The sequence below is a fragment of the Gorilla gorilla genome, chromosome 12, assembly GCF_029281585.2.
Source record: "Gorilla gorilla gorilla isolate KB3781 chromosome 12, NHGRI_mGorGor1-v2.1_pri, whole genome shotgun sequence".
NCBI classification, from domain to species: Eukaryota; Metazoa; Chordata; class Mammalia; order Primates; family Hominidae; genus Gorilla; species Gorilla gorilla.
Genome location: NC_073236.2, coordinates 130,848,937 through 131,092,484, shown reverse-complemented (window position 1 = coordinate 131,092,484; position 243,548 = coordinate 130,848,937). Strand labels below are relative to the sequence as shown.

The 243,548-nt window shown below is 40.8% G+C and overlaps 1 protein-coding gene, 1 long non-coding RNA gene, 1 other non-coding gene and 1 pseudogene across 5 annotated transcripts; 2 read left to right on the top strand and 2 right to left on the bottom strand.

The window, feature by feature from the left end:
* Positions 1-13,406: 13,406 nt before the first annotated feature.
* Positions 13,407-159,093, bottom strand: MBOAT2 (membrane bound glycerophospholipid O-acyltransferase 2). Of its 3 annotated transcripts, none has more exons than XM_031008144.3 (13): positions 158,768-158,975; positions 113,977-114,122; positions 98,635-98,712; positions 64,333-64,428; positions 43,636-43,691; positions 38,147-38,201; positions 32,973-33,156; positions 29,050-29,242; positions 24,345-24,448; positions 20,084-20,148; positions 18,526-18,658; positions 16,545-16,696; positions 13,407-14,837 (listed from the first exon to the last, which is right to left on the bottom strand). In XM_031008144.3, exons 1-13 carry the CDS (start codon positions 158,840-158,842, stop codon positions 14,612-14,614), a joined length of 1,563 nt encoding a protein of 520 aa, XP_030864004.1. In that variant the 5' UTR covers positions 158,843-158,975; the 3' UTR covers positions 13,407-14,611. The 3 variants fall into 3 exon arrangements, with proteins under 3 accessions (XP_030864004.1, XP_063552143.1, XP_055233433.1); XM_055377458.2 differs by lacking the exon at positions 13,407-14,837 and adding an exon at positions 18,206-18,257 and having other exon boundaries at positions 16,589-16,696; positions 158,768-158,964; XM_063696073.1 differs by lacking the exons at positions 64,333-64,428; positions 98,635-98,712; positions 113,977-114,122 and having other exon boundaries at positions 158,768-159,093.
* Positions 134,277-134,381, top strand: LOC115933658 (small nucleolar RNA U13). Its single transcript, XR_004069522.3, has one exon. It is a non-coding gene; the product is annotated as a small nucleolar RNA U13 (small nucleolar RNA).
* Positions 159,094-159,289: 196 nt separating the features above from the next.
* LOC129531505 (uncharacterized) lies at positions 159,290-180,716 on the top strand. The gene is made up of 3 exons (XR_008676703.2): positions 159,290-159,534; positions 160,696-160,773; positions 180,069-180,716. It is a non-coding gene; the product is annotated as an uncharacterized lncRNA (long non-coding RNA).
* Positions 180,717-239,585: 58,869 nt separating this feature from the next.
* LOC101146802 (large ribosomal subunit protein eL30-like) lies at positions 239,586-239,918 on the bottom strand (annotated as a pseudogene).
* Between the last annotated feature and the right edge of the window lie 3,630 nt (positions 239,919-243,548).

Here is a 243,548-nt window from a genome sequence, read left to right as displayed (position 1 = left end):
CATCTTTTTTAACAGTATCAGCATACCGAGATGATGATTTCAGCAGTCCAGGTTTCAAGTTCATGGTAATTACATTTTCCATAGAAGTCTGAAGATGTTTTGCGTACTGCATTGCTTTAAAAATTGTTCTTCTCTGATTATAAAAGGAATATGAGTTCATTATAAAGAATTTGGAAAATATATAAAAATTTGAAGAGATAGCTCCCCTAATCTTATCACTCTGACTTCTTAAACGGAGATTTAAAAAATAATTTTTATTGACTGGGTGAGGTGGCTCAAGCCTGTAATCCCAGCAGTTTGTGAGGCTGAGGTGGGCAGATCACTTGAGGTCAGGAGTTTAAGACCAGCCCGGGCAACATGTCAAAACCCCATCTCTACTAAAAATACAAAAATTAGCCAGGCATGGTGGCACGTGCCTGTAATCCCAGCTACGTGGGAGGGTGAGGCAGGAGAATCGCTTGAACCCGGGAGATGGGGGTTGCAGTGAGCCAAGATTACGTCACTGCACTCCAGCCTGGGCAACAGAGCGAGACTCCATCTCACACAAAACAAAACAAAAACAATAATCATTATTAACCAAACTCACTATTGGAAAGGGGAGGGGTAGGAAGGATGCTCCTGAAATGTTATGTTTTGTGGGGTATGATGCTGTTGATGTCACTTCTCTTGATATCTTTGCCAGCTGCCTCCCTGACCCCTTTAATCAGTACGTTCCTTCTACAGAAAAATATGTAGAAGGAAGTTTGCTTAACTCCAGGATGGCAGCCGAAAGAAAAGGAATACACAAGAGGACAACGTTTAGAACAAATATGAGAGGCAGGAGAAGAGAGGCAAATGCACAACCCTGTGTTCAAAGGCCCAGTTCAAATGGGGAGACACAGAGAGCAAGAGACAGAGACAGGGAGAAATGGTTAGAGGACAAAGAAAGTGACAACTGAGTTATCTGTTGTCTGCAGGTCATATTCATCAGTTCATGTGAAAAGCTGTCGGGTTTCAGTGGGGTTTGGCAAGCTCAACATACAGGGCAGACCATGTTCATGTTGCCCACCCACTGCCTGGCCACAGCTGCCTCACACTCTAGAGCTGCTTGCTTTTATTATTATCATTTTTTGAGACATGGTCTCACTCTGTCACCCAGGATGGAGTGCAGTGGTGCCATCAGGGCTCACTGCAGCCTCAAGCTTCCAGGCTCACGCAACTCTCCCGCCTCAGCCTCCTGGGTAGCTGGGACCACAGGCATGCATCAGCACGCCCAGCTAAATTCTTTAATTTTTTGTAGAGATGGGGTCTTGCCAGGGCTGTAAAGCTGTTTTCATCATCAAATTCTTACCCATTAATAGAGATGGAAGACTTAGAGAGTCCTTCTTCTTGGGAGTACAATCTAGTTAGTGAGACAGGTGATATACTAATGGAAGATATTATCAGTACAAGATAGTATAGGCAAGAACCGAAGAAGTGGCAGCTCAGAAGAATGAGTGGTCTCCGGGGTTAGGGGGAGTTGCGTAAATGCCCTCAAAGAACGGGAACGGTCCGGCAGGGGTCAGGTGAATGTCAGCAACCATAAGGTGGGATAGGCACCGCATGGCCAGGAGTTCTGCTCAGGACGGCCATCCAACCACACTGGCTCACAGTCTCAAACCAAAAGTATTTTCAGGGCAACATCAAGTTAGCAAGAGGTTCAGTTCCTTCCTCTCTTTCTTGAAAATTGGGATCTTTGCTCATTTCCAGGGTCTTGGCATCTCACCCAATGTAGGTTGGCACCTTGAATCTCCATTAACCTCCAAAGCCAGAGTTCACTCACAGCACAGATTCCCATGAAAGGGAACAAGAACTGGAATAGAGACAGTTAATATTGCATTCGGTCCACTGGTGCATTTTTAACCCCTTCAACTCTATGAGAACTATGGGTTAATATTAATTTTGTGCCATAAAAAATTTGTAATTTGGATCTGCTAGTTAGCGTGTTTTGAAATTTCACCTGCCTCCTATCTTCATCATAAAATTTAGCTTCATTTGATCATATGTTAAATGATCAAACAATTTTTTCTTGCTAAAGATATATTAATACTTTAGGTCAGCATGTCATTTAGCAGCAGCAGCTTCTGTTTATCTTATTGATGATTGAGTGGACAGGATGTGCGACAGATGGGATGAGAGAAGGTATTAAATCATCTTCTAGGAGAAGGGAAAGCAGAGTGACATGGGCAGAACCGCCTGGCACTGCTAGGCACTACTAAGGTGAAACTAGGCAGCATGACGATGTCAGCCACCCAGGTGCAGGAGCGCGTGCAGCACAGGACGCCAGTGGATTTCAGGGAGCACTGGCTTAGCTTTGTCAGGTGAAGCTGATGGAGGGAAACAGGAAGGACTTGAAGGGATATGCAACTGATGATTAGAATTTCGCCCCACTGAGTCTCAGTGGGGTCCTCAGTAGGACATGAGCTAAGATCAAGGGGATAGAAGTATGGTGGTGAGCTGATACAGTCTGGATGCTAGAGGGGGTGAGATGGAAAGTTGGGAGGTGGTCGAGAATAGAATGCTTGAAATGAAGACTACTGGTAACAACAAGGGCTAAAGCATGTCTATTGGCGGCTTATGTAGAAAGGGGGGAAGATCACTGTAGGACTGCAAATCAGGGAACTGAGAGGCCAGTGTGTTGGAAGGTTTTTCTACAGGGATACTGAAATCATTAAGAATCACGTGTTGTGTTGAAGAGAGTGACAATAACCAAATTCTAATATTTTCTATTTTCTAGTAGGGGGTGACCCAGAAAAGTCTGTAGATGGTGGCAGCAAGGAGGAATGGGAGGTTTGATGTCAGCTAGCGTGAGCTGGACGCTGGCATCTTGGGAAGGAAGAAGAGACAGTTGTTTGCAGATAATATGGAGGAGGAAGGAGAGTACTTGCCTCCCCTGAAGGCCCAGTGATGAGAGGGTTCAGAGAGACACCATCACTTCAGAGGGCTACAAGAGAAGCTATGTCCTTAGGTGAGATGTGGGTTTTCATTAGACCAAAAGGTGAATGGTAGAGTGCGAGGAAATGCGGATTGTTTTTGTTTTGGTCTTACTGGTCATGCGCCATGAATTCCCAAGGACAGTGGTAGTGTTTGGGGAGTTGGAGGCAGGGGTGGTGGATGGACTGCATAGAACTGCATGGGGGATAGCAAGGTTTCAATTTGAATTTTTTTTTTAAGAGACAAGGTCTCACTAGCAGGTTGGCCTCAAACTCCTGGGCTCAAGCAATCCTCCTGCCTTAAATTAGGCATGACCTGGGTCTTATATATCCCTATGGTTGGGATAGATGCCACCCATGCCCAGCTCAGTTTGAATATTAACAAAAGTGGAGATGATTTGGCAAACCTAAACATATTGAATGCTACGACTATGGACAAAGGAAAAAAAAAAAAAACAGTCCCGTGTTTACAACAGCAGCATTAGGCTCTGACTGTTGAGCCATTCACACAGCAAGTTCCAACAAAGAGCACCACCATCGTGTACTTAAAAAGCACGACTCACATTCTAGTTTATGGGTCCAAATTCCTTATGGAATAAAATGTCAGGAACACATGATTGTTGGTGCAGCGTTTCCTAGTTCTTCATCATTCGTCAGTTTTTCTGTGAGCAAACTGACTCAGAAAGTCAGATGATAAGTCAGACAGGCTGTTTCCTTATATTGGGTATATCCTGAATTATTCCACTGTCTACTTTTCTATTATTCTGGACAAAGTTTTAATTTTTTTCTGTTTATGTTCCTCCTGTCCCCCTGGAAAAAATTTTTCGGGAAAATACTGTGCACCAGGGTCAAGGAAGAGAAGTACATACCATGGCCCCCGTGTCTGGAATTTGCTTACCGCTTCAGTCTACAAATGTAACTTGACAGCTCATTTTCTGTCTTGATGGGTTGCAGCAGGGTTCGTGCACATGTGGCTTAATCTGCATATTAACTACATCTATCATTTTGCTTTTGTCTTGCTGTCGTCCTTTTAATTAAACTTAGGTCCAGCCTGGGCAACACGGCAAGGCCCCGTCTCTACAAAAAATTAAAAAATTAGCTGGGTGTAGTGGTGCACACCTGTAGTCACAACTACCTGGGAGGCTGGGGTGGGAGGATTGCTTGAGCACGGGAGGTCGTGGCCACAGTGAGTCGTGTTCTTGCCCACTGCACTCCAGCCTGGGTGATAGAGTGAGACCCTGTTTCATAAACAAAACAAAACAAAAAATGTTAAGTGTAACAGGAAAAGAGAGGAATTGAAAATATGTTCAATCCAAAATGAAGTTCACAAATTACTTTGTAAAATATATCTCCATCTTTTTTTTCTATCGATAGAAAAATGATTAGAAAGAAATCTACCAAAATGTTAAAGTTGTTTATCAGTGTTAGGACAATGGATCAGTGAAGAACTAGGAAACGCTGCACCAACAATCATGTGTTCCTGACATTTTATCCCCTAAGGAATTTGGACCCATAAACTACTTGAATGTGTTTTACTGCCCAGGTCATGCCTAATATAAACATCAGGGAGGGAGTCACCAATTTGTGTGTGTGGTGAACCGATTAATTCCTAATCTGAGGGTTTAGGTGAAAAATATTTAATCTTGTCCACAGGACACCTTCAGTCTTAGTATTAAGCTTTTTTTTTTGCCTTACTGCAAATTTTCTAAAATTTATCAAATTTCACAAAACTCTGTGGTTTGTGTGAATATGAAATGTATGTAAGAAGTATAGGTTATTTCAGTTTAGCAACTGTTTAACAATGACTGATTTTCTAAGTGATTCTGCTTACACCCAATTCCAATGTATGTGTTTTAAGTGTTTCTCATGCTTTCAACATAGCCTCCAGGTCCTAAACATGTTGACAAAATGTGGCCGGCTACCATGAATCAGTGTAGAGACTTTGGGAACTGTATCTGCACATCAGCTATAACTAGTGGCTAGTAATGAAGGCCCTTGGCAACAGAAGTCCCATAGCTGAGTGAATTAAGCTGAAGTAAACGTTAGATAATTCATGAGTTTGTAGACTGTTCTATATTGAGTACTCTATCTCCTTCTTTGGTTGTGAAGTACTTTTTGACTTTCTACAAACATATATATTAACAATGACAAGACCATGTGGTTAGTGTAAGGCACACATGAGAATACTGAGCAGAGAACTTGTGTCTGGAAGACACAGGAAAAGCTGCCTGGAGAAAAACATCTTCTCTTTGAAAGCTTAACATGCATCATAGTGCTTGGAGCATAGTACCAGTTCATCGAACGTTTCCTGATTAGTGACAAGGAACCTGAATCCTGGTGATGAAGCTGGAGCCAGCCAGGGAGGAGGGGTGGGGTGGATGTGGGGAGGAGGGGAATTCTGGGTAAATGGAGCAGCAGACACACAGGCTAGGAGGCAGGAGCAAGTCAGACAGTGGGGCAGGTCCAGCTACTCCGCATGGCTGGAGGATGAGAGTGAGCATGTGTGTACCGGCAGGGCAGCAAATCAGAGGGAAACATGACGAAGCAAAGGCAAGCAGCTGCCAGACCACAAAAGTCTTTTATGTCACATTAAAAGTCTGCATTTATCACAAGCATTCCAGAGAAAGTTTCACCTTTTTTTTTTTCTTTTTTGAGACAGGGTCTCGCTATGTTGCCCAGGCTAGAGTGCAGTGGCAAGAACACAGCTCAACCTCCTGGGCTCAGGCGATCCTCCCTGCTCACACTCCTGAGTAGCTGGGACCACAGGCACACACTACCAGGCCTGGCTAATTTATTTTTTGTAGAGACAAGATCTCACTATGTGCCCAGGCTGGTCTCGAACTCCTGGGTTCAAGTGATCCTCCTACCTAGGCCTCCCAAAGTGCTGGGATTACAAGTGTGAGCCACCGCGTCCAGCCCAGTTTCACTTTTGAAGCAAAATTAAAAAAAAATCTTTAGAAAGATGACCCCATTCTGTATTGCAGAGAATGGACTGAAGGAAGGCATGACTGGAGAATGGAAGTCCGGTTAGGAGGCTGTTCCTATAAACTAGATGAACAATTGGGAGGGAGGGCAATGAGATGGAGTCAGTTATCTGGGGGGTGGGCACACAGGGTTGATGAGGTCAAGATGGTACACAGGTCTCTGACTTGGGTAGCCAGGGAAATAATAATAATTAATGAGATAGGGACTATAAGAGTTATCACAAGCTTTGGGGCTGATGGAATGAGATGATGGGTTTCGTTTTAGATGTTATGAGTTGGAGGTGCTTTGAGTTTTGTATGGAGATACTTAGCAGGGAGTTGCATACATATTGGTCAGATATGGGAAAGGGAGGAAGGGCTGGCGGGAGGGGAGTTAGGCAGACAGATGTGTGCTGGAGGGAGGATCCGCACAGAGGAGCTGGAACAGTAGGTGTGTATGCTCTGACAGGAGGAAGAGGAGTCTCAGGAGACTGAAAATGATTATCCTGAGAGGCAGGAAGAGAAGGAAAGAAGGATCGTTACACCGAGCCAAGAAAATAACTTCAAGAAGAGCATTTGACTCGTCAATATAGTCAAATGCTACAGAGATAAAGTGACATAAAGAATGAAAACCATTGAATTTGGCAACAAAGAGGCCAAAAATGACCTTTGTAAAAATGGTTCAGTAGAGTGTTGGGGACAAAAGGAACACAGAGGTGGTGTTGCCTACTCCTCTGAGAAGCTCCGTTGGAAAGGCTAGGGTTGTAGAACAGGTTGCCATTACTTTTTAATTGGTCCTTCCCTCCTATGAAAGAGGCTTGATCCTAAGGCAATGTGAATATAGTATTCTTCTTGAGGCTAATGATGCATGCATTAAAAAAGGGTGGAGTGACAATCAGGATCTCAACTCTCCAGTCTCTGGTGTCGGGCAGCCGACTTTCCCAGTAATGGCTGAAAACAGCTGGCATCTAATCTCAAATCTCAGGCCTGTCTTTCTAGGGTCACTCTCATGTTCACCCCTCACAAAGGGACGGCACCCAGGAAATGGTCTCCCTGTCCTGGGCCACAATGCATCCAGCTCCGCGCTGCTGACCCATCAGGACCAGAGCCCCTGCTAATGGTGAGGCTCAGCCTGGACCAAAAGATACAACTGGGATCACTCAGGAGGAGGTAACAAAAAAGAAGATTCAAGCACAAAACAAAGCAAACTTCAACAGTAGGTACACAGTCGGAAAACAGAAAAGCGTTCACCAGGAAAGAGACGTGCAGTATTTAAAGACTTAAAATCTGAGCTGACATCTGGCTCCAGCAACAAGCTGAGCCAACACAACCCATCATGCCACAAACACTGAGAAAAGCTATCAGAAATGTAACACCAAGTTATGTTGTAAAATCACACAGCTAAGCTCACAAGAAAGGCAGCCAAAGGCAATGCCCCCCAAAGAGGCCCAGGCTGACATCGCCGGTACCCCTCGGGAGGGAGAGAAGGCCAGGACAGGGGGGTATGCTGTCCTTATGTGCAACATTCTTCTCATGCGAAAAAAAAAAAATGAACCTAATGTGGCAAAGCAGTAACATCTGTTTAGTCTGAGGGTGGGCACACAAGTGTCTATTATATTGTTCTGTACTGAACCACCTGCGTGAAATATTTCATTGACGTTTTAAAAAATTGGCTAATTTCCTATTACTCCTTTTCCCAGTTGTGGGAAATGTTATTAAACAGACAGACATATTGTTGGTACATAATAGAGCTAAACTTGCTTAACTCACTTTTTATTATATTTGTGTGTAATACTTTATAAAATTCTTGGCGTAGCTTTTCTTTCTCTAACTCCCCACCTCCTCTTTCTCAGGCCAGGAAAAGCCTTCCTCAGGGGTCCAGGAGCCAGCTCCTCTGTGGAGCTCTCTCGCACTCAGCTCTGGGTCCTCACTCCTCCTCCTATTGCCAAGGCCCCTTGTGAATGCCTCCAATAAAGCACTAATGGTGTCACATGGTCACTATTCACCAACACCTTGAGGACAAGGGTAATGACTTATTCTTCTTACCCAGCACGTGGGTAGGAGGGATTCTGAGTCTGTACTGCTTTTGGTCATGGCCCAGTTTCAACATGGTCTTGAATCTCAAAATGGGGTAACTTAAATCTGGCATGAAATTCTAAGGTCTTCCAGAGAGAAAGCACTAGGAATGGACCTGTGAGTTTGCTCAGCCTAGCATCTCTATACAAGAGTAAAACACAAGACGTTTCCCTACAATTGTTCACAACGGCATAAAGGAAGAGCCCCCAGGCACGCTCTGAAGTTCTTCTAGGTCTGTTATGACACAGAAATCTAGCAGAGTCCCAGCGCTCTGCTTCCCAGCAGCCACACCCACGTCCTCCCACAGGAGTGCTGCAAACCAGCTAACTGCAGGGCTGGGAGGTGGGCGTTCCCTTTCAGCTGAGCAAAGTCAGTATCTTCTTCACTTGACAAGTCTGTTTTAGGAGAGAATACAGATACTATACACTAATTTAAGGTTGTTTTAATTACCTTCCAAAGTGCTTATGACATGACAATAGTTTCTTTTAAATAATCTTTAAGCAGTTAAAGAGTCAATGACTCTTTAGAATATTATCACCATATTACTGAAGAATCCTTCAATAAAAATGACCATTAACTCTCGTAACAGGGCCAGTATTGTTCTGTAAGTGGAATTAAAAGCCTAAGATATTAGCAAACACACACACGCATATTTTTAAACTACTGTTTAATCAGTTGTAAAGACACACAAATTAGAAAAAAAACCATGTCCTAAACATGTTACATGTAAGTTAAAAACACCTTTAAAAACCAGCAATAAGCCACCAGTGCAGCTCTGACAGACTAGAAATGAGTGGTTATGAAATGAGCACATCTCAGTTTGACTGACACAGTGGGAGTTTTAATTTACCATACATCAGGAACTAATTTATGAATCTGTTGAAAAATAACATTCTTTAAAAAAATATTTTGGAATAATAAAAACAGAAAGCACAGAACACCACATTCTATTCTCAACTTGGGAAGGCAAATGTAAATACTAAATTCTGGCTGCTGGAGTTGGGTCTCTCCTCATGTTTGGGCGACTGAGGGCTCAACTACTACTAGGCAGAGATCAAGACAACGTTTAAAGGCAGGCAGGAATGAAATCACACATTTTCACTCTGTATATGGAAGAATTTCTCACTTCACCTGAATGATTTACTTTCATTCCTATGGCCTTCTATCGTGCCCCTTCTGGTTCAGAGGAGCAGTCACATAAAAGTGACAAGATGGACAAGACTGGTTTGGAACACATTTGTGTTCAATGTTTGATTCCTTTTTCCTTGTGATAAAGTCAGAGGCAAATGTACTTCATTGATAAATCTGTGTGCGCAGAACCAAAAATACATAAAATTGGGAAAGAGGTATATTTAAAAAGTCTGTCAAACTCTCAACATATATTTTTGTCCTTTAATGCAAAAGGACAGGGAGGAATATTCAAATTGATTTCCCAAGAAAATTAACCTAAAATAGTGAACGTGAAACAGCTAAGACTCTAGTGAAAGGCAGTCAGTCACCTTTCCCATTTCAAACATGTTACTAAGAAACTGCTTAGTCATTTTACTTATGTTGCTCTGTAACTTTTGGTTTTTCACTGTAGCATTTCCATTTATTTTTAGTGTGTGATTTGATAAAACATGGCTGGAGATGGCTATGAATCGCTGAGTAAGCTTCAGACAGCGGTTCTGCATGGGTCATCACACTATAATTTACAGAACATATAGTCTTAGTGTTGTATTTTTTCTTTATAAAAGTTGTACTTAAAGAAGAGTTACAATCAGTTTTAAAGGCAAGACAAATTAGTTGGTGTAAAAACTGTGTATTTAGGCTGTGTTTCACAAAATTGCCCAGTCAATGGCCTATGGAACGTGTCAGTTCTTTATTGGGGTTTGCATAATGTTAAAAAACCTATTAAAATAAATATTTTAAAACATACAAAAACATTATTCAGCAGCCTACCAATTAAAATGTAATTGGCTGCAACCTCTGTACAAGAAAAGCCTCAAAAAGCAGCTTAAGCATTGATTATAAGAGCTTTCCTACAAAATACCGATGTGGAAAATTTCATTTTAAAATTTCTGTTGTAATCAGAGTTTCTATAAATAGATTTGACTACTTGGTGTTGCAGAAAAACACTGTAGAGACCCTCTATGTTCTAATCTTTCAAACTCAAATTTCAGGGTGTATTTCTCTTCTTAAACGCAAATCTTTCCCTTCAGCACTGGGAGCACGCGTTCATCAAGAAACCCACTTTTACAAGGGCTGGAAACAGAAATTTCAGCATCTAAGATGAGTGTATCAACGACCAGCCACTCATTACATGCACACTGGGTTAAATGCAGCAGTTTTATAAGGTATTGAGGGCAGTTAAGATTACATCTCACAGTGTTATTTAGGATTCTGCACCTATATTAAATTTCAGCCAGGAAGAACTATTAATGCCTGGATAAAACCCCACAAAATACTAGCTTATATCTAAAACTCTGGACAAATTTTTAGCTGACACAGAAATAGTAGGCACTATTCTGAAACAATTATTTTCTCAAGTAATTTTTCTTTCAATTATAATGTAGAACTGTTAAGACCAATTAACTAATAATTGTGAACAGTTGATAAGGAAACAAAAAAAAGTATAAATGTCCAGATTTGTTCATGAATATACAAACTAAATACTTACAAGGTATAAACTTTAAATAGGAGAGATTTTTGTCCTAAAACTGTGATCTAGTCCTTGAGTAAAAGTATAAATTTATAATTATTTTAATAGCAAAAATTTTAAAGCTATTGTCTTCTGCGGTTTAAAATAAGGTGTAACTAAACTAAATATGCTTTAAATATCCTTGAATAACTTTGAGATGTTATATAGTGGTAAACCCTGTCCAGTAGTCAGTAATCTGTATTAAATATTTCAGAGCATATATCTTCTCCAATTCCACACAGCACAGAAACCAACAGAGAGAGCAAAAGGAAAACATGTTTTCTTCAGCAGAGACTATTTCATTATGAAACACTCATTGTAAGAGCTATTGCCAGTAGAAAAAGTATGTTGCCATGCCTTCTGATTTAAGGGATTCAGAGGTTTCACTGTTATCATGACAACCTTTTGAAATGTCAGGGCTTTGAACTCAAGTAGTAAAAGTCAATGACCATGACAATAGTGTGGACTGTGAATCTGCCCAAGTCCTTGAATCCTACAGACCTTGCTAATGGCTCCGTTCACGACACCCAACTGGTCCTGAACTCTTAGGATTAACCCGTTTGCTTATGGCTGAGGAACTTGGGGTCTACAGGACAGGCGGCTCCTCCAAGTCTTAAGTCTCATGAAAGGCAGAACGAGAATGAAGATCCAGGTCTCCTCCTAGGTCAGCTAGTGCTTAAATGTGAGTTACTGTCACTTTCTAGAAACCTCCTTTTTACTGCACATTTTTCTCAAAAGTGGTATGTTTGGAAATCCTGTGTGTGTCACACATGGTGGAGACCAATAAATATATTTTTGAAGCAAATGGGCAGTAGTGGCTAATAAGAGAAGTGGTCACCAGACATTTTTGAAGCCAAATAAATCTTCTCTATCCTGCCGGATATTTTAGAAGCTAAATAAATTCCCCCAATTACCCTGAGTTCCAATAAAAATACTTACTTTAAAAACAGAATGAGCCACTTATAAAATGGTGATAGCTGAGGCATACCAAATTATACTAACTCTGTTTCAAGAAAATGAAATTGAAGGATGAGTAATTATTTTTGTTCATTTTTTCCCTGAGTAGTATATAATTAACCAAAAGTATAAATATGATGTTGATTGATCATCTCTGGAGTGATTTCATGATACCTGAATAGTGGAAAATATATAACATAAATATGCATTGAATCTTATTCTATTGATTAAAAAAAAGCAAGCACATAATACAAAGAATCCCCTTTCTATTTAACAGGAGTAGACGTACCAGTTTAAAATTCTTCTACTGTAAGTACTAGAAGCAAAATATTAATCTTTGTGATTATTACTTCTCCAAACTAGAGGAGAGATATCCAAAAACCATTTCATGAAAATAACTAGTTGATTCAGGGGTATGAAAATCAGTCAAACTGGATATGGAATTATTATCTTCAAAGGAACTGGAAAACCAATCAAATATCTTGCTTTCTAGATGACAGTGCTAAGATTATATTCACTAAGCAAGAAACAGGTTCACTCAGTGACTAAAGTTTACAGGCTGAGAAATAAATTCAGGTAACAGAAATGTGATTATTTGTAGGTGGCTAGATAGGCTGAACCAAAACACACACACACACACACACAAAACCCAACAAGTTTGTATTAAGCCTTCTTGTTTTCACTTATGACATGCCTGAACCTGTCTTTTAAATTCTTAATTTGTTCACTTTCTCTTAATAGCAGCCGGATTCTCTGCAACATTAATGAAAATGATCAAACATTTTACAGGGCAGGTACTTTCCATGAACATTCTTTCTATTCTCTCACATTAAACAGCTGGCATAATTTCTTTTTTCTTTTTTTTTTGTGAGACGGAGTCTCCCTCTGTCACCCAGGCTGGAGTGCAGTGGCGCAATTTTAGCCCGCTGCAACCTCCGCCTCCCAGGTTCAAGCGATTCTCCTGCCTTAGCCTCCCGAGTAGCTGGGATTACAGGTGTGCGCCACCATGCCCGTCTAATTTTTGTGTTTTCAGTAGAGACGGGGTTTCACCATGTTGGCCAGGCTGGTCTCCAACTCCTGACCTCAAGTGATCCGCCCACCTCGGCCTCCCAAAGTGCTAGGATTACAGGTGTGAGCCACCATGCCCAGCCAACATAATTTCAATGCATGGGAAAACAGAGGAAATTTATTTAGTTATCAATCCTTTCCTGAGAAGGAATGGTAGGGTTAGCCTTATCAGCTGGAAAACCCTTACTTTTAGATAAATAAAAATAGATTAGGATATTTCTAAACTTCAAAAAAGACACATGCCCATTTTTGCTGAGACCTCAAAAGTTGCAAGTGCATTTGCTTTTCCTTTCTTCTTTAAATGAAGTATTATATAGCATAAGCCAGATGGTTGCCTTGTCCTTAACTTCATTTGCAAATTTATTAGTGACTCCACCCCCCGAAAAAAAGAGAGAACCCCATCACAGAAAATTTGCATTTCATTAAAAATTTAAGGCAAAAAGTAAAAGTAAGTTCCATACATAGGTCAAATAAAGGTGAAGTCAGAAGGCTTTGCCCCCTCCCCTCCTACAGGGCAGGAGGTACAATCTGGGGCTGAGGCCGCTCCACTGCCTGGCGTCAAATCCCACTCTTCTGCTTTCAGCTCCTGTGGCCACCACAGTCCTCTGTGGGATCGCAGGAGACGCTTAGTAATCCAAGGCAAGATTAATTGTGGTAAAAATGGCCCATAAAATAAAAGCACATTTTTCCACTTACAGAACCTAAAACTCATTTTAGTAAGAGTTCACAGCAAAATTTTAATGTGAGAAGAGTTTGAAACTGAATTTATATTACTCTTAAAAAATGTCACCCAGACTCAATGACTTTTATTTTTCATTTCCCTAAAAGTTTCCCAAATATGAATTAAATTGTCAAGGATAAGAAATGGATTAGCCAGATAGTAACCTACCTAGCGATTTCTCTTTCAAAACCTTTGAGCAACCTACCAGTATTATTTTCAAAGCCTCTAATTCTACATAATTTATGCCTGATAAATTTAATTTAGAAGTCCAAAGTATCACGAAGTCATTCAACTTTTTTTTTAAGTCTCACATGATGGCACACAGCCCTGGCATGGGGGGAAGCGGCCTGCAGAGTTGCGGCTGTGCCCCGTGCATTCCACCAGATGCCACGCAGTGCTTCTTCATTCCTGCCTTCCTTCGTCACCTCTCTCTTTTAAGAAAAATAATAAGCTTAAAATATCACATTACCAAACCTCTCATTATGTTTTAAGAGATTCCTTCTGGAAGCGCTCTTTGACTGCACAAGGTAATTAAACTCTCCAGCAAAATCAGCTACCTATAATTTGGCGTCCATTACTGTTTACAGTTTCACTATGGATTGTAGTCATTTGACATACTTTAAGAAAACCCTTCAAATACTGAGATGTTTATTGCATTTTAAAAATATCCACACTCTTAAATATCCTGTTTCAAATTCCTCCTAAAATCCTTTACAGCACACAACATCAACTACTGCAGTAGCGTTCTCACAATATTACGCTTGAAAATACCATTTAGGAACAATATTTTAGGAAATAGAGGGTTTAAGGCAAGACATTCATTTGGAAAAGTTAATTTCTCTCTATCATCCAGATTGACACGATTATTTTTCCACCTCTTCAGTGCCTTGGGATACGCAACGTACATTCAGCAACAGGGCACGCGTGTGACCCTACGGACAAGTGCTGAGGTTGGGTGTGCCCACTGAAATATGGAAATATTCTTACATAAGGCGTGGCCCACGGGGACATGGCATGGGAGGGCTTGTTTCACTCCATTTCCAATCTGGTGTACAGGAAATTCCTTATCTATAACTGTCCATTTCCCCCTAGTTAACTGCTTTTCCAACAAACTCAAACCCCTTGAAAAGGTGCTAAGATCGGTTTCTGTTAACATCAAAAAAAAAAAAAAAAACAGCCCTCAGAGCCTTCCTGATCACTGCTTTAGTAATGAATGTCTCGAGGCTATTTCTTGATTCTGATTGCAAACATTGTTTGTTGTAGAAAAACTGTTCCGTCCCAAAGAATTTTCTCCTTCATCAAACTTTTTGGATTGTGAGAGCTGAATGTTTTCATGTGTATTCTTTCTTCTTTGAGTTTTTTTCACTGGCAACAACAATAATACTAAGATACCAAGAATGTGCAGGCAGTAACACCAGGAGCTAAAAGAAAAAGGGAAAAAGTCTATTAAAACTTGATAATTAATAATCCTTAATAACTGCACACTTGTCAAAATGTCACATGGCCCACCTTAGGATGTATTTGTTTACTACATTACTACATTATTCTTTTATTTTTCCCCCTCAGGAGAAGAAACCTGACAGTGTAGGCCAGTGGGTATTTATAGCACTGGATAAATCCAGGCTGATTAGAAGCCTGATTTTCTAGATAGCATATTACATTCCTTTGTAAGGGTCAGAAGGCCATGGTTAAACAGAATAAAAACAAAAAGGTACATATTAATACCAGTAGCAATCTGAAAATCTCCCCAATCCAGATAATCAAAAGTTGAGTCAACAAAGAAAATGTGGAGATAGTTAAGACTTTTACCAGTCTGGCCTCACCTGCTATTTACTGTCTCTAAGTTACAAATATTCTAACGGAGGGGAGTGACAGAGAAGCAATATTGCTTCTTGATGGTTACTTTCATGAAGCAAAGAAAGGCCACATTATTAAAAATATTGAAAACATCATTTCTCAAATTATATAAACTAAATGTAACCTAAACTGTATCTATAGCTGTAAGTTCAAGTGATTCTGAACAAAGTTCCTGGGATAGAAAATCTAACCCACAGCCCAATCATATTTTTAAACATGTACTAATTTTGTTAAAATGGAAACTGTAGCAGGACTTATTTAATGTCTTCCTGTATAATTATTGTCATATTTGATTCAATAATTTTTTTACTACTCTGTGCTAAGTCATTCTAAATGCTAGAGTAATAAAGAATTTATAAAAGAATAAAGTTTTTGATCTCTAAAATATCACCATCTAATATGGGGAAGTGGAATTTGGTGGGCAGGGAGAGGAGATAAGTAGATTATAAAAATACAGAATTCGAGACAAGACAATTTCTATAATATACAGATCACCACAGTATCAATCAAACATAAAAGACACAGTGAAAAGGAACAAATAAAATATAATTTATTTTCCTTAGGCTGGGTGTGGTGGCTCATGCCTGTAATCCCAGCACTTTGGGAGGCCAAGGCGGGTGGATCACGAGGTCAGGAGCCTCAAGACCAGCCTGGCCAAGATGGTGAAACCCCATCTCTACTAAAAAAAAATACAAAAATTAGCCGGGTGTAGTGGTGGGTGCCTGTAATCCCAGCTACTTGGGAGGCTGAGGCAGAGAATTGCTTGAATCTGGGAGGCAGAGGTTGCAGTGAGCCGAGATTGCACCACTGCACTCCAGCCTGGGCGACAGAGCAAGATTCCGTCCCCAAAAAAAAAAAAAGATAATTAATAATTCTTTGTAAATAGCTGGGTTTTTCCCCAAAGAAGTTCAGGACAATTAAGCTAACAAGTTTTTTGTTAAATTTAGGAGAGGTTAGCTGGTTTTTTCCCCAAAGAAGTTCAGGACAATTAAGCTAACAAGTTTTTTGTTAAATTTAGGAGAGGTTTGAGGCAGTGGTTACCTAGCTGATATTTCTCTGTCTAAATCACTCATCTGAGGGTTGAGTAGTATGAGTCATTCCACAGAGAAACGCTGAGACTTGCTTGGTTCAGAATTAAAAAGTAACTGATAATGCATTTATCAGCAGGAAATGTGGCTGTGGTACTATTTTTCTATTCTATCCAATAGCAAGAAACTTTCTTTTGAAAATAAAGTTATTCCCACTGACAAAGTTTTAAGAGTAACACTTACCTGTAAAACGTGAATGATGGTTTTATAGAAAGAAGTACAAATGGCACAACTGTGTAACTTATTGCTACTTGAGTTACTATCCATGTTATAACATCATAAAATAATTTCAGTTGGGAAGGTTCAATGAAATAATGTCTAAAGTTATTTCTCATCTGAAATAAAGAAACAAAAACATTTGCTGTATCTTTAAATTAACATTACTTATGCAGTTACACTGGTGATATCAACTGTTGGAAGGATGTGGAGTGGAGTAACTGAAACTCTCCTAAGTTGCTAGTGGGAATGTACACTGCTACTATGGATAAAGTTCGTTCTAAAAAAGCGAATATACATTGTACACACTGTGTATAAAAGACAGAGAGAGGGCAGATGAGGAAGTAACAGGGAAAACATAAATGACTGGTGAGTCTGGGCAAAGGGCATATAGAAGTTCTTTGCAACTTTTCTGTAGATTAGATTCTGTATTAAAATAAAAGTTTCCAAAAAAAAAGAAAAGTTTAAGACAACACTGCCTAGAGATCCTTAAATCATATTTGGTAAAATATAGTATATAAATAAAGTTTGGTTTACCTTCATCCTTAACTCTTATTTAACCTCTGCATTTGTGAAAGACAAACTTGGCTTTGCTAATATGCAAGTGCATGGTGTATTTGGGGAATGACAAGTAAATCTAATGGAAGCAGAGAATTCATGTATGCATAGATACAGGGTAATTCTAGAGAGGCAAATGGGGGAAGGGAGGAGAGCATTGGTAGAACTTGAACACCAGGTGGGGAAGAAGCCTATCCTATTCTGTCTGCTATGGGAGGGAGTTAGGTACAGTTTTTAAGCGCAAGAATGGAATGCTGAAAGCCCGTACCTCAGGACAAATGGATTTGTCATTGGTGAACAGGATGGAATCAAGAGCAGGTGACTGCCATGGCGGTGAGCTAGGCAAGAGATAGCAGAGCCTAGCCACTAAGAATTATGGGTTTTGCTAATGTCCTTCCGATGCTTAGAATGTCATTTTCTTCCCCATTATACTTCACTCACTATTGAAATAACTTTCATCTCTCAAAGTCCAGATCCAAACACCTTCCTAATGGGGCCATCTCTAATTAACCCAACCCAAAGAGACTTCTTCCATCTCTAAACACTATGCTACTTAGTATTTATAACACCCACGGAATCTATCTTATGCACACACACACATGCATAAGGTATGCACACACATATATACCTTATCCCAAATTAGACTACAAACTACTGGAAGCTACCCTTAGTTAATACTTCTTGAAATTTCCCTCATATATCCCCAAAGTACCTCAAAATGGAATACAGTGAATATCTGCTAGTTTGTTAAATGAAGCCCTCTTACCTGTAAGTGCCATTAGCAGCTTGTTCAAACATGGTTTTTGTCATGTCACTTTCCTCTAACTGGTTTTCAAGGGCTTACACTAAATTATCCTTCTCCTTATTTCTCTCATGTCACCAACCTAATTTCTCAATTGTTTCCCCAAAATATTACTCTATGTTCTGTCTAGGCAAATACTCTAAAGAACTGTGCCCTCTTCCAGTGTGGCTCATCCACTGTCTTGGCCTAGCACAGCCTAGTCTAGTCTTCATCTCAGAGAGGACTCAAAGGTTACAGCTTTCAGGAAACATTTCTAAAATAAACCTACCCATTCTGATCATCTTTATTTAACTCAGTTTTTATCTCTCCTTCAGAAAATTCTGTAAAGACAAAGTAACATTTTGTGAGTGCCTCCTACCTGCCGGGCACATAGAAACGTGTTTTCTCCTCACAGGAACTGGGCATGGAGCCTAGCCCGTGGTGAGCGCTCAGCAAACATGCACGCAGTTACACACCTCGCTTCTAGTGGAAAGGACAATACTGACCACGACCAAGGAAAGAGAGTCTACCTTGTAAGAGAGATGTACTCAGCCTTTTTAACAGTTCAAGTGGACCATTGAATTGTAAAATAAAATTCTTGATACTTACAGCTCGTGCTGCTAATGTCATTAACACCCCTGTTAGAAACGTTAGATAATATCCTGGGTATACCCCGTGCCAAATGGCAGAGAGAATGAACGTCTGGATAGTTGGACTGAAGGAGGTTCGTTCATAACACACCCTAGAAACCATGAAAAACATGGAGAGCCAAGTGGAGTGAGTGACCCGAGTTTACAAAGCCTGCAATGATCATTCTTTTATTACCTGACAGGATTTAGGGTAACTAGAAAAACAAATACAACTTATCTTAGGCAATCACTTCTCTATGATCTCAGGGAGGCTATAGCTATTAAGTGTCAAATTTAGGAACATAAAGTTAATTCTCATCTTCTTATTGGTATATGTAGTAACTTAAATGATCATTTCTAGTATTTGGGAGTCTATACAATTTACAAAAAGAGTAAGGTTGCTTTTATCCTACATTATTTTATGTAAAAAAAAATCAATAACTTTCAACTGACCTAACAACACTACTCCTTCTGGCAGATAGACTGTGCTTAGTCTACAGTTTTTCTATGACAGGGATAGAGAACTCAGCTGAAAATAAAGTTTCCCTAAGGTATCAAATTTAAATTATAACAATAACAAAAAATAACAACAGATTAGCTCAGAGGATCTGCAGCCACTGGGGAGACTGCCAGGCACTGTGAAAAGATGACAGCGTATGCTAGCCATCTCAAGGGATAAAGATGTTTAATTTGTCATTTAAAAAAGGACACTATAAAAAAAGGCTGCTTATCACCCTATTGTTATAGGGGCCGTTTTTTATGAAGTAAATTCAAGATAGGGCAATGTGCTCACAGGGACGATAAGAGAACCCCTGGGAGAGTGTGCTGTTCCCCAGCTCTGTCCTTCGCACCTGTTACTCCACCCAGCCTGGCTTGCCTCTACCTTGCCCTGTTCACGAGACACACTCCTGACACAAACCTCAGCTCAAGCACCCACACTTGCAGGAAGTTCTTCCCGCATCCCTCTGTGCCCTCGCTGTTCCTGCTTTCTCTCTCCTCATCCTCACCACAAGGAACAGCACGTGTCTGATTACACCACCATGTCTTTAATAAAACTGTGAACTCTTTCACTTTCAGGAGCTGAGTCTTTTTATCTTACTCATGTTTGTTTCCCTTGCCTAACAAATAAAGATTTGTTGAATTGAAATATTTAAAACCAGGACTGTTCTGGAGTACCCAGGCATAAGTACTGTGCTTGTGCAAGCACTTGTTAATTTAAACCACATCTCTACTGAACACAATCAGGAGCTGCAAAGGAGGATACTGGTGACCTCTGACATTGGCAGAGGCCTTTAAAGGAGGCTTGAGAGGGCAAGATAGCTGCACCTGTAGGATAGCTGCATTCGTGACTCAAGCCAAAATAGTTCTCATTCGATACCGACTTGCTTAGGAGGAGGCTAACAGTGTTTCCCGGCTGACACTGAGGTCACAATGTCACTCAACACCGTTAATTTAATCAAGAACCTGAACTCAATGAAGCTCAACCTCGAGAACTAGACGCCAAAGCACATCTAAAGACTGTTTTTGAAGGAACGCACCTTTTGAGCCAAAGAGCTGTCTGAATATTCCAATTATCAAGAAACATCTTGAAACTTGTTGACATCTGAAAAAAAAGGAAACTTTTTTCTTTGTGTCACAAAATAATGAAGCTTTAAATATAATAATATATTATTATGCTAAAAAATAAAAACAAAAATTACTTAACATCGATGGTAGTATAGTGATTTCTCTTTCCTTAATCTTGTTTTTCTAATGTGGTAACATCATTCTACATAAGACAAGTTTATTTATTGTTGGGAACATCTATGAGGTGATGGATTATCATCATTTTCTCCTGTATGTTAACATTTACAAGGTATGTCATGGAATTCTTCCAAAGACATTCCTGAGAATGTGTACAAATGCCTTTCGATGGCCTCCCTCTCACACTGAAAACTGGGGCACCCACCTTGTTACCTCCTTCCCGCCAAGCTCCGCCATGGTCCTGGGTGAAGCAGACATCCACCGCGACAACCCGCCCTGCCATCGTCTCTCGGTGCCCTGGCTACTCTCAATTCTGGCGCTGCCTGGCTGTGCTGCCCCTGAAAGAGTGGATCTGCACACCCAGTTCTCACAGGGCATCCCACCTTCCCAGCTTCCTCTCTCAAGTTACTCCCACTAAAGCTATTCTTTGATCTCAGAGGGGGCCTTTCATCTCCCACCCTGTCTACTTTTATCCTATGTAACTCTCTCCTCCTCTGGTCTTCACTTCTGACCATTTTAGATTTTGTGTTCCCTTATGTAAATTACTACTCTTATGTCAGAATCTTCAATGCTTCTGTTTCTTTTTCCTTTCCATTCACCTCCCTATCAAAACCCTAATTCCAGATCAACCACACCGTCCACTTTCCCCACTGGTAACATTTGTGTGCTGAGTGCAGAGTATCATCACATTTCAGACCTTTGTCTTAAGTTCATGGTTCTCCACCACGACTGAGCCCTCACCTACAATCCTGTTTTCCTAGACAGTTCATTCTCCTCTTCCTGAAAAAAGCTACTGGACTGAACCATTTGAGATTTTCTTTTCTCTTTTTTTTAAAAATAAAGTCAAGAAGAGGTAAGTGTCAGCAATTTCGCATGATTCAACCTAATACCCCATCTATATCTCTGGTCCTATCACCTCCTTTCTCCCTCACAACTGGTAAGTTGGCCTCCTACTTTACAGAGATGATATAAAATCATCAGACTCCAAATTCTCACCATCGAACTACACACTCAGCTGCACACACACGTATCCTGCCCTCCTTCCTGTCTTTATAACAGGAGAAGTGGTCCTTCTCCTTTAGGGCCAATGTCTCCACTTCCATCTTCTCCGGGACTTCAATCAATAGGTCTCTCTCCTTCAACTGTAGGAGAAGCTTCACACTCTCCCCTCCAAATAATCTCCTAATCACTAAATATGTTTTACTCTCTCCATTTTAAAACAAAATTAAACAAACAGCTCCCCTCAATTCCCTGTTCCCCTCAGCTACTGCCCTATTTCTACCCTCTTCCCTTTATGGGGAATGAACTCCTAGGAGTTGTGTAATCTGGCCTTTATGCCAATCCCTCTCCTGAAACGGTTGTTCATAAAACCATAAACAAGGATGGGCACGGTGGCTCATGCCAGTAATCCCAGCCCTTTGGGAGGCCGAGGTGGGTGGATCTCCTGAAGTCAGGAGTTCGAGACTAGCCTGGCCAACATGGTGAAAAGCCGTCTCTGCTAAAAATACAAACATTGGCCAGGCGTGGTGGCAGGCACCTGGAATCCCAGTTACTCAGGAGGCTGAGGCAGGAGAATCGCTTGAACCCGGGAGGCAGAGGTTGCAGTGAACCGAAATCGCGCCACCGCACTCCAGCCTGGGCAACAGAGCGAGACTTTGTCTCAAATAAATAAATAAATAAATAAATAATAAAGGCATTTATGTCCTTCTCTTACTTGGTATCTCAGTGGCACTTAGCATTGATGACCATTTTTTCCTTCAGAAAAATTAACTCCTTTCTTTACTTTTTCTCATGCCATGCACTCTCAGCAGGGGTGATATCACCCCCAGGAGATGAAAATTTGTTCTTAAGGGGCAAAAATATCTTTTTTTATGTATAAAGAACATATATACATACAGTAGTGTATCAATAGGTATACAGATATACAGTGTACCTGTGGTATTAAAATTTCAGGAGGGAAATTATTAGGAAAAGAGTGTCTCAAAAGTCCCCTTAAGGTGTCAATAATAAACAAAGGTTAGAAACACTGCTATATCCATCATTCAACTTCAACAATGATCAATTTTTCCCTCTCCTTCTCCATTTTTATTGCCAACGTTGTTAAGAATATTTCAAAGCAAATACCAGACTTATTTCACCTGCAATTAGTTCAGAATATCTATCCAATAAATAAAGACTTTTTAAAAGACCATGATCAGACAAAATTAATAATTCCTCAACATTATCTAATCCCCCTTTGTATTCAAATATTCCTGATTGTTTAGAAAAGTCTTTTCCAGTTGGTTTGGTCAATCAGCATCCCAAAAAAGTTCATACAGTGCATTTGGCCACAGCCTCTTTTAAGCTGTAATAGCTTGGGTCATATGTCCCATAGAACTTCTCACTTTTGATCTGATCTGGTGTTTAACTTACCCTCTATACTCCACATCCCCTCTAAATTTATAAGTAGCTAGAAATCCGATTCAGATTTGGTTATCTCAGCACACTTCAGTGATGGCCTGCATTTCTTATGGCATCCCGTCTCGGGCACTTACTACCTGACTGCCCACTTTTAGCAATATTAGGGCTCATCAGAGGATCCAGCTTGACCTCTTCACCTCAAGTTTTAGTAATCTCTCCTATTTGGAATGTTGGAATGATCCTTTTCACAGGCTAGCAAAACAATGGTTTTCTTTTTTTTTTTTGACAGGGTTTTGCTGTGTCACCCAGGCTACAGTGCAAGTGGCACGATCATGGCTCACTGCAGCCTGCTGAGTAGCTGGGTCTACAGGTGCTCACTACCATGCCCAGCTAGTTTTTGTATTTTTTGTAGAGATGGGGTTTTGCCATGTTGCCCAGGCTGGTCTCAAACTCCTGAACTCAAATGATCTGCCTGCCTCGGCCTCCCAAAGTGCTGGGATTACAGGTGTGAGCCACAGTGCCCTGTTGGTTTTCTCCTTTTTTCTTTCTGGCTACTCCTGAATTCCTTTGCCCAGCCTCTCAGTACTGGTGCTCTTTTAGAGACTCTCACCTCTTCTGATTCTCTCCTCCAGGGCCTGAACTGCCACGTGCTGATAGTTCCCAGATTTCACTCTCAAGCTCAGGTGCCTCTGCTGAGTGTCTGACCATGATCTGCCTGGTGGACAACTCACTAAGTCTGTGATTTGAAGATATTATCTGTCCCTTCAAACTCGTATCTATTCTCTGTTCCTTATCTAAGTGGAAGGTATCACCATAAACCTAGATGTTTAAACCAGATTTCTGGGCCTGATTCATAACTCATTCTCTCTTGCTGATCCCAATTTATCACCAAATTCTGTTGAGTCTCTTACACATCTCTCCAATATATTTATGTGTTTCTAGCCCCACTGGCAGTATATGGTTTAGGTCACCATTATCTTGGATTAACAAAACATCCTCCTAACAGAGCTCTCCGCCTCTTGAGGGAAATACATTCTACATGCCAGATCCTTCTAAAACACCTATATGATCACCTCACTTGGCTACACATATAATCCATCCACAGTGCCCCATTGCTCTTATAAGAAAGATCAAAACTCTTAATATGGCCTGTAAGAGTGTGGCTGCCTGGCCTCCACTTCCCCAACCTCATCCTTCATGGCTCCGTAAACTATGAAGCAACATGAGCTGCACAGCTCTCGGCTCCCAGGCTGCTCCCTCTACTTGGAGTGTCTGGTTGTGTCTTACTTCTTTGGGACTCAGCTTAAGCATCATTTTCTTTAGGACTCTCTTCCCCCAAACACCTCAACTAACCTGGATTCCTATTTCATGAATACCCACATGCCTTACCCCTCTCTGATCACCACCTGTTTTACCTTATTCTGTAACCTCTAGGAAACTAAAGCTCCATGAGGGCCTGAATTGCACCTATCTTATTCCTTGTCTCCAGTGCCCAGGGCACATAGTTGACGACCAATATGTATTGGTTAAATGAAAGAATGAGTGTTAATATTAAAAAACCTTCAATACCACTCCTAGGACATCACACCATAACTTATGAAAGCAAACTATGGTACTTAAAGTACATAGTAACTAACTTCTTAAAGATTGACTCACCTCTATTTGTTGAATTCTCAAATTGGAAATTAAGTCCCAGCGAGCTGCTCCATTTTCGTCATACCCTCTGAAACCAAAGCCTGCAGCATTATTAATGGCATCAGCTATAGAAAACAACATTAGAAAAAAGTATTAAGAATCTCCATAACAATTTACCATATTCTCCCAGAAAGTATGTGTTATTATATCTTTTATTCTTAAACAGTAAAAGTAGATTTATTCTGATTTTTAAGTCAGAAACAACATCACATACAATGAAAATAACACATCTAGGACAATTTGGTTAGTCAGTAACACATGAGATATCATGCATGAGTTGGGGGCGGGTGGAGTTTAAAAGCTGCTGAGGACCAACAGGTGAAGGTGAAGACTCAAACAAGAAACGCTCCCCAACATTAGCTGTGCCACTGGAACACAGCAGAGTACGCTCAACCAGCTGCCAAGAAGTTGCTAAGGGGATGTTTTTGCTCTGGGAGCACCATGTTCTTTTTAATCATATATTTGAAGTGTCCTATAAACAATAATATATAAGTGAGGAATAATATTTTCCTTCCATTTTTTTTCTTTCTTGGTTCACCAGAACCTACTCTGTGTATATGTCTCTAGAATTTTTAAAAAATAGAGACAGGGTCTCCCTGTGTCACTGCCCAGGCTGGAGTGGCAGGATTATAGCTCACTGCAGCCTTGAACTCTTGGGCTCAGGCAATCCTCCTGCCTCAGCCTCCTGAGTAGCTGTGACTGCAGGTGCACATCATCATGCCTATTTTTTTTTTTTTTTTTTGTAGAGATGGGGGTCCCACTATGTTGCCAAGGTGGTCTCGAACTCCTGGCCTCAGGCCATCTTCCCACCTTGGCCTCCCTAAGTGCTGGCATTTCAGGCAAGAGCTACCGCACCCGACCCAGAATTTGTTTTCTAATCCTTTTCACCACAATGCTCAATTAGTTATTTTTGCTTTATGTACATGCTTAAGCTGCAAAGAAAATTTCTGCCTCAAATGAGCCCTTTTCCAATCAACTGGAAAATTGTTCATGCTATTTGTATCATGACCAAAGAAAAAACAAACAAATCCATCAAAGCCCAGCAAAATAATATGCCTATATAGACATGTATCCTTAAATTGTTTTATTGTTTATTAGTGCTTTTTAGTACATCAAACAAAATCCTTTAAAAATTACACTTTGGGGGAAAAGAATAAACAAGATTTACTCCTCTGTCAGGTTTAATGAGGTCAGCTGCCTTTGTTCAATTCACATAAATATGAGCCTCTAAGGTAAGCCTGTTAGCATAGTAACATATTCAACAGAATTAAAAATCTATCAACCACATGGGCAGCATACCCATAGAAATGGCTGCTGGGGAACTCCTTCCCTCCCTCATGGTTGCCACCACTTCTGATTTGTTCATGTATTCATCCTCTCCATCTTTGTTAGCCTACTGTGATCTAAGAGCAATGAAACTCCTAACCAACTTCACATGTGACAACAAGATTGGCCCAGGGTATGGTCAACAGCAACAAAACAAGAAGAGAACTGGGGATATCAAACTGCAGGAGTCCACCTTCCATGTTCCCCTGCCCCCCAGTCTCCCGCCACAGACCCTGCCTAATCTTTACCTCAGGTAATGTAAATCCTGAGAGAGCTTCCAAGTTGTCATTATATAGAGATATTCCAAATAACTGACCATTAACATCAATTTAAACTTTAATCTGTCCCTACATGAACTAAATGTTTTTCAAACTTGAGTTAAAGGGAAAAAAAGTGCTCAGATCCCAGTAAATCATTTTTTTGAGGTGATAAGGAGAAAAGGGCAGGGCCACAGGGCTGTGGAGATGAGAAGCCTGATTCCCATTTTGAGAAGCCTGAATTAAGGAATTAAATATAGTCTGCCTAGCCACTAGTATCCATGAAATTATAATTTGAAAAATGTACATGTGGATACAAAAATCAGAAAGTAACTGTCCATATGATCCAGAATACATTCATACTATTTTTATAAATTATTAATAAAATACAAAAACAAAGTTAAAGAATTTTGGAACTCTTGGACTTCCCAAAAAACAGATTTTTGGACCTCCAGAGATCATTAAACTCCAATTTTACAACCAAATGGACAATTACAAAAAGGTAACAGGGGTGGAGATGAACGTGCGCACATGCATGCTGAGCCTCAGCTGGCTTCTCCACTGACAGAGTTGAAACCTGAACCTCAGCGCTGAACCATTACCAGGAACTCAACCATTACTTGTGTTAAGACAGTACAGACATAGTACAAGTATTTATTGAATGGAATAACTTTATTGCCTTACAGCTAAAAATTCTTTAAATTCTTTAAATATAGTTCAATTTCAAATTCTCATTCATATATATTCTAATATGATTATTTCTTTAAGGAAGAATCAGGGAAAAGGAATTAACTCACCTTTGGTTTGTAAATATGTAAAAATGCACAAGATTCATTTTTCAAACCAAATATTGGGGTCGGAGGATCAGAAGTACCCTAAGAATCATTTTAATTGTCATAACTGCAAATAAAAAATTAATGATAAATTTGGTTGTTTTTTTTTGAGGCAGGGTCTCACTCTGTTACCCAGGCTGGAGTGTAATGGTGTGATCACAGCTCACTGCAGCCTCAACTTCCCAGGCTAAAGCGCTACTCCCACCTCAGACTCCTGAGTAGCTGGGACCACAGGTGTGCAACACCACACCTGGCTAATTTAAAAAAATTTTTTTGAAGAGATGGGGTCTCACCATGTTGCTCAGGCTGGTCTCAAACTTCTGGCTTCAAGTCATCCTCCTTCCTCAGCCTCCCAACATGCTGGGATTACAGGTGTGAGCCACTGTGCCCGGCCTAATGATAAGTCTTGTATATTTTTACATATTTACAGAGATCTTGTGATTTTTCTCAAAAGCCTTATAAATTCAACGACCTCGTTCTATTGATAAGATTTTCAACAATTAGATGTCCAACCGAATCCAAAAACATGCAGAACTCTCATATTCTATAAATCTAGTGGTTCAACCAACAGGTCAGAATTCTTACAAAACCCTAAAAATACCAGGTTTGTTTAGGAAAGTTCTCAGTCTCAATTTAAAGTCAGAATTTAAGTAGTACAGGAATTTAATTCAGTATTATTGATGTCTAAATTTGGCTACAATAAAAATGTTCAATCCTTAAAGAAATCTTAGATTAAAATCCATAAGGTAACATTATATTTTAATTGGCCATTAACTCACTAGGTTAAAGCAACTTTTAATGATGCTATTGTGCACAGCTGTATGATGAAAGACTGAAAATGATGAAAGACTGAAAATAATGAATCCAGCCCCAAACTGTAATCATTGTAATCAAAATAAAACCGACAGTAAAATGCTAATCCTTAGAGGCCTAATTATTGGCTGATGTGTTTCTTTGTGCATTCATTCAAATATTTGTTGAGTAACAAATATAAACAAGGCAAGCAGAACACAATCTTAAGAATAAAGGAGTTTATAATCTTGTGGGTGAGATAAAAAAGACAATACGTATATAAAAGAGGTTTCAATTTATCCAATGAAGCATTCTCTCTACTTTAGTCTAACCTTCAAAACGTGGCCAGAATCATCTTCTTCTGCCACAGGATCAGGCCATCAGCCTGCCTGAAGCCTTTTGTGGCTAATTCAGCAGAGCAGGCAAGGTCCTGTGAAAGCCCATTTCACCTGACCAGGTCCCTCCTTCCCACATGCCCCTGCTAACATCTGCCACGCAAAGCGAGGTACCTCCATGTCTCTTTGCTCATGAGTGCAAAACTAGCCATTTTCCACTTGCTGAAATCACATTCCATCTTTTTGTTTTTGTTTTTGAGACTACCTAGGGGTTATTGCTCAACTCATATTAAAACCTCATTCTGTCGCTCAGGCTGCAGTGCAGGGGTGTAATCACAGCTCATTGCAGCCGCAAACTCCTAGGCTCAAGCGGTCCTCTCACCCCAGCCTCTCAAGTAGCTGGGACTACAGGCACATGCCACCAGGCCTAGTTGATTTTTAAAAATCTTTTTGTAGAGAGAGGGGTCTCACTATGCTGCCCAGGCTGGTCTTGAACTCCTGGCCTCAAGTGATCCTCCCACCTTGAACTCCCAAAGTGCAGGGATTATAGGGGTGAGCCACCATAACTGGCCCACATTCAATTAAAGCCACGATTGCATGTTATCTTTTCTCTAAAATTTGTTCTACCTGCCAAGCATAACTGATGACCCCCATCAGTGTGCCAATATCATTTTATTCACTTTGCTGATAAACTACTGATCATATTATACTATGGTTAATGGTCTACTTAACAGGTATCATAACTGTAAGCTGAATACAATCATACTAAATTATAACCATCTGGAGGATAAGAACTATGTCTTCATCTGGAGGATAAGAACTATGTCTTATACATACTCATATCTATCCTGGCTAGCACTGAATCTAGAATATAATACGCATTCAACAAATATCTGTTGTCTTTCATTGATCCATGTATTTTTATTTTGTATTATAATAAAATTGATTCAGTTTTTAGAATATACTTACATATGAGTTGCGAGGGCTGTTTTTTCTACACAGATGACTTAATTTTTCCAATTGGTCTTTATGTATCCTCAAGAGGGCGCACTGATAGCAATCTATCGACAAGGTAAGAAACGCTTCAACCAGACACAGGGAAATCTATTTACATGTTACTTACCTAGCGTCCATGCAAAATAGTATTTGGGTCTGGCAGCCAAAAGAGAGATATACAGATAGATAATCTTTGTTGGCCACGAAGCTGCAGCTTGAAAATGCTCATCAATGTTGTACTCCACAGGTAATGTTGTACAGATGGTCAAGTGAAATAACAAGGACAGCCCACAAACTAAGAGCTTCTGAACAACCGCAGTCTGAAAAGTGCAAGGCGAGACTTCATCAACTTTATCCATGCTCCTTTTAATTCATTCTATGTATTATCGACAGATTAATCTTCCTGAATGGATCATCAGTCCTACAATTCTCCTGGTCAAAATTCAAGAGCTACATTGCACTTGGCATTTAAAGTCTTTCATGGTCTCATGGTATGAACTTTTCCAACTGTATCTATAAGTACTACCTAGGGGTTATTGCTCAACTCATACTAAAACCTCCATTTTGTATTCAGAACTTTCAGGAAATAAAAAAATCTAAAAGCAAGCATAAGTGTATTGGTGTGAATGGAAGTGAATATAAAAAAATTAACATTAATTACTTTTGGCAATAAATTTTATATGGATATATGTATGTTTTCCATTGTGTCTTTTCTGTATTTTCCAAATTCTAGGCATCTCATGGATGTTATTTTTACAATAAACAATCTATGCATCTCTGTAAATCTGAAAGTTAACACAACTTTGTTCAAGAATAATAAAAACCAAAAGAGCTATACACCTGAGAAGAATAAGAATTTGCATAAAAGACCCTGGTGAAAGGAAGAGGCTATTCTTGGCAATAGTGCGGTAAGGTTGCATCACCAACTCATGGTATTTTGTATTTTTACAACTCATGCTGTTTTTATATTTGTAGAAGGCCAGAATATTTCAACTTCATTTGGTATAAAAGAGATTATATAGGCTAGGAAGAAAAAGAAACAAGCGAAGAGAAGGCTAGATCCAGATGAAGTATGCAACAAAATATCTGGATTTAGAAGTGCTCTATACAGTAACCAAATAGTATTCAAATTAACTGCAGTAATTTATCAATGAAGCTCCACATTTTAACACTTTATATAATAGTGCCAGAAGAAAAGCTCCAAGACAAGAGCCAAAGCATATGCCGGATGCACTGCACTTCTGAGAACAGTATTTTATTATTGGTTGCTCCTGCGAGGTGGAACTCAGTGTTCAAAGACTCCTTGCAGCAGTTGTTATTCTCATTTTCCATTGTCTTTTATCCCTTTCTTTAATAAAATAAGGCTACTCTTTCTTCAGTGCCTCCCAAATATCTTACCTATACATTTGAATTATGAGATTTTAAAATGGTAGAGAAAAAAATTGTAATTATAAATGAAGCAAGGTGAAATAAATGGCCCCATACTTTAATTTTAAAATGAGGCATATCATTTTAGTAATGTAATAAGAAGTACTGTTGCCACGAGACTATATGGTTCTGAAGTAGGGCAGGGATATGGTGCTGCAACAAAAATGTAAAGAACACGAAAACAGCCTGTATCCTGAGAGGTGATATCCTCAGCCCCCTTCCCCGCCCAGACCCAGAGTCCCAGCAGTCAAGTTTGTATGCCCTAGGCAGAAAACTGGAGAATACTTCACCCAAAAAAACCAAAGAGCCCCAGAGAAATGGCCTACAGACATCATGACAGAGACTGCCAAGTGTTTCCCAGGAGCCCTCCTCCCCTTCCTGCACAGAAAAGGAAGTTTCTCTTGGGTGCTTGGAAGTCTAGCTAAAGATGACACATCATAGCCTTTGGTGCACCCGAGTGTGGCTATATGATTAGGTTCTGGCCAATAGGATGTGAGCAAAAGTAATATGTACAGGGAAGATGGAGCTTGGATCTCTAACACCTTGGGGCCCCCATATTATCAATGCACTGCTTACAGGTGAGCTGTCCCACATATAACATAAAAACAAATTTCCACCTTGTTTAAGTTCCTGTTATTTTGGTCCTTGTTTCAGCAGCCAAACCCATATCCTAACTGATGCAGATAGAGGAGAGAACAGTGGAGAGGTCCCCAACAGAAGAGCCAGTGGGCTCCGTGAGCATCCTCCTTAGGATCCTGAGCATCTATGCACTTCACTGATGCACAAGGAGCTTCCAAATGCCCCTTGAGGGACTTATGACTAACTACCGCTATTTGACTTTATAAAGTATATGCACGTGAAATTTAAATAAAATATATTATTAAAATGGTGGGAAAATACATGAAGAATATTTGCCATTATCAACAACCTCTGATTTAGGATGTCTATAACCCAAAAGAGGAAAGTGACATTTTATGAGAGTAAAACCCATAAAAACTCAGTGAAGTGATAGAATATATACATTTGTATTATTCTTTGTCAAGTTTGATTTACTACTATCACTTTTATAACATTTGATATTTTCAAGTATTTTATAAAGTCATTTGATCTTCATACAGTCTGTAAAATGGGGAAGACATTAAGATTCTCCTTTTGCAGACAAGGACTCATACACATTAAGTGATGTGCCGAAATGATGAGCCAAACTGGTCACTGACAGTCCAGCATCTTGACTCCTAGGCTTTTATTCTCCTTCCAGCATTCCCGAATAAACTTCTAAGAAGCTGTCTACAATTGTCTTTACCTTCTCTTACAGCAGGGAGACCACTAAAAGATTAAGTGGTCATCCTGGAGATACAAAACAGTCAATGAAGAGACACCAATTTCAAGTCTGGAATCCCACTCAGTTTGATATGACATTTCTCAACACTTAACCAGTAATAGAAAATATGAAGACAAAACACCTTTTTGGTATAAAATACAATGAGCGACATGGTAGGAAAGAGGTAATATACTATCTTTTGCAAGTGCAGGTACATTTCTACATTGACCCTTTGTTGCCCACACAGTGGAGGGTGGTAGATTTGCAGGAGAAAGAAGGTGACCCCTTGCTCTAAGCCCTACATTCACAGAAAACACACTAGCCCCTTTCCTTCATCTCACAGACTTCCTGATTGGCCTATTCTTTTTCATGGAAACTTTATAGATTTTACCAGATGAAATCTAACAGAAACTTAGCCTATATAGAGCCTCACTGCCTTTCTTTATGAAGCAGCATCCCAGCAATTTCAAGTGCCCCAGTGGCTTAAAGAAAATAAAAATTATGTTTGGTTGTAAGGCAACTTAGCATAGACTTGAAACCAGATTGCACTGGTTTGAATTCCAGTTCTACTGCCAACCTGGGGAATCTTGGTCAAATCACTTAGCCTCTGAGTCTCAGTTTCCTCAATGGTGAGAAAAACAGTGTCTACCTTGTATGAATGCTGTGAGGGCTGAAAGAGTAACTACGTGTGAGGTGCACACCACAGTGCCTGGCACATGGTGAGCACTGTCAAAGTGTTAGCTATTATTAATATCTTTATCATATTACTAATCTCTTCATTGTGGGAATCAGGAGCTGTTTTGTGGAAAAAGGTGGTATTTGAAGTAGGCTTTTAAAGAGAAGAAAGATTTCAACTTGCAATAATTAAGAAGAGGAGAGGGAAAGCAAAAAAGAAATGGAGGATACAGAGTGTTTACAATCTGCTGGAACACAAGGCATAGGTAAGAAAGAAATAAGAAAGAAAGAAAAGGAAGGGAAGGAAAGGGGAAAGGGGGAAGGGGGAAGGGAGCCTGGAAAATTGTTAGGCTGGCCAATTCCATGATAAGAGCTTTCTTGTAAAATCCCCTATAACCATAAAGCATTATTCTCACTGAGGAATTTACCACATAGTTTCTCAAGTGACCTTATTTGTGTTCTTAAGCATGACTGTACTTCTACTAGGTGCAGTGTGAAGTCATTTATCTTGAAAAGTATTTTTAAAGAAATAGATGGATAAGTTCACAATGTGAAAATATTTGTATCTTTAAATAAGACTAACCAATACATGCTATAAAGGCTCCAGATAAATCTCATGACCTTACATTTGGAGATGGCTCTGTTCTTTCATACTGCGTCTCTTCTTTTCCATTTTCACCAGATTGTGTGATATGGTATGATCTGCCTTCAATGAAAGTAATGTAGTCTTTGTAAGAGCAAAGTGGGCCTGCCAGGATCCCCATGAAGTTACAGTTGTAACTCAAATACTCCAGTAAGCTTGGCATGCGCCTGCAATGAAAAGACATGCAACCAGTGAGATGCAGCATAAGCTTCAGAACATTTGATAGAATAACGATCCACCTCACTGCTCTCCATTTCCAAAGTAAAACAAGCTTTCATTTTCATTTGCACCCATACAATAAGAATTTTAAGGATCAGAACATAGTCATGCTCAAAAGTATGTCTGAATAAGAGTTTCTATACAGATCCTTATGAGCAAATATGAAGGTTTCAACTTAGATTTCTCACGATGAGACAAATCAAAGATGGACGCACTATCTGCAAAGTGCTGTCTCCTCCTAGGCAATCATTTGCTCTTCTAACAAACACGTGCTGTGCACGGTGTGCCCCACCTGCTGCAGGGCCTGGATACGGCAGTAAACAAAAGAGAGGACAATCCTGCATCCACAGAGCTTCCATACTGGTTGCAGAAAACAATAATAAAATTTATAAAACATATTTTCAGAAGTGCTAAGTGCTACAAAAAGAAGGAACTCTTTTATTCTATTAAGAAGTCAGAGAAGGCCTCTCTGGTAAGGTGACAGTTGAGCAGAGACCAGGAAGAAGTGAGAGGAGTTGTGTGGATGTTGGTGACAGGGGTTCCAGGCAGAGGGAATGATGCGTGAAGACCCCTGAGCTGGGCACGGCTGGCAGCAAGGCAGCCGTGGGGCTGGAGCAGAGTGGACCCAGGGGAAGAGGTGGGAGCAGGGAAGACAGCTGAGGTGAGATCAGACGGGGCTTGCCTTACAAGCCATGGCAGGAACTTCAGATTTTATTCTGACTGAAATGAAAAAACACAGCAGGGGTTTAAAAGATCTATGTCTCAATGCGTCACTCCAGCCCATGTGTGGGGCTCCTGCGGTCTCCAGGCAGGAGGTGACAATGGCTGGAGGAGGGGGCAGATGCTCTGCACGTATCCTGGCAGTGGAGCCTGAAGGCTACGCAGGGATTGGCTGTGAGGTGGAGGAGAAAAGGGAGTCAAGTCAATTCCACTCCTTAGAGGTCTGTCCAAATGATACATGGTACCTATGGGTAACACAGTGAAAATGGGTAGTTAACACAGGAGACTATTTAGACTATTTATGTTACCATATAAATGAATAAGGAGTGTATTTAAAAAAAAAAGCTGCATTAAGAAAGCCTACTGTCCACTGTTAATTATAAACCATCACAAAGAAAGCACAACTGCACCTGTGGACAGCAGGCAGGCTTCTTGAACATGTTACAGTCCATGCTCCTCTCTCAATATGATAAGCTGTCTCCTTAAAAAATACAAACACTCTTGTGGACAAGAGAGGTTGAGAGAATACCCTCATAAACAGTTTTTTAAAGAGCTAGGTCTTGTTATGTTGCCCAGGCTGGACTCAAACTCCTGAGCTCAAGCAATCCTTCTGCCTTGGCCTCCTGAGTAGCTGGGATGACAAGCACACACCACCTTGCCTAGCTTAGCATATATTATTTTTCTTTGATAAATTAAATAGAACAAAATAGTGATTCCTGTCCATCTGATACTATCTGGGTTACCACTCAGCCCAAACTACTTTTCTAACTTTTCCAGAATTATTTTTCCACTTTTAAAAATGTCTTGAACCTTAAGTATTTTCTTTTTAGGGCTTGAAACTGATGACAGAAAATGTTTCTGGCAGATTTTCTCTTTTAGTTCTTTCTATTTAATGATGAAACAGCATGCTTTCTCACTGTATCAAAGACCAGGGTAAGTACCCTGCAGTCACAAGGTTACAAAAGAACTCCCTGTACTCCAGCAGCAGAGCTCCATTCTTAATACCAATTATTTTAACACCAAGTCAAACTATGTATCACCGTTAGCAAGGACAGGAGATAGTTCTAAACCATGAAACTGGCTTAAGTAATTTTTGGCTCAACTGTCATATCAAACAACAAGTCATTTTAGGTACCGAAGTAAGTAACTGTATTTATTTATAAAATGAGAACTTAAGTCTAATTGTAATGTATAATATCAAACAAAAGACTCATTCATTCATTCCATTTGATATTTGATATCAACTGTGTGTTGTCTCAAGCTTGGGCTTCTCATGTACAGAATTACTGACACTTTGGACCCATGATTCTCTGTTGTGGGGTCCTCCTGTGCAGTGCAGGGTGTCTAGCAGCACCCCCTAGGCGCTACCCACCAGATGCCAGTAGCACCACCCGCCTCAGCAGGAACAACCAAAAATGTCTAGACATTGTCAGCTGACTCTTGGAGGCGAAATCACTCCAAATAATGACCACGGTTTGGATGATGGGGACAATAAATGAGACAAAGTTCCTGTCCTCAGTGACAGGGGCAGGGAGAGGGACAATTGAAACAAATGTCTTGTATAACATCAGACAGTAATACCTACTATGAGGAAAACAAAGCGGAGCAAAGGGAGGGAAAGTGATGGCAGGAAGGGAGGGGTATTTTTGATAGAGTGAGCTGCACAGCTAAGAATGAATTGAGTGAGGAAGCGTGGTCGAGCTCTGGGCTCTTGCTGGGCCTTATAATGCTGTGGTCAGGGGTTTGTAATTCTGTTCTAAATTATATAGGGGAAGCCACTGGAGGATTTTCATCAGGGGACGGGAATAATATAATCCAACGCACATTAAAAGCTTCTCTGGCTGCTAGCTGAAAAGTAGGCTGCACAGGGCATGGGAGAAAATAGGGAAGCCAGGAAGGAAAGCTACCACAGCAGACCAAGCAGAAAATGAGGGTTTGTACTGGGATGTGACGGGTGGAAGCAGTGAAAATCAGTCAGATTAGAGATTAATTTTAAAGGAAGGGCTAACTTGACTTGCTGGTGAAATGGATTTGCTGTAAGAAAATGGAAGTCCCCCCAAGCCACCAGTGATAATGGTACTGCTATTAGCTAACTGGGTGATAATGGTGGAGGAACAGATGCGGGAGGAGGAAGGAAGAGGGAGACAAATCAGAAGTTCCGTTTTGAACATGTTCTGTTCGAGCTGCCTGTCACTATCCATACAAAGACCTTGAAATGGCAGTTGGATAAATGAGGCTGGAGCTGAGGGGAGTGGATTAGGCAGGAATATAAATTAAGGAGCCTTCAAATACGAAGATGGCCTTTCAAGCCAATGGATGTGACCACCTGGAGAAAACGAAGTCCAGGGCTGAGGCCAGGCTAGTGGTAAGGCAGAAGCAGGGGCAGAGGATGCAGCAGAAGAGACAGAGAGAAAGAGCCAGTGAAGGAGGAGAAAAATTGAAAGAAGGGAGTGTCCTGGAAGGAAGTGAAGAAGGTATTTCAGAAGAGTGGCCAACTGGCCAATGCTGCGAGGTTCAGCATCATGCAAACAGGCTGACAATGAAATCGGCCAAGATTAAGGGCAATCTTGAAAGAATGAGTTCAGACCAAGAGTGGGCACAAAAATCTGAATGCAGGGGGCTGAGGGGAGAATGAGGGGAGACACTGAATGTCGACAAAGTCTTCAAGAAGTGCTCCTCTAAAGGAGCATGCAGTAACGGGGTGATGGCCAGAAGGGAATGAGAGGTGTCATGAGCTTGTTCTGTTCAGGTGGTGGGGATGGCCCAACAGAGAGGGAGAAATCAGTGAGTGAACAGGCAGGAGTAACTGACGCAGCTAAATCCTTGAGAAGGAAGTGAACTCCGTGCAGCAGTGAGAAGCTGGCCTTCGATTAGATGATGGACAGCTAGTACTTGACACCAGGAAAGAAAGTAGAGCACTGTGTTATAGATTCAGGCAGCATGGGAGACTTGGTGGTTGCAGAATCAAAGTAGGATTGCTTTTTTTTCTCTCCAAAAAATAAAATTTTGCTACCAACATGAGTATGGGGGACGGCGTGTTAGAAGTCTGGGAGGAAGGAGAATATATCATCTTAGAAGAGTGTGGGCAAGTTGAGTGGACTGAGGAAATGCAGAACTACTGACGATACTAAGGATCCTAATTTTAAATTGGGGTAACAAATTCAAAATGAGTCCAGTCAGCAAGACAGTGTTTTTCCACTCAGCATTCTTCCCCTGTTCAGGTAGGTGAAGAGGTGGGGTTACCCAGGTCTGGGGATTTGCTCTCGATGTGAGAGGCACAGGGGAAATGGCAGCTGAGTGTCTGTAAATGAGTAGCTACTGGGATGGCGCAAGGGCTCCTAAAGATCAAAGAACCAAGACCAAATCAACCTCTCGTCAGGAAAGCTACTCAAGTGTCTATTTATTGATACATAAAGATTGACTATAGGGGATATCAGAATAGAACATTTTTAAAGACAGGAAAATACAAAAAGACCCCCAAGACATGCTACCTGGGATGAAAGATGAATACTTAGTGTAGTTCTAAATAATATCACAAACAATCTCATTCTTCTAGCAGCTATGCACTTATTCATTCTAGATTTGGAAACAAGGTAATCCGTGGGAATTTTTTCTTTAAGTATAATGAGTATTCCATCTCAAATTATATTAGTTGAGATAGACACTGTGAAATTAAGCCATTCCTTAGATTAGTCATCAGAGTGCCTTTAATAAATGAAGTAGAAGCTTATCCCAGAATGAATTCCTCAAATAATAATGAGAATTATCTGACTGGTTCTTTATTATTTCAAAATATGGCATCGATGTGCTATATTAATGTATTGTATCTTAGCCCAGTACCTGCCATCAAGTTATTGGCCTGTAAATGGTAGCTGCTATTACCAGTAATTACTACATGGCAGACATGAAGACAATACTATCCTCCTGTCTTCAAGGAACTCAGAGTCTCATAGGGATGAAAACTTTAGCAGCTAACCTCGTGGCCCATAGGAGGCGCAAATGTACAATCGCAGAGGCAGGGTGCTACAGGAGCCGTAGAAGGGATGCCCAGCCGGGCCCAGCAGGCTTTGGCAGGAGGAAAGTGCATGGAGGGAGTGAGGCTTGATTTTCAGAAGTTAAGTACCTCTAGAAGGACTAGTCAGCCTCAGCCACAGAAGGAACGTGGGTCCTAGGCAGGAGCGCAGGAAGCATGGCAGAATAGGATGCAAACGCACGTACCTTACAGCTAAATCCCTCTGTGAGGAAGTCAGTTCTTCATCCTTCCGAAACATCCCTGAGAAACAAAAACAGGTACTCTTATCAATTAAGATTTCTCCCCAAAATGGCATTTTTGCCCATGCACACTTTCATTACTTTCCTCATTTGAAATTCATGCTATTATATTCCTAATTTTGACATAATAACTGTTCCTTTCCTTCTCATGGCAACACAGCCTCGATCATGTGAAAAGTCTCTATAAAATAACACATGGTTGGGTATCTGACTCCACTCTAAGGGGAGTTATAATTAAAGAATTCCCAAATGCTGGCACTTTAAAAATTATAATGTTATTATCCTTAATCGTAAATGCTATGACTTTTCGAAAAGGGGCATTACAATTTTTCTATTATGGGATGACTTAAATGACTACACATGAGTACTATAAACTAGAAGATCAACCTAAAGCAAAGAGCAATTTCCTTACTCCTCCATGACTCCAATGCATGAAAACCAAACTCAAATACATCATCTTCATCCATCTATTTACGTTTCTCTTCAAAGAGGAGGATATATTATTTAAGATTACACATCAATTTACTAGATCCATATGCTTTAAAAATATATACCTCAAATCCAATTTAAAGACCAAAGGGGAATGAAATTAAAAAGCAAATAGCAACATTAATATTAATAAATTAATAAATTAATATTAGTACAGTAGTAATATTCCCCCAAAGAACCAAAGCTAAAGCAATGAAAAAACAGTGAAATAAATAGACAAAACTAAAAACACGAAAAGACAAATCGTAGAATAAATACATGTAGCCAACTAACGTGAAATGTTAATTTCACGATTAATAATGTTTTCATTATAAATCATTACATGTACGTTAAAAGAGCAAGATGCCATTTTCACCTGTTATAAGTACGCAGAAATTTTAAAGGGCTCTTACTCATATAATACAATCTAAATTATGTAAAACACACATTGTATGTATTTTATATGTATATAAAACAAAGATGAGAAGAAAATAATTACTGTCTTAAAATGCCTCAGGAACTATTCTATGCACTGAGGAAAGAGCAGAGGAAAAACAAACTCCCTGCTTTTATAGCACTTATATTCTAGTAGGGAGACAGAAGATAAACAAATAAATGAGGTACCAAGAGGAACTCACATCATCTTGCTGTAAACCAGTATAGCAAACACTTTAGAAATCTTTCTACCCTCTATTCCTAAAACTCTAGCCCTAAGGAAATAACTGAAGGTGTGATTCAAGATTTATGACAAGGATCATCACAACTTTATACATAATAACAGAAAAAAAGTAACAACCTATATATGCAACAATTGGGGAATGGGAATATATTACACATTCCACTTTTGACAATTATGTAAAAAGAAAACCATGCCTCATAAGATGATAAAGGAAATATTAATAAAAAAGAAGGGGCCAGGCGCAGAGTGGCTCATGCTTGTAATCCCAGTACTTTGGGAGGCCAAGGTGGGTGGATCACCTGAGGCCAGGAGTTTGAGACCAGCCTGGCCAACATGGTGAAACCTTGTCTTTACTAAAAAAAAAAAAAAAAAAAAAAAAAAAATTAGTTGGGTGTGGCGGCGGGTGCCTATAATCCCAACTACTCAGGAGGCTGAGGCAGGAGAATCACTTGAATCTGGGAAGTGGAGGTTTCAGTGAGCCAAGACTCAGCCAAAAAAAAAAAAAACTCTGGCTCTGAGAAATGTTGGGGGAGGGACATGGAAGATTATTTTTTCTTCGTATTTCCAATTTGTATTTTTCAAATTTTCCTCAATGATCACATACCTACTTTTTATAATCAGGAGGAAAAAAACCACTTAAAAAAAAAAAGATGATCGAAGATTAGAAAACGGTAAAACATTATCAGGATTTAAACCCCAAAAAAGGGTAATTCCTACTTGTGACAACTCTACTTTCTTCCCCCATATCAGATATATGTTGTCCACCTTTTCCTTAAAAAAAAAAAAGAGCCATCTTTAGAAATGAGGATAAGTATTCAATTTTTAAAAACTCCTTATCCTTTTTTCCCTCATGCTTTTACCAGGCAAGTGACATGTTAATAGCCTTCTTTGTGATTTCAAGCTTTGCCATACATAAACTATGTCATTATATTTAGTCAGCATTTCCAAGTGTTTGGCATAGGGTGGGCCTCTACACCAGTTCAGTCTGCCATGTTGCTCAGAGAAGCGATTACTGCTTTCGAAGTGTAAACTAACCAAGAAAAGTAGACACAGAGCTTAAAGGATAGAGTTGCATAGAACAAACTTGTGTCAAAAGTCTACACACACAAAAAACCCAGCCTTCCTTCTCAGTTCAAAACTTGGGAACTTGCCAAAAGAATCAACAAAAACCAATTAAAGACAAGATATCATTTTTTAAAGCTAGAAGTCTAACCAAGTCCAAGTGAGGCAGTGCAGCAAACAATGGGGTATGACAAGACTTCTGAGCCCTGGCATGACACCACATTGCAGGTGGAGACTGAAAGCCTGCCACTGCTGCTGTGTCTAACAGCTGATACAGGTAGTCCAGTGATTCTACTGTGCTGCTTAGTTACCCTGAGCATACCATTTTTTCACTGAATTAATGGAATGGCGTATCTTCCACTGTTTAGTACTTATGTATGAATAGGTAAAAGAAAATGATTGCTTATCATTTTCATGTAAATTCGGAGTCAGGAATCATGGCGATGCCAAACAACCACTGATTATCTCCATGGGTGGCTGCGACAGTGGCATCTTTGGTTTCTGATGGTTCAATGTACACACATTTTGTTTTATGCACAAAATTATTAAAAATAATGTATAAATTACCTTCAGTCTATGTGTATAAGGTATATATAAAACAAATTAATTCTGTGTTTAGACTTGGGTCCCAAGATATCTCATTACATGTATGCAAATATTCCAAAACCTGAATAAATCCAAAATCGGAAACACTTTTCTCAAGTATTTCATATAAGAGATATTCAACCTGTACAAACATTCTGTTAGGTTCAAGTATTCCTATTGTGAGGTGACATCAATGAAGCTGCCAGCAAGACAATCAGCTACACTATCCCTAAAGGCCACAGTACAAGCCAGACTTCATGAGCAAACATGCCAGCAGGTTATTTTAGTCATTCATCCTAAGCCCTCAGCAATCTCATATACATGATTCAAAGCCAGAAAGGCAAGCAGGCTCTATTATATGAGGGTGATGAAATGTCTTAAAAACCATGCCTAGAAATACCCAAAGATAAAATAACACCTGCTTCCTGAAGATGCAAATATGAATGATGCCACTGGATTGATAGCTGAGAAACAGACACAGCTGTAGGTAATTTATTTGGTTTCATCTAGGAGTGGTCCTGAACCAGGCTGTGCAGAAACAAGTTAACATAGTTCTGAGAATGCTATCCTTAGAAAGGCCTGCTTATAAGGTGTGCCCATGGCTGGTGCATGAGAACTTGGCTGGTCCACAGTCCCCTACACCGATAGGAAATGTCCCCCATGTCTAGCCTATTTGTGCCAACAATGTGGTTTATTCTGAACACCTGCTTTCCTTCTGGGAGCCTAGAATTTTGGTGTGCGCTAGGCAGCGGGGGCCTATGTGACCAGCCCCCAGTAAAAACTTTGGGTGCTGAGCGTCTAAAGAGCTTCCCTGATGGACACTTCACAGGTGTTGTCACAATTTGTTGCTGGGGGAAATAAGTCCATTCTCTGTGACTCCCCTGGGAGAGGACTTCTGGAAACTTGTGCCTGGTTTCTTCCAGACTTCATTACAGGCACCTTTGTACTTTATTGACTTTGCTTGGAATCTTTTCACTGTAATAAATGTTAGCCATGAATTCAACTACATGCTCAGTCCTGTGAATCACCAAACTGGGAGTGGTCTTGGGGTCCCCCAATACAGATAAAAAGGCCCTTCTCTGAAAGATTAGCTGAGAAAATATGGCTTAGACAGGGTTCAATCTATCCCTTGGGAATAAAGGGGTAGCTGGTATGGGATGTGGCAGACCTGCAGCAAACTGTCTCAGAGGATGTACTGAAGCAAACTGGAAGAGGAACCTAGTTTGAAAAGTTAAAGTGTATGAACTCCTCAAATGCTGCCAAGACTAATCACAATCTAAACTGTTCTAAAGAGATAATTACCATTAAATCCATTTAAAAGAACAGGTTACAAAATGGGGTTTGTTGTTCTTCTGAGTTGAATATATATATTGTCATCAGATACTTCTAGATCTATGGACAAAATTATATCCTTGATCCACGACTTTCCTATACTCTCTTTCCAGTGTCACAGGAGTAATCTGTTACCAGCGTACTACAGAAGTGTTAGCACCTGAAGATAATTATAGGCTTTTACCTACAGTGTTTCCTAGTTTAAGTTTTATAACTACAGTCTAGTAACAGGGTCGAGTGAGTTTCACCCACTTCATTGATCACAATGCAAGAACTACAAGACACTGTGCATAAATTATAATCCAAGAAAAAACCCTCCAAGCTGAATCATACTGTTAATTGACAAAGGAGAAAACTGAAGCAGTAAGAAGCTGAACTGGAATCTGAGCGTACATCTGCCCATCCATCAAAACCCACACTCCAACCACATCCTCATGTTCCCTCCTGTATGCAGAATTTTCCCTCAGTGCTGTTTCTTTTTCTGAAGGGCAGAAAGATAGTTGCTGTTTAACCTGCAGACTTGATTAAACAAGTAGCAGAGAGTTTTTAATCTACCTCCTTCCCTCCACCACCCCCTCAAAAAACTAAGTGTTAATTTTGCTTGTTAGTAGCCAGAGGGGACAAGAGGAAAAATTCTCCTCTCTCTCTCTGCACAGTACTGTCAAGGCTGGTTCTCTGACAATAAGAGGGAAAACCTGCCCGGGGAGTGGGCACAGGATGGGTGGAGACACAGTAGGGCTCAAACTCATCTCAAAAGCTCCGCAGGCTACATACAAATGACCATTCTAACAAGGATGCTTCGTTTCTTCAGTCTTCGAAGGAATCAGAGCCCAAATCTCACGACTCAGAGTCCTGTTAGGCCAGGACTAGATGTCCACTGACTGAAGACAGAAATATTTCTAATAAAAATATATGGAAACATGTAATTATGAATGTGTGTATATCAAGGAGAAGAGGTGGGGGAAGGCACATAAATTATAATAAAAATTTAATGAGGAGCTGAAGCAGGAAATAATAAAACCTGATCTAGACCAAATGTCTCTTTCCTTTATATGTCAAATTATCACTACTGTGGGCCATATGACTAAATCACACTATTCTACTGTCACTGCACTGAATTCAAAACGAAGATAAAACACTGAAGGAAAGCAAGCATTTTTCATAATCCTAAGCACAGTTAAGTATATTTCCCTATCTTACCTCCCTCCATTTCCTTACTCTAATAGCAGAAAGTTATGGCAATATCTCAAGCAAAAGATTATTGGAATTAAATTTTTTCAGCAATAAAAATTAATTTCAGAATTCTTACCATCATGAATTTCGCAAGCCAAACTAGTGATCTTCTGAGTAATGATCATCATTGGGCTGTGACAAGATAAAAAAAATTAGTGTTTTAAAAGAAGAAAGTTAAAACAATACTTATGACATATGAGTTAAGAGTTTATTCTGCTTTTATCACTACAAATCCTGAAATTTTTAACATAAAAAAGACCTCCAAGGGATTTCAGCAATAACTCAGGAGTTATGTATTTGAGGACAGCATAGGCGATGGGGATCTGGACTTTCTCCGAGGCTTCAAAAAATGAAAAACAAAAGAAAAAGGCTCCACCCCTAAAAGAAATCTCCAGTGACCCAGTGATCTAACCCGGCCTCCTCATCTCACACATTAGAAAACAAGGCCCGGAGGTAAGAAGCACGCAGGCATGAGATGTGGCCCCAGTCTTCTGCTTTCCGCTCAGTACTTTCTTCAACATATCATGGACAGACTCTCAACTCCCTATTCTAAAAACTAGGCACCCAGGAGTTACAGACTCTAAACACAGCCATCTAAGGCACTGAAATCATGATGTATTTTAAAGGAAAAAGGACTTTAAAATCATAACAAAAAATGGCATTATTTTCCCATATCTTATAATTACTACAATTGAATGAATAACTTAGAAAGGAAAAAACACATCCACATAAGAAAACCACCAGGATGCATCTTAACCTTTAAAGATTACATTAGCTTACAGACAGTATTAAAAAACAGTTAAGGCTGGGCACGGTGGCTCATGCCTGTAATCTCAGCACTTTGGGAGGCTGAGGCGGGAGAATCGCTTGAGCCCAGGAGTCTGAGACCACCCTGGTCAACACAGCAAGACGCCATCTCTATAAAAATAAATAAAATAAAATAAGAATAAATAAAACCACCAGGAAGGCTTTTATCCTTTATTACATTAGCTTACAAACTATATTGAAGAACAATTGACCAGAAGTTATTTAATTTTTTGAAACAATAATATAATAAACCCAGAAAATTGTGTTTTGCCTCAAGGTAGACTGTGCTCTATACACATGCAGAGGAGAACACGTTTCATGGAATCCTGAGGACGGTGTGGCGCACACAGCATCACCCCATGCACTGCCAAGGAAAGGGGCCAGGAGGGGAAAGGACCCCAGGCTAGGGAGGCTTAGACCCCCGTGGGTCTAGTTCTGACCTGCTCTCTTCCAGCAGTCCACACCGCTCAGTGCAGAACCTCGAACTGCTGCCTCTGGCAAACAGAGGTGTCTTTCTCACAAGGTCAGCAAACGGCAGCAAGGGTTTGCTTTAAACATTCCTACCACCGGAAATTTGATTCACAGACCTGGGCCCTTGAGAAGCTACAGCTCATTCTCCTCAACTAACGGGAAGGTCTCATCAATGACAAATGTTCTTAAACTGGAAGTGCTTAAGGGAGGAGATTTCTCTTAGGTTCCCTTAAAAAGTCAGTTCTTGCATTTACACACTCACTCCTCAGGAAATCACGCTTCAACCCACCTAATCCCCCAGGTGGCTTGGAACACCTGATTGCTATTTCTGCTTTGCAAGATAGATACCCTTCAAGCCCTTGAAAATGATAAAAATGCCCTATAATTTCCATTTCCCTGGGGGAGAGAATCATTTTTCTCACACTGCCTAATTCTTTTCATAGTTTAGCTCACTGGTGAGTTATAAAATTCTCTTCAGTTCTAAATTCTAATTTCCACGTCACCTTAAAACATAGTAACAACTGATAAAATAATTATTACATTTATTTTGTCAATTCAGTGACACAGTAAGCTGTCAGGTATACATAGACAAGATGTTTAAAAAATGCAAATAAGTGCTCTGAGTGTCCTTCTTGTGCCCACTTGGGCCCCTGAACCCACATGCAACTTCTATTCCATCAGGTGCAAAGGACACAGAAACTCTTATGAAAGTAAGCTGTGCTGGGAGGACGGGTGACATGTGGCTGGCAGGACGGGTAAGGTGTGGCTGGGAGTATGTGTGACATGTACCTGAGAGGATGGGTGACGTGTAGCTAGGAGGACAGGTGACATGTAGCTGTATTGCTGGTTCCAAGAATCATGCCCTAACAGAGCGGGAGGGAAGGCAGGAAACAGACCTGAATACTCCAGCCTCTCTCCAAATGCTGCTCCCTTTACCCAGACAACTCTTCCTCGAAGCATTTTACAAGGATAAGTTACTCCTCCCTCTTCATGAATCAGCTGAAGAGTCACTTCACACAAGAGGCCCACTGGACAACTCTATCTCAAGTAGCCTCCCCTCTGCCCACAAAAACACACACACACACACACACACACACACGCACGCAAATACTCTTCATTTCATCTTAGTCCTTGTTTGTTTCCTTCAAGGTGTTTTCACATTCATAGTTGTTTTCTTTATTAAATCTCAGTGGTTGTTTTAAAATCTCTCCCTTTTTAAGAAAGTCCATGAGGCAAGGAACCTAACAATCTTGTTCACCACTGAATCTCCAGCATGTAGCACAGTGTCTGGCACAAAATATGTGCTAAATTTAAAAAAATGTCTTTTTCATCAGGGTCTCGCTCTGTCACCCAGGCTGGAGTGCAGTGGTGCAATCTCGGCTGACTGAAGCCTTGACCTTCTGGGCTCAAGTGATCCTCCCACCTCAGCCTCCAAAGCAGCTGACACTACAGGTACATGCTACCACACGTGGGTAATTTTTAAATTTTTTGTAGACACGGGGTTTTGCTATGTTGCCCAGGCTGGTCTCAAACTCCTGGGCTTACGCGATCCACCCACCTCAGCCTCTCAAAAGTACTGAAATTACAGGTGTGAGCCACCGTGCCTGGCCAATAAATATTTTTAAAATATCAAATAAACTGAATCTAAGTGTCCAGTCAAGATCTATTATTCCTTCTGTAGGTTAATTATACTCTCTCCCATCTGTTCTTTCTCATCTGTGCTTGAAAGCATTTATTATATATTGTAATGATTTGTTTATTTTTCTATTACTACAAAAAACCCATGAGCTACTCAACAGTTAGGAACACCGCTTTAATTATTTCTGTGCCTTCAGTACCTGGCACCTAATACACTATCAGTGTGGTGACTGGTTTATAGAAATGCTTCATCATGTTTTGGTTTCATTTCTTGATGGTCATTAGCTCAACACATTCCCTTTGTTTTAAGTGGATGGCAGTCCCAAGGCTCCTGGTCCAACCCATCAGCCGGTGCGTAGCACATGGAGAAACAGAAAGACAGAAGACAAAATTATCATAGGGAACTATGCAGGAGTATGTTACGGATGAAAATAATAAAGGATTATAGGAAAAGTTCAGTAAGGGATGAGCAGATTAAAGAGAGCTCAGAAATGCAAATTGGAGGGCAAAAGAGACATATGAGTCCAACGCAGCAGGTATATGGCTGGAAGACAAGAAAGACTGATGGGAAAGGGCATACCTCACCCTTCCGCAGCAGGAACGACTGTGCAGGAAGCATTTACAACAAAAACAGTGCAATGGTGCACAGGGAGGTAACTGCAGTGGGCTTTCTTAACAGCATATTTTGTTCATAAATCTCTGGTTCAGGACAATTAGGGTGATTCACACAACTATTTCACTTACATCTTTACTGACATTTTAACTATTAAATATCTATTGACTTTGTATTAATGGAGCTTCAGTATCTAACCACTTCCTGGGCCCTAGGAAAGTCTGGGATACCTTGACACGAATTGGAAAGAACCTCCTGTTTCCCTAGGATGGAAATGGGAAGCTGGAGAAGGTAGGAGAAGCAGAAGGCTTTGGAACTTCCAGAGTGAGGTCAGGGCCTCAGGATGGAGCTTCCGTTTCCTTCTATAGGACAACATTAGTATATTTAAGTGGTGTTACCGAAATTTCCTTCCAGTGATACTCTGCTAAGAATGTGGGAAAATATGAAATATAACTGTCCAAAGTAATACTTCAACTGATGTAACAGTTTCAGCTAATATTAAAAAATTCAGCTGAAGTAAAAACTCCAGATTTTCTGAAATAAAACAAAGGATGAAAAAGTTAAAAAATATATTCACACACTTTTTTCTCTACAAAGAACAAGAATAGTAGGATTTGGTTCTATTACACAGTAAAACTCAAATGTAGTTAAACATTACAAGATAATGAATGCTAAAAATGAACAATTACTTTAATGATTGTTCCATTATCTTTGGGAGACCACTAAGCTTAAGGGAAGTCTGTATATTAATGCTACAAATCAACTAAAAGCATCTACTAGGTGACAGCTTGCCACCAGGACATGTGTTACCCAGCAACGGAGGCAAACTGTTAACTGTTCACCTCAGTTATCCTAAGTGTACAAGTACCCTTTCATCCAAACAAGATCCACTGACACCAAGTAACCCCACTTACCTAACACCAAATGAATACAAAGTGAGAGATAATGGAAAAGGCCATTGGTCTTAGTTATCCATTCATTCATTTACTTACTGCTTCATTCAGAAAAAAAAAAGTATTTAATTAATGAGCACCTACGATGCACCAAGTACTGTTCTATGTGCCAAATATACAATGTGAACAAGACAGGCCAAGTCCTTGCTGCTATGAAATTTATACTGTACTGGAGAGAGACGGATTATAAGCAAATAAACAGGTAAAAGACACAGTGTGTCAGATGCTGCCAGTCCTGGGCAGTGAAATGAAGCAGGGTAAGGGGCCTAAGGAATACAGAACACAGGTGGGAACCGGCCTCACCCAGAAGATGACAGTGAAATAGAGGACAAGCTCTGTGGAGGCCTGGGGTAAAAATATTCCAGGAAGAAAGAAAAGTAAGTTCAACAGCCCCAGGAAGAAGTGTGACTGGCATGTTGGAGGATCAGTACGGAGGCCAATGTGATGAGCAAGGAGGACAGGAACAGAAGCTAAAGATGGCAAGCAGGACATCGGATCCAGCAGGCTGTGCAGAGCGAGGACACAGGCTTGGATCTGAGTGACACGAGAAACTACTGGAGGATTTTAGGCAAAAGAGTGACTTGGTTTTAAAAGAATATATTCTGACTCTAGGTTGAAAAAAGACTGTGGGGGCACCAGAGGCAGGGGGAGGGGGTGGGGGAGGAGGCAGGGGAGGTGGGCAGGGGGAGACGGTGGCTCAGATCAGGGTAACAGCACAGGAGGTCTGAAGTCACCTCTAGATCTATTCTGAAAGGAAAGTCAATGGGATTTGATAATGTATCCAATGTGGGGTTTCATACCTGGAACCACCAAGGTTCTTGACCAGGGTAACTAACTAGGAGGAGAAAGCTGACTGAGAAGGGAAATCAGGACTGCACCTTCAGGCACGCTTGGCACAAGAGGCCCTTGGCACCTTCAGGCAGCTGGACATAAGAGTCAGAACACTTAATCCTGACCCCACATCAGCTGTGGAAGACAAGGAAGTTATTTAACTTTTCTCAAAACGGTTACCTATAAAACACAAGGGATAATAATGCCACTGTGTGGATTAAATTCAATAGTATCTGAGACACAGCAGATGTTTAATAGGAGCCGGGTCCCTTCTCCCATTCACACCTTTGCATAGTAACTGCCAGAACTGCTAAGAAGCCAGTGGCGCTGAAGGGACCTAATAATCAAAAGGGAAGTGCTGTTTCTGGAGAAGCTTTCTCTTGAGAACAGGAAATGGAAGGTATGTGAATAAACTACATAACAAAGTATCCACTGCCCAGTGAGCTATTTGAAGATCTGCACAGAGAGAGTGAGGGAATGCATTTCAAACAAGAGTCATTTAGTTTGGGCCTTTAAGACTGCAGAAGTTTGGACATGCAGATATGGCTGGAAGGATGTTCCAAGGAGAGACACTGGGATAAGCAGCAGAACTGAAGAAGAAAGAACGGGTGAGAGGGCACACATCAAGGAGGCCCTGCAGGCCTGTCACCAGCTTCTCAGCCTCAGGAAAACACTGCATTTTTTTTTTTTTTAATACTCTAAGTTCTGGGATACATGTGCAGATCGTGCAGGTTTGTTACATAGGTATACATGTGCCATGGTGGTATGCTGCACCCATCAACCCCTCATCTACATTAGGTATTTCTCCTAATGCTAACCCTCCCCTAGCCCCCACCCCCCGACAGAACCCGATACGTGATATTCCCCTCCCTGTGTCCACGTGTTCTCATGGTTCAACTCCCACTTATGAGTGACAACAACACTGCATGTTTCTGACGAACCTTGTACCACACTGCTTTGTGAACACACATACATTCAGGGAGAAAGGCTTGGTTGGGTAGGGTGGGGAACAGACAAAGCAAACCATAAATGGATCCATCTCTGTTTACTCCTGGTAACTTGAATTACATTAGTGGCAGCTAAACGGAATGTTTCCTGTAATCAAATGTAGGTCAAGGGCTGGGAGACACTCCCACAGAATGGGCCAGGATAAAGGCCCACTACTTGCAGGCAGTTGAATGATTCATACCGACCCTATTTACAACACAGTTGCTGGGCGCCACGTGCGGGGAAGATAATGAAGGGCCAAGGGGGGCCTTCCATGACTCATTTCAGAGAACACAGAAACACATCTACAATTAGACTCTGAACGTGAATAATACTTTCTAAAAAGGAGTGATGGACATGACAAGCACACCTGTGGCTATCAGATTGTGTGCAGAACTGGTGGGTTCTTGGTCTCGCTGACTTCAAGAATGAAGCCACAGACCCTCGCGGTGACAGTTCTTAAAGATGGTGTGTCCGGAGTTTGTTCCTTCTGATGTGCAGACGTGTCCAGAATTTCTTCCTTCTGGTGGGTTCGTGGTCTCGCTGACTTCAGGAGTGAAGCTGCAAACCTTCACGGTGAGTGTTACAGCTCTTAAAGGCGGCGTGTCTGGAGTTGTTCGTTCCTCCCAGTGGGTTCGTGGTCTCCCCGACTCGAGGAGTGAAGCTGCAGACCTTCGTGGTGAGTGTTACAGTTCATAAAGGCGGCATGTCCGGAGTTGTTCATTCCTCCCAGTGGGTTCGTGGTCTTGCTGACTTCAGGAGTAAAGCTGCAGACCTTCATGGTGAGTATTACCACCTCATAAAGGCGGTGGGGACCCAAAGAGTGAGCAGCAGCAAGATTTATTGCGAAGAGCAAAAGAATTAAAACTTCCACAGCGTGGAAATGGACCCTAGCGGGAGCCACTGCTGGCTCACCTGGCCTGCTTTTATTCCCTTATTTGGCCCCACCCACATCCTGCTGATTGGTCAATTTTACAGAGTGCTGATAGGTCCATTCTACAGAGTGCTGATTGGCCCATTTTACAGAGTGCTGATTGGTCCATTTTACAGAGTGCTAATTGGTCCGTTTTACAAAGTGCTGATTGGTCTGTTTTACAAAGTGCTGACTGGTCCGTTTTACAGAGTGCTGACTGGTGTGTTTACAATCCTTTAGCTAGACACAGAGTGCTGGTTGGTGCATTTACAATCCTTGAGCTAGACACAAAAGTTCTCCAAGTCCTCACCCAATTAGCTAGACACAGAGAGCTGATTGGTGCAATTTACAAACCTTTAGCTAGATACAAAGCGCTGATTGGTGCACTTACAATCCTTTAGCTAGACAAAAAAGTGCTCCAAGTCCCCACCCAACCCAGAAGCCCAGCTGGCTTCAACTCTCAATCCCCCCTCTAAACAGGACACCCCAACTGCTATTGGGAATTCGGCCAATGATCGCTCTAGCTACTTCCTGCTGGATAGGAGTGAAGAAGGGGCCCTGCAGCTGTAGTGTCCTCCAGAAAAGTTGTTAGTTGAGCTCATTTGGGGTTCCGTTTGTAAGAACATCTGTAGGTTGATGGCCTCGATTCTAGAGGAAACAAATTTGACAAAGAGGTTAAAAATACAGGGCCCGAAGGCAAGTAATAGCAAGATGGCTGTCACAGGACCTAGAAAGGGGAGAAGCCATGTTGCCCAACTCCAGAGGTTGGTATAAGACTTGTGAAAGGGAGCCGGGCACGGTGGCTCATGCCTGTAATCCCAGCACTTTGGGAGGCCAAGGCGGGCAGATCACGAGGTCATAAGATCGAGACCATCCTGGCTAACATGGTGAAATCCCGTCTCTACTAAAAATGCAAAAAAAATTATCCAGGTGTGGTGGCAGGCACCTGTAGTCCCAGCTACTCAGGAGGCTGAGGCAGGAGAATGGCGTGAACCCGGGAGGTAGAGCTTGCAGTGAGCCGAGATCGAGCCATTGCTCTCCAGCCTGGGTTGACAGAGTGAGACTCCGTCTCAAAAAAAAAAAAAAAAAAGAGTTGTGAAAGGTGTTGTCTGATTGCAGAAGCCTTTTCCCGTAAAGGCCAGGTGGCATCTCGTACTATTCCTGACTGGTTAGTGTAAAAACAACACTCTTCCCCTAAGAAGGTGCACAGTCCTCCTTTCTCAGCAGTGAGGAGGTCTAGGCCTCGGTGGTTTTGGAGAGTCACTGCTGCCAAAGAGTCTATTTGGGATTGTAGAGTAAGGATAGATTTCATCACTTCCTGCAAACTGTCTGAGAAATCCTTTGAGAGTGTGTGGCAGTAGGATAATGCATGTTACACTGTTAACTTTTAGCAAAATTTACTTTAGTTGAAAACCTTGTAAGTTTGGGATTTTAATTTTTCTTTACTATTAATAAGACCTTGTTCAGTCCATATTAACTTAAAATTGGTATAGACGGCTCCTTCCTGATTCTGTAAGTACTTTAAGGTTTGGCTGAGTACAAACAGCTCACACGTTTGAGCAGACCAATTATTAGGCAATTTTCCTAACTCTGCTTCTATAATAGTTTCCTTGTCACTTACTGAATACCCATTGTGTCTTTTTCCTTAATCGCCTGGGAGGAACCATCTATCTCCTGTCCTGAAGGGAGTTCCTCCTATGCCTGATGGGACCTTTGTATGATAATTAAGATTTAGATCCCCTGTTAGGAAACCTGCTGGGTTAAGGACTTTTGATAGGAAGGCTACGGGCTGTCAGTGGCCTCAGTGCTTTCGGGCTATGCCCTTGTTTACACTGATAACAAGGTGGTATTGGAGTGTTACAGGGTTATAGAGAAGACCTTCAATTATCAATTATAGGTTTTAAAATTTACCCTGGCATTTAAAGGAAAGGGGTACACTGTTTTTTCTTTACTACTTCTCTCTTTGACTTCTTTGTCTCTGTCTCTTCCTCTCTTTGACTTTCTGTGTCTCTTTCTCTCTGACTCCATCTTTGTCTCTTCCTCTCTGTCTCCTTCTCTTTGTCTCTCTTTCATCCTCTCTCTTTCTCTGACTTTCTGTCTCTTTCTCTCTTTCCTTTCTGCTGCCTCTGCCAGCTGCTTATGCTGCTGTTCTCCCCTCTCCTTCCCCTTTGGATGGCTTCGGCAGTGTAAGACTGCCACCTCCTTGGGTTTCTGCACTGCATGCAATAACTCCATGGTTTCCTTGTGGTATTTAATGGAGGGAACGTTCCCCTAGAGGTTAGGAACTCCCTTTCTTTCCATATTGCATCATGGGCATGTAGGATTAGATAAGCATACTTGCTATCTTTATACACATTTATTCTTTTTCCCTTTCCCAGTTCTAAGGCTCAGGTAAGTGCCACTAGTTCTGCTAATTGGGCACTGGTCCCTGGGGGAAGAGGCTTACTTTCAAGTACGGTTACATCACTAACTATGGCATAACCTGCCCTTCATATCCCATTCTCCACAAATGAACTTCCATCAGTATATAGGTTAAGGTCAGGATTAGCTAAGGAGACTTCTAAGAGATCATCTTGGGCGGCAAAACTCTAGACTATAATTTGTTGGCAGTCATGCTCGATTGGTTCCCCATCCTCTAGGAGAAAAGTGGCAGGATTGAGGGCCACACACGTACGTATCTGAAGCACTGGTCCCTCAAGGAGTAGCGCCTGGTATCTAAGTAGGCAACTGTCTGATAGCCATAAACTTCCTTTGCCACCTAGTATGCCATTTACATCATGAGTAGTTCAGATAGTGAGATCCTTTCCTTGTATTATTTTGATAGCCTCTGACACTAAGACGGCCACCGCCACAACTATCCGTAAACAGTGAGGCCAATCTTCTGCTACTACATCAATTTCCTTACTTAGGTATGCCACTGTTTCTGGGGTTGTCCCACGAGTCTGAGTAAGGACTCCAAGAGCTATCCTTGCTCCTCTGTGACGTATAAAGAGAAGTTTTGTCCTGTCGGAAGGCTTAAAGCTGGAGCTTGTACTAGGGCCTGCTTTAAGGTTTTTGAAGGCTGTTTCTGCCCCTGGTTCCCATTCTACTAGATGAGTATTTGTCCTGGGTCTCCTTGATTAGAGTACAGAGGGGCCTGGCTACCTCACTGTATCCGGGGATCCATAGTCGGCAAAAGCCAGTGATTCCAAAGAACCCCTGCAACTGTTTTAATGTCTTAGGGCACGGATAAGCCAGTACAGGCTGTATTCATTCCTTGCTGAGGGCCCTGGTTCCTCTAGCTAAGATTAGGCCTAGATATTTGGCCTGCTGTAGGCAAACCTGGGCCTTCGACCTAGACACCTAGTACCCTTGATTAGCTAGAAAGTTCAAGAGATCTAGAGTAGCCTGCTGGCAAGAGGCTTCTGAACTGGTAACCAAAAGTAAATCATCCACATACTGAAGGACCAGAGGGCCTGGACTTGAGAAGTGGCCTAGATCTTGGGCCAATGCCTGACTAAACAGGTGAGGGCTATCCCTAAACCCTGGGGGCAAGACCGTCCACGTAAGTTGGGACGTGTGGTCTGTGGGATCCTCAAAGGCAAAGAGAAACTGGGAGTCAGAGTGCAGGGGAATACAGAAGAAGGCATCCTTGAGGTCCAGAACAGTGAACCATTCTGCTTCCTCTGGTATTTGAGAGAGCAGGGTATAGGGGTTGGGTACAACTGGATATAGAGGAATTACTGCCTCATTGATAAGTCTAAGATCTTGCACTAGTCTCCACTGACCATTCGGTTTTTGTACTCCTAAAATTGGGGTGTTGCAGGGACTGCTGCATTTCCTTACTAAGGCTTGAACTTTGAAACGTTTAACAATATCTTGCAATCCTTTATGAGCTTCAGGTCTTAAGGGATATTGCCTTTGATAAGGAAAAGTGGTGGGGTCTTTTAGCCTGATTTGGAATGGGCGGGCATTTTTTGCCCTTCCAAATTGCCGTTCCAATGCCCAGACTTCAGGGTTGATTCCCTCTTCAAGTAGTGGACAACAAATGGGTAACTTGTTCCCCATATTCATGTAGATAATAGCTCCAGCTTTGGCTGATATATCCCTCCCTAATAAGGGTGTGGGACTTTCAGGCATAACAAGGCAGGCATGTGAAAAGAGCCAAGTCTCCCAATTACAACTGAGGAGGTGGGAGAAATACCTGGTCACAGGCTGTTCCAGGATTCCTCGGATGGTAATGGACCTTGAGGACAGTCATCCAGGACAGGAGATTAGCACTGAGAAGGCCACGCCAGTGTCCAGGAGGAAGTCAATGTCCTGGCCCTCAATGGTTAAACCGTACCCAGGGCTCAGTGAGGGTGATGACATGAGCTGGTGCTTGCCCTGGGCACCCTCAGTCCTGTTGTTGGATCATCTGGTTGGGGGTTTCTGACCCAGAGAACCTTTGTCTTATGGAGCAGTGCACCTTCCAGTGATTGCCACTGCATAGCGGACATGGATGAGGGGGCAGCTTGTTTCTCGTTGGACAATCTTTTTTAAAGTGTCCTTGTAAACCACATTCTTAACAAATCCTACCAGATGATTGGCCTGCTCCATTTTCTGTCCTCTCTGAACCACCAAGGTTTGTTTGTCTGAGGGCCATGACTAAGGCTGCGGCCTTTCTCTAATCTCGCTTTTCCTTTTGGGCCTGTTCCTCTTGGTCCCTATTATAGAACACCGAGGTTGCCAGGTTTAATAATGCCTCCAGATTTTGTTCAGGGCCCAGGGCTTGCTTTTGGAGCTCTCTCCTGATATCTGCAGCTGATTGGGTAATAAACTTATCTTTTAGAATCAATTGACCCTCAAGTGATTCGGGTGACAGGGGAGTATATTTTCTTAAGGCCCCCCGTAGCTGTTCAAGGAAGGCAGAAGGATTTTTTTCCTTTCCCTGAGTTATGGTGGACATCATTGAGTAATTCATGGCTTTTTTCCTAATTCTTCTTAGTCCTCCTAGAACACAGGACAACAAATGTTTACGACTCCAGTCCCCATAATCTGAGTTGAGGTCCCAGTGGAGATCCATACTGGGGATGGCTTGCTGACCAGTAGGGAATTTGTCCCTTTCTTCAGCTGTCATTCTATCATTTACTTGACTAAGATACCAAGTATCTCCAAACTTTGGGGCTGCAGCTAAAGCCACATTCTTTTCATTAAAGGCCAGGGTTTGATCTAATAATAGCATGACATCTCTCCAAGTGAGCTCAAAGGTTTGCCCTAGACCCTGTAGGACATCTATGTACCTATCAGGAGCATCTGAAAACTTCCCCAGGTCTGCCTTGATCTGCTTTAAATCAGAGAGGGAGAAGGGGACATGTACCCAGGTTGGGCCAAATTTCCCTCCTCCTACAGCTTGAAGGAGACATATCCAATAACCTGGGGGGTTTTGTGGTACTTTGGATATTTCTTTGCTTATTTCCTTCTGAGTGGGGGAGATTAGAGGAGGATTATCATTAATAGAAAGGGGAGCTATAGGGAGGCTAGGATATGGGGGTAAGCTGAAAGGTCCTCCTGTGGGATATAAATTTCAAGCTTTGCACAGTTGTGTATTCTCCTTCAATGAAAAGAAAGCTCAGACATAAAGTATTTCACTCCATTTGCCTTCCCTCTTACAGAAAAGATCAAGCTGCAGGATAGTATTGTAATTTGTACTTCCCTCAGGTAGCCATTTTTCCCCATCAGAGAGAGAATACTGGGGCCAGGCTGTAGTGCAGAAAAAAATGAGCTGCCTCTTTTTCAGGGTTTGTGGGTCAAATTGATCCCAATGGCTTAGGATGCATTTCAAGGGTGAGCCTGTTGATGCCTGAGTGTTTCCCATCTGAAAGACAAAACCACCCATGGTTTTGGTTTGTTTTGTTTCTCGCCCTGCCCAAGAAACCCGCAACATTCCCTGGACCCTGCTGATCGGAATAGTTGTGCTCACTGACGCAGCAGCAGAAACAACCCCTGCCCAAGAACCTGCAATGGTCCCTGGACCCTGCTGATTGGAATAGTTGCGCTCACCGATGCAGCAGCAGAAACAACCCTGCCCAGGAACCCACAACAGTCCCTGGACCCTGCTGATCAGAATAGTTGAGCTCACCAACACAGCAGCAGAAACATTAGTTTTCCTCCTAGACCACAAGGAGGACCAAGGAAGGTCAGATTTAGTGGCCCTTACCGACGCATTCTCAAAAACGTGCACCCTTGCCTGTCCTCCTAGACCACAAGGAGGACCGAGAAAAATTGGATTTAGTGGCCCTTACCGACACATTCTCAAAAACCTGTTAGAGTCCTAAGCATTCTCCTGTTAGTATTAGGACTTTACCCATGTACTATAAAGATGTCACGCCCCAAAAATGAAGTGGAGGGCCATACCCTGAGGGAGGGAAGGGATCTCCAGAGTTACAAGAGTGATGCCTTTTGTCCTCACTTATATGAATAGGAAGGATACAATTTCTGAGGCACCCCGTATCCTAGCTTCAGGAATAGTTTTTGTTAGGCCTGCTTGTCTGAGGAGGGATTCTAAAATTCCAGATAGTCCCCCCTACGATAGGGCTTTGGGCAAAAATTATGTCTTTCTGATTAGTGAGCCCGGGTGCCTAAAGAAGGTAACAGAGTCCTGAAGTTTATACTAGAAATCATTCTTACAGGGGAAACTAGAAAAGCATCAGAGACAGGGAGTGGTTTTTAGAAGCAGGACTAGCCTTGGAGAAGAGAGGCGAGAGGAAGTTTGTCTGACAGGCATTAGGACCCAGGAGGCAAGGGTCAGGATAGATAGGATAGATGGGTGAGTCTCGCTTGGGCGACATGACTTTGAGAGTTCCGCTCATGGCCGCAGGGTCAACCAACTTGTTGTCGGGCCCCCGGAGCTGAATGGCTTTCCTCTCTGTCAACCCTCAGCTCAGCCCAGAGGTACAGGAAAAGTGGAAGCTGGTTCCAGGCAAACCAACGCTCCCAACTCCTAAGAGTCGGGGGTTGTTAAGAGAGCCCTTTTCCAGAAAGCCTGACACCCGTGTCCGTAGTCCAGCGGCCGTGCTAGTCGCTTTTAACTGGCCAACAGGTGCCCAGTATTTAGCCCCCAAAATCTAAGGAAAAATAGGACAGAATAGCAAATGAAAGGGGTCCGATGGTACTCACCACTTGGCGATAATCAATGGTCCCTTCGTGGTCACCAAAATGTGTCTGGAATTGGTGGGTTCTTGGTCAAGCTGACTTCAAGAATGAAGCCGCGGACCCTCGCAGTGAGTGTTACAGTTCTTAAAGATGGTGTGTCCAGAGTTTGTTCCTTCTGATGTTCGGACGTGTCCAGACTTTCTTCCTTCTGATGGGTTCGTGGTCTTGTTGACTTCAGGAGTGAAGCTGCAGACCTTCGTGGTGAGTGTTACAGCTCTTAAAGGCAGTGGGTCTGGAGTTGTTCATTCCTCCCGGTGGGTTCGTGGTCTCACTGACTTCAGGAGTGAAGCTGTAGACCTCTGCGGTGACTGTTACAGTTCATAAAGGCAGTGCATCTGGACTTGCTCATTCCTCCCAGTGGGTTCATGGTCTGACTGACTTCAGGAGTAAAGCTGCAGACCTTCACGGTGAGTGTTAACAGCTCATAAAGGCGGCGGGGACCCAAAGAGTGAGCAGCAGCAAGATTTATTGTGAAGAGCAAAAGAACAAAAAGCCTTCACAGCATGGAAGGGGACACAAGTGGGTTGCCACTGCTGGCTCGGGTGGCCTGCTTTTATTCCCTTATTTGGCTCCACCCACATCCTGCTGATTGGTCAGTTTTACAGAGTGCTGATAGGTCCATTTTACAGAGTGCTGATTGGTCCATTTTACAGAGTGCTAATTGGCCCGTTTTACAGAGTGCTCATTGGTCCATTTTACAGAGTGCTGATTGGCCCGTTTTACAGAGTGCTGATTGGTCCATTTTACAGAGTGCTGATTGGTGCATTTACAATCCTTTAGGTAGACACAGAATGCTCATTGGTGCATTTACAATCCTTGAGCTAGACACAAAAGTTCTCCAAGTCCCCACCCGATTAGCTAGACACAGAGCGCTGACTGGTGCATTTACAAACCTTTAACTAGACACAAAGCACTGATTGGTGCATTTACAATCCTTTAGCTTGACAGAAAAGTTCTCCAAGTCCCTACCCGACCCAGAAGCCCAGCTGGCTTCACCTCTCAAGATCACATGGTCTGTCACTTCTTCTTATACTTGAAAAAAATGCTGCCTACAAAAGTACCTGGCTCAGCCTTCAAGAACTTAGCAAAATGCACAGTGCCTGCTTAATAAACCTTAGTGAAGGAGCACACACGACTGAGCAGTAGTAAACATTTACCAAGCCTCTGATATGGTTCAATTAGCTCTAAGATATATTCTTGATGTGAATAAACAATTATTTCACATAGATTTTTTTTTTGGTGGGTACACTAAAAGCAACTCTTTCAGTACCACAGAAGTCAACATATTCCAATCAGAACGTTTTTGCCAAAAAAATCTGTTCTCACTTCCATCTACAATCTATTATCTCTACGTGGGGCAAGGATTCACCTTTCTCTTCTCTTTCCACACGTCCCAATACAATTTACTGAGTACAGCCTAGCTTTCCCCACGGATTTCTGATCCCACCACTGCTGTTCTGTATTTTTATTTCTTAGATCCGTGAGTCTCTTTCTCAGTCCGTCATCTGGGTTTCCTTGGTTTGCCTATTCCTGTCAGTCCAGAATATTTTAATGACTCCTGCTTTACAGACGGCAGTATGTCTTTATATCAACTTCACTACACTCAAGCATTTATTCTTCTAGAGAAAAATTTTCAATTTATTTATCTAATTTCCCTCAAAACTCCACAATTTTACCTGCATTAACACCAACAGATTAACTTGGGGGAATCAGTATCTTTTTTTTTTATTTTACTTTTTTATTTTTTTGAGGCAGCTCTGTCGCCCAGGCTGGAGTGCAGTGGTGTGATCTCAGCTCACTGCAACCTCCACCTCCTGGGTTCCAGTGATTCTCGTGCCTCAGCCTCCGAAGAAACTGTGATTACAGTTGTGCGCCACCACGTGGCTAATTTTTGTATTTTTAGTAGAGACGAGTTTTGCCATATTGGTCAGGCTGGTCTCAAACTCCTGGCCTCAAGTGATCCAGCTGCCTCAGCCTCCCAAAGTGCTAAGATTACAGGCATGAGACACCATGCCCAGCCCCATTCGTATCTTTATAATACTGAAGGTTGTTTTTATTTTTTATTTTTATTTTTTTTGAGATAGGATCTTGCTGTGTTACCCAGGCTGGAGTACAGTTGTGCGAACATGGCTCACTGCAGCCTCAACCTCCGAAACTCAAGCGATCCTCCCACTTCAGCCTCCTGAGTAGCTGGGACTACAGGCACACAGCACCATGCCAGCTAATTTTTAAATTTTTTGTAGAGATGGGGTTTCACCATGTTGCCCAGGCTGCTCTTGGGAACTCCTAAGCTCAAGTGATCCTCCCACCTTGGCCTCCCAAAGTGTTGGTATTACAGGTGTGAGCCACCGCACCCAGTCACAATACTGAGTTTTATTATTCAAACAAACAGGCTGATTTTTTTTTCCAGTTACTCTATGTTCTACAGTAAAAATTTATAGTTTTCTGCACAGGTTCTGTACATTTCTTTTTACACATATTACTACATATTTCATGGTTTTTCTTGCTTTTGAAATAGGATCCTTTTTCTATCATATTTTCTAACTGATTACTGCTGACATGAAGAAAGCTATTTAGTTGTTTTATACTTCTCTTGTATCTATTTTCTGAGGCTAACATGAAACCGAACAACTTCAGTAGCTTTTCAACCTTTCTGTAAACAGAAACTTGTATTATGTATTATGGTATAAGTTTATCTTTATCTAATCAACATTTTAAATGTATCTTAAACCTAACAATTTACACACACACACACACACACACACACACACACACACACACACGCAGTTTCTCCATACTCTTGTGCAAGTAAAACTGTCCCATAAAAGAGAGATTCCACACTGATTCCTCAGCAAGAGTCTGGGCTTTGCTTCTTGCACTTTCTAGCATCAGAGCAACAGACCAGCTCAGCAATAAGGGTGAGTCACTATCCAATCCACCTTTTTAGCCATCTAACGTTCTGAATAGCTATGATATTCACTCTAATTAGGATCAAGTCAGGATCTTTTCTGCTCATGTATTATAACACATTCAAGGGTTCCCTGTGCCTGAATACTTCATCAAGGGGAGAGTCTGTTTCTAGGTGGCTTTTTCTCCCTTGTGCCCATTAAAAAACAAAACAAAAAAAAAAAAAACAAGAGTCTTCAAGTTCATTCTGCCACAATGATCTCCTTCAGCTAATTCGACTAACTAATCTTTATCAGTTCACTGATAATGGTCAAAAGTTTTCTCCTATACTATGCAGCCATAAAAAAGGATGAGTTCATATCCTTTGTAGGGACATGGATGAAGCTGGAAACCATCATTCTCAGCAAACTATCAGAAGGACGGAAAACCAAACACCGCATGTTGTTATTCACAGGTAGGAAGTGAACAACGAGAACACTTGGACACAGGGAGGGGAACATCACACACCAGGGCCTGTTGTGCGGTGGGGGGATGGGGGAGGGATAGCATTAGGAGAAATACCTAATGTAAATGACAAGTTAATGGGTGCAGCAAACCAACATGGCACATGTATACATATGTAACAAACCTGCATGTTGTGCACATGTACCCTAGAACTTAAAGTATAATAATAAAAAAAGTTTCCTCCTAATGGATAAAAATTATTCTTTAAACTTGGAGATTTATAAACAGGTTTTCTATCTTAAAAAGTCCAGGTTGTTTTTCTTCTACATATTTAAACATTTAAAACTGCATTTAAGTATTTAACTGGCATTTTATTTTTATTTATTTCATTTTTTTGAGACAGGGTCTCACTGTGTCACCTGGGCTGGAGTGCAGTGGTGCAATCTCAGCTCACTGCAACCTCTGCCCCCAGGGCTCAAGCAACTCTTCCCACCTCAGCCTCCTGAGTAGCTGGGGCTACAGGTATGCGCCACCATGCCTATTTAATTTTTTGTATTTTTAGTAGAGACAGGGTTTTGCCATGTTGCCCAAACTCCTGAGCTCAGGTGATCCACCTGCCTTGGCCTCCCAAAGTGCTGGGATTACAGGCATGAGCCACCACACCCAGCCTTTTAAATGTCAGCAAAATACTTCTAAAGTCACGTCCTATACAGCTGTTTTTTTAAACATGCACTATGCTCTTAATGTCAATTGTCCTATGATCTATGAGGCCACGTGACTCATGCCTGCTGACAGGATGCAGGCACAAGTGTTGTGCAGGCACACCCTCACTTTGCTCACACTCACCACCCTGCCCTCAACTTCACCTAGAGGATTCCAGAGCCTGAAGGAGGTGGAACCACAAGAAGGAAGGAGTCTGGTTCCCTGAATGACTGTGTGGAGCAGAGACTCCCTTCTCAGTGAACTGTAATGTGAATGAGAAATAAACTCTTATTAACGTTGAGCCACTGAAATAATGCTACTGTTTTAAATGCAGTTAGCCTATCCCTAGATAACACAGAAATGTGAGGTAAAGGTCTTGAGACCGACAAGAATTTGGAATAGCTGATGAGGAAAATAAAAAGGGTAATGACCAAGATCAAACTGATGGAGGGGCTGTGAGAGCCCAATAAAGACTGAGTCACACAAATCCATAGTAACACCAATCCACATGGTTGTACAATAAATTCAATTTGGCTACGTAAATCACTTTTTAAATCAAATGGTTAAAAGAGCAACAAAATATTTTTTAATGAAATATCATACGGAATCCCAAAATACAAACTAGAGAAATACAGAGCAGATGTGGCTGAAGCAAGACTGGAGGACCTAGAACCTCATCTGCTGAGCTCCTCCGACACCTGCAGAACCTGCCTGCAGAGTCCCAGGACTCTAAAGGTCAGTGTGAAAATTCATGATTTTACAGTATCGTTAACCTTAAGTTGCTAATGTTAATATTTGTTATCAACATTAAACTAAATTAATTAAAAGTATGCTTTTTGTTTCTATTTTCTACTATTAATAAATGCTTATTTCTCACTTATTATAATTCAAGTATTCAAAGCTCTTAATTTCTCTTTCAGATGGCACAGCTTTGCCCACATGGCTCCAGTTTCTCCATTTGTGTTGTCTGTTACTTTCCCCCATTTTTCTCACTGTATTTTCAACTTTCTTCTGTACTGAAGTATTATTCCCGACTCAATATATATTTAATGCCACTGTGTGCTAAGCACTAGGATGCATGATGAACAAGACCAATATAGGTGCAAATTCTCAGGAGAATTTAATTTTCTAAGTGACTGCAATTCTTTTAAACTTATATAACTATTTCCCAATTTCATTACACTATGATGACAATGTGACCTGGGCTACTTCCTCAAGATCACGAAGGTTTTCACAGTGGCCCAGTATCTACTGATCCTGCTCATGAGGTCATGTTTTCCAGGAATACCTACTATCCATAAACTAGATGGCCAGCATCTGCTCTCCTTTTCTGCCCTTCCAGGTGTATCTCCCAATTGCACTCAATAGCTTCGATTAACTAGTTTTTTAGTGCATTTAAATTGTTTTGTTTTGACCTGGGTTTTATTTGTTTTTGATGTAATTTCCTTTCATCTGAACCTATTTTTAAAATCTGTGTAGTAAAATATACTTTAATCTCATTAGGGAGAAAAAGGTATTTCCTCTTTCTCTTCTAAAACTCTTGTTTTATAGAAGTGATTTTTTCCCCCTGAGCTCATACAACTTTGGTCCATTTCTATTGCTGAACAATTTTTTTTTCAGAGGTAACATGATTTTTCCAATACACTTATCCTTACACTGGATTTACTGCTCATTACTTACGCTGTCCAGATGACTTAAGACTAGCCCAAAGCAGGCCTACTGTATCTTGTTCACCGGAGAAAGCAGTCAAGCTTGACATAAAAATATATGTATATAGGTTTATCTTCAACTTCCCCATCTGGTACCAAAGTGTTAGCAGATGTCACTTTATAAAGATGGAAAGCAAGTTACTTCGTAAGAGCTTGTGCATTTATTTCACAACAGACATATAATCAGTTTTGTTACAGGACAAAGATTCATCTAGTACCAGGAAGAAAATACATCCCCTTTGAAGGAACAAACGCCAGAAATTATTTCCACCACTCAACTGAATACTGGTGTTGAATGGAGAACACTGAAAAGAGGTGAAATGCATAGAAGTAAAACGCATTCTTGAGTGCCTTCTCTAGGAAACTCAGACTGACCTAGCCCAAGGACCTAAGAACCAAAGGAAGTTCCATTAGGCAGGAAGAAGCAGAACAAGGCTCTTACTGGCTTAGATAGTACTAAAAAGACTACTTACAAGAGAGAAATTCTAAATTTAGAAAGAAATTTTCAACTAAAATGTTTAATAATAGCTTTTCACTTGAACTACTAAATGCAAATATATTTTGTCCTTTAACCACCTTGTTGGAATGGATAAAACAGGCTACTGAATCAAAGTTTTCATCTTACCCTGAAAAATCAGCAGAATATTGTCCATAGTCAAAGATATAGACTCGAGTAACTTGGCACACTGTGAGGTATCCCAGAGCAAACACAAAGCAGTAACTGCAAAACAAAAATAAGCTACATTAATGAAAATAAGACTCATTTTGTTAAAGAGTACATTTTAAAGTAATTTATTAGCTAAAAGATATGGTTCAGAAATTAAATATTACTAGATCTACTCTACAAACACCCTTCTTTAATAAATTATGAAAACTCTTTTCTAGTATCCACTTCAGTTTACTTGACTATCACCTTCAATGGTAAATTCATTTTATTCATTTCCTTCTGAGAGACATACACACACCACTTCACATATTTGAAATCAGGATCACAAGCATAAACCTGTGGTTAGTATGCGTTCCATTTATTCCTCCTTTCTAGGACACAAAAGTTAGCACAAAAATATTTGGCTAAGGTATACATTAAACAAATTCTTAATAGAATTTTGAAAAAAACTTGTCCTCAATAGTCTAAAAGCATACCTTCTAAGTATGAGTCGGGTGGCATTTACACACATTTCATAGCCATGAACACTTACTGATTTCTACAAACTTAAGCTGCTTGGAATATAGTTACAATTAAAAACATAGCATGGGAAAAAGAACTTATATATCAACAGGAGAGAACAGAAACCCAGAAACAGACTCCAGAATATTTAACATTGAATAGGATGAAGGCTGCAATGCAAATTATCAGGGAATGGATGAGTTGTCATCTAACTGGTTCACAGTCTGGGTGGGGAAAAGCAAGCTATGCCTTCATCTCACACCGAAACAATTCTATGTGGATTAATGAATTATATGTAAAATATACAAGTACAACAAATAGGAACTGTGACTAAATATTCAAATGTTCTGAAATTGGGGAAGGACTTTCTAAGCCATATATGATATAGGAGAAATCAAGGGAGAAAAAAACCTTAACTAAAAAAAAATTTGACCAAATAAAAATCTTTGTCATGTAGGCAGTTCAGGTGGTTTTATGAAAGTTCTTTCAAACTTTTGACAAATAGTTAATTATAATCTTTTGAATTATTCCTGAGCAAAGAACAGGGAAGGAAAGCTTCCTAATTCAAATGTTTAACAAAGTTAATATATTCATGATTGCTGTATCTGACAAAAATAGCACATATGGATACCCATACACAAAGCGTTGAGAAATCAAATTTAAAATAATTTCTAAGAATCATGTGGCAGACTGCACTTTCCAAAGATGCCCAAAACAGTATCTCCCATTTCATACACTCTTCTGCAGCCTGTGCTGCTCCCCGTCAAGAGGAGGAGTCTACCTCTCTGTCCACCTCTAACTGCCCACTTCTGCGGGCTGGCCTTCTAACTGCACAGACCAGCGGATTACAGAAGCAACATTTTGCTAGTTCCAGGTGTGAACCATAATTAACCTGGGAGTTTCTACTTTTTGCCTTTTAGAAGTTGGTTGTTGGGAAGAAGTGTGACCATCCTGAGACCACTGCATGTAAAGATTCTGGAGGATGAGAGACGATCCGGAGAAAGACAGAGAGAGAGAAAGAACAAGAGAGAAAAGGTGGGATAAAGGAAGGGTTGGGGATTGGGTTGGGTCTAGGTCCTAATCAAGGAACTGATCACACACATCTAGGGGACAAGGAAGGAAGGAAAGAGGGGTGAAGGAGAGAGGAGCGGCGTGGAGATGGAGAGTGAGGCACTAAGGAGCACCAAGTGGTTAGACATGTGAGTGAGGAAGCTGATTCCACATGAAAAAGAGATGATGCTATCCAGTTGAACCCTTCCTGAACTGCTTATCCACAGTCATAACCAACCTAATACAGAGTATCAATTTGTTTTAAGCCACTATGTTTTGATGTAATGACATAATCAAAACAGAAACTGGTAACTGAAAATGGGGTGCTACTGTAACCAAACACCTTTATGGAACATGTCAGATAAGAAGCCGTTTCTAAGAATCCTAAGCGCATGCCTCTTAGACATTCTCTGATAGATAAAAAAAAAGTTTTTAAGAACCTCAAGGGTGTTGTCACACAGCACCCCAACTCTCAAAGTAGAAAGGAGGCTGTCTAAAAGAGATTTGTGGGTGTAGTTTCTGTCTAATGTAGAGGATTACAATTAGATACACAGGAAGCCCACATAGTTTTCTAATGGGCTTGTAAAATATTCGACTGAAAAGGAGAGACAGTTCAAAATGAAAAGAGATGTTTAGGTCCCCAAATTTTACCCACAGGAAGCAGTCTAGGAAAGCTATTCAAATGTAAAACCTGGCCATTTCTTATGAAAAAGAACGACGAGTTCAGGGTGTGGAGTCAAGAGCTCAGAGGATGAAGCCAAACACCACACAGATGCACTAGAGGGACTGGGTCTGGGCCCTAAATCAAGGAACTGATCACACATATCTGTCTAGATTTCACAATCACCATGGACTAGGGACTGAGAAGTGCCTTACAGTCCAATCATTTTCATTAACAATAATGTCTCCTACAGTTGTCCTATGGCTGATCATCACTGGATACTAGGTGTGTGAGGGGCAAAACACTTGTCCATTAGTCCACTGGTCCTCAAATCAAAAAGAACTGTACTTGAGGACCCACTCCAACAACCCTCATCCAGACCTGACTTAGATGACAAGATCAAGAACTTGAGCTTGATTCCCTAATGAAATGAGACTTTGGGGATCTTGGGAGGAAAGTGGGTAAACTTTCATGTAGGATTCATGTGAACTGTGGGGGCGAGAGGGCTGGCTGTTTTTCAAGACTGCTGCCATCAATAACATCCCTCCCTGTTGCACATGTCTAACTCTTTACATCAAGAGCTGAAAGAAAATTCTTGCTACGGTTTGGATGTTCGTCTCCTCTAAAACTTCATGTAGAAATCTAATCTCTAATGCTGGAGGTGGGGCCTAATGGGAGGTGTTTGGGTCACGGGGGCAGATCCCTCATGAATAGGTGAATGCCTTCCCTGGGGGATGAGAAGGTGAGTGAGTTCTCACTTTATTTATTCCCTTGAGAGCTGGTTGTTAAAAACAGCCTGGCACCTCCCCGCTCTTTCCTCCTCTCTGGCCACGTGGTCTCTGCACACACTGGCTCCCCTTTACCTTCTGCCACATGTAGAAGCAGCCTAAGGCCCTCACCAGGGGCAGATGCTCAATGTTGAACTTTCTAACCATCAGAACCCCAAGCCAAATAAACCTTTTCTCTATAAATTACCCAGCCTCAGGTATTCCTTTATAGAAACATTACATTAAGACACTTTGCCGTCCCACCCCTTGAATCTATGCTAGACTTAATAATTTATTTTTACCAACAGAATACAGTGCAAATCATAAACAGAATTAAAAACAAAAATCACATGATATCTCAACAGATGCAGAAAAACGATTTGACAAATATCCTGCATACCTTTATGATTAAAACCCTCAGCAAAACTGGTATACAAGGGACATACCTTAATGTAATAAAAGCCACCTATGACAAACCCACAGCCAACATAATACTGAATGGGGAAAAGTTGAAAGCATTCTCACTGAGAACAGGAACAAGACAAGGATGCCCATTCTCCACACTCCTCTTCAACATAGTACTGGAAGTCCTAGCCAAAGCAATAAGAAAGACAGACAGACATAGAGAAAGACAGAAAGACAGAAGGAAAGAAAGCAAGAAAGAAAGAAAGAAAAGAAAGAAAAGAAAAAGAGAGAAAGAAAGAAAGAAAGAAAGAAAGAAAGAAAGAAAGAAAGAAAGAAAGAAAGGCAGGCAGGCAGAAAGGCAGAAAGGCAGGCAGGCAGGCAGGCAGGCAGAAAGGGCATCCACATCAGTAAAAAGGAAGTCAAACTGTCCCTGTTTGCTGACAATATGATCGTTTACCTTGAAAACCCTAAGGACTCCTCCAGAAAGTTCCTATAACTTATTGATAAAAGAATTCAGCAAAGTTTTCTGGATACAAGATTAATGTACACAAATCTGTAGCTCTTCTATACACCAATAGCAACAAAGCGGAGAACCAAATTAGTAATTCAACCCCTTTTACAACAGCTGCAAAAAAATAAAATACTTAGGAATATACATAACCAAGGAGTCAAAAGACCGCTACAAGGAAAACTACAAAACACTGCTGAAGGAAATCATAGACGACACAAACAAATGGAAACACATCCTATGTTCATGGATGGGTAGAATCAGTATTACGGAAATGACCATACTCCAAAAGCAATTTACAAATTCAATGCAATCCCCATCAAAATACCACCATCATTCTTCACAGAGTTAGAAAAAGCAGTTCTAAAATTCATATGGAACCGAAAAAGAGCCCGCATAGCCAAAGCAAGACTAAGCAAAAAGGACAAATCTGAAAGCATCACACTACCTGATTTCAAACTATACTATAAGGCCATAGTCACAAAAACAGCATGGTACTGGCATAAAAACAGGCACACAAACCAATGGAACAGAATAGAGAACCCATAAATAAACCCAAATACTTACAGCCAACTGATCTTCAACAAAGCAAACAAAAACGTAAAATGAGGGAAGGACACCCTTTTCAACAAATGGATAATTGGCTAGCTACACGTAGGAGAATGAAACTGCATCCTCATCTCTCACCTCATACAAAAATCAACTCAAGATGGATTAAGGACTTAAATCTAAGACCTGAAACTATAAAAATTCTAGAAGATAACATTGGAAAAACCCTTCTAGACTTTGGCTTAGGCAAGGAGTTCATGACCAAGAACCCAAAAGCAAAGCAATAAAAACAAAGATAAATAGTTGGGACCTAATTAAACTGAAGAGCTTTTGCACAGCAAAAGGAACAGTCAGCAGAGTAAACAGGCAACCCACAGAGCGGGAGAAAATCTTCACAACCTATATACATCTAACAAAGAAATAATATCCAGAATCTACAACAAACTCAATCAGTAAGAAAAAAAACAAACAATCCCATCAAAAAGTGGGCTAAGGACATGAATAGACAATTCTCAAAAGAAGATATACAAATGGCCAACAAACATATGAAAAAATGCCCAACATCACTAATGATCAGGGAAATGCAAATCAAAACCACAATGTGATACCACCTTACTCCTGCAAGAATGGTCATAATTTAAAAAACAGTAGATACTGGTGTGGATGCAGTGCTCAGGGAACACTTCTACACTGCTGGTGGGAATGTAAACTAGTACAGTCACTATGGAAAGCAGTGTGGAGATTCCTTAAAGAACTAAAAGTAGAACTACCATTTGATCCAGCAATCCCACTACTGGGTATCTACCCAGAGGAAAAAAAAGTCATTATTTGAAAAAGATAATTGCACACGCATGTTTATAGCAGCACAATTCACGATTGCAAAATCGTGGAACCAACCCAAATGCCCATCAATCAACAAGTGGATAAAGAAACTGTGGTATATATATATGATGGAATACTACTCAGCCATAAAAAGGAATGAATTAACAGCATTTGCAGTGACCTGGATGAGACTGGAGACTATTATTCTAAGTGAGGTAACTCAGGAATGGAAAACAAGACATCATATGTTCTGATATGTGGGAGCTAAGCTATGAGGATGTAAAGGCATCAGAATGATACAATGGACTCTGGGGACTTGGGAGGAAGAGTGGGAGGGGGGTGAGGGATAAAAGACTACAAATATGGTACAGTGTATACTGCTTGGGTGATGGGTGCACCATGATACAGTGTATCATGACTGTAGCCAGTACAGCATAAACAGAAAATGAACAAACAAAAAAACAAAAACAATCTCATTAACATAAGCAAAAATATTAACCAACATTCATATTGGAACTACATTCATTTGCCAATAATGTGAACAACTACTTTACTAAATAGGACAGTAACCAAGCATTTATTTATAGTCATTTTTGTCAAATTACAGTTGAATTGCAGCCATAAGTTAGCTGTGAGAGTTCAAGAAAAAAAAAAAAAAACAATGAAAGTGTTTTGTGAGAATCAACGAGCTACACAGAATTGAAAATAAAGGATATTCTATTCTCATTATTATTTGTAAATTGTGCACTAAAAGTCTGTTAAATCTGTAAAATTTACAATAAACTAATGTATGCATATTTATGCATTTTTTTCCTAGAAAGCCAGTTAGTTGTTACTTACCAATATACCCCAACTAGCCACATGTAGTTACTGAGCTCTTGAAATGTGGCTAGCACAAACTGAGATAAGCTGCAATTGTAAAATAAACCCCAGATTTTGAAGACTAAGTATAAAAACAAAAATTGTTTTCATTGATTACACTTGAAATGATATTATTTTGGCTATATTGGGTAAAATGAAATGTTATTACTAAAATATATTACTTAATGTGCTTTTTTTTCAGTTTTTAAACTGTGACTACTGGAAATTTCTTTTTTTTTTTTTTTTGAGATGGAGTCTCACTGTCGCCCAGGCTGTAGTGCAGTGGCGCAATCTCAGCTCACTGCAACCTCCACCTCCCAGCTTCAAGCGATGCTCCTACCTCAGCCTCCCGAGTAGCTGAGACTACAGGTACCCGCCATCACACCCAGCTAATTTTTGTAATTTTAGTAGAGATAAGGTTTCACCATATTGGCCAGGCTGGTCTTAAACTCCTGACCTCAAGTGATCCACCTGCCTCAGCCTCCCAAAGTGCTGGAATTACAAGCATGAGCCACCGTGCCCAGCCGGAAAGTTTTAAATTATATCTGTGGCTTGCATTGTATTTCTATCACAAAGTGCTAAATAGTTTTCCTGAAAAAAGGAAAACGGACACAGCTGGTGGGGCTTTTCACATTTTTGCCATTCTCTCTACCTAGAATATGGATCTGATGGCTGCTGTAGCAGCCATCTTGCACCCATGAGGTAATCAGCTAAGAGGCAGAACAAGGGAGGAAACCTGCTTCTTTAATGACATTGTTGAGCTGCTATATTGGCTCTGGACAATCTAACTTGAGAAAGAATTCTAGGTGGTGGGGGTTTTTTTGTTTTGTTTTGTTTTGTTTACTGTCTGTACTCCTCCAAAAGCACATCAAACTTTTGTTGCTATCTTGTCTTTTAAATTAGACTGCAGGGAAGGGTGTTGGGGAAAGCCTTTGATTTTTCAAGTTCACACATCAGCAGAGAAAGCAGACATATAAGCTACTATGTGCACAAATTATTTTCAGTGCCACAGTCCATTCATGAATTTCACTGAATGTCTTCAAATAGAAGAATATACATGCAAATAAAATCCAGACCGATCTGGACTGGATTTAACTAACAGTCCCAATCACTTTTTATTATTCCTACCTGTGTGACCTTAGAAAGTGACTATCCTTCTGCATCCTGGTTCTCTCACTTCTAAAAGGTGGACGTACTATTCCAGGGATCCTGGCTGTGGTAACCCCATCACTGTCATCTCACCCTCCTTGCAACTGACTGGTTTATGGGAGGCAGAAAACTTAGGTCTGGTTGATGAAGCATGACACAGAGCTTTTGGAAAGGCCTTTCTTACTCTTAGTGTGACACTTGCTGTTGGCACGTCTACATGTGCAGGGTCCATCTTTAGCTTACAAGGAGCTAGCCTGAGGACAAAGTCAATATGCTGAGATGGCAAAATAAAAAACAGAACTTGATGTTTTGGCGCCCTCATCAACACTGAGCTGTTGAATTAATGAAAACGAGGTGCCTTGTCTCGTGACTTCCAGCTTCGAGAGGTAACTTTCTCTGCTGTTTACACCATTCAGATACTACTATAAATTGGGATTTCTGCTCTTCACAGCCAAAAGAATTCAGATATGATTATTACTAATATCAAAATAAAATCAACAGCTTCTGTAGAGTTCTAGAACACAACATTTTCTTATTCATTGCATAAGAACTGTTGAATTGCTGCCTCATTTCAAAAGGTGAAACCACATCTAAAATATCTGTTCACTTACGTGTTAGATATAGAGTGGAAATTGCTCAGGGAAATTGCTAATTCCCATGTAGCAGCAACTATGGGAATTAATGAACTAGAACTGCTGAAGAGAACTAAAAACGAATTCTTCTCAAAAAAGGAAAAACAGGTGATGTCACCAAAAGGTTCAAAATCCTGATGGGAATGAAAACAAAAACTAACAAATGAGTGTTTGTTTTAACACGATGAAATCAAATTAAACTGTTTACTCCAAGGTTCTCAGGCTTAGACGGCTTTGGTTGTAGCCCAACTGCATAAAAGGCTTGCATATTTGAATACTAACTTTTTTATCTCTATTCTGCCTTCCCCTCTGTTTATATTTTCCAAGACTGTTTACTATGTACCTTTTGTTTTATAGTGTTTTATGCACTTATTGAAAAGTTAGGGGAATTACATTACCTGATTTCAAGACTAAGTATGAAGCTTCGGTAACCAAGACAGTATGACACTGGCCTAAGGTCAGACACATAGATCAATGAACAGAATAAAGAGTACAGAAATAAAGCCATACATAGATGGTGAATTGCAATTCAAAAGGAAAAAGTATTTGCAACAAATAGTGCTGGGACAAATGAATATACATATAGAAAAAATAAATTTCAACCCTTGTCTCTTAACATACACAAAAATTAACTCAATATGGATCATTGATCTAGGAATAAAAACTAGAAATGTAAAACTTCTAGGAGAAACTATTCATAAACCAAGGGCAGGCACAGGTTTCTTAGTAAAAGATAAAAAGCTCCGAACTAAAAAATTAAATTCACTTCATCAAAATTTAAAAGTTCTGCTCTTCAAAATTCACCACTAAGGAAAGGAAAAGGCAAACATAGGTTGAAAAAAATTTTCATAATTTATCTATCTGACAAAGGACTTATATCCAAAACATAGAAATAATGAATTATAAAAAAAAATTAAACCCAACAGTCAACAGATATGAACAAAATGTCCCAAAAGAAGATATACAATTAGTCAAGCAGTACAGGAAAAAATGTTTGACATCATTAATCATCAGAGAAATCTAAATTAAAATCATAATGAAATATCACCATATCTGTCAGAATGAGCACCATGGAAAAGGCTAAGAACACCAACTGCTGGCGGGAACAGAAAGGAACTGGCGCTCGCATACACTGCCAGTGGGAGTGCAGAATGCTACAATCACTTTGGGAAGTTTGGCAATTTCTTACTGGATTAAAATATTTTTATTCGATGCTCCAGCAATTCCTCTCCTAGGTATTTACACAAGAGAAATGAAAATATGTATCAACAAAAATACTTGAAGAATGTTTCAGAAGTTTTACTCCTAATAGCCCATTTTTGAATTTTTAAACAACTCAAATGTCCATTAATAGGTGAAAGGATACATAAATTGAGATATATTCATACAATGGAATAGAAAGGAACAAACTGTGAAACACAACAACAGGGATGAGTTTTTTAAACATTAAGCTGAGTAAAAAATGCCAGACACAAAAGATTACATAATGTATGATTCCGTTGCTATGAAATTCTAGAGCAGGCTAAATTGATCTATGGTGACAGAAAGCAAATCATTGGTTGCAGGAGACAGGATGGACTGATTGCAAAGGATCACAAAGGAACTTTTAGGGACAAGTGAAATGTGCTATATCTAGATTTAGGGTGGAAGTCACACCAGTCTACACGTTTGTCCAAGCTCATGGAACAGGCAGCTTTATTTTATTTTAGATAAGTCGTACTTAAATAAAACTGATTAAGAAATTATTTGGAAACAAACAATTTTTGCACAAGCCCTTTACAGATTCCTTCTTATCCTGGGGTCCCAGGGTTCAGTTTGAATCTTTTCTCCATTTACATTCATTTTCAAGAGGAAATGGGCACAGTGTGCAGTGCCTCTAAACAATTACAATAGTAACATCAAAGATCACTGATCTCAGATCACCATAACAGAGATAATAAAGTCTGAAGTGTTGTCACAATTATCAAATGTAACACAGAGACACTAAGTGAACACATGTTGCTGGAAACCAGCACTGATGGATTTGCTGGGTACAGGGATGCCACAAACTTTCTGTTTGTTTAATAAAAAGAAAAAAGGCAGTATCTATGGTGCAATAAATAAATGGAGTGCAATAAAATAAAATGGAGTGCAATAGAACAGGTGTGCCCATATTTGTTTAACCTGAATTATAGTTCCTATCAGAAAGGCAGAAGGAACAGTGAATTAAGGAGCTGTTACTGCTCCAGGCCTAAAAGGCTTGCAAGCCTCGCTCAAATAGGCTTTTTATTAAACAGCTTTATTGAGGTATAATTCACACACCATGAAATTTACTTATTGTAAGTGTATAATTCAACAATTTTTAGTAAATGTGTAGAGTTGTGTGACCATCACTGCAAGACCACTGCCCCAAGAGTTCCCTTGTGGTTACTTGCAGTAATCCCTAAATGTACCCTCAACCCTAGGCAACCACCGATCATTTTCTGTCTCTAGATCTGTCTTTTCTGGGAGTCTCATGTAAATAAAATAAAACAATATGTAGTCTTTTGTATCTGGCTTCTTCCACTTAGCGTGCTCTTGAGGTTCATCCATGTTGCAGCATATATCAGCAGTTTGTTCCTTTGTAAACTGCTGAATAGTATTCCATTGTATGGACATGCCGCATTTCGTTTATCCTTTCACCAGCCGGTGAATATTTGGGCTGTTTGAAGCTTTTAGCTATTATGAATAATGCTACTCTATGTGGACATACGTTTTCACCCTGGGTAGAAACCTAACAACAGAATTTTCAGGGCATATGGTAAGTTAATGTTTAACTTTCAACCAAAATGTTTTCCAAAGTGACTACAATTTTTATGTTCCTGTAAGCAACGTATGAAGATTCTAGTTTCTTCATATCCTCCCTAATGCTGGGTATTGTCAGTCTTTTAAATTACATCCATTCTAGTGGATATATAGTTGTTATTATATAAAATAGTTTTAATTTTATTGTAGTTTTAATTCGCAATTCGCTAATGGCTAGTGATCTTGAGCATCTTTTAATTTGCATATTGGCCATGAAATGTCTAACTAGCAATTCTGTCCATCTTTAAATTGGGTTGTCTTCTTAGTATTGATTGCACGAGTTCTGTACATCTTCTGGATCCAAGTCCTGTATCAGACACGTTTTGCAAATATTTTTCTCCCGTGGCTTATCTCTTCATTTCCTTAAAGGTGTCTTTTGAATAGTAAAAGTTTTAAATTCTGAAATACGAGTATTCAATTTTTTTATTTTATTATGATTTATTTAAAAAATTTTTTTTGAGACAGGTTCTCGCCATTTCCCAGGCTGGAGCACAGTGGTACAATCATAACTCAATGTACCTTGGACTCCTGGGTTCAAGTGATCTCCCTGCCTTAGCCTCCCAAGCAGCTAGGACTACAGGTGTGTGCCACCACATTGGGGTACTTTCTACTTATAAACAACTTTTTTTAAAAGACGGTGTCTCACTATGTTGCCCAGGCTGGTCTCAAACTCCTGGCCTCAAGCAATCCTCTTCCCTCGGCCTCCCAAAGTGCTGGGGTTACAGGCGTGTGCTATCACACCCAGACAATTTTTTTCTTTATGGGCAATTCTTTGGTTGTCATATCTAAGAAGTCTTTGCCCAATCACAAGTCACAGAGAATTTCTCCTGTGTTGTCTTCTGAAGTTTTATAGGTTTAGCTGCTACATTGAGGACTAAGAGGCATTTTGAGTTGATTTTTATGTATGATGTGAGGTAAGGGTCAGGTTCATTTCTGTGCATATAGAAACCTGATTGTCCCAGCACTGTGTATTGAAAAAACTATCCTTTCCCAACTGCCTTGGCACTTTTGTCAAAAAACAACTGACCATAAAGGTTTATTTCTGAACTCTCAATTTTGTTGCAATGATTTATATGTCTATCCTTATGCCAATAGCACAGTGTCTTGATCACAGTAGCATGAGTTTTGAAACTCAGGAGTGTAAATCTTCAAACTCTGTTATTCTTTTTCAAAATTATCTTGGTTACTTAAGGTCCTTAGTATTTCCATATAACTTTTAGGAAAAGCTTATCAATTTCTACCAAAAAAAAAAAAAACTGCCAGTGTTTCTGTTAGGAATTGCATTAAATCTATAGATGAATTTATGAAGAAATGCCATCTTAACAATGTAAAGTCTTCCAACTCATAAATATAAAATACTTCTCCATTTAATCTTCTCTCAGGAATGTTTTACAGTTTTCAAGTGCAACTGCAATTCTTTTATTAGATTTATTTCTAAGTATTTTATTCTTTTTGATGCTGCTGTGAATGGAATTGTTTTTATACCTGCATTTCTGGATTCTCAATTTGTAGTATATAGAAATATAACTGATTTTGTACACTGGTCTTATAAACTGCAACCTTGCCAGCCTCATTTATTAGTCCTGAGTCTTTTTCTGTGGCTATTCCAACACTCATCTGGTTTCTGTTTGCATGGCTTACATCTTTTCCACTCTTTTACCTTCAGCCTATTCATGTCTTTAATGTGTTTTACTGGTAGACAACATATAGTTAGATTTTTTTTAATCCAGTCTGACAACTTCTGACTTTTCATTGGCATTTACTGTAAGTATTTATATGGTTAGATTTAACCTGCCATTTTGCTATTTGTTTTAGCTATGTCTCAGGCCTTTTTTGTTCCTCCTTTAGTGCCTTCTTTTGTATTAAACAAATATTTGGTAGTGAACTATTTTAATTCCTCTGTTGATTCTTTCAATGTATACTTTTTAGTTATTTAGTGATTGCTCTAGGAATTACTATGTGTCTCATTTCATCATAATCTATTTCAGATTAATACTGACTTAATTCTGATAAAATTTGGCCAGCTTGCTCCAATTCAGCTTCATTTTCTCTGTCATCCTTTGAGCTATTACTATCATATATATGGCATCTACATATTTTACAATACCAACAATACAGTATTATAATTATTGCTTTAAACACTCTTAGGTCCTTTAAAAATTAAGAAAAGAGACATGTATATAGACTTCCATATTTACCCACCTATTTACCATTTCTGGAGCTTCTCATTCCTTCCTATGGACTTCCTTTTGACCTTAAGGACTTCCTTTGGAATTTCTTATAAAGCAAGTCTTTATCTGGGAATGTCTTTACTAAACCTTCATTCTTGAAGGATAATTTTGCTGGATCTAAAACTTGTAGTTGCAAATTTTTCCTTCAGCATTTTGAATATGTCATTCTATTTCCTTCTGGCCTCCACTGTTCTGATAAGAATTTTATCATTGCTCTCTCCATAATGAGTTGTTTTTCTCTCACTGCTTTCAAGATGTTCTCCTCGTCTTTGTCTTTCAGCAGTAGGACTTAGTGAAGATCTGTTTGTGTTTATCCTACTTGAGGTCTGTTGAGCTTCTTGGATCCACAGATTAATGTTTTACATCAAATTTGGGATATCAATGGCCATCACTTCCTCAAAAGCTTTTTCTGTCCCTTTCTCTCTCCCCTCTCTTTTGGAACTCGTGTTAAACGTTGTTGATGCATGGGATATTATCCCTTAGGTCTCTGAAGCTCTGTTTATTTTTCTTCAATATTTTTTATACCTTTTTTCTTCAGATTGGCTAATACCCTTAAGTTCACTGATGCTTTGGCCATTGCAAATCACTGTGTAGCACTTATCATGAATTTTTCATTTCGGTTACTTTTCAGCTTTAGGACTTTCATTTGTTTCTTTTTCAAAGTTTCCATTTCTTTATTTACATTCCCTATTTGTTAAATCATGATCCTCCTTATCTTAATTCTTTATATGTATTTATAATAGTTGTTTCGTCTGGTAAACCCAACATGTGGGTCCGTTTAGAGGCAGTTTCAATTGACTGCTTTTTTCCTCGTTTCTCTTAATTTTTTAAACTGGACATGTTAGATAATACATGACAGTAACTCTGGATTTTAATCATCTTTTTCTTGAGCACTGCTGTGCTGTTTTTGTTTCTTAGCCTGAAGTTAATCCACTGAATCTTTCTCACTCATGGTGAGAGCTGATGCAGCAGCTGATGTCTCTACTCAGTTTTTTAAAGCCTCAGTGTTGTTTTTTAGCCTCACTCCAGAGGTTGTCCCCGTGTCTGCATATCTGAGTGGTCAGTCAATGATTAGTCGGAGCTTATGCTCAAACACCCGAAGCCAGTAAGAGAGCTGTTCAAAGTTCCATCCTTTTTCCAGTCAACTCCAGCTCTTACTTTCCCCCAGGTCCTCTCAGGCCTCCTCTGTGCTGAGATGCAGCCTCCATCAGCCAGGGGTGTGTGGAGATCTTATCAAGTCCCTTGATGGCTCTCTCACTTCCAAGATCTCCCTGTTAAATGATGGACCACATCCTCAGGCTAGGAGAGCTGGACGCATTCTCTGTTAGCTACTGCATGGGGTTCTCTGCCTTTCACTCCAAATCAAGTCAGCTGGTTTTCATGGCCAGCCTTGCCCTTGAAACTGCCTTTGCAAAAATTATAGTGGTAAGGGAGATCTGACATAACTGACTCAAGCTTGCTTCTATCAGGCTGAACTGCTTTTGCTCATTCTTGTGCAGGGGTTATAATAGTCCTTTCTTGAACTGATCCTGCCCTTGTTCAAAAGTTGAAACCATATTGGTAAAGACTAACAAAAGGTCACAAGGTTAGACTTATGGTAGGAACTACATCTTTGCTAAAGAATAGGCACACTTAAACCATGACCTGCCATTGCTTAGCTTGCTTTTCTCTAAATTGCTTACTGTTTCAGAGTCATGTAACCAGGGGTTGCAAGATTTATAACTTTCTCAACTACTCCTGCAGAAAACATTACTATTGTGAAACCTAAAGAACTGGTCTTCAAGATATTTTTCAGAGTAGCACTTTGGCAGATCAGGAGACACCACCTGAGACCTCCTCCCAGGAACTGACTCAGCTATGCAAAAAACAGTTTTAGACACCCCTATGAGTTCATCCCCAGTCAATCATTACAGTTCTCCAGGCCCCTGCCAACCGAAGCACCCTTAATTTGAATTCTCAGAGAGGCAGATTTGTGAAATACCTCCTCTGTCCCTCTGCTTGGCTGGCCCTGCAATTATTAAACTCTTTCTTTGCTACAATACCTGCTGTTCTCAGTGCATTGGTTTTTCTGGGCAGTAGTCAAGAAGAACCCATCAGGCTGACACCCTGGTAGGACTACTTTGCCAAGGGATGGGGAACAGGATAACTCCAGGCAAGAATACCATCAATTCCCACTGTTTTTGATCTAAAAGTCAGCAGTTTTTTATGAATTAACATTTCTCATATTGTTGCTTGCTTTTGGTCAATTTCCAGAGCCCAAAAGTGTTTCTGACAAGTTCATCCAGTTGTACAGCCGTTTCAGGGGGAAGAACATTCATTGACCCCTTCATTATTCAATAGCTGGCAGGTGCATCAATTAAAATGGGTTTTTTTGTAGATCAGCAAGGAAACATTATTTCTGTGGGAGGTAAACTAGGGTTCCAACACAGATCCAGAAAACCAGAAACATCTATGCTTAGTAAAGTGCTGGTAGTAAGAACAGACAGCCAACCCTCACTATGAAGAGTAAACTTGAGTTCTTTAAATGAGAAATCGTCTCTATATTTGCTACTTGAATAGAAGAATTTTTTTAAACCACCTGCTTTATCAGCACAAGACAGCCATGCCATCTTCACACAAGATTCAAAGGTCCCTCCTTTTCTTCCCACTCACTTTAGAACACTTGGGGTCCTCTGTAGGGCAAATTCACCATGCCTCTAGGATCCCATTTCACTGATTAATAGCCTCACTAGGCTTTTCCTTGAATACAGAGACATCAGATTCTGGTGTCTGGTAACCAGAACACCCACTTCCTTCCTTCCTAAAGACCTGCACATAATCTTATGATCCTCAATAAAAACTCTGCTGTTCTACGAAGTGTGGGCTTGCTTGGTGATCTGCCCTGTCTCTCCTGACCAGGTGTTCTCTTAGTTGGAACAAAGGGATCTGAATGAATTACAGATAAAATAAAAATCGTGAGGGATTTTGTTTGTTCTTTTACAAAGCCCTATTCATAACAAAGAGGAAAGGAGCTTCGATGTATTCACTATGCCAGACACAAATAATGACACTGATACATGAAGTCACTTGATTCTTTCCTGTTCTCACTTTTGTTTACAGATGACAAAAATGAACCAAACCCCCACCCAGCTATGGTTCAGCTGCTTTTTTTTTTTTTTAACAAAATCTAACTTTTGTTCCCACACCTGACTCAGTAAGATAATGAAGTCACTTAATTGTTCTTCACTAAGAAAATTTCAAAGTTAGCTAAAATACACAAATAAATTGGTTTTTGGCTGTTGGTATTAAGCAAGATTATTTTATCTTTCAAAATACAACGAACAATATTGTAGTTTACATGAAGATTTAAGACCTTCAACATATCACCTGATTAACAGTCCCCAATTCAAGCTCTCCTAGTATCTCAATAAGTACACATAAAAAAACATTCAAAGCTTTTTAATAACATGAAAAACTACCAATGTAATGGCAGAATCGTGGAGCAACTGAGAAAGATGATCATCCACAAAAACACATCCAGATTTCAGCCTATTCTAGTCACTAATAAAACCAGGACTTTGAAAAAAAATGTTTGGAAAAGACTTCATATCACCCCTCTCACACCCCACTGCCAAGATCTTGGTTTTTACACCAAGATTAGAACCTATCACTGACTGTTCCTCAGGGGCCATATTTTAATAAAGGGTGCTACTGTCCAGATCTCCCCACCTGCCTGCACACAAGATCACTCATCATTCTTCTATTCGACTTTGGAAGAAAAAACCTTTAGGTGGAAAGTAGGAAAAGAAAAAAAGTAACTCAAATAATTCTGAAAACCACTTAAAAGCAAGGGCAACAAGACTATGTGGGTTACAGTTCTTTACATCCCATATTTTGGTTCATAACACAACTGAACCAGTAAATGGGAAAAGGATGAAGACACCACCATGGCTGAGCAAAAGATGAGCTGTCATAGCCTCTTAGAAATGAGGCCCTAGAAGAAAAGGTACACTCTCCAGTCTGCTCTTTGACTGCAGACAGGAGAAAACGGTTAGCATGTGAGCAGAGTCTGTTATCAGTTCTGTTAGAATATACATGTTAATCGCCTAAAATTGTCTGGCAGGGTTCTGAGGACACAATATTGAACAAGACTCACAGTCCCCATCCTGAGTTTGAAGTCCAGTACAGGAGGCAAAGGAAAATGTGTACTGGCTCATTCACACGTGGCCACTCCACTGAATATGATGCATGTGTGTTTTCACATTTTAACATCTCTGAAATCAAGAATCCTCTTCATAATTGATGGCATGTAAACCTTTTTAGTGGTACATAAAATAACGGTACATCTTACCATCAATGACATCTCATATTTAATGAAATACAGTATTTCATTTAATCTTCACTACAATCTTACGAAGTAAGTATTATTACTCCAATTTACAAAAGAGGAGCATAGAGAGGGTAAGTAACTTGGATAATGTGACAAAGCTACTGGACAGGAGAGCAAGGGTGAGAAGGCAGTGCGGCTCTGAAGTCTGGGTCTTAGCAACAGGTTTCTTTTGTTGTTTGTTTGTTTGTTTGTTTTGTTTTGTCTGATTTGAGACAGAGTCTCAATCTGTCTTGTCGCCCAGGCTGGAGTACAGTGGTGTGATCATGGCTCACTGAAGCCTTGACCTCCTGGGCTCAAGCAATTCCCCTACCTCAGCCTTCTACATAGCTGGGACTACAGACACACAGCACCACACACTGACCACTTGCAGTGTTAAACCACCTGAATACAAGTATAAGTAATACAGTGCAATATGTGAAGTATACAAGATGTACAAAGTAAAGTATGACTCTAGGTAGAAAACTCAACATAGAGCACAAGGCTGATTTATTTTATTAAGAAAAGGGGGAAAAGGCCTCGCCACAGAGGTTACAGGTCAACAAGGCTCTGAAAGACCAGCCAGAATTCATGTTGGGGGCAGGGGGCTCCCTGCAAATACAAAGGAACCAAGTGTCAAACAGTAGAGCGTGTGTGCACTACTACAAACGGTTCATTATGGCCAGGCCTGGCTCAGTCGAGGAGCGAGTGCTGTGAACTGAGAGTGGAAAGGAAGGCAGGGGCAGTCACAACGGGTGCTGCGAAGCTGCCAAGCTAACAGAGTCTGAAGCAGAAAAGAGGCATGGTCAGACAGATACTGTAAAAATCATCTGGGCAGCAAAGCACAGTACAGACCAGAGGCCAGAGGGACTGGCTGGCAGAGTAATGTGAGATGCAGGTACCAGATGGTAAACAGCAGAAATGGGTAGAGCTGAAGACCAACAGTGGATTTGACATGGATTGGGGGGTAACAAGAGCTAAGGGTCACCACCACCCACTTAGTGCTTACTACATGCCCCGGGCTGCTCTAAACGCTTTACAAATCTCAAGTCCTCAAAACAACTCAATAGGAAACCAAAGCACAGACAGGTCTTAGTGATGGCTAGATGTGGAGGTGAGAAGGAAGAAGGGATGATTTATTCCAGTTACCTGGGCACCTTAGAGAGAGAAAGCATAAGCGAGGAAGAGATCTAAGGCCAAGATGAGTGTGGTGTTAGGTATGCTGGGGTGGGAGCAGAAATGAGCAGGGCGAGACACCGGGCAGGAACATTCTCTGCCCAGGGACACCTGCAGACCATCAACCCCCATCTCCTTCTTCCAATGGCCATTTCTCTGCCTTCTTTTTCTTCCTTTCTGTTACTTCTTAAACACTTTACCCTATATCACTAAGGATTATCTCCCAAGAATTATCTTCATTTTAAAACTTTTCATTATAAATTCATATTGTCTGCTAAGTGTGGGGACAAAGATAAAGTGAATGAATTTAATAAGGTAACTAAGATTTAGATTAATCTTTGAAAAGAATAGAATGGAAGCCGAAACCCATCAGTTAAAACAATTTTCAAGAGAACTGAAGACTTAGGTAAGAAATCATAACTGCAGTAGCTCCGTCGAGTTGCGTTTCTCTCAAACACCGGGCAGCCCAAGTACAATAGAGAGCTGTGTCCAACCGAGGCTGGGAAAGTACCCAGTGGTGCATGGAGTGCCGATGAGGCAAGGGAGATAAGGGCACAAGCAGGAGGGGCAGAGCTGGTGTTCCAGGAAGGGCAGGGCAGGAAGGCACAGCCAGGAGAACTGGGGAAGGGGAAAGAGGAGGAGCATCACCTCTAGCACACTTCCTAGGCCCTCAACTCTCGAGTCTGTCACCTATCAGTGTCAGGCAGACATCCAAATGTGGGTGGTCCTGTGGGAGTGAGACTGTGTGATCAGGCTTTTCTCATGCTGCTACAAAGAAATATCTCTGAGTAATTTACAAAGAAAAGAGGGTTAATTGGCTCACAGTTCTGCAGCCTGTACAGGAAGCATGGTACTGACATATGCTTGGCTTCTGGGGAGGTCTCAGGAAGCTTATAATCATGGCAGAAGGCGAAGGGGGAGCAGGCACATCACATGGCCAGAGCAGGAGTAAGAAAGCGGGGGGAGGTGCCACACACCTTTAAATGACCAGATCTCACAAGAATTCACTCACTACTGTGAGAACAGTATCAAAGGGATGGTGCTAAACCATTCATGAGAACCTGCCCCCTGATCCAATCATCTCCCACCAGGCCCCACCTCCAACACTGGGGATTACATTTCAACATGAGATGTGGGAGGGGACACAGATCCAAACCATATCAGTAAGCAAGCCTGACTCCAGAAGAGGGGTCTCAGCCAGTTCCAGGAGCTACAGATTTCAGATAGAGCAGCACTAGACAAGAGAGTTAACAGTGAGGGTGCAGAAACATGACTGACGCTAACGAGGGGCTAAGGTGACCCCTGGCACAGAGGCTGGTAGGACGTCTGCCATCCAGATGACTGGGGAAGACTACAGAGCCAGCTACCCAAGAGGCATGAATGAATTCTAGAGCAGCTGTTCTTAAATTTTTTGGTCTCAGGACCCTTTTTACCCTTAAAAATTATTGAGGAAACCAAAGAAACATAACTTACATAAATAATAGCCATTGATATATACCATATTAGGAATTAAAACTGAGAATTTTTAAAAATCTGTTAATTCAAGAATAATTATAATAAAATTTTTATGAAAAATATATTTCCAAAACAAAAAAAAATTAGTGAGAAGAGTGGTACTGTCCTATATTTTTACAACTCTATTGAATGTCTGACTTAATAGTAGACCAACAGATCCTCAAATGTTTCTACTGCAAATCACATATCATATAGACTCTGGAAAGACCCTGTATGCTCTTGAGAGAATGAAAGTGAAAAAGGCAAATAATGTCTAAGTGTTATTACTATGAAAATAGTTTTGACTATACCACCTCCCTCCTAAAAAGATCTCAGGGACTCTCAGAGATCTATGGATCAGATTTTGCAAATGACTGATCCAGAGGATGGTAAATGACAGCAATTTAGAGAGACACCAAGAACAGAACAGCCAGATAAGCCCACAAACTGAAAGAGCGGTAAATGGAAAAGGTAGTGGGGAGGTGGGAAATTTTCTACTTATGTCAGCAGACACAAAAATAGATCCTCTAAATTGGCTGGTACCTTTTTTTGTATGCCAGGTGGGGATAAAAGAGTATAACATATCAGAATCACTGTTCCAGTCCCCCAAAATCTGGTATAACCCTTTACTTCAAAGAGGTAAAAATTACTGCTATAGAAAGTACTATTACTAATTAAAGTATGTTCTGTTACATGCATTGGGGGTAAGGAATACCACTGATTTACCCATGGCTCTTAATTTTATTTATTTGTTCATTCATTCATTCATTCATTTGAGAAAGGGTCTCACTTTGTCATCCAGGCTGAAGTGCAGTGGCACGATCTCAGCTTACTGCAGCCTCGACCTCCTAGGCTCAAGCAATTCTCCCGCCTCAGCCCCCCAAGTAGCTGGGACTGCAGGCATACGCCACTATGCCCAGCTAATCTTTTGTATTTTTTGTAAAGGCCGGGTTTTGCCACGTGGCCCAGGCTGGTCTTGAACTCTTGAGCTCAAGCGATCTGCCTGCGTTGGCCTCTCAAAGTGTTAGGATTACAGGCGTGAGCCACCGCACCTGGCTGGCCCTAACATTTTATAGGAGGCATCAAACATATGCATGCATGTATCATTATAACAGAATGATTTACATTCCTTTGGCTATATATCCAGTAATGGGACTGCTGGGTCAAATGGTTATTTGAGAGGAGGTTCCAGCTGGGCTTCCTTGCCATGCCGCTGCAAGGTTATAAAGTAGATAAAACTTAAGTTACAATTCCAGTTTTCCTCAAGATCTGAGACATGTTAATTGTCTTTGTTTCTCACTCTGGTAACATCTTCCTGCTGCACATACTTCCCACCTTAAAGAGTTTAAACGGTGATCAAAAAATCTAACACTGCTCTCATTGTTCAATTCCCACCTATGAGTGAGAACATGCGGTGTTTGGTTTTTTGTCCTTGTGACAGTTTGCTGAGAATGATGGTTTCCAGCTTCATCCATGTCCCTACAAACGACATAAACTCATCTTTTTTTATGGCTGCATAGTATTCCATGGTGTATATGTGCCACATTTTCTTAATCCAGTCTATCATTGTTGGACATTTGGGTTGGTTCCAAGTCTTTGCTATTGTGAATAGTGCCACAATAAACATATGTGTGCATGTGTCTTTATAGCAGCACGATTTATAATCCTTTGGGTATATACCCAGTAATGGGACAGCTGGGTCAAATGGAATTTCTAATTCTAGATCCCTGAGGAATCGCCACACTGACTTCCACAATGGTTTGGACACAGGAAGGGGAACATCACACACCGGGGACTGTTGTGGGGTGGGGGGAGGGGGTAGGGATAGCATTAGGAGAGATACCTAATGCTAAATGACGAGTTAATGGGTACAGCATACCAACATGGCACAGGTATACATATGTAACAAACCTGCACATTGTGCACATGTACCCTAAAACTTAAAGTATAAAAAAAAAAAAATCTAACACTGGCTACCCGCTCGGGACCCCTTCCATGCTGTGGAAGCTTTGTACTGTCACTCTGCTCAATAAAGCCTACAGCTTTTTTTTCTCTCGGTCTGATCCGTGTCTCTCTTTCACCGTGGGCTGCCGCCACACCAAATCTTTGGCGTGGCTAAGGCAAGAACCTCTGGCATTACAGGATTGCTGGGTCAAATGGTATTTCTGGTTCTAGATCTTTGAGGAATCGCCACACTGTCTTCCACAATGGTTGACTAATTTACATTCCCATTAACAGTGTAAAAGCATTATTATTTCTCCACAGCCTCACCAGCATGTTGTTTCTGACTTTTTAATAATCGCCATTCTGACTGGTGTGAGATGGTATCTCATTTTGGTTTTGATTTGCATTTCTCTAATGATCAGTGATGTTGAGCTTTTTTTCATATGTTTGTTGGTCACATAAATGTCTTCTTTTGAGAAGTGTCAGTACAGGAAGCATGGTGCTGACATCTGCTTGGCTTCTGGGGAGGTCTCAAGAACCTCAGGAGGTTCATGTCCTTTGCCCACTTTTTGATGGCTTTGTTTTTTTCTTGTAAATTTGTTTAAGTTCCTTGTAGATTCTGGATATTACACCTTTGTCAGATGGTTAGATTGCAAAAATTTACTCCCATTCTGTAGGTGGACTGTTCACTCTGATGATAGTTTCTTTTGCTGTGCAGAAGTTCTTTAGTTTAATTATATCCCATTTGTCAATTTTTGCTTTTGTTGCAATTGCTTTTGATGTTTTTGTCATGAAATCTTTGCCCATGCCTATGTCCTTGATGGTACTGCCTAGATTTTCTTCTAGGGTTTCTATAGTTTTGGGTTTTACATTTAAGTCTTTAATCCATCTTCAGTTAATTTTTGTATAAGGTGTAAGGAAGGGATCCAGATTCAATTTTTTGCACATGGCTAGCCTGTTTTTCAAGCACCATTTATTAAATAGGGAATCCTTTCCCCGTTGCTTGCTTTTGTCAGTCTGTTGAAGATCAGATGGTTGTAGATGTGTGGTATTATTTCTGAGATCTCTATTCTGTTCCACTGGTCTATGTGTCTGTTTTTGTACCTGTACCATAAATGTTCAATTTTCGCCATGAGGACTAAATGCCAGGCTCAACTGTTCTAATATCCTTTCACTAAAATGCCTGGCAGTTTTTCAGGTTCTTGGCTATTGCCTCTTTTACCCTTACCTGTCTTTTCCATAACTACTCTAAATAAGGACTATTTAATAAGCTAGCAACAAGTAGGAGGAAGTCATTTTTTCCCTACACAGTTAATTTATCTAAAAGATTCTAAAGTTATATTTTTAGTCAGTTGATATTAAAATGCTATTTTGAAGTCTATATTTATTAGTATTTTAATAAATACCAACTGCAAGCAAAGCACTTACAGAAGGTTGAACAATTTTAAATAAAGGGAGAGATTCTAGAAAATAAAATCACTATTATACTCAGATATTTATTTAAGGGTTAAAATATCTTTAAAGACTCCCAATACTACATCCTGATGAAGAAGACAGAGAAGAAGCCAGTCACAATACAATGCAATACAATGTCTCAATGGTGCCTGCTATTCTTTGAAAAAGTAAACCAAGATTTTTATGCTAGCAGGTAAGCAAGTAAAAATATCTTTGTTTCTCCAACTTAAATAAAAAATTCTTTACAAGAATCTCACTAAATAAAGCAATCTAACAAACCTCAACAAGACTAATGAATTTCACAGACTTCTAGAGCTGCCAGTTACTGGTTTTGTGACCTTGTTGAAGTGATTTAATCTTCTGGAACCTCAGTGTCCCCATCTGTACAAGTAGACAGTAACACTTCCTACACAGGATTGTTTCAACAGTTAAATGGGATACAGTATTTAGGAGAAAAAAAACAAACACTCAGTAAAGTGGCACATAGAAATCACTCCATCATTCAAATTCCAAAGTCAAAGGCCAAAGGCTCTTTCTATTAAACCATACTCTTCCTAACACAGTGACTACAGAACATGCACATATCAAGTCTATACACTTATAACAACACACCACATCACAGGTAGAGTTCATAATTTAGCAAGTCCCAACTGTCTAAGACAATTTCCTCATTTACTAACCAAAAGTTGAAAAAATACCCCTTTCACTCATGCTTCTTTTCTCACAAAACTTCAACATGAACCACAATTTTTATATAAATGGCATGGTATTGTAACAGCTGAATAATTTTTTTTATCATTCTAATGGATGGTTGCATGGGCTCTTAATTTTTCTTTCAGTGTTCTGGCAAGGATTAGGATCTTGGTGTAAAAGTAAGATTAGTTTCTAGAAGTACCCAAAGGCAAAAGATGCATCCTTGTACTTTATCATAAAGAGTAATATTCTTATTTTAAGTTACTACAACTACCTAGTTATGTTTCAGTAATATATAATTATTTTCAAGATCAGATATATCATCAAATTGGATGTTATCTTGAAAATTTTTTGGGTGGAAGAGAGGGCAGAAACAGGGTCTTGCTCTGTTGCCCAGGCTGGAGTACAGTGGCACAATCACAGTTCATTGCTGGCTTGAACTCTTGGGTTCAGCAATCCTCCTGCCCTCCTCAAGTAGCTGTGACTACAGGTATATCACCAAATCTGGCTAAGTTATACAATTTTTGTAGAGGCAGGGTTTCACTATGTTGCACAGGCTGGTTTTGAACTCCTGCCCTCAAGCAGTCCTCCCACCCCAGCCTCCCAAAGCACTTGGGGTTACAGGCATGAGCCACCACGAATGACATCTTTTGATTTTTTAATTGATTAATTTGGGGCATTAACTATCAAACTGACCTTTTAGACAGTCCTGAACTGGCAGAGGCCCATTCTATCAGCAATCTATGTGAACTTCTTTTTACTCTAACAGGTTCAGAATGTCCAAAGTAATGCCTTTATTTACCAAAAACGTGTATTAGTCTTATCAACCCTCTAATTAACAGAATCCCCCCACTTCATATAAAAGCCCTCGATCCAAGAAAAAAAAGTGCTTCCCTTACTTGCTCAAGAATGACTGAAACCTCAACAGGGATTCAGTTTACAATTTGAAATAAAGTTAATTCAAATGTAACACCTCCAAAAGAGACATTGCATTAACTTACCAGTATACAAAGGAATCTCAATCACACCCTTTCCTGAGTGCAGGATTTGATGGCACAATGCTATGTTCTGAAAATCTTTCAGAAATCCAACAGGACCTGGACATCCTATTACCTATTACCAAGTAACTCCCTAAGGGAACTGAGAATATTTTAAAAACCTTACATCCTAAGCACAATATGCCAAAAGGCAACCACATTCTTTTGGATAGAGATATATGCATATTTGCTCTGATGAACAATCACCAACACCTACAACCCCTGCTCTTGTTCAGAGACCCTGTTGGCTCCACAAACTCTCCTCAGTCTATTTAGAGTATTTTTTTTAATGACACAATGTCATAATCATAATGGTTACTGCTTAGAAATAATAACAAAAAGCCCTGGGTGGAATGGGACACAACTAATTCAAATCCTAGATCACCATTTACTAACTTCTGTTTCTTGGTGAAAGAGGCATAACACACAAACCTGTAAGTGCTGTTGCTAGGATGCAATAGCATGTGCTTATCACAGTGACTGATACGTGGTAATTACTGAAACATTAACTCTTAGGAGGATAAGATAATATCAAAAAATCAATTTTAGAATTACTCACAGTTTCCCAAATGAAATTCAACTTTTATCTTGGGTTAGCACAGCAATACCAAGAGGGCCTGCACCTTTATTCCAAACCCCTGAAAGGCTGGTAAATATGGTCCACAGAGAACATACAAGAAAACAATCTAAAGTCCACTTTCCTTGCCGCCACATTTTATTCTCTCTTGTGGGATCATGGGATTGTCCTCAGTGAAGTTAGTATTTTCCCCAAAGAGTTCCTGCCAAGCCACTAACCACTGCTAATTAACTCCATGAGGACACATTTTCAAATGACTTGAGCCTTCTGCCTGCTAGATGGCACTTCCAAGATCATCATTCATTCCCAGTAGAGTTGAGGCAGTTCCTGATGACATTTCTATCTAGGAAGCCACTGTAGGAGTGCTGTGAGTACCGGCAGATGACAGGTAACATGGACCCCAGGACAGTCTGCTCTTCAGGGTCATGGTGGATTGAGATAGAGGCCATGGCAGCCCGAGCTGCCTCTTCCAGCCCCGACTCCACCCCACTTTGCCAGTTACCATGTCCGCTGACCTGTGGAGAGCCTAAGAGGAAGAAAAGCAAGAGGGAAGAGAAGCAGAGAACACCAGGAGACTACGGCAAGTCAACCCATCAAGAGTGGCATTCAAGGTCAAAAGCATGAGTGAGAAGCATCTGTTTGGAAATCTCTTACACCAGGAACCAGCCAAAAAAATGTTAAAAAGAGTCAAAGGCAAGAACTCACAAATACTCATTTGATAGAACAGAATACAACAGATAACTTCACTTACTGAGCTCCTATCATCTGTATGCTCAACAGCAGGATTTTAAAAAGAGTAAAATATGCCTGCCAAGGAGTTCACACTCTGGGGAGAAGAAAATGAACTGCAGGACACGGTGATAAATATGACAGTATGAATACTTAAAAACAAGCTTTAACATCACATAATCAGGAGAGAGGAAAAAAACCAGCAAAATACTTCAGAAGTAAAAATGACCTTTGAAAGATTTGATCTAGAAGTTTGAACACCTCTTCTTGGTAGCTGAACCCATTATTCCAAGAAAAGTTTACCTACGTGCCCACAATATGAAGCATGCAGGTACCCTGCTCCTCATCTAAGTTACTGATTTAATCCAATTTAAGCCTGGAAAAGTAAAGTGACTTAGCCAAGGTTCTGAAGGTAATGGAAACTTAGCAGAGCTTGAATTCAAACCCATATATATCTGACTCCAACCAGTGCTCATAAAAATCAATCACTAAGGCCACCCAGTGGGAATCAGAGTTTAAATTCAATCTTTTTTCATGTCCTTGTCTGCTGTTCAATTTTATCATCAATAAAGTAGACTTCTGAAGAAAATATATTTCCCAATTTTTAAAATAAGTATATGTTGGCATCATTCTACTTAACACCAAATATCTGTAAATCGTTTGTAACTTTTTTATTCTACTGAATATGGTCAGTGGCTGATACACAGTTTTACTACTTTCCACCACAGCTGTTCCCTCCAGGATGCCCCCCAGCCTTTGGTACACCCTTCTTTTGTAACAGTAATTGCCTGTGGTGGGTAGTTTGACTGTAAGCTTCATGACGGGACAGAGTCTGTCTTTTTTATTCATCACTAGATCCCAGCATCAGCATAACAAACATTTGTTGCAGGAATGACATTGTAATGTTCCCAACTCAACTGTTCATTTCAGAGGGTAAGGAGCCCATCTCCTTTATCTTTGAGTTCCTGGAAATACTATGGCCCACAATAAATGTTTATTCAAATTGGTGGGCAGCTGAACCTTATGATGGGAGGTTTAAAATCACTTTCCTACAGCTTTTACAATATAATTCCATACACAGCAAGGCAACCCATTAGATCTATGCAATAATTTATTGCATTTACTTACATCTTTTACATTTTTCTTTAGGTCATTTATCTTGTTGAAAATTACTTGCCTATAATCCCAGCACTCTGGGAGGCCAAGGCAGGCAGATCAAAGATCAGGAGTTCAAGACCAGCCTGGCCAATATGGTGAAACCCCGTCTCTACTAAAAACACAAAAATTAGCTGGGCATAGTGGTGCATGCCTGTAATCGCAGCTACTTGGGAGGCTGAGGCAGGAGAATTGCTTGAACCGGAACCCGGGAGACAGAGGTTGCAGTGAGCCGAGATTGTGCCACTGCACTCAGCCTGAGCTACAGAGGGAGACTCCGTCTCAAAAAAAAAAAAAAGAAAAAAAAAAAGAAAAGAAAAAGAAAGAAAGAAAAAAAATTACTTGCCAAGTTATAAAGAAAATTTTCAGCTTAACTTCTCAAGGTTAACAGGCTTCCACTCTTGAATATCGCAGAACACGCCACATTGTGCTGCCTTCGCCAGGGAAAATATCTTCCTAATTCCAATTAGGTACGCCTGAAACACATTCCTCTTCCCCTTCTTCCACAGCCTAAGTGGAGAGGCTCCCTATGTTCGGCCCTTCCCTCATTTCCACCCCTCTGCTTCTTCCCTGGGAACAGAGAGAGTACGGTCTGGCAAGAGCTGCTGCAGGTACAAGAATCAGGGATGAGACTTGCTCCAGGGGCACAGAAAAGGAGACAGGGAGTCTACAGTGGCTTTCATGAGACCCCCATGGGGCAGGCCCTGAGGTGGATCCCAGTGTTCTAAATGAGGCAGGGGCTATGGCTGGGAAGCAGGAGTTCGAGGGGGCTCCTTGGACAAGGTGTGCTGTGATGCGGAAGTCATGTCATCACTCATCTATTCACCAGTGAACACTCACTGAGAGCATACAATCTCTTAGGTACTGACTATATTCAGAAAACAAAACAGGCACAGCATAATGGCCATCACAGAATTTGCAGTCAATGAGGACGAAACACATTCCTCAAGTTAACTCTCAAACATCTATCATTAAGAACTGAGATAGATTCTCTGAAGGAAAGGAACACAATTCCACAAGAGGATGTGTAACAAATAAATCATTTGTCCTAGATTGAGACATCTCAGCAAGACTCGCTAGGGATGTGATACGGTGAAATCTGAGAGTCAGGAGGAGAGGGAGGATGAGGAACACTCCAGGCAGAGGGAACACAGGGAACCATGCCTGCAGAAAAGAGACATTTTCCAGGAAGGAAGGAAGCGCAGTCATGGAGAACAAGGCAAAGGAGTCGGTAGAGGGTGGACAAAACCAGGCTGTATCCTAAACTCACTCTTTTAAGAAGTATTTACTGAGATCATACCACGCGCCAGGCACTCTGCTAGGCCCTGGGGATGAAGCGGCGTGTGAGACAGACAGGACGTGCTCCTGCTCTCCTATCACTCACACTCGCCAGGGAGAGACAGACCAAGACGTAAACAAGCAAGATCACGTCAAACAGTGCTATGTGCATGCGACTGCCGCCATGGTGCTGAATTTCTATGAGAGGGAAGTCCAAGCACACAGACTGCACCTACCCTGGGGCCTGGTTTAAATGGTACTGGTTGTGGCACACATCAAGACGCATGTAGGGATTGTCTCCACAGCCAGATCATACATTTTTTTACAGGCAAGGCACACGTGTCTATTTTTAAATTGCATATACTAAATAAATGCTAGATAAAAGAGAAATTTAGCACTCTCTGTATCTCTGTTCCCTTAGTACATGAAACACATATGATGCATTTGTTTCTCATTTGAGAAGAGGATTGTTACACAAACAATATACTTTGGCCAAAGGGAAATGGCTGGGAAAGCATGCCTTGAGATGTAACAGTGTCACCCCACCCCCACCAAGCTCATATGCTTGGGCACACGCTCTCTCTCTAGCATATACACACATACACACTCACACCTCACCACCCCCTATAGTCAGGCTACTTATTAAGGTGACAGTGCTTCCACACCGTGTTTCATGCCGCCGTGTTTCATTCCACCACGTTTCATGCCGCCACATTTTATGCTGCCACGTTTCATGCCGCCATCTCATACCGCTGTCTCATGCCACCACATTTCATGCCGTGTTTCATGCCACCGTGTTTCATGCTGCCACGTTTCATGCCGCCGTCTCATGCCACTGTGTCTCATGCCACCACATTTCATGCCGTGTTTCATGCCACCATGTTTCATGCTGCCACATTTCATGCTGCCACGTTTCATGCCACCGTGTCTCATGCCGCCACATTTCATGCCGTGTTTCATGCCGCCGTGTTTCATGCTGCCATGTTTCATGCCTCCACGCCTCTGCCTGTGCTGTCCACCCTGCAGTAAAGTCTGCCCTTGCTACCTCTTCAGCTACTTAAGAGTCCTCATATCTAATTCACATACCATGCCCCCCAGGAATCTCTGCCCTGAGCTGCTTGCTCCTAGCTGGGTTAGCTATTTTTGTAAACTCTCTCCCACCAGAGCTCTTAGCACACAATATTAAAATGTGTTCACATGCCTCCTGCCATACTGAACTCCTTGGAGGAGAAGCTGAGGACAGTGCCTAGGACACAGGAGAGGGGTGTGATAAATAAGACGAATGAATGAATGAACCAATACCAACAGCCTGATTTCATGATTCATCACCCTTACTGGAATTCTGTCTACCACACAACAGTGAATGAATCTTTCTACTAAATGGAGACTGATATTGGTGCATCTCAGGAACTTAATCTCAATTCTGTCCCTTTGCACTCTGGCACAGCCACTTGTCCCCCACATCCATGTCCTGTGCCTGGGGAACACACTCCACAGCTGAACCCGATGGAGGCCCGAAGCCCCGACAAGCTGGCACTTGAGTAAATCCTGCTGCTCACTCATCCTGGCCTAGAGTCAGAGGGCCTGGGACTGCTGGAGCCAAAGAAAACGGCAGAACAGAGTCCGATGGCATCAACCGCAGTGGGAGCACGGGGGAAAGATGTCTTGTGACAGGGATGAAGGGAGGTTCTAGGACAAGGAGATCAGGGCTGAGGCATAGCTTCAGGACTTATGGTGAAGCAAGCAAGCTTATGCCAGGCTGCAGGGTCAGAGACACAGTCAGGCCAAAGATGTTCTCGGACCCTCCACACCACACAGGTCCTAGGAAACGGGCTTCCATGGCTGCTTTCCAGAGCACACAATCCCTGGGGAGCAGGGAGGTCATCTGAGGTCAGAAAAGACACACGGCCAATCCTTTCCCTGGAGCAATCTTCAAGCACATACACACACAGAATAAACTCTGCAAACGGTTCTAAAACATCACATGATGTCAAAATCACTAGAAAGAAACTCACTTGAACTTTCTCATCCCATATCTCAAGAAAGATTCTCCTCTGTCTGCTGATATCTGTAATTCCTTTAACAGCAATAGTTTTTCGTTTCATAAAAAGTGATAAAGGGCAAATTACCTGTGACAGATCGTGCAAATAAATTTCAGTCAAATGAAATTAGATTACTTAAAACAGCATGCTCAGAACAGAACAGATACCAGTTCATACCCACTGTTTTCCAGCTACACGTCCTCAGTTACCTAACAACTCAGTCTCTGCTTGCTTACTTATACAATGAGGGGCCACCACCTCTCAAGCAGTAAAACTGCCAATGGGGCACACAATCAGCCCCCTCTTCCCTTCTACGTCTTAATGGGGGATAGAAAACAAGGTACTGGGAATGTAAAGAGAAGGAACGGATGTACTAAGGCATAAAAGGCAGAGAACAGGAAGAAAGTCAATGCTGCAATGACAGAACTTTTCCATTTTCTTTTTTTTCCTCTGTCTCTTTTTTGGAGATGCAGTCTCACTCTGTTGCACAGGCTGGAGTGCAGTGGTGCGATCTTGGCTCACTGCAACCTTCGCCTCCCCAGTTCAAGCAATTCTCCTGCCTCAACCTCCCGAGTAGCTGGGATTACAGGCATGCACCACCACGCCTGGCTAATTTTTTGTATTTTTAGTAGAGATGGGGTTTCCCCATGTTGGCCAGGCTGGTCTCAAACTCCTGGCTTCAAGTGATCCACCTGCCTTGGCCTCCGTAAGAGCTGGGATTACAGGCGTGAGCCACTGTGCCTGGCCTAGATAACATTTTAAAGGTAAGATATGAATCAGAATAATAAAACATACCATAGAGGCATTAAAGGGAATTACAAAAATAAAGTGTGTATACGTGTGTGTGTGTGTGTATATATATATATATATATTTGAATTTACACGTGGGTCAATCAAAGCAAGTACAATAACTACATTATGAATATCTCATAAAGAGCATAAAGCAAAAAAAATCATAAAACAGAGAGAGGCAAGAATTTAAAAACTGTTCAGTACTCAGATAAGTTCAAATCTTTCATTTTAAAGACTTAAACTCTGGCTAGTCAAAGAAATATATTAAAACGTAATGTAAGAAATATATACCATGTAAAACTAGACTGAAAGAAATAAACAGATTGTATTTGACATAAACAATAACTTTGGACAACACATAAAAATGCTCTAAGTCCCATCTAGTGTATTTGGTCTGACCCATTAAACATTTTTAATTATTGTAAAGGCCTAAGCAGGAAAAAAAAAATGAGCATATTCAGATAATAAGAAAAAAAAGTAAAAAAGTCAAGTCATAGAAAAATATATATGGGTATAAGCTGAATAGAAGGGAGCTAAAAAAGAGATTAAAATATGTACTTTTCAAATTAATTATCCACCTGCTATTTACTGCCAATCCTAGCAATTTACTCACATGGCAAACCTTACTTACCTGCCCTAATCTTCTACATCAATAGTGTCAAATTACAACACCAAGATTCTATCCTAAATATCAGTAGCATATAAGCAAGTAGCACTATCTCCCTGAATACTTACTGTAAAAGAGTAACATCACTAATTTTATACAACTGTATGTCTCTAAAGCAGCACTATCCAATATCATTTTCTGCAATGACAGAAATGTTCTCTATCTGCACTGTCCAATGTAGCCACTAGCCACATGTGGCTAGTGAGCACTTGAAATGTGGCTAGTGTACGGGCGTGGTGGTGGGCGCCTGTAATCCCAGCTACTCGGGAGGCTGAGCCAGGAGAATCGCTTAAACCCGGGAGGCAGAGGTTGCAGTGAGCTGAGATTGTGCCACTGCACTTCACCCTAGGCAACAGAGTGAGACTCCGTCCCAAAGGAAAAAAAAAAAAAAAGAAATGTGGCTAGTGTAACCAAGGAACTGAATTCTAAGTTTTAATTAATTTAAACTTACACAGTCACATGTGCACTAGTGGCTGTCGTACTCAGCAGTACAGGTCTAAAGTATTACAAAGTTACCTTCACCGACTGCAACTGCCTTTCAGAAAAAGAAACAATTTTCCATTGCTAAACATGAACTTACTAACCTTCCAACTGAAAAGCATATTACTTTTGCTTTGGCCAAAATGTATGTAAGTCCCCTGTTTTCAGTAATCTAATCTAATCTAAACCTGATTAATATCTTTTGCATCAGATATTAATTGTAGCATCACTTTGAACCCATGAGAGGTACAAGTTTTTTAAAAAATAGGGTCATAATCCTATAAAAATTGCTTCATCTGAAACACCATCTAAATATCCTTTCTCTTCTTATAAAAATTAAAATAAAAACATCAGGAACTTGTAAGGGTTGGTTTACAGAGGAAAAAGAAAAGTCAGTGCAGGCAATGTCAATGGAAATGGAGGAGACAGTACACATTACAACAGAGGTAGTGACTGACAGTGCCAAATACGGAAAATGCAAAATAGAATGAGACTTAGAAAAAAACTAATAAAAGCCATAGGTCTGATTCTTTATACAAAGTTCTTGCAGACATATGTGATTCAGAATTCAGAAATATGGTACCTAGGTCATACATCATAGCTCAGACATTGCAGAACACCCAGCAGGATCTGCTAATAGACTCTGCCCCTGGGTTTTCAATCAAGTACATTTTATCCATCTGTATTCCCAAATTTCCATCTCTAGCCCAGCTACCCAGCTCCTACTACATGTCTTAGTTACCAATCTCCTCTTATATGTCTTACAGATATCTTAAAGTCAGCATCCACTTACACAGCAAAACTTCATTGAGTGTTTACTATATACCAAACACTGTTTAGGGGCTGAATATATACCCACTTGAAATGCCTATGCCACCTTCAACATGCTCCCCACTTTCAGGACTCCCCACCTCAGAAGACAGTGCTTCCATCTACTCTACTCTTCAAGCTGGAAACACGGAAGTCATCCTTGACACCTTATTTCCTACCGGTCCTTCTAACTCTCTCTCCAGTCTACTCAGTTCACTGCATCTCTCCACTGCTATCACCTACAGACTAAGCCAGTGGTTCTTCACAGCAGGCAATTTCGCTTCTCCAAGAGACATGTGAAAATATCTGGAAACATTTATGGTTGTCACAGCTCAAGGGGTGCTACTGGCATCTAGGGGGTGAAAGCCAGGAATGCTGCCTAACATCCTAGAAGGCACAGGTTAGTACTGAATGTCAACGAATCATCCATCCCAAAATGTCAACGGTGCTTTAAGTAAAAAGAAGAATGATGCATACCAATGATTTTATTTTTGTATTTATGACAATTCTTCTTTAAAAAGTTATCACAATTCATAATTACTTTTAATGTAATAAATAAAATTCTATTTTGATGCAATTCTATTCAAGTGAAATATATATTTTCATGTGAACAAAGTGAATACTTACTTGTGCATGTTCTCCACTCCTATGATGATCATGATACAGTAGGAAATTCCACTTTGTACAAGAAAGTGTAAGGCATACCTATAAAAAGTAAGAGCACTATTAGAAGAGGGATGCCAAGTCACAAACATCAAGCTGAAGTGAATTAAGCTAAAAAATACTTATGCATAACAATATTCCCAGAAAAAAAAATAAGGAATGAAACTTCAGGAGCTTAAAATCCTGTGGACACCCTAAAGAGAGAGTCCCATACCACAGGCTCCAGAAGAGCTGGGGGGAAGAAACAAGGCCTAAAGCCATGCCCAGTGCCCAGCACTCCATGTCTCCTGGCTGCATGGAAGCTGTGTGGGATTATGTGGCTCGGGATTATAGCTTTCTTCATAACTCAAGGCACAATTATTTTAAAAAGTAATTAATACGAATTTCAGGATCGTCCTGACAGAACATCGGTTGTTTCCCCAAACTAGTTTCTCCAATACCAACTTTGTACTCTGCCTTTACCTTTTTAACAATATGACTGACAAAACAACAAAAAGTGCTAAATATTCGAATTTACAAAAGAAAAGTGTATACTCTTCTCAGTACATGATGGCTCAAGTCAAATAAACTTCCTTATATAAATCAAATTCATTAATTTTAATTTGCTGTAACATATCTACAAACATCCTGGCTAACATGACACAGTCTTTTGTTTTTTTGAGGCGGAGTCTCACACTGTTGCCTGGGCTGGAGTACAGTGGCGCGATCTCGGCTCACTGCAACCTCTGCCTCCCAGGTTCAAGTGATTCTCCTGCCTCAGCCTCCCGAGTAGCTGGGATTACAGGTGCCCACCACCACACCCAGCTAATTTTTTGTATTTTTGGTAAAGACAGGGTTTCACTATGTTGGCCAGGCTGGTCTTGAACTCCTGACCTCGTGATCTGCCCACCTCAGCCTCCCAAAGTACTGGGACTACGGGCATGAGCCAGCGTGCCCAGCCCATGACACGGTATTTTCTAATATTCCAATATTCTTGAAATCCACCATTAAATTAGATAATTTAGTCATTTCACAAAATTCAGGCAAAACATGATTAGGATGTCTGTGACTAAAATCAATCAAAACTATCCCTAATTTATGCGTGTCTGTGCATGCACACACACCCTCTCTACTTTCTTTCCCCTTTGGGGGAATGAACAATTTAAAATAAAATTTTCGAATCATCAGGCACAATTTAAAGTACTTTATTTTTTTTCTTGAACCTCTAAATCTACTTTAATCTTAAACTACTACTAAGGGTGTTAACCTATGATTAAAATAACTTTTAATCTTTATGGAATAACAGGCACCTCCAATGTGGAAAAGTTATGCAAAATTTTGAACACATTTTTCCATAGAAATATTATAAACCAGTAATAGTCTCCAAGGCAGGCCTGTAGGAGAAACTTATTTGACCCACTGTACAGAATAGGTCAGTCTATCTGTTTGACTGACACACACACACACACACACACACATGAAAATAATGTTGGCCTTTTTTTAATACGATTATAATCAGAGGAAGCAGAAAAACCTAAATGAGTATAAAAGGAAATAGAAGAAAGCTTTTTTAAAAAACAATTAAAACACACACTTTTCAAATTTATGATCTACCTCTTATGTGTTGCCAACACTAGCAATTCACTGGCTGACTTCTGACTTCGCGCGAAAGGTGACAAGGTCTGCTAGAACACCCTTAAGGGCTTCTTAAATTGCGAGTAGAACTCAAGACAGGTACTTATCTTAAACACGGAAAACACATTTTTGAGGACTCTTGGGGGAAAAAAGTGTTCCTTTGCTATGTTAAATTTCTTGAAATATGAGGGATATATCATAACTTTAGAAGCTACAAGTCTTACTTCTCAAACAGTGCTATGGTGCTTCATATCACCTTAAGGTGCCCCCTCCTCTCCTGACATCGCCATTCAGGTGATATGTTTGGCCATCTTTGGAGAGCAGTATAATACTTGGGCAGCCTCCTGCTGTGTAAACCTTCGTTGCTGCAACAATCCAAGTTCAGCAGTAGAAAGTGAATCTGCATTTACCTCTATCTCACTGACCTCCACAACAAGCATTCAGTTGCTTTTCCACTCAACGAATGCACTGGTGATATTCTTCCTAATTTTCTGTACTGAGCTACTCTGCTTGTTCTCATTGGTAAAGTGACCATAATAAACACAGTGGCCACTTGAGATTTTTCAGGATTAAGAGATAATACATTAAAAGCGTTGATGGGGTTATCTAGCACGTAGTAAGCACTCAACTATTAAGTATTATTAGTAAAGTAAAAATTAAAGATAGATATGTTAAAAGTCTATTATCATTCAACCCTCATAATTTCAGAACTGAGGAAACAAAGATCATCTATCTAGTCAGTATATTCCAACTGACATCAAAACTCAAGTTGTTTCGGGGCAATTTATCCACTGGCTGATTCTCTAAGGAATGCAGCCGGGTAGAATGGAACCCCATGGGCTGTGGATCATCATCTTTTAAGCTACCTAAAAAGTGCTTTGAAAATGAAACAATGCTTTGTCACAAAACGTTAGTTTGTTTTCAGATATCACATTTTAACTCTTCTGAATTTCAAGTCACGCTAAAGGCATAAGGTTTATTTTTAGAAAAAAAAAAGAGCACAGGTTTAAAAAAAGGTTGAAAACACCTCTTCAATTGTTCCACTAATCTTTACTGAATGTCTACCTTCTGAAAGGCACTGTACTGAACACTAGAAATACAAGTCAATGAGACAGTTTATGTCCTCACAGAGCTCCCAGTCTAGAGAGAAAGAATAAATAGATTACTTCAATACTGTACGATATATGCTAAAAAAGAGATTAGATAAACACAAAAATTTCCAATCTGCATCACTCTGGATGATGGTAATAACAGATGAATGACTCTGAGTAACTTTCCATGTTCGTAATGACTAGCTATCACGCCATGTTCTTTCTGTAGTTTTACAGATTTATTTCTCACAGTAATCATTCGTTCTATGTCACAGATGAGGAAAGTGAAGCTCAGAGTGGCTAAATAACATGTCCAAAGTCATACAGCCACCAGACCAAGGCACCCACACTGGAATACAGGTTTGCCTGACTTCAGAGTTTAAGCTCTATTCCATTACCCTATAGTGTTATTATCAAGAACATTTAAATAAATAAAGTCTAAATTAATTCTCACTTAAAAGGAACTTGCAGATGATTGTTTTAAAAGAAAAAAGCTAAGACCAAAGAGAAGCAGGTAAACGATCAGTTACAGGCATGACTTGTTTTACTGCACTTTGCCTTACTGTGCTTTGCAGATACTGAGATTTTTCCAACTAGAAGGTTTGTGGCAACCCTGCATCGTGCCAGCCTCTTGGCACCATTTTTCCAATAGCACGTGCTGAGACTTCATGTCTCTCTGGCGTATTTTGGTAATTCTCAACAATATTTCAAACTTTTTCAATATTATTTTACCTGTTATAGTGATCTGCGATCAGCGATCTTTGATATTACTACTGTAATCGTTTGGGGGCACCACAAACTGTGCCCACATAAGAACTTAATTGATAGGTGTGTTCTGACTGCTCCACTGACCGGCAGTCTCTGTCTTCCTCTGTCTCTCTCCCTCTCCTGAGGCTTCCCCATTCCGGAGAGACAACAATTATTGAAATTAGGCCAATTAATTAACCTACAATGGCCTCTAAGTGTTCAAGTGAAAGGAAAAGTTGTATGTCTCTCACGTTAAATCAAAAACTAAAAATGATTAAGCTTAGTGACGATGGTATGTCAAAAGCCAAGACAGGCTGAAAGCTAAGCCTCTTGCACCAGTTAGTCATGCTGTAAATACAAAGAAAAGGTTATGGAAGAAAACTGAGAGTGCTACTCCACTGAACACACAAACGGTAAGAAAGCAAAACAGCATTGCTGCTAATATAGAGAAAGTTTAATTGTCTGGACAGAAGCTCAAACCAGCCAAACATTCCTTAAGCCAAAGCCTAGTCCAGATCAAGACCCTAACTCTCTTCAGTTCTAGTAGGGTGGAGAGAGATGAAGCTGGAGAAGAAAATTTTGAAGCTAGCAGACACTGGCTCATGATGTTTAAGGAAAGAAGCCACCTCCAGAAATAAAAATCCAAGGTGAAGCAGCAAGTGCTGAGGTTATCTAGATGCTGCAGCAAGTTACCCAGAAGATCTAACTAAGATCACTGATGAAGGCGGCTACACTAAGCAAAAGATTTTCAGTGTAGATCAAATAGCCTCCTACTGGAAGAAGATGCCATAGAGAACTTTCATAGCTAGAGAGGAGAAGTCAACACCTGATTTCAAAGCTTCAAAGGACAGGCTAATGCAGCTGGTGACTTTAAGTTGAAGCCAATGTTCATTTACCATTCCAAAAATGCTGGAGTCCTTAAGAATTACACTAAATCGATTCTGCCTGTACTCTGTTAATGGAAAAACAAAGTCTGAACCACAGCAGCTCTGCAGCATTGTTTACTGAATATTATAAGCCCCTTGTCGAGATCCATTGCTCAGAAAAAAAGATTCCTTTCAAAATATTCCTGCATATTGACAATGTACCTGATTATCCAAGAGCTCTGACAGAGGTGGACAAGGAGATTAATGTTGTTTCCATACCTGCTAACACAATACCCATTATGCAGCCTGCAGATCAGGGAGCAATTCTGACTTTCAAGTCTTGTTATTTAAGAAATACATTTCGTAGGGCTATAGCTGCCGTAGATAGTGATTCCTCTGACGGATCTAGGCAAACTAAATAGAAAACTTTCTGGAAAGGATTCACCATTCTAGATGCCACTAAATACATCTGTGATTCATGGAAGGAGGTCAAAATATAAACATTAGCAGCAGTTTGGAAGAGGTTGATTCCAACCCTCATGGATGACATTGAGGGGTTCAAGACTTCAGTGGAGGAAATAACTCCAGATGTGGTGGAAAATAGCAAGAAAACTAGAAGTGAAGCCTAAAGATGTGACTAATTACTGCAATCTCATGATAAAACTTCTCAACAGATGAGTAATTGCTTCTTATGGATGAGCAAAGAAAGTGATTCCTTCAGATGGAGTCTACTCTTGGTAAAGATACTGTGAACACTGTTGAAATAACAACAAAAAAAATTTTTTTTCCAACTTCTATTTTATATTCAGGGGATACATATGCAGTACCTAGGTATATTCCATAATGATGAGGTTTAGGGTATGAATGATCCCCTCACCCAGGTACTGAGCATAGTACCCAACAGTTAGTTTTTCAACTGTTGCTCCCCTCCTTATCTCCCACCTCTAGTAGTTCCCAGTGACTACTGTTGCCATCTTTATGTCCATGAGTACCCAAATGTTTAGCTCCCACTTATAAGTGAGACCACGCAATATTTGGTTTTCTGCTCCTATGTTAATTTGCATAGGATAATGGCCTCCAGCTCCATCCATGTTGCTGCAAAGGGCATGACTTCCTTCTTTTTACAGCTGTGTGGTATTCCATGGTGTATATGTACCACATTTTCTTCATCCAGTCCAGCACTGATGAGCAAAGACATTGATTCCATGTCTTTGCTATTGTGAACAGTGCTGCGATTAACAGGGAAATGCATGTGTCTTTTTGGTAGAATAATTTGTTTTCCTTGGGGTATACACCCAGTAATGGGATTGCTGGGTCAAACGGTAGTTGTTTCAAGTTCTTTAAGAAATCTGCAAACTGCTTTTCACAATGGCCGAACTAACTTACTTTCCCAACGTTGTATGAAGCATTCCCTTTTCTCCACAGCCTTGCCAATATCCGTTGTTTTGACTTTTTAATAATAACCATTCTGACTGGTATGAGATGGTATCTCATTGTGGTTTTGATTTGCATTTCTCTGATGATTAGTAATGTGCAGTAATTTTTTCATGTTAGTTGAACACTTGTATGTCTGCTTTTGAAAAGTGTCTTTTCATGCCTTTTGCCCATTTTTAATGGGATTATTTGCTTTTTGCCTGTCCAACTGTTTAAGTTCCTTATAGATGCTGGATATTAAACCTTTGTCAAATCCACAGTTAGCAAATATTTTCTCCCATTCTGTAGGTGGTCTGTTTACTCTTGAGTTTCTTTTGCTGTGCAGAAGTTTTTTGGTTCTAATCAGGTTCCACTTGTCAATTTCTGTTTTTGTTGCAATTGCTTTTGAGGACTTAGTCATAAATCCTTTCCCAAGGTCAATGCCCAGATAAAATGATGTTCCTTGCTTTTTTTTTTTTTCAGGGTTCTTACAGTTTGAGGTCTTACATTTAAATCTCTAATCCATCTTGAGTTAATTTTTGTACATGGTGAAAGGTAGGGGTCCAGTTTCATTCTTCTGCATATGGCTAGCCAATTATACCAGCACCATTTATTGACTAGGCAGTCCTTTCCCCACTCTTTATTTTTGTCAATTTTGTTGATAATTAGATGGCTGTAGGTGTGTGGCTTTATTTTGCAGTCTTCTATTCTGTTCCATTGGTTTGTGTCTGTTTTGTACCAGTATCATGCTGTTTTGGTTACTGTATCCTTATAGTATAGTTTTAAGTCATGTAGTATGATGCCTCCAGCTTTGTTCATTTTGCTTAAGATTGCTTTGGCTATTTGGGCTCTTTTTTGGTTCCATATGAATTTTAGTATAGTTTTTTCCAATTCTGTAAAAAATGACATTGGCAGTTTGATAGAAATTGCTTTGGGCAGTATGGCCATTTTAGTGGCACTGACTCTTCCAATCCATAAGCTGAGAGGTTTTTCCATTTGTTGTGTCATCTATGATTTCTTTTAGCAGTGTTTTGAAGCTCTCCTTGTAAAGATCTTTCGCCTCCCTAGTTAGATGTATTCCTAGGTATTTTTTTTTTCTGTGTGGCTATTGTAAATGAGATTACATTCTTGATTTGGCTCTCAGCTTGAACATTATTACTATATAGAAATGCTGCTGATTTCTATACATCAATCTTGTAGCCTGAAATCTTGCTATAATCACTTATCAGTTCTAACAGCCTTCTGGAGGAGTCTTTAGGGTTTTCTAAGTATAGAATCATATCATCAGCAAAGACCGAGAGTTTGACTTCTTCTTTTCCTATTTGGATGCCTTTTATTTCTTTCTCTTGCTTAACTGCTGTGGCTAGCACTTCCAGAACTATGTTGAACATGAGTGGTGAGAGTGGGCATCCTTCTCTTGTTCCTGTTCTCAAGGAAATGCTTCGTTTGTTTTTTGTTTGTTTGTTTGTTTGTTTGAGACAGAGTCTCGCTCTGTCACTCAGGCTGGAGTGCAATGGCGTGATCTCGGCTCACTGCAAGCTCCGCCTCCCGGGTTCATGCCATTCTCCTGCCTCAGTCACCCAAGCAGCTGGTACTACAGGCGCCTGCCACCATGCCTGGCTAATTTTTTGTATTTTTAGTAGAGATGGGGTTTCACCGTGTTAGCCAGGATGGTCTCCATCTCCTGACCTCGTGATCCACCCGTCTTGGCCTCCCAAAGTGCTGGGATTACAGGCATGAGCCACTGCGCCCAGTCAAATGCTTCCAGTTTTTGCCCATTCAGTATGATATTGGCTGTGGGCTTATCATTGATGGCTCTTGGTATTTTGAGGTATGTTCCTTTGATGCCTACTTTCCTAAGAGTTTTTTATCATGACAGGATGTTGGATTTTATTGAAAGCTTTTCTCACATCTATTGAGATGATCATATAGTTTTCATTTTTAATTCTATTTATGTGGTGAACCATTGATTTGTATATGTTGAACCATCCTTGCATCTGAGGAATAAAGCCTACTTCATCATGGTGAATTAACTTTTTGATGTGCTGTTGAGTTTGGCTTGCTATGGTATTTTTGCATCTATGTTCGTCAGGGATATTGGCCTGTAGTTTTCTTTCTTTGTTGTGTCTGCCAGGTTTTGGTATCAGAGTGATGCTGGCTTCACAGAATGAGTTAATAAGGGGTCCCTTCTCCTCAATTTTTTTGTAATACTTTCAGTAGAATACTGGTACCAGCTCTTTTTTTTTTTTTTTTTTTTTTGAGACAGTCTCACTCTGTCAGCCAGGCTGGAGTACAGTGGCATGGTCTGGGCTCACTGCAATCTCTGTCTCCTGAGCTCAAGCAATTCTCCTGCCTCAGCCTCCCGAGTAGCTGGGATTACAGACGTGTGTTACCACACCTGGCTAATTTTTGTGTTTTTAGTAGAAATGGGGTTTTGCCATGTTGGCCAGGCTGGTCTTGAACTCCTGACCTCAGATAATACACCCACCTTGGTCTCCCAATGTGCTGGGATTACAAGTGTGAGCCACCGTGCCCTGCCACTAGCTCTTCTTAATACATCTAACAGAAATCAGCTGTGAATCTATCTGGTCAAGGGCTTTTTTTGTGGTTGGTAGGTTTTTCATTACAGGTTCAATTTTAGAACTCAATATTGGTCTGTTTGGTGTTTCAATTTCTTCCTGATTCAATCTTAAGAGACTGTGTATTTCCAGGAATTTATCCATTTCCTCTAGATTTTCTAGTTTGTGTGCACAGAGATGTTTATAATAGTCTCTGAGGATCTTTTTGTATTTCTGTGGGATCAGTTGTAATGTCACCTTTGTCAATTCTGATTGTGCTTATTTGGATTTTCTCTCTTTGTTAATCTAGTTAGCAATCTATTGGTCCTCTTTATCCTTTTAAAGAACAAACTTTTGGTTTTATTGAGTCTTTGGTTGGATTTTTGGGTCTCAATTTCATTCAGTTCAGCTCTAATTGTAGTTATTTCTTTTCTTCTGCTAGCTTTGAGGTTAGTTTGTTCTCGTTTTTCTAGTTCCTCTAGGTGTGATGTTAGATCATTAATTTGAGATCTAACTTTTTGAGGTGGGTGTTTATCACTGTATACTTTCCTCTTAACATGCTTTTGCTGCATCCCAGAGATTTTGGTACATTGTGTCTCTGTTTTCATCTATTTCAAAGAATTTTTATGCTTCTGCTTTGATTTCATTGTTTATCCGAAGCAATTCAGGAGCAAATTGTTTAATTTCCATGTAATTGTGTGGTTTTGAGAGATCTTCTTGGTATTGATTTCCATTTTTATTCAATTGTGGTCCAAGAGTATAGATAGTATAATTTCAGTTTTTCTGAATGTATTGAGACTTGCTTTATGCCTGAGCAGGTGGTTGATCTTGAAGTACATTCCATGTGCAGATGAGAAAAATGTATATTCTGTGGCGGATGGGTGGAGTATTCTGTAGATGTTTATTAGGTCCACCTAGTCAAGTGATGACTATAAGTACAGAATTAATTTATTAGTTTTCTGCCTCATTGATCTGTCTAATGCTGTCAGTGGGAGTTAAAGTTCCCCACTATTAATGTGTGGCTAAGTCTTTTCATAGGTCTAGAAGTACCTGTCTTATCAATCTAAGTGCTCCAATGTTGCACATGTACACACTTAGGATAGTTAAATCTTCTTGAGTTGAACCCTTGAGAGGGAGGATTTTATGTAATTTTATCCAGGTAGAGTTGTATGTAATTTTATGATTTTATGCATGTAGGTTTCATTATGTAACGCCCTTTTTTTTTTTTTTTTTTACTGTTGCCGGTTTTATCATATATAAGAATAGCAAGCAACCTTTGCTTTTTTTTTTTTCCATTTGCATGGTAGATCTTTCTCCCACCCTTTACTTTGAGCCTGTGGATATCATTATGTGTGAGATGGGGCTCTTGAAAACCGCAGAAGAATGGGTCTTTTGTTTTTATTCCACTTGCCACTCTGCCTTTTAAGTGGAGCATGTAGGTCATTTATATTCAAAGTTAATATTGATATGTGAGGTTTTCATTCTATCATGACATTGTTACCTGGTTGCTTTGTAGTTTCTAATGTGTGGCTGCTTTACAGGGTCTGTGGGCTATATATTTATGTTGTTTTTTGTGGTAGCAGGTATTGTTCTTTGTTTCTGTGTTAGAACTCCCTTAAGGATCTAAGGCTGGTCTGATGGTAACAAATTCCCTTAGTGCTTGCTTGTCTAGAAAAGAGTCTAGTTCTCCTTCACTTAAGAAGTTTAGTTTGGTGGGTTATGAAATTCTTGGTTGGAATTTCTTTAAGAATGCTGAAAATAGCTTTCCAATCTGTCCTGGCTTGTAAGGTTAGCCTGATGGGGTTCCCTTTGTATATAACTTGCCCTTTTTCTTGAGCTGCCTTTAAGATTTTTTTCTTTAGCATTGACCTTGGACAGTCTGGTGACTATATGCCTTGCTGATAATCATTTTGTATACTATCTTGCAGATGTTTTCTGGATTTCTTATATATGGATGGCTACTTCTAGCAAGATTAGGGAAGTTTTCCTGAATAATTCCCTCAAATACATTTTCCAGGTTGTTTGCTTTTTCTCCTTCTCTCTCAGGAATGCTAATAATTTGTACATTTGGTTGCTTTACATAATCCCATATTTCCTGAAGATTTTGTTCATTTATTAAAATTCTTTTTTATTTTTGTCTGATTGGGTTAGTTCCAAAGACTGGTCTTCAAGCTCTGAAATTCTTTTGGTCCAGTCTACTGATAAAGCTTTCAATTGCATTTTAAAATCCCTTGAGTGAGTTTTTCAATTCCAAAAGCTCTGACTGATTTCTTTTACAGATGTTTATCTCTTCCTTCATTTCCTGGATTGCCTTAGAAGTTTCTTTGTGTTGATTTTCAACTTTGTCTCGGATCTCACTGAGCTTCCTTACAATCCATGATTTGATTCTTTATCTGTCATTTCTGAGTTTCCATTCTGGTTAGGGTCCATTGCTGGAGATCTAGTGCAATCATTTGGCAGTGTCACTACATGATGCCAAAATTCTTGCACTGGTTCTAGAGATGCTGGCACTTCTAATTTTTGTAATTATTTTCATGCAGGTAAGATTTTTTTCTTTTTCCTTCCTTCCCTATAATGTTATTTCTTCTTTCCTTTTTCCTTTTTCTCCCTTCTTAATGAGTGTGACTGTAGAGAATGCTAGGTAGGGCTTTTGGGCTTTGCTTCTACAGCCCTATACACTTCTTTTGGCAGGTTTTATATCAGGCTGTGGAGTTCAACCTACAAGCCCACAGATGGTGCTTATAGGTGAAAGCCGGCTGCAGCCAACATAGCTGCGTATATACTTGATCCTTGTTTACTGGCAGAAGCTCTCTATTGCCTCAGGCAATAAGCTGGTTTGTGGAGTATATAGTGGTCTGAGCTCCCTGCTCAGCCCTGGGGGGCAGGGGCCACAAAGAGCAGGGCCAAACAGAGCAGGTTGGCCTACAGATACCCCAGTGGCAGGCACAGACACTAGCGCCAAGTCTGTGGCGCTAGGGAGAATCCAGAGGGCAGCCACCAAGAATGCAGGATTGTGCCTAGGCATGCAGCTGGGAAACCATCTGGGCTCCATGTTCTCTACACAGGAATGGGAGATGGCTTAAACTTCTAATCTAGAAGAGTTGCCATTCCAGATGCTTGGAAATCTGCCTGGGCATGGAACAGACAGGATACCCTTGAACCACAGTCTATGTCCAGGAAGACTGGGGTGGCTCAGGCTGCTGAACCAGACAAGCAGATGCTCTGAATGCCTGTAGATTTGCCTGGGTGTGGAGCAGAGAGAGCCTCACTGCACCACGATCTATGTCCAGGAGGGGTGGGGTGGCTCAGTCTGCTGGTCCAGGCAAACAGGTGCTCCAAATGTCTGGATTTCTGCCTGGAGGTGGAGCAGAGGCGGCCCTGTCATACCACAGTATCAGTAGAGCAGAGTGGGGCACCCAACAATGACACAGGTGGATCAGTTCCAGGTCGCCAAGCTGGCCTTGGCTGCAAGTGTTGCTGCCCAGGAGAAACTGCAACTTAGCAGCTCTCCTCCTGCCCCAGGCTTGCAATGGAGGAAAGCACAATTCTAGCCCTACAGCTGAGGTGCTTTCCACAATTCTGGCTATGGAGGCCCCTACACCACTCCAGGGCAGGTGCTCTAATCTCTGGCCCAAGACTGAAATGCCTACACTGCCATGCTGCTGAGTCACCAAGGAATGGCTGGCTTCATACGTGCCTGGATTAAAAATGGTGTCCTGTTCTCCATCCCAGGTCTGGGAGAATGTCTGCAGCTTTTCACGATGTCTGTCCTTCACAGCGTCTCCAACCCTCTCCCCAAATTGGCTCCAGGGCTTGGGAGAAACAAAGTGCTCTCCCTCAGACTGGGTTGCTCAGATCCCCAGTGGAAAGGTGAGTCATAGAGAAGGTCTCCCTGCCTCTCTCACACACTGGGGCTTCACTCACTTTTATCAACTGGATGCTATCACGGGGGCTGTTTGCCAGCATTCTCTTCAGGATCTGGGGTGTCCTTCACAATTCTGGTGAATTCCTGTTTTCCTTTTGAATTAAAGCTCAGAGAGTTGATCTTTATGTACTATCGTGCTATTTCCAAGTGGCTGAGGAACACTGAAAGTCTCTAATCAGCCATCTTGGACTGTAATTTTAATTCAGAATTTAGAATATTACATAAACTTAGTTGATAAAGCAGCAGCAGGGTTTGACTCCAATTTTGAAAGTTCTACTGTGGGTAAAAGGCTGTCAAACAGCATCACATGCTACAGAGAAATCTTTTGTGAAAAGAAGAGTCAATCACTATGGTAAACTTCATTGTTGCCTTATTTTTAGAATTTGCCACAGCAACCCAAACCTTCAGCAGACAACACTCTGATAAGTGAGCAGCCATCAACATCAAAGCAAGACACTCTACCAACAAAGAGATTACAACCCACTGAAGGCCCAGATGATCCTTAGTATTTTTTTACCAATAAAAAATTTTTCAATTAAGGTATGTACATTGTTTTTTTAGACATAATTATATTGCATACTTAATAGACTAGAATATAGGGTAAATATAACTTTTAAATGCACTGGGAAACCAAAAAAGTTTGTGTGACTTGCTTTATTACAATATTCACTGTATTATGGGGGTCTAGAATCAAATTTGCAACATCTCTGAGGCATGCCTGTATATTTACAGAGTACTAACATGTTTTCCAAAAGGGAAGTTGTCAAAATCAATAGCAGATACGATTGCCTTTGAGCCTACAAAAGAAAGTACTGAAATGCAAATCAAAAGAATATATCCCTATTAGTTAATTCCAGTTAGCAAAGAGTTATCTTACACATGGTACAGAGGCATAAACAATCCCTCTTTCCAAAGAAAGAATACAGAAAGCTTTCTCCTTTAAGAAAAAAATAGAGAACTCATTTGAAAAATAAAAATAAAAATCCTGGCTGGGCACAGTGGCTCATACCTGTAATCCCAACACTTTGGGAAGTCGAGCTGGGCAGACTGCTTGAGTCTGGGAGTTCAACACCAGTTTGGACAACATAGCAAAACTCCACCTCTACAAAAAATTAGCCGGGTGTGGTGGCACACAACTGTAATCCCAGCTGCCCAGGAGGCTGAGGTGGGAGGATCAATCACCTGAGCCCAGGAGGTTGAGACTGCAGTGAGCTATGATCATGTCACTGCACTCCAGCATGAGCAACAAAGTGAGACCTTGTCTTAAAAAATTGAAAAAATAAGAAATCCTGGTTATCACATATAATTTGAAGTACTTCAGACTACCTGACATTAACAATGTCGGGTTACTTGTGACATTGTGTTATAAGGCATCCAAGAAGACTTCGCAGCAAGAGAACACTTCCTCAGTAAAAGATTTCTAGGTAAAGAGATGCCTCCTCATCTTTGGCAGTACCTCCATGTTACACAACTGTAGGAGATACTGTTTATATTTTTATCTTCTATTCTGTCTCCATAGACCACAGAGTGAATGGTGTCCCCTGGAGTTGGCCAATATGAACTACAAGCCCTTCCCAATGCATTATGAAAATATGCTACACAAATATATACTGAATATCAAAGTTATTTGTGGATGAAATGTATAGACTGGGATATACTTTAATATACTCTACAAAAATACGTTGGAGAAAGGATAAAACAAGAATGGTGGAATTTTAATAATTGTTGAAGCTGAGTGATGGGCATATGAGGGCTCACTATATTGTTCTTTGTACCTTTGTGTTTGAAAAGCACCATAATCAAAAGTTTGAAAAATATACACTACTCCATGGCATGATTTATGAAAAGTTTAAATAGTATCACCTGAGAAACCTTAAAAAACTGTGATGACATAAATGTGATGTCAATGAAGCAAAAAAGACCAGACTTGGGTCTTATTTAAGAGGTCATATTTAAATCTCAATACTAACCACTATCTACCAGGGCAGTGCCTAGCACAGGTAATATGGCAGAGACTGAATAAATTGTCCCTAATTAATTTTTCATGAGTTTCTAGGAAACACTTGCAATTGCCACAGGCAAAAATTAGATTAAGAAATATCAGTGTATTCCAATCCTCATAACTATCAAAAACAACATCCTAGAACAAACACAGAAGCATCATCAAAGTCCCACAGATTCTACACTCCACAACAGAAACTACTAAGGCACAGACCAAGTGAGTGCATTTTCAACCTCTCAGGGAATTCTGATATCAAACAACAATCTGCAAAAGAGCAAGCCTAGAAGTCCTTCACTGTGAATGGCGAACACTATAGCAGATGAGCATGCAGCACAAGCGCTCACGTAAGAAAGCAAGCTCAGGAAGAGACCACAAAGAGACTGCCGCTGAGAGTTTCTGCTGTTTTGCCAAGACAATGTGCCCTTCTGATTTCTTCAGCATGCACAGCTAACATTTGTTTGTTACTTCCTGTAACAAACAGGAAGTACAGTATTTCTGTATTTAAGGCTCTCGGAGTATCCCTGAGGATTGAGAAAGAGACCTAATGAAAGAAAACACCAACATCCATTTGAAAAGTCAGAAATAAAAGCTTTCCATCATAAATAATTCTTCCCCAGGAAGAACAGACAAATGAACAAACAAAAAGCCTCTTTTTGCTAATGGCAGAATCTAAAAAATGGCAATAAAATTCTATCAATAGTCTTTATCAGGCTCTTAAAAGCTACTTGCCCAGAGAAAAAACAGGCAAACAAACAAAAACACATTTAAATGGCTTTTCTGTCAGTATAAAAGATTTGCAAAATAGGTGTAAAGAACTACTCATGACAGAATCAAACGCCTTTATATCCTTTTCATCTGTCTTTCCACAAATTATAAATAGTAAATTTTCCTCTAAGACTAAAGAGAGAGCGAGCCCATTTCCCATTCGTTATTTTTTGTTTCAAAAATAAAAATATGAAAGTTGGCCTGGAGAAAAAACTTTTTAAGTAAATATAAGAACAAAACCCTACATAATGTATCTTTCCACACACTCAATTCTCAAATACATCCAAATAGTCTTCATTTTAAAAGGATCAAAATAATTACTTACCATCCAAAGCAAAAAAGTGCAAGATAAAGGCCCAAAAGGGTAGCAACTACATGTCTTATAAAAGAGCTAGTTTTGCTTGAATGTAGATAAGTTCGAAACCAAATGGCTGCTAGCAAGGCAAAGAGTTGGCACACTACAAAGTTGACCTGTAAAGAAAAATTAAAATTTTGTATTAGCAACACAGACCTGAATTTTTCATATCATGTTACATTGAAATTCTCAGGACAAAAACACCAAGGTTACACAAAAATTGACCTTCCAAGTTAACAAAACAAAAACAAAAATTGAGGGAAATCCCAAGGATGAGCCTCAAGTTCCAAGCGATGGGCCAATGCCCACCAATACTGTCTCTGCTAGACCTGGCAGGAGACAGGTGTGGCCACGTGGGGAGAGGTGTAGAAGGACACCTGGAAAAATCTGGTTGACACTGGTTTGCAGACACAGAAACAAAAAGCCCAGGGCACCTATCGGTTAAAGGGAAGAGAAACTTGTTTTAATGACTGAGGGAACCCTGTAACCCGTGAAAAAGAGGAGCACTAAATTTCTTCGCAAAAGCTCTGGGAGGGGTCAATGTCCCCAAGTTCCCTGAGACTATAAGGGCACCAGGGCCTGGAGGATCTGGTGGGATGCAGGACAGTCTATGGCAATAGGAGTAAAGGGGAATCTACTGTGGCCTAAACATCACCACTGTAGCTGAGCTCTGAGGCATCTCAAGGATTGGCTCCCAAGGGGAAGGAATGAATTAGATAAGGGACAAAGCAGCCTTCGAAAAGCTCAAGTCCACCAACCTCAATTTTTAAATTTCCTTATAGTTCACTAGGAACTAAACTGTTCTTGACTTATAGAAGTGAAATACACTCTGGTAAGACTGCTGCTGCTCTCTTCCCTCCAAATAAAAAGACTGAAAATAAGAATCTCTCATGGTATGTAAAGATAGACTGGAGAAAAATCTCCATTTCCTTTTTTTCTTTCTTTTTTTTTTTTAAGACAGGGTCTTGCTCTGTGGCCCAGGCTGGACTGCAGTGGTGAAATCACAGCTCACTGCAGCCTCTACCTCCCGGGCTCAGGCAATTCTCCCACCTCAGCCTTCCAAGTAGCTGGGACTACAGGCACACACCACCATGCCGAGCTAATTTGTGCATTTTTTTGTAAAGACAAAGTGTCACTATGTTGCTCAAGCTGGTCTTGAACTCCTGGGCTCAAACAATCTGCCTGCCTCTGCCTCCCAAAGTGCTGGGATAATAGGCATGAATAATCACACCTGGCCAAAATCTCCATTTCTCCCTTATGAAACATATTCTCATAGAATCTTAGGAATAATAGGCCTTAAAGTCTATAAATAAAGGAAAAAATCCATTGACATTAGGAACCTGCAAAAAAAATACATAACAAAACAATCAGTGTTTCAGGCACCTAAATTGTGAACAAATCACACTATCTACATGTAGCTATTTCCGTAGACCCATAGAAATATCTCTGCCTAAAGACACAGACAAGTATGTTCTCTTTCTCGCATATCAAGGAGAAAAACAGTAGAACGTTGTCGTACACTGTCTAAGAAACAATTGTTCTTTAAAACAGACTCAATAAAAGCAAAATGTCTTTCCAAAAGGTTCTAATACTTCCTGCCTTCTAAAGGGTTCTAATGGCATTTTTTTTAATTAAGCAAAAAGTGAATAGAATGGAAAAATTTGTGTTCTTCATATTAACTACTCACATCTACACGGCTTCTTACAGTTTAAAACTTTGTTTCAAATATCTCTTATTTCTTTCTTTTTCAGATAGCTCCTAATTTAATTATTATAACAAAAATTTACTGAGCATCTACTATGGGCAAACATGGGAAATCTAAACATGCATGAGTCCCAGTCCTAGCTCAGGATGACTTTAGAACCTAATGGAAAACATAAACATATACAGAAGGAACGTCAACCCAACATCAGAGTCTTTTTAATGGTTATATAGAACATCCTTCAAGACACCACAAGAGAGCAAGCCTGAAGGGGTGCCTGCCACAAAGGATGTGAGGGGCAAGCAGGGCGGGCAGCATTTCCCAATCCCGCTGATCTCCACAACCATAGGAGGGGGCAGCTTCCCCTCCCCCATTCCATATCAGTCTATTCATACATTACAAGACAAAGTATGATTCTTTCCAAGAAAGAATATGTCGAGGACCACACACATACAGGATTTTACAGAATCTTTGAAATCATCTCTTTTCAACATTGTCATCGTTCAGATAAAGAAAATGAGATCAGGCCTCACACTGGACACTGAATCAAAATCTTTGGGGAGATAGGCCCAAAAATATGTATAAAAAATAAAATGGAAACACAGGTTCTTATGATCCTCAAGGTGTGAGAAGCACTCTGTTGGACAATAAGGGAAAGGGCATTTTAAGGAAGAAAATAACATGAAGGAAGCACTTGGACATGAAAGTGCAAACGCACCACGTGGCCAGGGATCATGGGAGATGAGGCTGGAAGCGGAGTGGTTCAGAAGTGAGGGCTTTGTATGCCACACCACAGCGTTTGAGCCCGTAGTGATGACAAAACCATGGAAGATTTTTAAAACAAGGAAGTGATGAGATTGACCCTCCACCTCTACATATCCAGAACTCTTGGATATCCATGAGAAACTATGAACCACTCAATAGAAAACTGGGCAAAAGGAATGAACAATTTACAAATATCAATGTCCAATAAAATCTGAAAAATATTCTCTCTCAACCATAAGTAACGAAGTGTGAAATAAACCATCAGTGAGGCACTGTCTTCCGCCTCTCAGTGCTGCTGGGGACATGAGAAAGCTGGTGCTCTACACTGTTAATCTGACTGTAACTTGGGGCAGCTCTTTAAAGAAAATTGGACAATGGCCACCAAAACTTAAAACATAATATCCTTTACCAAGAAACTGAACATTTACAACTTTACCCCAGATAAAGTGCACAAAAGCACAAGAGGCTTAGGCACACATGAAGATCCACTACACACTGTCAGAGCACACATGCACAGGGCCATCCACAGGGGACTGTTACACAAATAGAGCATTTCACATCTACAGAGAAGCAGCATTTCCATTCCCCATCAGTAGGGAAAAAAAAAAAAAAAAAGCTAGATATTTCCCATCAGTAGGAAAAACAAACCTAGATTATCCAATTAATGTAACTGGGGTAACTGGTTTTCCTTTTGGAAAAAACCAAGTTACACTCCCGTTTCATAAGCCACGCTGTTAATATTAATCGTGTGCTTATGTGGCAGGTATGAGTACACACCCCTCAAATCTCCACCCGCAGGGGGCATAACTGACCAACAGCATCATCTGCAGCACACTTGATACCCATCACCAGGCTCATGCCAAGGCCATGCTGGGACCTCCTTAGAACTTCACTTCTCCACAGCCAGGCTCCCTGCCCAGATTCATGCCAAGGCCATACTCCCTACAGCCTGTGCCTCCCCCTGCCCAGTCTTCCTTCCTTCCCCCTCTCCTCCAGAGGGGACTGTCCTGCAGTCCGCAGCTCTCCCTTCTTCTGCCAGCTCCCCAGAGCACTGTCTCATAGACAACTTCCCCAGCTCATCATTTGCTCATCTAATTGCTCCTTGGCACCTGCTCCTCAGAGGACCCAAGCTGACACAACACTCTAAGCAGCTTACATTTATAATCTATTTAATCTTCACAATAACCCTATGAGGAGAACTCTACTATTATCTCCATTTACCGAGACTGAAACAGTTTAACTAGTGTAACTCATTACAAATCAGGTAGTCTAGATCTAGAATTTGAATTCCTGACCACTGCATTATACTGCCTACCACATTTAAAAACAAACCCCAAACAGAATAATGGTCCATAAACAACTGTGATGGTCTTTAGTACCAGTCACCTATATCTGATTCTCTTCTCCTTCTGGGTAGACAGAGGATGTATTTCCTAGTCCCTTGTGGGGACAAGTTTTGGTTGGTGAATTGTTAGCAGAAGTGATGTGTGTTGCTTCTCGGCCAGAACACTTAACTGCCAGAACAAGAATCTTCAGAGTTGTTCTATCTGCAATGTTCCAGAAATGCTGAGGTGCAAATTACCCTGCCAGTCCATGAGTGGGCAAGTAGCAAGAGGGACCTTTGGTGTTTTGAGCCTGTGAGATTTGGAGATAGTTTATTACTGCAGCATAACCTAGCTATGAAAACTAAAACTATATACATATATATCCTAGACAAGAATGTAAGAGATTATAATCTTATGTGATATAACAATAATTTAATATAAATTTTATATATTGAATGGATTTACTCATAAAAATTAAAAACTTCTACAAAACAACAACAACAAAAAAACTAAAAACATCCTAAGTAACAATGTGGAAGGAAAAAGAACCTATATACACACATGGGATACGTAACAAAGAGTTAGTATTCAAAAGGTAGAAAGAACTCCTAAAAGCCAGTAGGAGAAAGATAAACATCAGTTCAAAGATCAGGGCCGAGCGAGGTGGCTCCTACCTACAATCCCAACACTTTGGGAGGCCAAGACAGGAAGATCACTTGAATCCAGGAGTTTGAGCCTGGGCAACATGGTGAAACCCCATCTCTACAAAAAAATACAAAAATTAGCTGGGCATGGTGGTGCACACCAGTAGTCCCAGCTACTGGGGAGGTGAGGTGGAAGGATTGCTTGAGCCTTGGAGGTCAAGGTTGCAGTGAGCTGTGATCACGCCACTGCATTCCAGCCTAGGCGACAGAGTGAGAGCCTGTCTCAAAAAAAAAAATTGAGGCGGGGGGGCAGGGGGAGGGAAAAAACTAACCGGAAAGTCACAAAAAGAAACTAATTTTTTTTTTCTTTGAGACAGTTTTGCTCTTGTTGCCCAGGCTAGAGTGCAGTGGCACGATCTCAGCTCACTGTAACCTCTGCCTCCTGGGTTCAAGTGATTCTCCTGCCTCAGCCTCCCAAGCAGCTGGGATTACAGGCATGCACTACCACGCCCGGCTAATTTTTGTATTTTTAGTAGAGATGGGGTTTCTCCATGTTGGTCAGGCGGTCTTGAACTTCTGACCTCAAGTGATCCACCCGCCTTGGCCTCCCAAAGTGCTGGGATTATAGGCATGAGCCACCACACCCAACCTGAAACTAAAAATTAAAATTAGATTTTTTAAAATGCGGTGAAAATAATTATATAAATCTGTATATTTTGATATGGAAGATTACCAAGAAATACTAGTAAGTGAAAGTTACGAGTTGTAGAAGAAAAATCCAAACTATGTATATACATTCATTTATTAAATATGCATTTATTCTGTAATTATGAGCCTACTATGCTTTTACTATGTGCTACACATTAATATAGTGTCCATATAGTCCATTTATATATACCATACTTCACTAACTGTAGGTGCTCAGTAGATACCAGATGTGTGCCAGGCAGTGCAGCGCACTGTGCTTTACAAGAAGGGGTTCATGTAATAATCACAGCCACCTTGCACAATCAGGTACCCTTACTCCAGAGCCCATGCTATTCTACTTCCATATGCACAGGCCCAGAAACACTAGACACTAAACCACTAGATGCTGTCACCTCTAGGAAGGAGGTAATGGAGAACGACAGGGACTTGAAATATTCCAGTATTTCTAATACTACACGTACAATGAAGCCTCCTGTGCAAACCCCTCCTCTGGCCCTATTCCTTCCACCCCTCCCACAAAGAGTAACTACCAGCCTTAAGTTTGCTGCAGTATTCTCGTGCATATTTTTATACTTTTGCTACTTGTGTATTTTACATATTGTATTGCTTTGAATATTTTAAACTAAAAATGGTGTAAAACTGAACGTAAGCTTCTGCAATTTTTTTCACTTAATATTACATTGCTGACATTTATCTATGTTGATACACATGGCTCTACCTTACTCATCTTGTGTATTATATTTCATTGTGTTAACACCCAGAGTAGAACCTCCAAGTCAAGCAACATCCACTTGACTAAGTATTGCTAAATTGCTCTCCTAATTATTTATCAGCAATGTGAGTTCCACTGCTCCATATTCTTGACAACACTTGGTACTGTCAGACTACTAATTTTTGCCAAGCTAATAAATATAAAACATTATTTCTCTATTTTTTAAATGTGTATTTCTCCTGATTACTAGCCAGGATGAACATTTTTCTTATGTCTATTGGACATTTAGTTTTCCCTTTATATCCTTTGCCCATTATTCTATCAGCTTGTCTTTTTCTCATTGACTTCTTTAAAAAGAATTCTTTATATATCTGAAACTGATCTTTTGCAAATAGCATCTCTCTCAGTCTACGGCTTAGTCTTGTATCTTTGTTTATGGTGTCTTTTCCAATAGTGATTTCCTTTACGGTCTGTGAGCTCTTTAGCTTTTTATTTTTGCAGTATACATACAACTGTATTACACGAATACATGGATGCGCATCAATGCACTTCTTGGTTTAGTTTTTTTAAAAAACAGAAAATAGTTCAAGTGTAATTATATCATTGAGTAAGAGAAACCAGGAATTCTGAATTTTCCACTTACGGCATTAAAACATTTATCTATACCTATTTCCTACTTAAACCAAATACCTTAGCACTCCCAGTGCTAACATTTTCCATTCCTGTGTAATAAATTTTATTACATTTCCCGAAACCTAAGGTATCCTCAATGCTCATGTGAGATCAGTGTTATCTCTACTTTAAAAGGAAACAGCAAGTATGGCAGATGTGGGACCTCAACCTCTGCGATCTCCATCTTACACTTTTTTCTTTTAGTTCCCAAGTTGAACCTGATCTTATCATTTTTAAATTTTTACTAAGGGTGCTTACACTTTAATTAACACGTGGTTAAAAAATACAAAAATGTTATCCACAAATTTACATTCTGTCTCCACAAAAGATTGTTATATTTTCTCCAGCTTTATATGCTTTAAATTTCCTCCCTCTTACTAGAACACGAGAAAGGAGTTTCTAGGGTATTTAAAATGCATATCAAACCATACACTTATATGTAATTGAGCAATCTTCTGAAAAGATCTGCACTGTTCAATATGATAGCCACTAGCCACAAGCCCATCAACTGCCACACACGCCCAACAAAAGCTTGTTAATTATCTCCACATCAGAATTAAGCATTCTACACTAAGCCAAAAATTAACCTATAATAATTTTGGAGTAAAAAAACCTTAAATTTCAATATAGCGCAAAGTGATTACAATCTTCAACAAATCAATAAAAACAGCCCCAAAAAATCAATTGTTACATCCACAACTCTACTGATGGAATACAAAATATGTTCTAATTTTTTTTTTTTTTTTTTTTTTTTTTTTTTTTTTTTTGAGACGGAGTCTCGCTCTGTCGCCCAGGCTGGAGTGCAGTGGTGCAATCTCGGCTCACTGCAAATTATGTTCTAATTTTTAAAAATAATATTAACGGATTTTTGATAACATATTCTTAACTAGTCCCTCCCAAGGTGAACAGCCAGTCTTTGTGAGACCCTGCATTGATGGAAAGGGGAGTGAGGAGGCGTGAAGTATACAACCTGATGTGAAAGATCAAAGTGTATATCAAAGTTCAAAATGCGTATCAAACTATACACTTATTGCTGAGCAATTTTCTGAACAGATCTGCATTGTTCAATGTAATAGTCACTGGCCCCATGTGGCTATGAGCACTTATATGTGGTTATTCCAAATTGAGGTGTGTTTTGACTGCCAAATACTCAACAGACTAAGAAGACATAGTATAGACAGACAGAACAACCTTCAGTTTCAAGCGCCCTGTGCTGGAATCTTATCTGTGGAAGTTTAGCTGTGTAATAATCATCTGACAGCTAGTTAGAAACAGATTATTGGATTCTAGCTCCGTAACTTTTTATTCCCCAGTCTGAAATGAGACCTTGAATTATTTTTTTTGTTTTTAATTTCCCAGGCAAAACTTATGTGCAGCTACATTTGGAAAACAAGAGTCCTCATCAACCAACCTCGCAGCCACAAACCAACTTCAAAGTTAAGTAAAGATGATAGGGCCCAAAGGCAAAGGAAAGAACCATTTTTTACATCTTTATGAGATAAAACAAAGCCAAATAAGACATCATAACACATCCACCAGATTGCCAAAAGTTTAGTGTCACAATACCAAATGCAGACTACAATGCAGAGCAATGGGATTTCTCATACGTGGTCAACAAGTGCTTTAGAAAAAAATTCAGTATTTTCTTACAGGATTGAAAATAGTCCTACCCATGACAGAGCACTCCAATACCCATGTGTCTAACATGGGGACTAGGAGAGGCATGTACAAGAATGTTCAATACAATGTTGTTCATAATGGCCAAATGCCAAGGAAAAATAAAACCTTTAACAGCAAAATGGCTAAATATATTCTGGTTTATCTATACAATGGGAAATCACACAGAACAACGAAGATGAAGAAACTATAATTTCTAGAAGAAACCATACATCTCAAGTCAATTCAGAGGAATATATACAACATATAAATGTACTTCACAAAAAGTTCCAAAAAGCAAGCAATAAACCATACTGTCTGGGAATGCCTACATAATTGACATGAAAATGACAATCACTGAAGTCACTGAAGTGTTTACCTATGAAGGGAGAGAACGGGTTATAATAGTGACAGACAACAAGGGACTTTTGTGGGCTGGTAATGTTTCTACTTTTTGCCCAGGGTGGTTACACAGATACTGACTTTTAGTTTTTTATTAAACCTTATGTATTATTAACAGTAACACTATGTACTGTAATAAATAGACACAAAAAATATGTAATGGCTCTAATGAAACAGAGGTTCACAAAACTGTCCAAAGCAGATACCCTGCTCAAAGAGCTTCATTCGAATAAATGGAAACACAAAACATTCTTGGATGGGAAGACTCAGAATCATAAAGATGTTACTTTCTCCCTATGTTAATCAATAAATTTAAGTCCATACAATAAAAATGTCAATAGGATTTTTAAAAAAGAAAATTTGATTTTAAAACTAATATTGAAATATAAACATGTGAGATAGCCAGAAAATTTATGACCTTCCTTTCACAGACTAGAACACATTTTTTAGAACCTAGAATGATGAACAGATGAACAGACAGATCAGTGAAATATAACTAGAATTCCAGTGATAGATCCAAACACATAATGGGTATTCAGAATATGATAAAGACAATATCTGAAATATTTTGAGTATAACACAAACTTTGGAAACAATAAAAAAAATAGATACAACTTCATCACATAAATATAAAAAATTCCTTCATGGGCAAAACACCATAAACAAAGTCAAAGGACAAACAACAAACTTAAAAGCTATAGTAGGCAGTTCCAAGATGGCCGAATAGGAACAGCTCCAGTCTACAGCTCCCAGCGTGAGTGACGCAGAAGACGGGTGATTTCTGCATTTCCAACTGAGCTCTGAAGAGAGTAGTGGTTCTTCCAGCACAGAGTTTGAGATCTGAGAACAGAGAGACTGCCTCCTCAAGTGGGTCCTTGACCCCCGAGAAGCCTAACTGGGAGGCATCCCCCAGTAGGGGCAGACTGACACCTCACATGGCCGGGTAGCCCTCTGAGACAAAGCTTCCAGAGGAACGATCAGGCAGCAACATTTGCTGTTCAGCAATATTTGCTGTTCTGCAGCCTCTGTTGCTGATACCCAGGAAAACAGGGTCTGGAGTGGACCTCCAGCAAACTCCAACAGACCTGCAGCTGAGGGTCCTGACTGTTAGAAGGAAAACTAACAAACAGAAAGGACATCCACACCAAAACCCCATCTGTATGTCACCATCATCAAAGACCAAAGGTAGATAAAACCACAAAGATGGGGAAAAAACAGAGCAGAAAAGCTGAAAATTCTAAAAATCAGAGCGTCTCTCCCCCTCCAAAGGAATGCAGCTCCTCGCCAGCAACGGAACAAAGCTGGATGGAGAATGACTTTGACGAGTTGAGAGAAGAAGGCTTCAGATGATCAAACTTCTCTGAGCTAAAGGAGGAAGTTCGAACCCATCACAAAGAAGCTAAAAACCTTGAAAAAAGATTAGACGAATGGCTAACTAGAATAACCAGTGTAGAGAACTCCTTAAATGACCTGATGTAGCTGAAAACCATGGCATAAGAACTACGTGATGAATGCACAAGCTTCAGTAGCCAATTCGAACAACTGGAAGAAAGGGTATCAGTGACTGAAGATCAAATGAATGAAATGAAGCGAGAAGAGAAGTTTAGAGAAAAAAGAGTAAAAAGAAACGAAAAAAGCCTCCAAGAAATATGGACTATGTGAAAAGACCAAATCTACGTCTGATTGGTGTACCTAAAAGTGATGGGGAGAATGGAACCAAGTGGAAAAACACTCTGCAGGATATTATCCAGAAGAACTTCCCCAACCTAGAAAGGCAGGCCAACATTCAAATTCAGGAAATACTGAGAATGCCACTCCTCAAGAAGTGCAACTCCAAGACACATAATTGTCAGATTCACCAAAGTTGAAATGAAGAAAAAAATGTTAAGGGCAGCCAGAGAGAAAGGTCAGGTTACCCACAAAGGGAAGCCCATCAGACTAACAGTGGATCTCTCGGCAGAAACTCTACAAGCCAGAAGAGAGTGGGGGCCAATATTCAACATTCTTAAAGAAAAGAATTTTCAACCCAGAATTGCATATCCAGCCAAACTAAGCTTCATAAGTGAAGGAGAAATAAAATACTTTACAGACAACCAAATGCTGAGAGATTTTGTCACTACCAGGCCTGCCCTAAAAGAGCTCCTGAAGGAAGCACTAAACATGGAAAGGAAGAACCGGTAACAGCCACTGCAAAAACATGCCAAATTGTAAAGACCATCGATGCTAGGAAGAAACTGCATCAACAAATGAGCAAAATAACCAGCTAACATCTTAATGACAGGATCAAATTCACACATAACAATATCGACTTTAAATGTAAATGGGCTAAATGCTCCAATTAAAAGACACAGACTGGCAAATTGGATAGAGTCAAGACCCATCAGTGTGCTGTATTCAGGAGATCCATCTCATGTGCAGTGACACACGTAGGCTCAAAATAAAGGGATGGAGGAAGATCTACCAAGCAAATGGAAAACAAAAAAAGGCAGGGGTTGCAATCCTAGTCTCTGATAAAACAGACTTTAAAGCAACAAAGATCAAAAGAGACAAAGAAGGCCATTATATAATGGTAAAGGGATCAATTCAACAAGAAGAGCTAACTATCCTAAATATATATGCACCCAATACAGGAGCACCCAGATTCATAAAGCAAGTCCTTAGAGACCTACAAACAGACTTAGACTCACACACAATAATAACGGGAGACTTTAACACCCCACTGTCAACATCAGACAGATCAACAAAACAGAAAGTTAACAAGGATATCCAGGAATTGAACTCAGCTCTGCACCAAGTGGACCTAATAGACATCTACAGGACTCTCCACCCCAAATCAAAAGAACATACATTCTCCTCAGCACCACATCACACTTATTCCAAAATTGACCACATAGTTGGAAGTAAAGCACTCCTCAGCAAATGTAAAAGAACAGAAATTATAACAAACTGTCTCTCAGACCACAGTGCAATCAAACTACAACTCAGCATTAAGAAACTCACTCAAAACCACTAAACTACATGGAAACTGAACAACCTGCTCCTGAATGATTACTGGGTACATAACGAAATGAAGGCAGAAATAAAGATGTTCTTTGAAACCAATGAGAACAAAGACACAACATACCAGAATCTCTGGGACACATTCAAAGCAGTGTGTAGAAGGAAATTTATAGCACTAAATGCCCACAAGAGAAAGCAGGAAAGATCTAAAATTGACACCCTTACATCACAATTAAAAGAACTAGAAAAGCAAGAGCAAACACATTCAAAAGCTAGCAGAAGGCAACAAATAACTAAGATCAGAGCAGAACTGAAGGAGATAGAGACACAAACAACCCTTCAAAAAAATCAATGAATCCAGAAGCTGGTTTTTTGGAAGATCAACAAAGTTGATAGACCACTAGCAAGACTAATAAAGAAGAAATGAGAGAAGAATCAAACAGACGCAATAAAAAATGATAAAGGGGATATCACCACCGATCCCACAGAAATACAAACTACCATCGGAGAATACTATAAACACCTCTACACAAATAAACTAGAAAATCTAGAAGAAATGGATGAATTCCTCGACACATACACCCTCCCAAGACTAAACCAGGAAGAAGTTGAATCTCTGAATAGACCAATAACAGGTTCTGAAATTGGGGCAATAATTAATAGCTTACCAACCAAAAAAAGTCCAGACAGATTCACAGCCAATTTCTACCAGAGGTACAAGGAGGAACTGGTACCATTCCTTCTGAAACTATTCCAATCAATAGAAAAAGAGGGAATCCTCCCTAACTCATTTTATGAGGCCAGCATCATCCTGATACCAAAGCCTGGCAGAGACACAACAAAAAAAGAGAATTTTAGACCAATATCCCTGATGAACGTCGATGCAAAAATCCTCAGTAAAATACTGGCAAACCGAATCCAGCAGCACATCAAAAAGCTTATCCACCATGATCAAGTGGGCTTCAACCCTGGGATGCAAGGCTGGTTCAACACATGCAAATCAATAAACATAATCCAGCACATAAACAGAACCAACGACAAAAACCACATGATTATCTCAACAGATGCAGAAAAGGCCTTTGACAAAATTCAACAGCCCTTCGTGCTAAAAACTCTCAATAAATTAGGTACTGATGGGATGTATCTCAAAATAATAAGAGCTATTTATGACAAACCCACAGCCAATTTCATACTGAATGGACAAAAACTGGAAGCATTCCCTTTGAAAACTGGCACAAAACAGGGATGCCCTCTCTCACCACTCCTATTCAACATAGTGTTGGAAGTTCTGGCCAGGGCAATCAGGCAGGAGAAAGAAATAAAGGGTATTCAATTAGGAAAAGAGGAAGTCAAATTGTCCCTGTTTGCAGATAACATAATTGTATATTTAGAAAACCCCATCGTCTCAGCCCAAAATCTCCTTAAGCTGATAAGCAACTTCAGCAAAGTCTCAGGATACAAAATCAATGTGCAAAAATCACGAGCATTCCTATACACCAATAACAGACAAACAGAGAGCCAAATCATGAGTGAACTCCCATTCACAATTGCTTCAAAGAGAATAAAGTACCTAGGAATCCAACTTACAAGGGATGTGAAGGACCTCTTCAAGGAGAACTACAAACCACTGCTCAACGAAATAAAAGAGGACACAAACAAATGGAAGAACATTCCATGCTCATGGGTAGGAAGAATCAATATTGTGAAAATGGCCATACTGCCCAAGGTAATTTATAGATTCAATGCCGTCCCCATCAAGCTACCAATGACTTTCTTCACAGAATTGGAAAAAACTACTTTAAAGTTCATGTGGAACCAAAAAAGAGCCCACATAGCCAAGACAATCCTAAGCCAAAAGAATAAAGCTGGAGGCATCACGCTACCTGACTTCAAACTATACTAGAAGGCTACAGTAACCAAAACAGCATGGTACTGGTACCAAAACAGAGATATAGACCAACGGAACAGAACAGAGGCCTCAGAAATAATACCACACATCTACAACCATCTGATCTTTGACAAACCTGACAAAAACAAGAAATGAGGAAAGGATTCCCTATTTAATAAATGGTGCTGGAAAAACTGGCTAGCCATATGTAGAAAGCTGAAAATGGATCCCTTCCTTACACCTTATACAAAAATTAATTCAAGACGGATTAAAGACTTAAATGTTAGACCTAAAACCATAAAAACCCTAGAAGAAAACCGAGGCAATACCATTCAGGACATAGGCATGGGCAAGGACTTCATGTCTAAAACACCAAAAGCAATGGCAACAAAAGCCAAAATTGACAAATGGGATCTAAATAAACTAAAGGGCTTCTGCACAGCAAAAGAAACTACCATCAGAGTGAACAGGCAACCTACAGTATGGGAGAAAATTTTTGCAATCTACTCACCTGACAAACGGCTAATATCCAGAATCTACAAAGAACTCAAACAAATTTACAAGAAAAAAACAAACAACCCCATCAAAAAGTGGGCGAAGGACATGAACAGACACTTCTCAAAAGAAGACATTTATGCAGCCAACAGACACATGAAAAAATGCTCATCATCACTGGCCAACAGAGAAATGCAAATCAAAACCACAATGAGATACCATCTCACACCAGTTAAAATGGCAATCATTAAAAAGTCAGGAAACAACAGGTGCTGGAGAGGATGTGGAGAAACAGGAACACTTTTACACTGTTGATGGGACTGTAAACTGGTTCAACCATTGTGGAAGACAACGTGACGATTCCTCAAGGATCTCGAACTAGAAATACCATTTGATCCAGCCATCCCATTACTGGGTATATACCCAAAGGATTATAAATCATGCTGTTATAAAGATAGATGCACACATATTTTTATTGTGGCACTATTCACAATAGCAAAGACTTGGAACCAACCCAAATGTCCATCAATGATAGACTGGATTAAGAAAATGTGGCACATATACACCATGGAATACTATGCAGCCATAAAAAAGGATGAGTTCATGTCCTTTGTGGGGACATGGATGAAGCTGGAAACCATCATTCTCAGCAAACTATCACAGGGATAAAAAACCAAACACTGCATGTTCTCACTCATTGGTGGGAACTGAACAATGAGAACACTTGGACACAGGAAGGGGAACATCACACACCGGGGCCTGTCGTGGGGTGGGGGAGGGGGGAGGGATAGCATTAGGAGATATACCTAATGTAAATGCCGAGTTAATGGGTGCAGCACACCAACATGGCACATGTATACATATGTAACAAACCTGCACATTGTGCACATGTACCCTAGAACTTAAAGTATAATAAAAATAAATAAATAAATAAAAGTAACTCAAGCTAAAAAAAAAAAGCAACAGTATAAGTCATATCACCAAGAGCTAATTTCTTTAATCTATCTAAAGCTCCCACATATCAATAATAAAAACAGTATAATAGGAAAGTAGGCAGAGCATAGGCACAGTCAGGTCTCAGAAAAAGAATCACAAATGATTCATTCCTAAGAAAACATGCCCAAACCCTATAATACAAGAAACGGAAATTAAAATCAAAGTAAAATAACATTTTCATCTATCAGATGGACTTCAGCAGTATTCTGTACTGTCAAGTGTATAAGGAAACAGGCCCACTAAACATTGTTGGTGGAAGTATCTAATATATACTGACATAACGTTAATAGGGAACAATTTGGAAATAGGGAAGACGATGTATTTCCATTTATAAACATGTACTGCAGCACAGTGATAATATCAAAATTGGAAAAGACAGAGACTACTAAAGCATGGTACATGAAGTGAATGGAATGAATGCTCTCTAGCCATCACAAAGAATGAGGCAGCCCAGTACCAAGTACCAAGTACTAAGATGAAACGATCTTTTAGATACCCCATAGCAGTAATCTTTCTCCTTGCTAAGAGAACCCAGATGTTGTTCAGTAACCAGACCAGGCAGTCATGTGTTTTAAGAAAAGCTAGACTCTTCACTAGTCTCATGGAATGAATAGTGACTGGTCTCAGCCAATCATCACCAACAACTAATTCTGGGAATGTAACTGTGCTGCAATTCTGTTCAATAGGAAATACGGCTAGGGATTACTGGGAAAGTCTTCCTCACTCTTAAAAAGGGATACAACAAAGATACTTGCTTTTCGCCTGTGGACTTTGCCAGGTACGTGAGACACACGGAAGGGGAAAGGCACCTGGGAATCATGTGGCGGGCAGCCTAGGAGAAATAAATAAGAAAGCAGAACAGAAAGATTAAAGAACCCAGGCCTTGATGAGGTTGCTGAGCCACTGAATTAACCAATCCAGAAAGCATGCTATCTCTGTATTTCCAAGAGGTAACAGACGTCTCCAGCGGAATATCTCTGGAAGGATACCCAGTAACTGGAAACAATGGCAGCCCCTGAGGGTGGAGGATGGGGTAAAAGTGAGACTTATTTTTTCATTATGTACCTATCTCCCTTGATATTTTGCAACATGGGCATTTATTATCTACTCCCAAATAGATGATTTTTTAAAATAATACATGCTTGCTTTCAAATTTCCAAACAAGAAGCTAAGCACCAAAATTTAAGATAGTAATTACCTCATCTCCCTATACTGAATCTGCTCGTTTCATCCCACTAAATTTAATGCAATGGCAACCACACCTTAAAGGATGCAAGCATTTTCATCCTAGGCATTTCTAGGCCATTGCCACAGAAAAAACACTTTTTCCAAGCATAATGTAAGCAAAAAGTTGGCTCTACTACTTAGAGCCAACTTTAGTAAGGTAATGGAGAATATCTAATCCAAAAGTATAGCCTCCTCACAAACAATGAAGATGAATTCAAAGCTACCAACTGGGGAAAGTGCTTTCTATAAAGCAACACAAAAATCTACAGATTACCTAGAAAGAATAACACTCTGCACAAAACTCAAACTGAAAACATCCAAAAACTGAATTATTTACTGCACTTGTACCTGACCAATGCCACCATCTTACCAAATCTGCCTCGTTTCCTCCTGGATCTCCTATTTTACTTAATGGGGTCACTTCTACCCACCTCTTCAACCTAGAAAGTAGAACCTTTATTCATACTTTTTGGGATCCCAAAATACTTTTAAAGTAATTTCTGTACATGCTTATATTAAACCATCACTTACTGGCCTGTGAGTCTGACTTTCCTTTTTGATTGTGAGCTTCTGATGGCTTGGGAACAAATTTTATTCATCTATGCATTACTACCAATCCCTGAGTGGAAGGCCTGGCTCCATCTGTGCCTTTCATTCACTGAAAGGAAAATGGGGATGAGCGCGTGGGGGCAAGAATCATGCCTCAAGAGTTTGCTTAAAATCAAGGGGAGCAGACTAATACAACAGCTCATATTTATCTTCCATCTTTCCTAAAGGGAAACATTAATTGCTACAACTAGAAACTTTATAACCACAAATGTAAAATAAATACATGAAGCGTAAGGACACATTCTATCAACATTCTGTAAACACTTCTTGTATAGGTACAATGGATGAACACCACAGCCATGGTTGTCCCCGCACTCACAAAACTTACAGGCCAGTAAAAGAGGACAATTAAATGAACAATACAAAAAAAAAAAAAAAAACGATGGCCACTAAGTCTTATGTTAGGCAGAGAAATAGCATCATGAGAACACAAAGTAGAGAGATTTATTTGGCATGCCTCTCTTAAGACTCTTTCTTATCTCCTGAATTATATGGCCACTGCCATATAATTCTAATTCCACCTACACCAAATACACTGGGTTCAGCCAGCAAGAAGCCCTGTTCTGCAGGACAGGCCTGGACATCAGACACAACATCCTCTCCTCTTCCTCCCCAGACAACAGCACAGAGAACTGCCAATCTACAGCCCAGACATCCATATGTTGTTAAAAACAGCCAGACTCCCAAAGGTTGATTAACTCACAAATCCCTAAATATATTCTCAGACCATCCATACAAACCAAAAAGCAGTGAGTTTTCCCAAATGCACGGAAACAGAAGCAGAAAGCGAGCGATTTAATCAAGGCACCACAGAGATTAAAGGTAGGCACCTACCCACCAGGCTAATAATGAGTGCTTGTCTCACTTTGATCTCTGTCTTAACCAACTATAAAAAATTCCTACGAACTGAGAAGGAATTTATTTACACTCTCCTATGAAATTAAAAGGTACTAGATTAACTGCATCCACAACTGCTTAACTACGAAGCCTAAGGAAGGGTTAAACTATGAAGCTTCAGTAGGCGACCTACTGAAATAAATACAAGCCAGATAAAAAATAAGTAAGGCTCAACAACATACACACATCCCAAAGCATCACACAGAACACAGACGCACAGAAAGGATGGGCCTGCTTCCTCTCCAAACACTGTCAAGCTTGCTCTGACAAATGAGAAGCCAAGCAGCCCATCCCTGAACAGGAAGAAGGGGGATGAATACCAGAACAAGGAAACCCTTCCATAAAGCACGTTCAGAGCGTGTCTCCCTGTGTGCGCACATCGACACGTTTAATCTCTTAGGTGGTTACAAATAATACCAGCAAATCAGAAGACCTGCTGAAAGGAAAAAGAAAGTAGTCTAACTTCATAATGACTGCACAAGTGAATCTGGTATAGTCATACAATAGGATATTACTTACTTAGCAATAAAAAGGAATGAACTATTGACACAGACAACAGCATGGATGAATCTCAAAATAATTATGTGGAGTCCAAGAAGCCAGAAAGAGAGAAGAGTGCCTACTGTATGATTCTATTTAGATGAATTTCTAGAAAACCCAAACTAATCTATAGCAACAAAAAGCTTATCAGTGGTTGCCTGGGGATGGAGGCCAGGGAGAGGCAGGAGGGAGACGGTACTGAAGGGCACAAGGAAACTGTTGGGGTGTCAGATATGTCTATCATCTTTATTCTGGTGACAGCCTTATGGGTGGATACCTATGTCAAAACACCAAATTTTACACTTTTAGTATGTACAGCTTTGGTGTCACTTATACCTCAATAAAGCTGTTTAAATTTTTTTTTAATAAAAATAAGTTCACATTGACCACCACTGGGTTCAACTGAAAACCTTGCAATGTGATTGAGATTACTTTCCCTCTCAGAAGGGTATTTCATTGAAGTTACATATCACACTTTGTGGACAAGCAATTGTGGAATGAATACAGATGTGGAATACTGAAATGTCTGTATTTCTTCCCCATTCATCCTTTCAATGGCTTAAAAGAAGCTAGAGCATTTTAGAGAAAATTCTCATCACTTCAAGTTTCTTACAAAGGCTCTTAGAACTCGATGAACATCTAATTTTTGGAAAAAGGAGGACCTTAAAGACCATCCTGTCCAACTTTCTCAGTTTAAGGAAGTAAACTGCAGAGCCCACTCCCTAATGGGGAGTTCATCCAGTCCTATATGGCTCTGAAGTGAGCTCTATGTTGCTGACATCTTCCTCTGTCATTTTAGTCTTGACCTCTCTGATGAACTTCAGACATTTATTCGGCTGTCCATTAAACTATCTCGCTTGACTATCTAATGAGTATCTAAAATTTACTGTGGCCAAAAGGGAACTGCTGATTCCCCTCACCACCAACTTCTCCTCCAAGTTGACCCATCTGAGTAACTGCACCATCACACTTCAACCAAAACCTAGCAATCAACCCCTGACTGCTCATCTCCTGCCCTCCACAAGGAATCCACGCTTCAGTTCCTTAGCTCTATCTTCAAAGCACATCACAAAGCTGGCCCGGACTCTGTCTCCACGGCTGCGATGGCTTCTTATCTGGACAATAGCTCTTTAAGGTCCCCATTTCCTCTCCTGCCTCTACCAGTCAGTCCCTACACAGCAGCCACAGACATGAGGCCACCAATACCCAGACCCTAAAACACTCTACAGACTGCCATGATTAAAATAAAATCTCCGCTCCTTATTCTGCCCTGAAAGACCAAGGCCCCTTCCACCTCTCCAGCCTCATCTCGCACTGTTTCTCTCACTGGCTATATTCCAATATATTGACCGTCTCCAACACACTCAACTCACTTCCACCCCAAAGCTGACACTTCCCCACCTCCACACATGGAATGCACACAGATGTTTCACCATTCACAACCCAAATAACATCTTCCAAAGCTTCACAGACCTTACAATCTAAAGAAGCATCCCCAATCACTTGTCATGGACCCCATGTTACTGACTTTATGGTATTTTTCATTATATAAAATTATCTTGTAAACAATTTTACTTATTTATTATATTTGCTAATAAAATTTATCTATTCACTCATTCATTCCTGCTATGACCATCAGAAGCATTAGCCCAAATAAGAACTGTGATCCTTTCCTAATCTAACTTGAAACCATTCCTCTCCAAGTGCCTAGGTACTATGGGGTAAAAGGCATCCACCTGAGTTGAGCAATGAGAACACAGAGACACAGGGAGGGGAAAAACACACACTGGGGCCAGTCAGGGGGTGGGGAGTGAGCGGAGAGAGAGCATTAGGACAAATAGCTAATGCACTGGGGCCTAAAACCTAAATGACGGGTTGACAGGTGCAGCAAACTACCATGGCACACGTATACCTATGTAACAAACCCGCACATTCTGCACTTGTATCCCAGAACTTACAGTAAAATAAAAATTAAAAAAGCACCCATCTTAAAAAAAAAGGTGGGGAGGGGGGAGGCAGGGGTCTATTTTGAATCCTTTTTTAATTCCTAAGTGTGATGACTGGGTTTCCACACTCATGTGTGAGATGTGCTTTCCTCAAACCTTTTTTACAACATCAGCACACTACCTATCTGTTATTTAAAAATAAAGGTCAATTTCAACAGTGCTACTAATTTTCAAGTCTTCAAATTATGCTTCTAAAGAACAAAAAAACTCCTCTACTGGCCTGCCTCATTATCATCAGATTTCCATTAGATACAATGTCAGCTTATCAACTTATGGATATGTTGATTTGATTTTGAAATTATACTGCTTCCCACTAAAATAGTACACTTTTCAAGAAGGATCAGGTCAATATAAAAAGTACTAACTTTTAATGATTAGATTGGGACCAGTGGTATCTTGCCTTTGGGATATTTAACCAATAATCACTTACATAATACACCATCTAAATGAACCAATTTAGGCATTTTTAATTTATTTTTCTTTTCTAGAGTTTTAAAGTTTCCAGACATTGCTACCAAAGAAAATTGCAATAGATTATTTTGCCTCAATGTCACACATGATGAATGATTTTCTAGGAAATCGTTAAAATAATCACTGGGATGTACATTTTATAAGGACCATGATTCTTATCTGTTTTGTTCATTGTATCCCCCAGCACCTAGTCCCACCACATTTATCAGCTTAACAAGTATGTGTTGTTAAGATACCTCCAAGCTCATGTTTCCTTTTATTTTATGCAGATCACTGTATTATTCCAAATTTAGGGGGTACTGCCAATATGTGTAATCTCTTCTTGCTATTGCTTGATGCCATTATAATATTAAGCATGAGTTTAACAGCAATTCTAAATCACAAGTTTTTGACTTCCAAACTATACAGCTACATGTGGCAAATCGATGGCAAGAGATCAACATAGATTCTTACATAAGGTGTGATCAACAAAGATTTTTTCATGTTGTGCTGACAACGCAAGACTCAACATGGAGTCCTGATACGCAGACTCCACTACTAATACGCCTAACAATAGTGTCTCTTTAGGGCTAGGGAGAAAGCCGCAGATGGAAAACCATCTGTGCATCCCAGACTATGGACTGCCAGAATATCACATTTTATACCAACCCCAAGGTGAATGTTAAATAGCCCTACACAGCTGATAAAGGTCACCATAATTAAGTAGTCAAAGGCAGCAATTGTGAATCATAGAAAAGTAGCTCAGCTTTGGTATGCTGCAAGTAATTTATACAAATGAAAATTAAAGTAGTCAAGTTTGTGAACAATTTAATAAAGATTATTCCTGAAATATTACTCTTGCCCTCACATTTCTAAGAAAAACAGCAGTAGAGATGCAACTAGGTTGTGGGAACTACATATAACACAGTGAACACAGTGGGAATGTGTGCCACAGGAATGCACCTACCACATCACAGCAGGCTGACAACAGCGGATCTGAGGCAAGCAACTCAACACCACCCAATCAACCCTAAAGACAAATCCCTGTTCTAGCCCTGACCAAGTAACCTCTGGCATTTACAACCTCTTTATACCATAGTTTCTTTATAAGAAAATAAGAATAATCCCTATCTGCACTTGTAGATTATGAGGTTTATAAAGAAAAAGAAAAACAAGCAAACATGCACTTCTGATCCTTTGAGTGACATGGTCTGCCTACCTGGCCACCTAGACTGAGGTGGAAAAGGTTCAGAGCCCACTGGGAGAGGTCCAATACAAGGCCAAAAAAACAAGTAAACAGGCAACTGTTCAAAAAACAAAACAACCTTTTTATAAAATATTATGCACTATACCACTTCACATCCACCAAGATGCCTACAATCAAAAAGATCGTTAAGTGTTGACAAGAATGTGGAGAAGCTGGAACTCTCACACACTGCTGATGGGAATATAAAATAGTACAACCACTTTGGAAAACAGTTCCTCAAAATGTGAGACATGGTTATCATATGATCCAGCAATTCCACTCCTAGGTATATACACAAGATAACTGAAAACTTAAATCTACACAAAAACTTCTACAAAAATGTTCACAGCAGCATTATTCATAATAGCCAAAATGTGAAAACACCCTAAATGTCCATCAACAGATGCATAAATAAAATGTGGCATATCCATATAATGAAATATTTGGCAATAAAAAATGCACACTGACATGCAAAGATAGATAAACCTTGAAAATATTATAATGAAAGAAGCCAGATACAAAAGACCACATATTGTATGATTCCACTTACACGAAACAGGCAAACCTACAGAGACCGAAAGTAGACGAGTGGTTGCTTAGGGCTGAGGGATTTGGGGAAATGGGGAGTGACTGCTAACGGTACAAGGTTTCTTTTTGTAATGAAAATGTTCCAGGTTAGACAGCAGTGATAGTTGCATGGCTCTGAGTACATTAAAACCATTGAATTGTACACTTTAAATGGGTGAGTGGTATGGTTCATGAACTGTATCTTGATAAAGCTATTAAAATATACTGTGCATTATCTTTACATAATAATTATAGCTTTCAGCCATCAAATATGTCTGATCAAGATGAAATACAGATATGCTGTCGCCCCCAACAGCCCCATTCCATGTAGTTTCACAAAGTCCTGTCACAGCCACAGGCCCCAGGAACAAAAGTCTTCCCTAGGGCATTTCTGCCAGAGCCTCAGAGAAGACGATGCTCTCCCTTCCCAGGATCACAAGTGGAGCTGGTTTCAAATGAGCTGCTTCTGTGACAGGAGTGAATGGGCCAACACTCAAAGAAAAGCAGGATGAGAGAGGGGGTAGGGCAGTGGGATAAAGAGGGAGGGGGAAACAGGAAAGACAGAAAGGAAGGGAGACAGAGATGAAGAACACAGTGTTTATTGTTGGACTATGTGTATCCAGCCATGTTGTCTAGCTGAAGTGGGTTTCTGTAATTTGCTTTAGGGGTGTCCTAATATGTTATTTCATTACAAACTATTTCCATATTTAACTGATGAACTTTCTGAAGATCTATACCCAAAACTAAATCCCAGGCCTTTTTTATTTAATAAAAAGACATATGAAATATTGGAAAGAGCACACAAAACTCAATGGTTAATGAAGACAGACAGACTTAGATCCAAATATGAGTAGTGGGCTTACCTAAGCGATGCTGGGTACATACCACTCAACTTCCCCAAACCTTGGTTACCTCTGTAAAGTGGAAGCGAGCCCAGGTTTGGTTTCCTCTCAGATAGGCTGCTGTCCGGATTAAGTGAGATAACCCATGGCAGGGTCTCAATACAGTACCTGGCACATGAAAACGCTAATGTATGACCCACCATTATTAGCAGTCAACTCGTGATTTACCACAGACATATTTATAACATAGGAAAGTTTTGTTTTAGAGCAAAGATAGTCTGAGTAAGATGAGTAGGTAAGACCTGGAGAAAGCTGTACTACACTTCACAAAAAAATATTTCTCATTCACTTGGAAAGCATTATTCTTAAGGTATGTTAGAAACTAAACTTAACAATGGTAAACACAACAGCCAGAACCAAAAATGCTAATTCATAAAAATCAATTCTAGTTCTTCGCGAACCTTGTCCAATATATACTTTGGTCAGAGTAACTTCTTCTTAGCCTTCCGTCTGTAATCACTTTTGGAAACCACTCCTCACTTGCAAATAGTCAGCTCTAGACAACTGTTTAGATTGCTAAGCTTTCTTTGCTTCTATGACACTGCGTACTGTTGCACCCACCTTGGAGAATTCCCTCCATCCATCTACTTCCAGTGGATATCACTAACTTAGCTCAGAAATAAGATCTCCCCAAAAGTGACCATGCAATCAACCCACCTCTGAGTGTATTCATTCATTCAACAAAGATGTAGTGAGACACCTACTATATGCCAGGTACTGTACCAGGTGCTAAAGATGCAGAGGAGAATAAAACAGGTACCTCTTTTCTGTGTTCTCATTAAGGACCTGTCCCTTCCTCCTCAGAACACAAACCACTCTGATTCCCAATTTCCTAATTACTTTTCCATAACCCCTCAGAGACTCTAAGCAACCTGAGGGCAGGGACCATAGCGGATCTGATTTTCACTGTATCACACTGTTTGGAATAATAAGTCATGGAAAAAAATTGAAATAGAACGAGGTGTGTGCACAGAATAGCCACAATACAACTATCTGCAGTCAGAGAGACTCATGCATAGCAAATTCTGAAGTGTGTAAAGGCACAGACTTTACAGGTCACTGAGACTCCCATCTGTGCAGAATACAGCCTGCCACTGAGGTCCTGGCTGCATCTAGAGCTTGATCCAAATTATATGATACAGATATGAAGTCATATGATACAGATGTAAAATACATATTTTCATAAATACATATTGTATTTTCATTACAAATATATCTAAAGTAAGGAAGAATAAAACCGCACACAGATTAGCTAAAATGGAAATTTCTTAGATGAAATGCACCAATTCCATACTCGAACTACTATAACTCACCCAATATGAAACAGATAATTTAAATAGCCCTGTAACTGTTAACGAAACACTTTGGAATTTAAAATCTAGAAAAAAACATCTCTAGGCCCAGATGGTTTTACTGGAGAATTCTATCAAATGTTTAAAAAAGAATTAATACCAGTTTTACACAGTCCCTTCCAGAAAACAGAAGAGGAAGGAATATTTCTCAATTCAATAAAGGGAGTGTTCCAGACTTAAGGAGACTAAAGAGACATGCGAACTAAATGCAACCTATGATTCCAAACTGGACCCTGTTGCTAAAAAGGACTTGATGTGATAACTGGTAAAACTTTAAGTCTGAAGATTGGATGATAGAAATTTACTACTTTCCTAATTTTGATGGTCATTTTGAGATTACACAGAAGAATGTCCTTTTTTGTAGGAAATATCACAAAAGTATCCAGAAGTGATGGAGCAGTGAGTCAGCAACTTACTCTCAAATGGTTCAGGAAAACATTCTCTAAATTGTACTTGGAACTTTTCTGTGAATTTAATATTGTTTTAAAATAAAGAAAAATTATTTCCGAAAAAGATAATATAGGAAGATATCTTTACAATCTCAGCATACAGAAGACTTTCCTAAACTAGGTACAAAAATATCACAAATCATGAATAAAATGTTATAATTTCAATCACATGGAAATTAAGAACTATGAATAGAATATTATTCAGCTTTTACAAGGAAAGAAATTCTGACTTTTATGAAGTCCCATAACATACCTCACATGTGAAAACATAAATGAACCTTGAAAACATATGCTAAGTGAAATTAAACCAGTCACAAAAAGACAAACACTATAGGTTTCCACTTACACGAAGTATCTAGAACAGTCAACTTCACAGAAACAAAAGGCCAGGGGTTGGGGTGAGGGGAAAATAGGGAGTTGCTTAATGAATATGCAGCTTCAGTTCTGCAAAATGAAAACGTTCTGGGGACCTACTGCTCAACACTGTGAATATACTTATCACTACTGAGCTGTGTGCACTTAAAGATGGTTACGATGGCAAATTTCATGTTTATTACCACACACATATATACGTTTGCGGTTAACACTACGAAGAAAGCAAGGAAATGATTAACACAATATTCCAGAAGTCATTCCTCTCTGGGATGGGGTCTAGAAAGGGCATGCAGGGAGCTTAAAAGGGTTTTCCTTAAGTTGGAGCGCAAGTGGCTTTCATCATCCTCTAAAAGCATACATTCTCTTGCAAATCTAATTTCTCAAATCAACTCCCCAGAAAAGGGAGGATGTACTAGTACAAAAAGCTCTAAAAATAAACAAAGAACTAGGGGGGAGGGAAGGGAAGAGAAAAAATCATAAATTCTTCCAATATTATTAACTTAAATTCTCTTTTCTGAATAATAATGAATCAATTTCCACAACAACTTAAAGTTACAAGTGGTATTGGCCAAATTTTATTTAATTTTACATAACTACCTTTTAAATAGGGAGCCAAATAATATCAGTCCTTCAGCCTCCCTATCTTCATTACCAAAACAGGAGGAGTCAGACAGGAAAGCCAGTCGCCCCCAATGGTCTGAACAAGGGGAAGCAGAAAGAGGCGCTGAGGGCCAGTGTTCTCCTGGAGAAAGAGAAAGAAAAGCTGGCGGCTACACAGAATGCAGCTTGTTCAGAGGCCTCCCACTCCTGACTAGTTTCCCTCTAAGAAAAAAATGTAAGGCTCAAAATATATGCATATAGTTCCTCAGGGGAAAAAAAAACTAAAATGTCTAGTTCCTTTTCTCAACGGCTTTAAGATATGCAAATCAAATTCTTCATCTTCCACTGCTCAACTGGCTATATTAGCTGAGAGTTAGGTCAGACATAGACAGGTCACACTGATGCTGATTGAAAAATCATCTACATTTTACCGTTTTTTCACAATACTTTCAGGGGGAAAAAAGTTTGATTTAAATTTTTTTCAACATTCGAATCAAATTACCACAGGTTCTTTATTCTATCAAACTAAATTCTTATTCTGAAAATACACGGAATTCTTTAAAGATAAAATGTGTGACCCCCAAATAGAATATTGAGACCTAATCTATACCGGAACTCCAGACTCACATCTTCAATGGTCTACATGTTTATACCTCAAAGTCTAACAAACATCTGAAACTTAACACAGCCCAAAGGAAAACCTTTCATATCCACCCTTCCCATGCTCCAAAAGCCACTTCTTTTCCAGTCCTCCCCGCCCTGTCCCCTAGCTCCCCATAATTATCTGCCCTAGCTGCTTAGGCCAAAAACTTAGGAAGCGTCATCCTTCAGTCTTCTCTTTTTCTCATAACCACATTCAATCCACCAGTAAGTCATATCAGTTCTACCTTCAAGTATATCCCAAATGAGGCCACTCTGCACCACACCCGCCATGACCACCATCACCGAGCCTAGACTACTGTGACCACAAGCCAACTCCCCTCCCTGATTCAACTCTTGCCCTCCACACAGTAATGAGAGCTTCTTCAGAGGTAAACCAGAGTAGCTAATTCCTCTATTCAAAGCATCCACAGCTTACCCCTATGCATAGGCTGCTCAGAATGGCTTCTTCCAAAGAATGCAATACGGAAAGTGGGAGTAAAAAGAGAAACTTTACAGTGGAGAAATCTGACAGACACTGCCTCAGCCAGGTGATCAAATTAACACCAAGAGTGATCAGTCACACTTAAAGTACATACCCTTGGAATGATGTGATGAAAACAACACTTCATCTTTGTGGTCTTCCTCTCAAACACCCATAAGCACAGACTCATGAGAAAAACATTCAATAAATCCCACTGGAGAGATTCTACAAAATCCATGACCAGTTATCCTCAAAGCAGACAAGGTCACCAAAAAAAAAAAAAAAAAAAGTAAAGTCTAAGAAACTGCCTCAGTCTGGAGGAAGCTAAGGAGACACAATGACTAAATGTAATATGGGCCAGGCACGGTGGCTCATATCTATAATCCCAGCACTTTGGGAGGCTGAGGCAGGCTGATCACTTGCGAGACCAGCCTGGGCAACATAGTGAAATCCCCTCTCTCCAAAAAATACAAAATTAGCCGTGCCTGGTGGCGCATGCCTGTAGTCCCAGCTACTCAGGAGACTGAGGTGGGAGGATCACTTAAGCCCAAGAGGTCAAGTCTGCAGTGAGCCGTGATCACATGACTGCACTCTAGGCTGGGGGAGACAGGGCGAGATTCTGTCTTTAAAAAAAAAAAAGTAATACGGTAGCCTGCATAAGATCCAGGAACACAAAAGGACTCTATAGACTGAATGTCTGTTTCCCCCCAAAATTCATATGTTGAAGCCCTCACCCCCAATATGATGGCATTTGGAGATGGGGCCTTTGGAAGGTAATTTGGATTCCATGAGGTTGTGAAGGTAGGTAGGGCCCTGGCCTGACTGGATTAGTGCCCTTATAAAAAGAGACACAGGGGGCTTGCTCTCTCTTTCACCAAGAACACATCTAGAAAAGACCACGTGAGCACACCCCCAAGTGGTGGCTGTCTGCAAGGCAGGAAGAGAGCCCTCACCAGAACCCAACCATGCTGGCACCTGGATCTCAGACTTGCAGCCTCTGGATCTGTGAGAAAATAAATTTCTGTTGTTTAATCCACACAGTCTATGGTTTTTGTTATGACAGCTAACTAATACAGACCTTAAACCTAAGTGAAAACTAAAGAAATCTATCAAATAAAGTATAGAGTTTAGTCAATAATAATTATCAATATTGCTTCACCAGCTGTGACAAATGACCATACTAATGAAACATGTTAACAAGAGGAAAAACCGGATGTGGGGTATGTGGAAACTAGCTGTACTATCTTCACAACTTTCTGCAAATTTAAAACCATTCTAAACTTAAAAGTATATTTTCAAAAATCTCATGGCTTCCTATCATATTTATATTATGACCAAAGTCCTCCCAGTCTTTTCTACTCAGCATCTAACACTTACACCTTGCTCACTCTGGCCTACCATGTTCACCTTTACAAGGGTTACACAGGTTATGAGTTACACAAGTGTACACATTTGTCAAAATTGGTCAAACTGCATAATTAAGATCTATGCATTTCACCATATTTAAGTTACATTCGATTAAAATTTTTTAAAAATATATGATTGCCAAATGAAAACTCTGATGACCTAAAAAGTACCCTTGAATTTGGCAGCTGAAAACACTCACATTTCTTTTGCTCTGGAATCTGGAATTTGGGCAAGGTTCAGCATGGACACCTCATTTTTTCTCTATTTGGCATCAGAGACTGGAATTATCTAAAGGCTTGCTCACTCACATGTCAGACAGTGGATGCTGGCTGTCATCTGGACTTTAGCTGGACCTGTAGGTTCAAACACCTACACAAGGCATCTTTATATGCCCTGGGATTCCTCACAACGTGGTGGCTGCATTACAAAAATTTTATGTTCAGTATGAGCCCAATTTTGTTTCGACATACACACACACTCTAATAAAAATATATTAACAAAAGTTGTCTCTGGACTGAAGGGTAACGGGTGATTTTTAAATTTTCTATTTATACTTTTTTATTTTATAAGTTTCATATGATAAAGATGTATTACTTTCTCAATCAGATGAGAAATATACAAACTAAATTCAGTTCCCTACTAGAGTATATAACACATTACTGAAAACACAAATGAAATTAGAAATGCAAAAATGTTAAACATATTTGCATGTCATAAAAGAAGAATTAGCTCTCAAACAGCAAAAACATTATGAAGTACCTCATTTCACCTCCCTTTTTAAGGTACAGATGAATTGAACTTTGGCTTTGTCCTTGGTTAAGCCCAAATCCCCACTATTTTGCTTTGGTTTGGGTCTTGGCCTAATATCTACTTGCTGGTCATTTGTAGCATCCTTAAATTGGTGGAGGTCAGTGACCATCTGATAGCCTAAACTACCACTATTTCTGATAAGCAAAGTAATATCAAAAATACAAACAATGCATGTCATTCATATTTATTGTTACTATATGAACATCAACTTTCAAATATGTATAAACACTCTACAGTTACCTTGGGGTGTAAAGAATAAATGACTTTATATGATTTATATATTACTATTGTATCAGTTTAAATATCTGTTTTATTACAAAAATACAATACTATAACTGAGACTAGGGAAACAAATGAGTTAATGTGAGTATTGAGAAAGGGTTCATTATATGACAACTTTTGAAAGAACATTATATCCTTTGAGCCAAATTTTTTAAGAAGTCATTAAGAGATTTGATTATTTCATAATATATTATTTGTAAGCTTGTTTAGTATGCCAACATTAAACAAAATAACCCTTAGGAGCTGTATTTGATTTTGAGTTATTTAGTTCCATTCAAATAATGAAAAACAGCCTTTTTCATGAAAAAGCTCTATTTGTGAATTCTACACATCCTGTGAGAATGAATTAAAAGGAGAACAATTAGCTCTGACACCTCAATATTGCAAGGAGAAAAAAAATCCTAAACTCATGCATAATAATATCCATAATGAATCATACACAATAAAATAAAGTATATGAAGAAAAAAGGAAAGTGTTAGAGAAAACTGGAGTATCTAAAACATGTATTGCTCTCACTAATCAAACCTGAAATTAAGTCTTAGAATGTTTTAATAAGATAGTTCCTATTGTTTTGAATCTATGGAGGGAAACAAATGTTTGCAGAAATGATTAGATGACACTGTTGATCATTTTCAGGAGTTGAAGACAAAGAAATCTTTGAGATTTGCCTCGATAACATTCAGCTTTAACTCAATGTTGATTTTAACACTAGCATTAGACATTTGACCAAAAATATGCTTTGATGAGCCCCTATTTCAGGTAATCTTAGGTAACACATTTCCAGCACACCACCTGTGTCCTTCAGTAATGCTCCTTTGTCACACCTGACACCCATCAGCCCGCTAACGTCAAATGAGTCTACTGCGTCTGAAGAAATGGTATTTTGGGCATGCCTCATGGGTTCTATCATTGGCTCAACAGGATAATTTATGAGAACATGCTTATTACTAAATTAGCCATTTTATTTTCACTACATTTTAGTAAACAATAGAGGCAAAAAAAATCTTCAAATAAGTACACCAATACTGCAAAACTCTAGAGAGGACAACACTTAGAAAGTGAACTTTCAAGATATGGAGCTGTATCATCCCAGGAAAGCTAGAAATGTTCAATCATGAGCCCATGGATTTCAGAGAAGACTGAGGGCTACTGATGCCTAATGTACAAATACGCAGGTGTTCATAAGCCAGCCATGTGCAAAAAGAATAGGAAGTGTCCAATTCTCTGAAAGGTAACCACGAAGAAGTGGACTTATTCAGACCACTTCTGGGTTACTCCAGAAAGTTTGCAAGCATGTAAATGACAAACTCTCTAGCAACTACAACTACCTAGAAATGAAACTTGCTGCCCTAACGAAGGGAGCAAGCACTGCACCAGCAGAAGTGTTCAAATACAATCCAGATAACCAACACCTGATAAAACTTTATTTCACACAAGATGTTTGCACAAAAGGTGCAATGGCAGCCATGGCTACCATTTATAGAGTACTCATTACACACTACACTCTTGTGCACACAGATAAACTCACACAGTTTGTAAGGGATGCTACGTTGCAGAACCACAACTGGAACACAGGTTGACTCCTCAATCCACGACCTTAGTCACTATAATCTAAATATGTGAAACACGTTTGTTTTTTCATTTGCTATATCATCAAACCCTGCCAACTCGACCCTCCGCTCTCTGAAATTTGAGGCCTAGAAAAAAGCCTGGCAATCAATACTGAATGAGCTAGGCTGTCCCTTCTTTACACTGCAGTTTCCTTAACTAGAAGTTGCACCTTTGCTCCAGGATTCCGAGAAAATTTATACTTTCTCCTTCATTTCACAAGGGCTAAACTCCAATATCACACATTTATCAAATCTGGAGATAGAGACAAAATAGGAAAAGTAGTTTAATATTTTTATATTATTTTCTAGTGGTTCCTGCTTTCAATAAAATACAAAAAGGAAAGCAATCCAAGTCCAGCCTCTGGCACTATTCCAGTCTCTTCTGTCTTTGCTGACATGGTACTAACATCCTTTTATCTTTAATATACTATTTTACTATTAATTTCTAAGAATTTTTTAATCTACTGAAGCATTTCCTACCCAATGAAATATTCATTTAAAAATTATTTAATAGATCACTTTATAATCCTATAAAGTAAAACTCTGAGTATATGCCAAAAACCTTCTTGGAATATTTCTCCATTAATTTATATTTCTTATACCTTAAAAAGAAACTTGAGTCCTTAGAAATGAATTCCTTCAATTCATATAAAAACTGCAACAATACTTAGAATTAATTTTGATTAACATATCAGAATTTCCATCCAAGTCTAATAGACAGCTGAGGCTCAATGTTTGATGCCAAGTTTACCAAAATTTTCCTTTACTATGTGGCTTTAAAAGTATTTTCCAAGAACAAAAGGTGAAGACATAACTAGTCTCATCGTACAACAAATACACAAGGGCTATAATTACAGCACCCAACATTATAAGCTTATACTAAGGACCCCTTAACTATCTCCAAAGATACTAAGTACTAGTTCAACAAACCTCTCCCCTGTCCTCTACCTTCATCTTCTTGGCTCTACTTGCAAACCAAAAATCTCTGTCACTGCTATTCTTGGGATATAGGTAATAAGAACAGCTGTGTCAGTCCTACTATCAGAAAAGGCATGCTGACACTCACAGTGAAGCACACTACAGATTAAACCTAAACTCCAAAGCTGATAACTCCAGAGTTATCACAAAATAAAACATTTTGGCCAAAAATCAATATACACTTTCTAGAAAAACGAAAAACTGACAGGGACTTATCAAAACCTTTCCAAGTATTACTTTATTCCCCTCCAGCTAGACATTTATTTTAATGTCACATACCATAAAATAGCCTTGACAATGTAAACCAATTAATAATAGTAATACTGGATCTGCAAAAAGAATAAAATGATAGTAGTGTGAAATTCCAACCTTCCACTGTAACGGGGTATTAACTTTCAAGATTATTTCCAAGATGTGATCTTCTCCAAATGAAAAGAACTAGTCAGATAAAATTTGAAACTCTTTCAGCCAATTTAAAACGGTGAAATATAAGAACTGTATCTTCAACTACTGCTTGACATGGTTTCCAAGCATTATGTAGTCCTCAGTGCCCTGCTCTGGTTATAATCTCATTTGTCAATGTTCCTTTTAAGTCTCAGAACACAAGTGTACTTCAGATTGGACTGAACACCACAAACTTAACAGAAACTGTTACCTAATTCCTGGTGGCCAATAAACTAAATCTAGTCTAGATGTGTTATCAGGGCTCAAAAACAGAAAACTTAAAATTTTACCCCAAATTTAAAAAATCCTGTTTTCACAAAAAATCCAAATTTCCATCTTCCCTTGACAAATCAGCTTTGGCAGCACCAAGCCAACATTCATTTATGGTCACCATTAGCAAAAGTGAGTAGGGGCTTTCCCTTTAGCCTGGGAATGGGCTTTCAGACGGTCATGCTGTCCACACCTCAGAAAACCCATGCATCTGCCTTTCCATTCATGTTCCTTCCCTGGACCCTCCAGACATCTGAACTTGGAATTTATGTTGGGATTAGCTATTTCGCCTAACCTCACAATCTGGTCAGCTAAGCAACACCATACAATAAACACAAACTCCCAGGGCTTGTTGATAAAATGTACTTCCGGTCTCAAGTCATTTTCTGTCTACATAATTAATTTCTAGACCTTTATTGCAGGTCTTTACATCTATCTTGAAATTTAATATTGTTAAATTAGATGCATCCAATTTTACTTACTATTTATTGAGCACCCAGTAGATAAATGGTTTTCTAACTACTTGTTCTGTAACAGGCAGCACCTCTCTCCATTCGTTCTTTTTGTTTGTTTTAATACAGATTTGTAGGTCTCGCTACATTGCCTGAGCTGATCTCAAACTCCTGGACTCAAGGGATCCTCCTGCCTTGGCCTCCCAAAGTGCTGGGATTACGGGCATGAGCTACCGTGCCCAGCCTCTCCATTGAGTTTTAACAAGTAAAGTATCACTTAGATGTTTTTCATGTATATATTGTAGTTTTAGCTATAATCTAGTTTCAAAAAGAAAATTAAAAGAACCAGAATGTTTTGTTTGTACAAGCAGGGAGCTACCTATTTTATTTTAACATATACCATACATGTATTGAACTACTTAAATATATCTAAAATTATATGTTATGTATCACCCTGACCTTCCACTAACACCTAAGTCTGGCAGAGAAAATCTCCAAAACCTGAAAAAGTTTCTACGAGATGATGGATTAAAATGGGAAGCTATGTCTTTGTCCAACGCCTAGACAGAAGCAAGGCATGCTGGTCAGAGCTTGGGACTTCCCAGAAGAATGTGGTCCACGGGGTTGGCAGCTGGCTGGTCGCCTGGCTCAGCAGAGCTTTCCCCCACTCCACAGGGACACGGGTTTACCTGTTCCTTTGAGCTGCTCTGGGAGGATCTGTCAATGACTCATCTGCTGCTGCCAAAAAGCCAGGCTTCCCTGGACTGGATGGATGGCTGGAGGACATGGAGGGTGGGTGAGATATCCCAAAGGAGTCTTTCTGGAGGGCCCTACTAAAGGGACACTAAAAGTGGCAGTCCTATGTTCTCTATCAATAAAAACAATTGTGCAACTGCAGGCTTCTTTTATCTGAATCTCTTGATTAAAATGCTCATAAGCTTCTTTTTCCAACCACACCTGACACTGTAATCATCCAGCTGAAAATAGTGGTACCTCTCAGAATTATCTTCAATTCTTTTTGAATAATCCAGCCAAAATCCCCCAAAATTCTTCAACGCTTTGCATGTCCTCAGTCTCCTTTTAAGTAACCCATTTTAAAAAGGTTTCTATCACTCACTTCTTACCTAAGAGAGACGTGCTGCACGGTCCTTCAGTGAGCCTAACCACTAAAGGCATCAGAATGCTCAAGACTCCACAGTGGTAAGAGGCACAGACCAGCTGCAAGAGAAAGCAGCTGCAGAGTGACCAGAAGCTGATTAGGGGAGCTCAGTCTGTGGAGAAGCTTGTCGGCCAGTGAAGTGAGTGTCCAGATTCCCTAGCCCCTAACCTGCCTTCTACCTAGCCCAGGAGGTGTGAGTGCCAATGAAAGACAGGAAAAGTGCACAGTTCCCAGGAAAAGTCCCCTGGGAACACCCAGCATGACCCCACTAGACCCACTAGACCGCATCCCTCAGAACCCGGCCTTCCTAACTTCCTCGGCAGGACCTGGCCCTCTCTACCAGGCTAAGTGCTCCAAGGAGCTGCGGTGTTTTATGTCTGAAAAGCACTGCATTCAACTGCAGTACCTCCGCTGTACCCTGTGTCTTGTTCACCACCTGGCATACATGAGACACTTCACTCCTTGCAAAATGGATGACAGAGAACACTCTCCTAGGCTCTGAAGAATGTAAAGCCTTAAACAGCATGGTGCCCTCTCCAGCCCCTGGAAAAGCACTTAAAGTCAGCAACACCCAAAACGCCAGGTTCTGACTCTGTGTGCGTTGTCTCCTCAGTGCTAACCACAAGTCCGTGGGGAGACACCCACTACGTGCCCTACTTTATAGATGAGGAAACTGAAGCAAATAAAAGATCAGCACCTTGCCAAGAGCACACAGCTAACAAGGGGCAGTCAGAAGCTGAGCCAGTCTATGCTTTCATCACACCAGCCCTGCGGACTCTAAACATGCTCCATGCCAAGAATGGTCCTAGGCAGACGGGACACAAAGATGAGTAAGTGGAGGTCCTTATTCTTAAGGAATTTAGTTTGGGAGGGAGACTTGTAAAGCAAACAAAAAAAATCAATGCTCCAGGTGTTATCAGAGTAGAATACAGTGAAAGCGGGGCACTAGGGGACTGTTCGGAGGGCCCTAACCAACATGGCAGCCCAGGCACTCTCTCGCAGCACTGCTTCCTGGAGTTGGAGGGGTACTCACATATGACAAGAAGGCAGTGGAGAGGGGCGAGAACCCCGCATGGGATCTTGCCATTAACTCCTTCCTAAGAAAGAACTGGATGACACTGGGCTTCTGCTGTACAGAAACAGGACAGGCTGGTTAGTCCAGAGCAAACGAGAGAGGCAGATCAGGAATACCAGGGGCCTCTCTTCTCTCGGTCCTTCTCCAGAACACTGGCCTCATGACATAAATGCTGCATGGGATGTGAGACAGCTGTGTGAAGGGGCCCCAAGTCATGGGTCCACCTGGAATGCCTGCAGCCTGAGGCAGAAGAATTACAAATACTTAGGGCATGTAGGTGTAGCATGCACGAACATATCATGCACGCAAGATACCCAAAAAGGGAGGAAAGGATGGGGCAAATCTTAAAACGCTTCATCAAGGAGGCATAGGCTTTAGCTGACAATTGAAAAATACAGATCTGCCAAGCCAAAAAGTGTAGCAGGGATTTCAAGAGGAAACAGCTTAATCAAAGGCAAGGAGTTAAAAGAGAGAAAATGTATTGAGGAGCATTTTAAGTAATTGAGTATGCAAGTACTTTAAGCAGCAGAAAGCCAGGATTTAAATTCCAGCTCGCCACTTCTGCATACGTTGCTCTAAGCAATTTACTTGGCATGTGTGGAAAGAGTGTGAGAGTTTGTCAGGGGTTGGGGGTTGAATAAGCCATCCTTCTGAGGGTCCAAGCCTACCCCATCAGACAGAGACTTTCAAAGGTAAGCTCACAGTAAGAACAGAACTGCCACATAATCCGGCAATCTCACTACTGGTTGCAGTGAGCCGAGACTGAGCCACTGCACTCCAGCCTATCTCAATCAATCAATCAATACAATTTTTAAAGGAGGGAAAAAAGAATCACATGGAGCAGGCTCTCTCACAGAGTAGGCCAAAAGGGACACTTGGCCCAGGCCTCCCATTCCGGAAGGACCCCAAATGTAGACGTTCAACATTTTCTACATACGAGATTATACATACAGTCAGCAGAGAGCAGTGACAGGACTGAAGGGAGATGTGTACACCATCCAACTTTAATATTGTCTTGTTTCAGGGCCAAATTGCCTAGAGTAGAGTACACAGTGAATTTTATTTTTCCCTTGTGACTATATTGTCAATAGCACAATTACACTGCCTTACGTTTTGGCGAGTACATGTTAATGTGTTAAATATAAATATTTTTTAAAAATACATTCCATTTTAATAAACTTTTAATAATATGAACAGCCTAAAAACTTTGGCCCAAGTCTGTTATCTGTGATGGTGGTGGGAGGTGGGGGGAAGCAGGAGCCCTGTCAAAAATGCAGACTCCCTGGCCCTCATTGGGTATAGCCTGAGTAGAGCCTGGGAATGTACACTTTTAATAACAATCCAAAGTGATTTTTGACACAAGTGGTCTCGGAGCCTCACTTTAAAAATGCACCGCAATGGCTCGGCAGCATGGAAGCTGTTAAGAGTTTTAAGCAAGGAAGTAACTGATGAGTGCTGCATGTCTCAACATTTGCCACTGGATTTGGTTCTGAGTATCAGAGAAGGAAGCCTGATTATAATGGTTTTAAAAGTGAACTGGAATTAGGAAATCAACTATTCTTTCAAAATGTATGACTGAGAAGAAAGAGACAAAATAAGAATGTGCATAAAGGAGTCTGACAACAGGTTTTTTATTTGTATTCATCAGGTAGAGAAGTAAGTCATACTGAAGCAACCCTAACGTCCTGGATTGTATTTAAATGCCCCTCCAGATCCACTCTCCTCTCTATTCTGTGCCCCCAAAGCACCAACTTGTCCTCTGAAGTAGAACCCAGCAGGAGATGAGAGGATGGGAGAAGCGAGAGGCAGGGGCATGCTCTCCCGGCTGCAGCCCTCACTCAGGTTCGCTGTAGGCTGGCTGCGTCCTTCAACTGGAGGCCATAGCTCTTCCTCCCCTGCTGTGAAGCAGCCCCTGCTCCACAGCCACTATCTTGGGGTTCTGCTCCTTCCTTCCCCCTTGACCCTCCACATCTAGTGCAGCTGGCTCGGGAACTTCGCTATTCCTTGCTGATTTCCCAAGACCTGCCCACATCTTTGTAAATAGCTCTTTAAGATACCTGGTTGCCTTAGCTACCTACTTCAATCTGTATCTCCCAGCAGAACCCTGAATGATACGTATAACATTAAGCAGAATGTAAATGCCAGAACAATGCCAAATCCAAAATACTCTCGTGGCTCAAATAAGGAAGCAGTCACATCAGATGGGATTCAGAAAAAGATTCGTGTGCAAGGTGCAGTGGATACAGGAAGGACGGTTAGGATTGGGAAGCCATGGTAGAAGAGGCACGTCACCAGTGCCTGTTCTGATCTCCTGAATCCTGAGCCTACCTTTCCACCCATCAGCTGCCCCAGTTGCCACACACTACATACTGAGAAAAGCCTGCTTCAATCACCCATAGCACGCATAAAAATCATTAAAAGACCACTCTGCTGAGGGTCATATTTATGGCTGCTTTTATTTTAAAGGAATCTTACCAAGTGCTATCATTGTAGAGTCCCACCTGTTAAACCAACTGGAGCCAAAAGCTGAGTGTGAGTTGTTTTTATTTCCCTGGAAAGTTGGCCCTGATGGACCCAATAAACAGAGTTGAAGGAGATGAAGGCTGTTTGTACCTACAGAGGCAGTAACAACATAGGCAGCATTTTTAAAGCAGGGAGACAAAGAGCTCTTGAAGCAGTGAGGAAGCAGAAAAACCACTTTTGACTCCAAATTCAAAACTAGATTTTAATCCTAGTTTAATCACTGTGTGGGCATACGACCGAACCCAAGCCTTGTATTTCCCTTCCTAAAAAGCAAGTCCTAAAGATTAAAAATGAAATACATATGAACAGATGTTAACGTCTCAAAATAAAAACATAAATAAATTCCAGAAATTTGATAATTTGTAAAGAGGAAGGAACTGTGCATCAAACATCTACTACAGGCCTGGCATTTTACAAAGATTATGGTTTCAATCCTCACAATAACCTACAAATAGGTACTACTACTTATTATTATCCTTATTTTACAGATAAGGAAACCACGGCTTAAAGAAAAATTTAGTGTTCTGCCAAAGAGCACAAGGCTGGCAGAGTCTGGCTGCCAACCTAATCATGCCATTTCCACTACACCACTGCCCTACTACTTCCTCTTAATGAAGGACATGGAATACAGGGAAACCTACATTAGCTGCAATTGTCAGGGCTCGTGGTATTTTGCTCAGCTGCTCTGAATTAAACGCAGAGGCAGTTTCAACTCTCTTTACTATTGAAAACATCTTCAAAATTTAGTAGTTCACTTTCCTCCTCTAAGTTTTTATTTATTTTCTCTCCAACTTGGTCCAAAAAGAATTTGGGCAGCTTTATCAGTTAATAAGACAAACAGAGAATCATGGAATTTTAAAACTAAGCCCAACACACATAGAGGAGGAAACTCATTCATGTATAGTAACATATCTAAAACTGTTAACTGACAGGAGCTAAAACACAGATTCAAGATTCTCAGTCCCATATGCCTTCCTGATGAAAAGGAATCGTTCACAGCAGACTGTCCGGGTTTTCAGTGTTCTCATGATGAAGACTAATGCTCATTATGAGTGTAAAAGTAGACAGGAGAGAGAAATGAGTTAAATATTTATGTTCTAAACCTAGAGCATTCAAATGGCAAGTTGAAAATAAATCTTTGATCTGCTTGTTTTGTTGCCATTCACCTTCTCTTCCTAAAAGTCATACTCTTAAGAAGGCTCAATACTGAGAACTTCACCTGTTTCTTCATCTATAAAATGGAATTCATCATAGTACAGACCTGCAGGAAGATTAAAGAAGTGAATGTTTTCAACTACTCTTTTCCCTAACATCAACTTCACTTCACTGGTTATCTGCACGGTGCAGGGGAAAAGCGGGGGGCGGGGGTTGGGAATATATAGAAAAGATCAGTCAATGAACTGTCCAAAAAGGAAACAAAGATCTCGTAAGCCCACAATGCTTTCTCTCCCTTACACAGCATCATTTTCTCTGTGTCAACCACAACCCCTAGTCCTTCAGTGTCGATTTCAGGGACCTTCAGTTGCTCTCCTCCTTTCCCTCCAAAAATATGATCTAAAACAATGATCTACCAAAAATATTTGCCACATATTATTAAGACCATAAACTAAACCTGACCTTTTTTATTCAAATGGTAAACACCATACGTGAACGCACACACACACGTGAAGCTAAATACTTCAGGTCTTGAACTTTATCTGACTTCACCAGGTGTTGTGAGGATTTGATTAAATAATATAATCTGTGTGAAACAGCTTTGAAAACTGTATTAAGTGTTAGACATTATAATTATTATCTGACTTTGCAGGATTAGTAACATATAACCGTTCCTCCTTCCCCTTCCCCGTCCAAACCTTTCAAAAGATCCTGAGTCTCCATCTTGCCCCTCTCCCTGCCCGGAATTCAGCATATTATCTGTAAAACAATGAATGACCCCTGTCCCTAAACATGGCTGTTCAATGACTTTATACAGGCCAGCTTCATCCCTAACTGGCCTTCTGCCAAGTATGCCATCCTGGATATCACATCACTAGGGAAATTTACTGTAGTTTCATAGCAGTAATTACAGCATCATGAGAAATAAGGACAGAAAATGGTTAAAAAGGCAAGGAAGAGATGGGAGGGAGGGAGGAAGAGGGAAAAGGCTGGATAGCAACCTCAGTTTGGTAACCGGGAGTTAGGCAAATCGAATGTAATAGCGTACAGGATATGTTAAGATTGAAAAATAAAAACACTCTAAAAAATAGGTTGATCTGGGACATTTAATTATTTTGTTTCATTTTGGTGCTCGCTTTCGAGCCTTAAAAATCCAGCACATCAGCAACTATTAATAATAAAGAACACAGATACCTTCAGTGATTCCTGATGTCTAAACAGCACACTTGGGCCTTTTCTTGGCACAGCTCTTTCTCAGTCCATTTCCCTCTACAAAACCCACTCTCCATACATTCCTTTAATCATAACCACCTACTAAACATTACCTAGAAATAAAGTCATCTGGAAAACAAGGCCTAGAAAGGCAAACATCAGATGCCAATACTTCCTATCTTAAAGCATCATGTAACTTCACTTGATAATAGTTTCAACATTTTTATTAAAATTTAAGGCCTATTGAACAAATACTACGGCTACCTAAATTCCAATACCTCTGGAATTCTCAGTAAAAATTAAACAACCCAGGAGTCTAAGGCAAAGTATTTTGCTTCTTTTCCTTCCCTGGCCTCAGCCTAACCACAAAACACTTCCTCCTTTCTGCTACCTTGCCCTGCAAGGTGCATTCTCACATTCCATGCAGACCCATAATTTCTATCATCTCATAAATTCCACACTTACCTAGTAAAAAGTTAATTGTTTTTCTTACACTAAAGTCCTTTTCTTCCTCGGACATCAAACAACTGCTTTTATAATTTCCCAATTTTTCAAAACATTGTTAATTAGCACATACCAAATTAACATACTAACAAGTTATATTTTTACACTTTTCATTTCCTGATTTGTCTTTTTCCTGTTGAATCACACTATGTGATTATAACAAATTCATAAGATTTCTCTCAACTTGGAATAAATGATTTACATTATAAAAATTTTTATTTTGCTCAATTTTAAAATAATGGATAAATGACTTTAGTCATCCAATTTTACGAAATTGAGTTTTTAGTTATTCCAACAGCTTCATCAACAAGAAAGTCAACTCTAAGGTGCTTCAAAGAACAACTTATTATCACTATGAAAAGTTAAGGCTTGTGTGGTATTAATCCAATATTTTAAAGCCTTGCTCAAAGAGAAAACAACTCAAACTACAGTCATGTGTCACTTAATGATGGGGCTATGTTCTGAAAAACGCATCATTAGGCAATTTTGTTGCTGTGTGGACACCATAGTGTACTTACACAAACCTAGATGGCATAGTCTGCTACACACCTAGACCAGATGGTACAGCCTATTGCTCCTAGGCTACAAACCTATACGGCAGCATATTGTACTGAATACTGTAGTAAGTAACACAATAGTAAGTGTGTATGTATCTAAACATAAAAAAGGTACAGTAAAAATACAGCATAAAAGATTTAAAATGGTACATCTGTATGGGTCACTCACCATGAAGGGAGCCTACAGGACTAGAAGTCGCTCTGGGTGAGTGACCAGGGTGTGAATGCAAAGGTCCAGGACTTTACCGTACACCACTGTAGACTTCATAAATACTCTACATTTACGCTACACTGAATTTATAAAATATATTTTCCTTTCTTCAATAATAAATTAACCTTGGCTTACTGTAACTTTTTTACTTTATTGTTTTTAATTCTTTTATAATAACAGCGTAAAACATACTGTACAGTTGTATAAAAATATTCTTCCTTTATATCCTTATTCTATCGGCTTTTTTCTATTAAAATTTTTTTAATTTAAAAAACGATTAAAAACTAAGACACAAACACACACACTAGCCTAGGTCCACACAGGGTCAGGATCATTAACATCACTGTCTTCCACCTCCACAGCCTGTCCCACTGAAAGGTCTTCAGGGGCAATAACATGCATGGAGCTGTCATGTCCTACAATAACAATGCCTCCTGGAACATTTCCTGAAGGCCCTGCCTCAGGCTGTTCCACAGTTAATTTTTTTTTAAATAAATAGGAGTATACTCTAAAACAACAATAAGAAGTATAGTAAATACATAAACCAGTGATACACTTAGGATTACCAAACATTACGTACTGTACCTAATTGTGTAGTATACACAATGTGCTAGACTTTCATAGGACTGGCAGCACAGTAGGTTTGTTTACACTGGCATCACCACAAACACATGAGTAATGCGTGGTGCTACGACATGACAATGACTACAGCTTTACTAGGCAATAGGAATTGTTCAGCTCCATCATAATCCTACGAGACCACCATCAGACATGTGGTCTGATGACCAAAATGTCACTATGCAGTGCACGACTGTGCTATACAAAGTCAGGGCTACACATGGCTGTACAAATTTAGAGCAGTCCCAAGGTACCAACTTAAGACCTTTAGCTAATAAAGAAGGATGTCAAAAATTTTAAGTGCTGTCACTTTCCCTTGATTCTCCTGCTTACTTCAGTACTGAAAAGAACTTTCTCTGGATGCTTAAATGCGTTCATTAATAGCAAATCACTTAAAAAAGTTATAAGAATTATATAAATGAATAGGTATTATTAGCATAGTCAAGAAAATATTTCAGCATAGCAGGGACGGGTAGGGCTATGGCAGACATGGAGCGGGAGGGAAAGAAAGATGCGGGAGAGAAAAAGAGAACGTGAACATGTGCCCATCTCTCTGAAAGAAATGTAAATACATAAACCTATCTCCCTTGCTCCTCATCAGCAAAGAACTTTTCAACAGACACCCACCCTGCATTTGCTGATATACTGGAAGTAGCCTATTTAAGGCAGGAGTGTGATATGCTAAAAGGTCATACACTGCACACCAGTGTGGAAATGTCAGCAAGAATCCTCCGCGGCGCCGGAAGGATGAAACACCCTAAATTCTGGTCAATTTATTAATAAAGAGAGAAGAATATTTTCTTCGAATACACGATTAATTTCACTACCATACTTTATTAGCAAGACACACATTAGAACTCTTGTTCAAGATAGGTGGGGGATAGGTACTTTACTATTAACCAGAAGTTATGACCGCGATGTGGAATTTCAACAGAAGCCACAATTGTTTAACACTCCTTCGACATACTTAAGGCGATTTTATTTAAAACAGTAAAGTACAAAGCAGCTAGTATCCTAATGTCAGGTTTCCAGCTTGCTGCTATGGAAAGACGTCTGGACAAGAAGGAATCCCGTATTGAAGTGAAATCCCTTAAGACTAAATGACAGCAGCACCTTCAAGTTCAAGACAGTGAACCAGTATCCCGTGTGAAGTCCAAACACTTCCAGGTTAAGTACACTTGAAATAATTGTAAGCAAAATTTCCAAAGTTAACTACCTTTAGCCTGGGGCTAGAGCAATCACCTAACTATACACCCCCGCCCCCCACCCCCCGGCCTCATTAACAACTTCCCTAAATCTCACTGTCACAACCAAATACTTCCAAACTTTCTTTTCTCAGTAAAAATGGCGCTGCTTTTCCCATCACAATGCTGTTTATTTCTCAGTAATCCTTAGGCCCTTTAAACCATCAAACTCGATTGGCCTCATTTAAATACCACCCTTCCCTAGACACTGTCAAGAGCTTTTCTGAGGGCTGGGCAAGGAGGTAAAGCGGCTGCATCAATCTACAAGCTTGCCACTTTGTCAGCTAGAATCCTGGGATTAACTCCGACTTTTCTTCATAACCTGTCTGCCTTCCCCCAAACTGTTGCCTCTGTCTCTCTTAAGCCACAATCCAACGCAAACTGTCCCCAAAGTGCAGTAGCGCTTAAGCCTCTCCGGGCCCCTAGCACCCATCGACGCCGTCTCGAAGGCACCCAGCACACCCAGACCCATGCATCGGCCTCTCCAGGGGTCGCTCAGAGGCGCGCGCGAGGCAGGCAGCACCACGCCAGGCTCCCCAAAGCGCAGCCTTCCGCACCCTTTCTACAACCCGGTCCATGCGCACCGGGGGCTGCTCCAGGACCCGACCACCGGATCCGAGCGCCGCTGCCGCGAAGGGCAGGGACCGCATGCACACCCGCACGCCCATACGACCACCCTCCCCGGGGGCTGTTGCCGGCAACAACGCCCGGCCCACCCCCGCTCGGCCCGGGGATGGGGAGCTGAGGGCGCACCCAGGAGGGAGGGGGCTCTGGGACAACAACCGGCTTGTTGCCCCCTGCCTCCCAGGAAGCGGCGGGTAGGGGGGCACCGGGCGCCCGGCCCCAGCCCCCACCCTCCTCCCGGGCCCCCGGTCGGGTGGCACCGCGGCGGGGAGGGGCGGCGAGGGCGCGACGCCCGGCGCCAGGGCGCCTCGGGGTACCTGGTCGATGGGCAGCTGCACGGCGTTGCTGAGGGGCTGCAGCAGGGTGGAGCCCGTGGTGCTGGTGGTGGCCATGGCCGGGCCTCGGCGCTCCGGCCGCCCGCGCCGCTCGCCCGCTCGCGCTGTGCCGGGCGACGACGAGGATGGGGATGCAGCGGCGCGCCCGCCCCTGGGCCGCCCGCGGTCGGAGCGCTGCGCGGGGAAGGCCGGGGAGGGGCCGGGGGCGGTGCCCGGCTCGCACCTCCCCCTCCGCCGCCACCTCCTCCCGCGCCCGCCGCCCCCGACCGCCCTGCACAGGCGCGGCCCGTCCTGCCGTCGCCCCCGTCGTCCCCGCCCTGGCGCCCCAGCCGCATCCCCCGCCCCCGACTTCCAGCAGCTTCCAGCGGCCCCCTCCCCACCTCGCGCGCTCTCGCTCCAGACAGCTGCGCGACCCAATCGCGCCGCGACGCCCTGACGCCCGCAGCCAATCAGAGAGCGCCGGCCGCGCCACGCCCCTCCCCCGTGCCGAGGACCCGGGCGAGGGCGCCGAGGCGCGGCCCGGGCCGTCGCCGGAGAACGGCTGGCGAGCGTTGTGGGGCGCGCTCCTCGGGTGGGAGCACGGAAGAGCGTCTTTGCCCCTCACTCCTCGGTTTCTCCTCCCTGGAATGTCGCGGCCCCCCACCCCTCTCTAGGAGAGACGGCAGACAACAAAGGGGCCCGGGGTGGCGGCCAGAGGGACGATGTGAGGGACGCCGCCGAGCCAGCGCCAGGGGAAGTTGGGGACGAAGGTGGGGGCTGGGAGGACGACAAACCAAAATAGCGAACTGGCTGAGAAGCCCCTTTGTCTGGGAGACTGCCGGGTGAAAGCCCAAAGCTGAGGGCAGCCCCGGGGTCTGACGCTTTCGTCACCCTGCAGCCGCACCCGGGCCTTTGGGTGGTGAGAGCTGGGCCTGGGTTCGACGCCCGCGGGCGCAGGGAGACCGGCTCCCCTTTGCTGTGTGAAAGTTTAGTTGTTTGTAGCCAGCCGCCCTCGTTGAAGGCCCCACCTTCTTCCTGAGAAAGTTTCTAAGCATCCCTTCACCCCTTGAGCGCAGTCACCCCCAGACTGTTGAAGTCCGCCAGGTTTACATACCCTGGCGGGTCACGTGTATATATAATCCCCCCAACTTCGTAAAAGTAAGCCATTTGAGTTCCTTTAAAATGCAAACGTCAAATTCTGTTCAGAAGACTTTAAAAGAGGAGAAATGCCACAGCAGTTATGAGGACAAATCAAGACTCAAGGATTTGGCAGTTTAACTTTGGTAGAAATAACTAATGTTTACTGAGAGTTTAACCACAGCTTTAATACTTTTGGCATTTAATCCTCACAATAACAGTGTGAAATAGATACTTTTACACACCCTCCTTCAAGGAAGTTGAGTCACAGAAAAGTTAGGTAACTTGCCCAGGGGCACACAGCTGATAAGTAGATTGGAATCCAAGTAAATCTACATTTAGAGCCGACCTTATCACTAGGCCTTCATCTCTCTCACACTTAACACCCATTCCAGAAACTCCCGTCAGCTATCAGTTATACTATTGAGTTGATGACTAGCTTAGAGTCTTGAATAAGAAGGCAGCACAGATAAAAATACACCTGCCTTAGTAATCAGTCTGTGGGCTTACGTTTGTCTCTCTGAAAAGGAGGCAGTGGAACTCATCAATGCAATCCCTTCTTGCCTAGAATCCTTTCACTGGTCGACTCAATCCTAGTTTGGTGGATTCTCAGCTGAAATGGAATAGAGGATAAAAGGAAGAGTAAAAAAAACAGGACCTTCATTCCCCCGGGGGAGTGTTCCAGTGGGATTTGTAATCAATTAGCTGCTTATTACAGTATATTAATCCAAAAATCCAGACCTCTCTATTAATATTATATTAGAAACTATTTTTTTTCCTTTTCTTCACTTTAGAAAAGTAGAGGAAGCGCACAGGTGGCTGAGCATACAAACTGAAGAAAAAATTGAAATGCCATTTTAAAAACTTGAAAGGTGGGTGTTGGGAACATATTGCAACCTAAAGTAAGCAGCATGGAGATACAATCTCAGAGCTAGAACAAATAATGTCTGCAGAAAGGAGTTTCCTTAAGCTAAATTTTTATTTTAGTCAGACATGACAGAACATAATCTGTATTTGGGGTAACTACATGAAATTATTTAATATCTAGAATGGTTGAGCGCTGTGGCTCATGCCTGTAATCCCAGCACTTTGGGAGGCTGAGGCAGGGGGATCACTTGAGCCCAGGAGTTCAGACCAGCCTGGCAACATGGTGAAACCCCATCTCTACAAAAAGTACAAAAATTAGTTGGGTGTGGTGGCACCTATAGGCCCAGGTACTCAGAAGGCTGAGGTGGGAGGATGGCCTGAGCCCAGGGAGGTTGAGGCTGCAGTGAGCTGTGATCGCATCACTGCACCCCAGCCTGGATGACAGAGTGAGACCCTGTCTCAAAAAAATAAATAGGCCAGGCATGGTGGCTCACGCCTGTAATCCCAGCACTTCTGGGAGGCCAAGTTTGGTGGATCACTTGAGATCAGGAGTTCCAGACCAGCCAACATGGTGAAACCCCGTCTCTACTAAAAATACAAAAAAAATTAGCCGGGCATGGTGGCAGGCACCTGTAGTCCCAGCTACTCAGGAGGCTGAGGCTGGAGAATTGCTTGAACCCAGAAGAGGAGGTTGCAGTGAGCCGTGATCACACCACTGCACTCCAGCCTGGGTGACAGAGTGAGACTTTGTCTCAAAAAATATAAAGAAATAAATTTTATATAGAGAGAGAGGGAGAGAGAATAGGGAAGATTTTAGCCATCTGGGAAAATTTTGCTGTGTCAGAGTTACAAAACTATAGGTAAAATATAGTATAGTAGTAATAATAGCTTAGATTTTGGAATCAAACACACCTAGTCTCTTCCATTTATTAGCAGCAAGATATTGGGCAAGTTATTTAACCTTTCTAAGTCTCCATTTCCTCATGTAAAAATGAGCGTAATAATGGCACCAACTCCATAGTTTATAAGGTTATAAAGGTGTACTTATATGAAGAGCTCAGAACAGTGCTTGGTGCATGATGAAACTTAAGAAAGATTATATTAGAGTTCTCCAGAGAAACACAACCAATAGGAGATAGATATGGTTTTGCTTCTCTGGAGAACTCTAGATAGAATAGATAGATAGATAGATAGATAGATAGATAGATAGATAGATAGATCAATCGATAGATAATAAATAGATATGGAAATAGATAGAAGTTTATTATGAGAGATTGGGTTGAGATTATGAAGGCTGAGAAGTCCCACGATCATCTGCCGTCTGTAAGCTAAAGGCCGAGGAAAGCCAGTAGTGTAGGTCCAGTCCAAGCCCAAAGGCCTGAGAAACACAGGAGCCAACAGTGTAGTTCAGTTTATGTCCAAAAGCCTGAGAACCAGGAGCAATGATATCCGAGGGCAGGAGATGATGGATGTCCCTGTTCAGAGTGAATTCACCCTTCCTCCACCTTTTTGTTCTATTTGGGCCCTCAGCAGATGTGATGACGCCAGGGTACGTGGGTGAGAAAATCTTCTTTACTCAATCTACCAATTCGAATGCTGATCTCTCCAGGAAACATGCTCAAATACACATTGAGAAATAATGTTTCAACAGCTCTATCTGGGCACCTTTTAGCCCAGTCAAGCTGACACATAATATTAATCCAAGAAATTTAGTATAATTCTGAAAATGGAAACCATTTGTTTCGTATTAAATATACTACCTCTTCATGTTTTTAATGAAGAATTGAAGCTGGCATTTTAAGCTGATAACTCATTGATGGTTGCATAAACTGTGTGCAGGTCATACAATTAGCCTGGCCAGTATCTGCTAATTATACCAGAAGCTCTTCAGTGGAGACAAAAGAGAAAAGAATTAAACTAATTGTATATAATGCCTCACTGCCCTACCTTGGGTAACATCCATCCTATAAAGAGCAATCCTTGTGTTAAAACATTTATTGACCACTTACTATGTTCAAGGAACTATGTGGGGTGATGTAAAGGATAAATGATGCCTATAATCAAAAGAAGAAAACAGTCGTATTCACAAATTCACATGTTACAAGAAAAGTATCAAGAAAGTTTCTTTTTTTAATGTTAAAATCAAAGGAATATGTCTGTAAGAAAGAAGCTTAGCTTGAAGTTAAAAGACCTGAATTTTAACCCTAACTTTTCCACCAGATAGCTGTGAACTTTAGAAATTGGCTTAACTTCTCTGTGCCTTAAGTTTCGCATTGTTAAATATGAATAATGGTAACTGTTCATCCTACCTCATAGGAGTGTTGTGACTATGAGCATGAACTTAATCATAGACTCAACTATTTTTAAAGCTACTAGTACTATTAGTCTGAGAAATAATAACTAGTAGTAAAGGGATTTCAATATAGCAGCCACATTGTTAACAAGAATTACTTAGACAAAGGCACAGGAGCACCAGGCAGCATCCACGTGTGGTAACATGGCAGTGCGGCAGTGCTCTTGTCCTGGGTTCATTGCCCTCGCCTCCTAAAATCGCTGTGATCATTAAAGATTGCTAAAATGAGATTTTTCCTTCCCAACTTATTTTTAACATTGAAGAAACCACTGGGAAGAAATGAATAATCTGCCAAGCTGCTTTTGTTTTGTAAAAATAGTATGTGCCACGAAATTCAAGCTCTCAGGCAATTATTTTGCCTATTCTATGTTCCTATACCCTGGAATAATTTTGATTGATGAAGAACATTGAACCATACACATAATAACAACCCAAGTTAACTAGAGGGGCATCTTTAAGCACTTGCAAGCTAACCTTAGCCTGAGACTAGAAAATGGAACGAGAATGTCACCCTTTAAGACCTAACATGGTTCAATTAGGAAATCACAAAGTAGGCTGAACAAGAGGTAGCAAACACAGTAGGAGAAGTCCTGGCTCCACTGTATTCTGGCTTCACCACTGACGTGGACTGTACCAGCAAACAAATCACTTATCTTCAATTTCATTGGGAATATGTTAAGAGATTTGTTAAATAAATGATTTCAATTGTCACCTCTTCCTCTAAAATTAAATGATTCCCAAGAATTTTTGGGACTTTCTCTGTCTCTGTGAGACCACAGTCTAGGTTTAAATTAGGCTAAAAGATGCAAATGAAACTAATTATTACTCATCAGTTTGGGAATAGCACTGCTTTCTAATTATTCCACAGGTTCCAGGACTACCTCAAATGTATTACGTCTCTAATCAATCTTTCTCCTTAAAAATGCGTATTATTTCTCAGTGGCCTGCAAAGATTTCTGTTTTATATCTGCGCATCTTGGGAAACATTTTCTTTTCCTCATAGATTTATTTGGCATTTTTATCTTTACATGATTGAGTCAAATCTCAATACAAAGAACACCCCTTTCATGCTTATTTATTACAACATGAGCATGCAGCCTGCAACCCCTGATTCCTAGGTACAGAAAAATAAAGTTCAAGCTTTTTCATGCTTTTGCATATCTGCATAATAGTTTTTGTGTCCAAATTATGAAACACCTTAAATATAAATTGCTGTAGCCTCCCCAGGGTTCATCATAATCACCATCACCACTAGCAGCATTTATTGCATCTGCTGGGGTCACTGCACTGGGGAAGAAGGCCTCATTTTCTCAGTTCGCCTAATATTCCAGGTTCTTTCTGTTTATCTATAATTGTAAGAAGAGTTGCCCTTCTGATACATGTTGACATATCACTGTTCTGCTAAACAGTGTAGTCTGGCTACTAGGGGAGGAGTTACACCCACCCTCTTCTGCTGCCAGCTCTGTGACAAAGAGAAAGCTGTAAGTTATTCTCCAGCCTGCTGAAGAGTTTTGCGTTGTCCCCAGCAGCCTATCACTTTCAGCAGAATTCCCTCTTTAGAAGTAAATGTGTCAAACTGCATATTTTGTTATGGGTATTTTATGCCTAAACCCTTCCTCCCTTATTGTCATTTTATAGATGCTGGGTTTTGGTCCACAGATTACAATACCAGTGTCCTAACTAATGTCAGAGTTCTAGCCAGTGAAAAATTAGAAATGAGAGTCATCTCTTCCCATCATGTCTGGGGTTACCACATCTAACCTGGTTCTCTTGCCAAAGAACTTGCTCTCCAGGATGGATGACTCTGGATAAACATGAGGTACCTGCTAAGGAATGGCCTTATAATCAGATGATAGTCTGGTTTCGAGCTCATCAAATTATCTTTTAATTTATTTTCCATTTGAAATCAAATAGTTGTTCCCTCTTATTTACATTCTCATCTAGGCCTAAAATACTGTTTATCACAAGACAGTTGTTATTAAAACCACAAAACATTAAGTTTAAAGGAAAACCTATCATGAAAGAGATATTGTTCCCAAGGAAGCTTAAACCAATTTATTATTAAATTTACAAATAATGGGTTGCCACTTCCAAAGTGAAGATGTAGATCAGGTGGAAATAACACGAAAGGAGGGTCCTTTATTAGACACTTCGTCTGAAGTTTTGTCCTAAACTTTGTTGAGGCATCGGGTGGGGAGGGTTACATTAACAGAAAGCAATAGATAAAGAAGTTGGGCACTGGAATGAGACTGCCTTAAGTTTGAGGCCTTCTTATTTGATTTGGGGAAAGTTACTTAACCTCCTTGGGCCTCAATCTTGTCATCTATAAAAAGGGAGTAATAATGATTTGTTGTGGTGTTCAAATAATACACAATGCTTGTCACATTGTAAGTGCTCAATAAATATTAGCCATCATCACGTTCATCAGCAGCAGCAGCACCTTCATCATCATCATCATCACCATTATGTCTTACAGCATATGGTTACATTTATCAGCATAGGTACCATATGCTAGATAGAAGGGTAGATTAAAAACAAGTTGTTACATGAGCACAGGGAGGGGAACAACACACACTGGAGCCTGTCGGGGGTTGGGGGATGGGTAGGGGGAGCATCGGGATAAATAGCTAATGCCTGCTGGCCTTAATACCTAGGTGACGGGTTGATAAGTGCAGCAAACCACCATGGCACACATTTAGCTATGTAACAAACCTGCATGTCCTGCATATGTATCCCAGAACTTAAAACAAAATCTAACAAACAAACAAACAAAAAAAAACATAAGTTTTTGCTTTAGTCAGCTTATTCCTCCAGATTGAGGGGGAAAAAACACTGAGGGCTAAAATTTAGGGTATAAAGAGTACGTTAAGTGATTTAATAAATTCCTGGCCTACCTCACCTGAAAGCATTAACAGAGTTTTGCACTTACGGAAATAAATTGGGTGACAACTAGATTTGAACTTTTTCTTCTTAAATGCTGGAATATACTGTGGTTAGATATTTTGCTTTTAACTGTTAGTATCTATTCTGAACCTTTAAAACCTACACAGTAGGAAAGGGATTTTAAAAGGACAAACAGTAACTCATATAAAGATTTCATGGATAAGAACTAAGCAAATGAGTGCATAATTTATAGTTTGGAGTACCGTATTACTTTGTGGCACATTTAAAATTGTTACTCTGATTGATTATTTTGAAAATTCCAGGCACCATTAGATTTCATCCTTCTGCACAGTATTTCTCTAAATACCATCTCTGAATCCACAAATATTTATCTTTTTTTGGTTAGCATCCAGCTGGTAACCAGTAAAATGATCCTACATTATTCTAGGACAGGAGCCAGGAACTTGGTCTTATTGCATAAAGCTACTCTATTCCTCTTTGTGTGAAATATATTCCACTACTGGTCCCTAGATACTTATTTAAGAGAGCACTTAAAATCGCTCCCTTTGGAGTTGCCTGAGTGTCATTGAGAAATAAATCAAAAGACAAAATCAACTCAAGTATGTCTGATACAACTCAACAAGGCAGTGTATCTCAGTGGGGTCCCAAGATCATCTTTATTAGAATCACTCAGTATGCTTACTTAAAATCCAGATTTCTGGGCAAGTCAACACATAAAGAATCAGAATTTTCTATGTCAGAGCCTTAGAATCTGCATTTTATTAGTGTTTATGGGTAATTCCTGAGTACCCACTGAAGTTTAAGAACCATTGCCCTGGGCCCTTAATATATCGTATTCTATTAAGAACTTCATTATAATTAAGCAAATACAAAAATAATTCATATATGCTGATTCATATGCCATAATAAATAATTTAACTAGGTTTTATTGTGTCTTTCCAATTTACAAATAATCCACAATCCTTTCTCTATGTTAAAATGTTAATTAAATTCACTAACAATACATCAGTACTAATAACTATGACAACTAACATTACTAGATCCATTTTATAATGTAAATAAAATAAAAATCAAATGTCCAGGGTTCTTATTGATTATGTGTAATAAAGATATAAACATTCTTGTATATTTCTGAGTAGCTATGATTTCTTACAAATTTCAGAAACCTGCCAGCTTTGAGATCCTGCGTTTGAGAGCCAGCATTGGCTGGATACACCATGCAAGTGATAGAGCATTTGGACCAGGAAGAGAATTTGGAAGTAAAGGGAATTCATGTAGCACAGTGTTCAGTTTTAAGAGCTTCATCTAGGTGAAGACTCATAATTAATATACATATGGTATAGCCAAGGTCTTTTATGAAGGAAAAGTAAGCACAGACAAAAATTGTCAAAGAAGAAAATGAAAAAAGAAGCAATTAAGAAGTTTTAGAACAGGGCTGGCATTTTTCTCTTGTTTTTATTGTTTGGATTTCACTTTATTTGTATTAAACAATTTTAAGAGGCAAATAGCACTATAAGATTTTAACAAAAAAAGAGAAGTCCCTGTTCTATCTTTTCTCACTCTTAAATTTTGCTTCCTATAGTCAACACTTTCAACTCTTTTTTTTCTTTTTCTCTTTTTTGAGACAGAGTCTTACTCTGTCACCCAGGCTGGAGTACAGTGGTGCGATCTTGGCACACTGCAACCTCTGCCTCCCAGGTTCAAGCGATTCTCCTGCCTCAGCCTCCCGAGTAGCTGGGATTACAGGCACCTGCCACCACACCCGGCTAATTTTTGTATTTTTTTTTTTTTTTTTTTGATAGAGACGGGGTTTCACCATGTTGGCCAGGCTGGTCTTGAACTCCTGACCTCAAGTGATCCACTACTGTCTCCCAAAATGCTGGGATTACAGGCATGAGCCACCTTGCCCGGCCAACACTTTCAACTCTTTTAACTATTTCTATTGGAATTGACCTTCACATTTTCTGGGGTTAAAAAAAAAAAGATGTTTATAGTGCTATTTCAGGACTTTTCCATTTTAAACATTGTACATTGACAACCTAACTGTGGATGATGAGAATAGAATTATTTTCCCATTCTCCTTTCAACCTGATTCTCCTAATATATTACTACTTTGGGCAAAACAAATATTTAGTGTTTCCATTATTATGAACTCGTAGATATTATTCAGAGAGGAGCCACATAGTATATTATGATTATGTTTTCATTCCTCTACAACTTCGTGTTTTTCCTGGAGCTAACAGTTGCCTTTCCTTAATCATTCAGTTTTCTATGTAAGTATCATTAATTTGAATTCATTTCCAAATCCTACCACAGAACTCTAGAACTCCTATCAACATGGCCAGGTGCACAGAGTGATCTATTAGTTCTGTGTTTTTCTGGGTATCCTGGACCCCTGTGTTCTTCTGCTTCACTCTGTCCTGGCCACTCTTAAGCCCTAAAGCAAGCCTGCAGCCAAGGATTTTCCTTTGGTGTGACGGAGGGATTCCTTTCATTCCTCTCCCATAATGGGACACCTGGATGTTACGCACCCAGGAACAACACCCAGTCCCACCGTAGGACTGCTCTAATAGTAATCCCACAGCCCCTGCCACCTGCTGTTTGGTACGTAACAACTCTAGGGACCAGATAGTACATGCATTGTCAATGGCGGTGAAAATTGGTTTTAGGAGATTGGGAGTAGTAGATATTTATATAGTACATAAATAGGTAAACAATATATCTATGATCTTCAAATTTCGTGGGTAGGGTGGTTAAAGGAAAATGTTTCTAAAAAAGCTCCACAGAGGAGCAATAATGAAAGAAAAAAGGATGAGAAAGACAGATAGCAGAGCCTTTGCCGCAGGTGCCCCAGAATATGTGCTACCTCTGTGTGGTTACCATTTCTTGTCTCCAATGCCTAAATCTCTCCTGGGTAAGTTTGCCTGATGGACCTCAGTGACATGCAGAGCTGCTGCTGCAAGGGAGCCTGGGAAATACAGTTTTTTCTTTCTAGTGTCTAAAACAGAGGAAAGCTGTTAGGAAGGGGATGAGGGAGTGGGTGTTGAGTGCACCAGTCTGTGATATCTGCCCAAGATGGGTCTAGAATTTCAGATTGAAACCCTCATCACTTAGAATTTTGAAGGCATTGCTCCATTTTCTTATAAGTTCCAATGATGCTATTAAGAAATGCCATTTTAATTCTTGATTCTTTAGATGTGACCTGGTTTTTAATTTTTCTTCCCTCTCTAGAGATATTCTTTTTTATCGCTGATGTTCTGAAATTGTAGTGATCTGTCTTAGGTGGGCCTTGGCTATTCATTGGGCTGAGTATTTTGTGGACTCTTTGGATGTAGAAACACAAGACCTTCGGTTCAGGAAGTTTTTCGTGTTTCTTTGATAATTGTCTTCTCTTCATGTTTACTGTTCTCTCTTTGTGGAATTCTTATTTGTAGGATAGTGGGCTTTCTGGGTTAATCCTCTAACTTAACTTTTGTCTTTATTTTCCAGCTTTATCTTTTCTTCTATATAACTTTCTCAACTTTATCTTCCAACCTTCTCCTGATTTACTAATATTTTCTTTAGATATTTTTCATTAAATTGTTCACAAAAATATATACATTCCCCTCATTGAAAATTCCTGCAATGAATATAAGTAACAAAATGAAATAACAATGAAATAATGTTTCATACCCTTAAAAAGTTTAAGTTATGAGAAAGGGGGTTTGTTCAATAAAAGAAACCATAAACAAATGTGAACAAGCACCCAGAACACATCCAAATGTCTATGCAAAGACTGTTCCCATCAACTAGCCCACTGCACGTTATGGTTTATGTAACTCCTCAATCAACCACTTATGAAATGTAAGTTAAGAAATATGAGATCTACCTCATCTTTCTGATTTTCACAATATCAGTGCCAAACTCATACCATCTTCACTAACTCTAAATGTTGAATGTTTCCAAAGTGAAAAGCAAACAATTCTTATAACCTGCTGAGCAGGTTTTGCTGAAATAGTGAATTTCACTGTACTTAAGAAGAATTTGTTGGCCAGGTGTCGTGGCTCATGCCTGTAATCCCAGCACTTTGGGAGGCCAAGGTGGGTTCAAGACCAACCTGGCCAACATGGTGAAACCCCATCTCTACTAAAAAAGAAAATACAAAAATTAGCCAGATGTGATGGCGCACGCCTGTAATCCCAGCTACTCAGGAGGCTGAGGCAGGAGAATGGCTTGAACCCAGGAGTCAGAGGTTGCAGTGAGCTGAGATCACGCCACTGCACTCCAGTCTGGGCAACAGAGTGAGACTCCATCTCAAAAAAAAAAAAAAAAAAAAGAAGAATTTGTTGCAACTTATATTAAAATAGCGTGAATAACAAATAACACCAAATAAATATCAGCAAGAGTAATGCCTACACATATTAAAGTATCCATTTAAACCATGTTCTAATTAAATAGAATGTCCACTAAGTCAATTTTATATATCATTACACATAACATGATATCAAAGAATATGACTTTATCTATTAGGCGTTTCCAAATACCTATTCCCAAATTAATATTTATGCACTTGTTAAGACTTACAGTTTACTTAGAAAAAAAAACAGAAACAAACACACATGCATTTTTATAATTTAAAATATTTCATGTTACACATGAGCAATGTTCAGATTTAAGTTTTAAGCCAAGTTTACTTTTTCCTAAGTTGTATTTATGCCAAGGCTTTCTTACAAAAATATATCTTATGTGTATAAATTGGACAAACTTACAGTAGTATTTCTAATGTTCAATTTGAGATGGGAAAACATAAACCTATTCTGAATAAAGATATTTGTCAAGGTTTGGGGTGTAAACATTTTGTCAGGCAAACAATTTAGTAAAAAAAAATTGACCTTCATTTAAAAATATACGCAATCTCATAATAAGCCCCTGGACTTCCAAGTTGAAATACAGCTTGCATTTCTAGCGAAGACATATGCTTTATTTAAAGGGACAGGGTGAGTTATAAATTCACCAACATGTTGAAAATGCATTAGTTTTAAAAAAGCCAATACTGCTTCTGAAATGTAGGCAGTGGGTTATAATGTGGACACAAATTTCGGAAAATATTGCTTCTCCCCTTTGATGATATTCCTGTAGTAAGTAAAATACAAGACTTTGACTCTGGTCAGTGGTCTCATTTGATGGCCGGGGTAATATATTGGATTTTATATATACAAACAAGCATTTCCTCCCCAGATGTCCTATTCACAGTGTCAAAAATTATAGTTCTATTTAGAAGTAATAGTGATAGAGCCAGATGAACCATCACTCCTTGTTGCTAACAAAGCAGAAATTCTGAACAATGTTTTCACCCATGGCTATTTTGATATCTGTAAGAGCTTCGGCACAAGCTAAAATTCTCATCAACCTTTAAAAAATGTCAATGAAAACAACAACAAGATCAATCATGGAAACTTCTCCACTATTCCTGATACACGTTCAATCAACTAATACAAAGCAAAGCTCAGTGATGCAGTAGAGAGAGACCAGGCCTCCAGAGTGATGCAGAATTATGCAGAAGAAGAATATTCTTTCTGCGGTCATGACTATTCCAATTTACTATGAATGTCCCCATCTGGAGAACAAAACAAACCTGATTCAACCAGAATGGATAAGCAGAGTTAGCTTTCATGGTCCTATAATACTAGGTGACACAGCTTTGGTCTTTAAAATTTGCACAGGTGACAAAATAAAAATAAAATAAACTCAACAATATAACCAGATGGCTCATTCAGTTGCTGGAGAATAGTTTTAAATGCATGTAAAATTTATTAAAGTAAAATTTCTCTAAGTATTGATTATTATTCACTGATTCATTTATTCACAAAATATTTATTGAGTTCCTAAAATATCAGATACTGTGTTAATCACTGGGAATATCAGAGTGAACAAAAATGTCAGGTCTCCAAAGAGTGGAATATCTTTATGTTTACTGAGGAGATGATAGAAACATATCGAACAGCGTTTCTGTGAACTACAAACCTCATTTATCACATGTTTAACCACCACGCACATGCCACTTCCGCTTCATTCTAATACGCACTCTGAAAGGTTTGACAATTGGGAAGCATGGTGCTCCAACACAATTTTTATTATCTAAAATGTTTCTAAAGATCATAAATAGAACATAAGGTACATTTTATTCCTACATCAGTGGGTTGAGTCTTTTCAAAAACAGCTGAAATCTTTTAAAAATTTGATGTGATAGTACATTAAATAGGTGTAAAATAGTGGTCAAATTAAAAGAGAACTTACTTTAATCAATGAAAGAGAAGGACTCCTTTTATGTCCACTATTTTGTTTATTTTTTTCTTTTTCTTTTCTTTTCCTTTTTTTTTTTTTTTTTTTTGCCCTTCCTCTGTTGCCCAGGCTGAAATGCAGTAGCACAATCATAGCTCACTGTAACTTCAAACTCCTGGGCTCAAGTGATCCTCCAGCCTCAGCCTCCTGAGTAGCTGGGACTACAGGTAGGCACCACAATGCCTGGCTAAGCTTTTAATTTTCTTTTTTGTAGAGATGGGGTCTCTTCCTGTTGCCCAGGCTGGTCTGAACTTCTGGCCTCAAGTTACCCTCCTGTCTGGGCCTCCCAAAGCACTGGGATTACAGGTGTGAACCACCACACCAATCCCCCATTATTTTCATATTTCAGTAACAAAATGTGTATTTGAACCAGACTTCTTCTTATAGCTTCAATGTGAAAACACAATTTTGACTACTCTCTCACTATATTTCTGCAATTTTTAGCCCTGAAGGGGAGGGAGAAAAAAGATTGAAACTCTATGGGCCTTTGTTCAAAATCATTAGTGGCAAAAATAAGGTAAGACATAAGAAATGAAGAATTATTAAATGAACTTTAAGCTTCCAGGAACCCAGGGCACACTTAATTACCTTCACCAAGTATCTCGCAAATGTATTTCATGAGCCACAAGGGAAACGGGTGGAGTGTGGATAGACTGATATAAAACCAACTTAACTGCTGAAAAAGACAACCCAAGCGTCTGGGGTCCCGGGTCTCAGCTTGTCTGTGCCTCTATCCAAAGTCATTATCACGACATCTATGGTACAGAAAAAGTTCGTCAAATGAAATAAGGAAAGGATCTATGAATGGTTCAACAAATATGTGCAAAATGTCACTTCTAAGACTCTTGGACACCCCCCCAAAATTATTGTTTTTTTTTAACTTAGGAGCATTTGGAATGTCAACAAAATAGCTGCAACTTTTTTTTTTTTTTTTGCAATTATAGAGTGGTATTCAGAACAACAATGCTAACAGAACAACAATTATTTCCTATAAGCTGCATCAGAGACAACTGAAGATGAAAAAGCTACCATCCCTGTATATAACTAATTTGTTCTGTACACCAACAAGGACCTGCTTTACATTTCCCTGTCAATTTACAATCCCCGTACTGTACCAGGCAAGGCTAGTGGCTATTGAAAATACCACCAAGACAGGGTTATTTAAAGACATATTTGGTAATGTAACTGTACAAAAAAAGACACTGTACAGTTTAAAAACAAATCTTACACAGCCTTATATTTCAGAGTTTTTTTCTTTAAAAGGAGTGAATTATGTACGGGGTGGTTAAATGCTTTATAGACAAGGAAAAACTGCACTAAAACCAACTTAGTCATCATCATCTTCTTCATCTTCCTCCTCCTCATCATCCTTTTCATCTTCCTCCTCTTCCTTCTTTGCTTTTTTCAGTCGTGATGACTCTTTTTTTTTTCCTGCTGCATCCAGTTTTCCTTTAGCTGGGTATGCAGCAATAAGCAATATCCTTTTTGTATTTTTCCTTCAGCTTTGCAGTCTTCTTTTTACAAGGTTGCCTTTCACCAGCAGCGCTGTTATTCTACACCTCTCTGTTTCTTTACAACATCACCGATGGACACACCAGGATGTTCTCCTTTAATGTTGGAGTCCAGAACAAGAAAAAGGCCGAAGGAGACCTCTTGAATGCATTGGGATCCCTGAGCTTCTTTTTTCTTTCTCCTTTGGGAGGGATGTAGGTTTCATTTCTCTTTCATTTCACAGGCCTGGTCTGCCTGTGCCATGTCCTCAGATTTTGCTTTCTCTTTAGCTGACGTGACCTTCCACTTCCCTGAGCACTTCTTAGAAGGCTCTGAGAAGCTGACGGAACCATCTGGGTGCTGCTTCTTGTGCTCCTCCTGGCCAGTTTGCACAAAGGATGCCTGTGATGACATTCTGCCTCTCGGCTTTTTAGGATCGCCTTTGCCCATAGTTAGTTATGTTTCGTTGGCAAGGCACAGCCTTGCCCCATGCCCATCCGGCTCTCATGGGCTCCTGGCGCAGTCTCTATGAAACTCAATGTAGTGCCATGCTGTTGAATCTTTTTTAATAGCTGCAACCTGTTATCATATCAATTGACATATATACACACATTAAAAATCTCAAAATTGGCTGGGCGCAGTGGCTCAAGCCTGTAATCCTAGCATTTGGGAGGCCAAAGCGGGCAGATCACCTCAGGTCAGGAGTTTCAGACCAGCCTGGCCAACATGGTGAAACCCCATTTCTACTAAAAATATAAAAATTAGCTGGGCGTGGTGGTGCATGCCTGTAATCCCAGCTACCCAGGAGGCTGAGGCAGGAGAATCACTTGAACCAGGGAGGTGGAGGTTGCAGTAAGCTGAGATGGTGCCATTGCACTCCAGCCTGGGCAACAGAGCTAGGCTCTGTCAAAAAAAAAAAAAATCTCAAAATGGTTTCCTAACCCAAAATTGTTTACATTTTCATCTAGAACATTAAACTGCTGAAACATAACCACACAAATACTGAACCACTGATTTTAGAACAGGAAAAGCCACCTACTGCCCTCCAATTTAACAAACAGCAAAACTGAGGCACAGAGACTTATGTTAGTTTGCCAAGTTCACAGAGCAATTGAGTGGCAGAGCAGAGACTTTAAGCCAAATCTTGGTACCCAGAGCTTTCCAAACCCCATGCAGAGCACCTGCCCTGTGCCAGCATTCTACAAGGGACATGAGAGAGTTACAAAGAGCATGCGGAGGACTTCCTATGAAACCAAGAAGGCAAAATCCAGACTTCTACACCCCAAACAACCTGCGACAACCACCAACACAAGGCTGTACGTGATAATTAAACAAAAACAAAAACAAACAAAACAGTAAAGCGCTATGGGATTTAGAAAGGGGAGATGATTTAGGTTTGGGAATTAAACAGTTTCATGGGCTATATCTTAGAATGGTAGAACTTCTTAACTTTTGTTTGAAAATAATTTCGGCCTTAAAATAATTACAAAAATAAAAATAGGACAAAGAACATTTGTATACCCTTTATCCAGATTTGGATTCACCTGTTGTTAACATTTTACCTCATTTGCTTTATCATTGGTGCTTGCTCTTTATTTATTTATTTCTTTTACACACACTTTAAAAAAATTATTTAAGGGTAAGTTACATACATTATGGCCCATTACCACTAAATACTTCAATGTATATTTTTTAAGGTTAGGATTTTTTCTGAAATAACCACAGTACAGTTATCAACTTCATAAATTATATTGATACATAATGCATTTCTCTAATCTATCAATCTATAATCCATTTTCCAATTTTTTCCCTTCATCTAGTAGCATTTTTTAAGGCGCTTTTCCCAGTACAGGATCCAGGTCAAATATTGCATTTGTTATTGAGGCCCTTTAGCCTCCTTGAAACCACAGCCTTTCTTTGCCCTTTATGACACTGACGCTTTTGGAGACTATGGTTTTAGTTCCCACTATTTTTACCATGATAACAGTACTTATTTGTGCTTATCTGCTGTTCCTTTGTGGTTACACTGGGTTTATGTGTTCTTGGCCAGAAGACGGCACAGGCAAGGTTGTGTTCTTTTCAGGGTATCGCATCTGGTAGCACATGATATCCACCCGTCCTTCATAGGCGATGCTCATTTTGATCATCTAGTTAAGGTGTTGTCTGATCTTTCCAGTCTATAATTATGATTTATTTTTCTCCCTTGTAACCAATAATGAGTTTTATGAGAGACTGGCACATTAAGAACTTACGAATATCTTGCTTCTCATCAATATTTCCCTTACACTTAGCAGCTGTTAATTGCTGGAGCAACATTGAACATGACGGTTACAAAATTAGGATTTTCCAACTCCAACACTCCCACCATAGTTTCCATTTGGCTTTGACATTTTGCTATAAGCAAGAGCCCTCCCTCATTCTCCCTCCTTCTCCTCTATATCTATCTATCTATCTGTTTATCTATCTATCTACCTATCTATTTATCTATCTACCTGTCTATCACCTATCGACATATCCTTCTCTCTTTTTTCCTTCTTCCTCCTTTTCTTTCATATATATTTATTATTGGTCTAAACTCATGAATTCCTGCATTATTTATAATTCATTACTGTACTTTTTAATTTCGGTGGCAAATGGTAACAGATTTGGCCAGTGAGATCCCCTTGAATGTCCCTATAATTTGTGTGTGTGCGTGCATGCTTTCTTACTTCCTAGCGCATGGACCACTTCTGGAACAATAAGTTCCAGACTCATCTTGAAGATACTGTGCCTTAGTTCTGGGGGAGGAAATAATCTGGAAAAACACAATCTCCTATACTTGGATCTTTGTAGACGGGTAGAATTTTGATAGGTAGGGAGAATAGAAACTAGCATTGTAGCATATGCAGAAAAGGAATATAGATGCTAAGCACAGGGAAAGGGTTTCCCTTTTCCTTCTAGATTAATCAGGGTTCTTCAGAGTAACAGAACCAATGGAACACATAGAGATATACAAGAGGAGATTTATTATGGGAATTGGTTCAAATGACTGTGAAGGCCAAGAAGTCCCATGGTCTGCCCTCAAGCTTGAGACCCAGGGAGGCCAGTGTGTCTGAGTCCAAAGGCCTCAGAACCAGGAGCACCAATGTCTGAGGGCAGGAGAAAATGGATGTCCAGGCTCAGGAAGGAGAGAGATTTCACCCTTCCTCTGCCTTTTTCTTCTATTTGGGCCCTTAATGGAGTGGATGATGTCAGCCCAATTGGTGAGAGAGGAGGCTTTTTACTGGGTCTATTGACTCAAATACTGATCGCTTCTGGAAATACCCTCACAGACTAACCCAGAAACAATGTTTTGCCTGCCATCTGAGCATCCTTTAACCCAGTCACATTGACACCTATGATTTAACCACCACACCTCCTTTATATCAGTTTTCTACAGCTGTGTAACAAACTATCCCCAAACATACTGACTTAACCATTCTGTGGATCTTCAGTTGGGGCAAGTCTCAGTGGAATGTTTTCTCTCTGATCCACATGGTGGCAGCTGGGCTGAATTAAGGCTAGAGGTTGCCAGATGGCCTGACTCATATATCTGGGACCATGGCACTGCCTGTTGGCTGGGGCACCTCAGTATTCCTCCATGCGGCCTCTCTCTCCAACAGGATAGCCTGGCTTCCTCACATTGTGGTTCAGGGATCCAAGAGAAAGAAAGTAGAAGGCTGCCAGGCTTTTTACCCCCTTGGCTTAGAACTAGTACAGTGTCACTTCATTGATCAAAATGCCACAGGTTAGTCCAATCTCAAGGGAGGGGAAATGCACTGCACCTCTTGGTAGAAGGAGAAGCATGCATGCATAGGGATGGGCAGGATTCTTGTTGGCCATCTTTGCAGTCAACCACACCCTCCTTTTACCCTTCCCGTTTCTGCAAGTAAATTAGTAGTTTTTGAGTTCCAACATACGAAGGAAAAAATGGGGATTTTCTGATAGCTGAATGAGAAAGACTTATGTGAATTTTATTTGACCTCTAACAGAACAGTGCCCTCAGCGATCAATAAATTCTTGTTCACTACATTGAATGAAAATTGTCAACATGAAAGATGAAGATAAATATTCAAAAGTTATTGGAATAATTTATACAGGTATCTTAAAAAACAAAAATTTAAAATTCCAAACTAAATAAAATTGAGGATCTGGACAAGTTCCGAGGTAGATACATAGTAATGATTTTTTAAGAAGAAATTATCCATAAGGAAAGCTTGAAAAATCAGAGATTGGGGGCAGAAAGGTAGGTAGCAAGGGAAAGGAATTTGATTATTCTTTTTTTGATTCTTTATAACATTGTTTCCCATTTTTGGTAAGGGCAGAATAATAACAGCAACAAAACAACCAGTACTGTATTTCAACATAAATAGAATATTGATTAAAGTGGCAAATGAGGAAAATGATCCTCCTGAAAATCCATTTTTTATTTAGTGTGCAAAAAATACTGTGCTATGGACCACTAATGGGAAAATGAAATAAGACATAGCCCTTCCCTTCAGGAGCTCAAAGTTAGATGCTAACAGATCATTATCATATGAAGTGCAAAATAGAGGCATGGCAGCACTTTAAGAATGCCAAAGATACAAACTGTCTGGCAATATTTGAATGCTGTTCAGCAAAGATGTCAGAATATAACTTTATGTAGAAACATCATAAACTTGATGGTCCTTTTAATCCTATAAAAAATCTTTTTGGGCCGGGCGTGGTGGCTCACAGCTATAATCCCAGCACTTTGGGAGGCCAAGGTGGGTGAATCACCTGAGGTCAGGAGTTCAAGATCAGCCTGATCAACATGGTGAAATCCCATCTCTACTAAAAATACAAAAATTAGTTGGGCATGGTGGCAGACACCACTTAGAAGTGGGAGCTAAGCTATGAGGATGCAAAAGTATAAGAGTGATATGATGGAATTTGGGGACTCAGGGAGAAGGGTGGGAGGGGGGTGAGGGGTAAAAGTGTACACCGCTCAGGTGAGGGGTGCACCAAAATCTTGGAAATCACCACTATAGAACTTATCCATGTAACCAAACACCACCTGTTCCCCAAAAAACCTATTGAAATAAAAAAAAATTAAAAAAATAAAAAAAGAAATCTTGGGCTGAAAACAACACATGAAAAAATGCTCAATGTCACTAATCATCAGAGAAATGCAAATTAAAACCACAATGAGATATCATCTTACTCCAGTCAGAATGGCTATTACTGAACAGTCAAAAAACAATAGATATTGGTGTGGATGTAGAGAAAAGGGAACATTTATACACTGTTGGTGGGAATGTAAATTAGTTCAATCTCTATGGAAAACAGTATGGAAATTTTTCAAATAACTAAAAATAGAACTATCATTTGACCCAGCAATCCTATTAATCCTATTCCTGGGTATCTACCCAAAGGAAAAGAAATCATTACATAAAAAAGACATCTGCACTTGTATATTCGTCACACAGCAATATTCACAATAGCAAAGTCATGGAACCAACCTATGTGTCCATCAACGGTTGACTGGATGAAGAAAATGTGGTATATATACACCATGGGATACTATGCAGCCATAAAAAGGAATGACATCATGTCCTTTGGAGCAACATGGATGGAGCTGGAGGCCATTATCTTAAGTGAACTAACTCAGAAACAGAAAATCAAATACTTCATGTTCTCACTTAAAAGTGAGAGTGAACTAGTGGGTACACAGGGACAAAAAGATGGAAATCATAGACACTAGACACTGGGGACTCCAAAAGAGGGGAGGGTTGAGGAGGTGAGGGTTAAAAAATTACTTATTGGGTACAATGTTCGCTGCTTGGGTGATGAGTATACTAGAGGCCCAATCCCACCATGACACAATATACCCATGTAACAAACATGCACACGGGCTCCTGAATCTAAATATAACACAATTTTTTCAAAAAGTGGAAAATTTGAAAATTTGAACATTGAAATCCTAGGTCATTCTTTTGTGAGGAAATATTGTACCTATGTGCTTTGGGGATTTGACATTAGTTATTTGGTTGACCCTAGGAAAGGAAGTAAACTGAATCCTCTTAAATGAGATTGTTTTTATGATTAAATTTTTTGGTGTTCTTTGTGTAAAACTGATTTAAAAGATTCTATCTTTTCTGAATATTTTTCCCTCTATAAGGAAGTACATATATTTCAATGTTATCAATTCCTGTAACTATTTATTAACATTTCCTTATGTGTTTTCTCCAGATGTTGGAAGTGAAAAAAAAAGGCCTTGTTAAAAAGAAGAAGAAGAAGAAGAATCAATCAATCAATCAATCAATCAATCAATCAATCTTGGGCTGAGAAAATCTGCAAATAAGCACATAATTGGCTCTGAGTTTCTTGGGGATGAAGACAAAGAGGGAAACACACTGATTACATATTTTTCAGTGTCTTAGAAAATGAAACACTCCAGTCCATCATGAAACAATTGTTTTATGGCTCTCTTGTCTGTGAGCAACTTCTCAAATGGGTGGATTTAGTAAGTAGCACGCCGGACAGTGTCCCCCCAGTCTCACAAGAATGGCCCAAAAGTTCTACTCGTGACTGTTTCTTATGAAGCTGAGCCATGCTGTGAAGTTTTTCTTCTGTGATGAAGGGAATACAGGTTAGGTCCAAGCTTTCTAGAGACTCATCTTGACACAGGGCTAAAACTCAGGGAACTTTAAGGAACAGGGTCCTTGGCAAATGACATTTGTCTCAGCTGGAGTTTTGAAATGAGTTATGTTCAGACAGTTCATAAGTTGAGTCTCTAACATGTAGCTGAAGGTCAGATAACCAATATTGTAACTGGAGGGAGAGCCACATGCTCCCATTGCCAGATACGTAAGCAGCAGAGCACCCTTTCGTGAACACTGAGGCGTCTGCATTGCACTCTTACCAGAGGGGAGGCTGCCCCCTCCACTCTGGAGTTGGCCATAGACACACAAAGATACTTTAGTCATATAGATTTCTTATTTTTCAGATTTGGCTTTTTCCACTGGAACATTTGAAAGTCAATTTTACATCAGAGTGGATCCACGTTGAATATCCCTGGAGGTTATTTCCAACCTTTCCATCATTATTTAAAGTGTATCTTTCCAAAAATTATCTTTAGTCTAATTAATATTAGCTTTTCCAATAAGTGGTTTCATTTATTATACTCCAATAGTGCTTTTTCTCTATATTATACGCTATATTATACAAAAAATTATCTATGCTCTTGTTGTTTAAAATTATACAAATGGTACATCAAGAGCATATTCAACATGATGTATTTTGAAGAGATGATTGGTGATGAGCAATGTTTTGTGCCTTGTAGGGGTTATTGTGGCTTTATCTGATTCACATGACTTCTAACTATTATCTTGTTTCTCTCCTGGATCAGATACGTACGTATACAGGATCCACTAAGATTGCTGTCGTGAAAATGTATTCTGGGTATGTGGCCACAGTGTGAGTTGTAGGATAGAGCAACCGGTGGAATAAGATAACTGCTTCCCCCTGAAACAGCCCTGTTTAGGAATGTTGACCAGATTGTAGGGAACTCAAACAATCCCTTTAAGTAGAAAGTAAATAGATTAGGAAAACAGCCACAAGGTTTGACACACCATCAGTGACTTTTTTCGCCTTTCCCTTTTCTTTTCATGGTGTAAGAGAACAGACAGCACGCATTGCAAGATCTGCCTTGTCTTGCTGCCACCCTGGACTGCCTCACATGTAAGTTCCCCCTGAATAAATCTTTGACGACCTCCCAGACCGGAGTGGTCTACGTCTTTCTTTGGTCTGAGCTTGCTCTCTGCTTAAAGAGGGCAGTTTTCTGTTCTGGCAGGGAGTTTTCCCAACAATTACATTTTCCAGTATGACAGTGATTACCCACATGTGGCTATCGAAATTCAAATTGATTAAAATAAAAAAAATCCATTCTACTAAGATTCAGTTGCACCAGCCACATAAAGTGCTCAATAGTTCCCCATGGCTAGTGCTAGAGTATTGGATACAGCAGAGAGAGAGAGGGGAGAGATTTCCATTTTCGTCATCATGGGAAATTCTACTGGACAGCACTGCTCCAAGAAATAAGATCGATGAGCTATTGCCATAAGAAATAATATCTATAAAGTCATAGCTATGCAGATTAGTGGAACTGATGACAATTAGAATATACCTGAGACTCAAAGAGAAAGGATTCCGGTCTAACAAGAAAACAAAAAATGGTTAAAATGGTAGTTCATTTGGAGGTAGAGGTAGAAGTAATGTGTGTTAATTACAAGGACTGTAACCATCAGGATCAAGGTCCAGGAGAAGGACAATCATCTGACCAAATTGCAGTGGGGCAGGAAGTGCCTGCAAGCGGGTATTTGGTGCAGGTTTTCTACTTATTGCACCAAAAAGTGTTCTGTGGTCTGTATACTCAGGAAACTATGGGTTTAACAGAGCCAGAAGGGTTTCTTTACTTTCAGTCTTTAGTATCTCGAGAGCCCTACTATTTATCCAGGGTTTCCCAGTCCTTTTTGAATTTGGGGTCCTTTTCTAATGTGAATCATGTTCTGGGGAAACCATTTGGTTTAGGACATGGCTGAGGGCAGCCTCCTCTTTCAATCTCCACTCGTACCACACTGACTCACCTTGTCCCTGTCCATCCCCAAACATCTATGTAACTTACAACACGATAGGGACTCCATGGCACTCTGCCCATCAAGGAGATTTCCTTATTTTGAAATGTGCTCACCTATCTGCTCATGACATGGCTGTGATCTTGCCTTCTGCCAATATTTCATGTTCTGGTGAACACATTTGCTCACAAATGGGGTCAGTGCTGCACCTATTTCCAAAGTGTCATGGAAGCATTTCAAGCTGGATGTCAAAAATCAAGTTTTAGGCCAGCACTGTGGCTCACACCTGTAATCCCAGCAATTTGGGAAGCCAAAGCGGGCGGATCACCTGAGGTCAGGAGCTCGAAACCAGACTGGCCAACGTGGTGAAACCCCGTCTCTAGTAAAAATACAAAAATTAGCTGGGTGTGGTGGAGGGCACCTGTAATCCCAGCTACTCGGGAGGCTGAGACAGGAGAATGGCTTGGACCTGGAAGGTGGAGGTTGCAGCGAGACAAGATCACGCCATTGCACTCCAGCCTGGGCAACAGGAGCAAAACTCCATCTCAAAAAGCAAAAAACAAAACAAAACTAAAATCAAGTTTTATATTGAGGAGGAAAAATATGGTGGAGTGGAGAGAGCTTAATGATAAGCAGGTAATTAAGGATCGTTAGAAGTCCTGTAAAATCTTCAAGGGTATTGTAAAGTAGCCTGGGAGGAATGATCAAGTACATGAATAGTGGCTGGAGATGCCCATGGCCTGAGCACGCAGTGACTTCTAAGGGTTTGAAGAGAACAAGAGAGCGGTTGCTGATGTATAATTCCAGAACTCATCTTCACAGGGAATACGCAATACTGCCCACAATCCCTAACGGTGCTGGTTTACTTACAGTTCCCACTTCCAGGAATGCATCTCCTGGGCTAAGTGTGGGACAAGTAGAACTCGTGGGATATACTTGCTCCCATTTACTGGATGTTTACCATGTGCCGGGACCTAGGCTGCGCACTTTTCATGAACTATCTCATTTAATCACTGTGGGGAATTTTTGTTACACACGTTTTACAGAGAAGAAAACAGGTTCAGCCAGACTAACTTGACCGTGGCCATGCCTTTGGTAGATTGTAGAGCTAGGATTCAAGAAACATTCACCTTCAGAGTCTAAGCTCTCAACACTATACCACAGCATCCAGTATATTGTTCAACTTTTAATTTTTATTTTAATTAATTAATTAATTAATTAATTAATTAATTTATTGTGAGATGGAGTCTCACTCTGTTGCTCAGGCTGGAGTGCAGTGGAGCAATCTCAGATCATTGCAATCTCCACCTCCTTGGTTCAAGCAATTCTCCTGCCTCAGCCTCCCGAGTAGCTGGGCCTGAAGACCCGTGCCACCACACCCTGCTAATTTTTTGTATTTTTAGTGGAGACAGGGTTTCGCCATGTTGGCCAAGCTGGTGTTGAACTCCTGACCTCAGATGATTCACCTGCCTCGGCCTCCCAAAGTGCTGGGATTACAGGCATGAGCCACTGTGCCCGGCCTCGTTCAACTTTTAGAGTGATACCGTCTAACTTCCTTCATAGCATGGAGGTGCATTTTAACAAACTATTTGAACTGGATTATGGTGGGCATAGTGAGAAAGAAGATTTGCCTGAGAAGAGGTAGCTGGGAAAAGCAAAGATGTTGGGTCTTTGAAGTATTTATCTTTTTTCTAAGCACGTGGGATGGTTGATGGCAGCAGAATGACCCCGAGGAGACAGAGATGGGGAAATGTTTGGTACTTATTTTATCGTATCTCAACTCTCCTCTGGAATATCTGCATTTGAATGTCTCTGTGATGCTTGAAACTTCACACTTAGAAAACCAGGCTCATTGTACTGGAAATGCTCAATTCTCCACTTCTCCACACTTCCAGAAAATTTTTATACTAACTCAACCTTTGACACCTTCCAAATTCTCCAACTCATCTATCATTTTGTCAATTTCCTTATCATTAATAAAATGAAAAAAGGTTTCTTCTTTACCATTTCCATGTTATCAACTTAGCCCAGGTCCGATCAGAGGTATATCAGTCTGTTTTTGAACACAAGATAAAAAGACAAAAGCACCATTTTATGTGCTGATGGCAGGAATTTATTGTATCGCAGAACTGGCTTCTAGAAGCTGCTTATACTCTTGGTTCCTTCCTAGAAGAACAGCGTGTTATCAGTTACCTCAAAGTCAAAATCATCTATTTAGCATTCAGATAGTGAAAGCCAACAATTCTACTTCATAAAGTGAAATGATCTACTTCACTTATTCAAATGATCGGGAGGTTGGTTTGTAATACCTTATTGTACTAAACCCTCCCAAATGAAGTCTGGCTCAAAGTCACATGTTTTACAAATGTAGGGCCGAGGCAGGCAGATCACTTGAGGTCAGGAGTTCGAGACCAGTGTGGCCAATATGGTGAAACTCTGTCTCTACTAAAAATACAAAAAAAATTAACTGGATGTAGTAGCATGTGCCTGTAATCCCAGCTACTTAGAAGGCTGAGGCAGGAGGATGCCTTGAGCCCAGGAGTTAGAGGTTACAGTGAGCTAGGATCGTGCCACTGCACTCCAGCCTGAAGACAGAGCAAGACCCTGTCTCAGAAAAAAAAAAAAAAAAGCACTTTTTTTTATGTTAAATGGCTTTGGCTTATGAACAGCTTCAAAAAAAATCTAATTTTCAAAAATGGTTGATTTAATTCCTCAATTCCCTGGGGATTTAGGGCTTACAACTCCCCTCCAAGGTAGGTGGTAATTTTCAAGCCATGAAGTCAGGTCCCCTGGTATAGGTTTATCCTTTAGCTGCCCCTAGGGACACCAAGACAACAAATCATGCCTCGCTAGCCCTGCAGGTGGGACCGTTGGTGGTTATTAATTTTATGAGAGCTCCTAGGTTGTTTAATATTATAGTTAGTGGGCACCCAGCTGTGCCAGGTCAACTCTGGGCAGTAAAACAAAAATACCTCTCCCTAATCCTGTGTTTTGGTAGCTCAGGACAATTTCACTCGCAGCCCCTCATATAATTTGTGGCACAAAGACTGAATCACTCTAGTGAACCCTGAAAGGCAATTGATACTTTAGGCAATTATAAAATAATAGAATTTTATAACTGGATAAGAACACAGAGGTTGTCTATTCAACCCCTCATTAGAGACAAAGAAATCAAGGCTCAGCAACTAAAGGTTACATAAAGAGTTGGCAAACCAAATTCAGGTGCAACTTGAGGTCTCCTGATCCAAATCAGGCGTTCTTCCCACCATGCCACGTGGCGCTCCCCAACGATGTAACCAGCATGGGACAAGTCCCCAAGGACCACACCTTTTACAGAGTTTATTGCCTTGGCTTTAGCAGGTAGAGCGGTAGGAAACGCTCTCTGGATTCTCAAGCTTTGATAATACAACTAGTAAAGGGCACAATAATAGTATTTGTATAAGATTTTTGACACAGTTGAAAATTCTTTCACATGCAGTATGTTTACTAATAATTCCTTATGTGTTTATAACATGTTATAATTTGTGAAATGCTTTTAAATGTATCATCTCATGATTATTAAACTTATCAAGTAGCCAGGAATTATTATTCCCATTTTATAGATGAGGAAAGTAAGTTAGAACCCATTGCTACACAGTATGCGACAAAGATGGGACCAGAGCCTGAAGGTCTGACTCCTAACACAGTGCTCTTTTCTGACAATATCTAAGAGGATTCAGAGTAGCAGATTTTGATAGGTTCATGTCAAAGGCACAGAGCTCTAATTGTATTTAGGGATTTTTTCCAAAATTTTATATACAATCTACAGCAATTGGTCCAAGACCTAAATATTTCACAAGATATTCTTTCATCTGCAACATAGGACTTCCCCAGCCTTTGTCAATCCTGTGAACAATACGATATTCACATATACTAAAAACATACTGGTCTCTCCAAGTTTGGCAGCTCTCACTCTGCTAGGCAATGCAACTGGAAAATCTAATATCTCAAAGGCGTCTTGTGCTCCTGCCAGATTCAAATCCCATGCATCTGTGGATTTTTCCATCCCTTGTGTAATGGGTTTGAATCTTTCGTGAAGGTGCCTCTCCAAAGCAGGGGTAATAGACATTCCTTCTCTTGTGAGCCTTATGATGAAATAATTACTTGGTGGTTAACAAACAAAATCTTTCCTGCCAATTTGGAATCTCACCAAGAAAAGGGTCAGGGGAAATTCCAAGATACAGTTCAGAATCTGACCCTCAAAATATGATCTGAAAGATGAAAGACTGGTTAAAGGAGAACATTTGATTTTCTTATGAAGGTGGGGCAGTGTATGTTCTATAGAGTATGTGATTTTCTCTTTCATAAGTGTCTGGAGAGAAGATGAGGTTTCTAATATTTACCTTTAGGAAATCATCACATAATTGAGGGTAGAATGACTAAGTTAAACATCAGAGGAACTTCTTGTTATTTTTAACTAGATGATGATCATTTGTTTTACTCTCTGTGAGTGTATCAGAAATATTTACTGTTGTAAATTCCCAAAAATTCATTGATATCTTTTGAATTATAAGGGATTCAAAGCAGAATTCATTATCCTAATGCAATTATGAAGGAAATACATAGACATTATATAATATGTGGAAATATAGAAAGACAGAAAAGAAAAATATCACCCAGAGGTGTCTGATATATTCTTAAGGATACAATTAAAAACAGTTGGATAAACATTCTTCCCTTTTGGTTAGATACTTTTTAGAGGTAGAATTTTTCTCTGGGCCAGTTATGTTATGGAAGTATAATCATTCTAACCTTCTTCCAAATCCAAATTGTGTAGCATCTGCCATCCAGTATCTCAACATAGCTCAGCACCCTGGCTGCATAATATGTAAAGTGTTTATCTCATGGGTCAAGTTATGTTTATGGCATTCCTATAGAAAATTTAGTTTTTAGACTATGACAGTCACACAACCAGTAAAATGAGTAAATACAGGATTTTATCCTCCTTGGAGAGCAGTCTAGCACATTTGACAAATCTTCCTTGAATCAGAAATCACTCTGAACTGCAGGTGAAAATGCCACTGGGTTTTCAGTTATCTCGGGATGAGTTCCATATTGCCGCAAAAAGAGACAGATCTTTCTGGATCACACACACACATATATATAAATACACACACACACATATATATATATAATTCTGCCTTTGGACAATTTCCTCATAAAGCACATAGAATCCCTAGAGACGTCTTGACTAACTTAGGAAGTGACATCACGGATCTGTTCTGATGGGGACAAAGCTGCAAAAGTCACTTTTACTGGCATGAGTCTGAAGCTCACACACATATCTTAGTACAAAAAGTCTGTAAATAGGCAAGGGAACTGCAAGGTTTACTAAGTAGGTGAGATTATCTCGATGAAGCCTGCAAATATTATCTCTGAAATGAATGTATGAGGCTAACCAATAGCCTAATTAAATAATAACTATAATCCATGGTTTTAAGTGGATGATATTTGGAGACACATTATGCTACCATCTGGACTACTTTGGAAACTCAAACTATCATACCAAGAGAAATAATTCTCAAACCTGTAGAGAAAGCTGGCACTTGAATGGATTCTGCATGCCAGAAAGCCATAAAGCAGCCCTGCTTGTCTAAACGCTTTGTTGAATTACACAGCCTCTTTCTCCTTGCCAGTTTGTTTGCCAAGTTTTATTGATTATTTGGGACAGTCATTTTAAACTCTAGCTTTTGAGGTTTTCCTGTCTATAATACTATCTGACCTTCCAAGTACTTCATTCTATGTTTCAGATGTCATCAGTTTTCAGGAGTTTGTTTGCGACTCAAAAGGCTCAGAAAGATCTGTCTCTTTTTGCTACAATGTGGAACTCTGCCCGAGATAACTGAAAACCCAGTGGCATTTTCACCTGTAGTTCAGAGTGATTTCTGATTCAAGAAAGATTTGTGAAATGTGCTAGACTGCTCTCCCAGGAGGATAAAATCCTGTATTTACTCATTATACTGGTTGTGTGACTGTCACTTATGCTAACATAGTCTTGAAAATAGACACCAGGAAATTCACAGCTTTTTGTATACTGATTTTCTTCCATTGGGCCTCTATTCTCTTTTGCCAGTCTCCTCACTTTAGGAAACACTAGAAAACAATTCGGCGGGGAATTTCCTGTTTTAAGATGGTAAACTAAAATACATTCCTACCTCCTTCTCCTCTTGAAAATTACCCAGAAACGAACAAAGGAAAATAAAAATTGGAAACACAAATTCCATCTTTCATAAAGTCAAGAGATTTCTGAAACCCCAAACCTTAATATATGAAGCCTGATAATGCAGAGAGGAGTGTTGGTTCCTTAGCAGTGTGGAGAAAGGTGAGACTTGGAAGGGGATAGTGGTGCGAAATAGCCCTGCTTCCCCGCAGAGCACTGGGAAGGACCCAGGAACCGAATGCCAGAGGTGGCGGGGAGTCAGGGAGCTGTGAGCCATCTGGCTGCTGCTGTTCTGAGAACTGCTCAGGAAATGGGGGTGGGGCTTGTAATCATGCAGTGTACAGATTTTAATCAATTACCCCCACCTTCCCCTGTGTGTGGTATCCTAGAGTCCGGAGCCCCTGTCAACCGGGTGGATAGGGGCAAGGGGGCACCTGAGGATCTATTTGTGTTTTTTCAAACTTCCCAACGAGCACTGTTTTAGCAGAACTCTCTAGCTACTCCCTGCTGTTCTTCACAGGAGACTAGATGGTTCTTTACTGGGAAATTCAGCCACTCTAGCAAAAAGTGTAGATATAGGTATTTTGCTCTTCCCCCCACATCCCCCACAAAAAATAGCTTGCCACCTGATTACACTGTGGTGAGGCCCAACCATCCACAACTCCTACTCCCAGGCCTACCCCACCCTAGCATGCACGCACGCAGGTGCACGCACGTGCACACACACACACACACACACACACACACACACCCCTTCCATTCAGCTTTTCTGTGTCTCACTCTTAAATATGAGATCTGAGGGTTGCTGGACATTTGAGGAAATGTTTCCACATGAAAACATGAGGCTAAAAGCTAACCAAGTAAAAAAAAAAAAAAGGAAAAACATCATCCAAATACATCTGATCTATTAGTAAGGGTGCAATTAAAACAGTTGGATAACAATCTTTCTTTTGATTGTCTGCTTTTTGGAGGTAGCATTGTTCTCTGGGCCAGCTATGTTATAGAAGTAACTTCAACCTTACAGGTTAGAAGAAATGAGGAAATAAGTCAATTTCAACATGAAGATATAACATGTTAATATCCTTGGAGAGATGAGAAAAGATATTGTATCCACAAAACAAGAACAGAAATTTAATCTTTTAAAACAGACATAGAGAACAAGAAAGACTTCAACTCTCGGGAATTAAAAATAGCCTAAAAATGTGTTTAATAGTCTGGGCGTGGTGGCTCACGCCTGTAATCCCAGCACTTTGGGAGGCCGAGGTGAGTGGATCACCTGAGGTGAGGAGTTTGCAACCAGCCTGACCAACATGGAGAAACCTCGTCTCTACTAAAAGTACAAAAAAATTAGCTGGGCGTGGTGGTGTATGCCTGTATAATCCCAGCTACTTGGGAGGCTGAGGCAGGAGAATCGCTTGAACCTGGGAGGCGGAGGTTGCAGTGAGCCGAGAGTGCACCATTGCACTCCAGCCTCGGCAACAAGAGCAAAACTCCGTCTAAAAAAAAAAAAAAAAAAAATGTGTTTCATATCAGTGGAAGGACTGGAAGATAAAGTTGAAGAAATCCCTCTAAAAGGAAAATGAAGAGATGAAGATGGACAAGAAGAGAAGAAGAGTAAGAAATGTAAGAGATCATCTGGGATGTCCAACATCTGGATAACAGAAATTCTACAAAGAGAAAAGAGTGAGGAGGAAATTATTAGAGAAGTAACATAAAGAAATTTCCTCAAACTAAAACACATTGGTCAGCTGGGTGTGGTGGCTCACGTCTGTAATCTCAGCACTTTGGGAGGCTGAGGCGGGTGGTTCATCTGAGGTCAGGAGTTCAAGACCAGCCTAGCCAACATAGTGAAACCCTGTCTCTACTAAAAATACAAAAAAAAATTAGCCTGGCATGGTGGTGTGGGCCTGTAATCCCAGCTACTCAGGAGGCTGAGGCGGGAGAATTTCTTGAACCTGGGAGGTGGAGGTTGCAGTGAGGTGACATCATACCATTGCACTCCAGCCTGGGCAACAGAGCAAGACTCTGTCTCAAAATTAATTAATTAATTAATTAATTAATAATAAAACACATTGGTCCCTGAATGAAAGGAGTCATTAGGTATTCAGCACAATATACACCAAATTCACAACAATACATTTTATAATGAAAGTTCAGAATATCGGGTCATAACAACTTTTGGAGAGATGAAGGGCCAGGCGCAGTGGCTCACACCTATAATCCCAGCACTTTGGGAGGCCGAGGCGGGCGGATCACAAGGTCGGGAGATTGAGACCATCCTGGCTAACATGGTGAAACCCCGCCTCTACTAAAAATACAAAAAAATTAGCTGGGGGTGGTGGCGGGCCCCTGTAGTCCCAGCTACCTGGGAGGCTGAGGCAGGAGAATGGCGTGAACCCGGGAGGCGGAGCTTGCAGTGAGCTAAGATCAGCCACTGCACTCCAGCCTGGGCGACAGAGCGAGACTCCGTCTCAAAAAAAAAAAAAAAAAAACTTTTGGAGAGATGAAATGGAGCAGATACCAAGGACTCAGACCACACATCAGAATGGCACAGATTTCTCAAAAGCAGCACTGAAAGCCAGAAGGCAGTGGAAGAATGCCTTTAAAGTGCTGAGTGAAGAGGATTTCTAAACTTGAATTCTAATCCCAGCCAAACTACTTATGTGAGGGCGGAAATACAGAATCACATAAAGTAAAAAATAACAATTTCCTATGCATTTTCTCAGAAAGTTCCCGGAGTCTGTAGTCCAGCAAAATGAGGGAGTAAATTAAAACAGAGGAGAAACTAGATCCAGGAACCAACAGACAAGAGAGAGGCAATGGTAATTCTGAGACTCATTGAAGAGATGTCCTAGCCAACATAGACAGGAACAAGAGGAGTGAGGGCTCAAGGAACATCTCCAACAAAAAACAAGCAAACTAACTAACAAACGCAACAAGGAGATTATGTGTCTAAGTAACCAGAGTTCTGCAGAGAGTTTGAGTAGGAATTATTCTTAGGAGCAAGAAGTGTAGATTGGTGCAGGGAAACAGACACCCCAAAGGAATGTCTCCAGAAGAAATTGGGAAATGATAGATCAACTGATAGGTTTGCCCTTGTGAAAGGAGAGATTATTGGAGAATGTGGAAAGATACAGGCATAAGTTCAAGGAAATTAAAGAAACAGCAACAATTAAAATGAGGCAATGAGGCTATTGCTAACTCTTGGAAAAGCAAGATTTGTGGGTTTTGTTTTGTTTTTTTTTACAAGAAAGGAAACAATAACTATACTGTTTGGCTCACCACAAAATACATTTACACACACATAAGAGTGTAAATACTGAATAGGGATGTAATAACAATTTGTTGTAAAACTATGTAAGGTTTACAACAAATTGTTCTGGGACAATTGGATATACACATATAAGAGAATAAACTTGGACCTCCTACCTAATACCATATACAAGAAAAATTAAGTGGAAATTGTTCATAGACCTAAATATAAGGGCTAAAATTATAAGCTCTTACAAGCTTGGATTAAGCCAAGGTTTCTAAGATATAACACAAAAGCACAAACAACAGAAGAAAAAATAGATAAATTGGATTACATCAAAATTTTAAAACCTCGTGTGCCTCAAGAAACAACAAAATAACAATACTATCAGATAAATTATTTACAAATATTTTCTCCCATTCTATAAATTGCTATTTATGGAATAAGACAATTTATAATAAGACAATTTACAGGATGGGAGAAAATATTTACAAATAATTTCTCTAATAATGGACTTGTAACTAGAATATATAAAGAAGTCTTACAACTCATACAACTCATAACAAAACACAAGTAATCCAATTTAAAAATGAGTAAGGGAGATGAATAGACATTTCTCCAAAGAAATATATAAGTGGCCAATAAGCACATGAAAAGATGCTCACCATCATTGTCATTAAGGAAATAAAAATCAAAACCATGGTGAGATACCACTGCATATCCAAGAGAAGATTAGATTTTAAAAAAAAGACAGACAAGTGCTGGCAAAGACATGGAGAAATTGGAACCTTCATTCATTGCAAGTTGGAACATAAAATGGTACAGCTGCTGTGGAAAACAGTTTGGCAGTTCCACAAAAAGTTAAACATAGTTAATGTATGACCCAGCAATTTCACTCCTAGGTATATATCCAAGAGAACTGAAAACATATGCTCACACAAAAACCTGTACACAAATGTTCATAGCAGTAATATTTGAAATAGCCAAAAAGAGGAAATGAGCCTGTATTTGTTCGTTCTCACACTGCTAATAAAGACATACCTGACACTGGATAATTTATGAAAGAAAAAAAGTTTAATGGACTCACAGCTCCACATGGCTGGGGAGGCCTCACAATCATGGTGGAAGACGAAGGAAGAACAAAGGGATGCCTTACGTGGCAGCAGGCAAGAGAGAGCTGTGCCTGGCAACTCCCCTTTATAAAACCATCAGGTCTCATGAGACTTATTGACTATCACAACAACGGCATGGGAAAGACCCACCCTCATAATTCAATTACCTTGCACCTGGTTCCTCCTACAACACCTGGGAATTATGGGAGCTACAATTCAAGATGAGATTTCGGTGGGGACACAGCCAAACCATATCAGAGCCAAATGCTCATCAACTGATGAATGGATAAACAAAAATGTAGTGTATCTGTGCAATGGAATATTACTGAGTTGTAGAAAGGAATAAAATTCTGATACATGAATGAACCTTGAAAACGTTATGGTCAGTGAAAGAAGCCATACAGACAGAGCCACATATTGTTTGATTCTATTTATATGAAAAGTCCAGAACAGGCAAATCCATGGAGACTGAAAGTAGATGAGTGGGTGCCTAGGGCTGAAAGGAGGGGAGAATGGGGAGTGACTGCTAAGGGGTACAATGTTTCTTGTTGGGGTGATGAAAATGATCCAAAACTGGAAGTGGTGATAGTTGTATATCTCTGTGAATATACTAAAAACCATTGAATTGTAGACTTCAAAAGTGTGAATTGCATAGTATGTGAATTATTTCTCAACAAAACTTACATATAAAAAATTGGGTAGGTGGAGCCAAGATGGCCGAATATGAAGAGCTCCGGTCTACAGCTCCCAGCCTGAGTGACGTGGAAGATGGGTGATTTCTGCATTTCCATCTGAGGTATCGGGTTCATCTCACTAGAGAGTGCCAGACAGTGGGTGCAGGACAGCAGGTGCAGCGTACCGTCACGAGCCAAAGCAGGGCGAGGCATTGCCTCACTCGGGAAGTGCAAGGGGTCAGGGAGTTCCCTTTCCTAGTCAAAGAAAGGGGTGACAGATGGCACCTGGAAAATCGGGTCACTCCCACCCTAATACTGTGCTTTTCCAACAGGCTTAAAAAACGGCACACCAGGAGATTATATCCTGCACATGGCTCGGAGGGTCCTACGCCCACGGAATCTCGCTGATTGCTAGCACAGCAGTCTGAGATCAAACTGCAAGGTGGCAGCGAGGCTGGGGGAGAGGTGCCCACCATTGCCCAGGCTTGATTAGGTAAACAAAGCAGCCGGGAAGCTCCAACTGGGTGGAGCCCACCACAGCTCAAGGAGGCCTGCCTGCCTGTGTAGGCTCCACCTCTGGGGGCAGGGCACAGACAAACAAAAAGACAGCAGTAACCTCTGCAGACTTAAATGTCCGTGTCTGACAGCTTTGAAGAGAGCAGTGGTTCTCCCAGCACGCAGCTGGAGATCTGAGAACAGGCAGACTGCCTCCTCAAGTGGGTCCTTGACCCCCAAGCAGCCTAACTGGGAGGCACCCCCCAGTAGGGGCAGACTGACACCTCACACGGCCGGGTACTCCTCTGAGACAAAACTTCCAGAGGAACGATCAGGCAGCAGCATTTGCGGTTCACCAAGATCCGCTGTTCTACAGCCACCACTGCTGATACCCAGGCAAACAGTGTCTGGAGTGGACCTCTGGCAAAATCCAACAGACCTGCAGCTGAGGGTCCTGTCTGTTAGAAGGAAAACTAACAAACAGAAAGAACATCCACACCAAAACCCTTCTGTACATCACCATCATCAAAGACCAAAGGTAGATAAAACCACAAAGATGGGGAAAAAACAGAGCAGAAAAACTGGAAACTCTAAAAAGCAGAGTGCCTCTCCTCCTCCAAAGGAACGCAGCTCCTCACCAGCAACGGAACAAAGCTGGATGGAAAATGACTTTGACGAGCTGAGAGAAAAAGGCTTCAGACGATCAAACTACTCTGAGCTACAGGAGGAAATTCAAACCAATGGCAAAGAAGTTAAAAACTTTGAAAAAAAATTAGACAAATGGATAACTAGAATAACCAACGCAGAGAAGTCCTTAAAGGAGCTGATGGAGCTGAAAGCCAAGGCTCGAGAACTATGTGAAGAATGCAGAAGCCTCAGGAGCCGATGCAATCAACTGGAAGAAAGGGTATCAGTGATGGAAGACGAAATGAATGAAATGAAGCAAGAAGGAAAGTTTAGAGAAAAAAGAATAAAAAGAAACAAACAAAGCCTCCAAGAAATATGGGACTATGTGAAAACACCAAATCTACGTCTGATTGGTGTACCTGAAAATGACAGGGAGAATGGAACCAAGTTGGAAAACACTCTGCAGGATATTATCCAGGAGAACTTCCCCAACCTAGCAAGGCAGGCCAACATTCAGATTCAGGAAATACAGAGAACGCCACAAAGATACTCCTGGAGAAGAGCGACTCCAAGGCACATAATTGTCAGATTCACCAAAGTTGAAATGAAGGAAAAAATGTTAAGGGCAGCCAGAGAGAAAGGTTGGGTTACCCACAAAGGGAAGCCCATCAGACTAACAGTGGATCTCTCGGCAGAAACTCTACAAGCCAGAAGAGAGTGGGGGCCAATATTCAACATTCCTAAAGAAAAGAATTTTCAACCCAGAATTTCATATCCAGCCAAACTAAGCTTCATAAGTGAAGGAGAAATAAAATACAGACCAGCAAATGCTGAGAGATTTTGTCACCACCAGGCCTGCCCTAAAAGAGCTCCTGAAGGAAGCACTAAACATGGAAAGGAACAACCAGTACCAGCCACTGCAAAAACATACTAAAATGTAAAGACCATCAAGGCTAGGAAGAAACTGCATCAACTAACGAGCAAAATAACCAGCTAACATCATCATGACAGGACCAAATACACACATAACAATATTAACTTTAAATGTAAATGGGCTAAATGCTCCATTTAAAAGACACAGACTGGCAAATTGGATAAAGAGTCAAGACCCATCAGTGTGCTGTATTCAGGAAACCCATCTCATGTGCAGAGACACACATAGGCTCAAAATAAAGGGATGGAGGAAGATCTACCAAGCAAATGGAAAACAAAAAAAGGCAGGGGTTGCAATCCTAGTCTCTGATAAAACAGACTTTAAACCAACAAAGATCAAAAGAGACAAAGAAGGCCATTACATAATGGTAAAGGGATCAATTCAACAAGAAGAGATAACTATCCTAAATATATATGCACCCAATACAGGAGCACCCAGATTCATAAAGCAAGTCCTGAGTGACCTACAAAGAGACTTAGACTCCCACACAATAATAATGGGAGACTTTAACACCCGACTGTCAACATTAGACAGATCAACAAGACAGAAAGTTAACAAGGATACCCAGGAATTGAACTCAGCTCTGCACCAAGCAGACCTAATAGACATCTACAGAACTCTCCACCCCAAATCAACAGAATACACATTTTTTTCAGCACCACACCACACCTATTCCAAAATCGACCACATAGTTGGAAGTAAAGCACTCCTCAGCAAATGTAAAAGAACAGAAATTATAACAAACCGTCTCTCAGACCCCAGTGCAATCAAACTACAACTCAGCATTAAGAAACTCACTCAAAACCGCTCAACTACATGGAAACTGAACAACCTGCTCCTGAATGACTACTGGATACATAACGAAATGAAGGCAGAAATAAAGATGTTCTTTGAAACCAATGAGAACAAAGACACAACATACCAGAATCTCTGGGACACATTCAAAGCAGTGTGTAGAAGGAAATTTATAGCACTAAATGCCCACAAGAGAAAGCAGGAAAGATCTAAAATTGACACCCTAACATCACAATTAAAAGAACTAGACAAGCAAGAGCAAACACATTCAAAAGCTAGCAGAAGGCAAGAAATAACTAAAATCAGAGCAGAACTGAAGGAAATAGAGACACAAAAAACCCTCCAAAAAATTAATGAATCCAGGAGCTGGTTGTTTGAAAAGATCAACAAAATCGATAGACCACTAGCAAGACTAATAAAGAAGAAAAGAGAGAAGAATCAAATAGATGCAATGAAAAATGATAAAGGGGATATCACCACCGATCCCACAGAAATACGAACTACCATCAGAGAATACTGCAAACACCTCTACACAAATAAACTAGAAAATCTAGAAGAAATGGATGCATTCCTCGACACATAAACCCTCCCAAGACTAAACCAGGAAGAAGTTGAATCTCTGAATAGACCAATAACAGGCTCTGAAATTGTGGCAATAATCAATAGCTTACCAACCAAAAAAAGCCCAGGACCAGATGGATTCACAGCCGAATTCTACCAGAGGTACAAGGAGGAGCTGGTACCATTCCTTCCGAAACTATTCCAATCAATAGAAAAAGAGGGAATCCTCCCTAACTCATTTTGTGAGGCCAGCATCATCCTGATACCAAAGCCTGGCAGAGACACAACAAAAAAAGAGAATTTTAGACCACCTGATGAACATCAATGCAAAAATCCTCAATAAAATACTGGCAAACTGAATCCAGCAGCACATCAAAAAGCTTATCCGCCATGATCAAGTGGGCTTTATCCCTGGGATGCAAGGCTGGTTCAACGTACAAAAATCAATAAATGTAATCCAGCATATAAACGGAACGAAAGACAAAAACCACATGATTATCTCAATAGATGTAGAAAAGGCCTTTGACAAAATTCAACAGCCCTTCATGCTAAAAACTCTCAATAAATTAGGTATTGATGGGATGTATCTCAAAATAATAAGAGCTATCTATGACAAACCCACAGCCAATATCATACTGAATGGGCAAAAACTGGAAGCATTCCCTTTGAAAACTGGCACAAGACAGGGATGCCCTCTCTCACCACTCCTATTCAACATAGTGTTGGAAGTTCTGGACAGGGCAGTCAGGCAGGAGAAGGAAATAAAGGGCATTCAATTAGGAAAAGATGAAGTCAAATTGTCCCTGTTTGCAGATGACATGACCGTATGTCTAGAAAACCCCATTGTCTCAGCCCAAAATCTCCTTAAGCTGATAAGCAACTTCAGCAAAGTCTCAGGATACAAAATCAATGTACAAAAATCACAAGCATTCTTATACACCAATAACAGACAAACAGAGAGCCAAATCATGAGTGAACTTCCATTCACAATTGCTTCAAAGAGAATAAAGTACCTAGGAATCCAACTTACAAGGGATGTGAAGGACCTCTTCAAGGAGAACTACAAACCACTGCTCAATGAAATAAAAGAGGATACCAACAAATGGAAGAACATTCCATGCTCATGGGTAGGAAGAATCAATATCGTGAAAATGGCCATACTGCCCAAGGTAATTTATAGATTCAATCCCATCCCCATCAAGCTACCAATGACTTTCTTCACAGAATTGGAAAAAACTACTTTAAAGTTCATGTGGAACCAAAAAAGAGTCCGCATCACTAAGTCAATCCTAAGCCAAAAGAACAAAGCTGGAGGCATCACGCCACCTGACTTCAAACTATACTAGAAGGCTACAGTCACCAAAACAGCATGGTACTGGTACCAAAACAGAGATATAGATCAATGGAACAGAACAGAGCCCTCAGAGATAATGCCTCATATCTACAACCATCTGATCTTTGACAAACCTGACAATAACAAGAAATGGGGAAAGGATTCCCAATTTAATAAATGATGCTGGGAAAACTGGCTAGCCATATGTAGAAAGCTGAAACTGGATCCCTTCCTTACACCTTATACAAAAATTAATTCAAGATGGATTAAAGACTTAAATGTTAGACCCAAAACCATAAAAACCCTAGAAGAAAACCTAGGCAATACCATTCAGGACATAGGCATGGGCAAGGACTTCATGTCTAAAACACCAAAAGCAATGGCAACAAAAGACAAAAGTGACAAATGGGATTTAATTAAACTAAAGAGCTTCTGCACAGCAAAAGAAACTACCGTCAGAGTGAACAGGCAACCTACAAAATGGGAGAAAATTCTCGCAACCTACTCATCTGACAAAGGGCTAATATCCAGAATCTACAATGAACTCAAACAAATTTATAAGAAAAAAACAAACAACCCCATCAAAAAATGGTCAAAGGATATGAACAGACACTTCTCAAAAGAAGACATTTATGCAGCCAAAAGACACATGAAAAAATGCTCATCATCACTGGCCATCAGAGAAATGCAAATCAAAACCACAATGAGATACCATCTCACACCAGTTAGAATGGTGATCATTAAAAAGTCAGGAAACAACAGGTCCTGGAGAGGATGTGGAGAAATAGGAACACTTTTACACTGTTGGTGGGACTGTAAACTAGTTCAACCATTGTGGAAGTCAGTGTGGCAATTCCTCAGGGATCTAGGACTGGAAATACCATTTGACCCAGCCATCCCATTACTGGGTATATACCCAAAGGATTATAAATCATGCTGCTATAAAGACACATGCACACGTATGTTTATTGCGACACTATTCACAATAGCAAAGACTTGGAACCAACCCAAATGTCCAACAATGATAGACTGGATTAAGAAAATGTGGCACACATACACCATGGAATACTATGCAGCCATAAAAAATGATGAGTTCATGTCCTTTGTAGGGACATGGATGAAACTGGAAACCATCATTCTCAGCAAACTATCACAAGGACAAAAAACCAAACACTGCATGTTCTCACGCACAGGTGGGAATTGAACAATGAGAACACATGGACACAGGAAGGGGAACATCACACTTCGGGGACTGTTGTGGGGTTGGGGGAGGGGGGAGGGATAGCATTAGGAGATATACCTAATGCTGAATGACGAGTTAATGGGTGCAGCACACCAACATGGCACATGTATACATATGTAACAAACCTGAACATTGTGCACATGTACCCTAAAACTTAAAGTATAATAATAATAATAAAATAAAATAAAATAAATTGGCCGAGTACAGGGGCTCATGCCTGTAATCCCAGCACTTCGGGAGGCCAAGGCGGGTGGATCACGAGGTCAGGAGTTCAAGACCAGCCTGGTCAACATGGTGAAACCCCGTCTCTACTAAAAATACAAAAATTAGCCGGGCACGGTGGTGGGCACCTGTAATCCCAGCTACTCGGGAGGCTGGGGCAGAGAATTGCTTGAACCCAGGAGGCAGAGGTTGCAGTGAGCCAAGATCGTGCCACTGCACTCCAGCCTGGGCAACAGAGTGAGACTCTATCTCAAAAAGAAAGAAAAAAAATTAGGAAGATGGAAGGATGGGAGGGATGATAACAGATCTAAATCCTTGTCTACCACTATTGAACCTCAGTGCATTCTGTCTAAAATTTATGGATCAAAAGAATGCAGGTTTGCAAATTATTTTTAAACGTGGAGCTATATTGTAGAAGGCACAACCAGAAGGATACAGCAGTTCCTTCTGGGAACAGGACTGTGGAGGGAAGATAGGCAAGGGACTGTTCTCTTTGATTATGAACGTTTTAAGCCTTTTGGAAACATTTAACTATGTACCACTATTACTTCAATAAAAGTAAACATTTTGAATTCATGCTTGAAATGACTACCATTACAATAGTAATAATATGAATAATTCCACTATTGCTTAAGCCTGGCTTCTAAAGCAGCAGGCAATGGTTCATCAAGAAGGGGCAATGCCAGCAAAATATGTGGGCAGCGTGGAAAGCGCTTGTTGGAAGCCTTCAATGAGCAGCAGGCAGTGTGGCTCTCGCTTGATTTCTCCTCACAAAGGAGAGCTTTGCAGCCCCCAAGAATTTACAAGTATTTCAAAGTCAGCTTAAGGTCTTATCCTAAGAATGGTTGGTTAACGACTGTCCAAAAGCATAACATGAAAAAGCCAGATAGGCCTGAGTTGGAAATAGCATGTGCACCCCTTGCTGGGTCACTCTGAGTAAGTCTGTTCTGACTTCTGAGCCTTCATTGCTTCATCTATAAAATGGGGGTGATAAAAAAAACCCTCAAACAATTGCTGTGATGATTGCATGAGGTCATGTGTAAGAAGGCATTTAGCACAGCACAGAAAAGTGCTCGACAGATGTCTTTTTCATTCATTCATTGGTTCAAAATGAAATGAATCATGGTTCAAAGAAAAAAACAAGATCAAGATTCCCCCAAAAGGCAGATGTGATCAGTGCGATTATTTTATTCTGCTAAACAAAAACAGAATTATATTCCACACATTGCAACTAATGTCCTAATCGAGGGGAAATTGCTTGATCATGATGAAACTTCATGTTTCGTAAAGGTTCTCGTATACAGTCAGCATAATTTATGAGAATTAATTCGTGATGGCTCTGGAATTCTTTGAACCCCTCAGTTACCGTAAATATGAAGTATCATTAAAGAGAAATGCTGTCTCCTCTAATCTCTTCTCTTTGTGTTCTCTTCTCCTTAGGCGGCACACATAGAATCGAATAGTGCAAAGCTCTCTTGAGTCAAGAAGACCTGGACTCAAAGTCGGCTTCCTCTGTGTACTTACCCTGGGCCGCCCCTCTGAACTCTGATTTGCTCGTCTGTAAATTTGAGATAATGTATTATTATCCCAAAAGCTCTGCATTACACCTTGCTGGGTTCTTTATAGGTTGAGTAAAATATTGTATGAGATAGTGTCAACCACGTAAGAACCATCCAATAAATATTCATTTCCTTCTTCTGACTTTTTATTAAGTACTTCAACAACCTTCCTTCCTTCCTTCTCGAAGAACCTAGAATCTTCCACAGCATGATTTCATATTATTGTGTGCTCTTTCTTCTTGCTTCAAGGGATCTTTGATAATCTGTTCAGATAATTATTCCATCTCCAATAATTATCTAAATAACCTTCATTCTCTTCTTCCTTCCTCTTCTGTATTTCAAATACATAGAATAGTAACCATTACCTTTATACCCCCACAAAATCTTAATATTTTCGCATATTTATCTCAGATATATCTTTTTTAAAACATCATATAATAGAGTTGAAGCCTTCTATCTTGAAGTTGGAATACATCATTCCCAGGAGTGTTTTTAAGCTTTCATTACACATACATGGATGTATGCATGTTACATGTTACATGAAATTGTTTTGCAACTCTGTCATCCAGGCTGGTTTGCAGTGGTGTGATCTCAGCTCACTGCAACCTTCACCCCCCAGGTTGAAGTGATCCTCCCATCTCAGCCTCCCAAGTCTGGGACCACAGATGTGTACCACCACGCCTGGCTAAGATTTTTTATTTTTGATAGAGGTGGGGTTTCACCATGTTGCCCAGGCTGGTCTCGAATTCCTAAGCTCAAGCAATTCACCCGCCTCAATCTCCCGAAGTGCTGGGATTATAGGCATGAGCCACTGCATGTTTGCAAATTTTTTAAGTTAAAGAAAATATGTCATACTCCATGCAACATTCTACGACTTGTTTTGTTCATGCAGCATGGTTTTTGAGATTTATCCAAGTTGATTCATTTTAGTTTCTATATAAAATTCCATTGTATGAATATATAGCACTCCATTTGTCTATGCTCTCGTGGTGGATGTTTGTGTTCACATTTTCCCTATTATCAACAATCTGACAATGTTTTTAAACAATTCTCCTTATGTGCATATTTCAGCATTTCTCTAGGACAGCGGTTTGAAGACATTTTTGTCTCGTACCTCTTCATCCTCCCGACGTTTATTTAGGACCACAATGAAATTTGTGTATGTGTGTTATAGCTATCAACACTTATCATATTAGAGATTAAAACTGAGAAAATCTTAAAATATATGTTAACTTATTTAAAAATCACTAATAAACCCACTATATGTTAATTACATTAAAGCTATATATAGTCTTAAATTTCTAAAATATTGCCAAATTGTTCTCCAAAGTGATTGACTGAATCCATACTCCCATCAATAGTATATAAGCATTTCTATTTTTTTATGTCCTCTTCAACACTTGGTATAGTCAGGCTTGTTAATTGTGGCCAATCTGATGGTTAGGAAAGAGTGTCTCATTATTGTTCTAATTTCTACTTCCCTGCAACAACAAAGTCCTTTACTAACTCCTCTCAAATTACCAAGCTGGAACATACTCAGGACCCTGATGTAGGATACTTTACTAAATTTTGTTTTAATGATTGTTTAGAACTCAGAACACATTATTATTAGAATTAAACCTAGAGACACTATAAATAGTGGTCACCATTCCAGACTAGCCCACAAACACTGAATTACCTTAAGATGTAGACTGGGGCCCCCAACCCCCAGCCCCCAAGCCACGGACCAATACTGATCCGTGGGCTGTTAGGAACCAGGCCACACAGCAAGAGGCCACACAGCACAGGCCGGCGAGCATTACTGCCTGAGCTCCGCCTCCTGTCAGCTCAGTGGCAGCCTTAGATTCTCGTAAGAGCACATACCCTACTGTGAACTGTGCATGTGAGGGACCTGGGTGGCGCGTTCCTTATAAGAATCTAACTAATGCCCTGATATGCGGCAGAACAGTTTCATCCCGCAACCATCCTGCAGTCCCTGGAAAAATTATCTTCCATGAAATCGGTCCCTGGTGCCAGAAAGATTGGGGACCGCTGCCATAGACGGATGAGAGATCTCAAGACTAACAGCACAGCAGTCAGAGGAGGGCCGGCCTCAAACTCAAGACCGAGTCTCAGCTCCCACCCTGTCAATACTCATCAGTTACCTCTCTGAATCTATTTTCTCAACTATGAAATGGGGATAATAACATACATTCTCCCTCACAGGGCATTGCAAGGATAAAGTGAGATGTGAAAATCCATTAAAACTCTGTATGGTATATCCACACAATGGAGCACTATGCAGCTATAAAAAATAAGGAATATATCTGAACTGATATGGAATCATTTCTAGGGCATGTTGTTAAGCAAAATAATAATAATAAAAGAAAGGAGTACATATATTGGTATCTTTTGTGTAAGAAAGACATATAGATATAGATGTTAGACATTATATATATATATTAGCTTATTTTTGTGAAAAGAATATCTCTTTCTATAGTATGGACTTCCAGAACCACATTAATGTTTACATACACCAAAATTAAATAAAATTAAACTATGTCAATAAGATGGAGGAGGGGAGGTCCTAAGATGTAACACAAACAGAAACAAATGAACTCAATGGTATTTAAAATAGAGAGCGTGACTACAGTAAAAGGGAGGGGAACTAACACAAATAACTTTGTTTTTAAAAAATAAACTCACCCTGAGGAACTTTTTAACACAGTATTTCGACCACAAGGAAAAAGCCTATTGCAAGCAAATCTTGAACTGTATTTAGTAGGGCTTGTTTTAGCAGTGTTGTGGGCTAGCAATTCTAAACAACTTGCTATGTATGTAGGAGGGAACAAATGAGTACACGTACTGATGATGTTGAGAAGGAAAATATTAATACATAATGGCAAAAGGCTAAGAAGAGCCTTGCGGTGTTGAATTGGAATTCATGGTTTCTAAATACTGTATAGATATAATTACATTTGTGAATATTTGTGTGTATTCTCTAGTTTTTTCTGCTGAAAGGGCCTAGAAACAATGATACCCAAAAGCAATAAACTTGCCTAGCACCCAGATGTCAGATTCTATATACTGTTTCCCAGTAAAAAGAAGCAGGACCTCCCCCCAAAAAAAAGCCAATTATAAGAGTGGGGCAGGGAAAATGTACTATGAGCCTGGAATGCTTTGTTATGCCATAACAAATTAAAAAGTACTCAAAAAAAAAAAGGATACGTTCAAAGGACATGGGGAACAGCTTGCAGAAGCTCTCACTGATCAAAGTCTGGGGAAACTTGAGCATCAAGATCAATAATGATAATAATGGATTATAACCCGTTGGGTAAAATAAGAATCCGTTAATCCGCACTGATTTAACAAAAATAAGTACACAAGAGAATGGAAGAATGGAAAGATCTTCTAGTATAATTAATAAGTTTAGAGAGAATGCTGAACTTGGTTGCCATTTTGCAACTATCATACCAATAATTGATTTAGGCAAGAATCATCAGTGAGTGCTCAAACTAGTTGTGGGTGTCTCACCACACACCACCACCTTTGAGAAAACACGTACGAGGAGCTACGCAATCTAGGGTTCATTGCCTCAGCTTGGTAAGGTGGCTACAGTTGCGGTTATGCCCATTTTACAGTTTAGGAAACTGAAATGTAGAGATGAAGCAACGAAGGCCACATGTTCTGGAGACAGGATTCAAATCGAGTTGACCACAGCCAGAGTTATCTCTCTTCCCGCGTAGACTAGGGATCCTAGTGACTCCAGCTGCCGGGCAGCCTGGCTTTCTGGTGTCCCAAACTCTAGGGGGAAGAGATGTGTGGGTGAGAGTCCAACCTGCGGGATGGGGACACAGTGTGGCTTTGGGGGCCTGCATCACAAAAGCAGCTAGACAGAGGCATGAGGTGTGATATGGTTGGGGCCACAGCTGTTCATGTAGGCCGGTGCACAGTTGTCTTATTAGACATCCATCTCTCCTCATTCCAGCTCAAGCCTCTCGCTTTTCCCTTAAAAGTAATGTTTGGGGAGGAGGCTGTTACCTGAATTAGCCAGATATTCATCTCATCTCTTCATTTCTTTTGGCCCACGTAAACACAGACCCAAAGTACTCCAGTCAGCGGAAATCTTGTAGATCTCACTTGCAAAAGTGGCCGCTAAGACCAGGGCTGAGCCCTTGCATTATCTGTGCATATCAGGGCCTATTTACAAAGGGCCTCCGAGTCAGCTGTTGGATGTTATCTCTGACTAGGTTATATAAATAGCTATGAGATGCACTGACAGGATTAAAAGAAGTTTTCCATCATGCCACTTCTGTTGTTAAGTGCAAACATTTAAAGTCTACTACCATTTTTATAATCATGTTTCCTAACTGTAACTATTTAATTAATTTATTTATTTGTGGTACATCAGGAACCTCAAAAAATGGTTGTGATTCAGGGACTCTGTCTCTCTCTGGAAAGTCCCTATTTGTACGTGTGTTTCCTGCTTTTGAGTGTGATTCCTTTGAGGTTACATGAGGTCACATGACGGTCAATAGATCTTGTTGAATAAAATAAAGATGCTGTTAATTTCTCAATCAACGGAGCACCAGTTTTATTTTATTTTATTAACTTTTACTATAGATTCAGGGAGTACATATGCAGGTTTGTTACATGGGTATGTTGTGTGATGCTGAGGTTTGGACTGCAATTGAACTTGTCACCCAGGTAGTGAATATAGTACCCAACCGGTAGTTTTTAAACCCCTGCCTCCTCTCCCACCCCTCTTATATTCCCCAGTGTCCATGGTTCCCATCTTTATGTCCATGTGCACCCAATGTTTAGCTCCCACTTCTAAGTGAGAACATGTGGTATTTGGTTTTGTGTTTCTGCATTAGTTTGCTTAGGATAATCGCCTCCAGCTTGCATCCATGGTGCTGCAAAGGGCGTGATTTTGATCTTTTTTATGACTGCATAGTATTTCATGGTGTATATGTACCACACTTTCTTTATCCAGTCCATCACTGATGGCCACGTGGGTTGATTCCATGTCTTTGCTATTGCAAATCACCAATTTTCTTTTTTCCTGGTTTCGAAATTATCTTATTGCTTTACGTGCTACCTTATTTACCTGAATTTAAACTGGTAGTTTTATTCAGAGACTGCTTATTTAAATAGTATTATAAGTATCGAGTTAAATATCAAAAGCAATTATTAAATATTCTGTTAACAGAATGCTCCTTGTTCCTACTGAGTAGTTTTATGTTTTTCTGTTGGAAAAAAAATTAAAGGAATGTCATCTCAGAGAGTGAAACAATCCATCACAGTAATTAACACAGGAGGGTAGGCACACATGGAATAATCATACCTTGGAGTTCAATGTAGGAGAAGGACAGTGTGGCATTCCAGGTGATGATTGCACACCATAAGGACTACCCATCCCTCTGATGCCACATTAAGTCAACACGTCTGAAATTTCTAAAATATTCAGTATTACAGGATGAAATTTGGACAAATCCATAAGATCTGTGCACTTCTGTATTTATTTATATTTATTTATTTATTTATTTTTTGTGATGGAGTCTTACTCTGCCACCTAGGCTGAAGTGCAGTGGTGCGATCTCGGCTCACTGCAATTTCTGCCTCCCGGGTTCAAGCAATTCTCTGCCTCAGCCTCCCGAGTAGCTGGGATTACAGGTGCCCACCACCATGCCTGGCTAATTCTTGTATTTTTAGTAGAGATGGGTTTTCACCATCTTGGCCAGGCTGGTCTTGAACTCCTGACCTCATGATCCACCCACCTCAGCCTCCCAAAATGCTGGGATTACAGGGAGCCACTGCGCCCAGCCGCACTTCTGTAATTTTAAATGTATTTGCTATCAACTGTCCGCATCCCAGCAACTCCCAAACACTTACATTTTATCGGGTGCTGAGGAGAAATTAAACCAAATTAGATGTGTTTTCACTCTTTCCCCAAGCTTGAATATATAGACATAGTATCAACAATGTCCCCTTTGTAGCAAATTATTGCTTTTATCTTTTTATTACTAGGCAACAAATTATTTACTTAATTAGGAGGTAAGTTAGAAACCCAAAAAGCATCCTTTTTTTGAGACAGGATCTTGCTCTGTGTCACCATTACGGCTCACTGGAGCTTCGACTGCCCAGGCTCAGGCGATCCTCCCGCCTCAGCCTCCCAAGTACTTGGGACCACAGGCGTGCACCACCACACTCAGCTAATTTCTGTGTTTTTTGTAGAGACGGGGTTTCACCTGGTTACCCAGGCTGGTCTCAAACTCCCCGACTCAAGCAATCCACCCGTCTCAGCCTCCCAAAATGCTGCGATTACAGACCTAAGCCACTGCACCTGGCCCCAAAAGTCACCTTTAAAATAAAAATTTTAGAAGCATTTTTTGAGATCTGTAATATACCAGGTACATTTTTAATGAAAACCTTATGAAGTAAAATTCCCATTTTACAGAAGAGGAAAATGACATTCAGTGAAATTATTTACAGAGTTTTATAGTGAATAAATGACAGAAGTGGCATTTAAACTCAAGTCATTTTGCATTTCCTATGACATTGCCCTTCAGAACTTTCTCCCACTCCCCACACCTCCAGATGCCTTCCCAGATGGCAGCATGTTGACAGACATTGCTTCTGTGACTCCCCAGAGTCCCAGAGAGGAAGACGGAGATGACATTATGCATTGGGGGTTCCAGAAGCAGAGTGTGGGAACTATGAAGTATCTTCTCTGTTTCTCTGAAAGTTCTCACCTGGGTTAGAGGCTGATTTTCCTTAGATCCCGGTTTGCTTCCTGGTATGCAGTGAGCTTAGTTGGGCTGATGTTGTCTGTAGGTGAGGTCTCCCACTGGTGGGGTAAGTTTATTTCAGAGGAATGATAACATTTCCTCTTGCCACAAACCTAGGTCACACCCTCATTCTGGTTTTTTGCAGCATTCAAGCTGTTATCTCCATCAGGTTGGATTCTGTGTCTGTATCTCAGCTGAACTCAAATTCTAGAAGAAAGCATATTCTGGAGCAAGCTGTGTATCTATCCCCTCTAAAGTATCAACAGGTGTGGGGCTTTGTTGGTTTCACAGAACACCTGCAAATGAAGACTGGACTCTTGAATGCTCTCCCTCTCTGTCAGCTCAGTACTTTCTCACCGTCGGTCACCTGAAGACCAAGTTCCAAACACTCTGGGCTCTGCACAAGGCTCCATGTGACCTGTTTGAGCCGCAGTCAGCTATGAGGCCTGCAAGGGCAGATCCCTTTGTGTATCCGTGTTGCCAGCACCTGGCACTTGCAATGTGCTCAATAAACATGGATTTAGTGAATGAGTATAAGGGTTAGCTTCATTTCTCAGAGCAAAAGGGTAATCTCCTATTTGGGTGTAATTTTTGCAAGTGGCCTGGCAGCAGTAGTGAATGAAAAAGTGTTTCTACTTCTCCTTTAGAACACAAGCAAAACGTGTGGTTTCTGAGCCCATGGATCTTATAGTTTTATTCATACACAGAAAAAAAGCAATAATGATTCATGAACGTGTAGGACAAATGCCAAATAAATTGAACAAACAGGAAAGGCCACAGGTAATCCAAAGAAGAGTAATCACTGTGAAGGAGAGTTTTGAAATAAGTGGGTTTTGAAAGACAGCTGGGGTTTAAAAAGGGAACAAACAGTGAAGGTAAGACTGAAATGCGCAAAGCTGTGGTTGGTAGGGGAATGAGCCGGGTGGGTTTACAAATACAGAGGCCAGCAGGCTGGTCAGAGAAAGGTTTTAATTAAGAAGCAATAAGGAATAAGGTTCAGAAAGTGAATAAAGGCTGGGTTAGATAGAGCTCTGAACACAGTTCTTAGGAGTCTAAACTTGGTTTTACAAGAAATGAGCATGTATGTTAGGATTATTTGGCTACATATAATAAGCTCAAGCTAGCTTAAAAGGGAAAAGAAATTTTTTTAGAGAACTTGGAATATCTTTCACATAATAATTCCCTTATAAATAGTTGTTATATTGAATTAAACTCTTAGAATAACCCTCCTTTAAAATGTATGGAAAAATAAAGAGAAGAACAAAAGAAATGATGCAGAAAAAGAGGTTGGTTGCAACAATATTTATTAAACAGCCTTGAGTGCAGTAAAAGAAAAATTGAGATCATCCTAATTCAACAGTCTTTTGTCTCAGTCCTCATTCCTTGGGATACCTTGATCAGTGCCAAAGGCATGTCTGTGATTGGGAGAAGAACTGGGTCTTCATGTCTGTGTTCTCTCTGTGCCCCTGCAACCAAGGACAAAGAGTTTCCTACTGAAGGAAAACATTTTCCCAGGAGCAGCTTTTTCATTTTCCTCTCCACTATGTTTTATTGTCAGCACACAAAATACCTTCATTGTGTCTTATTCTGCACAAAGCAGGACAAAGTCAGGCAATGTTATTACTTTTAAAAACCAAGGGAGCCAACAATACACTATATGATGGATAGTCATCGTTTTTATGGTGAATTTTCTTCAGTTGTACATCTCAATCTTATTTTGAGAATTAATTCAGAGGGTGAACTCCACTCAGTCTGTGAATATTAGAATAAGCAGCTGTAAAAGCATAAAATGTTGAAAAAGCTGGGGGTATAGGTCAGACAAAATTAACATTACTTTATTTGTTCAAAGAAGATACAAAAAAAAACATTAAAAGAGACATGGAGATTAGAGAGAGAAGCAGTTTGGGAAACATGAATGAGCAAATTTTCTCACATTTTTTCCCCTAAAAAACAATCATGAACTTGCATAATTTTATGGGAAGAAAAAATGGAACATTGAGCTGCAATGACTTATTTCAATTTAATTTACATTATTCCAATTTTACTTCCAATCCTTTCATGTACATCTATAAAATTTACATTGTCATATATAAGGTACACCTAAGATGTTGTCTTCTGGTTTTTTTTTTTCATTTTTAAATTTTATATAACCATGTCTATCTTTGACATTAGTTAGCACATTTGTCATTTTGATGTCCCCATAGCATCCTTAGGATGGTGACATAACCCCTATGTACTTGGGAGTTGGAAGGTGAGTTCGGAGGATTTAATAGTTACAAAGCTTTTCCCCAACTGTAAATTAACTTGGTGTATGTACAAGTTCAGCAAAGTAAAGCACTGTAAAGGAATAGCCAGTAAAGTCCTCATGTGAAAGATTGTTACGGGTATTTTCAGTAAAGCCATAGTATCTTCTGCTTGTAAGTTGTTTTTCACCATAAAAAAAAAAAACCCATGGGGACAAGACAATAATTCATTAAATAGTGCTGGAAGAAACAGAGTGAAGAAACATGTGTGCCAATTGTTGGGTTATTATCCATTAGCTTGAAATTCAGGCTTTTACATTCTGCTTTGTGATACTGGGGCTCAAACTCTGCAAACGACATTTCTGCTTTGCCAACAGCTCCATGTTTGGCTCCATCAATAGGGGTACTAGCGGAAGTTTATAAATCTGGAAGGAAAGAAGGGATTTATTTCTTCCAACTTGCTTCCTGTGACTTCCTGTCTACTTCCTGTCTACTTCCCGTGTGACTTCCTGTCTACTTCCTATATGACTTCCTTTCTACTTCCTGTGTGACTTACTGTCAGCTTTCTGTTCCTGTGAATGTTATCCCAAAGATACTTCCTCACCCTAACAGCAGCAGTTCCTTCCGGAAGTATCTTGATCCAGTTTGCAATTTTTCCAATGCCTGCAGAACCAGCTCTATTGTCTCTCCTCACCCCCTAGTCAAAGCTCAAAGATCCCAGCTCCAGCTGAGCAGCGCTCCTTCCTCAGAGGTCTGGATTTCCATTTGTCATTTTTCTTGGCTTCGTTATTTTTTCTTCTTACCTGCCTTCTGTTAAAATAAGTTTTTAATAATTCCATTATTGGCTGGGCATGGTGGCTCATGCCTGTAATCCCAGCACTTTGGGAGGCCAAGACAGGCAGATCACCTGAGGTCGAGAGTTGGAGACCAGCCTGACCAACATGGAGAGACCCCATCTCTACTAAAAATACAAAATTAGCCGGGTGTGGTGGCACATGCCTGTAATCCCAGCTACTCAGGAGGCTAAGGCAGGAGAATTGCTTGAACCCAGCAGGCAGAGGTTGAGGTGAGCCGAGATCATGCCATTGCACTCCAGCCTGGGCAATAAGAGTGAAACTCTGTCTCAAAAAAAAAAAAAAAATCCATTATCTTTTTTTCTACTGGTATTGATGTCAATTGCATTTCTATTCTGTTAGTGATTGTGCTTACTTTTTGACATAAATATTTAACTATGAATTTCTCTAATACAGTGTACAGTTATTTCAAAATTTTAACCCTGCATTCACTTTGTCATTGTTTTTCTACTTTTTTACAAAAAATAGTTATCACTATCTTTCCAAGTTATTTAAATTTATTAAAAATTTATCACTTTCACTGAGGTGGGAAGATCACTTGAGCTCAGGAGTTCAAGACCAGCCTGGGCAACATGGTGAAACTCTGTCTCTACCAACCCCATCTCTACCAAAAATATTTTTAAAAAGTTAGCTAGGCATGGTGGTGCATGCCTATATTCCCGGTTACTCAACAGGCAGAAGTAGGAGGATGGTCTGAGCCCAGGGGGTGGAGGTTGCAGTGAGTGGAGATCACACCATTGCCCTCCAGCCTGGGCAGCCCTGTCTCCAAAAAAAAAAAAAAAAAAAATATATATATATATATATATATATTTATATATCACTTTCTTTGCTCATCTTTGCTTCTTATAGCCCATCTCATCTCTCAGAAGTTGTGTTTCTACTATGGTGTTATATTCTCATATTACTTGTTGTAGAGTTGTATAGTCTGAAAAATATCCTAATTGTAAGCCCAGTTAAGAATGGTTATATAACTAGGTATAAAATTGAAAGTGAACACTTTTTGATACCTTAGTAATTCTCTGGAAACTTCTCAGATTTTTCTCTTTATCCTGAATATCCTACACTTTTGCTCTTGTGTGTTTAGAAGTGAATTTGTGTTTAATTAGCCTGCAAATTATTCAGAGTGTACTTTTAATCTGAGGTTGTGCTTATTTCTTCATTTTAGAAAATTTTCAGCCACTGTTGTTTTATTTATTTCTTCTCTGCTGGTTCTTCAAAATTCTTCTTTGGAAACTCATATGAGACATGTATTTTAGCTTGTCAGTTTATCCTCCATGGTTATTGTTATTTCATATTTTTGTGTCTTTGCCTCTTTGTGATTTATTCCAGGTGAACTCCTCTGTAATAACTGTCAATTCATGGAATTTTTTTTTGACAGTATCCCTCTAGAGTTTACTCTGTATGTTTAACTAAAAAATTCTCTTTCTCAGTTTTCCAATTAGCACTTTTAAAATAAGAACCTATTTCTTTATCATTTCTGCTAGCTTTTATTTAATAATTTTTAAGTGTTTAAATATTAATGTTATTCCTTCAGTTATCTCTTTGCAGATGCTAAACATTTTAAAAGGCTTCTTCTATTTCATAAAATTAACTTCATATGATATGAAATTATGAGAGATTTTCATTATTGATTTTGCTGGATAACTTTCTCGGCATTTCTATCTGTGTTTTGGAATTTTGGTTTGCAGGCTCAGTTTGAATAGGAGTTTGTTGTCGTTGCTGCTGTAGTGGTTGTTATTAATGTGGTGAGTTTTTTAAAATCTCTTTCTCCCTTTATATTTTCTGTGCTGCTGTGATTTGGACTTTTATATTGTATTTTCTAATTGCATATCAAATATATAAGAACAAAAATATTTTTTAGACTTTTCTTTTCCTGCAGCTTTTATAGTCTTTTTAAATTTTTGTTTTCACTTTCTGGTATATTTTCTTCAAATTAGTTGTGTTTAAAATGATAGTTTCTGACTGGGCACAGTGGCTCACACATGTAATCCCAACACTTCAGGAGGCTGAGGTGGGCGGATCACTGGAGGTCAGGAGTTCAAGACCAGCCTGGCCAACATGGTGAAACTCCGTCTCTACTAAAAACACAAAAATTATCCGGGTGCGGTGGCGGGTGTAATCCCAGCTACTGGAAAGTCTGAGTCATGAGAATCGCTTGAACCCAGGAGGTGGAGGTTGCAGTGTGATGAGATCGCACCACTGCACTCTAGCCTCGGTGATACAGCGAGACTCAGTCTCAAAAAATAAAAATAAAAAATAGATAAATAAATTAAAATAAAATAAAATGATAGCTTCTTTCCTTTCTTATGTTTATAGCTCTTATTTATTTTTACTCTTAAGTAGCTATGTCTGGCACTTATAATACCGTTATCAGCCATGGTCTAGTCAGAAAAACAGAAACCACAGAAAGAATTTAACACAAAGATTGCCTTTGGTTAAATTTTCATTGAAGGATGAAGAATGCAAAAAGATAACACTGAGGTAATATAGAGATTACAACTGCAGGAAGAAGCTGGGGGAATAAAGGGAAGAGATTGGAGTAATTGGAACCTAGAAACTTGGAGGAGGATCTACAGAGTTGGGCTCCAGGCCTCCAGGTAAGGAGCATCGTCATCAGCTGCTGCTATCTCAGGAGTCTGGGGAGAAGTTTTGCAGAGTGGGACCCAGAACTCTGAGGAGAGACGTAGGCTATCTCTAAATGAGTGTGCTGAGGTTGGCTCTGCATGTAACAGGAAGAAAGCTGGAGATTGGACCAACCACTACTGCTGGAGTGAAAAGTCATTGCTAGGACAAACCAACAGGAAGAGCAAAACAGGAAGGACCGACTCCCTTCCCTCTGTTCCCACCTCCCAATCCCATGTAGTGCCTCTACTGATAGACCCTAACATGGAGCCATCTGGCAAAAAAGGGATGCTTTCTGCAGCCTCAGCCCCATCGTCACAGAGCAGGACAAGGAAAAGTAGGCTTAGAGCTGAGAGACAATGGCTTCATAACTGGCACAAACACTTACTAAAGAGGATGATGATAGGCTACATCTCACCTTTGTTCCTATATTTAAAGAGGAGTGGTGCTAGTATTTTCCATTAAGTATAATGCTGAGTTGGTTTTAAACATGTATTCTTTAATGTAAAGAAATGAATACTTCATTCCTATTATTTTTATATACTTGTTTTTAGTCAAGAAGAGATTGATTCTTGACATCTGTGAAAAGAATTATATGGGCCAGGTGGGTTGGCGTATGCCTGTAATCCCAGCCTTTTGGGGGCTGAGATGGGAAGATCTCTTGAGCCCAAGAATTCAAGATCAGCCTGGGCAACATGGTAAGACCTTGTCTCTACGAAAAAAAAAAAAAGGCTTTTTTTTTTTTTAAATTACAAAATTAGCTGCATGCCTGTAGTCCCAGCTACTTGGGAGGCTGAGACAAGAGGATTGCTTGAGCCTGGGAGTTCGAGGTCAGAGTGAGCTATGATCATGCCGTGAACTCCAGCCTGGACAACAGAGCAAGACCTCTACTCTAAAATAAACTAAATCCAAATATTCAAACTCAAATCTGGAACAATTTGAGCAACAAAATAAATAATAATAGCAATGAGTTATAACTCATAAAATAAATATCCATGAACCCATACTGATAAAAATAACTGAATAAACTTTTGACCAGCACTCTTCAAAAGTTTAATAAATAAATAAAATGATGATATGTTTTATGTTAACATTATGAATTATATAGTTGATTTTGTAAGTATTATCTTAGTCATATATTCGAAGCAAACTCTTTGGGTCATCCTTTAGCAGTAGGATGGAACTCTCGTTTGCAAAATTTGGTTTGGATGTTGAGACTGATGACACCACACACACTCCAAGAGGATATTGAGAGTTGTCACTCACATAATGAGGCTTTCTGGGAAGAGCAGGGCAGGCTCCCAGGCAGGTACAGCAATGGCTTGAGAGAGCAGGGAAAGGAGATTGGCTTGGTTTTTCATTGTGGTTCGAGGCTGAGCCAGAGGTGAGGATGCCCACGTATGCGCTGGGGCTTATGTTGTTTGAACTTGCTGCCGGTGCCAAATGAGGGAGCATGTGAGCTTTCTGATCAGCTTGCCCAGATGTGGGGCAGAATGGTGTGGGGCAGAATGGTGTGGGGCATGAAATGTACCAGCAGTCACACATCGGAAATGGAGTCAGACTATCATAGAAATCTTACTTTGTGTTATGGGCTGAATTGTGTTCCCCCAAATTCATATATGGAAGTATGAATCCCTAGTCCCTCAGCATGTGACCTTATTTGGAAATAGTTCTTTAAAGAAATAATTAAGTTAAAATAAGGTATTTAGGGTAGGCCTTCATGTTAATGAGCTTCTTTATAAGAAGAGGAGATTAAGATGCAGACATGATGGAGGGAAGGCCATGTGGGCACACTGGGAGAAGATGACCCTCTACAAGTTAAGGAGAGAGGCCTCCAAGAAACCAGCCCTGCCACCACCTTGATCTCGGACATCTAGCCGCCAGAACTGGGAGAAAATAAACTTCTGTTGTCTAAGCCCCCTAGCCTGTGACACTTTGTTACGGCAGCCCTAGCAAACGGGCACACTTGGTAGTAATAGATAATGTGTTTTGATAGATGATTAAGTTTAATCAAACTAGATGACCTTGAGCATCTTAAAATTAGATTATGTTCTGAAAATGTAGTATATATAACTTCTGACTTTTCTCGGGAAGAAAAACAAGGTAACACAACAAATACCCCCATTTAGAAAAGGGAGGGCGGCCATGGAGGAAGAGATCTTTAGCAGCACCGTACACTGGCCCTTGGTTTGAGCCAGAAAATCCCCTAAGCATCAGTTTGTTGAGCTTCTCTTCCCCAGCATGTTCTGGCCACCAGGAAGATTTGCTTTTCCTGGTTTGCTTAAATACCACATCTGAAAGGAGAATTATAAAGTAAAGAACTGCTCTTTGGCTTGGGAAGTGTGTGTGCATGTCTGTTTGTGTGCCTGTGTCTGGACATACTCCTGGCAGATCTCGTCTGCTGATTGCCCTCATTCTTTGCAGCTGGGTGGGGGATGGCTAAAGAGGCTGAAATTTTCTATTTAAACCGGCAAGGATCTCTTTTCACCAGGACTGGGTTGTTTTTTTTTCTGGGGAAGCAAATCCTAGGGAACCAGAGTGGGATGTCTGTCAGTTTCATCTGGGGAGACTCTGTTATACGCAATGTCAGTTATTTCATCACCTGGATTTGAGACTCTCCATATTCAAAAGCCTGAGTGGGCCATGTAATGCAATGGTTAAGAGTATAGGCGAGGTGGCTTATGCCTGTAATCCCAGCACTTTGGGAGGCTGAGGCGGGCAGATCACCTAAGGTCAGGAGTTTGAGACCAGCCTGGCCAACATGGCGAAACCCTGTCTCTACTAAAAATACAAAAATTAGCCAGGCGTGGTGGTACATGCCTGTAATCCCAGCTACTCAGGAGGCTGAGGCAGGCGAATCACTTGAGCCCTGGTGGTGTAGGCTGCAGTGAGCCGAGATCAAGCCTTGCACTCCAGCCCAGGTGACAAGAGCAAGACTCTGTCTCAAAAAAAAAAAAAAAAAGAAAAGAAAAGGAAGAAAGAATATAGGCTCTGAAGTCAGATTGACCTGTTTTGGAAGCTTGGCACTTCTTAATTATGCAATCTTGTACAAGTTTTAACTCTCTCACCCTCTTTCCACATCTATAAAATGGTAATAAAAGTGCTCACATAAAGTCATTTGTAAATAGAGCATGCAAAAGACTTATGCATGGCAAATGCAAAAAAAAAAAAAACGGAACACTTTTTAACTATGTTGTTATTGTGATGTTTTTAGGCTTCTTAGAAACAGCAACAAGGTGACCATGTTTTCTTGGCTCCTCTGACTCAGCGATCTTGGTCTTTGCTCAGTTACCAGCATTCTCCTTCTCTCTCTCTTTTTTTTTTTTTTTTTTTTTTTTTTTTTGAGACGGAGTCTTGCTCTGTCACCCAGGCTGGAGTGCAGTGGTGAGATCTTGGCTCACTGCAACCTCTGCCTCCTCTGCCTCCCGGGTTCCAGCAATTCTCCTGCCTCAGCCTCCTGAGTAGCTGGGATTACAGGCATGCGCCACCACACCTGGCTAATTTCTGTATTTTTAGTAGAGACGGGGTTTTGCCATGTTGGTCAGGCTGTTCTCAAACTCCTGACCTCAGGTGATCCAACCGCCTTGGTCTCCCAAAGTGCTGGGATTACAGGTGTGAGCCACCGTGCCCAGCCTCTCCTTCTCTTGACAGTGTTAGCCTAAGAACATTGCTGGGGAATAATGAGTTATGCGGGATTAGGACTTCGCCTTTGTGATAATCTCACATTGCATCCCAGTTCCAAATGGAAGAAGCTTTGAAGAGTCTAGGGGATTCAGGTTCTAAATTTCCCCATATCACATGGGTAGCTCCAGGCCATTTGCCAGAATGTCCATTTTTTTCTAAGCATGGCATTAGCTTTAGACACAGGAAATTAGCTGATAAAATCCTGAGAGGTATGAAATTAATTTCTCAATCTGGCCCTCCATCCTCTCAGAACAATAATCCTGCTTCCCTCTGTTCCATTCAGAAAGACCCCTCTCAGCCAGGCACAGTGGTTCACGCCTGTAATCTCAGCACTTTGAGAGGCTGAGGTGGGAGGATCACTTGAGCCCAGGAGTGAGTGACACCAGCCTGGGAAGAATGGTGAGACCCCATCTTTACGAAAAAAATTTTTTAATTAGCCAGGCATGGTGGTGCAGGCCTATTGTCCCAGCTACTTGGGACTCAGATGGGAGAATCGCTGAAGCCTAGGAATAGGAGGCTGCAGTGGGCTATGATTGCACCACTGCACTCCAGCCTGAGCGACAAAGTGAGACCCTGTTTCAAGAAAGAAAGAAAAGGAGGAAAGAAAGAAAAGGAGGAAAGAAAGAAAGAAGGAAGGCAAGAAGGAAGGAAGGAAGGAAAGAAAGAAGGAAGGAAGGAAAGAAGGAAAGAAGGAAGGAAGGAAGGAAAGGGAAGGAAGGGAAAGGGAGGGAGGGAGGAAGGAAGGAAGGAAAGAAAGAGAAAGGAAGAAGAGGAAGGAAAGAGAAAGGAAGGAAGGAAGAGAGAGGAAGGAAGGTAGGAGAGAGAGAGAAAGAAAGGAAGAAAGAAAAAGAAAGAAAGAGAAAGAAAAAAGAAAAAGAAAGAAGGAAAGAAAGAGAAAGAAAGAAGAGAAAGAAAGGAAAGAGAGAGTGGAAGGAAGAAAGAGAGAGAAAGAGGAAGGAAGGAGAGAGAGAAAGAAAAAAGAAAGAAAGGAGAAAAAAAGAAAAGAAAAGAAAAAAGAAATATCAAGAAATAAACTGTCTTACATGCCTGGAATGTTTTCTTTAATAGTTTTCTTAATTGCAGTTTCTGATTTCTTTGGTACCAATATTATCACTAGACTGGATCTAATTCAGCTATCTAGAGTGGTCCATTGTACAGGCCTCCTTATCATTTGTTTGTCTAACTTAGCTGTAATTTGGGTTTTCTCGGCTGGTGTATTGTCAGCCTCACTGCATCTCTGCTGCAACAGTTCTACACTTGACGACTCCCACTGATGTCTTAGGTTTCTCTAAGAACACATAGTGCAGTGCAGTCTCAGAAGCACAGAGCATTTCTCTTCAACAGTCTTTTTCTTTTTTCTGTTTTATGAAAGTAGCTGATATCAATTCATTCAAGCCTCCTTTAAGCAATTCTACTGCTGATGCACTGTAGGTGCAGGGTTATTTTCCATTGTTTGAATATTTTTATTCATGTTTTCTTTAATATGTTCAGCTCAGAGTGATGTTATTTTATTTTTGTGGCAAACATTCAACCCCTCGTTATAGTTAACGGAATATATTTATATAACATCTATCTCATTGTGCTGTGCAACAGCTGATCTTGATTTTCTATAGTTTGGTCTATTTAAATAAGACATATCTGGTTTCCTTATCCATGCAGCAAGACACTAACATTATTATAAATTTATTTTATCTAATTTAATGTTTACTTGGCATGATACCCTAAATATTTTACTTGTTCAATTTTCTAGTGACATTAAAAAATAATTTAAACACTAGCATTAGACGGAGACCATTGTCATTACCATCACTTGGAATTCTTTGTCACCAAAGAACTCTGGCAGCAAAGAGCCAATGATAGAAGTGATGGGGTATTGAAAAGGGAATCCATCTTTCAGATCGATGCCATGCCTGGATGGTGCTTATGGTGTCCTCCAGCACCGAGATTCTGTGTTCTCTGAGGCACACAGAAACTCTAAAATCCTATGCAATGCTGTAGTAGATTAACTCCTGCTCTTTTGCTTCTCCATCACCATCTTGGTGTCATTTCTAAGTAAATACTTGAGAGGCAGCATTACCAAATAAGGAAACATCAGTTGTTAAATTGTGGCATCCTAGGTCAAAGAAAAACCTACTCTAAGATTTTTATTACTTCAAAAGCAAACGAACAAGCCTACATGTGCCAGGCACCCCTCGTTCTCTACTTCAAATCATCTTCCTCAAGCCACTGCAGCAGAGACCAACTTTGCCCTCGTTTTGACTAGCTTCACACAGGTACCATCTGACAAAGTCTTACCTAAAGCACCCACATGTCTCACCTCCCGCTTCCTGGCTATCACTTGCTGGTGGGCGAGAACTGTGAGAATCTCTTCATTCAGGCATGCACAGCCCACAAGTGTCGGGGCTTAACACTCCACTAGACCAGTGGGGTACAGGAGCCAATGAATACATGCTTCTCCCTTTGAACCTTGTGCAAAGTCCTGAGATGCATTTCCTCAAAGATCTCATGATCCTCACATATCATGATCCCATAAGACTGGGAGATGGTTGCCTCTAGTGGTAGCTGTTGGGGAAATATAATTAAAATCAAAATCTCCCAAACCAGAAATCTTCTCTACAGTGGTAATGTAGGAAGAAAACACTTTTACTAATGAATAAGAAACAAACTAGAATATCATGCGCATCACCGGCAATCCATAAGGATTGCAAAGGCAGAAATAATGCTCACCTCTTTATGTACCCAAGCATATATGACCCATCACATACATGTTCTCAAGATAAACAATTAATCATCCTCAAGTAAAAGGACTTGACAGCACCATTTGCCACATGTAGTTCATCCTCTTAAATTCATCTGGTAATTGTGGTAACCATCTAGGTTAGCTTATTAGCTTTATCCAGTGGAAAAATTAATTTCTTATATGTTTATAACATGAGACAGTTTTGCAAATTAGAGCAAGGTGCCCACCAAAATTAGGCTCCTGTCCTCCCAAAGGAGATAGAGGAGCTATCTCTTTTGATATTTGCATTTCAAGAAGATGGCTCTCAAGCTTCCTGGATCATAAAGCTGAAAAAAAAAAATGGCCAGCTGACTAAAGCCCAATCTAGTCTAATAAGGGATACATTTTGAGGAGAGGAAAATATAAATTTACAATTATAAATTTTCTAAGGAAAGGTGTCTAAGAAAAGGGGGTAGGGAAGAAAAATCCCTTTCCTCATTTTCAACAGACAGAACTAAGCCCCTTATTTTAAATTTGTATTTGTTCTTACACAGTCAACACAACAACACATCCTTGTGCTGGCTTCCCCTCCTTCCCTGTCCACCATTCTTCCCTCAACTCTGCTCCCTGGGAATCATTTAACAAAAACCCACCAACCATGAAAGCCTGCTTGATGGGAAGTTCTAGGAAAGACCCTCTATAATGAAACACCATAATCAAAACTAAAAGGCAAAAAAAAATTGGATAAAATATTTCTCATGAAGGAGGGGTGAAGAATTAATATTCCTAATGTATTAAAAGAGTGTACAAATAAGAAAGATACTAATCCCCAAAAGAAAATTACAAATTTAAATTACCAATCTTTTTTCCATCAGTTTTTAAACACTTTTAAAAGGTAATACTGTATTTAATCAAATCTAAGATTCATTAATGGTAAGATGCACCACATGTTATAAGCCATTATAAAAAGAAAAATGCTGCATATTAAACCAGAGCCAATAACCCATTTTTTCACTTGATGTGCATTTTCATTTCATTCACTGTATTCTTCAGCTCCAGAATTTCTGTTTAGTTCTTGTTTTATGATTTCTCTTTTTTTAAATTAAACTTCTCATTTTGTTCATGTGTTAGTTTTTCTGATTTTTTGTTGATTTGTCTGTGTTCTCTTGTAGCTCACTGAGATTCCTTATAACAACTACTTCAAATTCTTTGTAGGCAATTCATAGATCTCCATTTCTTTGGGGTTGGCTACTGAAATATTATTGTCTTCCTTTGGTAGAGTCATGTTTCCTTGACTTTTTTCGTGTTTCTTGAAGTCTTATATTGCTGTCTTTGCGCTGAAGAAGAATCAGTCACCCTTCCAGTCTTTACTGACTAGCTTTGAGAGAGAAATGCCTTCACCAATCAGCTGAGCTAGGGATTCTAGACCTTTTCTATGAATGCATCTGCTCCACACCTCTTGTTACCTGCACAAATGAGGCAGAAATTCTTGGGGTCATAGGCCTTGTTTTGATCCCATAAAGCCAGGCCAGGGATTGAGAGCCTCCTGTTTGTTTTCCCTAGGGCAGTGCTCCGAAATGTTCAAGTTTGTATGCCTTCTCCCAATCCTGCAGAGTCAAGCTGGTTGTCTATATGACGCACTTGCACTTCCTATCTGCAGGGGACACTCAGGGAGCCAACCTGCCGGGGGAGGGATAAGGCATGTGGAGCATTTGGGATGATGTGGGCCAGCTGAGGTGGGGGGTCCACAGGTGAAATGTTCTAAGTGGCTGGTAGTTGGCTTCCTAATAGACTCCACATAGCACTCAGTAGGGTCCCTGACCTCTCTTCCCATGTTTCTGGCCACTCAGCTGTACTGATTACCTCTGGATGAGATGAGAAAGAAGTGAGCCTCTTGGGTACCATCCTGCATGGCTGGGGGAGTTGGGTGCTCACTTGGAGAAGAGGTGATGTGGGTAAAGTGAAACTGTTTTTCTTACCCTCTTCAATGCATCTATTCTCTAATTTTTTGCTCCAGTGGTATGCTGGAACATCTCTGCTGGACTCAGACTCTCACAAAGGTCCATGGGTAATTGTCAAAATTGATGCTTCTGCAGGGAGATGATGGTAGAAAACTCCTATTCCACCATCTTGCAGACATCACCTATGTCCCAAATATAAATTAAACACTAGCTACTGCAACACTTTGATGGGATGAGTACCAGCAACATACAAGTTGTATTTTTGTTTTTAAATAAACTTTTATTTTAGAGGAGTTTTATATATACTGAAAAATTATAAAGATAGTACAGAAGGTTCCCATGTACCCCACACAGTTTCCCCCACTAATACCATACATTAGTAAGGTATGTTTGTCACAATTAGTGAACCAATATTGACATAATATTATTAACCAAGTCTATATTGTATTCATATTTTCTTAGCTTTTACCTAATGTCCTGTTTCTATTCCAGGATTCCACCCAGGATACCACATTATACATTTTTAATTGTCCTGTGTCCTTAAGCTCCTCTTTGCTCTGAAAATTTCTCAGACTTCCCTTGTTTTTAAAGTCCTTAAAAGTTTTAAGATCTGGTCAGGCATTTTGTGTACTGTCACTCAAGTGAGATTTGTCTCATTTTTTTTTACATGATTAGACTGGGGTTTTAGGTTTTGGGGAGGAAGACGATACAAGTAAAATGTCATTTTCATCACATTGTATCAAGGATACATACCATAAACATGATTTATCATGGTTGATGTTGACCTTGCTCGCCTGGCTGCGGTTTTGTTTGTCAAGTTTCTCCACTATAAAGTTGCTCTTTTTTCCTGTTTCCATGCTGTACTCTTCAGAAGAAAGTCACTCTATGCAGCCCACAATTACAGAGTGGGAAGTTATGCTCCACCTCTTTGAGGGCAATATATATATATATATATATGTATATATGTATATATGTATGTGTGTAACTATTTGGAATTCTTCTGCACAGAAGACTTGTCTCTTGTTTATTCAACCATTTACTTATATCAGTATGGATCCATGGATATTTATTTTATACATAGGGTTATAATCCAATGTTACTTTATTTATTTTCTTGCTCAAATTATTCCAGCTTTGGACATTGGGGGCTCTTTCAGTTGGCTCCTATGTCACTATGACATACCCCCATCAATGTGGGTTTTTTGCTTTTATTTTTATTACTTCCTTGTTTTCTAGCATTATCAGATACTCCAGAATCATCTTGTATATTTCTGCCCAGTTCTAGAACAAGCCCTCTCCCCTTAGAATGCCCCTAGGAATCCTTCTTTTGAAAAATGGTATTAGAAACCAATATCTGGGCACTAAGTATGCTCATTACTACTAGGGTCTTTCTCAGGCAACAGAGCAAGGAAATACATGTATGTATACTAAACTATGTAAATACATTTAGCTATAAATATTTCTGTATGTAACAATCTGTATTAATATTAAGCTAAACATAAGTTCATACTGATGTCTCCAACTCTACTCTAATACCCCAGGGATCATTCTAGCCTCCTCCCCTTACTTATCTGTAAATTCCCACTCTAACAGTGAGAAACCTGGCTCCCATTATGTCATCTACTTATTCAATCATTCAATTCCAGTATACATGGATAGAAGTATCAGAATTATTACCCTACCCCTATAGGAAACAACTTTATCAACAAGAATACAGTATTTATGTACAGTTCCCTTTGCCTTTATTTGTAGATACTCCACTTGTTTCCAGAGTTACTTAGATCACCACCTGTTTCCTCCAGCCCTTCAGTGAAATTCCTTCGTATACATGTATTATGGTTATATTCTTTTTCTTACATTCTGTATTCCATCTTGAGATCCCATGAGCTATTAAATGATTTTTGCATACATCAAAGTCCATTTTTTGCATTGTACAGCCCCATGAGTTTTGACAAATTCATAATATCATGTATCCATCATTACAGTATAATACAGGATATTTTCACTGCCCTGAAAACATCCCTTGTGCTTCATCTTTTTAAACTCTCCCAACCCACTTGAATCCTTGACAACCACTGATCTCTTTACCATCTCTACAGTTTCGCCTTTCCAGAATATACGTAGAGTTATATATCACTTTTTCAGACTGGTTTCTTTCATTTAGTAATATTCCTTTAAGATTCATCCACATCTTTGCATGGCATAACAATGCATTCCCTTTTATTTCAGAATAGCATTCCATTGTATAAATATTCCATACTATGTTTATCTATTTAGCTGCTGAAAGCCATTGCTTTCTCCCAGTTTTAGATGAATCTGCTATAAACATTCATGTACATGTGTGGATATGAGTCTTCAAATCAATTGGGTAAATACCCAAGAGTGTGATTAGTGGATCCCAAGGTAAGACCATGTTTAGCTTTGTAAGAAGCTGCCAAAATGTTTTCCTAGGTAGCTGCAACATTTTGCATTCCCATCAGTGATGAATGAGAGTTCTTGTTGATTCACATCCTCTTCAGCAAAATTTACTCTGGCTATTTAAACCAAATGTGATGTTATTATAGGATAGCAGAAAGCTCAGAGAACTCATCTTTGGGAGCACTAAATCCTAGGCCCTGTGGCTCACTGCCAGGAATAATGCCCACTGTGCCGTAGAAACTGCTCTAGCAAAATGTGACAGACACTATTGCTCAACATGAGGTCTGCACACAGGTGTTCTTCCACCACAGCCCTTGAAATCCATATGCTGCCTCTTCCACCCCTGCCAGGCAACCCACACACACCCCTGTGCATGGTGACCTACTTATGTCACCCACCTCCTCTGAGGCTGTGTCACTGGGTGTATCTGAATCTATGTCCCAAGTTTGTAACTGTAGCCCAAAGGCATCTGTGAATGAGAGTCTTCTGGCTTCTGCCTTGCAAAGGTAGAACTCAGAAAGTGGGAAATTACCAAATTATCCAAATATAGGAATGGTGTTCAAAGATGTTCTACATCTTTGACACCTGTCCATTATAGACTGTCACTGCAATGTATAATAGCAAAGACACTAGGATACAACCTAAATGTTCAGTAAAAGGCCATGATCAAACAAAATGCAAACTAGCCATGAGAAAAAATATGAAACCAGAAAAAAATATGTTTTCCAAGGATTTCTCCTGATTTTGAAATACAGTATACTCATGCTATGAGGTTACAGGGAATAAAGCAGTATGCAATTCCGTATATGCAGATGATCCAATTTCAAAAATAAAATTCTCTGTATGCATAGAATGAAGCCTGAAGAATGTAACACGAAATACTGATGATGGGTTCCACTGAGTTGATTTGACTTTTCTTCTTACTCATTTTTTAATTTTCAAGTTTTCCACAGTGTATTAATTTAAAAAAAAAAGCATAACGTGGCTAGGTATGGTGGCTCACACTTGTGGTCCCAGCACTTTGAGAGGCCAAGGCAGGCAGATCACTTAAGGCAAGGAGTTCAAGACCATCCTGGCCAACATAGCAAAACTCTGTCTGTACTAAAAATACAAAGAATTAGCTGGGCATGGTGGTGCACACCTGTAATCCCAGCTACTCAGGAGGCTGAGGCACAAGAATCACTTGAACATGGGAGGCAGAGGTTGCATTGAGCCAAATTGGGCCACTGCACTTCAGCCTGGGTGACAGAGCGAGATTGCCTCAAAAAAAAAAAAAAAAGTGTTATCCTCCCTCTACCAAAAAGATTTTCATATACAAAAGCCTTCATAGTCCTAAAGAAGATGCCATCCCTCATTGAAATATAATTTACTTAAAGGTTCTCATGGATTTTAAAATAAAATCAATTATAACAGATTCTTTAAAGGAAGAAGAAGTTTTAGCATTCTTTATCAGCATGTATAATTGATTTGAATTTCTTCACTATAGAAAGTTTGACTCAAGCTCTTACTTGCTAGGTATAAGATATGGGTAAGCTGCTGTAACAAAAAGATTCTAAAACACAGTGGCTTTAACAACTTAAAAGTGTATTTATTTCTCCTGTGATAGTCCAGAGGTGAGCAGTCCAGGATTAGCAAGGTGGCTCTACAATGTGAGGTTATTCCATGACTTGGGTTCCATTCCTCCGGTGTCTCTGCCACCTCCTAGGGTGAGGTTCTCATGGCACGGTTGAAGCTGACTCACCTCCATTCATGTTCATGCTCTGGCCTATTGGCGATGAGGAGAGAGAAACTTCAGGTCATTTCACTTTGTCTCAGAGAGGATGACTCAGAGGCCATTCAGAGCACTCCTGTTCACGTCCTGTCTGCTCAGGCTTAGTCACGTGGCCACACCTAGCTGTAAGAAGGCTTGGAATTGTAGGGTCTAGTTGGGTGGCCATGTGCCCTGCTAACACTCAGAGGTTCTATCCTTACATGCGAGAAAAGGAGAATGGGCCAGTGCAGAGCAGCACCCCTGCAGTCCCAGCTACTCAGGAGGCTGACGTGGGAGGCTCACTTGAGCCCAGGAGTTTGAAACCAAAATAGTAAGATGCTGTGTCAGGAGAAAAAAAGAAAAAAAGAAAAGAAAAGAAAGAAAGAGACGGAAGGAAGGAAGGAAGGAAGGAAGGAAGGAAGGAAGGAAGGAAGGAGGGAGGGAGGGAGGGAGGGAGGGAGGGAGGGAGGGAGGAAGGTGTGAGCCACCACGCCTGGCCAGTCGATTTCCACTCTTAACTGGATTCAAATCATCGTGGGAATTTGAACTCTGCACGTGTTAGGGCTGCACCCCCTGAGATTCTGATTCAGTTGATGAAGGGAGGTCCTCTTTCCTAAACACCCTACTTCCTGCTTGCCCTTCCCAGCCTCAAAGAATCCACTTCACAAAACCATTCCCTTCCAAAATCCTTAATCTCCAGACTCTAAGTCCTTCCTTTCTTGGACATACAGCAAATCCCCTTCAGGGCATAGACCTTTTAAACACAAAACTCTGAATGAATCATTTCTAGGGTGTCCAACTCAGTCCTGGAATATCCTCTTCTATTCTTTCAAACAGTAAAGCAAACAAGTGGCTCTCCCTCCCAGGGAAAGGAGAGCTCAGGCTTCCAGAGGATGAGAGAAAGTATTTCATTTCTTCCAGACGGGTCGATAGCAACAAAAACAAATTGAAGATAAATATCAATAGATCTCCATCCTACATCAAATTACAAATACATCTCTATGCTACCAATATGTTAGGGGCTGAATCGCTCCCCTATCCCCCCACTGCCCACCATTCATGTGTTGAAGTCCAGACCCCTAGTACCTGACTGTGACCTTATTTGGAGACAGGGTCTTCACATAAGTAATGAAGTTCAAATAAAGTCATTCGGGTGGGCTTGATCCAATATGCCAGGTGTTATTTTAAGAAGGGGAGATTAGGACACAGACCCAGAGAAACCCCCACGTGAAGACACAGGGAGAAAGCCACCTACAAGCTCAGGAGAGATGCCTCGGAGGAAGCCAACCCTGTGGATACCCTGATCTCAGACTCAGCCTGATCTCAGACTCAGTGACAGAATAGATTTCTTCTGTGGATCCACCATATGGTATATATACATATACTATAGGCACCCAGTCTGTGGTACTTGTTTATAGTAGCCTTAGCAAACTAATACAATATGACTTCTGAGCACAACACAGACATTGTAGCGGGAGGCTTATAAATATTTGCTGCTTTACTGTTATTGATTATTAACAGAGGGATTTAGCTGAAGGACTAAGGGCAATGAATCTGGATTTCCTGCTAAAACTGGTCCAGGCAAGCCGAAGACAAGGTCAAGGACAAAGCCTTGTTGAAAACAGGGCTCAGAGGAGCTTGACTAAAATGTGGCCAAGGAGAGCATCTTTGTCACCCAGACTCCCTGTGATAATTAATCATGACAAGCAGCTGTTGCGAAATCTTTATCACTCAATTTATTTCAATTCCTCTGCAAATAATCTTAAAACAGTCTCATTTTCCAAGAGGGAAAAAAGATGGCAATCCAATATTTCAGGCTAATGACCTGCACGCTCTACCAAGAAAACAGGAAAACATGCCTGGAGTTGGCTGGTGCCCAGGTCAAGCGGATGGCACAGCCCGAACAGCGGTGGCCTTGGACCTGACTGGGCTGGACAATTGTCCATGTTCAGAAGTTCTTCAGGCCATTTTGGACAACGCAGAGGAGTTAGACAAGATGGGAACCCCAAGGCTGACCTTGGCCAAGAAAAGCCCAAAGATTATTTCAATCCAGACGGTTGCCATATCTGTTCCTTTTCTGTCTGTCACCTCCTTTTAGTCACAGCAGCTGTGGGACATTTCTCTGGGAAGGCAGCAGCACCCTGTTTCTCTGGAACATGGATTTGTGTGAGGTGAGAATGCTGTGTTCACAGCAAATGTGGCAAAAACAGTGGTGGTGTGTTTTTTCCCCAAAGACTTTACTGTTTCTCAGAAAGCTATTTATGAAAAAGGCTTAAAACCTAATAGGAATGGGATGGGGTTATAGAAACACTTCCTTTGCACCTATACATATCCCTAGGACTAAAGCTAAGCTGTGAGAAAAACAAATAATAATACACATGGAATGAATGTTAAGAATCCCCACGTTCCATGATTTCTACTCTTTATTTTTTTTATTTTTTTTGAGTCGGAGTTTTGTTCATTGCCCGGGCTGGAGTGTGATGGTGCGATCTCGGCTCACCACAGCCTCCACCTCCTGGGTTCAAGCGATTCTCCTGCCTCAGCCTCCAGAGTAGCTGGGACGACAGGCGCCCACCACCATGTGCAGCTGATTTTTGTATTTTTAGTAGAGACGGGGTTTCATCATATTGGCCAGGCTGGCCTCAAACTCCTGACCTCAGGTGATCTGCTTGCCTCGGCCTCCCAAAGTGCTGGGATTACAGGTGTGAGCCACCACGCCCAGCCAGTTGATTTCCACTCTTAACTGGATTCGAATCACCTGGGGAATCTGAACTCTGCACCTGTTAGGGCTGCACCTCCTGAGATTCTGATTTAGTTGAACAAGGGAGGGGCACTCTGAGCTTTTAAAAGAAAACACATATTAAACCTCCCCCCAGGTGAGTTTAGTGTCCAACTAGATTCAAAATACTGATCTGTTTTAACTTCTAAGCTTTGTGGATGAGGAAACTGAGGCCCAGGGAAGAGGAGTAACTTGTGAAAGTTCACAAAGCTAGTTAGTGGCAAAGCCAAAAATAAAACTGGCATTCTACAGCACTGCAGACCTTAAGAGGTTTATTAACTTCACCTGGTAACCTCAGTCGGCACACCTGTTTACTTACAGTGTTAGGAAATAAGCAACAAAATCTAGACACTTTTAACTAGTATTCATCTGACATTTGGAGTGGCATTTGAATGGGGACTGATTTCACAGGTGGTCAGTTCTTTAATGAATATTTCCTCATGTAACAAAAAAAGGCTTCTGGTGTAGTCTTTAAAAAATGGTGGCACATGGGAACAATAGACACCACGTGTTACTAGAGAGGAAGGTGGGGGAAGCATGGGTTTAAAAACTACCTATTGGGTACTATCCATCCTGCCTGGGTGCCATATATCCATGTAACAAGCCTGCACAGGTACCCCATGTCTAAAATAAAAGCTGAAATTGTAAAAATAATTAATTAAAAACAACAAAAACTGTGGTGACGGCTGGGCACAGTGGTTCACACCTATAATCCCAGCCCCTTGGGAGGCCAAGGCAGGTGGATCACCTGAGGTCAGGAGTTTGAGACCAGCCTGACCAACCTGTTGAAACCCTGTCTCTACTAAAAATACAAAAATTACCTGGGCATGTTGGCAGTCTACTCCAGAGGCTGAGGCAGGAGAATCGCTTGAACCCAGGAGGCAGGGGTTGAAGTGAGCCAAGATCGTGCCATTACACTCTTGCCTGGGCGACAAGAGTAAAACTCTATCTCAAAAACAAACCAACCAACCAACAAACAAAAAACTGTGGTGACTTGAATAATGATTGCTCAGATAATGAGAATACCCTACACCAGGTGATATGTCGTCCTTGTGGATTCATATGGAAATGGACACCTGCCATGTTTGCAGGCAGAAAAACAGGCTTCGAATTCCACCCACACCTGATGGCTATTCTCTGCCTGGAACGCCTCTCTTACCCTCCTATGGTAACAGATCACACCCCTGATTACAGGGGTTGGCACATCACGAGACTGGATCAGTCATTATACCCCATCCTTTGAAGTTGGTAATGAGGTCATCCTTCTCCCAAGAGTGAAAGCTACATTTCTACACGAGTTGTTTCACAGCTAGCCTGGTGTCCAGCAGTTGTCCATGCAGACCGGGTTCATCCCTAGCTGCCTCAAAACCTGAGCTGGCGGTCACAACTGAAAGGGTTATTTAGTAATATCCCCTCTGCCTTAAGGACTCAGTGTCTGTGGGTGAAATCTTCTTACTCAGGTTTATCTACTGCCTGGCAGCCATAGCAGTTGTAGCTATTTGACATCTTGATGGCTGTCTCTGTCCTGTGCTTCTAGCAAAAGAAGCTGAGCAGTGGCCTTCCCAAGGAAAAGGAGACAGGGATGTGTTTTGGGGATAGAAACTAGAGCCTCGAATACTCCAGCTCCTTTTGACTGTATGTTGGAGGGACAGAGCAAAGACATTTTAGCCCTGCTGGGGCCCAGAAAAATGACACCCTAAGTAAAGGCCTAAGAAGCAGCCTCAGACACAAAGTCTCTCCCTGACCTTCTCCTGCCCTTCTGTCCCTCGTCCCTGATTCTGTACTGAGGCAAGCAATAGGAACCAGAATCCCTCTTCCCCAGGGTGGGTCATAAAAACCAAAACCCCTTTCCCCCAAGGCCAGCCATAAAGTCCAAAACTGTGACTTGAATCCCTAACCCCTTTGCCTTTCTGTGTGATACTGGCCATAAAGAAATTAAGACCCTCATCCCAGAAGGGTCCTTCCCCATACCAGAGAGGAAGGAATTCTGCACAGAGGGGCCACGGAGAATCTGAACAGACAGGCCTCGCCGGGTGTCCCCGTCAGTCTATTAGCATTAGACCATAGCCTTCCTGTCCAATCCCCTTTCTACACGCCCGTCTGTACTTCATTGAACTAAAGCATAAAAATAGATCATTTTCCCTGTATCTTTTGGTCACTCATTCTGAAGGCTCACATGTCTTGTAAAACTATGATCAAATAAACTTGCGCTTTTCTCTTGTTAACCTGTCTTTGGTATTAGTATGTTGGGTGTGGCCCTTATAAATGGGGAGGAAAGAAATTGTCCCTTTCTGCCCCTACAGCCCCATCCCTCAGTTCAGAAAGATCTGAATCCTTTAGGCTACAGGTGCTCTGCTGCCCAAAAGGGATTTGATAGTGTTCAGTACAATTTATAGGAGGCTCTAGGATAGAACTGAGCTCCTGCACTAGATTCAACAGACCAAACCAAACTGGGGTGACTCACGCTGAAGTTTCGAACTGAAACTAAGTTGTTTATCTGACTTTCCAAAAAATCAGGAGACAGAGAAAGATAATAGCCAAATCCCCAAACAGGCCAGTTTGAATCAACATGGTAAAGAAGTTCCCTCTGCTTTACAAGGAAGAGTAACTTTGCAATTACCAATCTGCTTTTTGTTTTCTGTTTCTGTTTTCTTAGGCCTTTTCTGTCTATAAAGCCAATCTCCTCTGCTTGGCTCATCGAAACACTCTATCTTATAGAATGAGGTGTTGCCCCAATTCTAGAATTGCAAATAAATGCCAGATCTTAAAAAAGATTTTTAAGACAACTGGGTGTGTTGGCTCATGCCTATAATCCCAGCACTTTGGTTAGTTAAGGCAGGCAGATCACTTGAGCCTAGGAGTTCAAGACCAGCCCGGGCAACATGACAAAACCTCATCTCTAAAAAAACTGAAAAAAATAAAAAATAAAAAAAGTATCCAGGTGTGCTGGCACACACACATAGTCCCAGCTACTCGGGACGCTGAGGTGGGAGGATCACTTGAGCCCAGGAGGTCAAGACTGCGGTGAGCCATGATTGCGCCACTCCACTTCAGCCTGGGCAACAGAGGGATACCCTGTCTCAATTTAAAATATCTATATATTTTAAACTGAATTTGTTCTAATTTTGTCTTTTGACGATAGGGAAATGATTTCTACTGACATACAGGAATGGACCTGCAGCCTGAGGTCTAGTTCTGCTCAGTGATATGATAAGTTGTGCAGAGAATTGACTTTTGATTAATTCAGCCACAGTAAACAGGCTGTATGTGCTGGGCGTGTTTTGTACCAATCCCTTGCATCTGGTGAGGAGGGAGGCATGTAAACAGTCCCCAAAGTCAGGTGCACATGGGCGCAGGGGGATGAGAATTTAAATCATGGCTTCCCCACATGAATGGCAAAGACAAGCTACTTTTCCCCGGTGGAGTCCTCAGGCTGGGCAGTGATATTATTAGCTGGTTAGCCCTTTGGGTTCTGGGAATCTGTTTAGCTTCTGCCTTATATCATAACCTCTCTGCAATTTTTTACTCTTTGCCATTAAATTAAGTTTATAACCTCTTATTACTGTGTCCATCAATCACATTGCTGTCCCTTTGTGATAACATGTCTGGAGGTTTAGACCACAGTGGGGAAAAGACTGAACTGTTTCAGGCTATTGGATCTCAGGTTAGGGATTTTGCAGGAGAATTTTTCCTTCATCCCGGCTGTTTAGGCCACATGCTGTAGACAAGTTCTGTAGGCAGCCCATTTGAAATCCACAAGCACACAAGGAATGAGTCTCTTCACTCTCTTTTCCTTTCAGAAAGGCAGATATTTACTGAATAAGCCAGCTGGCTCCACCAACCCTCACTCTACTAACCCTGATGGCACCACAAAATGAAATTCACAGAACAAGCCAGTTCACGTGACCAGCAAGTTCAGAAGATGGCAGGACGGGTCTGACATGAAGCACAGTTACACATTCACCTCATTCCAGTGCTGCTTTCAAAAGTTCTCAGACAGGAGGCTTTCCAAGGGTTGTGAGTCCAATTTTCCACTTTGACACATTAAAAATTATCATGAGTGATACTGAAAATTATTCCACAGATAGTTTTGGGTTGTATGCCAAAGTAATTTCCTATGCATTAAACAAAATTTCTCTTACAGCATTGAAAGGCCTATATTTTTCCTGTGGAAAAAAAAAGACATAAATTATTCCTCCCAGTCCTGGCTGTATGGAACTTGTACTACTGACAGTGCGACCCCAGTTAACTCGATTCACAAAAACAGCACCATTTCATTTTTACCAGCATATTTCAGAAAATGGTGGTAAAAATGAAATGGTGCTGTTTTCATGAAGCCTAGAGTAATTCAAAAGCTATTAGGCCCTAAACACCGAAGTTGCATCTATAAACAGAGACATTAAAAGCCTAAATAAATGGCCATCTTGGGAGGATGTATGCCCTAATAGGCTAGGAATGTGTATAAGCTTCCCAGATAATTCAGCCACTATTATTAGGACATAAAAAAGAGTGGAGATAAAATAGCCAGTCTTCATAAAGTCTCACACCCTGAGAGAGGCATATGTTGTGCTTCAGCTGATCAGTGGGGGTTTGAGAAGCATGCAAAAGTGGGTGGTGCTTACACGTTACTGAATTGCTGGTAGAATATTGCTGGGGCCCAGCCTGCGCAACATAGCAAGACCCATCTCTACCAAAAACACAAAAAATGATCTGGGCATGGTGGTGCGCACCTGTGGTCCCAGCTACTCGGAAGGATCGGGAGGCGGGAGGATCACCTGGGGTTGGGAGGTTGAGGCTGCAGCGAGCCAAGAGCACACCACTACACTCCAGCCTGGGTAACAGGGCGAGACCCTGTCTCAAAAAAAAAAAAGAATATTGCTGTGGTTTATCTCCTCCCCATCAAGCCCACTTTTAAGAGCAAATAACTTAACTTGCTAAGAATTAAGGCAAGGTGGCCGGGCGCGGTGGCTCATGCCTGTAATCCCAGCACTTTGGGAGGCCGAGGCGGGCAGATCACGAGGTCAAGAGATCAAGACCATCCTGGCAAACGTGGCAAAACCCCGTCTCTACTAAAAATACGAAAATTAACTGGACGTGGTGGTGCGCGCCTGTATTCCCAGCTACTCAGGAGACTGAGGCAGAAGAATCACTTGAACCCAGGAGACAGAGGTTGCAGTGGGCCAAGATCGTGCCACTCCAGCCTGGCGACAGAGTGAGACTCCATCTCTCCATCTCAAAAAAAAAAAAAAGAAAGAAAGAAATAAGGCAAATAATATGAATATATGAAACACATAAATGAATATAGAGTTCAGAAGGGAATTGAGGCTGGGCAAGGTGGCTCTTGGGAGCCACCTTGGGAGCTCCCAACACTTTGGGAGGCCGAAGCAGGTGGATCACTTGAGGTCGGGACTTTGAGAGCAGCCTGGGCAACATGGTGAAAACCTGTCTCTACTAAAAATACAAAAATTAGCCAGGCGTGGTGGTGTGCGCCTGTAGTTCCAGCTACTCAGGAGGCTGAGGCAGGAGAATTGCTTGAACTCGGGAGGTGGAGGTTGCAGTGAGCTGAGATCGTGCCACTTCACTCCAGCCTGGGCAACAAAGCGAGACTCTGTCTCAAAAAAAAAAAAAAAAAAAAAAAAAAAAACAGGAGAACTTGATAAAAGGAAGTGATGAAACTCAGGCAAATTCAAAAATGGAGGCTTGTGGAGTCAGAAACGTCAGCAAGTGAATGAGCGCCAGGCCCACTTAAAGCAACTCCCATGGGAAGGGAATTCTTGGAAGAGTCAAAAAGCACTATACAAATTCAGTTAAATTTAGAAAGGACTTTTGGAAATTAAAATGAAAGGATTTTCAAATTTAGAAAATCCATCATCAAGCTACAAAGAAAATATATGTTGCACCCTGGATCATGGTCTGGTTGACCAGGCAGATGTAAAGTCTACTCTAAATACATAGCAGAGGCCAGGCATGGTGGCTCACGCCTATGATCCCAGCACTTTTGGGGGCTGAGGCAGGTGGATGGCTCAACCACCAGTTGAGTCTAGCTAAGCCACATCCACTCCCTGCACCTCCTATTCTTCACCTGCAGAATGAGCTTGCTGGATTCTAACACCCAACTGCTGCTCTCACACTCTAGAATTCTTAGACTCCCGGTCGTCTTTGAGAGATTCCACACTGCCAAGAAAATTATTGCAACTATATGAAACACTGGCTTATCATGACCAGTGTCAGGCAGTCCTGATGTTCACCTGGTCCTGCTCTTCTGCAGTTACCAAGCTATAAAAAGTTAAAGACTGAATGTGTAGATATACTAGGAAGCAGACCTGTTCTGTGCTTCTCCAGAAATCAGAATTGAGGTGAATGAGTGGAGGCTAAGTGTGGTGGCACACGCCTGTAATCTTAGCACTTTGGGAGGCTGAGGCGGTAGGATCGCTCGAGCCCAGGAGTTCAAGACCAGCCTGGGCAACATGGCAAAACCCCGTCTCTACAAAAATACAAAAATTAGCCAGGTGTGGTGATCCCTGCCTGTGGTTCTAGATACTCAGGAGGCTGAGGTGGGAGGATTGCTTGAGCCTGGGAGGTGGAAGTTGCAGCGAGCAGAGATCATGCCACTGCTCTCCAGCCTGGGAGGTGGAAGTTGCAGCGAGCAGAGATCATGCCACTGCTCTCCAGCCTGGGAGACAGAGGGAGACCCTGTCTAAAAACAATAAAAGATGAATGAATGGAAATTATCGGAAAGCAGACTTCAACTCATCATGAGAAAATTTACTTTGAACACTACTGAAAATATCACCAATTATGTGCTGCATATTACTTTGGACCTATTACTATGCTAATCATGTTTATACATATTTATTCCTCATAACCAACCAATAAATCAGATACTATCCCTATTTTAATATATCAGGAGATGGAGGCTCAGAGACGTCAATTTACTTGCCCAAAATTACGTAGCTAATAAGTGGCAAAACTAGAATTCAATAATGCTTACAAACTTTAAAAATCTTTGTTCTAGACCACTATGCTATATTGCCTCTATAAAGCCACCCCAAAATATCCAGGATTGATTGGGATTCTTAAATCTGCACATTGATGTTGTTCATTGGCAGTAGAAAATTTCAGCCAATACTCCTTTTTAAAAATGTTTTAAAAACAAGCTCTGGCAAGTTTTATTAAAGAAAAATTTTGAGGCCGGGCGCGATGGCTCACACCTGTAATCCCAGCACTTTAGGAGGCCGAGGCGGGTGGATCAAGAGGTCAGGAGATCGAGACCATCCTAGCTAACACGACGAAACCCTGTCTCTACTAAAAATACAAAAAATTAGCTGGGCGTGGTGGTGGGTGCCTGTAGTCTCAGCTACTCAGGAGGCTGAGGCAGGAGAATGGTGTGAACCCGGGAGACGGAGCTTGCAGTGAGCCGAGATCGCGCCACTGCACTCCAGCCTGGGTGACAGAGCGAGACTCTGTCTTAAAAAAAAGAAAAGAAGTCCCCCTCCCCCTCCCCCTCCCTCTCCCTCTCCCCACGGTCTCCCTCTCCCTCTCTTTCCATGGTCTCCCTCTGATGCCGAGCCGAAGCTGGACGGTACTGCTGCCATCTCAGCTCACTGCAACCTCCCTGCCTGATTCTCCTGCCTCAGCCTGCCGAGTGCCTGCGATTGCAGGCGCGTGCCGCCCCGCCTGACTGGTTTTCGTATTTTTTTGGTGGAGACGGGGTTTCGCTGTGTCGGCCGGGCTGGTCTCCAGCTCCTAACCGCGAGTGATCTGCCAGCCTCGGCCTCCCGAGGTGCCGGGATTGCAGACGGAGTCTCGTTAACTCAGTGCTCAATGGCGCCCAGGCTGGAGTGCAGTGGCGTGATCTCGGCTCGCTACAACCACCTCCCAGCCGCCTGCCTTGGCCTCCCAAAGTGCCGACATTGCAGCCTCTGCCCGGCCGCCACCCCGTCTGGGAAGTGAGGAGCGTCTCTGCCTGGCCACCCATCGTCTGGGATGTGAGGAGCCCCTCTGCCTGGCTGCCCAGTCTGGAAAGTGAGGAGCGTCTCTGCCCGGCCGCCATCCCACCTGGGAAGTGAGGAGCGTCTCTGCCCGGCCGCCATCCCACCTGGGAAGTGAGGAGCGCCTCTTCCTGGCCGCCATCACATCCTGGAAGTGAGGAGCGTCTCTGCCCGGCCGCCCATCGTCTGAGATGTGGGGAGCACCTCTGCCCTGCCGCCCCGTCCGGGATGTGAGGAGCGTCTCTGCCCGGCCGCCCCGTCTGAGAAGTGGGGAGACCCTCTGCCTGGCAACCGCCCCCTCTGAGAAGTGAGGAGCCCCTCCGCTCGGCAGCCGCCCCATCTGGGAAGTGAGGAGCGTCTCCGCCCGGCAGCCACCTCGTCCAGGAGGGAGGTGGGGGAGTCAGCCCCCCGCCCGGCCAGCCGCCCCGTCCGGGAGGGAGGTGGGGGGGTCAGCCCCCCGCCAGGCCAGCCGCCCTGTCCAGGAGGTGAGGGGTGCCTCTGCCCGGCCGCCCCTACAGGGAAGTGAGGAGCCCCTCTGCCCGGCCACCCGCTCTGTCCGGGAGGGAGGTGGGGGGGTCAGCCCCCCCGCCTGGCCAGCCGCCCCGTCCGGGAGGTGAGGGGCACCTCTGCCCGGCCGCCCCTACTGGGAAGTGAGGAGCCCCTCTGCCCGGTCAGCTGCTCCGTCCGGGAGGGAGGTGGGGGGGTCAGCCCCCCGCCTGGCCAGCCGCCCCATCCGGGAGGGAGGTGGGGGGGTCAGCCCCCCGCCTGGCCAGCCGCCCCGTCCGGGAGGTGAGGGGCGCCTCTGCCCGGCCACCCCTACTGGGAAGTGAGGAGCCCCTCTGCCCGGTCAGCTGCTCCGTCCGGGAGGGAGGTGGGGGGGTCAGCCCCCCGCCTGGCCAGCCGCCCCATCCGGGAGGGAGGTGGGGGGGTCAGCCCCCGGCCTGGCCAGCCGCCCCGTCCGGGAGGTGAGGGGCGCCTCTGCCCAGCCACCCCTACTGGGAAGTGAGGAGCCCCTCTGCCCGGCCAGCCTCTCCGTCCGGGAGGGAGGTGGGGGGGTCAGCCCCCCGCCTGTCCAGCCGCCCCATCCGGGAGGGAGGTGGGGGGGTCAGCCCCCCGCCTGGCCAGCCGCCCCGTCCGGGAGGTGAGGGGCGCTTCTGCCCGGCCGCCCCTACTGGGAAGTGAGGAGCCCCTCTGCCCGGTCAGCTGCTCCGTCCGGGAGGGAGGTGGGGGGGTCAGCCCCCCGCCTGGCCAGCCGCCCCATCCGGGAGGGAGGTGGGGGGGTCAGCCCCCCGCCTGTCCAGCCGCCCCATCCGGGAGGGAGGTGGGGGGGTCAGCCCCCCGCCTGGCCAGCCGCCCCGTCCGGGAGGTGAGGGGCGCTTCTGCCCGGCCGCCCCTACTGGGAAGTGAGGAGCCCCTCTGCCCGGCCAGCCGCCCCGTCCCGGAGGGAGGTGGGGGGATCAGTCCCCCGCCTGGCCAGCTGCCCCATCCGGGAGGGAGGTGGGGGGGTTAGCCCCCCGCCTGGCCAGCCGCCCCGTCCGGGAGGGAGATGGGGGGTCAGCCCCCCACCCGGCCAGCCGCCCCGTCCGGGAGGGAGGTGGGGGGTCAGCCCCCCCGCCCGGCCAGCCGCCCCGTCCGGGAGGGAGGTGGGGGGGTCAGCCCCCCGCCTGGCCAGCCGCCCCGTCCGGGAGGTGAGGGGCGCCTCTGCCCGGCCGCCCCTACTGGGAAGTGAGGAGCCCCTCTGCCCGGCCACCACCCCGTCTGGGAGGTGTACCCAACAGCTCATTGAGAACGGGCCATGATGACAATGGCGGTTTTGTGGAATGGAAAGGGGGGAAAGGTGGGGAAAAGATTGAGAAATAGGATGGTTGCCGTGTCCGTGTAGAAAGAGGTAGACATGGGAGACTTTTCATTTTGTTCTGTACTAAGAAAAATTCTTCTGCCTTGGGATCCTGTTGATCTGTGACCTTACCCCCAACCCTGTGCTCTCTGAAACATGTGCTGTATCCACTCAGGGTTGAATGGATTAAGGGCAGTGCAAGATGTGCTTTGTTAAACAGATGGCTTGAAGGCAGCATGCTCGTTAAGAGTCATCACCACTCCCTAATCTCAAGTACCCAGGGACACAAACACTGCGGAAGGCCGCAGGGCCCTCTGCCTAGGAAAACCAGAGACCTTTGTTCACTTGTTTATCTGCTGACCTTCCCTCCACTATTGTCCTATGACCCTGCCAAATCCCCCTCTGTGAGAAACACCCAAGAATGATCAATAAAAAAAAAAAAAAAAGAAAAAAAAAAAAAAAAAAGAAAAGAAAAGAAAAAAGAAAATTTTTGCATAGTATACTTCCCACCAGTCTATTCTGGCATGCTTCTAATATGAGAATCACCTGGATCAATGAGAGCCAGTGTGCATACTCTGTAGTATTTTCCACATGCTGTGCCCAATTCAATATTATTGTCACTGTAGTGATGGACACCAGTCCGGCCAACATTTCATAGTACTCTATTTTGGATTTCCTCAAAGCTGGGCAGTTGTTAGAGAGGATGACCAATTTCACTTTGCCTTGTGTGATCAACTTCAGAGTCTGCTTGTACCCCAGCATGTACTTTCTACTTTTCATAACTAGAGTTGATCAACTCCAGTGACTTTTTCATCTTCTTTGTGGCTACCATCTTCCTGCCTAGGTGTGGGATGGCCCCCAACCAAGAGCAGCCACCAAGATGGTGGAAAGTGAGAAAGGCACCCATACCTCTTGAGATACTATCTTTTTCCATCCACTCTTTTCCTTCTTGACTCTGATTAAATTTAAGTTAGACTTTATCATGTTAGCCTCTCTAACTTACTGTATATCTTTTTGTCTCTCTTTGCTGCATCCTAGATTTCTTCTGATTTAACTTCCAGGTCATCAATTCTCTCTTCAGCTGTGTTGAATTGGCTATTGAACCCATCCACTGAGTTTTAAATGTTGGCTATTGTCTTTTTAATCTCTAGAAGTACTATTTAGTTATTTTTGAAATCTAACAGTAGTTTCATCTTTTCAGAGATATCTTTAAGCTAATCTTTACTTTTTTAAACATAATAAATGTATTACTTTCCTATTACTCCTATAACAAGTTACTACAAACTTAGTGGCTTAAAACAACACAAATTTATTATCTTAAAGTTCTAGAGGTCAGGATTTTGAAATCAGTTTCACTGGGCTAAAATCAAGGTATTGAAAGACCTTGCCTTCTTCTGGAGGATCTAGGGGAGAATCCATTTCCTTTCCTTTTGTAGCTTCCTGAAGCCATGTACGTGCCTAGGCTTGTGAGCCCTTCCCCCATTTTCAAAGTCAGAAGTGTAAGATCTTATCTCCTCTCTGACTTTTGCTTACATACTTACATTTTTTTCTCTCAGATCTTCTTGCCTTTCTCTTATAGAACACCTGTGATTACAATGAGCCTACTTGGATAATCCAGAATAATCTCTCCAATCTCAAAATCATTCATTTTATCATATCCACAAAGTTCCTTTTACCATATAAAGTAACATTTTCACAGGTTCCAGAGACTACGATGTGGACATCTTTGAGGAGCCATGATTCAACCCACCACAGTAAGCACAGTTATTTTATAGTCCGTGTCCAATAATTTCAAGATCTAAAAGTGTTCCCAGATTTGTTTTTGTTGTCTGTTTTTCAGATGGTTCCCACACGTGTTGCTTGCTTCAGTATGTGCTGGGTTAAAAAAAAATGGTGCCCAATAATAATTTACCTAACATTTTTAGTTGTTTTTATTAGCAGTGTTTGGGCTGAAAAATAGCCCACTATAAAGAGAAATTAAAATTCAAGTCTTCCAACAATAATGATTGATGTATTGCCCACTGACAGTATGGCAATCACTGTCTTGATGGCATAATGTACATTCTATATAGGAAAAAGCCATGGAAGGGACTGCAGTAGGAAGTTCCCAAACCCAGGACAATTCAAGTAGGGATAATGAGAGCTGAAAGGTACATCATGTTTACTGGGGAAGAAACCTTTAAAATTAGATGTTTCGAAATGATAATGGGTCTGTGCAAATACCCTTATAATTATTACTAAGGAGTTTCATGCCCTTCACACATTCCTTTAGTCACTTACTATTCAGCAGGCATTTTGTTGAACACCAATGATGTATCTATCCATTACTCTGCAGGTAAGTAAAAATACAAAGACGAATACAAACAATCTCTGACCTTAAGGAGATCACCAGTTACTTGGGAAAACAGACACAGACACTGCTAGTATACCACGTGGTGGTTTGAGTGCAGTGATGAAGGAAAACACAGAGGAGGAGGTGCCTCACCCAGGCTGAGGGTTTAGGGGAGGCTTGGTGAAGACAATGATGCCTGAGCTGGATCTTAAATCATGATAAGAGTTGTCCGGGTAAAGGCTGGGATGGCGGGAAGGGCTATCAGGCAGAGGGAACACCATTAGCAAACACCCAGTGTTTAGTGACAATACATGCATGTGTGGGTTGGGAGTCCAGTTACAAGGAAACTGCAGCAAGTACTGCACTTAGATCTGGTCAAATGGAGCCCTTACCTGAGCCTCTAGGGACTCCATGCTTTGCAGTGCCTTCTTCAAAGTTTTCTGTCCCCTCAGTGCCTGGGACTGATCAGGATATGCAGAGCTAACTAAGAAGAATGCCCCAAGCCTGGACCAGGGATAGTGTGGGCCCTGTCCTCATTTCTTCCCTTCAGATTGCTCTTCAACCCTCCAGCCTGCATGTGAGGTTGACCAGATGCCCTGTGGAGCGTCAAGACTCATATTGAAGGTGTTGTCCCCCAGGGCCCAAGTTCTAGGACAACAGCACAAAAAATAGACCGCTCTAGCTGGCCAGCGCAATGTTTCATGGGATCCTGAGATGGGTGACCAGAATGGTGCTGTGCTGACATGCTGACTTTGGTTGATTTGCACTTGCACTGGACACAGGACAAGCTCAGGGCTCTGAACTACTAAGCACATGGCAGGCACTTGTGCTTGAACCACATCTGTATGCCCATAGGTAGGCTCATGCCTTTCTATGTTCCAACCACATATAGTCTGTTGGCTCCTGGTCTACAGCATCACGGATGGCAGGGGGTGGTGGTGGTCTTTACCTGTGCACCTGCTGTGGCTGGCAGCCAGGGCAGCCACTCCATTCTCTCTGCAGGTCTGTACCACGTGTAGGGCAGTTCTCTAGGGAGAACAGCACCTCTCTCCTCCAAGGGCCTTTGAGGCCTTTGTTCCACATTGTCAACAGCCCTTCTGATCAATGTCCTCTTTTGCCTCCATTTTAGGAATGATGTCCTCTCTTGCCTCTGATCATGTGGTGACATTTGTTTTCATAGGTTGGTCTTAAGCTATGCCATGTGGTAGGGAAGTGTGCCAGATGAGGAATGGACCTTCTTTGGGTGAATAGGATCACTCTTTGCCCCTCGCCTAGCCTCCCCACTAGTGATGGTTTGTGAAAGGAAACGGTGAGGTCAGCACTGAAAGAGACCACATTCTAGGAATGCGGTAATCATGGCATAAGGTAATCAAGAGAAGACATGGCTGCAAAACCTTAGACAGTAAGTTTAAGATGACCAGAAAACATTTTCCTGCACACTCTGGGCGAGACTTGCATTTGTGGTCATCATAAACGAATTATGGTGACAGCCTTTAGGGAGACATTGGAAGCCAATATTCACCAGGGCCATGATGGAGGATGCAGTGTCCTAGTAATGATGCACCTAGCATGAAACAAATGACATCAGGGAACTCCAGAGGCAAGTTGATCTATAGTTTCAATATTAACAGGTCCCAAAAAGCCACAGCATTGAGAGCAATAACAGCGTTGCTACTTTTTCCTCATAATGAGAAATGTGAAACTACCCAGCCAAGGCACATCTGACAATAAAGAACTTGACACAATGGCTCCTGGACCTGAGCAGGAAGAGATGGTGGCCAGACATTACGAAGACTCCTCACATGCCCTAACTGCAGGATTCACAAAGACAAGCCTCTCTTTTCTACCAATGATTCTAAATCTTTGTTGATAAATCACTAAAAGTTATATGGCCCATGAAACTTGTAATACATCTTTAATCAAGTTGTTTATAAACAGGGCCGTGCAAAAATATGTTTGAGATCTAGATGGGTCCAGTTCAGATGAATGGAATCTTTTTTTTTTTTTTTTTTGAGACAGGCTCTCGCTCTGTTGCCCAGGCTGGAGGGCAGTGGCACAATCGTGACTCACTGCAGCCTCTACCTCCCAGGCCCAAGCAATCCACCCACCTCAACCTCCCAAGTATCTGGG

Coding starts and splice junctions, on each gene's coding strand:
- MBOAT2 (XM_031008144.3), bottom strand. CDS start 158,842: ATGGCCACCACCAGCACCACGGGCTCCACCCTGCTGCAGCCCCTCAGC. Junction 64,429..98,634: donor GGAGTGGAGAACATGCACAA/GTAAGTATTCAC, acceptor TTTGTTTTGCAG/TTACTGCTTTGTGTTTGCTC. Junction 43,692..64,332: donor TATTCTGCTGATTTTTCAGG/GTAAGATGAAAA, acceptor ATCTTGTCACAG/CCCAATGATGATCATTACTC.